The 282929-nt window shown below is 50.4% G+C and overlaps 7 protein-coding genes across 14 annotated transcripts; 5 read left to right on the top strand and 2 right to left on the bottom strand.

Annotated features, from left to right (window-relative positions):
- Window positions 1–6420: 6420 nt before the first annotated feature.
- Window positions 6421–13696, top strand: SRSF3 (serine and arginine rich splicing factor 3). Its single transcript, XM_046639974.1, has 6 exons — window positions 6421–6541; window positions 8403–8610; window positions 9906–10040; window positions 12203–12241; window positions 12439–12525; window positions 12700–13696. The coding sequence occupies exons 2-6, from the start codon at window positions 8405–8407 to the stop codon at window positions 12725–12727; spliced, it is 495 nt and encodes a 164-aa protein (XP_046495930.1). The 5' UTR covers window positions 6421–6541; window positions 8403–8404; the 3' UTR covers window positions 12728–13696.
- A 55911-nt stretch (window positions 13697–69607) lies between these two features.
- CDKN1A (cyclin dependent kinase inhibitor 1A) lies at window positions 69608–77430 on the top strand. Of its 2 annotated transcripts, none has more exons than XM_046640607.1 (3): window positions 69608–69696; window positions 73914–74366; window positions 75712–77430. In XM_046640607.1, the coding sequence occupies exons 2-3, from the start codon at window positions 73922–73924 to the stop codon at window positions 75759–75761; spliced, it is 495 nt and encodes a 164-aa protein (XP_046496563.1). In that variant the 5' UTR covers window positions 69608–69696; window positions 73914–73921; the 3' UTR covers window positions 75762–77430. The 2 variants fall into 2 exon arrangements, with proteins under 2 accessions (XP_046496563.1, XP_046496564.1); XM_046640608.1 differs by having other exon boundaries at window positions 73911–74366.
- A 3439-nt stretch (window positions 77431–80869) lies between these two features.
- On the top strand, window positions 80870–114721 carry RAB44 (RAB44, member RAS oncogene family). Of its 3 annotated transcripts, none has more exons than XM_046638807.1 (14): window positions 80870–80928; window positions 88936–89150; window positions 96490–96601; window positions 97993–98167; window positions 99192–99338; window positions 99985–100075; window positions 100455–100550; window positions 102563–102750; window positions 103312–104756; window positions 108500–108581; window positions 109661–109775; window positions 110843–110944; window positions 112703–112779; window positions 114236–114721. In XM_046638807.1, the coding sequence occupies exons 2-14, from the start codon at window positions 88947–88949 to the stop codon at window positions 114324–114326; spliced, it is 2925 nt and encodes a 974-aa protein (XP_046494763.1). In that variant the 5' UTR covers window positions 80870–80928; window positions 88936–88946; the 3' UTR covers window positions 114327–114721. The 3 variants fall into 3 exon arrangements, with proteins under 3 accessions (XP_046494763.1, XP_046494762.1, XP_046494764.1); XM_046638806.1 differs by lacking the exon at window positions 80870–80928 and adding an exon at window positions 84908–84985; XM_046638808.1 differs by lacking the exons at window positions 80870–80928; window positions 88936–89150 and adding an exon at window positions 95649–95750.
- Window positions 114722–118867: 4146 nt separating this feature from the next.
- LOC124226504 (galanin receptor type 3-like) lies at window positions 118868–119902 on the top strand. Its single transcript, XM_046639846.1, has one exon. It carries the CDS (start codon window positions 118868–118870, stop codon window positions 119900–119902), a length of 1035 nt encoding a protein of 344 aa, XP_046495802.1.
- A 2671-nt stretch (window positions 119903–122573) lies between these two features.
- Window positions 122574–208492, bottom strand: CPNE5 (copine 5). 3 transcript variants are annotated; one of them, XM_046638752.1, is made up of 22 exons: window positions 207811–208492; window positions 193696–193736; window positions 192845–192891; window positions 172123–172226; window positions 170628–170667; window positions 170355–170431; window positions 168502–168561; window positions 166416–166466; window positions 166057–166120; window positions 156113–156216; window positions 152348–152452; window positions 144344–144385; window positions 142232–142307; window positions 136590–136643; window positions 133318–133379; window positions 129293–129339; window positions 128058–128239; window positions 127092–127219; window positions 126748–126850; window positions 125910–125967; window positions 125380–125453; window positions 122574–124181 (listed from the first exon to the last, which is right to left on the bottom strand). In XM_046638752.1, the coding sequence occupies exons 1-22, from the start codon at window positions 207903–207905 to the stop codon at window positions 123963–123965; spliced, it is 1833 nt and encodes a 610-aa protein (XP_046494708.1). In that variant the 5' UTR covers window positions 207906–208492; the 3' UTR covers window positions 122574–123962. The 3 variants fall into 3 exon arrangements, with proteins under 3 accessions (XP_046494708.1, XP_046494709.1, XP_046494707.1); XM_046638751.1 differs by lacking the exon at window positions 122574–124181 and adding an exon at window positions 124855–125138; XM_046638753.1 differs by lacking the exon at window positions 166416–166466.
- Window positions 208493–223165: 14673 nt separating this feature from the next.
- Window positions 223166–240351, bottom strand: PPIL1 (peptidylprolyl isomerase like 1). Its single transcript, XM_046641333.1, has 4 exons — window positions 240150–240351; window positions 236987–237141; window positions 224904–224972; window positions 223166–224345 (listed from the first exon to the last, which is right to left on the bottom strand). The coding sequence occupies exons 1-4, from the start codon at window positions 240203–240205 to the stop codon at window positions 224125–224127; spliced, it is 501 nt and encodes a 166-aa protein (XP_046497289.1). The 5' UTR covers window positions 240206–240351; the 3' UTR covers window positions 223166–224124.
- Window positions 240352–247024: 6673 nt separating this feature from the next.
- On the top strand, window positions 247025–282728 carry C15H6orf89 (chromosome 15 C6orf89 homolog). 3 transcript variants are annotated; one of them, XM_046638928.1, is made up of 9 exons: window positions 247035–247115; window positions 253275–253384; window positions 256592–256799; window positions 257242–257455; window positions 270054–270208; window positions 270331–270470; window positions 271607–271736; window positions 274575–274698; window positions 277426–282728. In XM_046638928.1, the coding sequence occupies exons 3-9, from the start codon at window positions 256611–256613 to the stop codon at window positions 277518–277520; spliced, it is 1047 nt and encodes a 348-aa protein (XP_046494884.1). In that variant the 5' UTR covers window positions 247035–247115; window positions 253275–253384; window positions 256592–256610; the 3' UTR covers window positions 277521–282728. The 3 variants fall into 3 exon arrangements, with proteins under 3 accessions (XP_046494881.1, XP_046494884.1, XP_046494885.1); XM_046638925.1 differs by lacking the exon at window positions 253275–253384 and having other exon boundaries at window positions 247025–247115; XM_046638929.1 differs by lacking the exons at window positions 247035–247115; window positions 253275–253384 and having other exon boundaries at window positions 256666–256799; window positions 257301–257455.
- Window positions 282729–282929: the final 201 nt, after the last annotated feature.

The raw sequence follows: 282929 nt of genomic DNA, 5'->3' as shown, positions 1-282929 counted from the left end.
GTCTATCCCGATGCTAGTACTACAATGTATTGGTTACCATAGCTTTGTAGTAAGTTTTGAAACTGGGAAGTGTGAATCTTCCAGCTTTGTTCTTATTTTTCAGTATTTTTTTGGCTGCTTGGGGCCCCTTGCAATTCCATATGAATTTGAGGATTGGCTTTTCTATTTCCTCAAAATAAGTCTTTAGAATTTTGATAGAGACTGCATCGAATATGTAGATTGCTTTGGGTAGTATTGACTTCTTAACTATATTTAGTCTTCCAACCCATGAATGTGGATATCTTCCCTGTTAGAATTTTAAGTTAGACCTTTGAAATGTTTCAGAAAATTAAATGTATTAAGTGGACAAATTTTGCTTGATATATTTAAAAGAATTCAATCAGTCAAGTGTGTAAATAAGGTTAATTTTTTGGGAAAATTCTGCTTAACTTCTGATCCAACTAAAGATTTATCTAAAGATAGTGGGAATTATTGATCTTATTAAAAATATTAGATTTTTAGAAAATAAAATAACAGCTGGGAGTTTTGCTTAACCATACAAAAAGAACTGGATTTGGGAATTGGAAATGTGGATGAATTTAATATTAAGCAAAACACCAGAATCAATCATTATTCCTTTCCAGGCACAAGAGTCCCCCTCGGACAATAAAAAGTCTAGTTGTCACCTGGAATCTTCTAAGTGGGGGTAGGGGGACGTCTTCTGGGTGCACATACATCTAATATACATTATAGCAGCTCTCTCAGCCTTCCAGAGAGAAACATAATAAGTGTTCAATGAATGTTTATTGACTGACTGAATGGATGGATTCATCTTTGGTTCTTTTTATTTATTTTTTTGAGGAAGATTAGTCCTGAGCTAACATCTGCCGCCAACCCTCCTCTTTTTGCTGAGGAAGACTGGCCCTGAGCTCACATCCATGCCCATCTTCCTCTAGTTTATATGTGGGATGCCTACCACAGCATGGCGTGCCAAGCGGTGCCGTGTCCACACCCGGGATCCGAACCGGTAAAACCCCAGGCCGTTCAAGTGGAAGGTGCACACTTAACTGCTGTGCCATCGGGCCGGCCCCCATCTTTGCTTCTTGAAAGCACTTAGGCAGTTGGTAAGTACTTGTTGATGTATGAATAAACACATGTATAAAATGAGTATTTTACATATTAATAAAATTTCAAATCTATCCTTCACTCTGTACTTCAGCCACACTGGCTTTTTTTTTTTTTTTTTTTAAATTCCTCTACTTCCTACAGGAACTTTACACATTCTGTACCCTCTTCCAGGAACATTTTCTCACTTCTCCCACAAACCTTGCCTGGTGCCACCTGCTTTTGCTCAATCATCACTTCCTCGGGAAGCCTTCCTTGGTCTACCTAATCAGGCCAATCTCTTCTATGACATGTTTTTAAGACACCACTTCCCTCTCCAGACCATTTTCCACACAAATAATTTCACGACTACTTGTGTGATTTTTCTCTAATCCTCCTCTATATTGGAACACATCCCCATGATGGCAGCTGGAGGCTCTGTTTTAGCTTACTACTTTTTCCTCCAAATCCATCTCAGTGTTTGGAAAAGAGAAGGTGCCTAATAAGTACTTCTTGAATGAATGAATGATGGTTAAATTTGTAATATGATCCAAAAAACATTTCAGGGAATCATATAAAAACAGAGAAGGCTGACAGTCTCAAAGTATCAAAGTACTTTTTTAAAAGCTTAAAACTATGTAATTTGCAGAAACACTAATTTCACATAATTGTCCAGGATATTGAACTAAAAGGAATTTTTAAATGATTATTTGCTGCAATTGTGTGTAGTTATTTTCCATTTGTCCCTGTAGATTGACAAACAATTTTTACGTATTGAGGTATATGGGGTAACTATTCAGGTTCAAAACTGATTCAGCTTGAACTAAAAAGCCTGGTTTAGGGCCTCTCAAACAGACACTGCATATCTGCATAACCATTAAAGAATGCACTCTCGGGGGCCAGCCTGGTGGTGCAGTGGTTAAGTGCGCACGTTCTGCTCTAGTGGTCCGGGTTTTGCCGGTTTGTTCTTTTTTTTTTTTTGAGGAAGATTAGCCCTGAGCTAACATCTGCCGCCAGTCCTCCTCTTTTTGCTGAGGAAGACTGGCCCTGAGCTAACATCTGTGCCCATCTTCCTCTATTTTATGTGGGACGGCTGCCACAGCGTGGTCTGACAAGCAGAGCGTAGGTCCATACCCGGCATCAGAACTAGCGAACCCTGGGCCACTAAAGCGGAACATGCAAACTTAACCACTGCCCCACCGGTCTGGCCCCCAAAATAGTATCATTTCAAGATGTCATAAATATAAAAAATTAATGAGATATTTTATTTTTTTCCATACTGTTTGAAATCTAGCATATATTTTATGCTTACAGTACATCTCAGTTCAGACTCAAATAACCACATGTGGCTGACATATTGGACAGCACAACCCTTCATCAGTTTTCCGGTCTTCACTGCCCTCCCTGCTCTGTGCCCTGGGAGGCCTACTTCCAGGCTTGTATCACTCAGCTCTCTTGCCCTCAGGTTTCCAGATGGCTTTGGGCAATAAAAGCCATCATTAAAAGATGGGACTACGGGAATAGAGAGTGGTCCAGCTACTCTAATACCGAACTTCTTAATCTCAAATTTGTGTGCCTGATGTACAGAAAGCCAAACACTGAGACATCAGTGCTTGGAGACAGAGAAAGACCCCATTGGAGCTGGCCAAGAGGAGAAGGCGGGAGCATGGGTTTGCTCAAATCCACCTCATCTAAGAAGAGAAAGCAGGGGGGTTTTATAGAGCTAAGGGGCGTGGCAGGAGGAGCTTCAGGGAAACAAAGGGTCCCTCCCAATAGGCCCCTGGGCAACCTGACTTCTGGGCTGCCACGGCTGCTGGGGGCCAGCCATCTGGTGACTGCAACCTCCCCAAAGGCATTCTCTGTCTTCTGCAAAACAAGCTTACAAATCTTCAAGACCCCTGAGACACCCCTCAGCTTAAACAGGAAAATAGCAGATTGGTTTAACATCCACAGTAACCCTCAGGTACCCGGCTTCCATTCCACCTCCGATCCCCCCAAAACTGGGCTGCTGCAGCTCTACCTAAGGCCATAGTGACCTCTCTTCCCCAGGGAACTTGGCTGGTTCTGGTAACCCTGTTCCTTTCCTTGCCCCGTTGGGCCTAAGAGCTGCCTCTGGGAGTCCCACTTCCCCTGTGGGTTTCCTTAACGCTGCCCACAACTCCGTAAATAATTAACTCTTCAGTTAACTCTTTGTTCATCAGGCCATCTGTCTCCTGCCAAGACCTTGACTGAACCAAGTAGTTAATGAATTACTTAATGAACTCACAATATTCAAAGCTTTAATTCTTATACATGGGTATTAATGGTGGGCCATCAATACTTTCTTAATTTAACTTAAAAAAAAGTACTTAGTGAATTGGTAATGGGTGAATCTTAGAATTGGAAGATAACTTTAGTGCCATGGTTTTCAACTTGAGGTAGTGAGAAGCCTGTCAGAGTAATTTCCGTATTTCGAATCTTTCTGCTTGTAAGTGACAGCAAAAAAACCAAGTCAAAGTGGCTTAACAGAATTCTAAAAGTGGAACTGGGTTTAGAGCTTCTTAACCAAGAGTTCCAGGGCTCCTTATTTCCCACCTCTCAGCTCTCCCTCCCTCTCCCCTTGGGTCCACTGAGACCAGCTGCTTCCCTCCTGGAAACAGGGTGGCTGCCCTGGCTCAGGACCCCACTAGTCAGAGGAAATGAGCACCTCTCTGGTTGCCCTAGCAGTTGCGCTGGAATTAACAGTTGACTAGTCTGAATGATTACTCATTCATTCCTGAAGTAATGGGGTGGGGAGGGGCTAAGAAATGGAATGATTTCATTAACCAGGGGTGGTCATGTCCCTAACCCTGAAAAAGTGGGGTATAGGGCCCAACCACACCTGAGTCAATAACATAGTCTACTGTGAGAAAGTTCCCCGAAGAAAATCAAGAGATGTTCACTACAACATATGATCCCCATTCTGTCCCTCCCAAGACCTTCTTATATGTCCTCTTGAAGCTTCATGTGGTTCTGGGGTCTAGACAAGAGTGGTTGGTGGTCGAATAAATTTAAAGGAACATTAAACTATTCCATAATTTATGGATAATCCACTTGGCTGTAGTTACCAGAAGATGGAAAGTGTGTGTGGATGGCCAGAGGAGGTTCAAAGTGTATTCGAGAATACAGTTGGAGGGAGGAAGAGAGCTCCATTGAAAGATGGTTGTGGGGCCGGCCCTGTGGCCGAGTGGTTAAGTTCGCGCGTCCCGCTGCGGCGGCCCAGGGTTTCGCTGGTTCGGATCCTGGGGGCAGACATGGCACCACTCGTCAGGCCATGTCGAGGCGGCATCCCATATGTCACAACTAGAAGGACCTGCAACTAAGATATACAACTATGTACCAGGGGGGATTTGGGGAGATAAAGCGAAAAAAAAAAAAAAAAGATTGGCCACAGTTGTTAGCTCAGGTGCCAATCTTAAAAAAAAAAAAGATGGTTGCTAGACTAGCATTACACACACAAACAAAAAAACAGGAAAATGGTGGGAAAGAACTGGATACTGAGATGTAAAAACAACATTTAAAAAGAGTATTTTTTGAGCAGAGATTGTGCCACATAATTTACATACTCATTTAATTAATTAAATAATCAAACACGTATTGATTGCCTGCTGTGTACTAGGCTTGTCCCCAGGCCCTGGGGATGCAAGTGACCCCAACTGACAAAAGCTGAAGTTCCTGTGGGAGGAGACAGCAGTAACAATCCTGCAGGGCTGGTCTTATTATCCCATTTTACAGAGAGGAAGGTAATCCTGAGAGAGGTGAAGGGATTCTTCCCAAGACACTTTAGCAGTCAGGAGCAGCAGTACTGAGGACTGGTTTGACTTCAAAGCCTTTGCTTTGATAGAAGGAAACAAAATTAAAAAAGGGAGAAAAGCTTACACAGAGGAAGGGAGCAAAGCAAGGTAAATATAAGTGAGCCAGAGGAGAAAAACATGTAGTGAAGGGAAGAAAAGTCAGAAGAGAAAGAGAAAGGATTTGCTAGAATCCTCCCTCCCCTGGGAAACGCCCCAGGAAGGCGAGCTCAGGATCCTGCTGAACAACAGTAGTTCTCAGAGCCTGTCTTCCCTTGCGGTATGAAATCCCCATTTTACAGGTGAGAAAACTAAGGCTCAGAGCACGATTAAATCTTTGCATTTCTTTCCCACTATAAACATTTTAGAGCCACAATAAGAGATAAGGCTTCCAAACAAAGTTATCTGGGAGAGAGAAAACATAAGTAAATAACTGGCATCTTTCAGCCAATGACTGAAAATACAGGTGATTATTGTTTTTCTTTTTCTGGAGAGATTTCAATAAATTTTAGCGGTAAGTCAGACTCCATTGAAAGAGGCTGGGGGAGTAAGTTTGAGGACATCAGACAAACTTTCCAGCTGAACTCACTGTTCCAGAGAGGGAGAGTTTGCTGATTTTTCTGACACAACCGCGGTATTTCTCTCCCAACAGTGAGTTATTCCCGCAGCTCTGTCTTCCTAGGGGAAGAGAACAGAGGAAGGTGTGCGTGGCCCACGGACTCCACCCCACCCCAGGTCAATAATACAGCAGCCTTTTAGGAGAAAGGCCAGAGGTGCCCTGCCTGACATTTGTTTGGGGGCCCAGAATTTAAATTCGATCTTTTTCAGGAGCTTCCTTTTACTGTTATTTACTAAAGGTGATAATTTCCAGATGGCCTGACCGGTCTCACTTGCTTTTGATTTTCTATCACACATTTTAAGAGTCCAGGATGATGACGCCACCGTCTCTGCCTAATCCCGCCGTTTGGGTGAGAGGCGGGAAAGCAGCCAGATGCGGACACTTCCCAGGATCGGGCTATTCCCTAAGTGTGGGACCTGGGCGGGAATAGTGTGATAGTAGCTCGGTCACAAACAGCTCAGTGACCTTGGGAGCTACAGTGAAGCATATTTGCAAACGCGATGGTCTGATTTCCAGCCTAACCGCTCACGAGGATGAAGTAATTGACGAATTCATCCACCACCTGAATCTTACTAGGAGCCATGGCTGTATCAGGGTTTGGGAGTGACGGTGGAGGTGTTATTAAACCCCAGCCTATTCGGAGATGAGGGAGAGGGGACTGAGAGTAACTTGGAGGTCGGCAAGGCGGGAACGACACCCGAGGGAGCGCCAGGCCCGAGGCCACCGGAGCGCGGAAGCGCACCTCTCCAAGGACCAAGAGGCACAGCCAGGGCGCGCTCTCGGCAACCGCGGTTCTCGTTGCGTTTGTAGCCGCTACGTCACGGCCTCTTCCGCCTCTCATTGGGCGAACTCGTCCAATCATGTGACCCCAGGGCGGCGTATAAATAGGGGCGAGGAGAAGGCGGTGGTCCGCCATTTCGTGGACGCCGGGGTAGCGTGAGCATCTGCGGGGTCCGGGCGGGAGGGGAGCGGGAAGAGCCGTCCGAGGGTGTGTGGATTTGAGCCTCCGCATTTCTATCCCAAGATCTCGGTAAGAGACCAGCGACTGAAGGAGTGAAGTGGGAAATGGAACGTGACCGTGCCGAGGTGGAGCCAGGCCCAATGGCGGCTCTGGATTGAGACAAAGAGACGCCGCCGCCATTTTGTGACGTTCAGCACGGGGCGGTGGCGGTGGCGGGGGCTCCCGGCCCCTCAGAGGATGTCCCCCGGTCTTGAAGCGGAGGTGTTTGGAATCCTTGGCTGGGGTGAAGCGGGCTGTGGGATTACTCGAGGGTTGAGCGGCGGCGGTGGGGGGAGCCGGCAGCCGAGTTGTACTCCGGGCTGCGGCCTTCCGATTTATGGCGCCTTTTTTTCCCCCCCCCTCGATCTTTGGGCCCCACGTTTTCATAGAAAGCTTCACGGGATTTTTTTTCTCAAGTCACTCATCCACACTGGTCCTTTCCGTCCATGTGAAGTGATTTCTGTATTCAGTCTTTATTTTCATGCTGTTCTAATTGGACTCCGTTTTTTGCAGCCTGAACCCACGTTTTTTTTTTTTTTTAAACCGGTCTTCCTTGAGCTGCGTTGTTCTTGCAGCCATTTCCCGCGTAGTTAGGCTTGAGACGGGTCCACGGCAAAGTTTTTGGGGAAGCAATTTCCATCCGTGGCTGGGGCTCAGAACTCGTGGGCACAGGGTGGGGCCGCGCGGATAGGATGTGTCTGGGCTGGTTTTTTTTAATAGGATAAGATCAGAGTGAGAAGTGCGTGGCGTTTGGAAAAGCCCTTGAGCTGAATTTTGGGGTAGGCTGCTCTGTCGGGCAGGTGAAGCTGGCCGGCAAGTTGACTAGATTGTATTGCCCAGGCGACCTTCACTATTGAAGGTTTATCAAACAGACGCCCCCGAGGTGCAGTGAATTCTTGGCATAACACACACCTAACCCCCCCCCCCCCCCCCCCCCCCCCCCCGGCCCCAGGTGAAATTAACGGAAGATCCTTTTAAAGTGTACACTTCAGTGGTATTTAGTACATTCACGATGTTGTGCAACCATCACATATCTCTAGTTCCGAAGCATTTCTATTCCCCCCTGAGGAGATCTGTACCTGTGAAGCACCCGCTCCCCGTTTCCCCTGACCCCTCCGCCCCAACCCCTGGTAACCCCTAATCTGTGCCTGGATTTACCTATTTTGAGTATTGTTCATGCACATGGAATCGTAATAGGTGCACTTTTGTGTCTGGCTTGTGTGACTTAGCATGTTTTTGCAATTCACCCACGGTTGTCAGTACCTTTGCGTTTATCAGTTGCATTTATCAGCACTTTTTTCCGGAATGATCCATCGTATGGATAATGTAGTGCTTAATTATCCACTGACGGCCTTTTGGGTCAACACCTCTTGGCTGTCGAGAGTAGTGCTGCTATGAGGTATATATTTTAAAATGAACAGCTTGTCTTGCTGCATGACGAATGAAGCTGGTTATGCTTTGCTTATGAAGGTGCATTAGCGTCACTTTCCTAGCGATTTAGCCTTAACTCCTGTTTTATTTTCAGCATTGTTTTCATTTCGTTTTTGAGTCTCCACGATTTGCTTCTCAGTAGGTTATCCTACTTTTCTAAGTGCTTTCTTTTTGAGATAATTGAGAGGACTGGTTAAGTCTCTAAATGCAGTGCCCAGATTGTAGTAAATGTTCCTCCAGTGTTTTTCCCCCCCTCGCTTCTCAAGGAGGCATTTTTTAGCAGTTTGTGCTGGCTTCCTGGTAGTTATCAGAAATGATTAGGAAGAAATGAGTGTTTCACGGCTAGTACTTTTACTTGATTAGTTTTTAGTATTTTGGAATTCCTTCCTGAGGATCTGATTTTTCATTGTGTATATTATTTGGGTAAATGATTAACATTTTGGGTATTTTTTTATTACAGAAATGCATCGTGATTCCTGTCCATTGGACTGTAAGGTTTATGTAGGTAATCTTGGAAACAATGGTAACAAGACTGAATTGGAACGAGCTTTTGGTTATTATGGACCACTCCGAAGCGTGTGGGTTGCTAGAAACCCTCCCGGCTTTGCTTTTGTTGAATTTGAAGATCCCCGAGATGCAGCTGATGCTGTCCGAGAGCTAGATGGGAGGTAATTTAATGATTAATTTATGCTAATGGTAAATATGTTGTTAGTGTTTTTAGTATTTAAACTCTCTAAGATACATCACTTTGAGATGGCTTCTTGGTGATCTGCAGCTGATGCTACTGGAGATTTACATAAACCTTTTCTGCAATCAAAAAAAGGACAACAGTTTTAGTGAAGATACGCAGGAAGTTTCTTTTTATTCAGTTGACTGTTCAAGAAAATAGTTAAGTTTAATAGTCAATTCTTGGTGGATGGATAGCTGCATCCAAAATATGGTTGAAACATTTTAATCTAAATCCCCCACAAAGCGTTCAGCTTTGGAATTGTTTCTAAAACAGTTGCGTAATAAAATAGTCTCTTTAAGTAAGAATGCCCATGAACTGATAATTGTAGCTGGGTGATGGTTACATGGGGTTTATTGTACCGTCATCTTTCTCTTACATGTTGTGAAATATTTCATCTGGGAAGTGTGGATCATACGGTTATTTCCCTTTGTGTTTACAGTGTCCTCTTAGCTAGCTGGTTAGTAACACCTGAGTCTTACAGTGAACATGTGTTGCCCGTCTCCCCCTCCTTGGCATTTGAAAACCGTTGGATTTCATGAAACCAAAAACTTAAAGGGTCTGAAGCTTGGCTGTAAAGCTGTATAAAAGGTCGTTTATCCAGGCAGATTGCAGAAACAAAGTTTTCCGGGGCCCTACCTTTTCCCGATCACTGTCCGAATATAGTGGCTTATCTAAACTTAATGGTTGTGGACTAGTGAAGAGGTGGGGGATAAATAACTGTCTTTTTCTACTGCCCTTTAGCTGCAATTTCTTGTGTGTCACCTCTTGTTGATTGAGGGGAGAGGGTGATGTCCAATGCCGGAATACTGCTTCCCTGTTGGCTGCTCTGTGTACTTGGAGAGGGATGGGGGGAGGAGGGAGACCAATGTAGTAACAGCAGTTAACAGGTGCTGGGACCTCTAATGAAGTCCCAACAGGATGTACAGATGAGCTAGAGCTACTACTTTGAGGATGAATGCTGGGGTTTTCACACTTAAATTGCAACTCTTAACATTGAGCCCAATGATCAGACTGACTCGAACAGAGCAGTAAAATGTAAGGAAGTTGGTTTTCTTTACTGGAAAAAATAAGGGAACTAAAACTTGGTTTGGTATTAAGGATTCTACAGACATTCAGATGTGTGCTTTGCGAAGAAGCTAACTAGGAATGGCTTTGTTTTTTTTGCTTTAATGCATGTCTCTTAGAAAGTCAGTTGGGCTGCTTTAAATTTAATAATGTTTTTTTCCCTCTTAGAACATTATGTGGCTGCCGAGTAAGAGTGGAACTGTCTAATGGTGAAAAGAGAAGTCGAAATCGTGGCCCACCTCCCTCTTGGGGTCGCCGCCCTCGAGATGATTATCGGAGAAGGAGTCCTCCACCTCGACGCAGGTACTTGAGAGATAGCGTGTTGAGAGGTATTGGTGTAATGGAGTAGCTAATAGGAGCAGGTATTTCTCTTAAAGTCTGTTGGTGGGTTTTAAAGTTAATTGTGAAGAATCGGAGGTTTTTATGAAACATTTGCTGGGTGTAGTTTGGGGTATGTGCGTTGTGCTGAGTGTTGGCTTTTGTCTTTAGGTCATTGTTCATGTTGGTAGTCAGTAACTTCTGTCTTGGATCTATCTTCTAGTTCATCTTCTAGTTGCATCTTTCCAAGTCTTCCCTTATACTTCAGTTTAGGCCTTTTTCCATTTCTTGACTCCATAATGACAAACATTACATTCAACTCTAGCTCTTCACAAAAATGTGTTTTTTTACTGTTAGCACGATTGTAATATTTATCAAACAGGCAGCTGTTTTAATGTTACTGCTGGTAAAGTAGAAATCATTCTGAAACTAACTTAAGTCACTGACCAATAAAGGGGGCTAAAAAAGTAATCCCAGTCATCTGTTCTTCAGACCCAAATAGGAGAGAATTCAGTTTTTTTATAATTGAAAATGGCATCGTTCTTGGACCAGGCAGTATTGTCTGGATGCTAACTCCACATCTCCTCAAACCTCCAAAATAGTTTCTATAGGACTGAATTTACCTCTTACAGGTGAGTGAAGTCCTTCTAGGAGATAAGAGTTCAAAATCTTGCCCCTTTTGCTATTTTGAAAAACAAAACACACTGTTGCCCATCATAATAAAGAGTATTTGTTAGCTAATAGATGGTTGTACTGATGGCTTGTTTTTCATTTTTTTTTTTGTGCTTTTTGGTCCATCTATTAATAAAAATGAACCCCGTTACAGAGTCACCATCATGTCTCTTCTCACCACCCTCTGAGTCTGCATTAGCCAGTCAACTAGCCCTTTCAGCGTCATGTGACCAGCGCGCCCCATTCAGCTTGGCTGGTGTCGTTTCACATGACCCAGGCATGGCCAGTCGTCAGGTTGCACCGCCCTTTGGTTCCCGAGCATGCTGTTTTCTCTCAGCCTTCTCTCCAACCTTAACCAAATCGGCAGCAGCCACCTCGACCGCCCACACATTCCTGGCCAATCAGCTCAGCTGTTTATTTACCAAATGTCTTCACAACAACTACAGCAGCAGCCTTCGGCTAACAAAAAAGCAGGAAAAATCCACAACACCCCCTTCGCCAACCAACTAAATCCAACGCAACATCTGGCAAAACCTTTTCAGCAAATTCTTCCTGGCCGTCAGTCCGGCAGCCTCACCTCACCATTTCTAGCTTGTTGAAACCCAAAACTAGTAAGTTTTTCCTGCTTATACAGTTTACTGCTGGTTAAAATAAGGAGTAAGCGGCTTAAAGTAATTCTTTTTTCTGGATCAAAGGCTGGCTGTGCATAATTGAATGGTAACGTACATAGATATTGCTTGAATAAAACTTTTAAGGGTGATAGGGAACTCATAATGTAACTAGACCTTCAAGTGAAACTTATTTGCATGTGTGAGATGCCAAACTAAAAATTTTAATAACTCTAACAGATTTAGCTTTCCTTTCTAGCAAAAATTTGTTGAATCCTATCACCTTTAAATGGTTTTACTAACAGTTTTCAAAAATTTAAAATTTTGGGGGTGAAGTGGGCCAAGCTAAGGTAATTTTGATAAGCCTAAACACACTCTTAAATGTGACGATCACAAATGCAGTTCTAATGTAGCACTTAATGGCATCAATATTTACACCTAGCGCGTTTTCACAAAATTACACTATCCACCTGGTACCTAAGTCTTGTCATGGACTTAATAGGTTTGCATGGGTTCCAAATACTGGTTTACGGTACTGTTTTTGGAACTACTTGTGGGACTACATTTTGGTGTGGTGTTTGGGTAGTGAAGTTAGTTTGACATGGAGTTTTGCATTGGACAGATCTGCTGTGAAGCATTCTTTGTTAAAGTGAATCCATGGTTGGAATACCTGCTTTTCACTTGAGCTTTTGGTTCCTTAATCCTTCTGTGCCTTTTTTTTTTCTTTTCTTTTTTTTTTTTTGGACGATGGGTGCCAGTTCTTCGGCACATTCACTGGGCCCAACAGTGAGATTGAAAAGTTGGGAAATGCCTCACGCCATAAATACTAATTGACAATTAGACTAATTTTCCTGTTTCTGCTTTTAGATCTCCAAGACGGAGAAGCTTCTCCCGCAGCCGGAGCAGGTAAATAACTACATTTTTGGTCCACGTTCTCAGAAATGGCAGTGTTTCTCCTATTCCTATTTTCCAAATGACTTGGTTAATGGTAATAGCCTGTGACTTTAGGAATGAATCAGCTTTTAGTTTTCAAAGACTTCTTAGAGATAATTTGTTTTGTATAATCCTGGTTTGCCCTATTTTTCTTTCCCTTCTGATTTTAGGTCCCTTTCGAGAGATAGGAGAAGAGAGAGATCACTGTCCCGGGAGAGAAATCATAAGCCGTCTCGATCCTTCTCTAGGTCTCGTAGGTAAGATCTTTAATGACTTGAGCCATTTAAGACCTTGCATACATAATATACGAAAAATATACATAGGTCTTCTTCTAAGCCATTTTGATGTAATTTTTATTACCATAAAAATCTTTGGATGTTTTGTCACTGAGTGTCACCAAGTTACATAACTTCTGTTTTTCTGTTTTTTAGCCGATCTAGGTCAAATGAAAGGAAATAGAAGACCAGTTTGCAAGAGGAGGGGTGTACAGGAAATAACTTCATTTGACAGGAGTATGTACAGAAAATTCAAGTTTTGTTTGAGACTTCATAAGCTTGGTGCATTTTTAAGATGTTTTAGCTGTTCACATTTTTTGTCTCTTGGAACAGTGACACATAAAGTTGTAATTCTCTATGGTTTGAAATGGATCGTATGAGGCATGTAATACCAGTTGTTACTTTACAATGTTCCCTTAAGCAAAATTGAATTTGCTTTGAACTTTATTTAGTCTTGCCTAGACTGATAATAAACCTCTAACTCCTGCCCAGCTAAAGTGTGATGTTTAATATGAGGGAGACAAAACTGGCAGAAATTGAACTAAGACTGACTTTTTCCATAGCTGGGATATGGTGTACAGCTGTAGTTGAAAAATCAGTCTTTAGAAGTTGCTGCGAACACAAGGCAGCAGGTAAAAATTAAAGCTGCACCATTAAACTAAATTGGAGGGGGTTTGGTATTGTTTTAATCCAACTAGTCTTCGCACTGGGCAGAGGTTGTCTAGTTGGTGTAGAATCTAAGGAGTTTCAAGAAAGTTAGTTTACCTTTGCTTTAGGTCATAAGGTCCTTACGTGATTGCTGTATATGAATATATAACTCTTTGTAACATTCTTTATTTGGAAATTTGAGACTATTCAAGATACCAGTGTCCTGCCAGTTTAAGGGTACATTGTAGAGCTGAACTTTTGAGTTAACTGTGCGAGATTTTTTTTCATGCTGTCATTTGTAATATGTTTTGTGAGAATCCTTGGGATTAAAGTTTTGGTTACAAATTGTTGTTTAACCTGAAAGCCTGTTTTTCCTTGCAAAACTAAAATCTATGAGCTTGGTACCAAGTCCAGGTATAACATTCCTATTGGAAGCCATACTTATATTTTCTTGTAAAGTGCTTTTGAATTAATAAAATATTAGTATAATTGTGTAATAGTCAAACCCACTACCATAGTTCTTGTCCCGTGGAAAGCAGTTGGTTACACAAATCTTACTTTATAGGAAACACAAGTGAGGCTTTTTAAGTGAAAGGAGTTTTTGGTTGTCACCTTAAGTGTTTGTTAGTAATTACCGTTTTTTAGGAGTAGAACCCAGTTCAAAGTCCATGGTAGTCAGTGACCAACATTTTAAAGTATAGCAGCCTGGCACATTATAACCCAAAGTTGCCCATAAAAAGGGGCTTTTAAATCATCAGCATGAGAACTTTCCACAAAGCTTTAAAAATTGCTTCCATTTTATATAATTTGAGGTGTTGCATGGGAATTCTAAATTGATCCATCATGATGTAAAATTCACTATATGGTTCAAATGTAACAGTGCAGAATTGAATATGGAGGCATGCATAACATTCCTCATAGAAATCCAGAGGAGTTGTAATTTCAAATTTCTGTGCAATTAGATTAAATCATAATGCAACAGTCTTGTGGCTTAGTTTCCTTAAATGTGCTATTTAAAGATAGTTTTGGATTATGCTTTACTGACTTTCTTTAATACTAAAGATAAGTCATTGCATTGAGAATTCAACCTGTAAGGATATTTTATAAGATGTAGGCCCTAAGAATATTTCCAGTGGTCCTTCTTAACCTTTCATGCGAATATCAATGAGGGAAGAGAGTCCTTGGTGTCACAAGGGAGAATTGGTGTCAGTTGAGGTTGAGTATGAGCCTTACTACGGAAGACACTTAAGACTGCCTGTTGGTGTACTGGGAGCTCTGTCTTGGGCCTTTTGTCTTGGCATTTCCCCATGGCCTAAAAGCAAGGCAAAATAACTTGAGTCATGAAAGTAATACAGCACATCAGTAGTTAAAACACTTTTCTTATAGCTGGACATTTATATGGGCATTTTTGACAGTATGCAACTTGCAGAATCTTAAATTGGAAGGATGTCTGTAAAAAGGATAATAGATAATGGGTATAGTGTGGTTAATACAGAACCTGAGAGAGAAAGTTGACCTTCGGGAGTTAGCCTGACTTAGGGTCCGAGTTTACCATCAGTTTTACCAGAGGCCCTATCGCAATTTTATGGCTTGTAAAAAATATGGAAGATAGGAATTATTAAAACCTTAGATTGCACATTTGGATTGTGGCTATTGAAAGTTCTAAAGTTACTGTAATTTCTAAAATTACAAGTCCCATTAGGCAGTTTTGTCATAACATACACTGAGTTGAATATGATACTGAAAGTCACAAAAATTTTTGACTTGCAGTGTAATGAGTACAGGTGCTCACTAGAGGTCACTGTTATTAATATTTGGTGATAATTTAAGGAAACGTATCTAAGGATTATAATTGGTTTTTATGCTTTCAAGAATATTTAATGATCTGTGGTTTTCAGTTCACAGTGGGTTACTTTTGACCTCCATGTCTTACTTAAGCAGAAAGGTGAAGACAAAGATAAATTAACTAGAGAAATTTTAATTTCATGAGGTGCAGATACCTTTTATCTACTGTTTATATCCTTTTTACAGTCCTTTGAGAGAGAATTTTATTAGAGATGGCGCCTCTACCCTTTTAATTGGATTCACCCAGGGACGGGAAGTTCTGCTTGCTTTTTATCGTAGAGTCATGGTTCATACTAGTACAGTGCTGCTTTATCAGGAAGGGTGTTGATCATAGAAATTTTTCAAAATATACACAACCTAATTCCAGGCCCATTGACTCAGTTTTCCAGGGTGATCTAGCCCTGTGTTAATTGGAAAAATTCTCCCAGGTGATAAACTTCCTTGGTTATACAAGAGCCACTGGTTTAGCCACTTTGTCTTAATATGCTTTTATTTTCAGAATCCTGAACGTGATTCAGTTGTCAGATCTAGTTGGTGATGATGTCTTCCAGTTGTATATTTTTGTACTAGACTGTTGCCTTCTGGTTTTACATTTTTTTGAGAACTTGAAAGATTTTTATAATTAAAGTAGATGAAGAAAAACTGGGTTGGAGTATATTTTTATCAAAATAGTCCGATAGTGTTGAATTTGATTTTTGTATGTCCACGCAAATTATCTTCATCCTATTTTATTGAAGATTCATTGGGTGCTTCAGAAGAATTCAGCTGTAGCACACTTGTGAGGTTCTGAGAAGAGAGCGTTGAAAATTGGTCTTTTGATAAACTTGGTATAACTGCTTAGTTTTATTCATGCAACTTTTCCCTTATTGGGATTGTAGAAATTCATATGGTATTTAGATTTATCATGTAGTATCCTAGTTCTTTTTAAATATCTGGAACATGTGACAACAGCCAAAATGTTTCCCAGATTAATACATGAAATACGTGTGTGGAACATTGTACTCTTCTCATCTTTAGTTTTCCTCAGTTCCTTCTGACCTACATAAAACATTGTATTATATGATTGTTCCCTAAAGTCTTAGAATCTGATCATATAAGTATCTTTACTGTAAGTTAGTACGTGTATGTACTTAGTCTTGAGGAAGTGAAGATCTCTGGGAACATTGATACTTCACTTCCTTGCTAGTCATCATTTGGAGAGGTCCTGAGATGGGAAAATATTTTGCTTTATTTCCAGAGCAAAATTAAGCCTTCTAGAAAAGTAGTCTATGGGTGATGTTCCCTCTCTTTAAAGTCCTGTTCACTTGTGAATGTGCACCTTTGTTTCAGTACAGACCTCAGATGTCATTTGGGGCAAGTTAGCATGCTTTAGTGGTTGGTTTTTACTTGCTGACAAGCCCCAAAACTTTATTTTTTAAGAGATTTTTTATTTTTCCTTTTTCTCCCCAAAGCCTCTCAGTACATAGTTGTGTATTTTTAGTTGTGGGTCCTTCTAGTTGTGGCATGTGGGACGCCGCCTCAGCATGGCCTGATGAGTGGTGCCATGTCTGCGCCCAGGATCCGAACCAGCGAAGCCCTGGGCCACCGAAGTGGAACGTGCAAACTTGACCACGTGGCCACAGGGCTGGCCCCACCCCAAAACTTTAAATCAGAGCCAAGGGGGCAGTCGCTGAATGCTTCTATAATGCTGCCCTTCTGAGGAGGAGGGGTTGCTGTTCGTATTGATCATTTGGAAAAGGAAATGATCATTGTAAAAAACACGTGTAAGTTTTGAGAGCTAGAAGTTGTTTGAAAGAACAACCCTCAGGAAACAATTTCTAAATCTTTTTAAGCTTAGATGGCTGGCTTAAATCTTTGACTTAACACATTCCAGCTGGCTTTCTGTCATCAGAATTTGTTTATAATAAGGAAATTTAGATGAAACCATTTTAAGTTTCAAGAAGTGCTTTGCAAACAAATACAAATTAGAGTGATTTATCCTCTAATTTTATTGTGTAACACCTTCCCCACGTGGCAGTCCATGACACAGCTGCTTAGTGGGGAATAGGGTACAGCAATAAGGCACAACACTAATTCAGTATCTAGAAAGAATATATAATACTTGTGTTTGGCATGAGTTCAAGTTGAGGATGTTGAGACCTTGGACCAAACAGTGTTCACCCCTCTTAGATTAGGATAATTTAAGAGGTTCATTTTAGGGCTTTGGATGCCTAAGAAAAAGGCTCTTGGACCTGCAGTGAGGTGGCAAGTAATCTTTAGTTGAGGGCGCTTTGGAAAGCCCCTTAGCAGCGGAGGAAAGCTGGTGGATTGAGTCAGATGGCAGGGTGCTGGGGGACTAAAGGCAGAGCTCACGGATAAGGAAAGGCTGTGTAAACCAGCTGGTGAAGGAATGGGTGAGTACCTAGTCGCAAAGTACAAGTTTAGAGGACAGGAGCAGTTTAGTGTGCAAGTCTACAAGGGTTTGGAACAATTGAAAGCATGAATTGGCCCCAGTCTAATTTTTAGTGTATTAGAGCCATAGTGCCAGATGAGCGGGTGTGGATGGCTTGTCCAGCTTTAGACTGGCAGGAAGGCCAAGAAACTGGGAGCGTTGGACTGCCCTAATGAGATGGTTGGCTCGTGTATCCCGGCTGCCTGGGGTTAAATGGGGACAAGAAGTTGACTGAACTGGTCGTCCTGGGTGGACTTCAGTTCGCAGTGTATAGCAGTCCATTTAACGTGAAATTGGCTTCCAGGAGTGAGATTGGGAGTAGAAATTGCCCACCTTTAAGTAGCAAGGAGTAGATGAACACTGATAATTTGGAGAGGGCTAAGAACTGAATTTTTGAAAGTAGCTGCTTTTTGGGGTACTGGAAGCTGCAGTGAAGACAGCTGGAGCGGTCAGGATAGGAAGGGTTTTTTTTTTTTTTTTTAAAGATTTTATTTTTTCCTTTTTCTCCCCAAAGCCCCCCTGGTACATAGTTGTATATTCTTCGTTGTGGGTCCTTCTAGTTGTGGTATGTGGGACGCTGCCTCAGCGTGGTTTGATGAGCAGTGTCATGTCCGCGCCCAGGATTCGAACCAACGAAACACTGGGCCGCCTGCAGCAGAGCGCGCGAACTTAACCACTCGGCCACCGGGCCAGCCCCGGAAGGGTTTTTATTATTATTTTCCGTTTCTTTTTCTGGCCCGTCCCCTGCCCCCTCAAGTCCTTTCTTGGGCCAGAGGCCAGCTGTGGCCTCCAGGAAAGGAAGTTTTGTCTTTGAGTACCACTCTGCCAAACATCTTGCAGGACTTGTGTGTGACGTGAAGCACTCGAGAGGTGAGTATCACTGGTAAAAGAGAGCCAAGTTCCTTGCACTTGCGTGACTCGTCCTACTAAGCAAGTGGTGTCTTCAGAACCCAGGCTAGCGTTGCCACCAAAGCCCTTGTTTTATGTTCTGTGACATTTTTGCTTTCTCAGCCCAGCGCTAACATGCCATTTTATTGCATTCACTGATTGTCAGGAGTTAAGGGCATGCCTTTTTAATTGTAAAACGTGCTCCTGGTAAAAAATGTAAGTTGTATGTACACTGGAAAATAATTAATGTCCCCTAGTCTTTCTAGAGGTAACTTGTTAAAATATTGTCTTCTAGGAAGTTAGGCATATGTGGTGAGTATTTATACAGCTAGAAATGCTAATCGTGTCTTGTCAGCTTTTTCCTTTTTACACATCCAGAGCATGCACATCTGAGGTGTATATACTATATAAATCTACAAAATGTGCCATCTGGGCAGGTACCACAATTGTTAAACAGTTAAGACGTTACTTGGCAAAGGCCTTTCTAACTTTGTCCTCATGCTTAGTGATGTTCAATGTGACTAAAATGTCACTGTCAAGGAGGACAGAGCTGTGCCAATGTGGATGGGATGGATTGACATTGATTCCATCTGTCCATGTTCACTTTTCACCTCGTCGTTCACATGCTTCAAAGCTATAACTTAGTTGCTTCAGCTCCTCCGGTCTCCTGGTCTTGACACCACCCCAGTGGTGTTAACCCATTTAGGAATGTGAGAATGACGTTGGTGAGTATTTTAGACAAGGACTGATAAATACTAAACTTTGGGGGCTTTTTAATTAACTTTTTCAACTTCATAGAGGAAAGTGCACACTTATTTTTTCTTTTTGTTTTTTTAAATGGAATCTTGTGGGGAGCACCCCGGAAGAATTCCATGGCCAGACAACACTGTTGCAGAGATTCATGAGAGCACCTTCTCTGGTTTGAAAACCAGGTGGCCCAAGTTAGGAGTCTGTTGTGCGGCATTTCTTAGTTGCTGGGGAAGAATCTACTGATACAAGTTAAGCAGGCATATGTGAGTGATCACTCAGATATTGACAGTGGACTTGGTGATTAAAGTTTAATTGTCCACCAGCAGCTGCACTCTGACCTGGAAGAACACAATTCCTTTCCTCAGATGATTTTGACTTATTCTCAGTAGAGGTGGATTGAAGGAAGGGTGTTTAAGTACTTAACTGTGTGCATCATCCAAGACTGGTTCCTGAATCAAGGCCAACTTTTTGGACCTGACAGCAGTTGACATGAAGAAACTAATCCAAAAAGGTATTAGTAATAGGGTGATGTGATCATCCTACTTTATTGAGGAAGAGATTGCAGTACAGAGGAAGCTGGACATTATTTGTCCAAGGTCACAGCCCAGGAATGACGGGGCTGGAATGGTGTAACCCAGGTTGCAGGACCAGGTGTAGAGTAACTGGAAGGAGCCGTAGAGTCCATAATCCCAGTCCTGTGTTTAGCGATGAGAAGGTGGGTTTGCCCAGCGTCACGCGGGGACACGGCAGAGCTGGGACCAGGACTGCCCAATCCAGTGCTAGTTCCAGGGAGCAGTATGTTAAGCCCCTCAGGCTTTGAAGCCAGTAGGCAGAGTTTGAATCCTGACTTCCTCGCTTATAGCTGAATGACTGGACCAGCTACATGATCTCTGGAGGTTCATTTTTCTCATTTGTAAAATGGGGATAATAGAAACAGCTACCTCGTACTGTTTGTATCTTGAGAATGTAGTGATGTGAGGCAGACAGAGCATGCCACTGCTCAGTAAACTCACTATGGCAGGCTCACTGGTGTGCAGTCAGCACTCAAGGAATGGCTTTTAAGCAGAATGGACTCATTTTGGTGCTGGGCAGGCAAGAGTACCCCAGTGCGTTTTTGCATTCCCCGGTGCGTGCTGGGAGTGTTTCTCCACTGACCCTGGGCCTTACCCACTTTTGAGTCTATTTTCCAATTTGAGGGCACATTGGTTTGAGGGGTTTGAGAGACGTGTGTGACTGAAGGGGTTCAAGAAAGGGCTCGAAAGTCACAAGGATAGGCAGGTGGGAAAGATAGGATAAAGGATTAAAACTGTTAGATAGCTTTCTAAAGATGAGGGGTCCTCCCCGCCCCCAGGAAGATTATCCCTGAGCTAACATCTGCCAATCCTCTTTTTGCTGAGGAAGACTGGCCCTGAGCTAACATCCATGCCCATCTTCCTCTACTTTCTATGTGGGACACCTACCACAGCATGGCTTGCCACGCGGTGCCGTGTCCACACCCAGGATCTGAACCGGCGAACCCCCGGGGCTGCCAAAGCCCCACGTGCACACTTAACCGCTGCGCCACCGGACCAGCCACAAAGGTGAATTTTCAAATTAGGCCAGCCTGGGCTCAAATTTCCATCTTTTGGCCACGTGCCTGGGACAAGTCACTTATCTTCCTTTATTTCTTATTTGTGAACTTGGGGATAACAAAAACATACTTCACAGAGTATCTGCTCATCTCTGCCTTTTAACCTCGCGGGGAGAGGCAGCCCTGGTTCTGTTTCTGTAGAGGCTGTGGAGCTGGATTGAAAACTCCCAGCATTCCTTGGGCGCCTCCCTCGGTGTCGCCTAGCAGCTGGATGAGATTGTTGTCATCAGAAAATGCTTTTCTGGGCTGACCCAATGGCCTAGTGGTTAAGTTCCCGTGCTCCGCTTCGGTGGCCCAGGGTTTCGCCAGTTTGGATCCTGGGTGCGGACATGGCACTGCTCGTCAGGCCACATTGAGGCAGCATCCCACATGCCACAACTAGAAGGACCCACAACTACAACATAGAACTATGTACTGGGGGGATTTGGAGAGAAAAAGCAGAAAAAAATTTAAAAAAAAGAAGAAAATGCTTCCCTTTGCTCCTTCGTGGAGCACATTCACAGTGCTGGTGTTGGGGATACCTACCCCTTGAGCAAGGTGTGGGAGAGAAAAGGTAGACAAGCAGATGGGAAGGGAACTAAAATGGAATTACCACATGCTGAGCACGTGGATGGTGCTTTTTCTCATTAACTCTGATGTTGGGTTGTGTCCCATTTACTCAAGAAGCTCAGACAGGGAGAGTGGTCTCAGCCCTAATCAGACTCGGCCCCCCTTTTTGTAAAAAAATGCTTTGTAATGACTCGAGTATTCTGAAGTGAAATCCATTTTCTACATTATTTTTTTAAAAATCAAGATGAAGCCTCAACTGTAATATAAAAAGTAAAGGGGAAGCAGATTATAAAATAGTCTATATTTTTCTGTGCGAAAGTGTTAGATATGACTGCCTGAAGACGTAATGATAAGAGAGAGGGGGAAATAAGCTTCATCGAAGAAGGAATAGCACGGCCGGACAAACAGACTGCTGAATTGGAGAAATGAGGAAGTGCAGTATTCCCACAAATGAGCTGGGCCTTAAAACTGATGTCAAAAATAACTCGTCAGTGTGGGGCAGAGGGAAGTATGGTGAGGTAGCTGTCCCGTGGAGCTGTGATGGGGGTTTAAGTGAATTAATACAGGAAATGTGCTCAAAACAGTTCCGGGAACTTAAATACTGTCTAGGTATTAAGTAGTATATAGCCTTTGTTAGAAGCGGCATAAGTGGATTAGGAAAAATCGCGTAGTCTGAATGCACGGGGTAATTATTCAGTTATTTGTAGACAGTGTCTTTTTTCCATTCATTTGTTCTCTCTTTCCATTTATTCATTCAATGGGCTTATGGAAGCACTTTAAATGGTTTATACCTCTAGTTGGTTCAGTCCTGTGGGCACGGGCAATTCTTTGTGTGCCAGACGTTTAATCTCTCAAACTCCTTCCCCTAAAGCCAGTTATGCTCCCTGGACAGTGTGACAGCCATCAAAAAAAAAAACAAAACCAATTTCCCAACCAACCACTGGGAGGCAGTACTGCCTCATTGAGAATACTGGACCAGATTCTTTGCCCGAGGTCACACACCTGTCTCAGTAGAATTGAGTCTCCATGGACTCCAAAGTCTTTTCCTCTAAGACAATAACAAAGACGATACTAAAGACAGCAGTGATGATATTTAGCATTTCTTAAACTGTGCCAGCACTTTGCGGAGTGTTTAGTGCTTATGCATACCACCAGCTCACTTAAGTCTCACCGCTTGAGGGAGGTTCTGGTACCTCATTTTGCAGGTGAAGAAACTGAGGCTTAAGTCCAAGACTCACGACAAGGGTTCCGTGTAGAAGAGGGAGGTTGTGAGCTAAGTGTCGTAGGAGGGGACTGGGATAGAAAGCTGGCTACAGAAGGCAAGCTGTGTGCGTAAAAGTGAAGGCAGGAGACTTCAAGGTTTTATGTGGACAAGTTTAAGACCCTCTGAATTTGTTCAGGCTTTAGAATTGAAGATTAGTAGAAAGTCAGAGCTGGAGGAAAACTTAGAGGTCATTGGAGATGGTGGTTTTCAAACTTGAAAATGAGCCAAACCTTTTTTGGGAATGAAATCTTATAAAATGTGTAAAATTTAAATGATATTACTATAAAAAGTAAATCCTAGTAGATAATATTGGCTTATAAAGACAGGAAAAATAATGTTGTTTTGATGAATGCAGTCTTAGATTGACCTCAGAAACCAATTTTTTTCCTGTATTTTGGTTGTGGAGAGAAGTAAATGCAAGTGGTAATATTTGTCAACACCTCATTTTGCAATCCCGCAAGTGACATGATAGGAAAGTCTAGCCCAAAACAACCTAGAAGCATAGCTTCACTTCAGCATGTTAGTGTGCATACGGTTGAATAGATTTTATGGTAAAAAAATACTTTAAAAAAATCGTGAGACGTACGTGTATATGTTTTAAACCGACTCAGATGTCTGAGCCGCCTGCGCCTGCAGCGTGGGGTGAGACTTCCTCGAGCCGCCCACATATGAGCAGCCTGAGGTGAAGGGACGGGGAGTGAGTCGCTCACACTCGGGGAGCCCAGCCGGGGCCATCTCCCGGCACTCGGCCTCCTGACGCCCAGCCCCGTGCGCTGAGAGGCCAGCCATGACATCTGGTGTGGCAGCGTGCCGCAGCCTGGCTGTTCAACCCCTCACCTGAGAGGGCCTGGCCGCCCGCCCATCTCCCTGGCAGATAAAGCGCAGACAGAGGGCAAACAGAATGTGGCTCCAGGAGTCAGGGCAGGTCTGACTCACCCGGGGGTTTGTGCCCGTGCCAGCCCCCAAGCTGTCCCCTGATCCACTGCTCTTTGTTGTCGCTTCCCTCGCTGTGGCCAGATTGGGACTCTTGAGCAACAGGCAGACACCTGTGAGCATGAGACTGGGGCTGGCGCTTTTCAGGAGGGTTTTCCAGGCTGCTCGGGGCTTGTTGGCCCCATTTCTCTGGGCGCCTCAGGGCCTTGCCCCATCAGCCTCGGTTTCGGATCAGGGTGGGGCAGTGTCGCGGGGTGGAGCTCTGTGTTACCAGGGCGCAGACATGTTGGCGACAGGTGGTGGCTCGGGAGCAAGGGAGAACAGGTGGGCTACCTCCCCCAGGAGTTCAAAAATACCATTTATCAGCCTTTGCCTTTCGAAAGAAGCAGTCTGCTTACAAATGTCAGAATGTTTAGAAATTTAACTTGCTCTTTTGTTTTTCTGTTTTCAGAAAGCATTCATATTAAATTATTCTTAGGAGATGTCTCTTATCACGGTATAATTAGCATTTTTGTTTAGAGAATGGCTTGTGTTGCTACTGAAGAGAAGGAGAATGCCACATGCAAGCCATGTTTTCATACAGAAACAAATGTTTTAAAAGTAAGTTCATACACTGAAACCTGTGGCTGGCCGCGAGGCTGTTATTTAACCGTAAATTAACCTGCCCTTGACCTGGAGCGGGTCTTCCAGAGCAGGTTCTGGGGTAGCACTCTGCTGGGGAGGGCTTGGCTCAGGCCCTGCAGTCACGGTCATGGTCCGGCGCGGGAGCAGGTTCTGCTTTCCCCATGCTGACCTTGATAATCCTGCTGCGCGTTTGTGTGCTCCCTTCTGGCATGGCACTGTGGCCTCGTAATAGTGAAGCCTCGGACTTTCTGCAAACTCGGTCTGTGCGGCAGCCCAGAAGTGGGAGCCACCCTGCTTCCCTTTCCAGGCTTGTTGGGACAAAAACCTGAGGGAACGCATGTAAAGCGTCAACAGCTGTGCCCGGCACAGGGGAGGCCCCAGAAGCTGCTGAGCTCAGCATTTTCCTTCACATCAGCTCTGCTCCATCCTCTGTAATTACCCAATTTTAATTCGAAGGTAATCCATGACCATGGTCGAAAAATTGGAGAACACGTATCAACAAAAGAGGAGAAAAGTGACCCAGTAGCTGCTGGGTTTCATAAGGAGTTTTTCCCATCCTGTTCTCTTTAGTCTGTTTGCTTGGAGTAGGTTTCTTCATTGTGTTTAGAGGGTGTTAGAGAGGTGATATCATGGCTCTGCTTTGCGAATGAGGAAACTGAATTCCAGAAAGAGGAAGTGCTTTCCCCAAGGTCACGCAGATAGTAGGGAGGTTAAGCTGGGTTTGAGACCCACAGCTGCTGAGTCCAAGCCCAGCAGCCATGTCAGGACGGGGAGCGGCCTCAGAGGTGGGTCCCAGACACCGGTCCCTGAACTCCCACGTGTGCTGGGAGCCTGTGCCCACACCGTATTTCCCTCATGACCACTTCAGGTCCTTACCATTCCCCACTGAAGACAAACTGCTGTTTTGTGGCCACGCCAGTCCTGGAGTCCTGGGAGGGGGCAGGTGGCCAATAAACAACCTGCTTAGGTGGGGTTTTTCAGCCCGTCAGTTTTGCTTTCCCAAGGATAGTGGGTTTGCATGGAAGTGCTGTTCTGGGTGTTTCCCTCATTTTAAAGGGTGCTCTTTACTTTGTGTTTGCTTTCTTCTGACCTGTCCTGTTTTCTAGCTGGCTGTCTTGGGGTTCCCAGCAGGTATTTCCATTGTTTTCTAGAAGAAACAAACATGCACTCTTTTAATGGCTAAAGTAACAAATATACACTGTTTCAGTGGTTAAAATTATGCCTTGAGGTGAAGGCCAAGTGGATTGTGGGCAAATTGTTTCCTGAAATCTACTCTTAGTATAATTCTAAAGAATACCAAAAGATAAAGACATCAGCTATGAACCCTAATTGCGTGATGATTGTAAGTAAGCATGGGTGACGTAGGCTCTGCCGTATGCTGGTCCAGGTGGCCCACAAACCTGTCTCCTGTGACAACACAGCAGTCAGATCTGGTAGTCCTGAGGGTCAGGTGAAGGAAGAGAAAGGATCTTCACTTGCATGGTTTGCCCATCTGTAGGAGGGGCAGTTGGGCCAGATGCGGCGCGTGCCCACGCCCTCTCCACACTGCACCCTGGAGCACATGGACCACAGTGTCCTCACAGCCAGCCTCTGACCCGGCCACATCCACTGCTTCAGGCAGAGGCGGACCCTGACAGGAGACGAGGCTGCCACGCTGGGACCAGATGGCTCAAGCTCCTTTCCAGCACTGACATTCTAGGGTTTGGCAACTCCAGAGAAAGAACAAAGTTGTTTCTTTGTAGGGATGGCAGGTCCAGATGGTCATCTTCCTGGAGGGGAAAGGAAGAATGTTACATGCATACAGTGGGTAACTGTCCAGCCAAGGCAGGCTATATAACAGGCTTTTTGTTCTGCAGGACTCAGGCAAGTGTTAGTATTTGATCAAGATTGGAGTAGTCTCTTAAACCTTAGTCCTCGTGCCACTCTGTTAGGAGTTACTGTCCCCACTGTACAGATGTGGAAACTGAAGCTTAGAGAAGGAAGATAACTTACCCTCGAGGGAGGAAATGCCACAGCCAGGACTACAACCCGAGGCCTGCCTTCTCAGCACGTCTCAGCTGTGTGTGTGCTAACAGGCCTCGCATTGGGATTCACGTTGGTTCAGAGGCTGCCTGGTGAACATGGATACCCAGGAAACCCCTGAAGGAAGCAGCAGCTTTCTCAGAAAGGGCCAGTGGGTGAAGGATGCTCCTGAGAAGTGAAGACCGCTGGGGCTAGGAGTTGTCTCTACAGTGGCCCCTAGGTTACCTCCTGTCGCTCAGATCAGCAACAGCAGAGTTTTCTGCCTGCACTTTTCCAGGTTGCACATTGGGATCGAGGTCCTATGGCCATCTCTGTGGGAAGAGCACCGCATTCAGAGTCCAGAGGCCTGGCTTGGCTCCTGGCAATACTATTATGCAAGCCTGGGCAAGTCACTTTGCTCCTTCAGCCTTTGTCTTGTCATCTGTAGAATGGAACTAATTATGCTACTTCATAGGGCTATTATAAGGTTTGAATGGAAAAAGCAAGCACCTTTACTGAATGCTTGGTAGGTGCCAGGCGCTGTTCGCCTGTATTAACTCATTTAATCTTCAGAGCAACCCTCAGAGAGTTGGTGTTCCTACTGTCTCCATTTTAGGAAACGGGCATGGAAATGTTCAATAAGTTGGCCATTGTCACAGAGTAGCAAGTGGGGAAGCTGGGATTGGAGCTTAGATAGTTTGGCTTTGGAGCAGGTGTTCAGTAAGAATCCATAGGATGAATAGATGAATTCTGTGGCTGGTGAATCCTAGCCAGCAGCTTTCTGGGTGTCAAAGACTATTCAAGGTAAACCTTAGAGGGGCCTTAGTTTAACCTGCTGTTTAATGGATGAGGACCCCGGGGGTCAGAGGGTGAAAGACCTGCTGGAGATCTTGGTAAGTCTGTGGGAGAGCGGAGGTGAGGACCAGGCCTCTGGACAGCCATGCCCATGTCGGGGCACCCATGGTCCCAATCCTGAGGTTATGGTCTAGGAAACAACTCAGTGAAAAAGTGTAGTCAGTCACTACCATAATCATTAATGCAGAGTCTCAGTGAACTCTTAAGGCGCTACCTCTCTCCGACATGTATAAATTAACCCTGTCCCCAAACACGTGAAAACCCTGTTACTAAAATGGTAATGAAGGAGTAAGGCACAGTGCAATGCTGTGTGGCGATATGTGCCTATAAAACCCTGCACTTTAGAACACATGCAAATAAAAGGATGTACTGGAACAGCTGCCCAGGGGGCAGCGGAACGGGAGTGACCCACAGGTTGAAGAATACGTAAAGCAAGAGGGGACTAGCCAGGACAGTGATGACCGTCAGCTGTCACCCGGAGAGTAGGATTAACTCATCCCACTGCACTGGAGGGCCGAAAATAAAAGCGAGTAGAAACAAGAGATGGGATGAAATCCTCTGCCTGAAGCATGTTGGCTCTGGGCTCGAGGAGCAAGGGTGGGGACACCTCTTGGGCAGCCTCACCAAAGGCAGAGGCCTGGAGGAGTGACCCTGGGTCAGGCAAGTGAGGTCAAGGGGAGAGTCAGTCACATCTATCTCTGTGAGCTCAAGCTCCAGACCGGACACCGTGGACAGACCCTCCAAGGCCCTAGAGGAGGGTGAAGAGCAGCTCCTGGGTCAGTGTTGGAGGTCACACAGTCACCTGCTGCCACAGCTTCCTCACCACGGCTTAGCCAAATCCACTATTTGGATGATTCTAAGGATGTTAAGACGACACAGATATAGGCTAATAATCTTGTGATTGTATGATGATTGTAGGCTAGGTCACTGTAAGGGTCCTGTCACGTGCTGGTCCAAGTGGCACACCCACTCGTCTGCCATACAGAGAGCATGCCTGTGAGGGTCAGATGGAGGAAGAGGGCATCTTCACTTACTCGGCTTGCCCATGTGTAGGTGGGGCCCGGTTGCGTGTAGACCTCCCCTGACAGCCCACTTGGCTACTGAAACCTCCCTGGGAAGTGGTTATCCCCTGGGCACAGAACCTGCAGTTTTGGGCTCACGTCACAAGGTGGCAGCATGGGGAAGTAAGCTGGTTCGCGACTCCATGCAAAGGACATCCAGGTTTGTCTGCGGATATGGGAAGGGGGCACCACGGGCCTTCAAAAGCAGCTCATTTGTTCAACATGCACTGAGGCAGAAGCATGTAACCTCAATGGCTGGGAAAGAGTGGTAAGGAGAGGCAGGCATGATTTTCTGGAAAGTAAATCTCCAAGCCTGTCAGTCTTCAGCCATTGATCTCCACAGGGGTGAGTGACACTGTGTGTGACTGCATGGGTGTTTATGTGTGTCTATATGTGAACATATGATTGTGTATGTGCGTTACTGTGTGTGTGAGGGTGACGGTGTACGTGAGCCTAAGAGTGTGACTGTAAGTTGGGGGTTGGGGGAAGGGGGAAGCAGCAGGTTTAGGTGTCGCCAGAGAGGCTGGGAGGAAACTATAAACCTGGGCGATGTCCTCTTTATCAGCCAGCCCTTCTCCTGGGTCAACAGGGCAGAGCGCAAAGTTCACGCAGATAGTAGCCTGAGAGGCAGGAAGCATGGCGGTGGTATGGGAGAGGAGGAAGTGGCGCTCTGATGGCAAAAGAAGGGCCCCCACTCAAGGCCACTTAGCCCCAGACTCAGAGAGTGGACTCGGGGCCCAGCAGAGCCAGCTCCCCACCAGCCCGGCCATTTTCAGGTGGTGCAGCGGGGACAGTCAGCCTCCCTGGGCTTCGGTTTCTCCACCTGTAAAATGGCAGAAATAATCGGGCCTGCAGTCCTCGCCCTGTGTGAGGTGAAGAGAGCTGTGTATATAACGTACTTAGAAGGCCTAGTATGGATCAGAGCGCATCTGTTGGTTGTGAGAAAACATGAAATCATGCTATTCGAGGGGGCCCGTGTCCGGCCTGGTCCATACCTGGCACTGGTGAGCTCAGTCTCCTGTCCACCAGCCCCCAGCCTGGCAGAGAAGACCTTCCTGATGGCAGAACGGGCCCTCTCTGGAAGTGGTGAGTGCCCCGTCTCTGGGGAGCGGGGTTTGCAGGGGACAAGCCTGCCTGGAGGGGGCTGTTAGGCTGAGACCTTCTAGATCCAGCTCCAGCCGTGAGACTGCACCCTGCAGGCGGTTCGGACGACTGACTCACGCGTGCTCCTGCTCAAGCTCGGCTCCTGTTTTCCCTCTTTTTTATTAAGGACTGGGTGGAGAGCCTTTGGTGTCATCAGGGATTTCTTTGAAACTACCGCCTCACAACGGGAGCTGGCTTGAGTCAACTGGTCACCATGGAATTTCTTTTTTTAGTGCGTAAACAGCCAAGTTACAGGCAGCTGTCGCCCCGTCCGGGTGGAAGGCAGCCTGTTGATGTGGAGCCGCCTGGCTCGTCTTTCTCGGACACACAGATGCCATGTCTCTCAGCTCACCAATGAGGAAGCCCAGAAACTGTGGTTTGGAGCCCACATGTCTAGTTGTGTCTAGTTATTCAGGTGGCTTCACCTGGGAAGCCCTGTCTGAATGTCAAAGTCACAAGATAAAGGACACATATAGTAGCTGGGGTGCTCCAGTTCTTAGGGGCCACCCCAGGAGGCAGGGAGCGCTAAGCGCCAAGTCGGTGCGGAAACTGTGCTTTGGAGCCAAAGCATAAAAGCCCAGCCACAAACCACCAAGCCTATACTGGGCGGTGGTTTTGTGCAGGTTCTGAGCCAGCGAGGTCCTCTGAGGGGAGGGGAGGCTGGGGCTGGAAATTCCAAGTAGTAGGAGAAATTAGGCTGGACCGGGTACAGCCCTTCCAGAGGCAGGAATGGCATGAGCAAGGGCGTGGAGGTAGGAGTATATAAAGTATGTTACAGGGAAGAATTTGGTCGGAACGGAGTTTACAACAATAAATTCACACACATTCCTTAAGCATCTACTATGCGCTAGACACTGTTCGAGTCACCAGGATGAAGTTGGTGAATAAAACAAAAATCTCTCTTCAGTGAACATTCCAGTGAATAACAATAGAAATTATAAGAGCTCACATTTATTGAGAGCTCACTACATACCTGGCACTGTTTTAAGTACTTTATATTTATTTACTCATTAATCCTCAAAACACTCACATAAAGCGGCTGGCCCCATGGCGTAGTGGTTAAGTTCAGCCCACTCTGCTTTGGTGGCCCAGCTCATGGGTTTGGATCCTGGGCACAGACTTACACCACTGGGCAGCCATGCTGTGGTGGTGACCCACATACAAAGTAGAGGAAGATTGGCACAGATGTTAGCTCAGGGCAACTCTTCCTCAGCAAAAAAAGAAAAGAAAAAAACCCCACACCCATATAAAGTAGATATGGTTATCACCTCTACTTCCTGGATGAGGAAGCAGAAGGGTAGGCACTGAGTGGTAGAGGCAGACTTTAAACCCAGTGCCTGTGCCCTAACCTGACTGTGACACCCATTCCTCCACTACCCTCAGTAAGAGGGGGAGAGGTCAGGTCAACAGGTGACGTGGACTGGTCTGGAGGGTGGTGAATGCCGGGCACGGGGAGGGAGGAGCCAGTGTTTTGGGAGATTAATCTGGGGTGTGTGTGGAGTCAACTGAGGGGCAGGTGCATGGAGGGACTTGGGAGTTCGGGGGGCGCTACGGCCCCCTGGCCTCACTGAGGAGGGGGAGAGGAGTGAAAACAGAGAAGAATCAGTAGATAGGGCTTGGAACATTCCTCAGGCCGTACCTTGCCTGGAATTAATGAACTTGGCAGAAATTGTTCCCTCCCTGTCAGAGGACTGGCTCCCAGTTTATTGTGGACTATTCTTTTTATCATCATAAATTGCAATTCATGAGGGGTGAGGGGGCTTTTCTGGTGGGTCAAGCCATCAGCCCACGGCAAGGGGCCAGGAGGGCCTGCCAGGCTTGGCCAGAAGCCTGATGATTTGCACAATGTCCAGCCTCTGTCCTCCTCTCCAAATTCCATCAGCCAAACCCCAAACTGGGTGTTCAGGTGAGTTGCAGACCCACTTCCATTCTCCTCCATCCCCTGTCCCCTCCTCCCAGCCCTGGCTGCAGGACCCTTCACATTTCTCCATCAGGAATCCTGGCACCAGCCCCTATTGGTGGCCAGCCTGCAGGTCCCTGTGCATGGCTGGAGCCACGCTCCTGTGCGGGGTGGTACCACCGCCTCCGTCTCCCTGCCTGCCATCCACTGCTGCGCCTGCTCCACACTCCCAGAAGAACAAGCCAGATCCCTGTTTCAACCTCTTTCAGTTTTCATCCACATTTCCCGAACGGATGTAGGATCTCACTCTGGCTTAGGTAAGAGCAGCCAAGTTTATTTTTTGGCTGCTGCCACCTGGCTGCTGCTAGTGCAGCCTCTGAGAGCGCCCCTCCCTGCACCTGCACGCCCTCTTGGCCACACAGCTCTGCCAAGCTTTCTCCTCTCCATGTGCTGCCTCAGGGAAAGACCCTGCCCTTGAATTCCAGAAGGGCCTGGACCCTCAGCCAGTTAGGCCCACCCACCAGGGTCCATGCCCACCCCAACCCCCTACCTAGCCCTACCCTCTCCCACCCACCCTAGCTCTGCTCTGACCCTCAAAACACAACCCCAACATCATGCATATACCCCTCTGGGGCCTGGCGGGGGCCAGGGGTCAGGTACTCCCATGAGCCAGCAACAGTGTTAAGAACGAATTTCAAGATTGTCCTTTAAGAACATCCTCAGCCTGGCACAGCCCTTGAGGGCTGGGGATTCCTGCCCGGGAATTTTTCCAATATTCTGCCAGCTGTTTCTTCTCTTTCAGTGGTTTTATTATTTTTCTTTCTGTTCCAACTCCTCCTTTCGCTTTCAGTATAGAAGCTCTGGCCAAATGGCGGTGGAGGGTGGGGACCTGGCATTTGCTGAGGTAGGAGCTGTGGCCATGGCCAGCTGTGCCAGGGGAGGGGATAGGATGGAGGAGGAACCGGGAGTGGAACAGAGGAAGTGAGGCCAGCAGCAGGCGGCCTCTTGTTTTTCTGGTGATCTTCACGTCATTCGGCTCTGGGCATACGGCCGTGTCTCCTGGCCCCCGTCAAAAATGCACATCTGCTACTTGGGAGGGTGACACATTAACCCAGTAACACCAATCCACTTGTCAGATGTGCCAGCTGTTGCCTAACAGAGCAGAGCCAAGGAGAAGGGCACATGGAGCAGATAAGTTGTGAAGAAGAGCATAGGAAGGGGGTTGGGGGCATGGAGCCGAGGCTCGGGGAGGTGCCAGACACCCGGGGTTTGGGGCAGAAGGGACGAACCCCTACCTAGGACTTTTTTCATTACACACTTAGGCTCCCAGAGGGTGGGTAGGGCAAGTGGTTGAGATCATTTGGTGAGATCATTTCGCAGGTGTGATGTTGACACCACAGCACCTGCCTGTGCCATTGGGTCTCCACGGTGGGTCCCTTGAACAACTTCCTGATGGGCTGGCCACTGGCCTTCAGCTTCAGATAAGCATTAAACTCAGCTGCATGTAACAGAAAAGCAAAATAAATGGCTTAAACTGGAGAAAGCTTTATTTTTCTCTCATGTAAAAGAATTGTGGAGGCAGACAGTCCTGAGGATTTTAGAAGCAAGACCTAAAGGAATAGAGACAGCTGCGTACCCATGCCTTCCCGACTCCACTTCCAGGCATTTTCCCACGCAGGCAGCGCATTCCACATGGAGCTGGATAAACTCAGCCTGCGTGGGCTTCCTCCCTTCCCTGTCTCACGGCCCCACGCCCCCACCTCCAGAATCCTTGTCTTGGAGTCTGCATCTGCGGGAACCCCAACCAAGACGGCAGTGTCAGTGAGCGCTTACTGCATGCAAGGCATTGTCTCATTTCCTCCTCAACCCTGTGAGGGGATGTGATCATGAAGCCCCATTTTAGGGACCAGACCATAACTTGTCCAAGGTCACCCAGCCCTGGAGCCAAGACTCAAATCAGGCTGATCATTTAGTGATATTTCCTCAGGATGGATTCCAGGCCTGAACCCCCAGGTCAGCATATGCCCGTTTTCAGGCTTTTGACCTGTTCTGCCAAATCGCCCCTGAGTAAAGTCAAGCCCGATTGCCCCTCCCCACCAGCAGTGTGGGGGCCGACTCACTTTTCATGTTCTCACTGCCAAGGACTCCAGCTCTTTCCAACTCAGCTCCTCTGAGGCTGTTCCTCCCAAATAGGTCTTTTTTCTCCCCCCCCCCCCCCCAATGCAGAAAGCAGTAATATTAACTTGCCCGTTAGCCTTACACCAGCAGACATGCACTAAGTGTCTGCGAGTTGAACTGAAAAGGGATGGGACCAGGTGGACCAGTAAGTTCCTAGTCTGAGCAGAACAGTCATTTCCTCCCTGCCCTCTGGGCTTCCCCGGGGTGTAGCTTATGCCCAGCTCCCCTCCCTGGAGCCAGGCGGGCGGAGGTGCGTGTGGGTGAGCGGATGACAAAAGGAGAGGGGGGATCAAGGAGGGACGGCACCAAGATGGGAAGTGTGCGGCGAGGGCTGGAGAGGGAAACCTTTGATTGCACACCTTTGGTCTCTTCCACCACATTCCTTTTCTTAGCAGAAAGACGGGTGGGGTGGGGGCGGCTGAGTCCTCCAGCCCCTATCTCTTCCTCTTACACGGTTGAAGAGCCAACTAGCCACTGCCCCACCCAGGCATGCCCGATGCCTGAGGGGGTCAGGGAGCCATGCAGGCAGCTGGAGGGAGACATGGGGATTCCTCTCTCATCAGCACGTAAAGCTGCTGTTTCAGACGTCCACGTGAGCAAGCAGCCCTACGCCATGGCCCCGGGATGGGGCTGTGCCTGCTTGACCCCTTCCTATATAGCTCCCCTATTGGGCTTCACAGCATCCACCACATTTCACATCAGGGAACTCCTTTGATCCTTCCACAAGCCGTAGAGTGGGTTGGGCCAGGGTATCATCCCCATTTTACAGATGGGGAAACTGAGGCTCTGATGGAAACGATGGTTCAAAGTCGCATGCTATAACTCCAGATTTCTGTAGCCTTGCCTGCTAGTCATCATAATCACAGCAACAACAGTGTTCACTGGACGTGATTACGTGCAGGGACTGTGTGAAGCTCTTTGTCTGAGTTGTGTCTTTCGGTCCCCGCAAAACCCTTTCAGGTGGACAGTCAACTGGGTCTGGCAGAGCTGGCATTTGAACCTGGGCTGTTCGACTCCATGGCCAGAGGTTCTCAAAGTGTGGTCCCCAGCGGGAGCATCAGCTGGGAACTTGTAAGAAATGCACAGTCCCGGGCCCTGTCCCAGAACGACTGAGTAGGAACCTGGGGTGAGGCTTGGCGGTCTGTGGTTTCACGTGCCCTCCAGGTGACGCTGATGGGCTCGAAAATTTGGGAAGCGCAGTCCTAATACGGTCTTTGAACTCGGTGGGTTTCACTCCTGATGGCTCGGTGGGTTTCACTCCTGATCGCACAGTGGAATCACTTGGGAGTTTTAATAAATACCAGTGCTGGGCCAGACCAAAATCTCTGGGGTGGGGCCAAGACATCAGCAATTTTAGAAGCTCTCCACAAGAACCTAACGTGCACCCCACTGCCTTTGACATTCACTGGGGGAGGTAAGCCCTGGAAAGCTCCACAATTTACCAGAAGGTTCTAGAGTAGAAGAAGAGCACAGCCTGTTCCAGACACTCCTGGAGGGAATGAAGGAAGACTTGGAGTCCAGGAAGGAGAGATTCTGGGGCTCAGGCCCTCCTTCCTGAGATGCCCCCAGGAGGCCCAGGAAGCCTGCAGCCCCACAGGCCCCGGGCACCGAGCTGTTTGTCTTGGCATCTGACCAGCGGGAGGCTCTGTGTGGAGCTGCAGCTCTTTTGTTTGTGTGGTTTAACTGTTGGCCCAGTTTTCCAGGGCTGATGAGTTATCCCTGCGAGCAGCACATCCCTCTCTAGTCACAGGATTCCCGAAAGGGGGCCGAAGCAGCTGTTTCTCCTTAGAGCTGAGGCAGGGCAGCCGTGTGGGGGTCTGGCGGCTGCTTCTGGCTGGGTCACCGTGAACCTGGGGGCGGAGGACCCGCGAGTGTGTCAGTCAGGGTCCAGACAGACCCAGAAACCACTGCGGTCACTTTAACAGAGAGACTGTAGTACCAAGAAGTGTTAATTAGGTTCTGAAGCACTGAGAAGGCAGAGAGAAGGCTGAGGTGTCACAGCTTCACTCAGTCACAACCAGGAAGCAGTGGGGCTTCCCTGGGGCTGGAGGCACACAGGGAAAAGGTTGCAGTTGTCAGAACAAGAAGCTTGGAGGACAGCCGCAGAGGTGAAACCAGACCTTTGGGGAAGGGGTGCCAGCTGGTGGTGCTGGTGTCCCTGAGGGGAAACCATGAGGCTGGTTCTGCGAGTCCTGGAAAAACATGCAAATGGGACTCAACCGCTCCTCCTGGAGTGAACTGCTGCTGTCAGTCAGGCGGAAAAGCCTGGCTAGGGGACGGGATGTTGGGCAGCTGGGTTTCGGTTCCGTCTCTCAGTTTTCTTCCTTCCAGGACCAATCCTGAACATTGCCGTTTCAATCAATGAGACTTTCATGGAAAACGCCTAGTATGCCCCCGGCCCTGGCGGCTGGGTGCCAGAGACACACATACAGTAAGAGCACCCCCGTTCACTGGCACACTTACCTGCCCAACCCTGCTCTCAGCATCTCACATGCATTAACCCATTTACTATTACTCTCATTTTACAGATGGGGAAACTGAGGTGCAGAGACCTTTGGGAACTTGCCTAAGATTATTATTTGGCCAGTAAGCAGCAGAGCCTGAATACGAACCGACTCAGTGTGGCTCCACTACCCAGATTCTTCACGATGTCACCTCATTGCCCCAAGTCCTAAAAAGATGGACATGGAAACAGATCATTTCAGCACAAGGTGGAGAATGCCATGTGGGGAGGGCCTCACAGAGGTGGTAACTCATTTCACGCGTACATTCAATAAATCTTTAGACTGGGGTGTAATGAAGAGCAAAAATAGACATCCTACCTGTTTTGGGAAACTTCTATTGGAGACACAGACATTACTTAAATGTTCACCCCCACCCCCACCCCCCCAAAATGTTAGCTCCAATCAACAGGTGCCTTTTGCTATGAAAACTATAAACACAGAGGTTTGTCATAAGCATGGAAATGAGAGAAGGCTGCTTCCTGGAGGAAATGATGGTTGGGCTGAGGCAGAAAAGATGAGTGAGAGTTAATCAAATCAAGAAAAGAAAGAAGAGCATTCCAGGCAGAGGGAACAGCATGTGCAAAGGCTCTGAGGCAGGGGGGCATGGTGAGTATGAGGGCTGCAAGTCCTGTCCCTGAACTCTGGCCAGCTGACCTTGGCTAGCCCTCCCAGGCATGTAGCCCACCTGTCAGGACCCCACCACTCCAGTTTGGAGCCCTCCAGCCCACCCTTCCTGGATCATGCTGGAGGCTGGTATCACCGGCTAGTATGGGTGCCAGCCTCCCTCAGCTCCAGGTAACAGGCTGGCCTCGGGGTCTTCTAAAAAAGCCCCCAAACTGGAAGCTGGTCTAGGGACCCACAGGGACAGTCCTGTGGGATGGGGAGTGGGACAAGTCCCCAGTGAGTCTTGGGAGAGTGAGCGAATGAGCGCACCATATAAATGACCTTTGTAAAAAGAAGCCTCAGGGCAGCTGGGGACACAAATGGGCAATGACCGCTCCTCCCCCAACCACGAGAACCTCCACTGGAGTCTTGGAGCACCCAACACACACCAATTAACTCCCACTCCTTGACCGGGTGGGAAGGCCGTGAGTAAGCCCATTTTACAGGGCAGGGAAAGGGAAAGGCAAGGCTGGAGAGGAACGCTGCTGTTTGGGGCGGCTTCTCAGCCGACCCTTTTGAGGATGAGACTCTGAGGAGCCATGTGGAGGTTTTCGCAGGATCCACAGAGCCTCTGGGATGAGCCAGCAAGACCCTAGCCTCCCAATGGGTCTGGAGAGGGGGACAGGCAGACTTGAGGAAAGAGAGGAACCGCCTCTTCCCAGGTTCCCGTGCCTCTCTCTGCCCTATTTACAGAAAACAAAGTGCCTTTGGCTGACTCTGGACCGGTTCCTCCAAAGCAATTAGAGCAACACTGTCAATGCTCCCGGGAGGGCACCCTCCTCCCTCATCCTGCCACCCTCCCGGAGGCTGAAGGCCCAACTAGGGGCCCATGCTGGCATCTGCTGGGATCGGCATGCCTGGGGGCCCCCACCCCCACCCTGGGCAGCACTGAAAGGTGCCCCAGGCGTCCAAGTTTCCATGGGCCCAACCTAATAGAGCAGCGAGGGCTGTGTCATCCTGATGGCTGGCAACATCTGATGAGGAGGAACAGCAATAAATGGGCCCCTTGGATTCCCAAGGGGAAAACAAGCCCCTCCCTTCCTGACCCCCCAGGCCTGTCGGAGGTCGGCCTTCCAGCAGAACCACCAGACCAGAGGCACTGGAGGAAGGTGACTTGAATTCTGGAGCCTCCCTTCCAGGGCGGGGGTGAGGGTATGTGCACAAACCTCTGTTGCGCCCTGTGGGGCTGGGGCGCCCTGCAGGATGCCACCACCCATCTGCCGTGCTGACTGGGCCCGGGGGCCATTGGAGGACAGGGAATCACCTGAGAGGATGACATGGCCAGGACCCAGTGTCTTGGGCAGGGACTCAGTGGCTGACAGAGGGGCAGCTCCCACTGATTTGTGGGGCCCCAGAGACCCTCTTTGCCCCCAACACCTCTCGCACGACATCTTTCTTACTAGCCTGGTGTACTGCTTGGGTGGCAGAGGGGGTTGCTCCCTCCCCCCTCCACCTCGTTCCCTCCACCTCACCCCAGGTGGGCAGGTCTGGGGGTGTGCGGGGCCAGCTCACACAGGCTCGCAAGAGCCCACTGTTAAATATTCAGGTATTTTGTGAGCTGGTTGTTCAACATAGCCATCATTAGAAATTAAATTATATGCGCCAATATTTCTCAATCTTTGTTCATTATTCCCCCCTAAGGAGCCCTTTCAGACATTTTCCCCCTAATCTCCTACCATTCTGCCCATGAAATTTTAATATCACAGACATAGTGTATGTCCGTTTATGTACTGGATGTAAATTGTGCTTTATACATACAGAGAGTAAGATTGGTTTGTCCCCCACCAAGAACCAATTTCGCCCCCGCTGAGAATGCATGACACAAACTCACAAATTATATTAAAAACAAAAGTAGTATATACTCAAAACTCATCAGTTCCTAGTTACTTTACTACAATTTTATTATTATTGGTTCTTTAGAAGTTATTGATCTCTCTAATCTTTTTTTCCCCTGGAGAGCTGGTTGTCCAGCACTTGCCAGCACACCACTGGGCAAGTCTTTTAGCAAAATAACACTTGGAGAGGTGATCGATTTCAGTCAAAGAGAGATCGGTTTGTCCAGCAAAAACCTCACTTGAAGAAACATGGGAGGATCTGGGGAATTCCAGGGCATGCCGGGAGAACAGGGAAGAGGGGCCCAGAGGGAGAAAGACCCTCTGATGCTGACTCCATGCTGGCCGAAGGGTGTCTCTCTCTGTGAAAAACTTAAAAAGGAGGGAAAAAGTGTGTGTGTGTCTATATAATCCACATCCTCATGCTCTAGGAGTGTCTGTGATTAGCAATTGCTTGCTTTTCCTCAGGTGTGATACACACTTACACACTGTTCGGTGTCGGGGCGTCAAGTTGAGAACCCCCACTGTCCCATTTCCTCCCGCTGTCTCCTGTCCACACCTGAGTCTCCTCTCTGAAGGGCCTGCTGGGCCCTATGGGGAGCAGAGAGAAACCCACGCCACCGCCTGGCCTTGAAGAGAGAAGACAAGACTCACAGGCAGATACACCAAGTGGAGCGTTGCATCGCTTCCTCCTCTCCGAGCCTCAGTTTCCTCACCGGTGAAGTGGGCGGGCTGGACTGAGTCCTCAGGAGGGCCCTGCAGCTCTCCCGCCCTTGCCTGGAAGGCTGTCTCCTCTTCTTCCATCTCTCCTGCCCTGGCACCGCCTCCCCGGCTCCTCCGGCCCCACTCACCCCCGACTCATCCGAAGGACGGCTTTTTAAGACTCAGCCCGGCTCCACCTGCTTCTCCCACGAAAGGCGACATGCCAGAGGGCAGAGCATGGCCTCGAATGCTGCGCCATTACTGTCAGCCGCGGACCGAGAGCCACTGCAGCCTGGTCCAACACCACTCCACCGTCTTTCAAACAGGAGTAAGGCCCACAGTGCCCGGGGGGGTGGGGGGGGTGTGAAGACGAGCTAATGTGCTGCACACACAGTAGGTCCTTGTTATGGACTGAATTGTGTCCCCTCAGATTCCTATGTTGAAGCCCTAACCCCCAGTGCCAGAATGTGACTGTATCTGGAGAGAGGGCCTTTAAAGAGGGAAGTAAGTTAAAATGAGGCCGTTAGGGTGGGCCCTGACACAGTGAAAATGGTGTCCTGGGAAGAGGAGGCTATCAGAACACAGAGAGAGCCACCAGGGCGCGTGCACAGAGGGACGGCCATGTGAAGAGGCAGCAAGGGCACGGCTGTCTGCACTCCAAGGAGAGGGGCCCAGGAGAAATCAGGCCTTCTGGCACCTCCATTTTGGACCTCCAGCCTCCAGAGCTGTGAGAAGGTCAACTTGTTTGAACCACCCAGTCTGTGGTACTTTGTCATGGCAGCCGGGGCAGACAAATACAGTCCTTAAGAGGCGCCAATCCTTTCGGCCTTGACTTTGTGTCAGCCTTGTTTGGTGTGTGAGAAGGCTTGTTCCTCGGCTTATAAATGACTGGAGGGCAAGTTCCAGGCAGCTGTGTCTTTCCCTGTGGGCCCGGAGGGCGAAGTTCGATGCCAGGCACAGGGGGCACACACGCGGAGCCCTGTGCTCACTGCCGGCTCCGCCCACCTGCCGACAAGGGTGGGGACCCCGCTGCCATCCACCGAGGTGCCTCTCAAACTTCAGTCATGGAGTCAATTTAAGGAGTCACACGAGCACCTTTCAAGAATAACAACACAGAGCGGAAGAGAAAAGATGCCCGGGTGCGTCTCAGGGAGTGAGGGGACCCATTATTCCATGAGACTTGCGTTTGGCTTTACATATTTGTAAGCAGACAAATAAAATAATGACAAATTATTCTAAGTGCTATGAGTTATGTTTGTGAGTCTGGGTACTGCACTGTGGTGGTAGATGCATTTCTTACTGAGAGGTGCGATCCCCAAAGCCTGAAGAAATACTGACTTACCAGTGGTTTTCAATTTCTCTTCGAATGGGTTTGTGATTGAAAAGCCAGTCAGCTGTCCAGAGGAGGCCTGGGGAGGGGGGCCTAGGGCAGGGTGGGGGTGGCAGCTGGGCCCTCAGGGTGATGCCTGAAACGGGTGGCGTCGCTTTGTCCAGACCAATAGCCATGGATCCCTGGCCTTGGGTTCTTTCCTATGTCCTGGAAAAAGTGACACCACTTCCCGGGGCCTCAGTTTCCCTATCTGTAAAAGGAGACTTATAAAACCTACTCACAGGGGTGCTGCGAGGATTACCAGGAGCCAAGGAACCTGAAGGCACCCACTCATTGATGTAAGAGGCGGGTTTGTTATTTCATCATTTTGTTATTTCATCATTTAATTCAGGTTTGTCTGCTCTAGTACGTGAACTATTTTTGTCTTCTTCCGCCTCAGGAGAAAGGAATGTGTGTGCCCCTCACCCCTCAGAGATCCCTGGCTGGGGGTGGGCCAGGGTCTCAGGGGTATCTAGAAAGGAATTTTAGAGGCTAAATCCCATGGTGGGACTCTCCTAAGGATTTTATGCAGATAAAATCAAGTTCTGGTAAACTCTCAAAGCAGCTTCCAAAGGTGAGTCAGTGTCCCAGGAGGCCAGAGGAGCACCTCCCACCCTTTGTCCAGGAAACGGCGGGGTCTGGGCCTGCTGCCCCCCCCTCCGCACTCTGGCTGGGTTCCCAGGAACATTGCCCGCTGAACATTGCTTAGCTGAGTCACTGCTAGAAGTCACCCTGGGCCCCTGGGATGACAGGGCTGGGACAGCTCTCTCCATGGAGGTCCCCTGAACCTGGTGGCCTGGCAACCCCTCCCTTAGTCAGGCCGTTTCTCTCCACGACATGCGTCTCTTCTCTGGGCCGAGGCCTCCCTGAAACCCACGCTGGCCAGTTTGCTTCCAAGCAGGGAATTTAGACGTGAGTGGAATATCTGGAATTCCTGGAGGATTTATGACCCAGCAGCTGGGACAGGTGTAGGTAGCTGCCCCCACCCTGCCCTGGCTCTGACCCTGCCTCCAGCTCCTGCCCTGCTGTCCCCTCTCTGGCCCCAGAGCCACATCTAGGTCACCATTATGACCTCCACGCCCTGCTTCAGAGCAGAGAGCACTGGATGCAGAGTCGGGCCCTCTGTTCCCAAACCTCGCAGTGCCTCTAATTGTCTGTGTGACCGCAGGCAGTCCCTTTCCCCTCTCTAGGCCTCAGTTTCCTCATCTGTAAAACCGGTGGGCTGGTGGGCGACGGGCTGGTACTTGATTTTCTGTAAGAGTCAGATCTTTAACTGTTCTGTCTTTCTAAAATTCTAGGAAATGAACTAGAGGATCTGAAACTGTGCTGGTTTCCTCCCCAAAGAGAGAAATGGGCACCTGCCTTCCTGGAGATGCAGCCGCTACTTCTGAGCCGTCGGAACAGCTTTTGGAGTTCGGCATCTGGTTGATGAGGCCGGGGTGGGCATCCCTTCTGCAGCCTGCACAGCAGGCCGTGGCCTCTGGACCGCACAGGGCGCCCCCGGGCTGGGCGGGGCAGGAGAGCTGTCCTCTGCACAGCAGCTGCACTCTGCGCCTGGAGGGGTGGTGGGGGAGGGGCGGACGGACACCAGTACGACAGCACGACACGGGATGTTCTCTTTGGTGGTCCTCACTACCACCTCCCTTTTCCTCCTTTGTCTCAACTCAGAGAACTTCCGCCTTATTTTGGAGATGCCCATTGTCCAGGGCTCCTCAGAGGGACCCCTAACCCCACCCACAGATTTACCCCCAAATCATTCCTAACTGTCACCCCCCTCACACAACTGTCCTTTGCGAGTCAGGAGGCCAACAAACATTCAGCCCCTCAGGCCCAGAATTTCACTGGGTGAAACCAATCCTCCAAAAAGAGGCCCTCAAACGCTCTGCTCTGTGAAACCTGCTCCAACCGATGCCCGCTCCGCACCTCCCCCCACCCCCACCGTCCCCCCCTCCACACCGGACATCCGATATTCTATCATTTACCTGCATAATGCATACTGAGCGCTGCCGCCTACCTACCCTGCACTCTGCGGGATGCTGGGGAAAGGAGAACCAAAACAGACCCGGCTGCTCCCCTGTGGAGCTTAGGGCCTAGGGGCAGGGCGGGGGCTCTTCTTACATATCCCTTCCTCCTCAGCCCCTACTAGCTCCCAGGCCAGCCCCCAAGGACAGCACCTGGTCTCTGGCATCTTTGCTTCTCAGCACCCAGCAAGTGCCTGTCACCTCACAGGCCTTCAGTATCCTGCACAGTACATTTGAGTGGCTAGGAAGGGAAACTGGGTTTGGCCTGAAGCTGGTCCTAACCCTGTTATGTAGGCATAACAAAAGATGGGGAAAGTAATGAAGGCTAGACACCGGGTTCAATCGTCTGCTGCTGCTGCTAGCCTACAGAGAGCAGTTCGGCCATATCAAGCAAAATGATAAATGCATGCACTTGTTGACCCAGCAATTCCACTCCCAGTTCATTCATTCAACAGCTGGATGCTTGCAATGGTATATGTGCAACGTTAGTCACTAGCATTGTTTGCAACAGACTGGAAACAACTTAAATGTTCATCTATAGAGCCTAGTCTAATACTCGTTATGCTACACCCATATAGAGCAGAAGCCTATGCGGTATAGAAAGAAAGACTGAGGAAGCTCTCTTTGAATAGGAATAGGAAGACCTCTAAGATACATGTGGAGTCAAAAAGGAAGGTGAGGCAATGACTGGATAAAGAAGATGTGGTGTATATACAAATGGAATACTACTCAGCCATGAAAGAAGACAGAATCATCCCATTTGCAATAACATGGAAGGACCTGGAGGGAATTATGCTAAGTGAAATAAGCCAGGCTGAGAAAGATAAACACCAGATGATTTCACTCATATGTGGAATATAAACAAATACATGGACAAAGAAAACAGTTCAGTGGTTACCAGGGGAAGGAGGATGGGGGGTGGGCACAGGGCATGAAGGGGAGCACTTATGTGGTGACAGACAAGAAATAATGTACAACTGAAATTTCACAATGACATAAACTATTATGAACTCAATTTAAAAAAAAAAGGAAAGTGAGGAAGAGTGTGGCATTTCATTATTCTTTGTGTAAAAACAGGGTGATGGGTAGCCTGCCTGGTGGTGCAGCAGTTAAGTTTGCATGCTCCGATTGGGCAACTTAGGGTTTGCTGGTTCAGATCCTGGGCACGGACCTATGCACCGCTTAGCAAGCCATCCTGTGGCGGTGTCCCATATACAAAATGTAGGAAGACTGGCATGGATGTTAGCTCAGGGCCAATCTTCCTCAGCAAAAAAAGAGGAGGATCAGTGGTGGATGTTAGTTCAGGGCTAATTTTCCTCAAAACCAAAAAATAGGGTGATTGGGAAGGAATACAATTAAATATACACATATGTGTTTAGATATGCGTAGAAAGGTCCTTCAGGAAGGAAGTCACAAGAAACAGGTAACAGTGGGTCCTGTAGGAGGAAAAATGGGCAAATGGAGAACAAGGTGGGCAGAAATCTTTCCACTGAATATCCTTCGAATCGTTTAAATACTGTACCATGTAAATGTGTTATCTATTAAAGGTTAAAAACTAAAATTAATTATAAAGACTATGAGGCAACATGGGAAAATGCTTATATGTGGAAAAAAAGATTAAAAACTATTCAGTAGGATTATAACTATGTAAAATAAATGCATGTTAAAATTTCTAACTGTGGAAGGAATATTCTAGATAACTTTTACTCCTTTTTTGTAATTTTTTCCAGAAATTTCTATAATAGACATATATTGCTTTTATTACTAGAAAAAAATCAGTGACATATAAAAATACTAGGGGAATTGTATACTCTGTTAAATCTCAATTATGTGGGCTGGCCCTGTGGCCGAGTGGTTAAGTTCTCGTGCTCCACTGTGGCGCCCGGGGTGTTGCTGGTTCAGATCCTGGGTGCGGACATGGTACCACTCATCAGGCCACGCTGAGGCGGCGTCCCACATGCCACAACTAGAAGGACCCACAACTGAAATATACAACTTTGTACTGGGGGGATCTGGGGAGAAAATGCAGAAAAAAATGATTGGCAACTGTTGTTAGCTCAGGTGCCAATCTTTAAAAAAAAAAAATCTCAATTATAAAAACAAGGTAATGAAAAAGATTGGAAGGAAATACACAAAATGTTCGCAATAGTTGTCTCTGGGTATAAGATATTAGGTAACTTTTATTTTATTTAAAAACATTTTTATTATTATTTTTTGGCAAGGAAGATTGTCCCTGAGCTAACATCTGTTGCCAATCTTCCTCCTTTTTTTGCTCCCCAGAGCACCATGCATGGTTGTAAGTCATTCTAGTTCTTCTATGTGGGACGCCACCACAGCATGGCTTGACGAGCAGTGTGTACGTCCACATCCAGGATCTGAACCGGCGAACCCTGGGCTGCTGAAGCCAAGCGTGCGAACTTAACCACTCAGCCATGGGGCCAGCCACAGGTAATTTTAAAACTATTACAATATTCTGTATTACTTTCATGACAGAGGAAGGAAGGAAGGAAAGCAGGAAGAAAGATGAAAGGTAGGGAGGGAATCTAGTGGAAGGGAGTTCTTCAAAATAACAGTTGTGTTAGGGTAGTAAGATTATGGGTCATTTTTGTTGCTTTGTTGAGCTTTGCAAACTTTTCATTATGTGGTTTCGTTGTTATTTTAGCAGGAATGAAGGCCTCACTGCTGCAGCATGGGACTCCACTCCCCAAAGTCCTGCCGCTTGGTGCCAGAGAGCTGGAGCTGCCTCACTGCTTGTTATGCATTCCCAGTAAAAAGGCCCAAGGGGTGGCTCTGGATGGTGGGAGACTGCTGCTGGGGACATGTTGCTGGGGAGAGCGAGCACAACATCAGAGCACCCTTGGGCCCTTACCATGTCTTGGTCGGCAAACATTTACGGAGCCGGACTGCTGGGTTTGGCGCTGGGAGAATGTAGGGTAACCAGCCCTCCCTGGGCTCCAGCCTCCTGCGGCATTCTAAGGTGAGGGTGCTTCAAGCAGAGACGGAAGGGGAGTCCTCAAGGAGGTCTGAGCAGAGGCCTGGCAAGACCAGGCCTGTAGGCAGTGACCGACCTCACCAATGGACAAAATTAGGCCTGTCTAGAATCTGGCCTGCCCAAGGGTTGAACCCTCGCTGGTCCTCACCTGCCTTGCCAAGGTGAGCACAGGTCTTCAGTGGAAGAACACAGCCAGGGATGACAAAGCAAACTCCCAACAAAGGTTTTGGTCATCAAACTCAAGACACCTGGGTTCTGATTCTGGGTCTGCCATTAACCAGCTTTGGGACCTTGAACAAGTGAGTGCACCTTTATGAGCCTCAGTCTCATCTATAAAATGGGGAGAATCATCATAATAATGAATAGTGCCTGCCCTGACTACCTCCAAGAATTTTTGTGAGGATCAAGTGACATAACGTACATGAAAGCACTTTAAAAATATAAAGGATGTCAGCTGATGAATAGATAAACAAAATGTGGCACATCAATATGATGGAATATTATTCAGTCTTAAAAAGGAATGAAGTACTGACACATGACAACATGGCTGAATCTTGAAAACATTATGCTAAATGCAAGAAGCCAGACACAGAAGGCCACATAGTGTATGATTCCATTTATATGAAATATCCAGAATAGGCAAATCTACAGAGATAAAAAGCAGATTGATGGTTGCCAGTCGCTGGGGGGAGGGAGAAATGGGGAGTGAGCACTTAGTGGGCACAGGGTTTCCTTTTGAGGTGATGGAAACATTCAGGAACTCAACAACGGTGATGGTTGCCCAACACTGGGAATGCACTAAATGCCACTGCAGTGTCTACCCTAAAATGGTAAATTTTCTGTTGTATGTATTTCACCTCAACTTTTTAAAATTTAAATATAAATGATGATTCAAATCTGAGTTTATTATTATTATTTCCACAATAATCAAAGGATTAGACGTCCAGGACTTTAGAGCTCTTCATCTGCCCCAGGGCAGAATGAGAAGTGACTAGGAAAAGAAAAAAGAAAAAAAGGACATCCCACTCAGAAAGGGTGCAGAGCCGAAGGAACACGAACCGTTCAGCCCAGGAGCAGTGTGACAAGAGGGGCAGCTCCGAAGGCCAAGGCCAGGGAAGCACAGGGATCTGGGATTTCCGAATGCATCTACGGGGGCTCCCCCTCTAATTTGGTGGCTGTGTGACCCCTTGGGGAAGATGTAATCGCCAGCCTCCTGCCCCCAAACCATTTCCCAGCCAGACTGGAAGAGCGCTTTCTGGTTCCTTCCTGGGGGGGCGGGGGCAGCTTCCTGGACGTAAAGGGGCCCAAACCTGGCTTAGCTCCGGAGTGACCCAGACCCAGACCCTAAGGCTTCAGAGCTGGACACCTTCGGCTGAAGACTTCTTGATGACAATGAGGTGACATTTTGATGACAATGATGATGATGTGACATAATGAGAGAAATAATTCCCTCCCAGAACACTCAGATGCACAAAGATAGTGTTTCTTTTTAAGTTTTTCCTGTTTCTGCTTTAACCTGTCTCACGAGCCCCACTTCAGGGAGTGGGAGCTGGGAAGGGAGGGGACAACTTGCCAATTAGGCATCTTGGTCTGTTCCCCCTCAAACGCAGCTAACAGATATTCAGTCACCTCATTAACAGGGCCGCCTCTCCCGGCCCTTCCCCACTCCCCCTATGCCACCTTGGGGAAGGGTCAGTTCTCACACACACAACCTACTGCTTCTCCTGGCCCCCTTTCTCTTCCCCACAATGGCCTGTGGGGTGGCCACACCTTCTCTGCCAGGGTTTCCCAAACTTCCCTGACAAGAAGCAATAACTGGGGCAGTGGTTAAACGGCTGGTTCCACACTCCTGCCTTGGAGAGTCACATCAAGTAGATGTGGGGCGGGACCCGGGAACCCGTGTTTAGTTCCCTCCCAGGGAAGCTAGAGAAATACTGCTCTGCACCATGTACTGAGTTCTCGCCGCCTGACTTACAGAAACCGTAATGGTCATGTCCTCTAGGCTGAAACAGTTATAAAATCATCTCCTTCTCCCCAAAGTTTCATCAAAAATGGGGAAACGTGTCAGTTGAAGGAGAGCAATGACTGTGTTGTACAAACTGGCATCTGCTCCTCTTTTGACGCTCCAGAAACCCGCTGACTCCGGCCTGGGGAGCCCCAGAGGTCGACATGATTATTGGAGCTGAGCTTTCAAAAATACTTTTTTACATCCCTGTTCACTAACAATAATGCCTAACATTCACTGAGAACTTACTATAGGCAAGGCATTGTGTTACATGCACTGACGGATTTATCTTTTTTAATCTTTACAACGCCCTTACACTATAACTATCCCCAGTTTACAGATAAGGAAACCGAGGTGTATAGAGGTTAAACAACTTGCCCGGGGTCACACCACCAACAGTGGAAGAGACAGGATTTGAACTGATGTCTGGGTAACTCTAAGGTTTGTCTTAATCACTAAGATGCCCCTGCCCTACTTGAGTTTGAGGCCTCTTGGAAATCATCTGGTCCAACCTTCCTATTTTATAGGCGTGGAGACCCAGGCTTGGAGAGGGAAAAAGACTCGTCCAAGGACGCAGAGATAGTCAGCAGCAAGGCTGGGATGGACCCCAGGCCTGGGACTCCTGATCCAGTGCTCCTGCCCTCAGCCTCAGGGCTTCAATGGGGGGCATTTGACATGCAATGCTCGACATTCAGTAACTGCCACCGTACAGAGCTGCAGAACTGCCTGAGCTAGAGTTGCCAGGGGACTGAGATCTGCCCGCTCGTTTAATAATTTCTCTGAGTTCTTAAAGCCAGCGGGCGCATGCAGGAGCACTGGTTCAATGTTGCTGCAATGTACATTTCTATTCATTGATTTCTAATGTGTACGTTTCTTGGTTATGACTCCAAACCATCTGCAGTCTAATTCTTGTTTTCCAGATTTTTAGGAATCGAAACAAGGTGAGGCTGGTAGCCCCATTAGGGCGTCTCTGGACCCACCCAGGCTTGTCTCACCCTTGCAAAGCCCTGAGGCAGGGAACTCATTTGAGGGTGTGAGTCATTGGGTGAGAAACCTTTCGACCTTCAGTCACAGGATCGTTTTTTTTTTTCTCCCCAAAGCCCCAGTGCATAGTTGTACATCCTAGTTGTAGGTCATTCCAGTTCTTCTATGTGGGACGCCGCCTCAGCATGGCATGATGATCTGAACTGGCAAAACCTGGGCCTCCAAAGCGGAGCACAAGAACTTAACGACTCTGCCATGGGGCAGCCCCAGTCACAGGATCTTTGACCCAGCACATTTCACAACCTGTAAGGGGGAACTCCGACTCCCAAGTCAGAGAAGAAAGGGAGTTCACGTTTAGTGAACGACCACAGTGAGCCAGACCCTGTGATAAATACTTAACAGAGTCATTTCATTTAATTCTCACCCTTGCCCTGCAAGGCTGGTACTATTATCCCCATTTTACAGATGAAGAAATCAAGGCTCAGAGAGGGAATTTACCTGAGGTCTCATAGCTTTTAAATGAGCTGACCTGGAATTTGAACTCAGAGTCTGTTGGACTCCAGAGACTCTGTATGTAGGACACCATGGAGCCTTCAAGGGTGAAATGCTACCTGCAAGCTTGACCAAGGCTGGCAGGTCCCACCATCTGCTGCCAGACACGGTTCCTCTTCCTCTTCCGCATTTCTGATCCTCCCCTGGGATGGCAGTGCCTGATTCTGTGCTGCCCACATCCGGGGGTTACACTTGTGCCCATGTCAGCTTTCATTTGCCGGCCAGGAGGAGTTAGCAGCCTTGATGAGGAGGTGTTCTGGAGATGTCAATCACTGCATGCCCCACCCACACCCCTTCGAGGAGACTCCTTACCTCAAAACCTGCCCTCCTGGGGACCAGATGATTACTCGAAGATGGACACCTGACCAAGGTCAGCTCAGATGTAACGAGCCCAGCTACTTGTGCTTCCTGGGACCTTGCTTAGCAAAGAGGAGCTGTTTCAATCAGATGGGCGCTGAATCAGTAGTGGCACTTGAATCATAAAGGCTGTGGTATGGCAGCGGTAGGAAGTAGGGAAAAGTGTGTGGATCCCTTTCTGAACTGGCGAGCAAGCCTATGCAATGAGAAAAGAGTAGAGGGTATGTCCAGAGAGTGGCAAAAAGCTACAAATATACATACAAAACAGTTGCAGTTCCCACAAGGCCACACTGTGCAGCCGTTGCTGTTCTTGGAGTCCCAGGAGCCCTCTGTATCCTTTCATTAAACCCCCTTTTCCTGGGGTAATTTGAATGAGTTTCTTCTCTCTTTTGAAACCAAAGCAGCTTTGTCTAGAGCAGGAGGAAACTTGAAATAATTTATAAGGTTGGAACTTCCTTACAGTTGGCAAAGGACACCTTTGGGTTAAGAGCTCCCAGAGGGCTCCAACCACGTCACACGGAGCAGCTGTTAAGCGGTGAGGAAGAAGTGACTGCAGTTTTCCAGGTGCCTATAGCTGTGAATGATACCACCCCAAACTTAGAGGCGGCTTAAAACCACCATCATTTCTTTTGCTCATAAATCCATAATCTGGGCAGGGACAGCTCGTTTCTGCTCCACTTGGCATCAGCTGGGGCGGCTCGAAGGCCGGGGCTGGGATCAGCTGATGGCTCACTCACTCACTCATGCACTCACTCATTCACCTGGTGGGAGACTGGTGCTGGCTGCTGAGAGGGGCCTCAGCTGGGGCTGTCTGCCAGACACCTACCTGTGGCCTCTCCCTGTGGTGTTGCCCCTTCCTCATGGCATGGTGATTAGGTTCCAAGAACAAGCATTCCTACAGGACTGGTGGAAGCTGTATAGCCTTTTATGACCCTAGAAGTCACACAGCATCAGGCACCCACTCAGATTCAAGGGGAGAAAGCACACACGATGGGTGGAGTGTCAACATTACATCGTAAGGAGAGCATGTTGGATGGGATATATTGTGGTGCCCTTTTTGGAAAATACAATCTGCCATATATAACTAGTGAGCTACAGACGTCAGGAAGCTGGAGAAAGGCGCTGACCCATATTTAGACAAACGCATATTAAATGCAGCAACAGATTAAAAGGCTCAACAAAACTGCTGCTGCAGTGAGGCAGAATTACAGAGCAAAGAGAAGCACAAAGCACAGCAGCGTGGGCCATTTAATGCAGGGACACACAGCCCGGCAGGCCTCAGGAACCCCTGGGAGTCTCGCGCTGTAAGAGCACGCTAACGTTGAACCTGAACCCTCGGTTGAGACGGAAGGATGGGTGATATATTTTCCAATGATACACATCAGAAAACATTAAAAATAATGTTTTGGCTTTTAAATGATGACGTCAATAACAGATTAACATTTCCTCACGATGACAGGTAAATATTACTACAGTATCCTATAAGTATTTTATGTTTTACCTTTCAGTAAGAGCAACCTACCTTAGAATTCTCTTGGAGATACCATTCCTTTATCTTTTAGTCTCTAGTGCAGTTGAAGATAAGTCTGTTGTTACTCTATTTTTGTCTTTGTAGGTTATCTGTCTTATCGCCCAGGTTGCATTTAAGATTTTTTTTTTGCCTTTGGTGTACTGTATTTGCTCTTACATATATGTCTACTCAGGGAATTAAAAAAAAATTCTGCTCAGGGTTCAATACGATTCTTCAATCCAATGATACACGTATAATAAAGAATTTGTCAGGACTTTGTGCTGGGTTCCTGGAAAGGAACTTCTAAACCCTTCCTGATTGTCCCCAGTGATAGGAGTGTCTTGTTAATCACGGTGGGGCCCTCAGACCCCAGCTGAGTTTACATTAATGAGGGACTCAGGATGGGGCTGGTCGCAGCAGAGAGACCAGTCACGTGATTAGAGGGCTGGGGATCTGAGCCACATTATTCAACCCAACTTCCTCTGGGGAGGGGAGGGGCCTGGAGATTGAGTTCAATCAATCATGTGTGTATAACAAAGCCCCAGTGAAAACTCTGACACTGGAAGCTCAGGTGAGCCTCCTGCTTGGTGAATGCATGGACGTGCTGGGAAGGTGATGTGTCCTGATTTCACAGGGAGGGGGCATGGAGAGTCCCTGTTTGGGATCCTCCCAACCCTCACCCTACGTGTCTCTTCCTTTGGCTGGTTCTGAATTGTATCTTTTATAGCAAAACTGTAATCACTAGGTATAGCACTTTCCTGAGTTCTGTAATTCATCCCAGCAAACTATGGAACCTGAGGGGGTCATGGGAATCCCTGAATTTATAGCCATTGGTTATAAGTGAGGATGGCCCAGGGACCCTTGAACCTGCAGCTGGTGTCTGAACAGGGCAGTCTCGTTGGGGGCTGTGCCCTTCTCCTGCGGAGGCTGTGCTAACTCTGGGTGATTCATGTCAGAAGTGCACTGCAGTACTGTGCACGTCCTTCTTCACCCTGGAAAGATTTCAGTGGTAGACACATGCGCTCATCCCACGGGGTTCCTGAAAAACTTGTAATGACTCCCCATTGCCTGTTGTTCCAATAGGAGCAAACTCTGGCCCCTCTGCCTGGCATCAAAGATACGCCACTAACTATAGGAGAAATAATGTCATACTTTGATATTGAAATAAGACAGCATAACATAAAGGCAGCATGGTAGACAGCATTAATGCTCCTTTAGGGGACATTATTGGTGCTCTGCCCACATCTTCTCAGATCTCTTTTCAGCTTCTGCTCCTTCTCCCGACTTCAGCATGATTTTGTTTCTAAGAGCCATGCACCTGTGACTTCTCCTGAAGGACTGCTCAGGGCTCCCGGAGCTGCTTCGCCCAGGTTCAGAAAGCCAAAAGTGCTCCGTTGCTTATGTCTGCTGGGAGCTTAACCAATGATTGACAGCTGTGGAAATATGAAAGCCTAGCTCCCCTGCCTGGAGTTGGGATAGACTCTGAGATATAATTTACACTCCAGAACCCCCTGCAGGACGAGGCTCAGCCCAGGACTTTGCCTGAAACTACACCCCCACTTAGCTTTGTCTTCTTCCCTGTTTTTCCCCTCCCTCTCTTTTTCCAAATTCTCCCAGGAACACTTCCTTAACACTTCCTTCCTTAATCACTTACCCACAAATCCTTGACTCAGGGTCTACTTCTGGGGAACCTAACCTAAAATAGCTCCCAATTATTCACTACTGAGCAGGTTGCCATGTGACTTACAATGCTTGGGGGGAGGGGAAACTTTTCCCCATTGAGTCAAGGCTTGGCCATATGATGTGCTCTGACCAAATGAGTGTGACAAAAAGTAATGTATGCTACACATTGCGTGAATCTTAAGAATCATCACATGTTATTAGAATTGCTCTTTTCACCAGGGAAAAGGCAAGATAGGGGCTGCTCCTTCAATCTGAGTCCCAGGACAAGACATACAAAGCAGAACCACAGCTGACACACAGCAAACATGTAATGTGAGCCAGAATAAACCTTTATTATTGTCAGATACTGAGATCTGGGGGTTGTTACTGCAGCATAACCTAACAGATATAAGATAGGCAGTGTAGCATAGTAGTTAAGAGCATGTGTCCTGGCATCAAAGCCAAGTTCTATCACCTACTATCTGTCTAACATTGGCTAAGTTACTTAGCCTCTTGGAGCCTCAGCTTCTCTCTTTGTAAAATGGGGATATTAATGTCCACCTCATAAGATCATTTTGGGGATCAAATGAGTTAACACATATAAAGTGCTTCAAACAGTGCTTGGCACGTGGTAAATATTTGATAACTGTTAACTAAAATGAACCATAATTATGAACTGCAATAGCTCATCCTCAAGTTTTCAACGTATTCTCCCCAAACCGCTGAGCCTGTTGGTTGCCTCCTCAGCATCCATTCCACTCTTCCCACCGTCTCGGTTTCTATTTGGGGATCTATGTGGTTCTGGGGGAACTGATTTCACTGTGACTTCCCTTGGCCTAAGATGAGCCAAACAACCAGTAGTGTGCTGCTTCATTGGATCCCAGGAGGGCAAGGAGGGAAGCCAGTTTCCATGGTGTGAATGCTCCCTCCATGACCAATTTCAAACTACCAATGGTTTAACAACTGGCTGGCAAAATTCTTGAATATTTCACAATCAGCTGGTGAGCCAGTACTAGCTGGCTCCAGCACACCATATGCCACCTCTTCAGCCATGATACATAAGAGCAAGCTGCTCCAATCAGCGAGAATTCTCAGGACTTCTGTAACTCTAATCAAACATAAGCAATTCCCCTGCACTTTCTAAAATATAAAAGAGCTTTCCAAAATGTGTTAGGTTGAACATACGAAACTGCCTAGTTTTGATCTATATAAAGGGCAATTACATATGATTCAACGTAATGGATCAAAAACACAAGAAAATATGGTAGAAGAAAGAAAGAGGAAGGAATGAAGGAAGGAAGATCGAAGGAAGGAGGAGGAGAAGAAGGCAGAGGAGGAGGGAGACCCCACCAGAAGCAAATCTGAAATACCACTACGCGAAGTTTAAAGAGATCTTAATCCTTCACCCCACAGTGGGTATTAAATATAATTTTGGACAATTAGCTTTTTCTTTTTAGACTGGCACCTGAGCTAACAACTTGCCAATCTTTTTTTTTTTTCTTTTTCTCCCCAAATCCCCCCAGTAGATACTTGTATATTTTTAGTTATGGGTCTTTCTAGTTGTGGCATGTGGGACGCCGCCTCAACATGGCCACGGGAATCCAACCACTGGGCCAGGGACCCGCCTCACAATTAGCTTCTTTACTATTCAACTACATACCCTCTGGGAAGCATCACGTCATACCGTACAAGCTTATGTGACATCTTCATTCTTCCAACCTTGTTTTCCTGGAACTAAACCTAAACTCCCTTTCCATCACTGGCGAGAAATTCAGAGGGGTTTTAGGAGAGACTTTGGCAAACACCTTTCCACAGGTTTTGGAAGAAACTCGGGGTCACGCTATCCAGGGACTTCCATTTTCTGTGGCGTTTTTCTCGCCCGAAATTCACCTGCAGCAAGTTGGGGCGTTAGGGTCCCAGGTGGGCGGGCTCCTTCACCTCTGGGAGCCTCAGGTAACTCACCTGTGCGGTGGGGAGAGGAACTCCCCTCAGAGGCCGGCCCTGAGGATCAGACGGGGAAATACACGTGGAGGGCACCGCGCTCGATCAATAAGAGCCGTTAAACAGGACAATTTAGCCACCGAGGGGCTCTTACAGCCCCAGCCCAGCAGGCGAGCAGAGATGAGCCACGCCGCCCGGGGCACCCCTCCACTTCCAGTGCCGCCTCCTCCGCTCCTGTCAGCCCCCGCGGTGGGCGTGGCCCGCTTCCCAGAATGCCCCGCAGGTCGGTCCGGGGCAGGTGGTGACAACCCGAGGTTCTGCCCCGGCTTGTCTTGGTGGCAGGACCCCGACCCATGCCCACCGCGGAGAACCCTCACCGTGTCACTAACCTCCTGCCACCTCCCACCGTGCATCCCACGCGAGCAGCACGCACACCTGGACACCACACACAACAACACACTTCGCTCTTAGCCCGCACCTGACGCACGTCTCCCTCGCTACGAACAAAGCCCACGCACCACAGAACGGAGCGTGCTCCGAGCATGCGCAAAGCGCAACACATGCTGCTGCGCACAAAAGGCACGTTTCAGCCCACACCTAACGCATATATGAACTCAGAGCATATGTGTGGCATTCACTCTGCCCGTCAAAGACAGGGGTGCATCCCACAACACACCAAACACATTAGTGCACCACTTACACATGCACACGCTAGAAACACTGAATTTTGCCAAGAGGCTACACCAGTTGCCCACACCTGGAATAAGACTTCACACACACAAACACCACAATGCACTGTTTCCTCCTTGCCGAAGTGGCATGCACACATTCCACACTGCACCAAACACAAAATACACACCTAAACCTCCAATGGAAAAACACACATTCATCACACATAAACGGCATGTGTGCATTACCCCTACCATACTAAATCCAACACATTATCCAGGCCCTACACACATACGTGCATCTTACAAATCCGTGTGCACATCACATCTTCACACACTCAGCAACATACACCCAATGCACAAAACCCAAATGTACCAACAGATCCACACCACTCCCACTGTGCACAAACGTGAATAATCAGACACCTACCCACACCTCAGCACACTGGACATGTATACACCACATCAGACAAAACACACCCACACCTGAACCACACAACCCCTAGGTACACCTGTAGCGACCAGCTACCCTGGTGCACCCAGAACTGACCTAGTTTTAGCTCTGAAATTCCTTTGTCCGGGGAAGCCCCACAGTCCCGGACAATCCAGGACAGTGGTCACCCCCACACATTGTGCAAATGGATCAGTCTGGGACCCCTAATAGATACCACTGATAAAATCTGAGCTGCTCTCGGACAGAGAGATAAGGGGTGGAAGTGGCCCAGACCTAAGGGGATCCAGGCGTGACCGTCTGAGCACCAAGTCCCATACCTGGCTTTGTCTGTATTGGGAAAGTGCCTTTAAAACGAAGTTGCTGTCAGCACCTTCCAAAAAAACGGACGAGGCAGAGAGGCTCACCCCTGACTTTGGGGTTTACCCTTGCCAAAGCACTTTTACTGAACTTATCTCGTCTGATGCTTACACAAACCTGTGAGGTAGGTAGCGTAGGTGCTATTATGACAATGATGCCAGAGAAACCCAGGCACCTGCTTGAGGCCACACAGCACAGTCAGCCAGAGCAAGTCTGGAAGAAGTCCCATCTCCCTGTTCACCCCACCCAGGCTTCCCCCGTCCTGCCGGCTGTCTGCACAGCCTCCCTCCTTCCCCCATCCTGGCTGAGACACCATGGCTAGAATCAAGAAGCCACCTGTCTTGAGCCACCACCTTCAAAAGCCTTTCATTCCCTCCTAATGGGGCAAGGCGCCCAGGCCGCCCCACCCTCGGGGCGGATTAGGCCTCCGCCTCCCTGTTGGGGTTTCAGGTACATCAAAAGAGCTCCCTGCACCAAAATGTCTCTCGCAGACCCTGTCTGGCAGCCTCAAATCACACCAGGAGAGACTCATTTCAGGTAAAGGCATTGTGCTTCCAAGGCCCCTGCTCAAAATGCACCTACATCCCTGGGAGGGACTCCCACGCTGCAGCCTCCAGCACCTTAGCTGGCGTCGTCTCCCCATCACTCTGTGCATTGCAACAGACATTGCCTAATGCCAGCTCACTGATGAAATTGGATTGTCTCTAGCAAGTCCTGTGGGAATGGGCACAGAATGGGGAAGTTTGATCGTGGCTGAGGGAGGGTGTGAGAAGAGCGCGGCGTGACTGGGAGAGGGGAAAACAGGATAGCTGATGTATGGGGTGTTGAGAAGGATGGAGCCACATCCTTGGCAGGAGTGGAGGAGACCCTGAGTCTAAGAAGGAAGGCAGAGGAAATTGCATGAACTTTCCAGAGATGCGAGGAGGTAGAAGAGGATCAGGTGGATAGGGTGGGCGTGTCGGGGATGGAGAGGCTGGTGGGAGGCGGCTGTTTGTGGGGAGCTTCTGGGGAAGGGACTGTTTGTGGGGGACACTCTAGTTCATCGCTGGCAGCACTCTGAGCAGGACACTTGAGCAATCACAGATTATTCCTCTGTGGAAGTTGCAGAAGAAAGTATCAGGACATGGGAAAATGTTTGTGATGTATTGATAAGTGAGAAAAAAGGAGATTACAAAACAGGCCATGGAGTGGGCTCCCTATTTTGTAACACTGGCTGGAAAGACACCAAGACGTCAGCCGTGGTTATCCCTGCTAGAGCAAGGATGACTTGCATTTCTTCTTGGAGCCTTGCTGTATTTTCCAGATTTTCTACAATAAACTTGGAATGTGATTTTTGTACCTACCAGGAAGGGTTATTTTAGAAGAAGATTCGTTGACTATTTATTGAGCGCTTGTTAAATTCTGCGGTGTTGGAACCACACATGATGCAGAGAAATGTCAGCCATGGCCACTGCTCTCAGATGACCCTTAAATCCAGCCATGGCACAGGGGTAGAGATCAGTGCACAAGAATGTGGCCTCTGGAATCAGACTGCCTGGGTTCAAGTCCCTCTTCTGCAGCTTCGTAGCTGTGTGATCTGGGCAAATGCCTTGACCTCTCAGTGTTTTGGTTGCCTCATCTGTAAAGTGGGGATAATAATAGTACCTGTAGGGTTAGTTGAGCTGATACATGTGAACACTTAGAAGAGCAGCTGGCACAGGGTGATCGCGACCTCAATGTTAGCTGCGACTATTATTAGTGGTTAAGATCTTTGCCTTTGGAGCCACCCTGTCTGGGTTCAAATCCTTCTTTGGTCTCTGTCTGGCTCGGTTTTCTAATCTTTAAAATAGGGGTGAACGTCACGATGCTTTATTCATAGAGTTGTTATAAAAATGAACCGAGTAACTACGGATAAAGTACTTGGAACAGTGCCTGGCACGTAGAAAGTGCTCAATAAGTGTGAGCTGCTGTAATACTAATTATGACTGTTACTATTATTATTATTGTATTAGGGGAGGCAGGGAATGGGGTGAGGAACCACTGGAACACCCTGTGTAGAGCCAGCACAGGGTCCGGGATGCATGAGCTGGGCTGAGCTGGGCTCTGCGGGATGGCCCCAGCCTCTCTCTTGCCTCTCCTGTGTCTTCCTCCAGCCCGGGGAATTCTGGTCCCTTTAAGTTTGGGCCCAGATGCCACTCCTCGCACATACACCACTACCTCCCTAATCCCTTTTTGGCCGCACACACTGGTGGATATCTGCTGAAGCTAATGAACGAAGGGGGCTTCCAGGACTCTCATCTGTGTGGGGTGCCCTTACAGTACGTTTATAATTGTGTCTTCTCTTTCTTGTGGAAGACTTCTGTCATTGCATAAATTTCAGCCCCACCTGGGTCCTCCCGGTTTTAGGAGAGGGACTCCTCATTCAGACTTGCAAGGCCCATCTGCTGAAAGCCAGCCCCTTTCTTTAACTGGGCCTGGTCTCCAGACACCTATCTGGGTTGTATCTTTGCCCAGGTGAGCATGTTTTCCTTTGTTCCTGATGCACAGTATTTCACATCTCCTCCTGCAGCCATAGCCTCTACCTGTCACCACTTGGGCTGGTAATATCATGAATGAATGGTTGGATGGATGGATGGATGGATGAATATACTCTGCGTCTGTTTTCTTCTCAAGGAAAACCAGCAGGGAAATGACTGCATCCTGGGGTGGAGCAAAGCCCTTGGCAGACAGAAGATGGAAGGCCTTTTGAACCTGTGTGGGACAAGAAGCCTCTAAAATCACACAGTGGTTGGCACTTAGACACATGACTGCAAGTCTAGCTGGGAAAATGTGTTAAGTGTGGAGTGTTCGCCAGAAGCTGAGACAGAGGAACAGTCACAGGTCAGGGAGAAAGGAGCCCTGTCCTACTGTGTTCTTGATTGAGAACTTGTGTTCTCCTTACCATTAGGTTTTATTGATCCTTGTCCACTTTATTGAAGATTTATGTTTTTATTTAAAAATGAGTGGGGGGCTGACCCCGTGGCCGAGTGGTTAAGTCTGTGCGCTCCGCTGCAGGCGGCCCAGTGTTTCATTGGTTCGAATTCTGGGCACGGACATGGCACTGCTCATCAAACCACGCTGAGGCAGCGTCCCACATGCTACAACTAGAAGGACCCACAACGAAGAATATACAACTATGTACTGGGGGGCTTTGGGGAGAAAAAGGAAAAAAAATAAAAATCTTTAAAAATCTTTAAAAATGAGTGAAATCCATAGAAGAGGGGCCTGCTTGTCCCAATTTTAGGCATGAACTCCCAGCATCTCTCTGGACTTCATTTGAGGGGACTTTTCTAGGCTGTGTTCAGAACCTCACACTTTATCTCACACTATACTTCTTCATACTCTGGGATTGTTTCATGTGCCCCAGCTTTATCTGCTCTGCAACTCACTCACTCTCACATCCCGTCCCTGACAAATGCTCAAAGTGGAAGAGTTGGGTGTTAAACAGGAGTCATGGTTAATTTGTGTCAACTTGGTACTCAGTTGTTTGGTCAAACGCCAGTCAAGATGTTGCTGTGACGGTATTTATTAGATGTGATTAACATTTAAATTAGTAGACTCAGAGTAAAACTGATTACTCTCCATAATGTGGGTGGGCGTCGTCCAATCTGTTGAAGGCCTAAGAGAAAAGACTGAGGTCCCCACCACAAGAAAGAATTCTGCCTCCAGACTAACTTCAGACTCAAGTCACGACATCAACTGAAATTGACAGCCGCTTGGCCTGCCCCACGGGTTATGAATTTGCTAGTCCTGGTAATTGCATGAGCCAATTCCTTACAGTAAACCCATCTCTCTGTCTCTCTTTCTCTCCCCTATCCTATCAGTTCTGTTTTTCTGGAGAACCCTAATACAGTGGGTCTGAATGTAAGCCGTTCTCTTGCTTGGAAAAATCATTCTTAACGTGAACGACTTTTCACGGTGTAAGTGGATGGACAGGTGCAGATAGCCCAGGGGCCCTCAGCAGGTCTACCTTTCTCTCCCCTCGCTTCTGAGCAGGCTTGGACTGTCACTTTCAGTCACAAATAAGCATCAGGAATGAAGATCCAACTCCTCCTCTGCTACCCCCTGTGCAGTTAGCTACATCTAAAACTGTGTGTGTTAGTAAGAGCAGAAGACTGGGGACAGCCTGAACATTCACCCACACCAGCAAGAAGGAACTGAGGGCTTTCTCTGGACCGATGTGGAACAGCTCTAAGATAAATTTAGTGAATAAAGCGAGGTGCCCAACACTGCATTTCCCTCCGGGCTGGTGAAAAGAAAACGTGCATATTTGCTTACAGGTCCACCGTCCCTCCTCCACAATTCCCAAATCCAGAAAACTCGGAAAAGAAAAAGGTTTTTCTTTGGTTTGTGGCAAATGTATTTGGTAGCGAAACCAAAGCCGAAAGGGTGTGAAGCTGTTTGCAGTTGCTCTCCCTGTTGGTGTGAAAAACCCACACTGCAGACCTGGGTGATGATCGTCCTCTTTCCCTGGGACTGAGGGGTTCCCCAGGCATGGAACTTTCGGTGCTAACACTGGGGTAATGGGTCATCCTATACAGAGCCTATGGGAGGTGGGGGTTGTTACAGAATATATGTTATACAGCCCAGTTACCTATCTAAAATCTGGAAAGTTCTGGATCCTGACACTCATCTGTCCCAAGGGTTTTGGATGAAGGGCTGTGGACCTGGATGTTCATAGACCATCTCTGGAAGGAGACACAGCAGCAGCCACGGCGTCAGGGGAGGAAACGGATGGCTGGAGGGAGCGTTTCCACCTCACATCACTGTGCCTCTTTTGACTGTGAACCATGTGAATGTATTATCTCTGCAAAAAATAAATACAGGAAATTATGGAAAAACACAACTCTGCCCTTTTGACTAAACTACAAATAGAATTTTAAAGATTTTTGAAAAAATAAGTTACTGTGCTGCTGTTACTGATGCTGTCAAAGCAATTATTTGTCTTTCTGAGTCTGCTGATTTCAGCGTATCCTGTCCTCAGAGCCGCTTCATTTATTGAGCCCTGATTTGGGGGGTCAAGAGATTTGTTTGAGTTTCCTAGACCGAGTGCCGGGTAGGTCTCTCCGGGAGCGGCAGGTGGACCCCTGGCTTCAGCAGCGTGCTCCCCAGCTCCAGGCGATTTTTTTCCTGGTTGGTAATTGTTATTATTATTTTGAAAAATCAAGAACAATCATGCATAGCGAGTAGAAACAGGCTGGGTCAGCTGAAAAATGCCCACATGCTCCCACCCTGGGTCTCCGGGTGATATAATTAGCTGGTTTTATCCAGCGGTGAGTGGGCGGCTTGCTCCCCGGGCACCCAGCAAGGCCAGAGGATGATGCAATGAAAGGCAAGCCCGGGCAAGGCCAGGCCTGAACGGTGCTGGCCAGAGATGCTGAGGCGACGCACTGGGGCGGGGAGAGGGCGGGATGGAAGCGGGGTGTTTCAGGGCTGAGGGGTGTGGGGGACCCAACTGCCCACCAGGCACAGCTGGGCTTCTGCTGCCTCAGCCTTGAGCTCCCAACCCCCCTTCCCCAAATCCTGGCTCCCTCCTCCCTTTCCCCATCCCCACTTGGTGACAGAATCTATTCTTAGTTCTCTCATTCTCCTGAGATGGAAGGGTCTGCTGGGAGCTTCTAGAGGTGAGAACGGGGCCCTGGGGATGGACAGAGCCTGAGGCTGGCGGCCGGGGAGGTTTCCATTACCTGGGGAGGTTTTTCAAAAGACCCGTACACTTGCATAGCTGTCTGACCCTCACTCAATTTTAATTCAGTAGGGTCAGATAGGGTCAGAAATTAGAATGTGTTTTTAAATTGTGTTAATTATTATCTGAGATAGTATTAACTATTTAAAAAAATATATGATGAGGCCTTGCACCCTGAGAGGCGGACTGTGCACAGCACAACTCCAGGGGGCGCTGTTCCCCCAGACTCGGATGCTGCTAATGGTGCCCTTGGAGGTGGGCAAGACGGTGGACCTGCTTCTCTCCCCAGAGACCACCACTGTCATTGATTCTTGTGTCTTCTTCCAGAGAGAGCCCACATGCATGTTGGACCTGAGCAGTTTTTCAAAAGGGTTTTCCTCTCCTTCCCCTCCCTGTGTTGAGAATCACTGAGCTGGAGGGAGGAAGCTCTAGCAGGGAGTTCAGGCAGCTGCCAGGAGACAAAGGAGGACGACGCCCTCCCCGCAGTCTCACCAGAGCCAGCCCCCTCCCTCCACCCAGTCAGGGATGGGTCCCATGCACCCTGTCCAGACCCTGTCAGTCTCTGTATCTGCATTTTGGTCAACAAAAAGAGGCCGCCTTTTCTTAGTCATCCTCCTGGGCCCCCAGGCCGTTTTCAGACGGATTTGCTGAGTAAGGGATTTTCCTGCATTTCAGCCCCAAGACTTCCAGGCAGACTTTGATGTTGGCTAGTAAAAACAAAACAAAACAAAACAAGCTTGTGTATCAGAAAGGGGAAATTGGGTCCTGCTGTGTGACTTTAGGAAAGTCACACTGTCTCTTTGTGTCCTCGTTTCCTTCTTTGGGAACTGGGGACATCACATCTCCCTCATTTTTTTTTAACCTCTCAGGAAGGTTGTAAGATCCTAGGCCTGAGAGCACCCATTTTATAGACGAAGATGTTGAGGCCCAAGCTCATGCAGCTCAGGGGTGGCACTGTTCTTGTGGCCAGGTCCAGAGACTGGGCGGGAAGAGCCCTTGTAGGGAGAGTAGGGAGGTGAACGGGGTCTCATCTCCCTCCCTCCCCTGCTGGGACAGACAGCCAGTAGGTCACCACAAATCTGTGCCTGGACTCTCGCATCCAGGTGGGGACACATGACAAGTTCTCACTAACGGAATGTGGATAGGCAATGATGCGGGTCACCTCTGAGCCGGGTGTGAAGAAATTCATGTGCCTTCTTTATGCTCTTCCTTCTCTTTCCTCCAGCTGGAAGCAGAGCTCCTAGGGCCCTAGGATCTGGTGCAGCCTCAGGACGGAAGGCGCCTGAGTCCCTGAGTCAGAGCATGGAGGTCTGCCCCTCACCAACCAGAACACCTCAACTGTACTCACATGTGAGTGAGAAATAAACTTCTGTTGGGTTGTCACTGAAATTTGAGAGTTTGTCTGTTACAATGGCTAGTGTCATCCTAACACATACCCCACTTTTCTCCCTAAGTCCCTCTCTGAGCTGTTTGCATGTACCCGAGAGGAGACACCAGCAAGTACCCCTCCCAGCAGGTGCAGGGCTGTCAGAAGCCACCGAGGGTGGGGAGGCAGAGGCATCCTCTCCACCTGGCCTCTGATTTTGGCTCCAGTGAGGCCACCAGCATTTGGGGCTTAGGGGTTGCAGCTGTTGCATTCCACAGCGTCTCTGGTGGCGTTATGCCTATGTGTGACGCTCAGAGCCATCCTAGGGAAGCAGAAACAAGGACAAGCAGCTGACGGGGGTGGGGAGCAGAGGGGCCACAGCTAGAACCTTGAGTCTGCCCTGAGTCCCTGCCTGTGCCACCTCGGCCAAGGCCCACACCTTCTGGAGCCCCCACTTGCTCGTCTGTAATATGAGTCCAAACCACCTGTCCGGGATAGAGGAGGGCGGGGTGGGGAGGCTGAGGAGGCGGATAATGCCTCTGAAATCAGAGGATCCAAACCCAAGACCCTCAGAACGTTCACGTATGCTGGGGGTTTTTCTTGAGAGGCGCTTAAAGACAGTTTGTGAGGGAAGAAAAAAGTGAAGGAATGCATAATTCCTACTCTTTTGGAATCATCCAGAAGGCTGTTCCCAGCTAAAGGGCCTGGGATGAGGGGCGTCTTGGGGGCTTTGAAGGCCAGCTCAGGGCACTAACTCTGTGTCTGTGGGCAGTTCCTTTTGCCACCACATGTCTACTCTCAGGTGTCACAGTCTCTGAAATTCCACCATTAATGCTTCATTCCTTTGGATTCCTTTTTGGTCCTCTACAAAAATGCAAGCAATGATAATCCCCAACACGTGTTCCGGGCTTTATACTTGTTCCAATAACCCTGAAAAAGACCGACGGCGAGGCCCAAACACCTGGTGCGGGCGCTTCTCCATGCACTTTCCTTGAGGCGGGAAGGCGGTGAGCGGTTCTCCCCCTGGGCGGACATTCAGAGAAACTCCCGCACAGGTGCCCCAGAGACCCGGGAAGGAATCGTCACAGCAGCCCTGTGCATAGTAACACAGAACAGGAAATAACCAAGTGCCCTTGACAGGAGAAGGGGTTACTGGATGTTAAATAACAGTAAAGAGGATGGAGCCCTGTTTTAGTTATGCCTTGCTGCGTAACAAACCGTGTTCAAACAGAGGGGCAACCCCAGTCATTTGTGTGCTCACAATTCTGCCATTTGAGCGGGGCTCAGGAGGGGCTCGTCTCTACTCCACGTGGCTTCATCTGGGGACCCTCAACTGGGGCTGAAAGATCAGCTTTCACAATGGTCCGGCTCACACGCCGGCACGTTGATGCTGGCTGTCGGCCAGGGGATCAGCCGGGGCTATTGGGAGTGGGGGGCTGGGTTATCTCGGATGGCCTCTTCCCACGACTGCTCGCAGCACAGTGGTCTCACAGTAATCCAGCTCCTCAGAGCAGGGCTCAAGGCCCCCAGGAGTGGAAAAGCAGAAGTTGCTAGACCTTCTCAAGGCTTAGGCCTGGAATGGGCACAGGGTTACTTCTGTCCCATTCTATTGGCTAAAAGTGTCACAAGCCGGATGTATTTCAGGGGAGATGACTACGAAAGCGTGTGAATACCCAGAGGTGTACTTTCCTGGGTGTCACAGGCTTCCTCAACCTCCCTCCCAGCCATGCGGATCAACCTTGGGTAGGTCATACTGCAGAACAAATATCCTCCACGTTTCAGTGACGTCACACAAGGGTTCCTTCTTTCTCACACACAGATCCCACACGCTCTGCTCCACACAGACATTCAGGAACCCGGGCTGACGCAGGGCCACTGGGTGGAGGTGGGACCGTCTGGGACATGAGACTTCCCTTTTGCCACAGCTGCAGGGGACGACAATGCTGGAGAGTTTCACTCAGCCTCAGCCTGAAAGAGACAAATGTCACTTGTGCTCATATTTCATGAGCTAGAACTAGTCACATGACCCTATCTAGACTGCAAGGCTGGGAAATGTGGGAGAGCACGTGGGAAAACGGGTGAGCAATCCTGTCTTTGCCACAGGGGATAAAATTATTGAAAACAAGGGAAAGTTCAACGTAAAATTCGAGATGGTGTTTACTTCGGGGTGGGGGAGGAAGGGCCAGGATAGTAGGGGACCTCACAGGGAGGTGTCAGTGATCTGTAACGTTCTAGTTCTTGGGTTGAGGAGTGAGTGTTAATTATATTATTATATTTTTAAAGAATGAATGAGTGAATAGATGAGTGAATAAATAAAAGAGAGGGCCCAGAAGCAGTGGCACTAACGCCTCAGCTTGTGAACCAAAGAGAGCCCTTCCATAACCGAGCTCTAGCTGAGGCTGCCGGGCCTCAAAGGTACAAATAAATAAGTGAATAAAATATGGGCTCATCCCCTCAGGTCCCAGCTCAGACGATGTAGTGGGCATGTAAACCCAGCAGGCCAGCAAAGCACAGTGGCGTGGATCCCTCAGCAGGCGCTCTGGGAACCAGAGGGGCTCCCGAGAAGGCCTTCCCCCAAGGGGTCAGGTAGGTTGGGTCACAAAGGATCAATAGGCGTTCAGCAGGTGGAGAAAGGAGTAGAGGTGGGGTAGGATGGTCAGGAACACTCATTCCAAGAAGGGGGAACAGTACGTGCACAGGCACAGAGAGCCCTTCACTCCTCAGGTGGCCTGTGTTCACGGCATTTCCTCACCACATTCTAGGCTCTAAACGATCTGATCGACTCATTCGCACCGTGCTGTGCCGCCCAGGAGTTCCTGCAGGAGCTGGGCACTCCTTCTCCGCACTGGCTGTTGGGAACGTTGGCTGCTGATGCTCCAGCTGAGTCCTCCTTCAGGACTCATCTTCAGATAAGGGAGCTCTTTTGGGCAAGGTCACTCCCCCCTCTACCCCAGGGGCAGCCACATCCAAAAGACTGGTGGAAGCAGGAGTATAAAGGCCCAGCCCTCTCGCTTAAATCCAGGGAACTCTGGAGGACCAGTGCAGCTCCAGAGCTCCCTGTGGGGTCAGCTGAGGCCTCTCTAGGGCCTCCAGCGTCCATCACAGCCCGACTCCTCTCTCTGCCCAATCCAGTTTCCTTTATATGCCCACGGGGGTTGATTGCAAAGGGCCTCCCCAAGAAGCCTCCTTCAAGCAAGTCTGTACTTTAGAGTGTGTTTTCTGGGAAACCTACCTAAGATACCCACTAAAGTATATATGATTACTCAGTTCCAAGGGATGTCTTCCCTGGGGGTGTTTGCATAGCAAGAATAATAGCTAACATTCATGGAGCAATTTCTATGTGCCAGGCACTGTGCTAAGCACTTTGCCTGTATCACCTTATTTAATGAGGAATAGAATTTACGCCAAAGGAATGAATTTCTAATGGTGAAATTTCAAGCTTAAGGAGGCTGGAAATGTTTATGTGGCACAAATTCTGTTACAAATTTCTCTGCCTCACGGTATTCTCAGTCCTGATCTTTGTACTGGCTGAGTAAAGCCCCCAGAAGTTCAGGATGCGGGCTCCCAATCTCATTCTTCCTCAAAAAAAAGCTTTTTTTGTTCTGCTGAGGAAGATTCTCCCTGAGTTAACATCCATTGCCAATCCTCTTTTTTTTGCTTGAGGAAGATTAGCCCTGAGCTAACATCTGTACCAATCTTCCTCTATTTTTTTCATTTTGGGGGATACCTCCATAGCGTGGCTGGTGAGTGGAGTAGGTCTGCACCAGGGATCCGAACCCACAAATCTGGGCTGCCGAAGCGGGGTGTGCATAACCTTAACCACTCAGTCACAGGGCCGGGCCCAAGAAAGGCTTCTTCTGCTTAGTCACAAAATAATATTTCTGTTCTGCCTCTTTTCTGGGGTCTCAATTCTTGGAAGCCTGTGTGAAGGCTAATTCCTCTTAAAGCTGACTGCCACTGTTTGGGACTCCCCAGGGACTTTTCTGAGAAATGGTGACATTGTTCCCAGCACTTCCTCTCCCTTCCTAGGCACTCCTGCACCCACCGCTGAGCCCTCCTCACATCCTCTGTCTTCAGGCTCAAACTTTCCCTCTTTCCTTTCCATCATCAGCTCCCTCCTGGGTGGGGCTGACCTGGCCCCTCTGGTCCCCCAGGCTGAGCCTCGATCCATCCCTAAGCCGCCTGCTTCCTGGGGAGCATGCCCGGGCAGCAGGCTGGGGCCCTGACTGGCTCTCCGGCCCTCGGGGACATGTCCCAGCATGCTGAGCCCTGAGACTTAGAAGAGGCTGGGCTTGTCCTCGGGGCAGCCTGCTTTGGGGGAAGAGGAGGGTGGTAGGAGACAGAAGACCCCCCCCCCCAGAGACCCCAGGGAGACCCCAGGGAGAGCTTGGTCTGAGTTTCTCTGAAAGGCTCTGTTCCGTGCACACGTGTGTGTGTGTGTGTGTGTGTGTGTGTGTGTGTCTTGTGTGTGACTTTAAAGAACCTGCTCCTTCCTTCCTTCAGGAGGACCTCCTCCTGAGGCAGGAGCCCTCCTTAAGGGCATGCCTAACTACACATTCAAGTGTATGTATGGTTGGAAAGTGTTTTTGTTTTTGTCTTTTTTTGAGGAAGATTAGCCCTGAACTAACTGCTGCCAATCCTCCTCTTTTTGCTGAGGAAGACTGGCCCTGAGCTCACATCTTTGCCCATCTTCCTCTACTTTATATGTGGGACACCTACCACAGCATGGTGTGCCAAGCGGTACCATGTCCGAACCCAGGATTCAAACCGGCGAACCCCGGGCCACCGAAACAGAACGTGTGCACTTAACTGCTGTGCCACCTGGCCGGCCCCAGAAAGTTGTTTCTTAAAGTACTGAAGTACTAGGCACTTAGTAGGTGCATAATAAATATTTGTTGAATTCTGTTGTGGTGGTGGCATTTAGCTAGAAGTTATATAAAAAAAAAACCCTCTCACTTCCCAACAACAACAACAAAAAGAATTATTTCATTGTGAAGCTCAGTACCACAAAACTTTAAGTAATTCAATACAAGCTTTCATTAAAAATTTTTTTTTCCCAAAATAAACAGACAGACAATGTCAAGTCTATTTGAAACGCCTGAAAGCCAAGGGGATTCAAGGCAGGAGGAGGAGATGCCTGTGCTGCTGGACATTTGACAACCCAGCCTTTGGGTGGTGTGGGTATGTGTGTGTTGGGGTGGAGAAAGGAGCTGGGGAGGAGGGGCTGCTCCGGGGGTCCTGGCCTTTTTGAGGCCCTCCTGAGGTCGGGCTGCAATCCCAGCAGACTCCAACATGAGGCATGCTGGGGTCAGGTGCTGTGCCCTCCTGCCCTCCCCCGGCTGCATCCCCGCAGTAACGGAGGAGTCTGTGCTCGAGGTCAGCTGCGTTAGTGGAAGGAGACCGGGCATGTCTGGGCAGAGGTTTCAGACATCCCACGGCCCTCGATGTCAGCAATTGCAGCCGCTCCAAGCCTCAAGTCTGTTTTCTAGTGGGAATTCTGTTCAGATTAACGCTCTGCTCTCTGCAATTTTTTAAGAGCAGAAACTGCAAATGTTTTGGGTAAAGGAAGGAGGCAAAGGTGGGGGGCACTGGGGGCAGGGGGTGTGGAGGTAGGCAGGAGCTGATGGGCGCTTCACTGGCCTCTGTGTCTGTCAAGAGCACCAGTGGGCATTTCCAGAATTGTCCTTCGTCAATGTCACCTCAGCAAGCTGCCTGGAAATGAGGGGTGCTGGCTGTGTCCCCCGTTCTCGTGTTTCTAGAGCCACTGAAATAGAAAAGGCAAGAAGCAGAGGGCTCTGGGTGAGAGGCAAAAGCCCTCTGTGCCAACCATAGCCATTTATTTGCTGTGTGACCTGAGTCAGGTCAATAAACTTCTCTGAGCCTCAGTTTCCCCAGCAGTGTATGTGGGCTGTGTGGGGAATATTCAGGAGCTAGCTCATCAGATCCTTCTCTCCTTCCCAGCTATCAAATCAAATCACAGTCACATCAAATGCAGTCACAGAGGTTTCATCTGTCGAGGTGAGACAGAGCTGGGTGTGGGCAGGAGGAGGCAGCAAGAGCTTGGTTCAATGTCCCATTTCCCCTGGAGACCACATTGGCCCTTTCTGGGAACTGTCCCCAATTCCCTCTTTTTGTGAGGCATTTGACAAGCAATAACCTTGCATCCCTTTAGTTCTGAGGGCCTCAGTTTCCCCGTCGGTGAAATAAAGCGGATTGAATCCGGTTCAGGCCTCCACGATGCTTTGCGCGGCTGTCTGCGCGCCCCAGCTGCTTGGGGGGAGAGCTTGTCTGGGGACGGATCCGTGGGAACAGCGCTGGTCTAGTGGGGCTTTTCTGGGAAAGGCAAAGTGAGACGCATCATTTTTATTATTTAAGGATTTTCATTTATGAAGGTCACCCCTGGTCTTTTCAGCTGCTTTGGGTAAATCCTTGCTCACAGTCGGTCCGCAGCGGTCCAGAGAAGGGCACATCCTAGCAAGGACATCCCTTCCTGGGGAGCGCCAACTCACTCCCCAACTGAAAAAACCCCAGATTTGTGGCTTGGTCCGTGGGGAAGTGTGTCAAGCGCACACCCAGGCGCGGTGGGGGGGCGGCAGCACGCGCCGGTGGCACCCGCGCGCCGAGCCGGTGGAGCGCGGCCAGGGGGAGCGGCCGCCGGCCGGGGCGGGCCGGGCGCGGGGGGCGGAGCCAGGCCTTTTTATTGGGGCTGCGCCGGCGGCGCCAGCGGAGGTGTGAGCGGCGGCCGCGGTCGGTGGCTCGGAGGACCCAGCCGGGCGCGGATTCACGGAGACCCCGAGACCCTGAGAGGAGGTGAGGGAGCCGTGGGGGCTGGAGCGGACCCCAGGGGGGCGGCTGGGAGCCCAGCGGAGCGTGGCGGCGTGTCCGTGTGTGTGCGTCCGCGGGGACGCGTGTGTCCGGGGGTGTGTGCCAGGTTCGCAGGTGAATGACGCGCGTGGGTCTGCGCGTGGGTCTCGGTTTTGCGCACACGGGTGTCTGTAAGCGCGCGTGTGATGGCATCGGGATGTGTCGGGCGGGGAGCACAGAACGAGGGACCCCTGCCACGCTCGCGTCCCCTTGAAACCCAGCCGGGCCGAGGGAAGGCGTGGGCCCTCCGCCCCCGGAGCTCTCCGCCCGCGCCGTTGCGCCCAGGTCCCCCTCGCGCCCGCCCGCGGCGCGGGCAGGACACCCCGGTCCGCCGAGGGTCCGGGAGGGGCGGGGAGCGCCGGGCCGAGCAGGTTCATCCGGGAGCCGCTCCCGGGCGGCTCTCGGACCCGATCGGTGCCGCCCCGGCCCGGCCCCCTGAGGTCTGGGTCCTCGACGCCGCCGTGTCCGCCACCCGCCTGGGTGCTGAGGTCAGCGCGGGCTGTGTCCCCGGCCCTTGGGAACGTGTCGAGACACGTCCCTTAAGGGCAAGCGAGGAGGTGACTCACGGTGACAAGGGGACCCCAGGGAACGGGCCGAGTGAGGTCAGAACCCCGCCCGGGCTCGGGGACAGTGGCGACCCAGAAGTCGCCTTCCCTGCCCCTCCGCGCCTTGTTCCCCCATAGACACAGTGACCTATCTGGCTGGCACAGAGTGTTCCCAGGGAAGCCCGGACACCGGGAGGTCCAGGACCGGGTGTCCGGTCCCCGCCCCGCGGCGCGCCCTCGGGCACCCGGAGCCGCGGCCCCGCGCTGAGTGGGCTCGCGCCCGCCGGTCAGCGCAGTAGTCCGCCTACCTCTCTCCCGCCCCCGGGAGCCCCGGGCCGGGCCTGCGCTGGGGTCGCCGATGGACTCCGGGGCGCGCAGCCCCCGCCGGGCCGGGAGGGGGGAGGGGTCGTATCTTTGAGGGGTGGGGCTTCAGGGGGCGCGACGCTGCTCGGGGCCTCTGTGGGCTGCGTACCCGGCCCGGGCGCCCCCACCCTGGTGGAGATTCCCCCTCCGAGGGCGGCTGGACTGGGCGGAGCAGGAGGGGGAGTCGCCCTTCGGGCGCGGCTGCCCCGCGCGGACCACAGCGCGTCCGCCCGGCCACGGGCCTCGGGGGACCCCGGCGCCCTGCTCGCGGGGGAGAAAATCTTGGAACTGGTTTGGCACTTCAGGGCGCCCGGGCAGCTCCCCTGATCCTCCCCTCCCTCCACGTCGCGTTTCGGGGAGGACTTTCGAGCGGTTTTGTTTTCCTTGCTCCCGTCTATTTTTATTTTCCAGGGGTCTGACTCATCCCGTGCTTTGGGCGTGGAGATAAGGTGGAGGGACCAGATCCCTGCGCGCCTGTGCGTGCGGGGGGTGTGTGTGCGCGCGCGCGTGTGTGCGTGTCACGGAGACGGCGCGAGAGCGCGCGGTTACCCAACCGTGGCGGGGGTTTCGGGAGCCGGGCTGGCTCAGCGTGACGTGTTCGCGGCCCCCAGGCCCCCTCCCGCTCTCCCCCTCCCCACCCGGGGTGACGCGCAGCCGGAGTGGAAGCGAAGTTTTGGCGGGCGGGCGCTTTACAGGAAACTGACTCATCGCGACTCCCTGCCCCTGTCCCCGGCCCGGCCCGCGCGCCTCCGCCCTGCGCGCGATTTCCTGGAGACCGGCGCCCCCTGGCGGCCGGCGCGAGCGCCCACACGCCGCCCCGCGCCCCGCCGAGAGGACCCCACTGGCTCCACGGTGTCCGCCGAGGGCTCGCTGCTTCCTTGGGGGTTAAAATATGCTTGGCGTCTGAGGCACAGAGGCCTACAAAGGAAGCCACTCTCAGTGACTTGTTTGTGAAACATCTTTGTGTTTCTGAGTTTGCTCTGAGCTGGCAGTTCTGGCAGTGGGCGCGAGAGCAGATTTTGATGGGGGGCCTATGAGAGCCGCAAGAGAGGAGGTCGTGCAAGGAGAGAGGGCCCCTGCCTGGAGGCCGGTCCCCTGGAATAGCCAGCTCCCGGAGAATGTCCCAGACACATGAGGCACTGAGACCCACAGTGTCCATGTCACCCACCCTGTGTGTCCTCTCTTGGCGGGCACCCCGAGAGCGCCCATCTGGGGAGCTGCCGAAGGCTTATTTAAATCCTCTTGAATTTGAATTAAGTTGGTCTGGGGACGGAGGGGCCTATCAATCTATATTTTGAAAAAGCTTCCCAAGTGATTCTGCTGGGCCTCTCTGGTTAAGAAACCACGAAGTTAGAGAGTGTGTCGGGCTCAACACCAGAGCACAGAACCCAGGGCAAATAGGCCTGGCTTCAAATCCTGGCTGTGCCACTTGCGAGCTGTGTGACCTTGGGCAAATTACGTAACTTCTCTGAGCCTTGGTTACCTCTTCTGTAAAAAAGAACGAGTATACCCACTTTTTAGGAAAATTCATATTTGTAAACTTCTTAGAACAGCCCTTGGCACATAAAAATACATAAGTAAATATCAACCCTCGCCCTGAAGAGAGTGGACAAAGGTTATTTTAGGGCTCTGCCCACTGTACTGGGTGACCCCTCCATGAAGCAGTGGCCTTTGGCCTTTTGAGCTGTGTGGCTTGGGGACAAGTCTCATATCTGTTTGAACTCCTGGCCCTTAAACTTGGTGTAAGGTCACCTGGTGCCTGTGCTCCCTGTCAGCTGAGACCATGGGCTCCACTCAGTGTGCGAGGTGGAGTGGGGAGGGTAGGTGTGGCTCGGGGCCAGGGCTTCCTGCCCCAGGAGGCCACTCAGCACAGCTTTCCCCGTCAGAGCCTGCAAATCCGGACTTGTCCCCAGGAAAACCCAGTCCTTGCTAAGGGGGAGCCAGGCCAGAGCAGGGCAGGTGGGTGCCAGCCTCGCTCGTGGGCACGCTCCCCTCCCTCTCCTGAGGTGGGAGGGGAGGAACCGGGCAAACCGGATGCCTTTCATTTTCTTCCCCTGCAAAACTTGGATGCAGGCACACGGGCAGGGGCTTTGAGGTTGTCTAGACGTCTGTCACCTGATGTGCCTGGCAGGATGTGGCCCAGCCTGGGAGAAATCGTGGCCCTGCCCTGCCCCACCCAGCTCCTCCTCACCCCCAGGCCGCTGCCTGATGACATCCTTGGGAAAGGCCTTCGGCCCCCAGCACCTGTCAGCTGCTTTCTGAGGAGGGTGGTGGCCCCGGGAGTGCTGGGGAGGAGGCCCAGCCGGAACTGAAGGCGGAGTTCTGCCGCCTGTGTTTTCCCAGGACTTCTGTAAACCAGGGGCCCCTCCAGGCACGTTAACGCCATTAGCTCAGTCGGTGCTCACATCTGTCCTCTGAGACATTCGCTCTTCCTGTCTCCATTTTACGGTTATGGAAAATAGAGCCCAGAGAAGTTAAGCCCTTTCTCCAGGGTCACCCAGCAGAGCCTGGGTTCCAATCCAGGCAGAGCTCACAAGACACAGCCTCTCAACTCTTCCATCCACCTTGCTTGGAGGGACGCCCCAACGATGGCTTGAGCTTGCTTCCTCACCCACGCTCTTTAAACCTTCACACAACCCTGCTTTACAGATGAGGAAACTGAGGCCCAGAGACATTAAGTGGCTTTTTAAGTGGCAGAACTAGGAATAGAACCCAGGTGTTTTTTGCCCCAAAGTCTGGGTACTTTTGAGATGCAGAGCAGGGTCACCCCACATGGGCATCAGGTGGCTGGAGGACCTGTCAGCCTGTCCGTTCATTTGGGAACTGACCTGCTGGCCAGGGCTGGGGCTGGGGAACTGCTGGACCCTGGCAATTCACACCTACGAGCTTGGGGCATTCACACCCAGGAGGGACACCTCTGTCGCAAACAAATTGATTTTAGCTGATAAGACCGGCAAACAAACAGGCCTCTGATCCTGCTGTCGCAGTAGCCTTGCCTTTGTTGACACAGCTTGCCCTTCAGCTTCCTCAGTGACCTTGGGGTGCCAGGCTGGCTGAACTCTGCCCCTGCCCAGTGTCTCTGGGGAGGGGGGAGCCTGTGGGGAGGAGATGATGGGAAATCAGCTGGAAAGAGCCGGAGAGACCCTGTGATCATGCTCTCCTGGGAGGACCTCACCTGAGGTCGCACAGAAAAGCCCGGCCTGGGGAGGGAGGGTCCAGTTTCCCGAGTGATCTGGGTCCCCTGTGTCTCAGCAGCAGGCGCCATGTCGGAGCCGGCCAGGGATGCTCGTCCGATCCCGCGTGGCAGCAAGGCCTGCCGCCGCCTCTTCGGCCCGGTGGACGGCGAGCAGCTGCGCCGAGACTGTGACGCGCTGATGGCCAGCTGCGCACAGGAGGCCCGGGAGAGATGGAACTTCGATTTTGTCACCGAGACACCGCTGGAGGGCGACTTCGCCTGGGAGCGCGTGCGGGGCCTCGGCCTGCCCAAGCTCTACCTGTCCCCGGGGCCCCGGGGGAGCCGGGACGACCTGAGAGGGGGCAAGCGGCCCAGCACGTCACCTGCCCTGCTGCAGGGGACAGCCGAGGAGGACCACGTGGACCTGTCGCTGTCCTGTACCCTCCTGCCTCACCCCCCTGAGCGGCCTGAGGGGTCCCCGGGGGAGCCTGGCACCTCTCAGGGCCGAAAACGGCGGCAGACCATCATGACAGGTGAGGACAGGTGCAGGGAAGGACACTGCAAGGGACCAAGGCTCTCAGAATTCATGGTGCAGGGGCTAACCTCTCTGGTCCAGCTTGCTCATCAGGCAGAGGGGGAAACAGGCCCAGAGAGGGGAAGCGATTTGCCTGGGGTCACACAGCAAGCCTGCAGTCAAGACCAACTAGCAAGCATTTATTGGGAACATTCATTATATGCCAGGCCCTTTGCTAAGTTTCTAAGTGGATTTTGTTTAGTCCTCATAGCAATCCTGTACCAAAGGACATTCCTGCCCCCCTTTTATAGGCAAGGAAACAAGGCTCAGAGAGCTGGAGTGATTTGCCTAAGGTCCCACAGTGAATTTGCAGTGGAGAGAAAACGAATAACAGTAATTTCCTGACTGTCCTGTCCCGTCTTAACTCCCCTTCCCATCACACACACACACAGACACACACACACACACACACACACACACACACACGCACACACGCCCCGCCCCCCTTCCCTGCCGATTTTGTTCTCTCTGGCACTTTTTTACTATGAACAGCTCCCTCCTTATCTTGATATTGTCCATGTCCCCAGTAGGGTCTTATCTCCATCAGAAAGGGGTGTGTATCTCTCTTGTTCGTTGCTGAATCCCTGGCACCTAGGATGGCGTCTGGCACATAGCAGGTGCTTGACCAATGGCGAATGAGTGATGCTGACGTTCAAGCGTTGCTTTGCCGGGCCCTGGGCCAAAGTCTTCACAGAGAGCATTTTATGAATCCTTAGAGCATCACCCTGGCGTTGTCCCCGTTGTTTGGGTGAGGAAACCGAGGCTCAGAGATGCAGCCAGGACCCCACTGCAAATCTGCAGCTGAGTGAGAGCGAACAGTAGTGATGATGATAATAATAACTAACGTTTCCACGGCCCAGGCACTGAGCAGAACACTTTCACGGAGTATCTAAGGGAACTCCTAGAACAGCGTGGTCCAGTCGAGCTCGGCAATAATGCACGTCCGGGGCCACGACCCCGTCAGCCGTTGAGCGCCTGACGTGTGGCAAGTGCAACTGAGGAACTGAATTTTCCCTTTTATTTGGTTTCTGTAAAGTTAAATAAGCTCGCAGGGCTAGTGGCTCCTGTCCTGGGGAGTGTGGCTTGGAGCCAGCCTGGGATGGAGGTCCCATCATCAGTCACATCTGTGAAGCTGGCAGGAGGCTCCGTAAACGCCCCCTGGGAGACAGGGTGGAAGTGGCCAGAGCTGTCCCTGTGCTTGGCGACATGTCCCTTTGGCCTTAGGGTGGGGTCCCTGGCTGGCTGAGTGGCTCTCTTGTACCTTTCTCCCCCCGGCCTGGCTGACTTCTGTTCTCTCTCCCCAGATTTCTACCACTCCAAACGCCGCCGGATCTTCTCCAAGAGGAAGCCCTAACCTTGCGCTCCTGGAAGCATGGGGCTCCCGTGGGCCCCTGCCCCATCTTTGGCCTTGGTCCTTCAGTTTGTGTGTCTTAATTATTATTTGTGTTTTAACTTAAATTCCCCCCCATGTACATACTCTGCTTGCCACCCCCGACCCCAGCCTCTGGCATTCTAATTATTTAAAAAAACATTAGACAGCAGAATGATAGGCTGATTAGAGGGCTAGGTATTTTTATTATGCAATTATTTAAAACCCCCTCATCCTCTGCTCTCCGTTTCCTCTCTCCCCAAGTCAGGCGGGGCTGGCATGACCCTCAGCCGCTGGGGGCTGCTCTCCAGAGGGGCCTGGCTCCCTCGGCTCACTATCTCCTGGGCTTTATAAGGTTCTGCCCCTTTCCTGCATCCTCAGATCTGAATTCCTTACAATTTGAGAAGTAGACAGATAGCACTTTGAAGGGGGCCCAGCAGAGTGGGGGAGTCATCAAGACTTTGGAGCGCCCTCGCCTCCTCTAAGGTGGGCAGGGTGACCTTGAAGTGGGCACAGCCTAGGACATGGCTGGGGACTTGGCACCCTCCTGGCCCCTGACCCCCCACTCTGTCCTGTGAAGCCTGGGGTAGGTAGGGTCCCGTAGCAAGCCACCCCGCCTCCCCGCCCACCCCTCTGCCGCCCACAGGGTAGCCAGCCTCAGTGTTGGGCCTCTACCCTGTTGGCTTCCTCTGCACTTTTCGAGGAGCCCAGGTGCCCCTCTTTTTTTTTTTCTGTTTGAGGAAGATTCGCCCTGAGCTAACATCTGTGCTAATCTTCCTCCACTTTGTATGTGGGTCACCGCAACAGCATGGCTGAAAGGTAGTGTAGGTCCACAGTTGGGATCCAAACCTGTGAACCCAGGCTGCTGAAGTGGCGTGTGCCAGACTCGACCACTGCACTACAGGGCTGGCCCCCCAGATGCCTCTTTTCAAGCTGGGCTCTCCCCTCCCCCTCTGCTCCTCCCCTCTCCCCCCGTCCTTTCCCTCCAGTACCCTCTCAGCCCTGGATGGCAGCTCTGGGGTGCCTGTCCCCCCAGCTCGGTGGACTGGAAGGGAGGGCCGTGCTCAAAGCAGGGCTCTCCAGTTCTCCCTCAGGCAGCTCGAGCAGCGACCGCCTGCTCCTCCTGGCTCACAGGGTAGGGGTCCTGGGTGGTCGGACAGGCCTCCTTGAGAGGGGAGCTCTCTGTGTTAGGGGTTTGTGTGGGGGCAAGCAGATTTTTCTAGGAGGGAGAGGGTGCCCTCAGCCCCTGGACCTCATCCAAGGCCCTTCCCATCTGCCCCACCCTCCCCCGTGTTGTTGCACTTTGAAAAGCAGCTGAACAAGGAGTCAGATGTTTGAAGATGGCGGGAGGAGAGGCTGTGGCTGGGGCACACCAGTGGGCCACTCTGGGCCCGGGAGTTGGGCGCTATTGTCTTTCCTGGCCCTGAACATGGAGCCCCTGACTCAAGACAGCTTCCAGCTCCCGTCACATCCTGGCCTGGGCTGTTTTCTCCTGGCTCCTCGTGTGTCCTGGTTCTCCCGTCTCCACCTAGACTGTAAGCCTCTCAAGGGCAGGGACCACGTCTTGTACTGCTCTGTCTCCTTTACAGCCTCTCCCCCAGTGCTGGTATACAGCAGGTGCTCAATAAATATTTTGTGATAACTTTCCTTGTAATAGTATTGTTGTGGTCAATATATTTCGTCATTCATAAGAACAAGTAGGTGGAGGGTTTTTTTTATTGTTTTTATAATTTTAAAAGTTAAGCATCTAAATTTAAACACAGAAAGCAAACAGAAAGACCATGAGGCAAAAAAGACGAACAAGGAGGGGCTGGCCCCGTGGCCGAGTGGTTGGGTTCGCACGCTCCGCTGCAGGCGGCCCAGTGTTTCGTTGGTTCGAATCCAGGGCGCGGACATGGCACTGGTCATCGGACCATGCTGAGGCGGCGTCCCACATGCCACAGCTAGAGGAACCCACAACGAAGGATACACAACTATGTGCCGGGGGGTGTTGGGGAGAAAAAGGAAAAAATAAAATCTTTAAAAAAAAAAAAAAAAACACGAACAAGGAAACAAAAACAAGAAATCATCACAGCTTTGCAAAGATCGCCAACTGTCAATATTTTGGTTTGTTGCGTTCTTTTTTAATAAAGAATATATCATAGCTTGACATCATTAGTCATCAAGTAAATGCAAATTAAAACCACAATAAGATACCACCGAGTACCTACCAGAACCACTAAGATGAAAAAAAACTGACGATGCCATGTGTGGGCGAGGGTATGGAGCAGCTGCAATTTTTAGACCTTGTTGGTGGAAGTATAAAATATTTCAACGACTTTGCAAAAACTGTTTAGCAATAGCTTCTAAAGATGCCTCCCCTCGTGCCCACTGCATGACCCAGGGATGCCATACCTAGGTTTGTTCTCAAGAGAAATGAGTACATATTTCCAGCAAAAGACATGTTTATAGCAGCATTATTCTTACCAGACCCAAACCGGAAACAACCCAACTGTCCATAACAGAAGAATAGATACGCAAATGGTGATATATGTATGTAGTGGAATACCGTACAGCCTGAAAAAGAACAAAGTACTGTTACATGCATGTTCTGATGATCTATTTATAGTTAATCACCTCAAGACTTAGTGGCTGAAAACAATAATCATTTATTTGCTCTCAATTCTGCCATTTGGGTGAGAACTACTTTTGAAATGCTGAATAATTCCCTGCTGTACAGGGCTTGGCTTCGCTCCAGCGCCCTAGTGGTCTGAGATAAGACTCTCCCATCGGGGCTTTTCAGAGACCCCCCCACACTGTCTGCTCATCTCCCGTGGATGTTCCTAGTACGTGGGATATGCTGGGTCATAAGTCCCAAGCGCTGTGCCCTAGCCTGGACCTGTTGCAGAGCTTTTCTCTGGACTCTGCTCAAACATGGCAGCTTCCCGAGTCACCCAATAAACGGGCTGGAGAAGTGTTTAGTAAACGGCCTCCAGAGTCCAAATTGGCCTGCCAGTGCTCTGCCTCTTTTTGGTGGTAGGATGTCCACGGTATGTCCTTCCCCACAGAGGGAATATCCCATCATGCCCCAGTTCATTTGACTGCTGAAAACTTAACTAACGTGATGGGTTTCAGAATTTTTGTAGGGAATGTCAACATGACCCACTTTTTTTTTTTTTTTTTAAGATTGGCACCTGAGCTAACATCTGCTGCCAATCTGTTTTTGTTCTTCTTCCTTCTCCCCAAAGCCCCCCAGTACATAGTTGTATATCCTAGTTGTGAGTGCCTCTGGTTGTGCTGTGTGGGCTGCTGCCTCAGCATAGCTTGCTAGATGGTGGCATGTGCTCGCCTGGGATCTGAACCAGCGAAAACCCGGGCCGCTGAAGCGGAGCATGAGAACTTAGCCGCTCCGCCACGGGGTCGGCCTCCGAACATGACCCTTTCTTGATATGGGTTGGAAAGAAAGTATTGGCTATATTATTAGCTTCTTACAGTCAGAGGCGTGTAGACTATTCTAGTAACAATACCATATCTGATATAAGGGCTGCAATTAGGGCCACCACGTGAATAACCATCGATCACCACGCTTCGTTTCACCTTCACAGGAGTAGTCTGGGGTGGATGGCATGGGGACATGATGAGGACCATCTTGCATCCTTTACATCTTTGCAGGTGGTTCTGGTCTCTGCAGTTCCACCTGGGATGCAGTATTGCTTCTGACCTACTATCTTGGCTAGTGGAGTAATTTTAAAAGCTTCTGCTTGGTCCTCTTTCCCATAGATTAGGGAACCAATGTGAGAGTTCTGTCAACTGCTGAGTAAATCCATCCCAATTTGCACTCAGGGATGAGGAAATAGCCACAGACCCATTGGACCCATTCATCACCTGGCCTCGTGTGTCCCCTACTCTAAGAGGGGGTTATAATGGTATTTGGGGTCATCTGGTACCAGTGTAAACTCAGACTCTGTATCCAACCGACCTCAAAAGATCTGGTTGTTCCCTTTTCCCCAGGTGGTTTACTTGGGAGGTGGTTCCTGGAAGCCCAAGGAGAGTGGCAAGTGGGAGAAAGGAAAGGAAAAAGCCAATAAAGGTGTTGGTGAGCAGTTCTTCTGTTGCAGCTGGGACCTAAATCCACTAGAGGTCTGAGGAGAGCATGTGGAACGTGCCCCAGAATTGTCCCTCTGGGGCACTTGCCTAGCTACCTCTGGGGTACTTAACTCCCACCGCCATCCATTGCAAGCCCAGGCTGCTCCTCACGGGCGGAGCAAGTTCCCGTGAGCTGGAGAAAACCAGGACTCTCTCATTTGAGGTGAGAAGCTGCATCCCTGCCAGGAACTAATTACCAAATCTTCGGGTGAACACAGAGGCTGTCGGGAACGTGGCTGGGGCATCAGCAGGGCTGCTGTAACCACCCTTCAGCCAGCCTACTGCCCAGGTGAGTATGTTGGCAGAAATCACTGTAGCTTCCACCTGGTGCACAGGAATGTGAGTTCCATGGCGGGGGGTGGTGGGGAAGGGGAGGTGGAGGAGTGGAGCGGGGGCTGGGGTGGTCTTTGCCTATTTTGTTGCTGCTGTATCCCAGCACATAGTAGGTGTTCAATAAATGTTTGTTGAATGAATGAATGATTCACCATGGCTTGAATCTCCTTCCTGATCCGAGCGCTTATCTCCCAAGCCCCACCCTAGGCCCCAGCCTGGACCCTATCCCATACTATCCCAGCTCCCAGGTCACTTGACATCGCTTGACAGTCAGTCTGGCACATGAACCAGGCCATCTGCCCATCGGTAGGATGGAGAAGTTGGAGATTCTCTAACTCAGTTTCCTTTCTTTTAACAACCACAAAAATAACAACGGCTCACGTTGATTATCACCTGCCTAACGTCGTTCCAAATGCTCCCTATGGTTTATAGCATTTCATCCTTATAACAAACCTATGAGGTGGGCCCTTGTATGGCCTCTATTTACAGATGAGAAGCTGAGGCAGCAAGCCCTTCAGCCCCGTGCCTGAAGTCACGCCCCTAGGAAGTGGTGGGGAGCAGGATATCCACGCTGCCCTGCTCGTGACCCAGGTCACACCGCCTCTTCGATCAGCCAGAAAGGGGAAGTGCCTCGCCCAGCCTCTACAAGGGGGCGCGAAGAAGAGGCTGCCGGACCATCTCCTGCGTCTTTAAGGTAACCTAGGTTTTCTCAATCTTACGTAAAGTGTGCTGTACAAATGCAACTTCAGAGCAAGCTCCCTGCCTGGTTCCCCGCACGACTGCCAGCCTCCTAAGCTCCATCTAGAGGTGGTTTGGAGCTGGCAGCTGGAGGCAGGGGACCCAGGCCTCCTGGTTTGAGCCCCCCCGCTCCCACCACTGCACCCCAGCACAGCGCATCTTGCCTCAGGGGCACTGAACCATGAAGTGAAGTCAAGCATCTTTAGGGAATTGAAAATTCGTGAGTGTGAAAACTTTCCCATTCATAAACCGTCTGGCTGTCTTTGATCCTTGTTCATTAACTCAGTGCTTGTAAAATTTAGTTTCTGAGCTCAGTGTTTTTAAATCTGGCGAGACGAGATTTTAAAACTAGCTCCACTGTTTCCAAAAAGGAAACTTTCTGGATCTGACTTTTCCTAGCACTTGCTGCTGACCTTGTGCCAGTTGGCTCTGGGGCGGGTTTCTCCCCCGGGGCTGGTGCAGAGGGCAGGCCGGCCGGGCTCTCACCGCCCCCAGACTCCACTCCGGGCACTCTGAGGGCTGTGCACCCTCTCCCAGGCTCTCCCGGCCTCTCTTATTTCTGTGGTTAGGAGGATAAGGGGCACATGACCGGGGAGTGCCTTGAGATCCTTGGGCTGGGTCTGGAAATCCAACCTCGCTGTGTTCCCAGAGAAGTGGAGAGAGTCCCGAGCTGGAGAGACAAAGTTCTGGATTTGCTGTATTTGCCCAAACCCAGCAGCAAACGCTGCTGGCCCTACTCTCAGAATTTATCCAGGGTCCAGGCACCTCTGGTCACCACCTCCAGTGCTGCCTCCTGTCTGAGCCATCGCTTCTCGTCTGGATTATTCTGACAGCCCCCTCACGGTCTCCCTGCTCCTGCCTTTACCTCGTACAGTCTATTCTCCACAAGGAAAGCAGCCAGGGGATCCTTTTAAAACCTACGCTGGATTGTGTCACCCTCCAGTGGCTTCCATCTCACAGTAGAAACCCAGGTCCTTACACGGCCAACAGGTCGTACTCTTACCTCTGACTTCATCTCCACCTGCCCTCCATTCCCTGCTCCAGCCACACTGGTCTCCTCACTGTTCCTCACAGACACAAAGCCTGCTCCTGCCTCAGGGCCTTTGCACTCACTGTGCCTTCTCCCTGAACACTCTTCTTTCAGGTCTTCTTCCTTGTATACTCTATTCCACTATCACCTCCTCAGACAGGCTTCTCCCAGACTACCCATCTAAATACACCTCCCACCATTCTATCCCTTCACCCTGCTTTACACCTCTTCATAGCACTACGTTACATATGGATTTTTTATGTCTTTTCCCCCCCATTTTTGTATTCTCAGTGCCTAGCACAGTGTCCGGCACATATTAGGTGCTCAATAAATAATTGGTGACTGAAACAATGAATGCCTTATTTGGTTTAATAAAGTCACAGAAACTCTCTGAGTATCAATTTTCCGGTGGTAAAAAAAAAAGGGGTGAAAGGATGGTTGGTTGTGAGAATGTGTGTTTATTTAGAAATTAAATTTATTACTTTTGAAAACTTTGTTTTGAAATAATTTCAGACATACAGAAAAGTTGCAAAAATAGTAAAATAATTCCCATATACCCTTCCCCAACAGTCCTTGAATGTCACCATAATTTTACCATGTTTCCTTCATTATTCTCTCTCTGAATACGTACAAATTATTCTCAGATTTAATTTTGAATGGGTAATGTATAAAGATGGCACATCTTCTCCATCCTTCTCCGTTCCAACACTTTTTCTCCTCAGCCCAACTGCTACCAGCTTCTTGGCTCTTCCATCAGAAATATTCTATGCATTTACAAACAGATATGAATACCCATGCATTTATATAGCATAAATTTCATCCACACACATACAATTTTTTCTTCACGCAAAGCATACTACGTTCACTGTTTCCCACCTTATTTTTTTCATTCAACAACATATTTAGAAAGCCATTCCATATCGATCCACCTGGATCTTTCTCATTTTTCTTCACAATTGCATAGTAGGTCGATATGTGGACGGATCAGAGCTCATTCAACCAGCTCCCTGTTGATGGAAACTTAGGTGGTTTCCAGTCCTTTGCCACCACAGACAATGCTGTGATGAATGTCCTTTCATATCATCATTTTTTACATCACCTGTGGGACGAATGACTGGAAGTGAAATTGTTGAGTGAAAAGCTTTTAGCCTTCTAAATGCTGATAGACATCACCGCATTGCTTTTCATGAACGGTTTACCAGTTTATGTTCTAACCAACAATGTGTGCAAGTGTTTTCCTACATCCTTTATAACATAGGCTGTTATTTTTTTTTAAATCGTGTCAGTTGGATAACTTAAAATGATATCTCATTGTAGTTACAATTTTTATTTCTTTTATTATGAGTGAAGATTAACCTTTTTTTCACGTGTTGAAGAGCAATTGATGTTTTCCCCCATGCATTGTCTATTCACACATGGTGCCAATTTCTCTAATGCATTATTGATTTTTCAATGATCTGTAGGAACTCATGATATAAGGAGGAAATTAGCTTATTTTCTGTGATATGGGAATATTTTTTCACAATTCGTTTGCCCTTTGATTTGTCAATGGTGACTTTATTTTTGCTACTCAGTCTTTTTTTTTTTAATTTTAAAATTTCTGTATAGCAGAATATCTCAATTTTTTATGGCTTCTAATGCTTTGTGATACACCTGGAAAGGCCTTGCCTGCTCCAAGATTATTTTAAAATTATCCCATGACCCCTTATGGCATTTGTTCAAACATACACAAAAGTAGAGCGAGGGATGGAATGAGCCAGTGGTTCCCCCACCAGCTTCACCAGGAACCAGAACCAGGCCAGGGCCTGTGTATTATTTGGTCTGTGTCCGGCTCCTTCCCCTCATCCCTTGATTATTTTGAAGCAAATTCCAAACGGTATATAATTGTATGATTTTTATTATTATTATTTTTTTTGGTGAGGAAGATCGGCCCTGAGCTCGCATCTGTTGCTAATCTTCCTCTTTTTGCTTGAGGAAGATTGTCACTGAGCTAACATCTGTGCCGGTCTTCTACTTTATGTGGGAGGGTGCCACAGCGTGGCTCCATGAGCGGTGCTAGGTCCGTGCCTGGGATCCGAACCTTCAAACTCTGGGCCACCAAAGTGGAACCTGTGAACTTAACCACTATGCCATCCAGCTGACCTCCAACTGTAAGATGTTTTCAATACTTAAACTTTTGATCCACCCGTAATTATTTTAGAGTTAGACCTCCACCTTGGTTTTTGCAGATACCTAGCCCATTCTCCCGGTTGTTCAATGAAGAAACCATCTTTTCTCACTGATTTGAAGTGTCACCTTTATCAAATGCTAAATTCCCACGCATGTTTGAGTCTATTTCTTTATTGTGTACCATTGCTTTGTCCACTTAGCTTCACGCTCCAGTACCACACAGTTCTGATAGTCGCAGCTCTACGAGACGCTTTGGTATTAGGTTTGACTATTCTGTAGAAGACGACTTGGGTGTCAGCCTCCCCTGGTCTTCCAAGCCGCTGTCAGAGAGTGAGGACCTGAGGTCAGACCTGGGGTGCGGTTCCCTCAGCTCGTTCTGTCCCCGGCTTTAGCCATAACTGTGCCCATCAACGCTCCAGCTGGGATGAGGCGTGGCATCACCCTGGCAACCAGAGAGTGGGATCTGAGTCCTAGCTTTGCCGCTGAGGGCTGGGTGACCTTGAGAGTTCTACCTCACCCTTTGGAGTCTCTGCTCAGAAGGGCCTCCCTCCCGGCTCCAGCAGCTCCAAGATTCTAGGGCGAGGGGGCCTCGGGAGTACCAGGCAGCGTTGTGAAAGGATAAACAGTGGTCACTTCTACAGGAAGTCCCATAGATTAACACAGGAGATCAGCTCTCTGGGGAACGGAAAGAGTGGTTGGGCAAGAGACAAGACAGTTAACAGCTCCACAGCTCGTGGGCACCTCGGGGCAGTGGCTGCCTCATCACGGGGCCAGGAGGCACGGGTCTGCAGGCACAGCTGGGAGCCTTCAAGAGGTGGGAGCCACCCGGGGTTGCAATGCTTCTTTTCTGTGGAGGGGTGAGGCTTGGGGAGGGAGCAGCGGTCCCTGTCCAGCTCCTGTGACAAGGCTGTGGGTTTGGTCTAGTGCATGGTCTGCGTGGTCCAGTGGAGGGCACCGGGGCATGAGGCTGGGGTCGATTACCGACCCTTCAGTGGTTGTGTGACCTTGGGCAAGTCTCCTGGCATCTCAGAGCCTCAGTTTCTCTGTCACGTTAGTGAGGGGAAGAGAGAGGGGAAGCAGACCAGAACAAGGCAGTAGTTGGTCTCTCAGACCCGCCAACTGGACAGCTGGGTTCTGTAACCGTTGCCATTACGTGTAGTTGCTGGAGTAAGTGGGATGGAGAACAGACCCAAGTCCTCGCCCATTCGTGAGAGAATGACGGCCCTGGGGAAGCCAGAGGTGCCTGTGCAGTGTATTGCACTCCTGCCACTGACGCCCACCCCCCTCTTGTGTGCTCTCCACTTCCTGACCTGCGGTGCCCACTCTCCCACCCAGATCCCACGAGCCCCCGGCAGGGAGCCGGGCCTGCAGACGCCCGGGAGGGGGATCCGTTTGCTCTATTGTTTGGCTTCAAGCTTCATATGATTTCTGGGGAACATGGGGAGATGTGGCAGTGCTGAGGGGTGTGCGTGTGTGTGTCCCTGGTCACAAGGGGGCTTCTGGCTGTTAAGGGGGTGAGATAGCGATGATCCAGTCAGGGGAGCATGGCAGAGGAGGGGCGTGATGGGGTGCCCCCGCTGGCTCACTCAGAGGGCTGCTGTTCTGAGTGACTCTGAGGGGGCAGGGACCTTTGGGCATGCCGTGAGAGGTGTCACATCCGACTGTGAGAGAGCTGACCGTGAGGGAGTGCTGGGCGACGGCTGACTGACTGGGAGCCGGCTGAGGAGGGAGGGCGTGTGTGTGCGTGTGGGTGGGTGGGTGTGGTGCATGTACAGGCGTGTGAGGATTGACTGAAGGATGTCTCCACTCTCTCTGCATGGCCATGCCTGGCCTCGAAGGGGGCACAGACTGTGTTTAAGATGTTCTGTGAGGCCGTGAGGGGGAGCACACCACACCCGGCTGACGGTGACAGGATCTTCAAGGCAGTGCTGGTGGTGGGACACCCGCCTTCCTGCCCCAGGCCTCCTGACAGGCAAGGAGGGGCCACCGAGTGACCCTCCAGGGAAAGAAGGACAGGCTGGCTCACGGGGCAGATGCTGAGGCCCGTGACAGCATGGGGGCTGGCCAAGGTGTCCAGAAGGTGCCGCTTTCTTACAAAGTGCCAGGGGACTGCTGGAAATGGGCAAGGAGGCACAGCTCAGCCAGGAACTCCTCGAAAGGGATGTCGAGAGTGTCCCATGTCCTGGGATACAGCCACACGGGATTTATTTCAGGATTCTAGTTTCCTTTACTTGTGGGAGCCTGACAGACTCAGCGACGTGGCACCCATGTCACAGGAGACTCTTCCCCTAGTGCTTTGGTTCTAGAAACTTTCGCACTGGGGATCTTATCTCGCTGCCTCGCGTGTGTTATCTCCATCAGCAAAAGTACAGGGGAAACTTCTTCTAAGTCTCACAACCCCGAGCAGAGCCTGCTCTGCCCTGCTCCAGCGAGGCCTTTTGTGCTCCCACAGAGGAGCCCCTGTTCAGGAAGTGGTCTTGGGGGAAGTCCCTCCCATGACAAACCGGGAGAGTGGATCTGGTGCCACCACCGCTGCTGATGTCGTGGCTTGGGCCTCCCTCCCTCAGTTTCCTCATCTGTCAAGTGGGGATAAATCATATCTGTACAGAACCTAGCTTTTATGACGCTCAAATGGAATTTCACCCTCATCCGTGCTGTCACCACCATTGTCGGGGCACCTTTGCCCAGCGGTCACTCTGTGCATGGCAGAGCCAGGAGTAGTGTACATGGATCATGAGTTAACAGACCACGTGTGCCGAGCGCCACCCGTGTGCGAGGCACCGGTCTCAGCACGTGGGATGGAGCAGCGATCGGAAGAAGAAACTCCCTACTCACAGGAGAATTGCGTTTCAGTAAGAGGAGATGGAAATTTACAAAATAAACGAATAAAGTGACAAGTGCTAAGAGATGTAAAGCCAGAAAGGGAGGTGGACCGTGCTGGGGAATGGGAGGTGGCGTTTCAACAGCAATTATCTCGTTTAATCCTCATGGCAACCGTGTGGTCAGTATGCGCCTCATGTTCCAGTGAGGAAACTGAGGCACAGGGACATTGAGCGACTTGCCCAAGGTTGCACAGCTAGCGAGCGGCAGGGCTGGGAGACGCAGAGGTCTGTCTGACCCCAGAGCACCGACTGGAAGTCCTGGGCCTCCTTTTCCACATCTGGGTGTCGGGAGGGTGGGATGGACTGCCAGGAGAAAGGGGCACCTTGTCCTAATTCACACTGAGGGGACCCCATGTATCGTGGCAGGCCCGCTTACCACTTCACCGGCATTCAGCTGGTGCTCGCTAACTGCTTGACACTTAAGTGAGTGCTAGATCTCGGGAAGGGTTTGGGCAGAAGGAAGGCTTCTCAGAAGAGGTGTGTTGGTAACGGCTCTTTGCGGGGAAGAGGTCCTGGTTTGCAGCATCAGCCGGTTCTCGTGGTGTGAGTGCTCCCCGGTGCTGATTCCAGCCACTCGGGGAGGAGGGAGGAGCACAGGTGGCTTCGAGAGCACCTAGGCTCTGGCTCCAGGACACACTGCAGTTTTACATCTGTGATCTCAGAGACGGAGAGAAGGAGAGAAACAGAGAGACAGAACAGACAGGAAGAAAGAGAGACACAAAGACTGGTGGAGAGAGATTCTACTTCACTTTAAAGTTTAGGGGCCTCCCCAGGGTGAGGGGTTTCTTCATTCAAGTCCTAGGCAACCTCTGGGAGGGAACTTGCCCGAGGTGAGGCGACCTACGGGCTCTAGTCCCCTGCAATGAGCCCATCATCCCTGAAGCAGAGCTCCCAGACTCCTCTACTCAGCCTGTCTGTGATCTTTGGCTCCAATGGGGGCCTTGTTCCCGTTGCCTCAGTTCCTTTGCACCTGCTGTTCACTGCTTTTAAATCCTGCCTGCCTCCTTTAGAGCTTGGCTCAAGTCCTCTCACCTGCAGGAAGCTGCCTGACTGTGTGCACATTAAGCCCCTTCCACTCCGTACAGTTTTCTGTACCCCAGACTTAGTCCCCCAAGGGCAGGCCCAGACTCTACCCCTTCCAGGCTCCACCTCCCTTTTTCCTGGCCTGGGGACTCACCTGGACAAATCCTTATCCATCAAAATCCTTATCAATTGACTGACCTAAGACCTTCAGTGACAAATGAAAGAACCTCAATTAATGAATTGGACAACCCTTGCTTGAGCACCTACTGTGTGCTAAGGAGCTGGGAGCAATTTGGACCAAGGCATACGGTGACATCCATAGGGGGAGCCCAGAACATCATGAGGCCACAGACAAGGGGGCACTGAACCCTGCTTGAAGTGTGGGGGTGGCTGCAAGGAAGGCTTCTTGGAGGAGGAGGCCTCTAAGGTGAGGGAGGAAAAGGTATCAGCTAGACAAGGGGGTGAGAGAATTGGGGTGGTTTGGGGCAACACAAGCAAGGGTGGGAGGGAATCTGAGATTCCAGGAACAGTGTGTGGTTCAGAAGGGTTGACGTGGACCGTGAGGATGTGGGGGTAGACCCCGGCCGGCACAGGGTTCTCTCATATGACGGCTGGAGAAGACTTGTGACAGTTGAGGATTCCAGGCAGAGGGAATAGAGGGCGAAGGCCCTGAGCAGGATGTGCTGGAGGCCATGGTGGTGGTGGGGAGGGGGCAGGGGGGCGTCAAGTCAGAGAGTCCAGCACGGTCTGATCAGGCAGGGCTGCGTCTGCCGTGGTGACGGGGCGCTGGGGGAGGCTGGCAGCAGGGAGTGGCTCTGCTCAGCAGCCCAGTGCCCCCTCACGTCTCCTCTGTCCCCAGGCCAAAGCAGCATGGAGAGTGAGAGAGTGCCCCGAAAAGGCCGGAAGCTGGGCTCCAGCCGCCGGCGCCAGATTCGAGAGCTGGCTGATGGCCAGGATGCCCCCGTGGCCCCAGAGACAGAGTCCTGGTCCTCCCAGGCAGCTGCAGAACTGCAGGGCTTTTTCAAGGACTGTGGTGCCAAGGAAAGGGGCTTTGTCACCCGAGAGGACCTGGCGGTGAGTCTAAGACCCCCTCCCACCCCTGAATCCCTTTTCTACAGCCTTCTGAGAACTCCTATCCCAGGAAGGCAGGGCTTGCCTGCTCCTTCCCCTTCTCTCTTCTAAAATTTGCTGTCAGAAAAGACCAGGAATTTGTTTATACTAACGTGTAAATGACTGATAAGGCTTTATGTGTCACTCTCTTCCGGAAACACTAGCATTTTAACAAAGGAAAGGACTTTAAGCCAAAGAGGTAACTTGCAAATGCTATAATTCTAGGTCCATTGAGTAGGAAAGTTTATCTTGGAGAGCAGTTAGAGCCCTGGAAATCAAACCATGTTGACGACTGATGATTCTTTAGTTTTTCCTCATTCCCTGCAAAGGGGCCTCCGTGGGTTGCTGGTCTCCCTGGGCCTGCCGTCTCCACGCTCCAGACTTTGTCCTTCCCCCATCAAAACTGACTCTCCTTACATTCCACCCTCAGGGACACAACAAAGTACAAAGAGCTGATGTTAAAATATAATTTTCAAAAGGGTTAAAAAAAAAAAAAAGGACTGTTGAGTACACTTATCCAAGGTCTTATCTAATTAGTTATTGTTATTAATTAATGAGAGAACCAGTAACATGTTGTGACAGGTTCAAGAGCATTTGAGAAGCAGGATTTTTATGGGCCACTTGAGACAAGAGCGTTAGGATAAGATCACTGAGTTCAACTTTAAAAATGGCTAATGTCCAACTGGCCATAAATCTTTGGGGTTATCTGTTCTACTAGACGAAAATTCTTCTCATGTCTTCTGGACAAAAATCTACAAGTTAACAAGTAACTTCAGTTAAGTCTGGGACTTTTAATTAAAGGTAAACAATGAAATGAACTGAGTGAATTCCTCTGGTCTAGACAAAGCCTGGGTAGTCTTTACCCCCATATATTATTGAAAAGATGTGCTGCCTTATTTCCAAGTTTCAGATAATTTTTCTTTGATCATAAATAACCTCCAGAGTTTCTTCTTGCTATAAAAAAGGCTGGTCTCGTTGGGTTTGGCTTGAGCATTTCCATAGGGGCAGGGAGGGTGTAAATGAAACAGCGGGGCCTCCTTGAGCTTGCTCTGCAAACCTGGGCTTTCGAAGTGTTGAGCCATTTTAGCTTCTGTTCAGAAGGTTTCTTAGGGAATCTCAGGTTGGACTTTTAAAACCTCTATTTGCTCTTTTATCTAGAGTGACCACCTCTCCCAGTTTGCCTGGAGGGCACCTGGGATGTGGCACTTTCACTGCTAAAACTGGGAAGGTCTTGGGCAAACTGGGGTGGGTTGGCCACCCTACTTCTCTCCTAAGGTGAGGAAACCACGCCCAGGACTCTCTCTCCGCCAGCTTTCACCCATAGCACCTGTAAATGTGAGTGACTGCCTCTCTTCTTGAGGTTCTCACTTTTTCTAAGGTCCCTCTCCTGCCCAGAAGTGGCCTTCCTTATCTCCTGGTCCAGCCACCCTGCTGGGAGGGCTTCGCAGGCATCGGCTCCATGGGTGTTCCTTACAGTGGACATGTCCCACCTGATTAAACGAGAATTATTCCCCAGTATGACACTCCAGTTACACAATTGATTTATCCAACTATAGCCCAGCTAGAGGGAGGGCAGATTCTTACTGAGCTTGTGTAAAGAACTATATTGCCACGGACCCTGTGTAAATAACTATATTGCCATGAAATTATATTGCCAGTAAAAGTATTGGTTTCTAAAGCAGGAGAGGGTCAGTAAGATTCAGATACCATTTAAAATGTTTAATTTCAGTTTACAAAAGCATAATCTACTAAACCAAAGGTTAGAGACAGCTCAAGAAGACAAAGAACTTCCTTATAGATCCATAAAAATAGAACAATAAAAAATAATGCCAACTATATTCCCAACAAATAACCTCAACTAGATTTCCTCGAATCATTCTTTCAGTTCCATGTAATTAATTCCTGTTCCGCCGGATCTTGGGTGAGCTGGCTGTTTCTGGACTCAAAGAGACCCAGAAACTGTCAGTCGGCTAGCTCAATCTGAAAGTCAGCTAGTGTCAACTCAGAATTGTGTATCTGAGGGAAGCATCAGTAGTTCGTAGAACCTGGTACCGGCCTTTCCCACAAAGTTTTGAGTCTGTCCTTTGTGGAAGACACAAACTGTGGCCTGCAGCTTTTAGCTGAGCCCTCAGGCAAGTGTAGGAAACATAAACTTATTTAGTAACGAGACTGAAAGGCTGTGGTTATTTATGACAGTAACCAATAATATCAGAGTGGAAGAGAGTAAAGTTCCCCATTGGGATACAGTACATCCCTAGTTCATAAGGGTTTGATCAGTGTTTCCCCTGAAGACAAGAACAAATTAGGAATGGCAGAGGTGTTGAAAGATCTCTAGGGCCTTTCCATAAAGCATGTAATTTCTGAAATATTTATATTAATAGCATTTACCTGTGTAAGCTTACCCTAGGAAAGGCTGAAAATCTCTTCTGATTTGACGGTTCTTCCTATAATGCTCTTTTGTTTTTTGAACTCAAGTCATGTTTAATACCAGATTTCGTTACAGGTTAAAAGTCTGAGTTTTTGTTTTCTTCCCCATGCAACAAATATCACAAGATTTTTCTTTATTGAGAATGATCAGTTTCTCATCTTTTAGGAGCAGGTGTTAAACACAACTGTCTTAATTAATCTTAATGAACTTTTAAAATACATTATAAGTTATCTATATTGTCCAAAAGAACTTTAGAAATATTTTAGCTTCAAGGGTTTGAAGTAAGAATTTCCCTATAATTTTTGAAAATCATTTTTTTCATATGTTTTTAAATTGAGGTATAATATTGACATAAGCTTATATTAGTTTCAGGTGTACAATGTAATGATTTCATATTTGTATGTTGCAAAATGATCACCCCAGTAAGTCCAGTTAACATCTGTTACCATACATAGTTACAAATTTTTTTTCCTCGTGACTAGAACTTTCAAGAGCCACTCTCCTGGCTACTTTCAAATATGCCATAAAACATTGTGGGCTGTAGTCACCATGCTGTCCACTACGTCCCCACGACTTATTCATTTTATAACTGGAAACTTGTTCCTTTTGATCCCCTGCACCCATTTTTGCCCATTGCCACCCTCCACCTCAGCCAGCCACCAGTCTGTTCTTTATATCCATGAGCTCGATTTTTTTTGTTAGATTCTACATGTAAGTGAGATCATATGGTATTTCTGTCTTTTTCTGTCTGACTTATTTTGCATAGCATAATGCCCTCAAGGGCCATCATGTTGTCGCAAATTGCAAGACTTCATTCTTTTTTTATGGCTGAATAATATTTCATGGTATATATATATATATATATATACACTACATTTTCTTTATCCATTCATCCTTCGATGGACATTTGTTTCCAAATCTTGGCTGCTGTAAATAATGCTGCAATGAACATGGGGGTGTATATATCTTTTTGAATTAGTGTTTTTGTTTTCTCCAAGAAAATACCCAGAAGTGGGATTGCTGGATTATATGGTAGTTCTATTTTTAATTTTTTGAGGAGTCTCCATAATGTCTGATATTGGGCAGGCAAAATCAAAAGAGCTACCAGAGAAGATCTGGGCACTAGATTAAGATAAGATCATGAGGGGCCGGCCCAGTGGTGCAGCGGTTAAGTGCGCATGTTCCGCTTCGGCGGCCTGGGGTTCGCCACTTCAGATCTGGGGTGCAGACATGGCACCGCTTGACAACCCATGCTGTGGTTGGCATCCCACATATAAAGTAGAGGAAGATGGGCACAGATGTTAGCTCACAGCCAGTCTTCCTCAGCAAAAAGAGGAGGATTGGCAGCAGATGTTAGCTCAGGGCTAATCTTCCTCAAAAAAAAGAAAAAAAAGATAGGATCATGGGAGTTTCAGAAATATTACTTGATTACCTATTTAATCAAAGTGACAATCAAATAAAATATTTTGAAATAAACATAGAAGAAGTTAACAGGATTGCAAGGATATTTAGCTCTTTCATAAGAGAGATGCCTTAGCTTTTTATTTTTTAAAAAATTAGAACATGATAAAGCCAAACAAAGCAGAGAAAATTGTTCTGTTGACATATGAAATCAGTTATCTGGGCAACTTACACAGAAGATAAATAGTAACCTCTTTTGAACGCTTGCTAAGAGTGGTAAGATCAATTTATCATTTTAATAGAGATGGAGCCAAATTCTAGCTTTGCATTAACATAACATATGGCAGTAAAAGTTCCACAGGCTTTTTTTTTTAATTCATTTTTAAACTCATCAAGACTGAGCCAAATTTGGCAAAATGTTAACCTATTTCAGAGCTTATTTTCAGATTAGGTGTAATAAAACAAGGTGAATAACGTGCCCTCTCAGCAAAGCCTCCACAACTCTACGTCCATTCTGCTTTTGCCTTTTTATCCTTTTTCATGTTCAGAAACAACCAGACACTTAAGACAAAACCACTCCCCTTGTCCCTGGGAAGGCAGAACCGTGTCCCATTTCGCCTGCAGACACAGCTGCGTTTGTCCGCCGCTGCTGTTCCCAGGATAGGCTCCAGCATCCGTAGTGATTACAACTTTTACAAAGCAATTAACTTCTATTTCACAGAAAGAACGGGGGGGTAAGTAGCTGAGAACTGTCTGTCTTGCACAAGCATTTCTGCAGACCAGCAGAGCTCACAAACACACAGAACACAGCTTTCCACAGTCACACATGTACCGTGCACAACTTTTAAAAAAAATTGTGATAAAATACACACAACGTAAAATTTGCTATTTTAACCATTTTTATGTGTAGAGTTCAGTGGCATTAAATAGATTCACGTTGTCGTACAGTCATCACTGCCATCCATCTCCGGAAGTTTTCGTCTTCCCCCGCTGCAGCTCTGTCTCCACGAAAGCTAACTCTCCTTCTCCCGTGTCCTCGTCCCCTGGTAGCTTCCGTTCTACTTTCTGTCTCTATGCATCTGACCCCTCTAGGGACCTCATGTAAGTGGATTCATCCAGTGTTTGTCTTTTTGTGACCGGCTTATTTCATTTAGCATCATGTCCTTAAAGTTCATCCACATCGTAGCAAACATCGGAATTCCCTTCCTTGTTAAGACTGAATAATATTCCATTATATGTATGTAACACATTTTGCGTATCCTTTCATCTGTTGACGGACACTTGGGTTGCTTCCGTGTTTTTGTTGTTGTGAATATTGCTGCTGCGAACATGGGTGTGCAAATAGCTACTCGAGTCCCTGCTTTCCTTTGCACAACTATTTAAAGTGGCAAAAATGAATTCACTCGTTAACATGACCAAAAGATATAACTGCTCTCTAGTGTGTAAAAATAAGAAGTAAAAGGATATAAACTTAAAATTATGCTTAGCAATCAATGTTTCAGTATTAAACTTTTCCTAGAAATTATCCAGGTAGCCAAAAATAATTTATTAATTAACTTAACATTCAGTTTTTTCAAGTTACCTAAGGACCCTGGAAACTGTGTTTAAGGTGACACACTACAAAATTTAAGTACTGTTGATGTAAAATTTGTTAGAATAATGAATCAATTTAGTTGAACACAAATTTACATCTTTATAACCTTAAACATTATGTAAGGATAATGTTGACTTATTTGATCAGTAAGACAAAATGAGGAGAATAGGAATTCTGATTAACTAGCTCCTTTACAAAAAACAAATTGATATTTTATTAAAAAAAAAGAAGGTATAATTGTGTTATACTTAAGGCAGAGAAAGCACAAATGGCTATTATTTGTGTTTTATCAACTAGAACTATTAAGCCACTCTAATTTGTCTAAAAATTCACTTTAATTACGTGAACATAGCTCCTTAAAGGCTTTTCGAGCTAACACTTTCTTGTGAGAGGGATTAAAAACAAACGTCTAGCACATTTAAGGCATTAGAAGTTGGGTTTCTGTATTTTCAGTGATTTGGGGGGCTATTAGTTTCTATAAGCACTTATTTGTCTCAACAAACCAATCGGCACAGCACCCCTTTAAGAGACGGAGTCCGCCGTTATTAATGCCCTCCACATAATATTTCACACTCCCAGTGAGAGTTAAAGGTCTCTCTGAATCACAGACGTGTAGACACACACAGATGTAGAGAGTCTGGCTTCATTGCTGTGACTCCAAGCCGCAGGTCAAAAGCGAACCCGGAAACACAGGAACTCGCCAATCCAGATCTCAGAGAACTGTTCTTCCCGGAAGGACAGAATTCTTAACTGATCTGAGGTCACACCTAGAAAAACAAACACCACCAGCCGCCAACAAAAAATTCCAAACCAGACTTTCTGTTGTCTCTCAACCAACAGACCTCGGTCTGCATCATTCAGCCAAAGGTGAGACCATAAAAATCAAATTCCGCATCATTGCTGCCACCAAAAACAAAAACACAAAATCAGCAAAAACAAAACAAAAAATGAGAGAAACAGAGAGCGCACAGACTTAAAGTCCTACTGCTTGGAATTCTTTCTAAGTGCCACGCAGCGCTGGGGCTCGCAGAGCCCGTGGAGGGCACTTCTCCAGCAGTGCCGTTGACTTGTTCTGACAGCAGAGTCCCCTGGGGCGTCTTCACGGGACCTCCAAAACTGATGAAGCATCATCTCCACAAAGGTCAGATCACGACCTGGGACAAACGTAAAATGGATCCATACCGAAGATTTTATTTAACTCATTAATTAATGAGAGATGTTATGAATGGTTGGAAGAGCATTTAAAAACCCGGGTAATTCAACAAAGACATGTTAGAATCAGGTTGCTGGGTTAGAGTTCCCCAAGCTGGTTAATGTCCAACAGGCCATAAATCTTTGGGGTTATCTGTGCCATCGGACAAACATTATTTACATCTCTCCTGGACGAAATCTACAAGCTGACATGTGACTTTATTTAGTCTGGGACCTTTAATCAGTCCTGTCAGATGAAGCAGGACACAGCTATAGTCTAGAAAATGCTTGGGTGGCCTTTGCCCCAGGAGGGTACTGCAACGACATGCTGTCCACCTTTTGGACTTATTTTCGAGTTCCAGATGACTTTTGCACACCGATAAACACATTCTGGGGAGGATCAGCTGCTGTCCTTTATTAGGGTCCTAAAGGGATGAGACCCAGGAGAGAGTTTTGATGCTGGATGGAGGAAGGGGAAAGATTGGAGGAAGTTCGAGGCTCTGCTGAGAGGGCTGTCTTGCATGGGGTCCGGGAGCCTCAGGGGGAGGCCCTGAGTCAGGGTCTGGGTGGGATTCCAAAACTGGGGAGAAGGGAAGTGGGGATGGCTGAAGACAAACCCCTCTTTTTTTGAGGGTGGCCCAGAGCTTTCCCCGGTGGGAACAGCCACTCAGCTCCCCCCTTCCTTCCAGGTGGCCAAGTTCAGCTTCCTGGGCAGCGAGGAGGAGCCTGGGATGATCTTCGACTGGGTGGACGTGGAGCGGAAGGGACGCCTCTCCCTCGAAGAATTCAGCTCTGGGCTCCGTATGTCTGTCCCGGGAGGGTGTCTGGGGACGTGCCGCACTGCCAGGCGTCCCCTGCACTGTGCCCAGCACAGGGCGAGGCTGGGCTGACAGGAAAGTCAAGAGTGACACCTTACTAGCTAGAGGACCTTCAAACACCCCCTGGAGCAGATGCTAATTCAGATTACTGTGGAGATAAGGATGCTAAACCTGGGTGGGGACGTCAGTTGGTTCGAGACCCACTGGGCAGGGCCACTCCAAAACCTGCTTCTCAAGACAGACCCGAAGGGACCCAGAGAGACCAAGGCCAGCAGTGCACAAAGCTCCCACTGGTCTCCATGGGGAGATCTTCCGGCCCAGGGAGGGGAAGGTGTGGTGGCCTTGCAGAGACCCTGCAAAGCACAGTTCAGCCTAAACGTCTGCAAAGCCATCCAGAGTTCTCAGGTCTGCTGAGCCTCCAGAATCTGAGGGACAACAGAGGGGGAGGCCAGGAATCAGCATTCATAGGTCGGGGCAACCCCAGGAGCCAGTTGCTCCAGTTCTGGTGATTGAGAAGCTGGGAGTAGGGAGGGAGACTTGGGGCCTGGAACCAGGGGGTCAGGGCCAGGCAGGGAAGGGCAGAGGGAACAGTGTTGTCCATGTAGCCCTAAGGGGCCGTCTTCACATCTGTAGCCAGTCATGCCCACCACACCAGGGCCTTTCCGATGCCTGTGGAACAAAGTCCAAATCCTTGCCCCAGGCCCACAGGCAACACTATCCAGACTCGCCACCCTCTGCAGCTCCCTCGGGGCTGTTCACCCCTTCCTGTGTGCCAGTCTGGCTCCTACCACAGGGCCTTTGCATGTGTTGCCCTCTCTGCCTGCAATGCACTTCCCTAGAAATCCACATGGCTTGCTCCTTCTTGTTATTCACATCTCAATTTCATGTCACCTCCTTGGGACACTCCTGACCGCCTCACCTGAAGTAGACCCTGTCCAATCCCACAATGGAAATTACCCTGTTTATTTCTTTAGCTCACTTAACAAATTTATTTTTTAAATATGCCCTTTCTCAGCCCTCACTAGAATGTCAGCTCCACCAGGGCAGGGATTTTGGCCACTTTTGTCCCCAGCACATAGTAGATGCTCAATAAATATCCCTTGACTGAGGGAATGAAAAATCTGTTGGCTACCATGGAGCTGCTGTGTGACATCCAGCAAGTCTCTTGGCCTCTCTGGGCTTGAGGTGTTCAGCTGTAAAATGGGTACCTTGTCTACCTTGAGTCGACTCCCAAGGTTGATGTGAGGAACCTATGAACACGGCCCTGTGTAAATGTGATTGACACAGATAGAAGTACTCCCTCAAGGGCTGGAGCAGGGGTGGGACCTGGGCTTAACCCTACTCTGCTCCCTTCTCTCTCCCTCTGTCTCACAGAGAACATCTTTGGCTCCAGCCCGAGAACCCACAGGCTCCGCAGAAGGAGGCCACTGACGTCCCAGCAAAGATCCCTGGCCAGCAGCCTCCCAGCGCTGGAAGAGGCTGACCCAGAGGAGAAGGCAGCCTTCTTTGCCTTCATGCAGCAGCTGGAGGCCGGCCACTTACTTCCTGAGTAAGGCCAGCTCCGTGTATGGTGGGGGGCAAGCGCTCACCTGGACACAGAGCCCAGGTGGGAGCTGCCAGGCCGAGCTGGGTGCACATCCTGATTCAGCCCCTTGTTAGCTGTGTGACCTTGGGCAAGCTGCTGAACCTCTGATTCTGTTTCCCCTGCAGAAGGAGTGTAAGAGCTGTGGGATTAAACGCAGCCGTGTGTGTGGGATGCCCGACTGGCCCCAAGCAGCCCTTCCCACCCCGCTGCCCCCTCCCTGTCCTGTCCTGTGGGATCACACCCCAGAACACCCCCTAATAATCCGGGGGTGGGCAGGTCTGGAGACAGGAGAGCATTCTTCAGACTGTCGCAGTCTCTGGGCTCATGGACTTCACTCCTGCTCAGAAAAGAGGGGCCCCGCTGTGTCTGATAGAGCCAGCGAGGGAAGCACCCTCACCGCTTCTGGGGGAGGCAGGGCTCCTGGGGCAAGCAGGGCAGGACTTGGGGTGTAGGCTAGCAGGGCGTGCGGTGGGGCGCCACTGACTCGCTTGGCAGCTCGGCCTGGCTCCACCCTCTGGCGTCTGTCTTCATGACTTAATTAAATCTGCATGAAAGTTGCGTTTATTGAGCACCAACCTTGTGCCAGGCCCCGTGCTGGGGCTTTCACTGGGCGTGTCTCTCATTCTCCAGCCACCTCGCTGGGCAGGTGTCAGCCCCCCATTTTACAAGTAAGCCCAGAGAGGGCATGCAACTTGCGAAGGTCACATTGCTACAGAGTGGGAGAAGAGAGAAGGCAGGTGGAAACCCCGGGCCATCAAGTCCCCCCACCCCACAATTAATCACCAAACAATGGAGACAAAGTGTTGTGGGGATTCAAGAAGGGAGAGGGCGCATCTGGGAAAGGATCCTGGAGGAGGCGGCCTTTGAATTGCGCCTTGAAGGGTGTCAATAAATCTTTGTGGCCCAGGTGCCCAAGTTTCTTGGAGTGGGGTCCCTCTGCTTCTCCGTCCCGCCTTATATCTCAACTCTGGCCATCTTCCCTCCCCAGGCAGGCGGAGATCTGGCAGCTGTGGGGGAAGCTGCGGCAGGAGGAGCCCCAGCTGGCAGGCAACCTGGAGGGCTTTCTGGCCAAGATGAGCAGCCGCCTGCAGGAGGCTCGGGCCGACAAGGAGGCTCTGGAGCTGAGCCTGAGGAAGTGAGTGGGGCGCCCCGCCGGTGTCTGGCGCACAGTGGGTGCTCTTCACGTCTTCGTTGAATCTTAATTGAATTCCTTCAGCTTCAGAAGAGTGGAGGCCAGGGGCCCACAGCAGGGCCTGGGAGCGGGGTGGGGCAGAGCTGAGCTGGAAGAAGGGGTTTCTTAGGGGACCTGCTGGGGAGAACTGCGTTGGGCCTTTCGCAGAAAGGGAATGGAAAGTGTGCCTTGGGGCAGGGACACTGTGGCACCACATGCTGGGGGCCCTGCTCACAAAGGTTATAATGCATGTGGTGACCCTGGGGTTGGCATGGGTGCAGCCCTGCCAGGAGGTCTGAGTTATGGGGCTAGGGGAATGGTGACAGCAGTAAGTGGGGACAGAGTGAAGGGACGACGGAGACCATGTGACAGGGCCAGGGGAGCCACTATCCTGGTGATGGTTACAGGAGCCGGTGTGACTAATGTCAAAGCCGTGTGAGTCAGGGCGCTATTACTGGGATGACTGTTCTCAGGGCGACAGGGTTCAGTGACGGCTGGCAGAGTGAGGTGGGCAGTAGGGTGGACTCCAAACCCAGGCCCAGGCCACCCCTGCCGGCAGCAGAGTCCCAGGGTGCTGATGCGCTGGCCGGCCCCCCTCCACCCCTTGCAGGCGGGACTCTGACCACCACCGCGAGGTCCAGCAGCTCTACGAGGAGATGGAGCAGCAGATCCGGCGGGAGAAGCAGCAGCTGCAGGCGGAGGTGGGCTCCCCCCAGCTCTCCCCTCCACTCCCTGACCCCTCTGCTGGCAGAGCTGCGCGCTGGGCGCACGTCCTCTCACTCCCTGACCAGCTCGCTCCTCTGAGAGGTGGGGTGGGGTGCTGAGCCTTGGCCCCCTGCCCATCTCAGCCAGGTCTCGCTGTGTCCCCTGGAGCCAGTCCTTCTGATCTCTGGGCCTCAGTCTCCTTGTTGCCACAATCCAGGCCTGAGCCAGGGAAGTTGTCCCAAGACCCCTCCTTGCTGGGGCATCCTGGACCCTGCACCCCGGGCCCGGGTGGAGGCAAAGTGTGGGGAGGGCCGGCCGCGCCCAGCTGGGTCTTGTAGTCTGTGGGGCAGGGGCTGAGCCCTCTCTGCTCCCCAGAGCGACTCCCGGGACCTGGCCCTCAGCTCCCAGATGCAGGAGGCCCTGGAGGCTAAGGAGCGCGAGGTGCAGCGGCTGACTGAGGACCAGAGGGAGGTGAGTGACAGGCTGAGGACCAGAGGGAGGTGAGTGACAGGCTTCCCCAGGGGCCCAACCTCTGAGGATTCGCAGACCCTGACACCATCTCCTGGGACCTGCCGTGAACGCTCGCTGATTCCGACTGGATAAGTCAGCCTGAAGCCACCAGTCCCGCCCTGAGGGTCCACTGGGCTGGTTGGGCACCCGTATGAGAATAGCCCCTGGGAAAGAGGTGTCCTGGGCCCTTTTCTGCCATGAGGCCAGGTAGCACAGCGGGAGCCCTGGGACTTGAGTCAGCAGGTCCCTGCTGTTCCTTAGGAGCCAGGCAGATCTGAGGAAATAACTTGGCTTGTCTTGGCCTTAGTTTCTCCACCTGTAAAATGGGAACAGCCACGTCTGCTGTGCCTTCCCGGCTAGCTGTGTCAGACGAGGCAATAAACGGGAAAACACTTTGGAACAGGAAAGCACAGCAAGCGCGAGGTCTCAGCGTTGGCAAGGCTGGGCAATAGGGTGGTTCCACTCTCGTCTCTTCTGTCAGCTGAGTGAACTTGGGCAGGTTTTTAAGCTCTCCGAGCCTTGGTTTCCTCATCAGAGAAGTGGAAATCAGAACTCCTGCCTTGGAAGGCTGTTGTGAGGACTAGAGATACTATATTTGGGGACCTAGGATGGTGCCTGGCGCATAGTAGTTTCTTTATACATCACAGTCATTACTGTCTCTGAAGCTGACCTAGCTTCCCGGTCAGAAGAGCTGCTGCCCCGACACCCCAGGTGTCGTCGCCTGCGGTCACTTCCAGTTGGCCCTGTGGTCACTTCCAGTTGGTCCTGTGGCTGAGTCTTTGGGTCTGAGGCCCCTCCCTGCTGTCCTTCCTTCCTCAACTTCCAGACCACTGACCGTGGTAAAACCCCCATCTGTTGTGACCAGGAGAGCCAGCATCCCCTGAGCCCTGGACAAGGTGTCCAGAGCCTTCCCCACCACGGCTGTGGCTGGCCCTGCCACCTGGTCTCGCCCTCCCGACACGGGCTGACTTCCCAGGTGCCTCTGCTGCAGCTGCCCCTTGGAAATGGGGGCGGGCCCCCTCTGCCCAGGGAGGAGGGCTGGGCCTTCCTCACGGGGCCATTTCATCCTATACCCTGGGGATGTGAAGCCTCTCCCCCCAGGTCATTCATTCCTTTACCCAACAACTATTTATGATGCTCCTACTGTGTGCCAGGCACTGTCCTAGGTTCTGAGGAACCTGATAGACACAAACCTCTGCCCATGGAGTGATTGTCTAGTCACAGAAATGGATGATAAAATAAGCAAATAAAATCTAGAACCGATTAGCTAGTGGAAGTGCTAAGGAGAATAAAGTAGAGCAGGGCAGGGGGATCGAAGGACTTTGATAGGAGAGTCACGAAGACTCACTGACACGATGACCTGGAGTAAAGACCAGAAGGAGGTGATTGGCAGGCCATGTGACATCTGGGGGAAGGGTAGTCCAGGCAGAGAGGACAGTGGGTGCAAAGGCCCTGAGGTGGGCATGTGATATGAATGTTCAAGGAACAGCAGGGGGACCTGGGGGCTTGAGCCGACTGAGGGAGAGGAGCTCGGGGACGTCACAGGGGTCAGGTGGGGGAGGCTGCAAGGCCCTGGAGGCCATTGGGAGGGCTTTGCCGGTCACTCCACCGAGTCAGGCAGCTCTCTGTCTCCGAGTCCTGTGACTTGCTGTTGGATCAGGAGCTCCCTGCAGACCACTTGGTGCTTGGAGATGAGCGGCCATAACAGCTCTGAGCAGAGGGTGGCGTGCTCCCGTTTACGTTCGGGCCTGGTGGTACTGGCAGTTTTATCCTTACACAGGCCCCTCTCTCCTCCCCACCCTGACAATTCCAATGTCGCTCCCGGGGGGAGGTAATGGGGCTAACTAGGCCAATGAGGGGTGACCCCTCTCCCAATCCTATGCTTTAAACTGGGTGTCCGGGAGCCTGGAGTCTCTGCCCACAATGGCCCGGAGGGCATGGGGCCTCTCTCTCCCCACCCTGCACCCCCGCAGCTGGAGGCCCAGCTCCGCCACCTCAGCAGCTCTCACCAGGCGGCCAGCTCCGAGAACCAGCAGCTTCGGGAGGCCGAGCGCGACCTGGCTGGGCAGCTGGAGGAGGTGCGGGGGCAGCTGCAGGTGACCCAAGGGCGCCTGAACACCGCCAGGAGCCGCGTGTCCTGGCAGATGGAGGAGGACCCGAGGCAAGTGGCTGCCGTGCCTGGGCGGAGGCCGAGGCCCGGGGCTTCCTGGAAGAAGAAGGAAGCTCTGAGTTCTTTGAGGCTCTGGTCAGCCCCAGGACACAATCTCCCTCCTTAAACCTCACAACCCTGCCAGGCTGGGATTATCATGCTCATTTCTCAGACAAAGAATTTTGAGGCATGGAGAGGGGAAAGTTGTGTGCCCAAGATCACACAGATGGGATTCAGATACACACACACACCCCCCCACACGGGTCTAGCGCAGTGCTAGATCCCCGGCAGGCACTCACTCTACTTGTTAAACTCAGAGGAGTGGGATGGGCCAGAACGGTCAGGGAAGGCTTCCTGGAGGAGGTGAGGCTTCATATAAGCCTTGAAGATGGAGCAGGATTGGATGAGGGAGAGGCGTGGGGAGCACGGGTCTGGTGAGAAGGATGGTCTGCCCAAAGCCTGGGAGGGAGGGCCAACCTGCAGGTGTGCAAAGGACGGCGAGGGATGAAGATGGGATTGGTGTGACCTCTACCCACCCCTCCCCTGATCCTCACTTCCCTGTTCCCTTTCCAGTGGCCCCAAAGCAGGTGAAGAGAAGCCTCCAGACCCTCAGGCAGTGTCCTCTGAGGGGTCTCCCCTGCCTGGACTGTTTGGGGACAATGATGACTGGGACCAGCTCCTGGGGAGCTTCAGCAGCCCCCCGCAGAAATATTTGCAGCTCTCCTGGAGCCCACCCCCGACCCCGAGATCCCCCGCAGGCCCCCAGACACCCCGAGGGGTCAGGCAGATCTCCATCTCCGAGCCACAGGCTTTGCTGTTTGGTCAAGAGCCATCTTCAGATCCGGATGGAGCTCCCAGGAGCCCCCCGGGGGTGCCTTCCAGGGCCAAGGAAGGGGAAGGAGGGGACCCGGATGGACAGGACATCAGTCCAGAGCAGCCAGTGCAGCCTCACAGCCTGGATCCTAAGGAGGAGTCAGGGCCTGGCCCCGAGGACCACTTCCTCTGGGGTCTCCCGGGGACCCCCACTGGGGAGTCTGGGGCCGTGGTGGCGGCTGCACTCAAAGTGCTCATTCCCTTGGAGGATGGACCCCCTCCTCGTGTGAACTCTCCCCCTCCCTCGGCTCCAGCTGGGCCCAGCGAGCAGTTCCATGCCTCATTCCTGGACGACAGGGGTCCCGGGCCTGGGCCTGTCCCAGCCACGCCACCCAGGCAGAGAGAGGCCCTCTGTCAGGACCCATACACCACTGGCTCTGGGCCAGAGCTGGGGTCCCCAGGAGCTGGAGCCCTCACCCCAGGGCTACCTGAGCCCTCCCAGGGTCTGGAGCCTGCGGGTGAGGCTCCCGCAGAGGAACTGGAGCAGGGCGAGCCGCGCCCAGATGCGCAGGAGGGCTGTCCCAGGGGGCTCAGAGAAGCTCATGGCCAGGTCCTCGCAGCAGATGGGCTGCCTGCCTTCCATCACCAGAGTCTGGAAGAGGGGCCCAGGGCGGAGGAAAGGAAAGAAGCGGATGGAGGAGGGCAGGCTGGCAGTTCAGAGCAGCCAGCTGAGGCTCATGGCCTGAAACCTGGGCGTTCAGAACTGCCCCAGCAGGATCCTCCACCTGCCCCTCTCCCGTATGCCACACCGCAGGCTCAGGCTCCCGGAAGACCGTCACCCCCAAGGGGCTCTCCCCCCAGGGGGTCTCAGCCTGGGGATGCAGCAGGGCCCCAGGAGCCCACGAAAACCCTCCCCACCGTGGAGGAGCTGGAAGTCCCACCCACAACTGTGCACGCAGAAGGAGAGCAAGGCCCCTCTCAACGTAGAGAGCCAAGGGCGCAGAGCAGGCTTGAAGACCCAGGAATGGACTCCAGGGAGGCTGGGCTGACCCCATCCCCAGGGGACCCCGTGGCCAGTGAGCCTCTAGCCAACCCTGATTACATCTTCCATGTCGTCTTCCTGGGAGACTCGAACGTGGGCAAAACATCCTTCCTGTACCTCCTTCACCATAACTCCTTCGCCACCGGGCTGACAGCTACAGTGGGTAAGGCCCGCCTGGGAGGGCGTGGGGGTGGGAGGGGGCCCAGGGGCACAGACCAACGAGCCGGAACAGGCCCAGAGGGAGCCATCCCTGGGGAAGCTGCAGGCTCTGTCCTGGCCACAGGCCCCGCGTTAGACATGATTTTATATGGGCATAATCGTGCTATTTTACTAATCCTCTCTAATTACAGGTAATTTGCTTTTTCTGCATTGATCTGATTAGCTTATAATGTGCCCCATCAACAAAGCACCCTGCAATTTAGGTGCCAGTGCTGGCTGAGGGTGAAAACAAGCAAGTCCCCACCACGTGGCCCATGGGCAGGCCGCCGCAGGGGCCGTGCTGGGCGGATCTGTCACGACCAGCTCTAGGCCCGTCCGCCACGCTCCAGCAGGAAGCCACCTTGGGCAAGTGGAATATTTCACACAGACTGTATTTCTAGAGTGCAAATCCCAGCTCTGCCACTTAGAACAGTATGAACTCGGGCAAATTATTTAACCCCTCTGAGCTGCCAAATCCTAATCTGCATAATGGGGACAATAGTCGTGCTGATTTCCTAGAGGGGTACAAGGATAGGTCAGTTAATACGCGCCAAGCTCTTAGGATAATATCTGGATGTAATATGGATAAATATTTATTTATTTATTTTTTTAAGATTTTATTTTTTCCTTTTTCTCCCCAAAGCCCCCTGGTACATAGTTGTGTATTCTTCGTTGTGGGTTCTTCTAGTTGTGGCATGTGGGATGCTGCCTCAGCGTGGTCTGATGAGCAGTGCCATGTCCGCGCCCAGGATTCGAACTAACGAAACACTGGGCTGCCTGCAGCAGAGCGCGCGAACTTAACCACTCAGCCACGGGGCCAGCCCCTGGATAAATATTTTTATTGTTATTATTATAACAAGTAAATATTTGATAACGTCTAATTCAACGGCTCCTACAAATGACATACCCCAAAGCACGAAGGCTCCTCTCCCTAAAAGTATTGGGATATTTGCCCACTTGATAGACCCACCGTGTAGACCACAGGAGAGCGAGCTTGTGGGAGTGAAAGGGACATCCACTTAGGGACAGAGATGGGGTGATCCACGTCTTTGTGTCACCCGGGGTGCATGCTGACCGGGGACCAGGGCCAGGCTGGGAGATAAATGACAGCCCTCATGCCAGAGAGACCCCAGGACAAGTTCTCAAACTTTTTTCTGCCTAAGAATCCTCAACTGGGGAGCCAGTGAAAAATGCAGGGTCCTTGGGAAGGGGGAAGCCGCAGCTGGCCTGGCCTGACATGGAGCAGGGTCTCCAAGGCCACCCTTATGAATCCCCTGAGATCCTGGTCACCAACCACCTGCAGTGCACCAGGCATCATCCATACAAGTCTTACTGCTTACAGCGACCCTCCTATAAATGAAACTCCGTCATTACTGTGTGGTCAGAAAGTTCCACAAAATTCAGTCAAGAGAAACACAGGTGCATAACTATGAAAAGACAGGGCAAGGCTGCATGCGCTGCTAGCCTGCGGTGGGTACCTGAGGGCCAGGTGCGGATCCAAGGCTGTCTGTGCCCCAGCTGCAGTTTGGTGCCCCCTGGTGGCTGCTACCCATCTGGTCTGATCTTCCCTGGGGACCATTCTGGCTTCCTCAGTTGGGGACACGCCCCCCTCAGCATCAGGCTCCTCCATTCCCGCCGCCATCTCTCAGAAGATGGGAACTACGGCCTGCCCGCGTTTAAGAACAGGGACAGGTGGAAGCCCGAGCCAACCGAGTTAGATCTGAATGTGCATTTTTGCCACGCTTTTCCACATCTTTCCCCATTTTACAGATGAGGAAAACAGAGACTGGAAGGCCTGATGAAGTCTCTTGCCCTAGCTGGGCCCCAAAGTGGATGCCCAGGGCCACCCGCCCTCATAGCGCGTGCCCCACTCCAGAAGTTCCGCCCCCTTTTGGTTCAGCCTTGCCCTCTCCCTGCGGCTGCTCGTCTGAAATCGCAGATTCCTGGGGAAGGAGAAAACATGATATTCCTAACAGTTTATGTGGTTAAGTTGTAACACGTTTTGGGGAGAAGGTGGGGACACGTGGGTGAATTGCGGAGGCGCTGGGCAGGGAGGTGGAGAAGTGGGAGTATTGGGGAGCTATTGCATGCAGAGAATAATCCTTCTAGTTGCTCAATAGGTTACACGGCGGCTGGTATTTAAACAGAGGCTGGATTTTGTCGCTGGTGGCTCAGATTAGGCACCTGGGGGGTTCCTGAGACCCTGGGCTTCCTAAGACCTTCAGGAAGGAGGGCAGTAAAGAGCGGTGGATGCTACAGACTTCTGCTTCAGCACTGTGCTGTGCTCAGGCCTGGGGGCGGCCACTTCTCCCGGCTTCTTATGGAGAACATGGGGGGTGGGGAGGGTCTGTGGTTCCAGTCCCCGGCAGGGGCAGCAGCCGGTGCCTATGAGGGTCATCGTGAGCGACCTTGAGAAAGGTGTCCGCCAGCCCCGGGCTGATATGAGGAGATGCCCTTTTCCTGAGTTGGCCTGGGGCCTGCAGTGGGATCTGCAGCCTCGGGGCTCGGCTAGGAGAGGGGGTGGGGATGGAGACAATGAGGCCCCTCTCACACCCCCCACCCCACCTGGTTTCCTCGGAAACAGGGATTGGCAGAGGGTACACCCCAAAGATTCCAAACCTCCCTGGGATTTCACTCTTGCCTCCATATTTCCAGGGACAGAAAGAATTTCCTGGGCCATGTGGAATCATGGCCACAGGGAGGGGTGGAGCTGTGAAATTTGAGGGGCCGGGGTTCAGCGAGATGAGAATTAAGAATGATAATAAAAATCACCACCTCTCAGGCACCCCGCCCCCCAAAACTGGGCTGGACCTCTGACACGAGTCATTTAACCCTCTCACCCACCCTGCACTGTGGTTCGTTGTACATCGCCACCTTGCAGACGAGGAAGGCAGGCTCAGAAAGGCCAAGTGACTTGCCTGAGGTCCCTCAGCCGGTTCAGCAGTACAGGGTGGACACCTCACAGCCCAGTCAGTCACCCCTGAAGTCAGTGCTCCTTCCGCCTTCCTAGGCTGCCTATGTACCCCACCGTCCGGTTGAAGGGGGAAGATGTGTGCAATAATTAGGGGATGAAACAGGGAGTATTATAAAAATAAAATAATGAAGCCAACTTTCCCGAGCGGCCTGAGGAATAAATGTTGCTGTGCAGGTGGGAAGACAGATAAGTTCATAGAGGTCAGAACGATGCAAGGTGCCTTGTATTGGCACGGACTGTCAGGGTGCGGAAGTGAACCCCATGCGCTGGGTGGCAAGGAAGCCCTCTTGGAGGATGTGGGCCCTTGAGGGTGAATAAGATTTGGAGAGGGGTCGGCCCAGTGGCGCAGAAGTTAAGTTCGCACGTTCCGCTTCGGCAGCCCCAGGTCTGCTGGTTTGGATCCCGGGTGTGGCCCAATGTACCACTTAGCAAGCCGTGCTATGATGGGTGTCCCACACATAAAGTAGAGGAAGATGGGCATGGACGTTAGCTCAGGGCCAGTCTTCCTCAACAAAAAGAGGAGGGATTGGCAGCAGATGTTAGCTCAGGGCTAATCTTTCTCAAAAAAAAAAAAGAAAAGAAAAAAGATTTGGAGAGTGGACGGAAGCCCAGCAGCTGGAGGTTCCCACCCCCTGGGGCTGGTGTTGGGGACAGGTATATATTCGGGCAGGCCTTGGCTTGAAGTGCTGGACGGTAACTTGGAAGCAGGCCTAACCCCCTTCTGTGTGTCCTAGGAGTGGATTTTCGGGTCAAAAACCTGCTGGTGGACGGCAAGTGCTTTGCCCTGCAGTTCTGGGACACGGCTGGCCAGGAGAGGTGACAGGCACTGTCTATACTAGAAATATTGGGACCTGGGCTGAGCCCGGGGTGTGGAGGGGTGGAGGGCAGCCCAACATGAGCAAGAGGAAACCGAGTGCAAAAGCAGCATCCGCCCTTAAGGATCCAGGGGGTCGGGAAGGAGAGATGGGTCCAGCTCCAGTGGGGGACACAGGGCAGCAGACCCAGAGGCCCCCTCGGCCTGGCAGGGCATCTGTGAGAGCCATCCCAACGTGGCCCACGGGGACAGCTGCCCAATCGCTTGTCCTTCTGAAGACACTGGCCTTCCGCTTTCCAGCTGGGCAGTAGTGAGCAAAACACAGAAGGCACATCTTTGACCCAGCGGTTCCACTTCCAGAAATTCATTCTACTGATAAACTCACACATGACTACAGTGTCAGAGGGACAAGATCGTCCACAGCAACATCGGCTAAATTGTGAAAGATGGGAAACAACCTAAATGGCATCAGTAGCAGACCGGTTAAGTCAGTCAGGCTCTATCCACACAGTGGAATATTACGAAGCCACAAAAAAGACGGAGGACCCTTTTTATGGACAAATAGGGAAACACCTCCCAGCCATTTTATTAACAGGAAAAAGCTAACTATAGACTACTGAATATTAATGAGTATAGTGAGCGTTTTACACCATATTTATGTTAAACAGGGGAAAAAGGGTATGTGTATGTATGTGTATATTATATATGTATGTCTGTGTATGCTTATATACATTTATGTATATTCATAAAATACTTCTGGAAAGATATTTAAGAAACTGGAACCCCTGGTCAATTCTGGGGAAGGGGATTGGGTGGCTGCAGGTTGGGGGTGTCCTCGAGGGGACAGACTTTTCGCTGGGTGCCCTTTGGTACCTTTTGAAATCTGAGCCCTGAGCACTATCACCTGTTCAACACTAGCTAGGCTGTAGGAAGGAAAGCACACGCACGCTCTTCGGGAAGCAGTTAGAAGCAGGAGAGGTTAATTCTCCCGCTTTGCGGATGGAGGGGCTGACCCCCAGAGAGGCCAGGGCCTGGGGTCAGCCCACCAGGCCTGGCCTCACGCAGACTCTCTGGGCCACAGGTACCACAGCGTGACGCGGCAGCTGCTCCGCAAGGCTGACGGAGTGGTGCTCATGTACGATGTCACCTCCCAGGAGAGCTTTGACCACATACGCTACTGGCTGGACTGTCTCCAGGTGAGCAGATGGCTGATGGAATTGGCCCCAGTTTTTGGAGTCAAGAAGGAACTTGTATCCTGACTATTCCCCCCTTTTCTCCCAGGATTACAAATGACATGACAGATATGTGGGTGACATGACCCACTAAGGGCATGTGGCTGGATGGGCTAGGAGAATAGTAGTATAAAGAAACCACAACCACATAGTATAGCCTCCAAAACAAACTACCTCCTTTGTGCTATGAACATTTCTTTCCTGCATACAGCTCTGTGACATCTTCTTAACACCTGGGAATAATGAATTCTAGTACCACTCTAGGTGATGATTCCTCTATCCACACATCTCTAGTTCTTTCCCCTATGTAGTTAATTGATAGACATCTATCAAAATTCTGCACTAGGTACCAGCACAGCAGAGAGGTATGCAGTAAGACATGCTGTCTTCTCTCTAGAAGTTTCCAGTCTAGTTGAAGAGATGCAGAACGAGTAGGATAAGATAATGATGAGGGGAGCTGGGCTCTGGGGTCTGACAGGACCTAGGGTTGAATCCCAACTACCCACCCCCCCAACTCTGTGACCGTGGGCCAATGACTGAACCTCTCTGAACTTCATTTCCTGACTTCTCTCATAGAGGAATTTTGCGGATTAACTGATATAATTGCCTTCAGCAGTCCCTGGTATATAGTAAGCTCTCAGTAAACAGAAGCTGTTATTATTATTATTATTGTCCATGCAACAATTAGGAAATGATCCACGCAGCCCAAGTGCTGGGCTGTTCAGCACAGGCAGGAAGGGAGGGACCTGGGCAGGAGCAAACCAGGAAGGCTTCCTGGGGGAGGAAACTTTGAGGTGGGCCTTGGAAAGTGGGTGACATGTTTTCAGGCAGAGGGAGGGACAGACCCCCTGCAGATGGAGGGGGAGGCGTCAAGGCGGAAGGGTGTGGAGGGAGTGTGACGTGGAAGGTGGGTGTGTGTGTGGGGAGGAGGCGCATGCCCAGCTTCCTGGAGGGCAGGTCCAAATCCCCCAGGGCCTGGCACACAGCAGGCGCTCAGCGTGTGTGGCTGAGGGCGTGTGTTCTGTGTGCAGGATGTAGGGTCCGGCGGGGTGGTCATCCTTCTCCTGGGAAACAAGATGGACTGTGAGGAGGAGCGGCAGGTGCCCACCGAGGCTGGGCAGCAACTGGCCCAGGTGAGCACCCGGGCGTCGGACCCTCCCCCAGCCTGCACTGGGCAGACCCCTCCCCAGAGGGTGGTGCATATGTCACCCTGGCCTGGGCACCCGAGAAGGACCCGTTGCTCATTCCTGCCCCTGCCCCACCAAGGGCCAGGTCAGCATGGACAGCAGCCTGGCCACCTCTGCCCCCCACCCACCCCTGACTTAGACCCACATGTGAGGCTGTAATGGTGGGCACAACATTGAACCTCACTGTTGAATTAGCAGATGCCCACACAAAGTCCTAACAACAAAAAACATCCTTAGAGTATAAAGGTTTCAAAAGCGTCACTTAAAATTCCCAATCAAATCTTAACTTTACCTCTGGTCTCTAATCAACATAACATTCCTTCTAATTTATTCTATCTTAAGACCCAAATTCTTGCCTGGGAAGATGGCATCAAAGGCCCCACCACCAGACAGTGGCTACTACTTATTTATGAATAGACTTTGACCACATCCCGGAAAATCTAAAGAATAATAAAGAAGGGAAAAAGAGTCATGCCCCGGCCCGCCTCGGACACCAACCCTTGTGGCATTTCCGTGTTTATTTCCTTCCTGTTTCTCCTCTCATTTCTCATAACCCTGAGGTCATCACTGCGGCTCCTGGTCGGCGGGAGTTTTTTCCTCCTGAAAGTAGTGGCTCCTCTCTTTGACATAGTTCTTCCTTTTCTAGCAACTTATCCTGAGGAGAGAATCAGAAATAAGGATCCCTGAGAGAATAGCGTCACGGATCCCCGTACATAATGTATAATCACACTTGTTTATATGAGGATGTTCCTGACAGTCTGATTTATAAGAACAAACATTTGGCAGCAGTTGGTGGTTAAATTGTGGAGGTTCCTGGGAGAGGCTAGCATTTGCCATAAGAATCCCGTCTTGGAAGAATGTTTAAGGGTGTGGAAGAAATACTCATAAATAATGTGAAGTCAGAAAGGCAGCTGCAAGTCCTGGTATAGGTTAGGTTGAACCCTATGAGATGACTGATATTTGACTGTTTGGGGCCCACCAAAACGGCAGTTTCATAGGGTCTAACCTAACAGTATGATGACATTTAGTGTCCCACCCTCCAATAAAAGGTTATGTAAAATGGAATGGAAATATATACTCAAATACTAACAAGAGTGGTTTGCATTTCGTACTTATACTTTTTATGCTGTATTTTCCAATATGTCCTCCAATTATTTTTAAGATTAAAAAAACATAGCTAATGGTTTACAAATGTCCCCAAGGGGGCCAGCCCTGTGGCCTAGTAGTTAAGTTCAGTGTGCTCCGCTTTAGCAGTCCAAGTTTGGTTCCTGGGCGCAGACCTACACCACTCCTCAGTGGCCATATTGTGGTGGCAACCCACCTACAAAATAGAGGAAGATTGGCATAGATGTTAGCTCAGGGAGAATCTTCTTCAGCAAAAAAAAAAAAAAAAAAAAAGGGACCCAAGGACATTTCTCCAAGTGGGGCCACAGGCTTCCCACTGACACTCTGAAGGCTGTGAAGTGTTTCCGAGGTGGCATTTTTGACACCTTGGCCAGCCAGGGTGGAGGGGCAGTGGGCAGAGGAGTGAGGATGGGGACCTGGGCCACATGGACACAGGGCTGCCTCGCCTGCTGGAGTTGGGCAGGGGACGTACCAGGTGTGATGCTGTCTGATGGCCAGGCCTTTGGTGGGGAAGGCTGCCGCCTGGACTCTGGGTAGTCTCCCCCAAGGCACCCACACCCCTGTCTGTCTGGCCTGCAGGAGCTGGGGGTCTCCTTTGGAGAGTGTAGTGCTGCCCTGGGCCACAACATCCTGGAGCCCATGGTGAACCTGGCCCGGTAAGTGCCACCTGCTGCACCCCACCCAGCATCCTCTTGTGTGAGATGGGACACCTGTGACATCACAGAGCTCCCCAGTCTGGGGAAGGAGAGAGAGCACTGTGTGGGGAGTCTTCTCACTCCAGTTCTACCAGTCCCATTAGCTCCATCCCCTCCCCAAAGTCTCACGTCCCCTCTCTGAGCCCCAGTGTTCTCATCTAAGTGCGGCAGGAGAGTCACTCCCCTACCTCCAACCTTCTAGTGACTTCCACTGGATTTGGAATAAAATCCGAATGCCTCACAGTGGGCTGCATCGTCTCCAGAGCCATCTCCCCTGTCCCCCTGTGCCGTGTGTGCACTCGATCTCTCTCTCTCTCTCTCTCTCTCTCTAAGCTTTAGCTGCTCAGGGCCCTTCCCCAACTGCGCCCCCTCCCACCACTGTTCTGGATCACCGTCCTCTGTCGTGTCCTTCACAGCCCTTCTTGATGAGTCGTAATTGCACAGGTTTTTGTTTCCTTGTTGCCTCTGCCTCCCACATGAGGCCGCCCGCAGCTCCGGGAGGGCAGGCCTGGGTCTGCGGGGCTCTCCCCTCCCTGCTCCCGGGGCTGTGGGGCTGGCGCAGACCAGGTGCTCCATACGTGGATGAAGTGAGTCGGGGGAGGGTATTGGACCGGAGGATCTCTAAGCCCCTGCTTTGACAAAGCCGCGAGGGTCACCTTGTTCCACTGCACCCCGATCCCGCCGTGACGGCCTTCAGAAGACAGCTGCTCGGGGCTTCCCTTTGCTTTAGGATAAAAGGCCGAGTTCCTGAATGTGGCTTCCAGGCCCACAGAGCCCTGAGCCCCTGCTGCCTCCAAGGCTTCTTTCTGGCCACTCAGTCCTGAGGCTCTGGGATTTAGCGCAGTGCCCGGCGCACAGCAAGTACATTGTGAGCGAATGCACGCATGCATGAATGAATGAACGAACGAATGAAGGAGCTTCCCTCGCTTCCCCCACCCTCAAGGTCTCTTGATCCTGTGCCTTTGCCCTCTGCCTGGAGTACACCCCTCTTTTCTGCTAGTGAACGCTTGTCCACTGCTGGGTCTCAGCACCGACTGCCGCCTTCGTCCCTAGATCTCTCCAGGACCTGCTGTGAAGTCCCCCTCTGTGCCTCCCCACTCCTGGGTCCTGACCACCCCTTCTCCTCTCTGCCTCCCTCACCACTCAAGGCAAGGACATGTGACTTCATGGTCATAATCAGAGTCCCTTTCGTGGTACCTGGTGCACTGTAGTCTGGAAAGAATGCCAGGAAAGAGACAGAAGGCCGAGTCCCTGTGGCCCGGTTTTCCTGGTGCCGCATGGAATGCCGGGCAGGGGCAGAGCAGGTGGGAGGGGAAGCTCAGGAGTCCAGCCCCCCAGCCTCCCAGCTGCACTCCAGGGCCCCTCCCTGCTGCCCCTGGCAGGTGAGAGAGAGGACTGATGCCTGGGTGTCACGCAGGTCACTCAAGATGCAAGAAGACCGCCTGATGGGCTCCCTGGTGAAGGTGGCCCCAGAGAGGCCGCCGAAGAGAGCTTTCTGCTGCTTCTGACCACCTGGCCTGACCAGGGTAGGACAGCCACCCCTCAGGGGCCTCCTGTTCCTCAGCTCCTGTCCCACCTGCCCGGACAACGACAGAGAGGGCCAGTCCAGGAAAACCATCCTCAGATCAGGACTCGGATTCCAGGGGCGACACTTAAGCTGCCCTTTGTGCTCCAGAGAAGGACTTTGCTGAGTAAATAAGGCTTGGGGGGTGTTGGGGAGGGGGGGAGTTTAAAACTTTTAAAGAATGGGAAAGTCTAGAAAAACAACTTAAGGAAAATACGCCACACATCTCTGAGTAGTAAAATTATGGGGTGAATTCCTGGGGGTGTTATTTTCCTTTTTATATGTATTTGTATTTTCAGGTCTTCTACAGTGACTGGGTATTCCTTATATAATCAGAAATAAAAATAAATGCTGAGAGGAGGGAAAGAGACTTCTCAAGGAGCTTGCTTTGGTGCTGATTATGAATTGCTCTAGCCTGTTTATTACAAAGCACGCTGTTTACGAAAGCAGCGCCACTGTCCGTGCCTGGCACAGCTGGTGGCCCCTGCCTCACTCATCATCTGTCTGCAAGCATGAGGTGTCTTCTGCGCAGAATCCCATTCCTGGGGAGCAACAATGTTCTGATGGCCCCTGATATGCCCCCTCCCCAACCCCCAGCTCCCTGAGCCCCAGCCCCACTCCCTTTCCCCAAGATCTGCCTCTAAGGGGTCACATTCGGGGATCCCACCCCCACCCCAATGCCGTGGTGTCCCCTGGTGCAGCCCCCAGCCCTGAGGTGCAGCTGGGTGCCCTTGGGGTGCAGCTGGGGTGTGGCTGGTGGGGCCTGGGGAGCCAGGGGAATGGGATTCAGCTCACTCATGGGCTTCTCTTTGGGACTTTTGAGGGAATTCCCAGAATTGCACAACATTTGCCTCCCGAAAGGTGTGCGTGACAACCCGGGGCTGCGGTTGTCAGCGCCCTGGGGGAGCTTGCTTTGAGGGGCATAGGGAGATGGCCTCTTGGTGCTGGACCATCTCCTGTCACCTGTGTTTGCAAAAGTGTAGTCTGCCTCCTCTCACCGTAACCCCAATGAGGCTCACCATGTCAGAGTCCAGTGTGTGCAGGGCGCTGAGCTGGGAACCTTGTGGTCATTCGGGTGCTGGTGAATTCCTCAGCTGAATCAGAGGAAACCCCAGTGTCATAGAGAGACAAGCCGAGACAGCTCAGGAGACAGACGGGCAGAGAGAGAACGGAGGGGAAAGAGGGCAGGCAGGTGATAGAGGACAGGGCCTCCAACTTGTTTAATCAAGGTCTCTGCCCTTGGCCCCTGTCCCTCTGCTCAATTCCAAAAAGGAAGGCCTCAGCAGCAGGGAGCTCTCTGTCACTAGAGGCATACAAGCAGAAGCCAGGTGACACTTGGTAACAGGTGAGGTGGAGAAGATTCAGGCATCAGAAGCTACCAAAGGTTGGATCAGATGTCCTCAGTGGACCCCATTCAACCTCTAGACCATCCACAGGGTGATTCCGTGACCTGCCAGTTCTCTTACCAGCCACCCTTGCTGATTCTTTCTTACCCCCACTGTCTTCTCTGTTCCTGGATCCTCTCCGTCAGCACACAACCGCCTCCTGCTCTGAGTAATTTCTAGGCCTGTGGTATGCTCAGAGAAGACAGAGACAGAGACTGAGAGACAGAGAGACATGGAGAAGCAGACTGGAGTGAGTGATGCCTGGCCCTGGGCGGGGATGGGGGGGTGGGGGACAGGTCCTGCTGTTGCTAATGGCCCTCTCTCTGGCATCTGGGGACCTGGCAGGCACCGACATCTCTGTCCTGTGGGCCCTCGAGTTAATGAGGCAGGTAGGCAGGGTGTGATTCCTGGGGGAGCCAGCAGAGCGGATAGAGCCCCTGTCCCTTGGGGGACCTGGTACAGAAGTGGCCCCCGGACCTGTCCCCGCATCTCAGCTCTGCCCCGGCCTCAGGCAGCTAGCTCAGGTTCCCTAGAGGTGGGGCGCAGGAAGCGACGCACACCTGCCCAGAGCCCTCTCTCGGCTTTCCCTGGCTCGATCCAGCTTCTGTGCAGAGAACAGTGGTGGAGGGGAGGCCAGCCTCTCCCGGTGTCAGAGGGCTCCAAGTCAGCAAGCAGGGCTCAGGAACCACAGAGCAGCACAAGGCAGGCGAGGAGAGCCCCCGGAGGGACTCAAGCTGGACTTCAGAGCGAACTTCCAGGCAAGCGGTGAGTCCTCGGGGCATGTCAGCCAAGGGGCCTCTGGTCACAACTGAGCTTGAGGCTGATTAAGAAAAGGAGGGTGGGACTGGGCTGATGGGGCTCAGGATGTGGAGTGAGGGGGGAGGGCAGGGATGTTAGGGCAGAGAGCTTTGGGAACTAAGGGTGCGCAGGAGCAGAGCAACGGCCTTCATTTACCAAGCGCCTACTCTGTGCCAGGCGCTGTTCTGAGCACTTAACTTGTGTTACTTCATTTAATCCTCACATCAACCCTATGAGATTGGGCCTATTATTATCCCATTTTACAGACGAGGAAAGTGAGGCACAGAGGACTGAGTAACTTGTCCACAGTCACACAGCCAGCAGGTGGTGGAGCGGGGTTTTGAACCCAGGCTGCAGTGCCCACAAGCTTGACCACGTAGTCATGGAGCTTCTTAGAGGCAGGAAAGGAAGCTTGGGTGGAGCAGGGGCCCGGTCCCTCGAGCCTTTCTTTCCCTCTCCCCATCCCTTCTTTTTCCTCTGCCTTTCCCGCCCCTCCCCTTCCTTCCAGGCATGTCATTGGCAGGCAGGCCTGGGCCAGGTGGAAAAAATATACAGTAACAAATGCAGAGAGAGTGGCTTCATTACAGCGTCCCTCCAGGGCAGTTAGGGTGTTGGCCTGTCCCTCATTCCTCCCTCTCCTGCAGGCCCTGGGGCAGTCTGAGACCCCACAGAGAGTCCGCAGTCTCCGGTCTCTTCTGAGCTGCCCTCAGGCAGGTTGATGCTACAGGGTCCCCGAGACCAAGCAAGTCCCCCAGACAGGGCTCTGCAGGAGGGGCTCGGGGGACCCCCAGTCCTTGCTCCGAGCCAGCTAGAGAGGGGTCTCTCCAGCCCCACCCCCAGTGCAGGAGGAAAGGGAATGCGGACTAGAATTAGGACCCCACTGTCTTGTTTGCTGCCGGATTCCCAGAACCTGGCTCAGGGTAAACACTCAGGAACTATTTATTCATTGAGTTAATGGGCAAGTCTCTCCCCACTAAAGCTGGGGGTCCTGGCCCCCAGGCGCAGGTTGGGATGTCTAGACCCCACCTCCCAGCTTGAGTCCTCTCAGTTGGGGGTTCCCCATGTCTTCAGCCTGTGGGAAGGAGCCAGGGTGAGGAGGAAGATCCGACAGCTGGGGTGCAGTGCTTGCCCCTACCCTGTTAGGTACCAGCACAGCACTACCATAGAGGGTGTGGTTCCCAAGGTGGTCTGCCCCTTACAGTCATCGGGGATCTTTCAAAAATGTCAAAGCCCAGACCAATTAAATCACGTCTTCGGGGGTGGGACTCAGGCATTTGTTTGTTTGTTTTGTTGTTGTTGTTGTTTTTGGTGAAGAAGATTGGCCCTGAACCAACATCTGTGCCAATCTTCCTCTATTCTGTATGCGGGATGCCACCACAGCCTGGCTTGATGAGTGGTGTGTAGGTCCGTACCCGGGATCTGAATCCATGAACCCTGGGCCCCCGAATTGGAGCGTGTGAACTTAACCACTATGCCACCAGGCCAGCCCTAGTATTTTTGAAACTCCTCAGATGATCCCAATGTGCAGAGAACCACTGCCTGGGGCTTTACACCTTCTGGAAACCCTTGCGTATCCACTTTCTTACTTGAACCTCAGATAAAAATCTGCCTGTTTCACAGGTAGGGCAAGGTTTTGCTCAAAAAAAAAAAAAAAATATATATATATAATATTTATTTATCAGATTCAATTCTTACTCCCTGCAGAAGTTTTAGAAATAAATTAAAAAGAAGAAAATGAAAATTACCTGAATCTCACCTTTTAGTGGCAGACCCTGTTGATGTGTTTTTTTTAAAGATTTTATTTCTTTTCCTTTTTCTCCCTAAAGCCACCCAATACACAGTTGTATATTCTAGTTGTGAGTGCCTCTGGTTGTGCTATGTGGGACGCCACCTCAGCATGGCCTGATGAGTGGTGCCATGTCCGCGCCCAGGATATGAACCGGCGAAACCCTGGACCGCCGAAGCAGAGTGTGCGAATTTAACCACTTGGCCACGAGACTGGCCCCTGACATGTGTTTTATTTTCTTTATTTCCTCACTTTTTGAGAGTTGAGGAAACTGAGGTAGAGAAACATTAGGTAACATTCCCAGGGTCATGGAGCTACCCAGGAGCAGAGGTGGGATTGGAACCCAGACTGTCGAGGAGCCTGTCCCATCAGGTTGTTGTGAGGTCTACAGGGGCTAATGTCCGCCAAGGGCACCTGCTGTGTGCAGGTGTCTGGGAGAGGAGGGGGCTCCGCAGGGAAGGAGGGGCGGCCCTCGGGTTGGTCTCTACGCTGTCCTTGTGTGTTTGGAGCAGGAGGATGGAACCCAATGTCACGTTCACCGCGAGGCTCACAGCTACACCCGAGCAACGGCTCCGACTCATCTTTGCTGGGGCCTGCGGCCTCATCCTGCTGGTGGGGCTGCTGGCCAATGGGCTCATGCTGCTGGTGGTGGGCCAGGGCCCCAGCACCCCTCGCCCGCTCCTCGCCCTGACCACCAGCCTCATGGTGAACATCACGCTGTCTGACCTGCTCTTCCTGTCCTGTGTGGTGCCTGTGCTGCTGCTGAGCTTCCTGAGGCATGACTGGTGGCTGGGCCAGGCCGTCTGCACCACCAGCCAGGCCACCAACAACGCCACCATGTTCTGTACCTTCTACAGCATGGTGGCCACGGCCCTTCTGCGCCACGTGGCAGTGGCCCGGCCTGACGTGGCCCTCCCATGCAGCCAGGGTGCCCGCCTGCTGCTCTGTGGGGCCATGTGGATCCTGGGCCTCACTGCTTCGTTGCCCAACTGGCTGTTCCAGAGAGTGGTGGTGGAGGAGGCAGTGCGGGCCCGGGCCTGCCTCTTGCTTCTGAGCCCTGCTTGGACCTCCTGCTACTTCACGCTGCTGGGGGCTCTGGCCTTCCTGCCTTGCGTGCTGGGCCTGGGCTGCTCTTTCAGCCACGTGGGCTGGCTCCTGTGGACACGGTCACGGGGCCCCATCGGGGAGAGCATCCAGGAGCACCGGGAGAACACGGGGCTCATCCTTATAGTGCTGCTGGTCTTCGTGCTGATGTGGGGGCCCTGCTCCGTGCTCGGCTATGTAGCGGCCATGGGTGGCCTGCCCGCCACGCCGACGGCTTTCGTGACATCCGGCCTCTGCACCATCCTGGCCTACTCCAATTGTGCCGTCAGCCCCATCCTGTGCTTCTGTCTCTCCCGTGCCTTCCGGGCAGGGCTCAGGAAACTCTTCTGCAGGCCGATGGCAGCCAGGCACCCCAGGGGTGTGGGAGGGGCTGGTATGGTGATGGAGCCCATCCAGCCGGGCCATGACAGGGCCCCAGGAGGCCTATGGGGTCTGGCTGGGGTCTGAGAGGATAGGCTGAGGGGAAGGCTGAGAATCAAGAGAGACGGGAAAACCCTTTAGCGATATTAGAGCCCGTCCATTCCGTTTTACTGGTGAGGAGACTGAGATCCAGAGAGGGCAGGTGGCCCAGCAAAGGTGACACAGCAACTAAGTGGCAACCAGGTCAATGTTTCCATTCTACCTTGGGGCTCACAGACCCACAGACTCTACTACTTTCCAGTTGTATGACCTTGCACAAATCCCTTAACATCTCTGTGCCTCAGTTTTCTCATCTGGAAGATGCGATAATGACCGTCCCTTCTTCACAGGGCTGTTATGAAGATAAACTTACTTAACACACGTAAAGTGCTTAGAAGAAGGCTGGTGCTTGGTAAATGCATGTGAGTGTTGGTCATTACTACTATTACCATCATTTATTTTTATTAATTCAGGGGCATCTGAATGAGTAGACAAGAGGGTGGTAACGGGACTTCAAAGGGTAGAGAAGCAGGTGGAGGAATGATCTGGGGGCTGACAGCCTGGGGTCCTGATTCCTAAAGGCCTGGGGATTGAGTGGGGCGAGGGGAGAGGCCAGCCACAGCCTGGGTGGGGCTCACAGCCTAGGAGAGCCTTTCAGCCACCTCTCCCTTCCCTGCCTGCACCGCCCCCCCCCCCAGCTCTGTCACACCCACCTCTCAGCCCAGTAAGGGACACGAAGGCAACACAGAGCGAGAGTCCGGGCCTGCGAATTTCTGAACGCCTTCCTTTCTTCCCTGTAGTTTCTCTTCCCAGCGTGGCTGGGGCAGGGACCCTTTTGGGGCCCCTTTCTTCTCTCCAGAGCCGACTGGAGGTCCCCACCCCCCTACCCCTATCTTCTCTGAGAAATTCCCAAACTCCACGCCCTCCCTCTGGCCCCCTGTGGGCAGGCCTCAGGCTTCTCTGCTGGCCTGGGGACTGGGGAGATTGTCTATACTGAAATTCCCAAGACGACATACTCTGCTTGGTAATAGGGTTACAGCTAAACACACACGCACGGGCTCTGTCGTCGAAAAGTTTGAGAAATGGTTGAACCAATTCAAACTGATCTCATTGCTGCAGGACTTCTCAGAGCCTTGAATACCCCAAGGGCCACTGGGACCCTCTGAGAGGGGCTCCAAGCAGGCAGCTTCCCCAAATCCATGCCAGGGACCAGTGTTCCGGGGAACACACTTTGGGAAAGAACCCAGGGGAGAAGCTACAGTGTTGAGCAGGAAACATGCTCTCGGCACCCTGGGGCAGTGGTCTGAGCCTCATTCTCCTGCCGGGCGGGCATCTCCTCCGGACACTTTCCCACGGTGACCAAGGTGAGGTGAAACAGGCTGCTGGTTCTGGGAACTTCCCCCTTCCTGAGCTGTGACCCCACCCGGTTCCCACTCAAAGCCTGTTGGAATGCAAGTCAGAGGGGCATCTAATCACAGGGGCAGCATGAGTCAGCTCTCATTTCCCATCACATTTGTAAGCAGTAAACAAGTCCTGCCCTCTGGTGTAATTAGTACCAAATTTCTTGTGATGTGCAGATTGGGAACGGCTGCCTGGAAGGCTGAGCCGAGGGCAAGCCTGCCAGAGAAGAGAGCAGTCCCCTTGCCCTGTGATCCTGGTCCCCAGTGGCCACAGGGATTTATATGTGAAGAGGGACAAGGAGGAAAATGGTGTTTGTCGTGTACCTAAGCTTCTGTGGGTCCCGTGCACGTGTGCATATCTGCATGCCACTCTAATGGCTGTACAACGATCATGGAGGAAGGAGTGACGGTCCCCTCGCACAGAGGAGCAGTAACTCATCCTGGGCACTGGCCCGAGTATGGTCCAGCGGCGCCAAGAACCCCCCTTTGTTGCTCACAGACCCCAGCCCCTCCTGCTGGCTTGGCATCGCTACCCAGGGTTGTGGGATTTCCTTGCTCATTGTTCCAGAGCAGAGGGTGGCCCCCTGTGGGTGCAAGTGGTGAGTCAGCGTCTCCAGACCTGAGCAGGGCCTGGCACTGACACTCAGTGAGGACTGTGGAGATGAGCAAATGAGTGATCCAGTGCAGTAAGGTGACCTGCTTGCTTTAGAGAATCATCCGACTCATCTCTCTCACCTCCTCACAGTGGCCTACAGGCCGTATGCATTCTGGATTCTTCACCTCCCTGACCCCATCTCCTGCACTCTCCCCTCCTTAACGCAACTCCAACCACACCAGTCTCCTTGCTGTCCTTCAAACACACGCTGCCACCTCAGGGCCTTTGCACTTGCATTTCCTCTATGTGGAGCTCTCTTGCCTCAGCTATCAGCCTGCCTCCCTCTCTCACTGAGGGCTCATCTCAAACATCACGTCCTCAGAGAGGCCCTCCCTGACCACGTCATCTAAAATATCACCACGTCACTCTCTACCTTCTTATTCTTCTTTGTAACTCTTATCGCCAAATAATTACATTATTTACCTATTTATGTGCTTGCTGTGTGTTCCCTGTCTTATGCGTGTGTTTGCCGTGAGCTCTATGTGGAGACAGGCCTGTGTTTGTTCTCTGTGTCCCCAGTGTGTAGCACAGACCTGGGCACATCATAGCTGCTCAGTAAACCCTGTTGAAAGGAATGGGAGAGAGGGAGAGGAGAACGTGGACTCTGTCACACAGCAGCATCGGTGCTACTTTTCACAGGAGGAAAGAAAACAAGGAACCTTAGTAAAAGAACCAAATTTACTTCAGTTTAAGGCAAGTTCCACACAGAGACTGTCTCAGAGACGGGCGGGCACAGGAGCAGACAGCGTGGAAACACCACCATCATGCACGACTGGGAGGGAAGCGGTGTCGGGCAGCAGATGGGGATCGGGGCTGCTCTCTTCCCAGGCTCGGGGGCCTGAGGGGGCTGAGGCACCCCGGGGGAGGGAGGGACTGGCATGCATGACCTGCTCCCCACGTGGCCACAGGCTGGGCGCTGGGGGACCCGGGGTGAGAATGCCTGTCTCACCTTTCCCACAGCAGGGGCAGGGGCTCTGGCTCAGACACCAGAGCCCAGGCTGAAAGATGAGGGTGGATTTGGGGGGACAGCTTGGAACAGGGTGACACTAGAGCCAAGACGGCCTGGGGGAGGGGCTGTGCTGGTGAGGAGTGGGGTGGGAAAGCCGGCACGGGATGAATGGACTCTCAGCACACCAGATTCGAAGGTAAACCCGGGACCACTGGCCAGCCCTCTTGCCTCACAGATGTGGGAATGGACCCAGAAGGCAGAGGGGCCTGGCTTGGGTTCCCCCCGCAGGCAGGGCTTGAACCCAGGACTCCCGTCTCCTGTCCATGGACAGGGGGGCAGTGTGGGAGTGCCGGGGCCAGGCTGCTCCCCGCCCAGGCCTCCAGTGGACAGCAGGGAGTGGGCACCAAGGACCCTGAGCAGCCCCTGGGGGCAGGAGGGGAGCCAACCGTGGAGGTGTCCGGGGGCCCCCTGTGGATGCGTGTGTCTAGAACCAGCGTCACATGGGGCCTGAGAGGCACCAGAAAGGACCTGTGCCCGAAAAGCCTCCCTTCCTGGCCCACCCAGCCTCTCCTCCTGGGTCTGCAAAGCTCCCACGGCATGCAGTGTCCGCGTTCAGACATCCCGGCACCCTGGCAGCCCCCGGGCTTCCCCAGAACTAGGGACAAGGTAGATACTGGGGTGGCGGTTAGGGGTGGGCGACAGGAGTAGACACCACAGGAGTGGGGAGGGACAACAGGGCCTGGAGGAGGGAGGCCCAGACCAGGCTTCTTACAGGAGCACACGGGATCGCTCAGGTGGGCTGAGGGAGACCCCAAATATCCTGATTGTTAACACCTTCCTGGCTGGGTTAGAACCAGGTGTCAGGGAAAGAAGAGAAGAGCAGGGGCTCAGAAGCCACCTCCACCACCTGTGGCCCCCAGCTCCCTGGATTGGGGCTGTGCGGTCAGGAAAGTGGGAGGAGTCTCCAGAGACCCCGCCCCCTGCCGCAGCCCAGGCACACAGGCGCCAAAGGCCGGGCGGGCTGGGTGGACAGTAGCTGGGTCTGGGGCCCCTGCCTGTCCTCCTCTTGGCTTCCCCAGGCCCCAACCCTGCCGCAGGCCGGGCTCAGATGTGCGTGTGCAGGGGGGAGGCAGGGGGCGTGCGGCCCGGGGACTGCGGGGGCGACTGCGCCGGGGCGGCGGGCGGGGGGCGCGGGCGGATGCCCTGCGCCTTCATGTACGACACCAGCTGGTCCGGGATCTCGGCCAGCACGTCGCGGGCCAGGCGCGCCATGCTCAGCACGTGGTTGCCGGTGCGGTCCACGTAGTCCCTGAAGGGTACGAACTGGCCAGCAGGGAAGGCAGGGTCAGGCGAGGGCTCCTGCCGGACCCAGCCCCCCAAATCTCCAAGCCTGGGATCCTGTCCCCCTCCTCCCCAGCCTCCGCCCACTTCCCTCGACCCCTCCCCCTGAGGGTGAATTGTCGGAGTCACTGCTCTTCCATTCACTCAACACGTAAGTAATGAGCCCCTATTCGGTGCCAGGAGACACCACCCAACAAGAGTCCTTAACCTCTCAGGTCTTGGCACTGAGCACAGGCGCTCAGCAGGCGCCCAGGAAAGGCTGAAGGAGTCCCCTGGCTTCTGGAAACGGGCTCTCCTGTCTCCTCATACCTCTCAGGCAGAGCCCTCTTGGTCTCTTTGGCCCTGCTTCTCTTTCTCTCTGGCGGACACCTACAGTCAGGCCCCTTTGGCTTCCTCCCCGGGTGTCCCCAACCCTGGAGAGCCTCGGGCTCACTCCCGCCTCTAGGCCTTTGCATACCGCATCCTGCCTCCCAGATTGCCCTGGCTCTGGGTGTTTCCATCCCCCTATCTTTGGTCTCCATGTCTGGAATGACTGCCCCCCCTCTGATTTTTTTCAATCCAGGGGTTATGGAGAAAGTCAGTTTTTTATTACGAATCTCCTAAGCACTAGGGACTCAGTCTCAGATTCAGGGAGGGCCGGGCTTACTGGGGTGCGTTCTGAGGCTGGACTGGACAGGGATCCCCTGAGGACAAAGGCCCGTCTGCTCATTGCATTTGCCGGCCTACGTGGAGATGTTGAGACACGGACTCAACAAGGCAAGCAGTGCCTGTTCTCGGGGAGGGCTGCAGCGACACTAAAGACACCGGCTCCCCCTCGAGGGGTTTGCCATCGCCCGGGGAAGGCAGCCCAGCAGAGAACGACAGCAGCTGCAAGCAGTCAGATGGATGTCCTCTGCAGGAGGCCATGGGGCCGGGGCTCAGAGGGCTGGGCAGAGCATCCTGGTCGGGGCAACAACAATGTTGGGGGTGAGTCTCAGACATGGCAGAGCTGGGACAGCCCACAGAGAAGTGGGACCCAAGCCTGACTTCTGTTCCCTTCTGTGGTGGCCAGGCCACTCTGGGGCTCCCAGTGCCCCCTCCAAGGCCCTTTTCCACAGAAGGCTTCAGAAGTGGGTGTGAGGTCAACCTGGCTAGAGGGGCTCTCAAATTTTCCACGGGGCAGGCAGGGTCTGGGCTTCACCTGGACGATGTCCCGCTCGGCCAGCTTCCCCCGGGAGGAGATCCGCACGTCGTCACCATCCAGCTCCACCATGGCTGTGCAGGGAGGAGGGGCATGGGGGTGGGGGAATTAATGGTGGGTACCTGGGCCTGGCAAGACAGTGGACTTATCCTCCAATCCCGGCCAATTCAGGGCAGAGACCGTCAGACCAGACCCCCAGGTTAGAGAAGAGGAAACTGAGGCCACGAGACAGGAGGAGCCCAGCCGGGTGAGTCTCTGACTTGTAGCCCAGGGCTCCAGCTCCCCCACCCTCCCCAGGCTCCCAGGGTTGGAGGAGGGAGGAGTGACGTGGGGCCTCCCCACAGCCTTGGGATGTGGGTGTAGGGTACACACCCTGACACTCCCCTCCCTGCGCAAACAAACGCACCTCACACCCTGCCTGCTCACCCAGAGAGTCACCCACGCCCAGGCGTGAGCTCTCACTCTTTTGGGACGGGTCATTCCCAAGGGCCTGAGCCTCTGGGGAAACATCTAGGGGTCTGGGGACTCACCGTCGAACTCCGCCTGGCCCACGCCGATGATGATGATGGACATGGGGAGTTTGGCAGCCTGGGAGACAGCATGGAGAGGGGGTGGACCCAGGCGAGGGGCCAGTTAAAAGAAAGGGTAAATCATGGGTAGGGACAGAAGGAGGTGGATCAAAAGAAAGGCAGACAGAGAAGAAATGGAAGAGAGGTGGATGGAGACACACAGAGAAACAGAGAAAGAGGAGTTGGGGCGGGGGAGAAGGCAGCCAGGAATACAGACCAAAGGAAACAGAGGTGGGGCATCAGCGAGGAGGAGAAGGTTGAGGGGGAAGGGGGCAGAGGGGAAATGGGTCACAGGTCTGCTTCTGTGAGACACCTCCATCCCCTCTCCTGCCGCTGGGCCTCCATCATGTGGGACATCTTTTACAGGGGCCTGAAAGGAGGGCCAGCTGTGGCTGGGGCCCCTTATACAGGCAGACCAGCTGGGAGCGGGAGCCATGTTCCTGTGCCTCTCACCTCCTCTACCTGGCCAGGCCGGCTGGGGTCCAGGGTAGCAAACCCAAAGTTGGGTTAATGGGAGAGCCACGGGCATCTGGAAGTAGTGGGCCACCCAGTGTGATGAAGTGGTGGGTACAAAGCTTAGGAGCAGGAGCCCTCATCAGCCGGTGTGCCCCACCCCCCAAAGCCCACTGCCCAGCCCTCCAGGCTCTGCAGCAAGAAGCCAGGAGTGGTCCCAAGGAGGGTGGGGAGAGGAGAAGCCACGCCCCAAGCATGTCCCTAAAGGAGCAGGAGAGCATGCCCCTGGGTCCCCTAAGAGGCAGACAGAGACCCCTCCCCTCCCCCGTCCCCAGACCCTGCTTACATTGACGATAGCCTCCTTGGTCTGCGCCATGTCCGAGATGACCCCGTCGGTGATGATGAGCAGCACGGAGTACTGGGAGCCATCCTGCACTGCGGCCGCATTCCTGGGGGGCACAGGGGCTGAAGGTCCGTCTGGCCGGGCTCTGGCCATGTTTTCCCCCCACAAGGACCCTTAACACTTTAGCGAGACAGCTCTTTGAAGGGGGGCGGTCTCTTTAGGATCAGAGTTCCCTGAAAGGTGAGTCAATGGGAAGAGACACTCCCTCCGCCTTCCTGAGAGGACAGATGTGGAAACAAACGCCTTGTGAGCCGTTGGGACGGGGGTCTACTGACCCGAGCACTTACCTGGCCACGTGGGTGACCACGGGGGCGAAGTTGGTGGGGCCATAGAGCTGCACCGTGCGCAGGCTGTGGTGGTAGGCTTCCAGGATGCCATCGATGCCGCAGCACGAGGGGTTCTCCTGGTTGCCGTTCTGGGGGCACAGTGGATGGGGAGGCTGAGCCCAGGAAGGAGGGTTGGGAAAGAGGGCAGCCTGGGGGTCTCTGGGGGCAGAGCTGGGGTGGGGAGGCCAGAGGTCTGGGCTCCCCTAACTCTTCTCTGGTGGGGGGGGGGCGGGGGAGGGAGCCCCCAGGGCCCATCCTGAAGGGCAACATCTAAACCTGCTCCTTGACCCCCTCCATGTACCTGCTCAGCTAGGCCCCCAAGAGCTCCGGCTGCTCCCCTCAGGAAAGCTCGGGCCAGCCCACCACACCCTAAAATGACTGCCAGCGGCTGATCCATCCTCTTGTGCCCTGTGCCCAGCACAGTGCTTGGCACTCCACAGGCACGTGAGGGATATTTGCTGTTAGTGATCCAGTGACTGACTGTCCCCAACTCGTGGGAGGGAGGGAGAGGAGGTGGCCTGAGGAGTCACCTCCACAGGGCCCCCATCTCAGGGGGTTCCTGGAATTAGCTGCAGTTGCCCATACCCAGTCCACACCCCTTTATCCTCATTTCGGGGCCCTTGGTGGACAGTGCAGCCACGTCTCCACTGCACTTCCACCCAGGTCTTCTCAGGAAAAGGAGACCAGAGCCCACTGTGGTGGCTTCAGACGTGGAGGGGAGTGTTTGTGAGCAGGTTGGGGAGTGGGTTTCTGGAGGCCCTGATACAAGACCCCTCCACAGAGCGGGCAGCTTCCCCCCCCCCCCCCCCCCAACAAAGGCTGTGCCTTAAGTCCCTAGGCGGGGAGGATGGGAAATGCCCCTCCCCAGGCTCGGCACCACACCCCATGCCTGCTCGGCCCGCAGCCCTTCCTCCCGGGATATCCTACCAGTGGGAACTCGTGGGACACCCTGCCGTCTGGGGGCAGCTTGGCCCCGAAGCCGAGGGCGGGGAACATCTTGTCGCTGTCGTAGTGCTGGATGATCTCGCCGACGGCGGTCAGGGCCAGTGCGTAGGCGTTCAGCTGGTAGGGGCTCATGTAGTGCAGGGACGTGGACTGCGAGGGGTTCCCTGTGGCACAGGACGTGGGACATTTGCCAGCCTGAACGCTCTGAGCCCCCCGGGTTCAGAATGCAGAAGGGGGTGTCCAAGGGCACCCCTAACTTGTATTTTGTTACTCTTGACTCCCTTCTTTCTCTTTCACCACACATTCAATCCTTTAGCAAATCCTGGTTCAAAACCTCCAAAATATATCCGGAAACCCACCAGCTTCTCCCCTCCTCCACGACACCACCTTCCTCTGGTGTGTAGCGTCGCAGCAGCCTCCTAACTGATGGCCCTCTCCCTGCCCTTATGTTCACAGTGAGCCTGTCAAACCTCAGGCAGCTAGATCACCCCTCTGCTCTGCCCAGAATGTTCCAGTGCTCCCATCTCACCTGGAATTAAACCCAAAGTCCTAACACGGGCCCAGAAGACCCCACGTGATCTGGCCTCCAGTTACCTCTCTCCTCATCTCCTACCATCCTCCCTGTCACTCAGTCCCAGCCTCTCGCCATTCCCACCTCAGAGCCTTAGCAATGGCTGTTCCCTCTGCTCTGGGACACTTTTCTGCAGAGGTACGTACACATGACTTGCTCCCTCGCCTCTTTGAGTCTCTACTCAAGTGTCACCTCCTCAGCGTGGTCTTCCCTGAACAGCCTATTAAAATTTATAGCCTCCCCCACAAACTCCCTATCCCTCTTCCTGGCTTAATTTTTCTCCATGACCCTTGTCACCACTAATATTGTCCATATTTTACTAATTTGTTTATTAACGAGAGGCAGTGCAGCATGTCCTGTTCCCCCAGGGAGACTAGGTATCTCAAGGGTAAGACTGGGGCTCAAGGTATGTAGGCCCAGAGCCCAGATTTGTTAGTGACCACAGTCCAACCTGGGGATACCTTCGCCATCTTGGTTGTATCTTTGGTTCTTCAGGACTAAGAACCCCTTCTTCAGTGAGGATGAGGCCAGAGGGTATGGGAGACCTGCCTCCCAGCCAGGACCAACTAGCACAGCCCTGAAAAGCCCTCCCCTTTCCAGTCCCCTCACTCCCCCTTCCCGCCCCTCTGCCCATCCCCCTACTCACCATTGGAGGCAGTGAAGTCGATGGCCACTGTGAAGTTGATCTGGGTCCTGGAAGAGGGAAAACAGCAGGGGAGTTACCTGGACAGAGGCAGTGCTGTGGGCAGGGTGAACAGTGCTGGACAGGGAGTGAGAGACCTGGCTTCCACGCCAGCCCCACGGCTCACCAGGTATGTGGCCTTGGTGAAGTCAGTCATCTCCCTCCAGTCCTGGAAAACTGGGATAGTAATGTCAGCCATGCCCTCCCTCAACGGGTGGTTGTGAGCCTCAGAAGAGTTGGGTAGGGTGAAAGCTCTTTGAGGATGATCATGCTCTGTGTGAGCACGGGGTTATGGTTACTTAATTCCTCCCCAAACCCTGTCCCTGGGCCCACCTGAGGCCCGCGAAGGAGGGTCTCACTGTATTTCTGGCTCAAATTTGGAGTTCGATTCAGGGTTAAAACTTATTTGACAAAAAAGAGAGACAGGTAGTCATTGTGCATCTCCTGAGGGAGGAACAAAACACCACCCATGAGATTGTCTTGCCAAAAAATTGAACCTGAATCCAGGTGAGCTTCCAGAGCTATCTACTGGTTGTTTACAGGAAATGCAGGGGACAGAGGAGCATGTTAAATGACACCACAGGGGATGCAGCCAGTAAAAGCCAGTCTGTGGGAAATTCTGTCGGAGCACTTCTGGAAGAGTGGTCCATGGCCCAGCAGCGTTGAGGTCCCCTGGGAACCTGTGAGGAGTCTCCAGCCCCGTGGACCTACTGAATCGGAATCCCATGGTGGGGTGCAGGAATCTGTTTTAGCAAATCCTTCAGGTGTTTGGGGCAACCAATAGATGAAAGAGAATTAAGGGACAAATCAACCAATTGCAATATATGGATCTTGTCTGGATTTCTGATTCAAATAAGCCAATTAACAAACTTTATAAGACAATTGGGTAAATTTGAACACTGACTAGATATTGGTATTAAGGAACTGGTTGATTTTTAGGTGTGATTACGGTACTGTGGTTTTATTTTACAAAGAGATAGTCCTTATAGTTTAGAGACACATCCCGAAGTATTTGGGGGGATGTCTGGGATTTGCTTCACCATAACTGGATAAAAGGGAGAGTCCATGGAACAAGACTGGCCATGGTTGGTAACTGTTGAATCTGGGTGAAGGGTACTTAGGGGTTCATTCTATCTTCTCTCCACTTTTGCATGTGTTTGGAATTTTTCCATAATAAAAAGTTAGGTCTTGAGGATTCAGATTCAGGGTTGAAACTTTCTGAGGGTTTGGCTGTTCTGGGTTCTGTGCTAGATGCTGACAGAACAAAGCTGACAAGGCCTGAGCCCCTGACATAATCTAGTCTTGTGGTTCTCACACTGCAGTGAGCGTAGAGTCACCTGGGGAACTGATTTAAAAAGGAGGCCCCAGCACCCCACCACCAGGGATGCCAATCCAGTTGGTCTGAGATGGGGCCCAAGAATCTGCTTCTTCAACAAACATCACCTGCCCTCATCCAGGGATTCCAAGGAGGGGTTCTGGGATCACACTCGGGGAAACTTTTTTTTTTTTTGGTTTTGGTGGTTCCAAGGTAGGGGTAGGAATGATGTAAGATGAGGCCAGTCTCACCTCACCTGCCTTTAGCAGATGGTCCCTATTGGAAACCACAGTCCTCTCTCCATCTGATCACAGCCGAGCTGCTACTCATGGAACCTTTGTCCCCGAGGGAGGGTGAAGGACATGGTTAGCAGGAGACCCAAGCCAGGGTCTGCAGGCTGGAAAGAGTCCTCCCCACACTCTTTCCCCGTCGTCTGCTGCCTGGGGGCAGAGCATCCAGTGGACTCCAAGCTCTGAGGGAGAAGGAGCCACAAGATGGCAAGAGCCTGGGTCCCTGAATGACTGTGTGGAGCAGCTCCCTACCCATCCCTGCCACCCCATGAATGAAAAATCAGCTTTCATTTGGAGCAAGCCTTGAGGTTGGAGGATTATTTGTCATAGCAGTTGACCTACCCTGTTCATCTGCTGTCTGTTGTCATCTCTCAGTGTCTTTGTTAGAGAAAAGGAGACATTTGGAGGGTAAGAGCCCTGCCCCACGGGCTACTCTTGGGAGGGTGGTTGTAGCCCACAGGACTACAGCTGAGGGACACCATCAGCCTGACTCTTCCAAATAAAGGGTGAGGGCAGAGGTAAGCTTTACTCCTTAAATAACTAACTTCACTAGTCTTCCCCTGCTCTGAGTTCTGAAACAACTCAGGGAAGGGCGGGCCTGGAAAGCAGGTACTTTTGTGGGAAAGTTACTTCTGCAGGCCCGCCTCTCCTGCCCAAGGGCAGAACAGGGCAGGATGCGAGCTGCTGAGCAACCAGCTCCCTCTCTGACACGAGGGCAGAGGTGCCCCTACCCTTCCTCCAGGCCCATGTGGAGGAGGTGGGAGGCTAGGAGGAGAGGATACCCAGACAAATGCCGCCATTGGCCACCTGCCCGGACACGCAGCACGTTGGGCTCTGGCTCCTGGGAGCCCACTCTCTTACTCGGGTTCCCCAGAGAGGGTGAAGAGAGGGATGGTGGTGGGCTGGGCAGGCTCCAGCGTTCTGACTTGTCCATTCCTTGGCACTCGTGGCGCCAGCTTTGCGCAGCAGCCCGGCCTCTGAGGGCTCTTTCTCGATGAGACGATGAGACGTCACAGCACCCAGCCCTTTAACTCATCAGTCTCCGTCTGCATCACACCCCACCTGGCAGCTGTCAGGCAGGCAGGGGCAGGATTATTCATGACCATGCACGAAATGTAGCACGGTGACAGAAGGAACCCAGCCACTGGCTAGGCGTGTGGCCTCAGGCAAGTTATATAAAATGGAGATACTCATCCTCACCCTGCTCCCTGTGTTCTGTAAATTGGGGGCACTATGCAAATGAGAAGGATAAAAGGATAAATAGGATGAAGATGGTTTGAAAATTACCAGGTGCTACGAAACGAAATATGAGGGGTGGTTGCTCCGTGAGATAGAGGACAGAGCAGTTCTGGGGGGGAAGGGAGCAACGGCAGGGTCTGGAGTAGGCTCAGAGGAGGTGCGGGGAGGGCGCGGGCTCAGCTGGTAGAAGCAGAGCCCGCAACCTTGAGAGTGTGGGTTCAAGGCAGCAGGGCGTGGTGTCATGGGAGAGGGAGTGTGGCTTCCCAGGGCCAGGCTCTTCCCTCGGACCTGGAGAACCGGGCATCCCAGCTTGGCTGGGATGAGTCTTTGGCAGCTGTCCTGCCTGCCTCCTCTTCAGACAGGTGTAGTCACTCACCTGCCTGCACCTGTGGGCTCTCGGCACCCACACCCTGAGCTGGCAGGGAGCGTGCTGGGCAGGACCTCAGCTCGGAGTCAGGCTCCCTTTCCACGGGCTGCTGGCTGGAGCCTCCAGGCTTCCCTGCCTGCCTTGGCCTGGACACCGACCCCTTGGGTTCTTTCTGCTCCTTAAACTTGTGTTTGACCACAAGCTGGCCCTAGGACCATCCCCTGGCTCATCCCCCAATCCCTCCTGCCCCTTTGGGTCCCTGATGACCCTGGGAAGGTTAATTACTGTCCCTCAGACAGAAAAGAGGTATCAAAAGCTCAGAGCAGGAAGGAAGCTTAGAATTTGCCTGACTCCAACCTCTTTATGTACAGAGGAGGAAGCTGATGCCCAGGGAGGGAAAGGGACATGCTCAAAGTAACCCAGCAAATTTACAGCAAAGAGGGGTCCAGAGACTGGGTTTTTTGGCTCCCTAGTCCAGGGCTCTTTCCACTCCCCTAAGCCCTTGATTCTCTTTGTGATGAAGTCCCTACCACCTCCAGGTCCCTTCTCTGCACGGGGCCCTGATATGACCCAGGCTGGCCTCTGTGGCTCAGGAGCGCCCTCTGCAGCCACTCAGGATCCAGGGCCACGCAGGGCTCTGGGCATCTGCTCAGAGTCCAGGGTCACAGGCTCCCGCCAGGGCTTCAGAGAGGCCAGGGTGGGGCCAGAGCTGCTGACGTCGACGTGTGGGACTCCTTCCCCCTCCCTGAGAAACCAGGCTGGCTGCGTCTCTTCTTACCCTCCTTTGATGTAGTCGAGAAAGGTGCACTCCGACTCCACCGCAAAGGAGAGCAGCGTGACCTTGAAAACAAGAGGGAGCTCTGTCAGTGGGGAACACAGGGTGGGGGAGAGGGTTCCTGACAGTTACACTCAGTGGGTGCCCGTTTTGCATACAGTGCCCACAACGACCCTATGAAGTACTGTTATTATCCCCATTTTATAGCCAAGGACACTGAGGCTCCAAGAGGTGCCCAAGGACCCTGCAACAACATGGCTGAGCGAGATGGGAGTCGGGTCCGTTTTACTCCGGAGCCTGCACTCTTGGCCTGATGCCAACTGCATCCCAGAAGGGCCCTGTCTCTGTCACTGGGGTTCACGGACTCAAGCCAAGGCACGAATTTCCCCTAAGTGGACACCGGCGTGGAGTGTGGAGGGCAAGGGGGTCTTCCTGACACAGGCCTAACAACCCACCGGTGCTGACAAGCTCCATGCTTCCATGTCCCGCTAACGATCCTGAAACGTGCCTCTCTGGTCTGCGCTTCTCGTCAGCCTTACTTATCCCACCTCATCCCTCTGGCGTCTCTGGATCTCTACCCTCTCAGACCCAAGACCCTCATGAGCAGCCTTTCCTTTCCCTGGAGGTAACTGACCAACTGGGACCCCCTCTCTCAAGCAGAGGCCTCTTGACCTGTGCCTCCTGGCGCTTCGGCATCAGCTTTGCCAAGATGGGCAGCTACCTGGCAGCTCGTTACAACAATGATTTAGAATCGTGGAGACGAGTGAAAGCCTGGTAGCCAAAATCAATAAAACGAGGCAAGATTGGGGCTGAAGACCCTTTACCTGTGTCAGAGAACTCCACTGTAGGATTTGGGGAGCCCCCCACGGGGGCAGATTCAGCCAGCTTCATTGACTCACCGGTAGGCTTGGTGAGGGCCTCTGCTTGACAAAGCTGATGAGCCATTAACCCGAATAATGGGAGGGTCTCTGAGTGCTGACTGGGCCTCAGAGACCCCCACCCACTGTGGACAAAGCCTCCTTCCTTTCGGAGCGGACTATGGCAGTGACCTCTGCCCTAATGGACCTTAGAATCCCTGGGGAGCTTTTAAAACATCTTACAGCCCAGGTAAGGACCCCAAACAATTCCATCAGAGTTTCTGGGGTAGGGCTCTGGCCCTGGGTCTTTTTTTAGCTCCTCACATGAGCCTAACCCACAGTCAGGGTTGAACCCCGCTCCAGGCCCTGGAATGAAGCCATTCCCTAACTTGCCTGACCATATGTATTCACTGAAGGACTTGCTACTCAAAGTATGGTCCCTGGACCAGCAGTATTGGCATCACCTCGATACTGGTTAGAGAGGCAGAAATGCAGATTCTTGGCATTTTAAGATGATCCCCAGCAGACTCTGCATAGAGTGAGTAAGGTATGAGAAGCACTCAACACAGATTCCTGGGCCCCAGCCTGGGCCTCCTAAAATGGACCCCCAGGGAACTGGCCTGGGCATCTGTATTTTAACAAGCATCCTGGACCCTGAGAGATTTTTTATGGTGAAGACTGGAAAGGAAAGTCAGGAGACCTGGGCCCAGTCCTGCTCTGTCCCTAACTCACTGTGACACCTGGGACAAATCACATCCCCTCTCTGGGCCTCTGCTTCTTTATCTCTAAAGTAAGAAAGCTGGATGAGATCAGTGATTTTCAAAACTTTTTTTTTTTTTTAGCTATACATCCAAGATTCCTCAGCTGGGAAAGGTGCTGCCTGCCCTGGGGCAGGAATGTGTGGGAGAGTTTCAGGGGTCTCGCAATGACTGGGGCTCTACTGGTAGCCATGGCTGAGGCCAGGGGGCTAAGCTCCCACGTTGTATGGGGAGGTCTTGCGAGACGAAGTTATCCTGCCCAAAACACCGACAGCTCGTCCGCTGAGAAACATTGCAGCTGTAGACAAAGGAAATACTACCCCAAGCCTCTCTGTGAAACAGTTACAGTCAGAGAAGTGGTGGTCAGCCGGCTCCGAATGAGCAGAGTCCTCCGCAGTTTACAGGCCTGCATCTTCCTGCACCTCCCATGTGTCCCTCACAGCCAGCCTGTGCAGTAAGCGGGGTAGGGATGACTTATCCACCCCATTTTACAGGTGGAGAAAATAACGTTCCTCAGAGGAACCCCAGAACTCCCTGACTACGACCTCTTCTGCGTCCAGAGTTGCCATCTGCCTGACTCAAATGACTAAGTTTGGCTGCGATAGCTGATGGGGCCATGGACTTGAAGGGACATGAAGGGTACAAACTTGGGTGTGTTTGCACTGCAAAGACATTAGCTTTTAGATTGTTCTATAAATGCACTGTGGGCTCCACCTCAGGGCCTTTGCACATGCTGATCCCTACAGCTAGAATTCTCTTTCCCCAGTATCCTCAGTACTTGCTCCCTCCCCTTCTTTCAATCTCTACTCAAATGTCACCTTCTCAGAGCAGCTTTCTTTGAACACTTTACATAAAATAGTAGTTTTGTCCCTGGCATTCCCTATCCCTTTATCTTGTTATACTTTTTCCCACAGCACTAATCACTGACACACACACGGGGATATGTGTGTATATGTATTTGTTCTCAGTCTCCCCTCACTAGAATATAAGCACTAGGAGGGCAGGGATTGGAGTCTGTCTTGTTCCCAGCTGTACCCCCTTGTGCCCAGAACAATGCCTGGCACATGGTAGTCCTCAGTAAATATTTATTAAATAAATGCATGAATGTCCTGAAGATCAGCCCCCAGAAGCCAGTGGGCCAGTGTGACCCCAGGATGGCCAAGGTTAAGTGGGGCAGTGCCTGCAGCCGCTGCCAGCTCTGAATCCAACTGCGGGGCTGACGGCCACCTCTCCTACCTTCTCCCTCTGTGACCCTGGGTGAGTCACTTCCCTACCTGCAGCCGTGGCTTCCTCTTTCACGACAAGGGTCTATCAGTTATCATCAATGTCCGCCTCTCAAGAGAACAACCTGTGAAAAGCACCTAATGGGAATTTCCCAGAGTAAGGGCCCCATAAATGCTACTCCTCTTCCTCTTCTTCCTGCAGGCAGTCCCCGTGGGAGCCTCTCTCGGGATTTCTCATTCTGTATCACAGTCTGCTGCACCGCCTCCACCATCTCCCCTCTGGGCTATTGCTCCATCGGCCCCACCCCTCCCCACCCCCAACCCGCTAGGTCTGGTTCCCATACTCTGCACACACAGATACCATGACTCCTGACACCAGACCTAGCTCGGGGCTCAGAACGTCTACACCAGGCGGCTGAGAGCGGGCGGCTACTCACTGTGCCAGAATTCACGTATTTCTTTTTCTTCATTTTCTTCTTCGGGTTTACCACCTGCAGGAAAAAAACAAGTAAGAAGGAGCCTTTCCAGGCAGGCAGGGCTGGGCCCCAGGGCTTCCATGGACCCCGGGCTGCGGCCTCAGCCCCTCCAAGCAGAGTGTGGGAGTGAAAACCGGGGGTCCAGGGGAGGAGGGTCCAGGGAGTGTTGTGAGAGACCGACACTTAGATTTATGCAACTGGGCTCCCCAGGTAGACCCAGTGTCCCACAACCAAACACACCTGGAATAATATTTATTTACCCTTCTTTCCCACTGCTCCTCCACGCACGCCCTCCACCCCATGCAACCAAAGGAGGCCCCGTCCATGCCTGCCCCTGTGGTTGGCTCAGGCTGCTTCCCTCACCCCAAATGCCCTCCCCTTCTCCCTCCACCAACTTCAACCCTCCCTGCTCTTCCTTTGAGACCCAGCCCTGGGGTTGCCCTGGGCCTTCGAGGTTCCCCTAAAACCACCACCACCGCTGCCCTTGCCCTGCAGTCAGAGCCTCCTTAACTGCCCTCCGCGTGCAAGCTTGCATTCCAAACCAGACCTGTCATCAGAGACTATCACAGGCCGAGGGATACAGTAGGTGTTGGCGGGCTGACACAGTGGGTTCAACTGGGGGCGATTTGTGCCTCCCCCCAAGAGACATTTGGTGATATCTGGAGACATTTTTGGTTGTCACAACTGGAGTGTAGGTAGAGGCAAGGGATGCGTGCACACAACACACAGGACAAGCCCCCACAACAGAGAATCAGCACATCCATGACGTCCCCAGTGCCGAGGCTGAGAAGCCTGGGCTGGCTGAGGGGCCCACCTCGCCCTGTGCTCCTCCGTGGTCTTTCCCAAGCACTGTATTTGTACTCTCATGGGAGCCTCACCAGCTCTTTTGTTTTTCACTTGGGAAGTCTAGGCCCAGCCTTTCCCTAATCTCCCATCAAACAAAGCAAGGCGGTTTTCACACCGGCTCTGCTGGCTGGCTGTAGGTTTCTGGTGAACTCATTTCCCCTCTCCCCTATCTCCTGTTCTTCCAGCAGGGGCAGCCAGCTGCATCTTTAGCAGAGTCTCTTCTGTCTGGATGAGTACTGATAGCCACTTCTGGAGATAAGGAAGGAAGGCACAGAAACACCAAGGGATTTGCCGAAGGTCACATAGCTGGTCTGGGTAGTGACAGAATTAGAAACCAAGTTCCTGCCTGCAGGCCAATGTTGCATACATGACAGCCACCTTGATGACAAACACAAACACATTCCTTCACAAATATTCAGAGGGTGGGGATGGAGGTACCAGTTCCTTTCCTCTAGATTCTTCACTCCAGGTGGAGAAAGAAGATATGTCCTCAGGTGATAGGTGACAAGAGCTACCGAAAAAGGGGAGTCAGAAACCTGAAGGGAGTTGGAGGAATAAGGACCCTTCCTGGGGGAGCATCAGTAAAGGGTCCCTGAAGCAGGCAGTATGGAAGGCGGCCACCAAGGGACAGGGAGGATTTGGGCACAGAGAGATGGAGAGAGGGCGTGGGGGTCAGGAGGAGCACAGGGTTGGGGTCTAGTCTGACCGCAGGACACAGGGTGGAGGAGTAAATTGGGCTGGATGGGAGAGAGCTAAGGATGCTAAGTTAAATGTCTGAACAGCAGCCAGCAGAGAACTCTGATGCCCTCTAGGCCAGTAGGAGACAAGATCACAGCAGGCTCTGAGATGCTGGGACCTGGTGTAGGGGAGTCCAAGGGGAGAAGGAGGGACATCTAGGGAGATGTTTGCCTGGTTCTGCCACCTAATAGCTGTGTGACCTTACGCAAGTTTCTTAACCTCCCTGTGCCTCAGTTTCCTTATCAGTAAAATGGGACTAAAAAGTACCTACGTCATAGAAAGATATGGGGATTAAATGGGTCAATACAAGTAAGTGTTTAGGACAGGGTCTGCAATGTAGTAAGTACTATGTAAGCATTAGCTGCTACTATTTTTTATTACTACTACCACCACCACCACTCCAGGTGAGAGGTGATGAGGGCCTTGGGGGTGTTGGAACAGGTACCGAGCTATGGCAAAACAGCACTGTCAAGAAGTGACCACAGATCTTGGGCCCGGGTTTAGCTGTGGGGCCAGGGGCGAGCAGGGAGACAGAGAAGGAAGGAAGAGCTGGATATGGGGCATGGGTGGGAAGTTCAGGTAGGAGAGCTGGCAAGCTGTGCAGGTGGAAATTGAGAGGCTGGGGAGAGAAGCCCAGAACAGCCTCGCAGCCTCCACAGGTACGAAGGCCACCCAGACGATGTGGTGCTCACAGACACGTTCCTGGGCAAACGGCTTACTAGGCATTTCAGTATCCTGTTGACATGGGGGCACGGTTGCAGCTCCAATGCTGCACTGTGCCTCAGTTTCCCAATCTGTCCCATGAGGGCATGGAACTTTTAGAACTGAGTGCATCTCAAACTTTTATTCCAGAGTCGCCCTCCCAGCTGAGGAGAACAAACACAGACTCCCAGGAGGCTGGGCGTCACCCGAAGACGGGGCCACAAGCACATTTCTTTGAAGTCTTCTGTATTATCTTTAAATTAGTCCGTATTCCACATTTTCACTCTCTAATTATAACTGTTTTAATATTAAAGCAATGTTTTGTTCTCAGATCTTCATGTGAAGTGGGCACTGAAGAAGCACCCTGTTTATTCTGAGGTTTCCTGCGCTCCCCAGCACACCCGCCCACCCCTGGCCCAGCCTCTCCAGCCCTAAGGGGCAGCACCCGAAATTCCATGCAGGGGACCATCGCCCCCTAGGGGCCAGGCCAGGACTCTCCCAACTCCCGGGCTGGAGTTGTCTCTCCTAAGCCTTCTCCTCTCCCTCTCCTCACATCCCCAGGGTCCCTAAGGCCCCCAGGGCAGGTCTGGGGTCTGCCCTCCTACGCAAGGGGGCACTGAGTGGCTCCCAGGGGCCAGGAGCTGTGTGGCTCTGGTGATACATCAGCAAGTGAGACAACGTCCCTACCCTTGAGGACCTCATGGTCTTTGAGAGGGTAGGAAGTATGATAAACAGGTAATAACCGCAGGAGTGGGGAGGCAGGAGCACTAAGGAGAGGCATCTACTTCTACCTTTGGGGTGGAGTGGGTGAGCAGGCAGAGAAGGCTTCCTGGAGGAGGCACATCCAAAGGGAGCCTCCAAGGATCAACAGGCCCAATCAGGTGAAGAAGAGCGAAGGGAGCCCCAGGGGAGGCACTGGCGTGAAGGAAGGCACAGAAGCTGAGCCAGCGTGGAGCTTCAGAGAGCTTCAGATGGCGTGATGGGGCTGAAAGCTGGGTGGGCAGAGGGAAGGGGCCGGGACCAGACCCTAAGGGCCTCCTAGGGGTGGATGTGTGCATCCGCCTCTATACACCCACCAAGTGCACACAGATAGCAGGTCGCTGGGCATGGTACCCATGTGAAGAGTAAAGAGTACCTGGTAAAGGGCCCTCTAGGATCTAAGCCGGGTGGGGGCTCTTTCTGAATCTCGTACTCCCTCCCCTGTGTGAACCAGGCGGAGGCCAGGGGTGGGATGCACAGCTGGGTTTTAAGCAGGGCAGCGATGTGGTCGGATTACCATTTTGGAGGAGCTCTCGGGTTACTGAGTGGAGGACCGAAGGAGGCGGGAAGGTCATTAGGGGGCTGTTGCAAAGCCCCACACTGGAGATGATGTCGTGGGGGTGGACGGGAGTGAAGGGAACAGAGGTCAGAATATTTAGCTTGTAGAAGGAGTGGGGTGCAGTTGTGGCCTGGAGGTGGGGCGAGGGGCAGGAGGTGTCAAGGATGACTCCCTAGGTGCTGTGGCCCCTGATGACAGCACAGGGATGAAGCCAGCTGGCCAGGGGGAGGGGAGGGCTGGGGGAGACTTCAGCCAATGCATTCAGCTGGGAAGGCTGAGTCTGAGGAGGAGCCAACACACGCTGGACATTGAGTTGGACACCTAGGGGATGCCAGACCCGAGATGAGGGTCTTCCGTGGCAGAAGCCTGTTCTCTCTTCAGGCAGTTCAGACTCTAGAAAGGGCTTCCCCAGCCAAAACCCACCTCCCAGTGACAACTCCCAAGGTGCAAGGCCTGCCCCCTGGGCTGCCAGCGTTTAATTCCTTTTCCACCTGATGGCATTTCCATCAGAGTGCTTCTGCTTCCCAGCACTGCGGTTTCTCTGAGCGATTGCAAGGGAGCAGGGATGGAGGACCAGAAAACAAGTCAGCCAACCTTTCCTGCTTTTAGCCTGAGAGATCGTGGCCTCTTCTGAGCCTGTCAAGCACCCTTAGAAGCCAGACTCCAGGAGATTCATTTCCCTACAAATCTCCTTAAAGGAGGCCAGAAAAAGATGGAAGCTGTTTCTCTCTGCCTGTGGCAGGGGACAAAGACAGCCCTTCCTTTGTTGATGCAGAAAACGAAGCAGTTAACTCTGAGGATAACAGCCCTTTCAAAGAAATTCGCCCACGCTCCATCCTCACGACAGCCTCGTTCAACTGAATTCCGTGTGTGGATGTATCATAAACACCCACTGTGTGCCCAGCGGTGCCCAGGCCAACGTGAAGGGGGGCAACAGAAGGGGTGTCCCCTTGCCTGCCCTTGGGGAGCTTCAGTCTAGCTGGGACACGAGACCTGCCCACAGGGAACAGAGATGCAGGGGGAGGGAGTGGAAGTATGGACGGATTCCGATTCAGTGATGGGAGTCAAAGCCAGCTCTTCAACTTCACTAGCTGCGTGGCTGCTCACATGAGCATAGAGCCAGTTTTAGGATGGTTGTGAAATGTAAATCTTCTAGCACACAGGCGCTCAACAGATGATACTAGAAGACAGCACTGACATAATGCTTGCTAGGGCCCGGGCATTGTTCTAGTAACTGGTTTAATTTTCAGCGTGCATGGCACAGAGTGGTTCAGAAACTTAGCCGAGGCCACATGGCTAGGAGGTGGGAGAGTCAGGATATGAAACAAGCAGTTATTAGGGTTGTGAGAATCTGCACTTAAGTGAGTCTGGCACGAACTGTGCTGCCCATGAGGTTTAGAAGAGGGAGATAGTGCAGGTGGCCAGCGTGGCTGGGAGGGCGCCCAGAGGAGAAGGACCTGAGCGAGGTCTGGAAGGTAGGAGGGCCTCCCAGGAGGGAGAGCACATGCAGGTTCAGCGGCAGAAACTGTCCTTTGAGGGCAAACTTTATCTCCAGAGAGATTGGGTGCCTTGTCCAAGGCTCCCCAGGTCTAGATCGGGGTATCCCCACTCCTGTTCCTCTCTTTCCTTCCGGAAAAGACAAGGTATGCAGCAGGCCCTGAAACTGTTCTGATTGGAGGCAGAGGGTCACCCTGAACTCAGGACCTCCCGATGCTGTCGCCCGCCTTCTGCTCCACCCCAGCTTCCATCCCCCACCCTGTTGGAGGAGCTCTTTCGGGGGGCACTGTAACTCAGTGATTCAGAGTCGGGTGAGCCCAGGTTTTGTCTTCGGCAAGTCCCCTAACTTCTCTGAGACTCAGTCTCCCTAACTGTGGAATGGGACAGTAACGCCCACCTCACAGGAGAGCACGCAAAAACTCCAGCCTGTGGCTCACTGTAGTCCTCAGTGACTGGAGGTCTGTATCATCAGAGCAAACCCGACTTCTGGCGTCTGCCTCACCTCGTAGATGTTGAATTGGCTCTGCCCGCGGGCCAGCTCCCGGTAGCTGGTGGTAAACTCCCCGATGAAGTCATGGCTGCAAGAGAAGGCTGCTGCTGAGACCACGAGGCCCAGGCCCTGCGCCACCTCTGCCCATCCCCCCACCTGTCACATCCCTTCCTCTGGTTCCCAATTCTGCCCGGGCCACTGCTCCAGCGGCACAGGCCAACAGAGAGGCTGGGTCCCTCGGAAGAGTCCAGTGTCACCCATGGAGCACGAAACCCAGTAGTCACCTAGCAAAGAGCTGGGCCCTGGTGAATGGGACCCACTTCCACTTAGATTCTTGTTTGAACAAACCAGCAATAAAAGGTATTTTGGGGACAACTGGGGAAATCTGAATATGAAACGAATATTAGATGGTATTCAAGAATTGTTGTTCAGTGTGTCAGGTGTGATGATGGCATTCATAGTTATGTAGGAAAATGCCCTTATTTTTCAGACATTCTCAATGATATTTAGAGGTAAAAGTGCCATGATGTCTGTAATTTAAATTACATCAGTGAAACATAGATAAAGCAAATATGGCAACGTGTAACACTTGTGAAATTCAGGTGCTAGGCTTAAAAGCGTTCATTAAACTCTTCTCTCTACTTTTCTGTGTATTTGACATTTTTCCAATAACATTTTGGAAAAAACAATTAGCACTATGTCCGTCCAGGTAGGTGGAGGTGTCCACACCTTCTGGGGCTCTGCCCCTACAAGTGCGTGTTTAAGTGCAGCAAAACCTTGTATGAAGCAGAACTCCCGTCTCCCCTGTGGGTCGGGGAGGCCCCACCCACTGTCACTGTCCCTGGTGGAGGACCATGGGCAATGTGCTAGTCTGGGGTGCCTGCTGGAGAGTGATGCTCAGGAGGTGTCCCCGGGGCCTTGGCCCTCCTTGAGCCCACATGGTATGTGGACTACATATTTACAGCTCTCAGCATTCAGATGATGAGCTCCTTGATGGTGGGACCCAATGGCGTCTGGTGGCTGTCCCCAGTTTTCCCTGGTAAAGAAGTATAGGGAACTCCAGGGTAAGATGAGGCAAATCATGGGAGGAAACAGGAAGCTGATGTGCCTCTAATGTGGTTAAAGAGGAGCAGAGAGAGGGACAGAGTGAGTTAAGAGAGGTAGTGCTGGCACTGGGGTGTCTGTATAGGAAGGTCTCAGCATGGAAGGGGCTCGGGCTAACTTACAGTGGTGTTTGCACAGCCCTTTACACTATCCCCTGTCCGCTCACAGACTTGAGAGGTACCAATGGGGATTGTGGGACTTAAAGCCCCTCTATGACACCCACTGTGGTGCCGCAGGATGGAGGGTCACAGAAGTCAGGATGACATATTTGCATTTGGTTCAACAGACAAGTAGGAGCTAGTGAGGGTTCTGCACTAAAGCTGTGAGAGGCCTGTTCTTGTCCTGGTCTCTGAACTCCCAGCTACACAGGCTCCTGGGGGCACTTTGATCTGCAGAAGGGGAAGGCACTGGCCTCTCAAAGACCCCGAACGGGATCTGCCGTCCCACCGGCCAGGCTGGCCCTGCCTCATGGCTTCTGAGTACGTTTGTGCGCATCAAAGCTGACCATTCCCATAGCCCACCCCCTCAGGCCCTGCTCCCTGCAAACAGCTCCTCTCATGAGCTGAGGCCCTCCCCGCGAGATTGTGGGGAGTCTCTGAGCGCTGAGCTCACCTTCTGCACCTCGGTCACCCCACGATGCTTAGCCTCACACAGAGAACGTGTCCAGGAATGCTCAGGGGGTCACTAGGGTCTGTACCTTAGAACATGCACATTTCAGAAAATCCTAAATTCTCCAAGATGTGGGGAGATTTGGGGCCCTGGCTGGCTGCTAGGCAGCTATTTGAGGAAAAGAGGCCTCTTGGGCCCCTCGCATCTCATCCTGCAGGATAGAGGTCCTCTGGTGTCTCAGTGGAGTTGGGCAGGGACGAGCCACTGGGGCAGTGGACCTCCCACAGGAAACCCAGGCCCCATCACCCCCGGAGCTGCCATGGGTGGAGGCCTGGGCACAGCTCTCCCCAGGTGGCTCCCCACAGTGGCTGCCCCCATCCCTGCTCACCTTCTGCCCTTCTGCCGGCTTACCTGCCATCTCGATCCCAGTCATACACCTCCACCTTGATAGTCCTGTAAAGCAAAGGGCCCATGGTGGGACAGGCTTGACCCAGCACCCACGTGGCCTGAGGACGGGGGTCCTTCTCATGCTCCTGGGCCAGAAGGGGATGCAGGGACACCCACTAGGCTCCAGGGCCCTCGGTGGAGAGGAAGCAGCCCAAGAGACAAAGGAACTATCTTGAGGCCTTTTAGCAAAGGTCTTAGGGACAGAGGCACCCCCAGAGATGTGAAGGGGCTTCCCCAGATTTCAGGGAGGATGTGGAAAAACAGCCTCAGACTTCAGTTCACCCCACCTTCTCCTTGGCCACCCCAGATGGGGCACTGGTCCCAGCCAGAGTGAGAATTTATCAGGGATGGGGCCATCGCAGTGGGGGTGGCACCCCCGGATCTCAGGCCTAAGCAGGGTGGGCTCTCCTGGGGAGGGGTAACAAGACTGTGTGGTGGGAGGCTGGGTTCTGAGGAGTCTGAGTGGTGGGGAGCCAGCCCTCCCCATCAGGGATGGGCCCAGGGGCCCTGGCTCGGGGATGGCCTGCTGAGCTTTTCCATGCCATGACTGGCTCCTGAGTGAGGGTGTAATTATCTTCACATCTTAGCCTGGCTGCTTTAATTAGTTTGTTTTGACTCCTGTGCATGGGGCTGGGCTTTGGGAGCCCGTTTTATTTTTAGCCCGTTTCCATGGCAACGGGCTAGCGGACCAGAGGCGGAGAGGAGGGAGGTGGAGGGTTGCGGGTTAACCCTTGGTGCCAGTGGTCCTCCAGGGATGCCCAGGGACGGGGCAGCTGCCAGGGTCCCACTGCAGGGTCAGGGTCTGGGGAGGCGGGAGAGGCATGGGGAGTGGGGGTCTCCGGCCTTCAGTTCTAAATGGGGCACACAGAGCCGGCTGCATGGGCCTGTCTGCTAGTAACATCTCTTCATCTCGCCCATGGCCAGCCAAGGCCTATCTCCTCGGGTCTGCGAGGAGTCAGCCTTCAGGTTCCAGAGCCCCAGAAGGAGGCGCTGTCTCCCTTCAGCTGAGCCTCCGCGGGGCTTGGGGGCAGGGTGCAGAAACTGCTCTTGAACGAAGGAATGCCTGGTAGGCTGTGCGCTGACTGGATTTTTGTTACCAAAATGTAAAATGGGGTGGGCATAGAAGCGCACCATTTAAAGGAGTCCTTTAAATTCTTGTTAAAAAAACCCAAAACACGATGTCTCTCTGTGGTGAATTATTGTGGAAAGAAAAAAATATCTAGGCCCCCGACGGTGGGCTGGTGAGCTGGAAAGAGGCTGGAGTGTGGACTTGGACGCTGGGCCCCTAGCTGTGGGACTTGGAGATGTCATTTAACCTCCCCGAGCCACAAACCATCATTTTAAAGTAGGGATAATGAGAGTCTTGCAGAATAGCTGCAAAGACCAGTTGCTAAACCCCCCTGGCATGCGGGTGGGTCTCTATAAAAATGCCTCTTTCTCTCCACTTTAGCATTTGGCCACACTGGATAGTTTTTTATGAAATTTACTTAAATCAGGGACAGTGTGCCCAGGTTGCAACCGCAACTTTCGATTCCTAGAATGACAAGGCTGGAAGTGACCCGAATGGCATCTGAGCCTGGCCGCCTGGCAGATCATCAGGGAGCTTTTTGGACACAGAGGCGCCCATGCCCGGTTCTTGGCAGCTCCGGCAGGGCCCAGATCTTAGTTTAAAGGCTTCCCCAGTGGTTCTGCTGTGCATGCTCTGGAGTGTGACCTCCAGCCCCTTCATTTTCAGATGGGGAAACTGAGCCCTAAGGGCACCCAGTGACTTGCCCAGGACCACATAGCTGGTGAGGGTCTGAGCCAGGACTCTGCCCCACAGTGCTGACGTCTCCCAGTCCTTCCCCTAGAGCCCTCCAGCTCTGCGGGGGACCTTCAAAGACCCAGCAAGGAGTGCTTCTCCTTGGACCACCAACACCAGCCTCAGGCGACTAGAACAGCGACAGCCACATGCCCAGAGGCTGCAGGAGGACCCCAGTCAGAGTCACAAGCCTTGGACACCCAAAAAACTCACTGGGGAGATTTTTTAAAAATCCCACTGCCAGAGGGCCTGATTTAATGGGTCTGGATAGGACTCGGGCACGTTTGTTTCGAAAAGTCCCCTGGCTGATTCCCATGTGCAGCCAGAGCCAATGATCTCTCTCGACGAGAGCACTGGTTTTCAAACTTGGTTGCACACTGGATCCCCTGGGAGCTTTAGCAATCCTGATGCCTATGCCTCACCCCCAAATTCAGAATCAGTTGATCTGGGGTGCAGCCTGGGCAGGGGAATTGTCAAAAGTTCCTCAGGGGATTGGAACTTGCAGCTGAGGTTGAGACACAGAGTATGAGATTCCTATGCAAATGCAGCCCAGCAATCAAGGCTCCAGGATGGCTGTAGCCTGGGGGTTCGATTAGCTCGGAGGCTGCAACCTCCAGCCTGGGGGAGAAGGAGGTGAGAGAAACAGTGTCCAGAGACAAGAGAAGTCAGTGGCAGAAGCCAGACACAACTCTGACTACTCTGTTGACGGTCTGTCGCTGTCCAGCCCTCGCTGGGCTGCCCCAGGCCACCTTGCGGCGACTTGTGGGCTTCAGGCCTGCTCCCAACCCCTTAGCACAGGCACAACAAAGGCTCGTGTCAGACCGACTGTGACTTCTGGGGACAGCACCCAAGAGAAGGGGCTCCTGGGGGTGGGACAGTAATGGGGCCTCTGTTGCCCACAAAATGAGCATCTTATTTGTCATAAAAAGGCTCAGAACATGGAGCCCCTAATCTGGGAGGCAGTGAGCTGGACAGGGACGACCGCAGGCTCCGGGGCAGGCACCCTGGGTGGCAATCCCAGCTCTTCCTGGTTCTGGTCATGTGGGCCTGTGCAACTGGCTTGACCTTCAGAGACTCTGTTTACGCCTCTGTGAAATGGGACAATCATACCCACATTGGGGTGGCTGTGAGGAGTCCACTACATCATTCACACCGTTAGCGTTGGACACGTGTTGTTCTGTTCCATCTAAAATACTCAAGCCTTTTTTCCGAGCTCCTGTCCCCCAGACAATTCCCATTCACCATGAAAATGTCAGCTCCACGAGGCCAGGGATTTTTGTTTTGTTCACTGCTGTATCTTCAGCCTCCAGAACAGTCCCTAGCATATATTCGGTACCATAAATATTATTATTAAATATCTGTGGCTGACTAAGATCTCCTGACAGCTTTGCAAAGTGGGCCACACAGTAACAACGCCCTCCTCCTTCCATGAAATCACAAAGGGAGGCCCAGAGTGTGTGGCTTTCCCCAAATCACATATGTGGTTGCTAACCACAGGAGGCCTCGGGGCCGGGAGCATGTCCTGTGGGTCTCTGGACACCTGGGGCCAGAGTGACAGAGCCGGGTGTGTGTGAGCCTCCGCAGGCCAGCAGTATGAGGGGTGGGGGCAGAGACGCCGGGCTTCCCTCCCAGCACACCAAGCCGCTCTATCTATAGTCCACTCCGAGCCAAACTGCAGGTCAGCCTCCTAACGGGCCTCTCCAGGGTGGGAGAAGGCACATTTCCCTGCTGCTTACAAGTCCCTGGGGCTCACAGGCCCTGAGGGATTCACCCTAAACTGACTGAGTCAGTCCAACACTCCAAGAGCTTCAGGAGGAAGAAGAGAGCCAGGCCTCTGTGGGGCAGGCAGTGAGCCTGGAGGGCATGAGCACCATGCAACCCTGTGCAGTGACTTTGCCTCCTGTCTGAGGACAGCATCTGCATGTGTGAGCTGAGTGTGATAAGAAACTCCTAAACTGGCCTGGCCCCTCCCATGTGGGGGCGTTCAAAGGAGAAGCACCTGGTTCATCCAGGGGGCCAGAAGTGTGAGGTTTCCGTGATATGAGAGTCCCCAGCTCCGGGAATCCGCTCCCCTCTGCAGGGGAGGACCCAGTACCCTGACCGCCCTCTTCAAATCCACTCAGTCAACACAAGGGGTGAGTGACAGCAGCCCAACCCAGGCGCATCTGGCTTAACAGGGACAAATCCTCAAGTCACAGAATGTTCAAGGAGAGAGCAGGGGGACTTTGGTGGGGAACTGCTTCCTGTCATCACCCCACTTCACCCCATGGGAGGCCTGGACTGGCTCTGACCCTGATGCCATTTCCTCTGACTCCAGCTCTGCTCAGCTGGGTTGCTTGGGTTTGGTCTCGTGTGGACTGGAGACACACCAAAGGCCAGGGCACCTCAAAGTAGAGGGTCAGCCCAGAGGCGAATTCTGGACAAGGGAAATGTACCCTCTCCTTGCCCTGGCAAGTCACATAGTCTCCAGTCCTCTATTCCCCGATCTGTGAAATGGGCATGTCACTTGCACCCACCTTCTAGGGTTATTGCGACATTTAAATTCACAAAATAAGATAATGTATTTAAACCAATTAGGACACAATTTGGCCCATGTCCTAAAGACTCGGTAATCTTTAACCGGTTTCCACTCATCATTCCAGGAAAACTGCCCTTTCTCAGCAGATCCCTGGTTCTCACCCTCCGGCCCTCTTTTTCACAACACTAGTTGATACTTGTTTGAATTCTCCTCTCTCAGCTCCCTGACCACGCCCCCTCCTCTTTCTCTCAGCTCTCTCTCTCACCATCTCCTCTTCTTTCTCCTGCTCCTGACCTGTGGCATCTCCCACAAGGCCCCGGGCACCTGACCTCTGCTGACCCCCCCACCACCATCCTGGGGACTCCCGGACCTCCGTTCTCCTCTCCCCTTAGCAGAGCACTGCTGTGCCTGTCCCACGGCCACCTACTCTGGCTCCCTGTCACATTTCCCGTTTCTGTTGGTGGGACCATCTTCTCTTGCCCCCCAGGCTCCAAACCCTAATGCTCTGTCTCTTTCACTCCCATATCCAGCTGTTAAGACCTTTTGAGTTTTCCTTCCACCTCCAATCCCAAAGCAGACCTGGCCGGCCCCTGAGCAAGGCTCTCAGAGTCTTCCTCCAAATGCACCCCACTCACACCACGTCTTGGCCAGCTGGCAGCAGAGCGGTGGGTTAAAAACACAGATTCTAGAGCCAGCCTGCCTGGGTCCAATCCCGGTTCTGCCACTGACTGGCAGTCAGACCCTGGGTGTGTCACTTAACCTCTCTGGGTCTCAGCTTCCTGCCTTGTAAAACGTGGATGGTATTAGTGCCTTTTTCAGAGGAGGTACTAATTGTTGTGAGGATTAATTAGTTCGCATGCATAATACCACGGAAGTGCTACTGGACCTTTGCCATTATTATAATTACCTGTCTGTCCCCTGCCCTGGCCTAGAAGAAACCTAAGAGGGAGGCTTGCCGTGATAGTTCAGTACCGCCACAGCACCCAACACGGTGCTCGGTGCCTGGCTGGCTTGGAAGACACGGCTGCTGGATTCAACCGAATAATTTCTGTGAGGCTTCAAGAGGTGCCTCGGAAGAGAGGAAACGTGGCCTCGTTTTCCTGCACAAGGCCCTCCCTCTCCTGCCCGAGAGGCCTCCCAGACAGTGGCCCCTCTGAGTGGCTGCTGGGTATGTGGGTTACCCTAGGGCTCGGCGGTGGGGAGGCCGCTCGCTTCACAGGCCCTTTGCGTGACATGCCTCGCCCCCTCCATTAATTCTGCTGTCAGTCAGTCACGGGCAATCTGTTCCTGGCTGTGGAGAAGAGCCTGAGCTGCCCAGCCATCCTGGAGGGCGACCGGGCTGGGGCTCAGTCTGGGAGGGGGAGATGCGAGCCTCCTGGGCCCTCCCCACGACCTGCACCCTTCCATCACACCCTCACCTCCTCCAATGGCTGAACAGTGAGCCCAGACCACAGGGCCTGGCTGCCTTCCTTGCCATCCCTGAAAAGGCTGGGTTCTGAGGTGCTGGGATCCTAGGGTTGAGGGTTGTGGGGGGTCAGCTGCACCCCCAACAACCTCTGGGCAGTGGGGCTAGAGATTCCAATTCCTTCCACCCTGTGAGACTTGAATTGCCATGCTCTCACATCCCCAACCTTGAATTTTCCCTCCCTTTTTCTCCATATCTCTCCATTCCAATCATTATTACCATGCCCCTGTCTCCAGCAACTGCCCCCCACCCCGACCTTCCAGCCTTCCCTGAGCCCCCTTTAGACTGTACTGCTCCCCACAGACAGTCCTCGCATTCCCCACCACTCTAGGAGCCCCAGGACCCAGCCAGATATGTAACAGGTTCGTTTGGCTGGAATGCCTATTTTGCCTCCAGTCTCATTTTGCACAATTATTTATCTATCTAAAATAATGTGTGCACATCTGTGTTCCCCATGATCAGACTATAAGCTCCCCTGAAGATGGAAATGCATATGGGGCCGGCTCAGTGGCACGGCGGTTAAGTTCGCACATTCCACTTTGGCAGCCAGGGGTTCGACTGTTTGGATCCCGGCTGTGAACCTATGCACTGCTTATCAAGCCATGCTGTGGTAGGCGTCCCACATATAAAGTAGAGGAAGATGGGCACGGATGAGAGCTCAGGGCCAGTCTTCCTCAGCAAAAAGAGGAGGATTGGCAGTAACTAGTTAGCTCAGGGCTAATCTTCCTCAAAAAAAAAAAAAAAAGATGGACACGTGCAACCTTCCCTTGAAGGCTGCACAGCTGGAGGTGTGGGGTCAATCACAGAGAAGGTGTTTGGTACCACCTGTGGAATCATCTCTGGAACAGACTATGGCTTCTCTCTCCCCGCCAAGAGGCAGGAAAAGGAGCCACCTCATCTCCTGGATTAGCAGCCTAATAGGGAGGGAGCCAGGGGTGCCTGGAGGCCACTCCTCTGCTCATCCTGCCCTGTTCCCCACCTCACACACCCTGTCAGCAGCCACTGTGAGCAGGGTCCCAGGGAGCCCATGCCAATGCCACCAGGCCTGAGGTGTCTGTTCTGACGTCCCAGTGTTCCCGTCAGAGTGGCCAGCAGAGGCCCAGCTTCCTCAAGGCTGCAGGTGAGCCCCCAGCCAGCGTGCCCACCAGCCACAGCAGTCACCAGGAAGTCAGGCTGGGTTCTCGTGACTTAAAGCAGACCAATCCCATCCTACGTGCCCCCCCTCCCCCGGCACCTACCACAATCTGTAATTATGTGTTTCTCTGTGTCATTATTGGATTAGTGTCTGCCTCCCGCCCTAGCACATAAACTGCACGAGGTTGGGTGAAGGGTGACGACTTTGTTTTGTTCCCTGCTGACTTCCCAGCATCCAGTGCAGTGCCTGGCACACGGTAGGGAGTCAATTACCATTTGGGGACGAAATGCTGAATTTGGTATTATACACACCAGAGCATTCCTGTGTAGGTTGTTTCACGTGAGCTTCAAAGCAGCCCTATAGGGGTAGGTAGACACTTAAATGCCCCTTTTACAGAGAAGGAAACTGAGGTTCAGACAGGTCAAAGTTTGCCCAGGTTTGACAGAGCTTTCTAGTCACAGAGCCAAGATTAGAAACCAGGTATCTGGTATCTACGCTCAACAATCTACGCTCAAAGATGATGACGACAGCTGATGAGCACTAAGAGTAGGCTTTGTCGCATCATAAAACTCCACGAGTTCTTTGCGCTCAACCCCTCACCCCCATTTATGGCAACTTGGCTGGCAGAGAGTATCCTGGGATCCTGACTCCCAGAGTCCCTTAACCAGGAGTTGGGGTTGGGGGGACGAGGCCACTTCTGCCTGTACCTAGAGCCACTGTCTCACCCTCTCCTGCCTCTCCACTGGGAACAATGAAAAAGACAGGCTGCTGAGCTCCAGGCCAGGGCACTCCGACACCCACTGGGTAGAATCCCAGCCGCCTCCCACCACTCCCATCCTGGGGAGGTTCCCACCCACGGCAATGCCAGAGTGGGAGGAAAGAGGCGGGACGGGGAGGGGAGGGCTGTGAGCAGATGAAGGGCAGACCCCGCCCACGGAGGTGGAGGGAGTCCCGAGTCCACCCTGAGCAGGACCACTGTGTGCAGCTCCAGGAGGACTGCTCACACCAAGGTGACCTGTGCCTCCTGCACCTGTGCTGTCTCATCTCACCGGTCATAGTCCCCATTGCAGAGGGCTCGCACAGGAATGGAGAAAGTTTGCCAGACTGGGTTTAGGGTGTTCTTCATGACCTCGGTCTTGTGGCAGATGGTGAACCTGGCGAAGAAGAGAGGGAGGCTGTCAGTCAATCCTGAACCCAAAGGAGGCAGAATCCAGGTCCACAGAGGGGCCGCTGGTTAATCTCTTCAGTTGCCAGACATGGAAACTATGGCTTCAGGAGGTGATGAGCTGCCTGTCACTAGCAGCATCCTTGCCATATGGAGCTCACATTTTAGTGACAGACCATAAAATAAATGAGGAGAAAAATAGACTATCAGATGTCCCAGAAGCCTGTCCTGCCACATGGAGGGGCAGCCAGGAGCCAGAGTGAGCTGGGGGCAGGGCTGTCCCCCAAGATTTCCCAGTATCTACCCAGCTACCTCCTGGCTTGGAAAGGTCACCCAGGAAAGAGCCTGGGCTCTGCCCGTGCCCACACAGCCTGTGCCATTTCTTCTCTGGCAATTTTCAAGTCAAAATGTCATTCCTGTCACCGCGGCTCAGCGTCTCTCTCCTCTGCTCCTTCTCGCCCACCCACTGGAGTGTGGAGATACGTGTGGGAGACCTCCCCACACACCCAGAGCTGGTGACGAGGGCAGGAACGGGGACGGGGAAGGAGGGCCACAGCTGCCCCTGGCTGGGGCAGGCAGGCAGGGCAGGAAGAGGAGGCTGGGGGGCCAGCAGGAGGGAGACTCAGGAGCAGCAAGGGGGCAGTGAAGGGAGGGAGGTCTGCCCTGTGCAGAAGCCCTCACAAGGCTCCAGAGACCTCCCGCCTGGAACAACCACGGGGACCTGCTGTGGACGCTCCCAGCTTCCCATCTCTCTGGAACCACTGACTCCTGTCTGCCTCCCTTGCCAGCCAAACTTCACCACCAGGTCTTCTAAGCTATTAGCCTGATTTACTCCCTCCTTGTTTCTTCCTGAACCCTGCGTAGTCTGGTTTCTGCTTCACTCTTGCCTGAAACCTTTCTCTTTGAGCTCCCCAAGCTCCCCCCGCCCCTCACCAAATCCACAAGCCCCTTGACTGCTGCACTTGCCATGGGGGACCAGGCACCATTGGTCCCTGTGGTCATCTTACCACTCAGCTCAATTCATTCTGACACACACACACACACACACACACACACTCGGGGCATGGTGTGGGAGAATGTTTACCAGCGGGGTCAGACTGATGTGGGCTTCAGCCCCAGGGCCACCACTCACCAACTGTGCAGCCCTGGGCAAGTGACTTGCTCTCTCTGAGCTTCCCTCTCATTGTAAAATGGTGGTAAGAACAGTAACGCTGCCAGGCCCTGTTCTAATGACACGTATTAACTCATTAATCCTCCCAGCACCCCTGTGAGGGCTGTGATGATATCTCCATCGTACACACAAGAAATTGAGCTGCGGGGGTCAGGGCTGCGCTGTCCAGAATGGGAGGCACTAACCACATGTGGCTATTTACATTTAAATTAACTGAAATAAAATGAAATTTAAAATTCAGTTCCTCAGTCGCACTAGCCCTCTTTCAAGTGCTCAACAGCGACGTGTGGCTAATGGTGAGATACAGAACATTTCCATCCTTCCAGAAAGCTCCACTGGGTTAGAGACTTGCCTAAAGTTACACAGCTAATAATTGGCAGGCAGCCCTGCTCTCCATCGTCACATCCTTACCCACAGATGAGTGATTAGGATTGAAGAAGACAAGGTCGGGGCAGTGCCAGGAGCCCTGTGGATGCTTCCTTCCCTTTCCCTCCTGGCGTGGCAGACGTGACATCTCACTCTCCCGGGCCCCTCACTGACCATCCTCCAGTCTTCCTCCTAAGTAGGGGTGTCTCCCAAACCTTCTACTCTCCTCCCCTCAAACCCTGGGTGACCAACCTGCTCTCAACAGTTCAGCCTCTGACCCGCCACCTGCCCATTCTCAGGTGCCCATATACTGGCCACCTCTTGGGTGGGGGCCTCTGGCTTGGTTTCTCCAGCTGCCTTTGGTGTCCCTGCTGGAGAGATCCAGCCCCAGATATACTCCCATCGCCTCCTCCATCTGACCAGCTCCTTTGCCATTTTCAACCCTCCAGGTTCCCAGCCTCTCCACCACCAGGGAGCGGCTGTGACTTCGGTCCCCTGCTGAGTGGGGTCTCCGCACTGCCCTTTTGCCCCCGTCCCCCTCCCCTCCTCCTCCCCTGCATTTCCACAGCACAGCTTGCGCTCAGCACCTCCCACCTGTTCAACGTGTCAGTCACGAGCCTCTCCCTCTTCCCCGCCCCCTCCCCATCCATCCTACACATGCTCTGCTAGAACAATCACTGCAAACACTTTGCGACACGCCCCTCTCCCTCTCCAAAACCAAAATCCCTCCCTCCCCATGGCCAGCTGGCCCTGGCCACCCGGAGCGACCCCGCATGGCCTCGCTAGAGGGGACCCGTGTGGACGTATCCATGGGCACTCAGAACATTGCTCAGGCCTTTTCCTCCCTCCCTCAAGTCAAGTCAAAGTCAACAAGAATTATTTTAAGAAATCCTGCTGGGAGTCCTTTGCAGAGACAAAGGATCCTTTTGTTATGCAGATGATCACACCTAATTTCCCTTGTTTTGTACCTTCAGGTTTAAAAATCAGTTTTCCCTAGAACTGAAACACACCTCCTCTCCGCCGCTCCCCTGTCCCCCCAACACACACACACACACACACACACACACACACACACACACACACGCTCACACACACACTCACTCACGCATACATGCTGCCCTCTGCCCAGGGCCCACTGGCTGGGCACACGCCTCCTCTCCAGCCCCTGACGCTTCCCTGCCCCTCCCCCGTGGACCCATTTCCTTTCTCTCCTTCAAAACCTGCTTCCAAGTCTCCTTCTCCAGCAGCGTTTCTCTAATTAACCTCCCTGGCCCCACCGCTTCTTCCCTCGTTCTGCAGAATCCTGATTCTGGCCATAAGTGGCCGCTGCCTCCCAGAGCTGTAGTGCTTAAAGAGACCGAGGAGACCATCTAATGCAACTCGTTCATTTTACTGATGAGAAAACAGGTCCAGAGAGGGAGCATAACTTGCCCGGGGTCATACAGCAGGTTAGTGGGGAGGATTAGGTCCCCAGACCCTCAACCTAGAATCTGTCCCTCTGTGTACACTGCTGACCTACACTTGCTAACATGTTGTGTGTTTCTGTCATGTCACGTTGTAGGGGTGGGCTTCTAGATCAGGGAGAGGAGAGGAGGAAATGGGGGCTTCAAAGACGTGCGGAGTTTGGAAGGAAGCCTGTGGCAGAGTGTGGGGCCGGGTGGGAAAGAGGGTGCAGATTGCCTCGCCGAGTGTGCAGTGGGGGGACAGGTAGCTGGGGGTGTTGGAGGGCCATGGTGGGGGAGGGCTGGGCTTGGAGATATGGAGTGATTTGTGTGGAAGAAGGAAGGGGCTCTCAGAGGGGCCTCTCACTCCTGCCCTCGCCCTGGTTTTGTGCACTCCCCTACCTCCAGCATACCTAGCACCCACCATTGCCGAGACCCTCAGAATGGCACCACTGGCTCGCAGGCTGCTCCCACGCCCACCACCCCATCCCTGGGCCAGGGCACCACCCTGGAGCCTCTGACTTCCACCCGAGCCCCCTGCCCTCTCTAGAGCAGGAGCCCCAGGGTGGTACCCGGAAGAGGTGGCCCAGGCCACCCCACCTGGCAAGTCACCACAACCCCGTCCAGCCCCAACCCCAAAAGGGGAGTGAAGTGTTGCCAGAGAACTCACGTTCCATCTTCGTTGCTTCTGTAGAACACCAAGAAGGGGTCAGACTTCCCAAAGAAATCTTTCTTGTCCAGCTTGTTGGCACAGAACTGCATTGTGGCGACATCCTGGTGGGTGGGAGGGAGAACAGGGGTGTGAGGCAGGAGGAGGCTGGAGGGCGCCCCAGTCCCTGTGGAAACACAGCCTCAGGGCCCTGGAAAACCTGAGGCTTCAGAGCACCAGGCTGGTTAGAGAGGATAGCAGCTTATGTGTGCTCCACACCGACTTGGGGACAGGCCCTGGGCTGACACTTTGGGAGGTGGGACGTTCAAGGTTAGGCATCACCAGTAACTCTCGAGAGGCCCACCCAACTCTCTAAGGCAGATGTAGCTGGACCATGACCCGTCTCACAGCTGAGGAGCCCAAGGCTCTGAGCAGGACTAAGTCCCCCAAGTTCGCCAGGCAGAGCGCTGGGCTTCTGACTCCCCTGATGGCCAGTTCAGGGCTGCGCTCACCCAACACAGCCCTAGAGCACAAAGAAGTTACCCAGGCCTTGGTGAGGATGGCTGGACCCCTCCCCTCCCACGGTCCCAGCTCCTTAGCTCTGTGGCCGGCAGGGCTTTGGGCAGAGATGCCCCCACATCCTCCCCTCCACCCTGCCCCGTGCGGCCTCTTCAACCTGAAAGCTCTGAATCCTGACAAAGCAGCTGCCAACTGGCCAGAGCTCAGCACTCTGTCCTCCGGTCCCTGGGGCCTGGCCTGCCCTCGAGGGCCAGAGCCTGTCGGGAAGTCACCTAGCTCCCTCACGCTGCCCCCTTCCTCTCAGTGGGGAAGAGAGTCTATAGAAATCAGTGTCCTACAGCCCAGTGAGGACCAAAATGGCAGCAGAGATGAAGATGCAACCTCCCACAAGCTTGAAGGACATGGTCAAAGCTTGGGGAGTGGGTACGGTATAATAGTTAGGAATATGGTCACTGGAGCCAGGCTGCCTGCTTCAGTTCCATCCCTCACTAGCTGTGTGACCCAGGGCAAGTTACTCACCCTCCCTGTGCTCAGTTTCTTCACTATAAAATGGGGGTACTGGCAGTGCCTACCTCATAGACTTGTTGTGAGGATGAAAGGAGTTAATATGAGTACAGTGCTGAGAACAGTGTCTGGCACATACTAAGGCTGTGTGTGCAAGCTATTATGATTATCTGGCCTCTTCCCCCCCCCCCCCCCCCACATACAGTAGGGGCCTCTGTCCCTGCCCCACCCCCACCCCCCCACCTCACACCCCTCCCCTCAAGGAATCTGACAACAGCAAGCAGAACATCCCTCCATTCGCTCATTCATTCATTCATTCAACAAACACTTATTAGATACCATCTGCGCTGGCTGGTCACTGAGCTCATGGTTTTATGTCCTTCTCACATCTAACCCTCAAGAGAATCCTTTGTCGCTTTTTACAAATGAGGAAGCTGGGGGTCAGAGAAGCTGGGTAACCTGCCCAAGATCCCCAACTGGTCACTGGCAGAGCGAAAATCTGACACGTGTGAACTGATTTCGAAGTCACGCCTCCTCTAGCACACGGCTCCGCCTCCCGGAGAGAGCACATCGCAGTTCCCGAGGCCGGTTCCCCATTTCCTGGGACTCCGGCTCTGGGAGAGAATGGGCAGGGGCGCTGGGCCGTGGCTGCCCTGGGTCGGAAGTGCCTCCTGCAGGAAGGGTCGGAGGAGGCAGTGCGGAGGGACGGTGGCCACACACGAGGTGCCCGGATGATGACGGCTTTCGTGACGTCCCTCATCATCGCCCACCTGAGAGGGAGAAGGAGGCTCCCCTGGGGGCTTCCAGGAACCTCCTGAGAAATCTAGGGCTTCAGACCCAGCCTAAGAGAACGGCTGACGTTCTGAGCACTTACTAGACGCGGGCTCTGTGTTAAGCCTTCTCGCTACAGACATCGTTTCATTGACTCCTCATAACAGCCGTAGGAAGTAACTCCTCTACTCTCCCCATTTATCAGATGAGGAAACTGAGGCTTTTAGAGGTTGCCACACACCCAAGGCCCCGCGGTGGGTAACCAGGCAGTTAGACTTCAGGTCTTTCTGTCTCACCCTCCCAGAAAGATCTCAAGTCACTGTCTCCCCAGGAGAAAGTTCCAATCCATCCCACCCTGGAGGGAGGGAGCACTTTAAACGCCTCCCTGGGGAGCCCCATCCCACCACCTAGAAAAAGGAGGAGGCCGAAGAGCTGCTGGGCTCCTCCCAGAACTAGCTATTTAATTTGTGGGGCCCAGAGGAAAGGGAAAATGTGGGATCCTTTGTTAAAAAGTAATAAGAGGGGCTGGCCCTGTGGCTGAGTGGTTAAGTTCTCGCGCTCTGCTGCAGGCGGCCCAGTGTTTCGTTGGTTCGAATCCTGGGCGTGGACATGGCACTGCTCATCAAACCACGCTGAGGCAGGGTCCCACATGCCACAACTAGAAGGACCCACAACGAAGAATATACAACTACGTACCGGGGGGCTTTGGGGAGAAAAGGGAAAAAAATAAAATCTTTAAAAAAAAAAGGTAATAAGAAATTTCAAGACAGTGACAGCAGAGCATTAAACCAAGCAAAGGCCCTTGTGATTGCCCAGGTCCCATACCCATTGGGCGGGGCCTGGCTCCTCCCTACAGAGGCAGCCGGCAGTGGCATCAGAAAACACTGAGGGGACCGGACTCTGCTGAGGAGAGCAATGGGGACAGCCTGAGCAAGGAACCCAAAGCTCTGAGATCTAGTTAGTCCCAGCCGTCCCTCAAGCTCTCTGAGCCTCAGTTTCCTCATCTGTAAAGTGACGTGCTGGGCAGGATGACCACCGCTGTTCTTTTAAAGCTGGGCAGTTTAGGCTTCAGTGCCGAGGCCACAGGGAGCATAGTGGGACGGGGCGGCAGCTGCGGAAGGCTGGCACTCAGGGGACAGTGGGGAACCCAGGGCCCCTCCAGCCTCCCAAGGACATGAGCTTGGTTGTGTTTCCAGATGTGGCCCCACATATCTGGAGGTCACCTGTGTGACACCTGCACCTGAATGAACACAGGTGAGTCGCATGCGACAACCTGTACCGGTTAACCATACACACATACATTTGCAACAACCAAGACAGAGGCCACAAAATCCAGGGGCGGAAGCTCTTCGTTTCCCTTCCTAGGAGAACCCCTCGAGGCCCTGCAATCAGGAAGGGGAGTAGGAACGTTAGAAAAAAATTAATGCAGAACTTAATGGACCACAACTGCCAGGTCCCTTCAGTGCTCCAGTGGGAGGGCCAACGTCCCACAGAGCACCTGACTGGGAGAGAAGTACCACAGAGCCAAGGCCACCTGGTTGGACCCCACCTCTACCACCTACCAGCTGAGCAGTCTGGGGCAAGCAACTTAACCTGAGTCTCGGTGTTCTCCTCTGGATAAATGGAGTAATAATGCACCCGTGAGCCTGCTGGGAAGACCAGAGGAGATGGCCTATGTTAAGTGCCAGTCCATGGTGCTAAGCAGAGAGCAGCTGTAAGAATGGCAGCCAACACTTGCAGAGTGCCATCTACTGCTGGGATGACCCACATTAAATTGCCAACATTCAACACTTGTTTACCTACAAAAATGGCAATGTAATAAAGTTCTACTTAATATGCGCCAGGCACTGCTTTTCCTTCTATTTATTCATTTAATCCTCTCAACAACCCCAAGAGGTAGGTGCTATTATTCTCATTTTAAAGATGAGAAAACTGAGGCACAGAGAGGTGAACACCCTTGCCCGAAGCCACAGCTGGTAAAAAGAGAAGCTGGGACTGGAACAAGACAATCTGGCTCCAAAGATTAATAACTGAGGTTCCAAATGATGACCCCCAAATCATCAAGATAAGTTTAATTATGTTCTGTAGCCTCAGTTTGAGAAGTCAGAGAAGTGTGAAATCCATTTTACAAAGGCCTCCTCCACGCAAACTAGTTAAAATAAAAAAAAAAAAAGACTGGCTCTGAAATTCAGCTAACTGGAAAAATCCGCTAGCGAGCCACCCCTTATTCCCACTGATGGCAAATACCTGAGGCTTTGTTGGGGGCTTATGGCGTTGCTCAACTTGATCTGCCCTTCCTAACACAATCTAGACCCAGGGACATTCTCCAAACCCCATTATGATAATCTGTATTGTTGTGCCATTGTGAATCCATGGGAATAAGACAGATCTTCAGAGAGATATCTAGGCTGTAACCAAGGCAAAGTGCCCCCTGATGGATGCACACCTGATGTGGAGTCCTTGAGACAAGTTGTCTGGGGACTGTGTTTTGAAGGTGGCTCTGAATTATACCAACAGTCATATGAACATGGCTCTGACTGCGCCCCTTAAATGAGGGTTAGTGAATGGATGGATTGTTGGTGTAGTGTGAGCCCAGGAAGAGGCTGGGGAAGCGGCATTATGATGGACCGGGCCAGCAGGATTCGGGAGCAGCAAATTCTGGCTGAGGGTCAGAGGTCATGCTGTTTGACAGCCTCAACCTGAGGGTGGGGCTCTCTGAGCACATGAAAAGCTGTTCCCGAACCAGAAGCGTCTCTGAAATCAACTGCGGAGAAGATAAAGCAGCTCCTGCAATATATAATTTCCTGCAATTTCTGCCTTTTCACCCTATCCTTTAAAAAAACATATTAAGTTCTTCTAAAACAGCAGGATTGCCTCAATTTGCATCTCTCCGCATGTTAATCAGGCTGCTTGGGAGACCACAGTGAACAGTCTTTCAATCCAGGGGGGCCTGGCCCACTCTAGCACATAGCTCTCCCTGACTCAGAAGAGGGCTGTGGAGGTCAGAGGTCAGGTCCGGAGGTCAGCAGGTGGGCTGAAGGCCGGGAGAGGGTGGCAAGGCCCAGGAGGGGAGAATGGAAGGCTGCTCTGGTTTGGGTCTTGCTAGCACCCCCCAGGGTTAGAACCAGAATAAGGAGAGTGAAAAATGTAAGGGGTGTCAAATATCTCAGTAATCAAAATAAAAATTTTAATGTGATATTTTGAAAAATCAAAATCAATGCAAAAATCCACGATAAATAAAATATCAAAAATTTAAATAAAGCCATTTTACAAATGAAGAAACTAAGGCGCAGAAAGGTCAAGTAACTTGTCCAGGGTCACAGAGCTGGTGAGCAATGGCACTTAGTCTGGATCCAGAGTCCAAGTTCTTAAACACTTTGCCCTGCTGCTCACAAGCCCACGTGGAGGTCAGGCTGGTTCTTCTCTGCCATCTTAATGATCGACTTCTTCAACAATCCACTCAGCTGTGCATCTGTTGATTTGGTCATTCAAGGCTGAAAACTCCAGTTGGCCATTTTCCCTCCCACTCATTAAGCCTGTGTGTCTAGGATACTAACCAAAATCCACCAACTAAAGTTCAAAAGAAAAATGGAGCCATTCGGCTACGAGGATGTTCACTGCAGTATTAATTATATTCTTTCCTCTAAGAGAATAGATTCAATAAACTATGGCCCATCCATACAACAGAGAAATAATATGCAGCTATTGGATACATGTTTTCCAAGAATATCTAATGACATGGGAAAATAAATCAGGACACCATATTCTACTAATTATAAGAAAAAACTCTATACACGTACACCCAGAAAAGAGGCTTGGAGGAAACACATTAAAACGTCAACAGTGATTGTCTCTGGGTGATTTTTCTATTTTTTGCATTTTCAACTTGTCCACAATGAACATGTCATTGTTTTAGCATGAGGAAAAACATTTTTGTTTGGTTTGGTTTGAACGAGAGAAATGATTTCTAAGACCCAAAAACTATGAACTAATTTTTAAAAGAGTGATGTTTGCATGCTGGTCACTCACATGCTGGACACACAGCCGTGTAGCCACAACATGAGTCTTCACTAAACATCAACCTGCATCCCTTTGAGTCTCAGAAAACCTTTGCCACTTTCCCCCATTTCACTTTACCTCTATTCCCTGGACACTGGGTTCTCCCTGAAGCTTGTCTTTAGAACCATGAGAGCTCTGATTTCGTCAGTATTCAAGGCTGGCAATCTCCCGTTACAAGGTTCTGCACAATCTTGCCCCCACTCCCACCTACCCCCTCGCCTCTCTGACATCACTCACCACTCTTCCCCTGCCCCAGTGCCTTTGCATGGCCTGTTCTGTCTGCCTGGCCCCATCTTCCCCCAGATAGCTGCAAGGGCTCATTCTCTCGCTTGTATGTTTTTTGGCATATTATATAGTATTATCCACAAATTTTCCTCCAGGATAGTAAAGAGTGCTATGAAATATTTGTTATAAAAAAGAGGCAATGGGTCTGACAGGCTTGAGAACCACCGCTGTACTGTGATTGCTGGTTGGCATTTCTGTCTCTCCCAGTAAATTGGAAACTCTGGGAGGGCAAGGACTGAGTCAAAGCATATTTGCTGCAATGAAATGAGTACACGAGCAGGCTGGGATATCTAAGGGGTGGGGGGCAGGTGCATCATGACGCTCAACTCCCTTGGGTTATGAGTGGTGAGGCACACTCTTGCCCGTGTGTGCGGGGACCCGACTGGGAGGCGGTGAGGATGTGCTCTCCTGAGCCAGGAAGTCCTGAATCCAGAGAGAGGCAGGTCTGGGTGCCTAGCAGGCCCAGGGGAAGCCAAGGGTTTGGGAAGAGGAGGGCAAGGAGCTCCCCTGGCCACGTTGGCAACACCCCTTGCCTCTCTCCAGAAGCCCAGCCACTTGCCATGCCTGCTAAAGGCTACTGGCCCCACAAAGACCACAAGGCCCATGGCTGCTCCACGGACAACAAGGCTCGTGGCTCCGTGGGTGCGGGAAAGACTTCCTGAGGATTAGCAGTCCAAGAACCCCAGCAATCCTGGGCCACTTCAACCTCTCTGCATCTATAAACCCAGGTCACTCACACCTCCCCAGCCCTGCAGTGAGAACCAAACAAACTGTAAACATGAGTCTCCTGAGCTATGAGGACTACGCAAATGTCAGTCAGTGTCACATGGAATAACAACAGTTTACTGCTGAGCAAAGTTAGATCTCTGGTGATTCCGAGGCCCTTCAGGAGCCTAGGCTCATCGCTGTCAACATCAAGCACCACTGAACAGTATTTTGGATCTTTCCAGTAAGCTGGAACTTTCTCGGTATTTAAAGTCTAGATGTGCGAGGCTTTTCTATACCCTCTCACAGCCTGCAGGTGACCCGCTGGAATCCACTGTCCCCCTTTGCCGCCCATGCCATCCCCGCGGACAAAAGACGAGGGAGGTTTGTCTGCCTGCAGAAAGTATTCATTCGAGCAGGAAGCCCAGCCCTGGGGAAAAACCATCTCTCGGACTCCACCCTCTTCCTTTGATCCTCCCACCGAACGCTGGGCTGCAGCGACAGAAGCTGAGCCGTTCCGAGGTAATTATTTTAATTCAGCCAGATGCTGGGATTAGTCTCTTTTCCTCACAAGTATTCTAGGGAAAGTCAGAACTCAGCCAAAGAGGCCCCAAAAGAGGAGCTGACAATCGGGAGGAAGGGAGGGAGCCGTCCTCCCCCAGCGGCTTAAAGGAAGCGCTGCCGCCCTCCCTGGGTGACAGAGTGGAGGGAGGAGGGGGAGGAAGAGGAGGACGGAGGGGCCTGATAGTATTAAACGCCGGCTGTTTGCCAATCCCAGATACCTAGACCAATCATAGTGCCCAGCACTGCCTAGAGCTTTAGGATTTCCACAGCACTTTCACTTACATTAGCTTATTTAATTATAAACTAGGGGGGAAGTCACCTGCTCAGCTGGAAGCTGGGAGGAAACCGAATTTAGGCTTCAAGGAACTCAGATTCAGCCCTCCCCCAGCACCCACGAGGAGCCACAGCACCGTCGCCTTCGTGATCTCCTTTAATCCTCACAGCAACCCTATCAGCCCCAACATACAGGTGGAGAAACTGAGGCTCAGGGAGCTTCAACAGGAGCTCTGTTCTACATGGCAGCTGCGTTCTTTCCCTTGTCTGAGTTCCAGCAGCATCCAGATCCTCAGCACACACGGGAGTTTTCATAATCATCTGCTATACGCAACATTTGGTCTGTGCTTCCGATTCCGTCAGTCCCAGATTCGTGATAGATCCTCCGAGAGCACCTACTGTGCGCCGAGCCCTCTGCTGGGTGGGGACATCAGGGAGGTCTGCTCCTACTGTCAAGTTCCTCTGACTCTCTGAGCTGAAGAGAGGAGGAGAGAAACCAGACCGAGCAGCTGCGTAGGAGTTGATTTGATCACTGCTGTGCTGCCCTGTCCTGTCAATTCTGTGTCTAATTCTCCAACTGGAAGCCCCTGAAAGCAGAGTTTGGAAGGCCACAACCTCGTGGTTAAAGACCCTAGCTCAAGAACCAGACTGCCAGGGTTCAAAATCCCTTCTACTCAGTGGCTGTGTGCCCTTGGGCAGGTCACTTAACTTCTCTGTAAAATGAGGACCATAATATATCAGATATTATAGTATACCATACTACTAATACATCAGATAAATAAATCGATACATGTAAACCACTTAGCATAGTGTGTGGCTCAGAATAATTGCTCAATTAATATTGGCTACACCATGATACTTCTAGCCCAGCAGTTCTCAAAGTATGGCCCAGGAACCCTGGGGGTTCCAGGAGACCAAAGCTATTTTCATAGTAATGCTAATAAAACGTGGAGTTTTCTAGAGGTTACCTAACAGTGATATCACAACAGATTGTTTGTGGAAGCCGATATAAGAATCCAGCTCTCTTATGTGCAGCCAACATTAAAAAGAGTTACAACAATGTAAAGTAAGGCCTTCTTCTCACTAACAGACTTTTGTTCTGGAAAATATTTTTTCAGAAAAGACGTTAGGGACCAGTCCGGTGGCACAGGAGCTAAGTTTGCGTGTTCTGCTTTGGCAGCCTGGGGTTCACCGGTTGGGATGACGGGTGTGGACCTAGGCTCCATTTGGCAAGCCATGCTGTGGCAGGCATCCCACATATAAAGTAGAGGAAGATGGGCACAGACATTAGCTCAGGGCCAGTCTTCCTCAGCAAAAAAAGAGGAGGATTGGCGGTAGATGTTAGCTCAGGGCTAATCGTCCTCAAAAATTTAAAAATTTAAAAAAAAGATGTTATTTCTGTTAACATGTAATGGGTTAAACTATTGCTATTTTTAAATATAATACATAATTTGAATTTTTTTCTCAGTTTTAATTTCTAATATAGCAAATACTGATAGCTAATGGCTGCAATAGTTGTACTGACTTCCCAGGAAGGTCAGAAAATCTTGTTTCTCCTCATCCCTCCCTCCACCTGAGCTGGACTCAGCCCCACGGGAAGCTGGGTTCCCAGGTTACCCCAGGCTTCGTCTCGTGCTCACACTCTGTCACTGCCTCCTCCTCTTCTCCCCAGGACCCACCATGTCCCACCCATGGCTCCTAATTAACCTAAGAGGCATGCAAACCTGGGTGGTTTGGGGGAATGAGCCCACGGTTTTAGAATCAGGCTGACCTGATCGCAGACTCCAGCTCCCCACACACACACATACCCCCAACCACACTCTCTCAGCCCCATGCAGGGTGTCACCTTACTCCAGAGCTAAAAGTGAAAAATGACAACTAAATGCCAAGCGCCCAGGCTCCAAGACTGAAAAGGCCCTGCTGCTGCCAGTGTTGGTGCCAAGTCTCGGCTCAAGGACACGTGAGCGGTGGCCGTGATGCGAGTAGAAGGAGCCCTGGCATGGGAGCCAGGGGACCAGGGCTCCCGGCCTAGCTCTGCTGACTGTGGGTGAGTTCATTCCCCTCTCTGGGCCTCAGTCTGCTCAGCTGTACAAAGGGAAGGCGCCGTCTAGCTCTGATGTTATAGAATTCTATGACAGCCATGTCAGACTGAGGAGCCCTTCTTCCCCCACCTCCCTCCAAGGGCAACACATGGTCCTGGGGTCACAGGGAGGCCAGCCTGCCCACATCACTGCTCATCCCCCCCACCCCACCAAGTCCTGTCCTAGAGTCCCTCTGCCACTCACCCTACAGTTGCTGAGCTCCTCAGCGGACAGGATGATGGTGCCACATTTCTTCCCTGGGACACCACTGGGAGAGGAGAAGATGGAAGAGTGGAGAGTCAGACAAAGACAGAGACAAGAGCCTGCACACTCCCGGGCTCAGGCCCTCCTCATCCTCCCCTCACCCCACCATCCTGCAGATCTGCCCAAAGCCCCTGAGAAGACAGAGTCTCCTGAAATACTCGTGGCAGTGTGGCCTAATGCACCGCTTCCTGGGTCAGGCCCCAGGCCTGCAGCCGCCCCGCCCCCTGCTCCCGAGAGCCCGCCAGGAGGGGCAGTGTCTCCAGGGAAAGTCCTCGAATCGGAAAAGCGTCCAGACTCACCCGGAGGCTTCTGCACCAGTGGTTCTCAAACTTTCCATCCAAAGACCACTTCTGTGGGCAAAAGACCTCATGGGCTAGCCACCCCACCCTGCTCCCAGCTGACCCCCAGAGTCCCAGAACATTCCAGCTCTGAGCTGCTCTGATTCATTGTGGGAGGGAGAGCAGCAAGAGGGAGCAAGGCAGGAGGGCTGGTGTCCTCTTGGTGGCAGCCCACCTAGGCTCTCTCCATGGCCACCTCCCCTTGAACTCCTTGGCTGGGGTCTCTCCGGGGAAGAGAGAGCCCGGCCAACCAGGGGGCTCTTCAATGATGTGGGCAACCAGGACATGAGGTCGGCCCACCCAGAGAATCCCCTCTGGGGCTCCACCCAGGGGATCTACACCTCTTCCCTTGGTCAGGAGGGACTCCTCCCCAGACACCAGCCCATCCCACTCTGATGTTTTGGACTAACCCGGGGGGGTCCCAGTGCAGCCAGGGGCCACTGGGAGGGAGAAGAAAATGTCAGGTTGTCCAGCAGCTGCGTGACTTTGGGATCATTACTGCACCTCTCTGAGCCTCAGTTTCCTCACCCATAAAATGGGTGTGATTGCAGTACCCATTTTACTAACTAATATGCACACACAGTGCCTGGCACAGAGAAGGCTCTCAAGGAGCATCGTTTCCCTCCCTGCCCCTTTTGCTTCACAATTGTGCAAAGCTGATGAAATCTGGCCCCACCTCAAGCCAGCCTTGGGGCCACCAGCATACTGTCTGTGGAACACACTTTGAGAACCACTGATGGAGCTCTCCCCAGTGCCAGCTCTTGGAGGGAGAGGCTCCCAAACAGAGGAGGCAGGGGAGCCGGCCCCCGGGGCTGATGAGACAGCCCAGATCTCTCCAAATCAGGTGAGCAGAGCAGGGGCTACATCTGGAGGGTCCCCTGCCAGCTTGTCCCCCTAGAGTTGGGCTGCTGAGCTGAGTACCCCAAAGGCCCTCCCACCCAGGTCTGGCCCTCCCTGGTAGTAAAGACACGAGATGTTGACCGGGGAGATAGAATTCTCACTCCAGCCTCCTCCGCCCAATGTTTCTCCATCTGTTCCTCTCTTTGCCTCGGAGCCCCTCTTCTATTTCTGATCTTTCCTTCCCTCCTCTCCAGCCCCAACCTGCTCGGTCTTCTTTTCTCCCTCCCTCCCTCCCTCTGATCTTTCTCGCCCTCCCTCACGCTTCTCTCCCTGACTTCTGCTCCCTCTCCCACTGCTGCTTATCTACTCCCCTTGTAAATTAGCATCCACACCCTTCCTGGGCTGTGAGCATCCCTGGGTCCCCTGGGGGCCCCATCCCACATCTAGCTTGTCTGGTGGCCAGTCCAGCTACTGGGACCCTGACTCCTGGGAGCCCTCAGCAAAGGCCAGTGGAGCTCCACTTACCCAGCCAAAATGCTCCTCTGTGGGGGGCGCCTCCAGACTGGTCCCCCAAGCAGATGCTCTCTCCCCTGTCCCCACCAGGGTGAGTCCAACCAGGAGAGAAGGAGAGGGAAAGAGTGGGGAGGGTCTAGGTTGCCCATGTTTGCATGAGGCCAGCCAAAAGCAGGTGACCAGGGTGGGGTCTGGGGGAGTGAGGCTGGCCCACTGCAGCTGGTGAGCAAATGCAAAAAGTGAGGCTTTAGCTGAATTTACTCTGTGAGGAGGAGGCCAACATCCAGCAGTGGAAGCAGCTGGGGGATGGGGGATGAGGGTGGAAAGAGGGAGAGAGAGAAGGGTGGGAAATGGAAGAAAACAGGCCAGGGAGAGAGGAAGGGGATGGGGAGAGCTCAGCCCCTGCTGATTCCTGGAAAGGACCCCTACCTCGAAGTCCCACTTTGCTCCCCAAAGTCCCATGAGCCACTGGGGCTGGGGATGCTCAAGCTCTAGCCTGGATGGGGGAGGGGCCCGCTACAGAGTGGCCCAAAGTGTCTGGGTCCTTGAGGAGGGACCCAGGACCCTCTAGCTCCCCCTGACCAGGGCTGAATGCAGTGGCGGGAGCAGGGACTGGCCCCAGACTCTGAGGATCCCTCTGCACAGCTGGCTGGATGTCTGACGGCTCCAGGGCCAGAGATGTCTGCTGACCTACCCGTTGGAGACAGCTGGCATGGGTTTGCCTGTCCTGGAATTCAGGCTGAATGCTCCTATCCTGTGGAGGGAGAGGGAGAGAGAGAGCATGCCATGAGCGGAGTACCTCTGTCCTGAGGGACCAGAGCACTTGGCATTCAGATTCTGAGAGATAGGTTTCTATTCTGGATCAAGTATCCACATAGGACTGGAAGCCACAGGCCAGGGGAGGGCGGGGTCTCCCTCCCAAACCTTTTTATGAAGCCCTGAGCAAGGTATGCTACCTCAGTGGGTCTCAAAATGTGGTCCCTGGACCAGTAGTGTCAGCATCCCCTAGGAATGTGTTAGAAATGTAAATTCACAGGCCCCAGCCTGGACCTAGTGGATCAGAAACTGGGGGTGGAGCCCAGCAGTTCTCCGCTTTACCATCAGCCTCCAGGTGATGCCGATGCCTGCTCTACTTTGAGAACCGCTGCTCTACTGGGAGCCTCAGTGTGGGCTGCGAAATGGGGGGACTGCTGAGAGAATCACATGAGATCACAGAAGCAAAACAGTGTCCGGCCCAGAACAGATGTCCAGGCAAAGGGAGCTCTTCGTAGGTCCAGCCAGGGACACAACTAGACTTAGACACAGGAAACCTTCGGTGGGGGAAAGAGGTCCCCCTCCTTCACCAACACCCAAACTCTCCAAGATCCTCCTTGCCCTTTAAGCTCAGCTCACTAGCCACCTCCTACCTGACGTCTTCCTCAGTCCCCCCAGAAGGTGTGCCCCTCCACCAAAGGTGGGCCAGGCAACAGCAGGCAGAAGGCAGACCCAAGGATGCATGGGCTTTTGACCAGGCAGCTGGGAGCTGAGAGGGGCAGACACACACTCCCTCCAGAACCCCAAATTCTATAAGCCTCAGAGGCCCCCTCTAACCTGGGTTTGCTCCCCATTCTCGATAAATGATAGGAATTATTATATTCTGTGGACCCAGAGGAGGAGGTCTTTTTGGGGGCAGAGAGGCCTTTCTGGGGGCCCTGAAGTTACTGTACAGTTACTGGGGGTCAGACACAAAAGCCTGGGAGAGATCCCCCGCCCAACAATAACACATTCTGCAGCTACTGATCCTGGGGAGGGGACAGCATCCAGTGTGGACTTGGCGGAAACAAGCAGGGGGTTGGTGCCCCTTTTCTGCCCACCCTGCCCTGAACGCTTCTCCCAATCTGGGGGCCTCTCGTGCCCGGGCCCTGCCCCTGGGGCTTCCTGAGACACAGGGATGAGAGGGTCCCCTCCACCACCTGGCCAGCCCTGGCTGGTCCCTGAAGCCACCCTCAGGCTCCACTGCGAGAAGCCTTGGGATTCCTCATCCCAGAGTCTGCTCAGAGTAACAGCTTTCCTCTAAGAGCACTTGCGGCCCTACAATGCAGACTGTCAGGGGCAGGGTGAGATGGGGAGGGCCTCACCATGCCCAGTTCTGGCCTACAACAGGGTGTAGGTAAGTCGGGGAATGTGCTATGTGAGCAGAACCCTGGGTTCAAATCCCAGTTCTCCCACTTCCTAGCTGTGTGGCCTTGGGCAACCCACCTCCCCTCTCTGGGCTTCTGTTTCTTCCCCTATACAATGGTAGGAGTGGGAGATGGGAGTGGACTAGACGGTATCTCAGGCCATCCTAGGAATATGGGGCTCTAAGGACCGAGCCTGGCTCCCTCCAGGTTAACTGGGTTGAAAGCCCTGCAAGGGCAGGGCCCATGGGGTCTCCTTATCCCTCATCATCTGTCATGACTGGCCAACTGCTCTGCCCCTACCCTGGGCCAGCCCACAGCAGGTGTGGGTGAGAAGTTGGCCTATCACTGGGGAAGCAACCCAGACAGCCCCACTCCCCTCTACACTTACACGAGGGGCTTCTCCAGGCGGCTCCCGGGGGACCCCACGATCTCTCCAAGGGTGCAGAAGGCCTGGCCCAGGAAATCCTGCATCAGGGTACAGAAAAGAGCAGTGTCACCCACTCTGCTCACAGCTACCCACCTCCCCTATCCCCCGACCCCTGGACATGTGAGGGCTCTGAAATGACAGCATGCAGCCTCAGACACATGCTGTGTCACAGAGACTCAGAGTTTGGCATGTAAGAGACCTTCAGAACCCCTGGGTGGTCATGGGCAGACTCACGTGTTTGGATAAATCAGGACTCTTGGAGTCAACGTCGTATCTGCGGGGAACACAGAGAGATGGGGAAGGCAGCCGGGGCAGCCCGCCCAACCCTGCCTGGGCCCTGGAGCTGAGTCAGGAGTCAGGACGCCTCTCCCCCAAAAGCAGGCTCCAACACAGTGGATATTTCTGGAGTAACGACTGGGAGGCACAAATGGGAGCCTTCTGGGTGCTGGACGTGTTCTGTCTCCTGATCTAGGTGATGGTTACATGAGTGTAAACAGATGTAAAAATGCATCATGGGGTCTGTGTACTTCACTATATATATGTTATACCTCATTAAAAATTGAAAAAATAAAATAAACTTGCTCTGACCCCCGGCTGGTTCACAGGTGGCTGAGCCACCTTGCCCTTCGCTCCTGTTCTGCCATCTTCCCAGCTAAGGCTCAGCTGCCCGTGGAGTTCAGCACCTTGCCTTTGACCTTCCCTGATTGTTTCCCCTTGCCCAGGCCTGCCCTACCTGCCCTCAGGCCCGGTCACTCGAGAAGGAGGGAGGTGTTAACACCTCCACCTCAGCCAGGCCAGCTGCAGGCAGGCTGACCCACAGCTGGGCACCTCCCTTCACCTGGAGCCTGCTCACCTGGAGCACTTCCTCCAGCATCCCCCCACTCACCAGCTAGGCCGGGATGCCTCCTGCTGAGGGGCAGTTATCCTCATACCAGCCCCGTGCCCTGAGAACTTCTCTCTCCAAAATGTCACCAGGTGCCTTCTCTGCACTGGGCTGTTCTGAGTGCCCTCGGCCTCAAGCCCCCATCATTCCCTCCAAGGTCACTTCCTTCCACTGCATTTTTCCCTTTGCTCCCCTAGACCCCAAACTCTCTTTTTTTCCTATTCTGTCCACAATTCTCTGGGACATAGACCCTTCTAACCAGCCCACATCCCATAAAAACAAAAAATAACCCTCCCCGACCTGTTCAGCACACTAAAATGCCACCATCACCTTCACCGGCAACAGAGGGGCCCTCTGCATCTCTGCGATGAACATGCAGATGCCTGGAGCCCAACAAGCCTGGGTACCTCTGTGGGAGGGGGACACTGGAGGGGACCCTCTCCCGAACAAGCTTGGACAGAGGATGAGGTCAATGGGGACCTCCCGGTCACCTGCAGAGAAAAGGGCTCCCCAGAGGTAGAGCTAGAGTTGCCCCCAAGATCGTTCCTCAACCAGCCCCCAGGGCCAGGGAGCTTGCTCATTGCTGCCCACACTTAACTGAGACAAATGGAGGGCGGCAGCTTCGTTCCCTCTCCTTACCTCCTTCCCATCTCCTGCTGAGGGCAGGGCTGGACTTCAGCTAATTGTCACTTGCATCCAAGCCCAGCCCTGGGCTTCCTCTAATATCACACCTCCCCCACCCACCCTGGTAAGGAGAACTCCTGCCCTAACCACAGGTCCTGTAGCCCCATCTCCCACCAGTGGGTTCCTCCCCCAGCTCCAACCTCAGCATCATTTTCCACTTACAGGTCAAAACGGAGGTTCTGCTTCTCCTCGAAGAAGTAATCCACAATGAATTTGCGTACAAAGTCAGGATTGAGCGTATTGTCGATGACTTCAGTGCGTCCGAACTGCAAGAGGAGATGGGTGTGGACCTTGGGGCCAGGCTGGTGGGGCAGCGGTGCACTGGGCTCGGAGCCTCTCAGTCCTGGCTGCAGTAATAATAGAAGCCATGCCTCTCCTGGCCCCCATCCCCATCCCCACCCCCAGTTGAGGTGAGAGCTGCTCCAACAGTGGAGACCTTCCAGGTTGTGGCTCCAATCGCCATCATCAGCTTTATTCTCCCTCTCTATCTAGGCTCCACCCAAGTTGGATGGTTGTGATACTTGAGCTGGCCCTTCACTTTCCCACCTCACTCCCTTTGCCTATGCCATGTCCTCTACTTGGCCTCCCCTTCTTGGCCCTTGGCGTGTCATCCATTCCTTCAAGAGCCATTGTTAATGCTGCCTCCTCCAGGAAGCCTTCCCAGTTCCTCCAACCGGAGAGTTTTACTTCCCTCTGAACGGCCATTGAACTTGCGCCTGCCCCTGTGACCACCGTATGCTGACTGATTCCACAGTTAGGTGTGTACTTATTTGATGCCCTAATTATAAATGCAAGGGCAGAGACAGGGGCTGTGGGATCTTTAAAGATCCCCACCTCTTGGTATGCACGCCCTTGCATAATCCCTCCCCTTGAATGTGGGCTGGACCTAGTGACTCACTTCTAAGGAACAGCACAGAGCACAAGTCACTTCCAAGGTTGAAATGAATGACTATGACTTTTGCCTCGGGTACCCTCTCTCACTCTGTCTCGCTTGATCACTTTGATGAAGCCAGCTGCCATGTTGTGAGCCGCCCCAGTGAGAAGCTCCTGTGGCAAGGAACTGAGGGCAGCCTTGGGTCAACAGCCAGCAAGGAACCACGGCTGTCAGCCAACCCATCCCTAAGAATCTGAATCCTACCAACAACCACTGAGTGAACTTAGAGTTGGATCCTGCCCCAGCTGAACCTTGAGATGACTGAGCCCTGGCCAACGCTGTGACCACCGCCTTACGAGGGACCCTGAGATGGAGGACCCCTCAAAGGTGCAGCCAGATTCATGACCCTGTTGTTTCAGTGGCTAAACTCTGGGCTAATCTGTTACTCAGCAACAGACAACAACACAGAGACTTAACTTTCATGGTACACCTGCAGCACATACTCTAGAATTTCGTACACATTACACACTCAATAATTGAATCCCATCAGAGTTCCCAAATGGTTTAAGGCAAGTCATTGCCCATTTCCGGGCATCAGAATCGCTTGGAGGGCTTGTTAAAACACAGATAGTAGGCCTCACTCCCAGAGGTTCTGATTCAGTAGGTTTAGGGTGAGGCCTGAGAACCTGCATTTCAAAAAGTGCAGGTGATGCTGACGATGCTGCCCTTTGAGAACCGAACCACTGGGCTAGATTGTGGTACCAGGGCTCTGGGTTCCCAGAGGCCTTCCCGCACCATGCAGGAGGGCAGCATGGGCATGGTTCCAGGCCATCGGTTCCATCAAAGCAGCCTCTTTTACATCTGTTCAACACACTGAACATTTCCAGTGAGATTCTGTTTCAAAAAAGGGTCATGAGGCTAAAAGATAAACTGTAAAAGCACCGTCCTATGCTCCTGGAAGGTAGGGAGCGAGGTTCCCTGAAGTCAACAAGACAGGCAGATGCATGATAAATATTTTAAATAGGTGGTTAATCTTTCTTAATATATAAACATGTTTTTTTGGCTTGGGCAGTAATTGCCAAAATAAAAAATTAATCCTGAGTACTAGTCCTCTTTGATGGGGCTCTGCAGTGCAGGAAAATGCCAGCACATGGGCCCCTCTCAGGTGTGAAGGTTATCTGGGGCTTATCCTAGCGTCCTGTTCCACCCGAATTAAGTTAGAAACCTGCAAAGAGAACCTCCCACCCAAGACAGCGTGGGGTCATCTGAGGAGCTCGACATTTGGCACCTTCTTGCCTCACCCCCTCATCTGGTCAATCTCTCCTTCCTGTCAGTTCCATCGGCTAACTCTCCCTCCCATCCCCGCCTCCTCTACTGTGGCCTTGGTTGAGCCTCATCATCTTCTCACCTCAACCACTCAACCAATGGCAGCCTCCTAGTGGGCCCCCCATGTGGGCCAGTTGCTAATGCGTGAAGACTCAGCTCCCCAGAAGTCCTGCTCTCTGACTTCCAGCCCTGCCTGTGCTCCCATGATCCTCCTCACATCTCTATCGTGGCCGTTACCACATCCCCTGATGATGACCGACTGAGGCTCTTTCCACCCCACTAGACTGAGCTTCACAAGCAACCAAGTTTTCCTCATCTTTGCAGCCCAGGACTTGACACAGTGTTTAACAGTCACAGGCCCACAGTCGCAGACGATTATAGGACCAGGAACTGTGCTAAACATCTTGCATCATATTACCTTATTTAATCCGTTTATGGTAGGCTTCCCCATTTTATAGACGAGACTACAAAAGCACGGAAAAGTAAAGTAATTTGTCAGGATCACACAGCTAATAATTGCTGACTTCAAGGCAGAACCCAGGCCTCTTGGCCCTGCTCTTGAAGCCGTGTTGTGCTACATGTAAAGTCCTGAGGGCAAGGATGGCAGAAGCTCGCTGCTCATAGCGCCTGGTACACAGCAGGTCCTCGGGAATTATGGAATGAAGTAAGCTTGGATGAGTGGGTTTGAGTCCTGACCTCATCACAGCTAATTGTGTGACTTGATCAGAGCCTTTCCACACCTCAGTTTCCTTATCAGAAGATGGAGAATAATACCACTTGTCCTGCATACTTCTAGAGTTATCATCCAACTCAATCCCATTATTCATTCAACAGTTTTCAAGCACACACTATAGGCCAGGCAGTGTGCTGGGTGCTGAGTTACCAACATAACTAGAACATGAATCCTGTACTTAAGGAGGTCACTATCACAGGAGGGACAACTCATAAATAGCCACAATACAGTACGATAACAGTGCTAAGAGAGCTACATAGAGGGTCTATGGCAGGCTCCTCCCCCTGGCTGCACATTACAATCACTGGGGAAGTGTGAAGAGATTGAAATGTAGAAAAAGGCAGATTACTGGGTGTCCTGTTTCATATACTAGTCCCGGGATCTGACTTCACAGAGGTCTGCACCTTCCGTTGTCTTTCACTTACTTTACAGCTCTGTAAATTGTAGGAAGCATAGAGTAATGCAAAGGATTCTTATCCACAGAAACGCAAATGGATTTTGTTCAGTGGAATGCAATTGATGATTTGATTACTAGCCTGTAGCTACTGACTGATTTTGCATCCATTTGTAAATTCATTTCAGCATTCCTGACTGCCTGTATGTGTGTGTTGTTTGAATTACTTGAACCAGTTGTGACATCTTACTGGTTCCCTCACTAATTAATTAATGAATTAAATAAATCTTTGCCACGTGTTCATTTTATATTTCTATGGGAGTCATGATCTTATGTTTTTAAAAAATGTTTCCTTTAAAAGGAGTTTTTTAAAAATACCCATGCTCAAGCCCCACCTTGCCAATTAAATCCAAATCTCGACGGGTGGGGCCTGAACCACTGTTTTTAAAAAGTTCCCTAGTTGATTCTAATGTTCAGATAGAGTTGAGAACCACTGATGAATAAGAATACAGCAGGAGGAAGGAAGAAAACTAATATTTACTGAGCACTTACTGAATACTCAATAGATCAATTGGATCATTAAGTTATTTCATTCGATGCTCACAAAAACCCTTTGAGTTATTACCCATTTTACAAGTGAGGAAACTGAGAATCAGAGAGGTTAAGTAACTTGCCCAAGGTGACATAGCTAGGCAGAGCTGGGATCAAAAACCAGGTACGTCTAACTCCAAAACCCATTATATTTTTACTTCATCTAACTGCCAGGAGTCCTCCAGCACAATGAAAATCAAATAAAGAGGAGGTTTACTTCCCAAGCATTTATGGAAGCCCCACTGTGTGCAAGGCAATGGGGAGGCCATCCAGTTGACTAAGACTGGGTTCCTGCCCCACCCCCTAAATTCCATAACAATCTTATAATGTATAAACGTATAACCCTTGTTTCAAAAGAATTCCTGCATCGTCCTCTCCTGCTCTTTCTAATTCTCAATACCTCCCATCTTCAGACAAAAGGGATATTTCTCCTAATGGCTTTCTTGAGGAATATTCCAAGTAAACACCCAGGTTCCAGAGAGTCCTACCTCCCCCTCAACACGCCGCCCTCCTCCCCCAAACACCTTAAAAAATCCCTGCGCAGAATGTCATCTAGACCCCAGCCCGGAGGGAGCATGCATTCCTTGTGCAGACGGTCTCTCTCCTCACCCCGCTCAGGCAGAGACTCCAAGGAAAACACCCGCTAGGGAAGATGACAGCGCTGCTTTTAAAATGGCATTGAAGCTTCAACGGAGGGGATTCCCTAGAGATTGAGCTCTGCCGGAGAAGAAAATGGAGTTCCCCTGGAAACAGGACAGGGAGGGGGACTCCAAGGGCCCCCCAGAATCTCCTAGAGCAGGAAAGGGGCAAGCGAGGGGGCTGGGCAGTGATGAAGGACCAGGACTAGGGGGTCATTAACATAAGCACGGCACAAACAAGTATGAAATCTACAACCCGGACACTCACTAAAGATGTTATAGAGCCTTCATTACTCTGGCTAATAACAAAGAAAAACAATGCAAAAACTTGGATTTAAAAAAATCCAAGAAGCCACCAGGTCCCTGTCAGGCCTGATTTACACCCCTATTAATGATAATAGGAACACAACGGAACTGATGTTTTTCAAAAAAATCAACTTGGTGTATTTAGTTCTACATAGAAGTATAGGGTTTTTAAGCCAGAGGGACTTGGAGAGAAGAGGTATTAGGCAAGCAGTGGGAAGAACAGGGAGGCATGGATCCGACTGCTGTGCGCCCGCCCGCCCAGGGAAGGAGGGGAGGGTGGGTTAACCCCTCGCCACCCGCCCCCCGTAACCTGGAGCCAGACCAGCCCTGGAAGTGCCTGTCCCTCCTTCCAGTCCATTTATCCACACTCCAGGCTATGGGGGGATGGGGGGGTTGTCTCACACTGCTCACAGTAGGGGGCACAGACCACCAAACACTGGTGGGCACAGGAATTCTATCATTAACAAAGCCGAAGAGAAGCCCCGAAATCTTTGTTTTACCCAGTGATTCTAACACAGAGAACCCTAGAGAATTGTTGGGAAGGTGGACAAGTGTGGACTGGGTAGGCTGTGGTGTGAAATTGGGGAAGGGGCCAAGCCATCAGGGAGGTGAGGGGGGACCTGCCTGACCCCAGGGGGCTGGGACGGCCTCCCAGTGGGAAGAAAGAGTAAGTATAAATGAGAAAGAAGCCTGGAAATTAGGGTATTCACCCTCTGAAAAGCTCACTTCTTGTTCCTGGCAACAAAACCCAGTGGGAAAGGCTCCTGACATGCCACAAAAGATTCTCCCAAGGGCTCCTACAACCTCTATGACTAAGCCCCAAGAATATCAATTAAGCAGCATTAATTACATATCATCAGCTCCAGTGAGACCCTCAAAAGGGAGGCAGACTTGAAACTTCTTTGAGGACTAAATTAAGTGGTTCCCAGGGGCTCTGCTACACACAGAAGTTGGGATTTATGGGGGCGGGTGGGCAGCTGTCCCACCACTGCCCTGGGACAAAGGCCAGTGCAGGGCTGGGATTGAGAATCCGGGTCAGGCAAGCAAAGGCACAGGGAGAAGGGAGATGGGAGGAGACAGAGGAGGGGGTATTTCTTCCTGCTCTGGCCCAGCCTTGGCACCATGGTTCTGGGAGAGGTTGTGTGTCGTTCCCCCCACCCCCACCCCGTCCCACCCTCTGCCTCTCACTCACAGACACAGCACTGTCTCCTGCCACTGCCCCTTCAAGCCTGGGGTGGGAACAGCTCCCTGCTGGTGCTAGGCCCTGGGTGCTGCACTGTCCCCTGTGGGTTTCCACAACCTCACCCACACCTTTGAAAGAAATCCATTAAATCTCTTCACTTAAACCAACTGAGTAGAATTCTCTTTTCTGCTGGGACCCTGACATATATTTTCTCTCTCACATTCACACACACAATTTCCAACTCAGTTGAACACAAACCAAGAAGGGTCCTCCCCACCGCGAACCCCCTCTTCTCAGACTGTGTAACATTCATGTGTCAACCTGCAAAAGCAGAAACCAGTTTAACCGGCAAAGTGTTTATTTGGGACCAAAGAATTGCAATTTGGGGAGCACAGAGTCAGGTAGAAACCCGAATAGTGTCCCACTAGGGAGTAAAATCAGGGATTTTTAAAGGCAAAGAGAGGAGGTTGTATTACAAAGAGTTTTAATTGGAGTAGGAGGCAGAGAGCTAGCCCTGGCTAAACATTGACTATTCACTCCATCTTCAGAAAGTCCACAACCCTCTGTCTTTGTGATCGGGATGTCCCTTCTCCTGCTGACGTCTCAAACAATTGCTTGTAAAGCAACTGCTGTTTTGGGTCAGTTCAAAGGTTTGGCCCAGGCCAAGGTTCAAGCCAGCAGTTGAGTCCGTGACTCCTGCCCATGCAGCAGAGAAACCCAAGGTCCCAAGCCCTTGGGGATGCAGGGGCTCAGTACTGCTGTCCCACCAAAGGGCCTCAGCGGGGATTCTCAGGGACCAGGGCTCCCACCCCAACCTCCACCCATCCCAGCCACACAGGTGCCACAGTGAGGGCCAGGTAGGGAATGACACTACGTGATTAGAGTCAGGGTTTGAGGCTCTTAACCTGGGCTCGAAGTGGGTTTGTGACACCCCGAAATTGAATGCAAATATCTGTAAATGTCTACATTTTCTGGGGAGAGATGCATGGTTTTCATCAATTTCTCAAAGGGAAGCATGTCTTCAGAAAGCTTTATGGGGACCAGCTCCGTGGCCGAGTGGTTAAGTTCGCACACTCTGCTGCGGCGGCCCAGGGTTCAGATCCTGGGCATGCACATGGCACCGCTTGTCAGGCCATGTTGAGGCGGCGTCCCACATCCCACAACTAGAAGGACCTGCAACTAAGATATACAACTGTGTACAGGCAGGGTTTGGGGAGATAAAGCAGAAAAAAAAAAAAAGATTGGCAACAGATGTTAGCCCAGGTGCCAATCTTTAAAAAAAAAAAAAAAGAAAGCTTTATGAGTCACTGATTCTAGCTTTGAAGGCCGATCTTAGGGTTTCCCACATAGAGCAGTAAAGTGAATAGTTAACAGAGCAGTCTGGGGCCAGGCTTCCTGGGTTGAAACCTGGCTCTGCTATTCACTGGCTGTGTGACCTCGGGCAAATCCCTTCACCTCTCTGTGCCTCAGTTTCCTCTTCTGTAAAATGGGAATAACCATCTATCTACACGTTGTAAGGCTGTCAGAGGCTTAAATGATCTGATTTATTTAACATACTTAGTCTCTAAGATGCTCCTGGCTCTCACCACTAACATTTTCTGCTTACCTTCCATGCCTGAGAAGGTTTCTGTCCTCTGTCTAAAGGGGTCCTCCGTGCCTGAGTCCCCTGGAGGCCCCAGCTCTGAGTGGTTTCTCTCCACATATCTTCCACACACAGGGTAAGGCTGAGGGGAAACGCAGGGCCAGCCCCTTGCTCTTACAAACCAGCTACTCCACTAAGATCCAAGCTCTGCCCTCCCCGCGGGCTCCCCACAATGCCAAGGTCCAGCAATGCCCCAGGCCTCCGTTAGAAAAAAGGCAGTGGAATGTGAACGTTCTGCTTAGAGACCCAGGCCTGGAGAAGAAAATGCACTCTGGCCTCTGGGAGGGGAGGGAGGCAGGCAGAGCCCTTGGGCAAGGAGGCCGCTGAGCGAGAGTGGGGCTGGAGGGTGTGTGTGTGTGGGGGGGGGGGGGGTGGAGGGCCCGCTCAGACACACTGACTGGCAAGGAGGTGCAGAGCAAGGCAGCCTGGGAAGAGGCTCTCTCTGTTGCTTCCAGATTTCTAAAATCTGGGCCCCTCCTCCTTGCTGGGGGCAGCGACAGCAAGCAGCTCAGGGACGTCTCCCAACATCTGGGTCAACTCCCCGCAAATGCCTGCGGCTGGGGGCACTGGGGCCTGGGGCCAGGGTGGGGTAGAGGGGTAACCAGGCCATGGGCCCAGGACCCCCACTGGCCAGGGTTCTGTTGCTTATTATCACAACCCTGACATAGCCCTACTGCATGCCAGGCACTAAGTCTTTCCCATATATTAGCTCATTTAATCTTCATAACACCCTTATAAGGCAGTACTATTATTGTCCTCATTTTACAGATAAGTAAACTGAGATCAGACTCAGAGAGACTGAGTGACTCACGCGAGGTCACACAGCTAATGGGTGGCAGGAACAGGATTTAAACCCAGGCAGTCTGGCTCCAAATCAATAAGGAGTTGATCTCGTCACTAACCAATAAGAGGTTAATACCATGAGTGAGGCTGGGACTATGTCCTATCCAGTCTGTCCTCCTGTAGCTCTCCCACCCCCGGCCCAACCGCTGAATGTCTGCAGTGCTTACGGTCCCTTCCACCTTGTTAACTCTTCCTGCGGGGCTGGGTGGTTCTACAGGTCAGGTGGTACAGGTGAGTGCCCTGACCTATACCTCTGCTCAACCCCCACTTCCAAGCCCTATACACACACACACACACACACACACACACACCCAGTCCTGGTCCCTCCTGTGATTTCCATAAACATTTGTTGATTAATTAACGAGTTGACCTAGAACCTAAACATTTTAGAGCCGGAAGGAACCAAATCCTCTCAAGCAATGAGAAAAGAGAGTCAGAGAAGGGGTTGGGGAGTTCACACAGCTGACGAGGAAAAGGGCCATGACAAGAGCCCAGGGCAGGTGGGCTCCGGCCCTGGCCGTGCCCTGTTCTCCCAGCAGCCTGTCAACGCCCCCTCTCTCATCTTTCTTCCTTCCATCAAAGCCTCCTCCTCCTTCCATGTTGTATCGTGACTTCTCATCTTCAAAACACTTCCGCACATCCATGGTCTCATTTAACCCAGCACTGACCTCATGGAGAAGATATTCTTATCATCCCAGTCTTACAGACGAAGGAATGGAGCTCCAGGAGCCAGAGGGTCCCCCCCAGAGGCACCGGGCGGTGGGGAGGGGGAACCAGGGCTCCCAAGAGTGACGAGGCACCACGTGCGCCCTGTGGTGTTCCTCGCGGTCCCCTGCCTCAGTAACGAGTGGGTGGCTCTGTGAGCCTGGACAATCTTACTGGCCCCTGATGTAAGCAGCTCTCGCCTTTTTACAAATTACAGCTGGAAGAAGCTCTGGAGACCTCCCCCAGCTGCAAAGCCCCCTGGCTGTGCCGGCCAGACCAAAAGAGGCCGGAGCTGACAGACTGCTCTCTACCTCGAAGCTGCCCCCCTTCCCCAGCTGGAGCTCCCCTATAATTTTCATATATTATTGATGGCTCCTTAACTGGGGATTCTAGAAGCCTTGCTGCAGAGCCCAGCCCTGGCCCCTCATGAATCATGTTCACCGGGATTAAAATTAGAGGCCAGAAAGCTATCTGACTCAAATAGAAATAGGAAACGAGAATGTGCTTTCCAAGGTTGGCTCCGGGAATGGAGTCCAGGTGGGCGCCCACGGCTGGAGAGGAGAAGGACCTGAGGTCAGGGCAAAAGAAAGGGGGGCCTGGGTTGTGGGGAGGGGCACAGAAGACCTGGTTCCATGCCAAGCCCGCCACCATCTTGGGTCTGGAAAGTTCTCTTGCTGGAGGGGGCCAGGATTCTGTGGCCACCCCCTCCTTGTAGAGTGAGGAAAACCAGGCCCAGAGAGCGGAAGGGGCTTATCTAAAGTCACACAGAGCGAACCACAACTTCTGTGGCCTAGTGGCCTCCCAGACCACTTCCTGTTTTCTTAAGGCCTCCAGGTGAGGAAGGGCTGAGGTGGAGAAGGGGGACCTGAGGGAGGGGACCCAAGGCCCCAGAGGCCTTCCCGGTGCTCAGGCCTGGACAGAGAAGGTTTCCTCTCTGGCCCCAGACACCAGCAGCAGCCTGTGAAATTTTACCAAGCTCATAATGAAAGACTTCCTGCCAAAAAGATTAGTTCCTAATTAGCCATTGTTCCAGATAATCTGTGAAATCATCCCAGCTTCTGGGGGAATGGCCCTTTCACCAAGAAGCCTGGCTGCCAAGCTGCTGGCACGACACTCCCCCAGTCTGTTCCTCTGGTCCCGCCTGGGTGGCTGGGCCGGGGTCTGGCTGCAGCGCGTTGGGGGAGGGGCCTCCACAAGCCTCGCCCTAAAGGCACGTGTCCCCGTGCGCACCCCAAAATGTCTGTAGTTCCTACCGAAAGGCATCAGGATGTCTGAATGATGCCAGTGGTTTCTTCCTCTGGGTAAAGCAGTATTTTCCTAAGTAAAGTACTTAGGGTTTCTTATGAGAGCCATTACTGAGCATTTTCTCCATGCGTCCCAGGCACTTGACATGAATTAGCTCGGCTAATCCTCACAGCAGGCTTGGGAGCCCGAGCTCTTGCCCAAGAGCCCAGCTGGGCAGGCGGCGGCCCGAGTCTGGACCCAGTGACCTTGACTTCAGAGCCCACACTCTCAACAGCTCAGCCACCAGGTCCTAGACTGGTCATCAGGGATCCCAAATTGGGCTCACAGCCTGGTGGGCAGAGGGTCATTTCATTTTACATTTAAACTCTTGGCCATTGGACAAGCTGGATCTCCACTGCCCCTGCCCACCATCGTCTCATCTCGGGAGCTCCACAAGGCTACAAACCGTCTTCCTCCTTCTGCCCTTTCCCCTGCAGTCTGCTCTGCACACAGTGGCCAGAGCTATCTTTTTGAAACATAAACTGGCTGCATCACTCCCCTGCTCGAAACCCTCAAATAGCTTCCCATCACACTTAGAGCAGTACCTGAACTCCTACATGGCCTATGAAGCCCTACAGGACCAGCCCCTGACAACCTCTGTGACCATATCGCCCACTGTCTTCATTGTTCACACCTGTCAAACTACACCGGCCTTCTTTTTGTCCTCCGAGTACAATGAGCTTGTTCCCACCTCAGGGCCTTTGCACTTGCTGTTCCCTCTGCCTGGAACACCCTCCTCCCAGACTTATGCATGTACCACGCAGGACTCAACTCCAGGGTCACCAGCCCCTCAGCAGGACCTTCCTTGAACCCCTCTAACTAAAGCAGCTCCCTCTGGCCACTATCTCATTATGCTGTTTTATCCTTTCACAGCACTTAGCAATCAGTACCTGAAACTACCCAATTTCAAGCCGCTCCAGAGCAGGGACTCTGCCTGTCTTGTTCTCCACTCTGTGCCTGGATCAGGGTCTGGCATATAGTAGGTGCTCAGTAAATGCTTACTCACTGACTGCTGCCTCTTTGGGAACCCTGATTAAATCTAAGACCTTGTACTCCCAACAGGGCCCTACGGGGTGCTACCCGCCCTTCCTGAGCTGAGCTCTCGTGTCTCTCCAACACACCCCGGGGCCACAGTCAGATCCAGTCACTGACGTCTCATGGACAGGCGGGGCAGTCCCACCTCCAGACTTTGCTCACGTCAGGCCCCATTCCTGTAACGCCCTTTCTTCCTCTCACCATCCTTCAAGTCCCAGGCCTGGTGCCACCTCCCCTTGGAAGCCCCCCCAGCCCTCTGGATCTTTCCTTGCTCTGAAGTGCTGAGAATTCATGTCTAAACCACTTGGGTGGCTCTTGGCCTAGTCGTGGTCTGGAACTTGAGGGCTCCAAGAAAATCTGTTCCAATACCCTCATCACAATGAAGAAAACGAGGCTTTTAAATCCTTCTATATCTTTGTCTGGTGTCCCCAGCTCCCCGTAAGTTCTCTGAGGGCAGAGACCTCCCTGCTACAGCTTTGCACCCTGGAGGATACCAGAGTGTCTTATTCAACTTATTTTCTCCTCTTGGCCTCCACTCTCTTATCTACAGAATGGGTTACCTGAGATAAAGCGCGTACATCGCCTGGTACGTTGCCCGGCACCCAGACCCCATCAATGATATTATTTTTACCAAGTGCCCACCTGGCTCCTCCAACTTATCCTATGTTATCTCTAATCCTTAGACAGTCCAGCACGTAAGTATTGTTAGTTGCCCATTTTACGTGTGAGGAAACTGAGGCTCAGAGAGGGTAAGTGTCTAATACAAGGTCACACAGGTCTAAGTACCAGGGTCTTGAGACAAACCCAGGTCTGTCTGACTCCCAAGAACTGCCCATGACACCACCACCCCTCTGTGGTTCAACAGGGAGAGAACTCTGGTCTCCTTGCCCTGTCCCCTGGGGTAAGTTTCACCATCTCTCTGAGATCTGGGGATAATCTCTCCCTGCCTGCAAAGTTGTTATAAGGATTAGGGACGATGAGTTTGAGATGCTGGGCAGACGGCAGACACTCAGTAAAGGCTGCCTACTGTTACACAGCAGATTTTCTGTACATCTTGGTTGATTCTCTGAGTAGCTTGAACAATCAGAGTTATCAGGAAACAATCTCAGCTGCCGGATCGGAGTGTCTGGGGAGCTCAGAGAGAGCTAAAGGGGGAATCAGAGTCAGATAAAGGCATGGGCGTGGCTGGAGGGCTTCCTTTGGAGGAACGCTATGAGGGTGGGAAGTACACCAGTCCAGGGGCGCAGAATGTTTGGAAGCTGGAGGGAGGACACAGCTAGGGAAGGAGCAGGGAGCAGGCCACGAGGTAGGCTGAGAAAAGCTTGGAGTCAAACAGCTTGCGTTTTGTTCTATTGTTTATAATATATGACTTGAAATTATCTTTTTAAATGAGTTTCCTCCATCCTAGGAGTGGGAGTTACATCTGAAAGACCCTAACGAGGAGGCCTCACCTCAAATATGTTACCTCCTGGGCACTGGAGAAGCTATGAACAGAGGGGTGTTAGCAATGATTTTTCATGGCCAACAGGAAGGTGTGGAGAGACACATGGGTGGTTAGAAGTGTCATACAAGCAAGTAAGCACCTGCACTAGCAGCGTGTGAGCATCTGTGGAGACCAGCGACCTCACGCCTTGGGAACGGGCCTGGGCTTCTGACACCCCTGGGCTCTCCCACACATGGTGCCACTGCAGCCTGATCCTCACCAGCGCAGGAACACAGTCTCTTGTCCTGCCTCCGGCTAGCCTTTCAGGCAAGAGGTAAGTCCTGGGACCTCACTGAACATATAGGACAGGTGTGTGACTGGGGGCCACTTGCTAATATTAGGCAGAGTCTAAGCTTGAATGTTAGACCATATGAAACTGCCAACATTTTCAAGGCGCAAATCCACGCAGTTCAACTCAAGACACCGGTGCACGGGGCAGAAGTCAGCCCGAGTCGTGTTTTCACGGCTGTGTAGGCTCCAGAGTGGAGGCTGAGCGGATGCAGAGATGTGCCTGCACCCACCCCTGCCTGTGGGAGGCTGCTGGTATCTGCCCCAAAGGCCCGACAGCTGCAGAGAGCCCACTGTGGTTAGGTGGTTTCGTAACAGATTTGAATCCCGACCCTGCGCCCATTAACCACATGGCCTTGAACAGCTGCTTCAACTTTCCCTGCCTCGCAGGCCAGTACCACCTCCCCAGTGGTCGCTGCAGCACTGGGAGGCACCAGCAGAGCACACAGCAGGGGGCACCAGTGGTAGTCCCTTTCTTGCGGCCATTTTTAGGGTAGTCCGCGTGGAGAGGCTCTAACGCCAGGCTAAGAAGTTGATGTTTTGTCTCAGAGGCTTAGGGAACAGGTGAATTCCTGAGCTGTGATTTTGAGAGCCATTGGAACCAGCGAAAAGCCCTTTTTAGCTCAGGAGGAGCTAAAGGGGAGAGAAGGGATGCTGGCTGCTGAGGGCAGAGCCAGAGAGGAAGATGGAGGTCTGGAAGGGAGCAGGAGCCAGACAGGCCGCCACTCACAGAGGCAGGGTTTGGTGGGCAGACTGAGAGGCAGGTAAACATCACAGGCAGATAAAGACCGGGAGAGGACAAAGGCACCAGAGAGACAGGGAGCTGGGGTCCTGCACTGTCAGCGGCCACCATCCTGGCGGCCAGTGAGCCAAACTGCAATGCTCTGTTTGGGCACGACACAGCAATAACGGCATCCCTGCCTCTGGCCCATCCTGGAAGAGCCCCTCCTGATGAGGAACTCTTCCCACAAGGAGCTGGGATGCTTCCCTTCAAGCCCTTCTCCTCCTGGAAGCCCTCACTCCTGGAGCCAATCAGGTCCTGGCGTCCCAGGCTGAGAAGGGGACTCAGGTTTCACAGGAAGCCTGAATATTCTAGAATGTTGGCTGTCTCCTGGTGCGGGCAGGTTGGTTTAGTTCGCTGGGTCTCCAAGTGCAGCCGTTCCCACTGTGATGGAGCGCCCAGGTGCCCAAGCTGGGCAAGGGCACCTTACAGCGGATATTTCCAGGCATTTTCGCAAGTGTTATCTTAATTAGTCCTCCCAAGAAGATGTCCCAACCCCATTTCCCAGTTGAGTAAGCTGAGACTTGGAGAAGATAAACACCTCACCAGTCACATAGTCAATAAATATGAGCTGGGATGGGAACCCAGGGTTTTGGATGTTAAGTTCACAGCCTCATCTGACAAGGCATTTGACTGTTACTCATACTTAAGGACCGGATTGAGAAATATGGGAAGGGTTATAACAAAGTTATGTAGAACTACATAGGTGGCTGAACAGCATATCCCAAAGGTCAACTAAAGAACTGAGGTCAATCTGGGAAAAGGTGTCTAGTAGAGGACCACAGACCTCCATCCCATTCACCCCCTGTCACTCATGTGGATGACAACTGCCGCCGCCAGCACCAGAAAGCAGAACCAAGAGGATGGACAACCGTAATTCAACATGATCATCAGACCGTAACTACAGACTGAATCTACCAAATGACACATCACAGAGGGAAACGTAATATGTCACATTTAGGTTCAAAAACTCAATTGCCAAATCTACACTGGAGGAATTCTGTTTGGACGGCACCTCATGTGAGAAAAACACAGGAGCCTCCAAACTCAACGTGAAGTAAGTCGAAGACAGCTGCCAAAAAGGCTAGTGGACGCCTAGACAGTGCCGATAGATGTCTAACCCTCAGAAACAGACACACTCTGCAGAGACCGGAGGGAGGAGCGTGATTGTGCAGGTCAAGCCCTGGTGAGGAGGGAGCCAGTCCGTGACCCTCTGGGCTGGAGAAGTGGACGGTGCGGGACACACCCTCTGGGAAGAACACTGACAAACGGACATGTGTTCCAGGGCTGTGCCTGGATTGGTAAAGGGACAAGAGACAGTGATGCAAAGAGGAACCACTGACAGAAATGGTCACATTCTAAGTCTGCCCGAAAGCAGACTAACAGGGTCTGAGCGCCGTCCTCCAATATTGAGGGAAAGAGCACGTGGAAGAAGAAACCAACTTACTTTGTCCATCTAAGGAGGGCAGAATTAGGAAGAAGTGGAATTTTGCCTTTTATAGATAACTCTATTATGGGTCTTACAATTTCGTGTTCTAGAAACCACTTTCACCTTGATCTCTCTGTGCTTCAGTTTCCTCCTCTGCGAATAATGATGATGATGATGATGATGACGATAATGATATCTTCTTCACAGGGCTGTTGTGAGGATTAAATGAGTTACTACATGTAAATGCTTACAACAGTGCCTGGCACACTACTGTTACGTAAGTGTTTGCTATTAGCATTATTATTGCTGTTATTGTTACCTCCCTGAATTGAAAGTGAGCTGCTCTGGCCTCAGACACTGTCTGGTACCCCTCTGTGTCCCAGCATTCTCCCCTGGCACACAGTAGGTGCTCAACACATGCTCACTGAGTCAGAGTTACGTGGAGGCACATATCAAGGTGCTCCGAGGAAGATCATTCTGAATATTTAGAGATGAACTGTCATTCCCAGCTGGTATTAAAATGTTCAGGGGGCTGAGGTTACTCAAAAATAGACTGAGCATTCTAGCAGGGAGGTATGGGTGTGGTGGCTGGGGCCACACGCCCTGCAGGTGGTATGGGTCATCCTAAGGTTCTGTGATACCCATCTCCTCCTTTGCAAGGGGCCCTTGGCCAGGACAGTTACGTGGCAAGGGAGGGGCAGGGATCACCCTCCCCACCTTTTCAAATGGGAAACCACGAGATTCGCCCTATCATGCCCCTCTTCCCAGCGAGAGCGTTTCTGGGACTCTTTCTGCCCGGCCAGCCTGCGTTTCCCAGGACATGCAGAAGTCCCTGGCAAACCTTGATGCAAATAGTGCTCCATTTCCTGGGTGAAAATTACATCTTGAGTCAATTTTCATAAAATGCAGTGACAGATTTAGGTGCTAGGAAGATGGAGCTTTCTCAGAAGGCATTAAAATGACCCGAATGGTTAAAATCAGCCAAAACCCAGCCGCCAGGGGCCACGAGAACAGCTTTCATCCCTCTGCTGCCTTGTGCAACTCTGGAGTCTAGGCCCTGCCTGGAGAAACTGCTGTGCCTGCACTTGACTCCCTCCGGTCATAGGATGATTAGCTCTCAGCCAAGATGCTGCTAACAGACGTTTGCAATGAACTAGCAGGTGGAGTGGTAAGAATTGGTTCCTGCTTGGTTGCGAAGGCGGTCTTCCATCCCAGGGGCAGTTCCATAGAGAGAGATCTGGATTTTTCTTTAAATTCTCCATCGCTGATGCTTTTCTCTGTGGGTCACACAGAGAATCAGGCAAAGAAGTAGGGTCTCGATACGCTTGAGTGCATCTTCCCTTCTCCAGAAACAGCTTGAAGCCTGTGTCCTAGGGGTACCCATGTGGCTGAGCTCTGCCAGTCACCCCTGAAGGCTGCGCATGGTGCTGACTGCCTCTCGTAAATGGAGTCAGTCTCCTTGACTCTAGGGACCCTCCTGCTCTGACATTCTAACCCCATGACCTCAGCTGTCCTCAGCCTGACAGCCATGAGCTCCCTTTAGGTGCCTCTTCCTGTATTTTGCCAGCGCCTCACCCTGAACGCCGCCAGCCTCGCTCATCTGCTCACTGTCTGCTCTGGATGGTCTCCGTTTGCCCCTCCGAATCCACTCCCGGCCCTTCTCCACCCTGCTCTGTGCCTGGGAGGCTGGCTCATGTGGACTGCATCAACAGCTCCCTGCCCTAGGTCTTTCCAGTGGGGTTCCACAAGTGGGAGGTGCTGGCAGGGGAACAGAGGGTGGCAAGAGGGTGAGGTTGGCTGGGCTGACCGTGTCCTCCACTGAGGGCCTCTGCTCCTGTCAGGAAGCCTCCTTGCAGTTCCAGGAACCACCCCCTCCCCCTCCCCCCTCAGGCCTGGAGTAGCAATGGCTTCCCACTATTGCCAGCCCCATGATTCATCACCTCTCATTGGTTTCCCTAAACCTCGCCCACTGCTTTATAAATAGCCTTTTATTACATCCCCCAACTACTCAGGACCCAGACTGACCTCATCCAGGCAGCCCTCTGTGCCTTTGTTTACACCACCATCTTTGCTGCTGGACCCTTGTGCCATGTCCCCCGGCTTCACTGAAACCCAGCTCAATCAGCTCCTCCAAGTGGATGCTCCCACTGCTCTGGGGTCTAGCACCCTGATTCCGCCACCTGAGACCAATCCTGCCCCTCTCAAAAGAATGTGGAAGTTGAACCAGATGATCCTGGAAGTTCCTTCTGACCCAGATTCACCTCTGCTCCACATCATGCACCCCTTAGCCAGATGGCTTGTGTTTAGGTTAAAATTCCATTTAAAAAAATTTAATGAGCTATCAAAGTGCTTTAGCCAAACATGGCACTCTGGCTATAACTTCTCTCATTTTATTCTCATCGATACTTCTCACCATTTCTTCTGTTAAAATTATTCACGCACGTGACTCTCCCCCTCCAGGCTGCAAACTCCCTAGTTCCAGCTCATGCTGCTAGTGAAGCTCTATTCTTTTGACCATCTTCCTCTTTCCCCAGGCGCCTCATAAATGCTTACTGTTGCAAATAGTGGCTGAAATGGGGGGAGTGACCGGCAAGGCCCCCAACACTCTGGATGATGCTATACAATGATATTTACTGAGCAATGACTATGCACCATGCATGTTATGTCCATCATGTTGTTTCTCCTCCACCACAGGCCTACAAGGTAGGTGTTACCCCATATTATACAAATGGAAACTGAGGCACAGAGAGGTTAAGCAACTGCTCCAGGTCCTCCACAGATGTATTTGACACCCAGGCCTCACACCTTTCCTCTGCTCCACCCTGCGGGTGCATGTGGTAAGATGCAACGTGGACAAATGGGGACCCTGACCCAAAGGGAGACAAGTCTCAATTACAGAATGCAATTAATGACTAGTGGAGCAGTGCCCTTCTGAAGAGGCCCTTCCAGACTTTTCTGAATGAATCACTAAGACATTAGCACATTCCTGCTTTCTATGAAGCTCAGCCAAAAGGCCTTAAAAGTAATTAGTTCACTTAAGTAGGCCAAACATTTCCCCAGCAATCTGGTTTACACTTTAATTGACTTAGAGTCTTGGAGAGGGCAAAAAAGTCAACTTTAGCCCAGCCCCTGTGGAAATATTTCCCATACATTTTATGGATAAAATTCACCCCCTTCAGCCTCTTGCCTCTGCCGAGCCTGGGAGGGGGAAGGGAGAAGGGGGAGCAGGGAGCATGGCAGGCGATGCTCCAGGCAGTCCGCTAACAAGGCAGGGGAGGTTCCTTACTAAAGTCAGAGGAACAGAAGCTTTCCTGGCCACTCTCATTCTCGTCATGTCCTCTGGGAAGCCCCTCTACCCCACCATGGGCTCTTGGCTTTGGTCATCTCGGGCACCATTCTTCTCCCTTCCCCTTTCTGCAGGCCCTGGGAACTGGCCCCTGTCCCTCTGCTCTCGGAGCTGCCTTGGCCCCATTAGGCTTTGGAGCGTCCCTCTCTCAGTGGAGACCCCATCCACAGCCCACAGGCTGACTTCGCAGGTACAGGTGGAGAAGGGCATGGGGTGGGGCTGCCAAGGTCAAATCCCCTCTTGTCTCAGCCTTGTGCCACTTCTGATCACCAGAAGGCGTGAGCTCAATTCCTACAGCTCCGAAGGCCACAGGAAACCAGTTTTGGCTCTGAGACCCAGTAAATCCGCCCCTACCTCCTCGACTACGGAAGAGAACATTCTTCACCCCCAGACTTCAACCTCATCCTTGCTTGGCCAGACCTGCTTCTCCAACAGTAAGGAGTTCTGCTACTTCTGTTGTTCAAACAGGAGCCAGGGGCATCAAGACCCTCACCTTTGATTGGGTTCCCCCTTTTCCTCTCTGCACCTGAAAACCAGCTGACACAGAAGGCCTGAGGGAGGAAGGAAGCAGAGATGGGAACGAGACTATGGCTGCCACATCCTTGCCTGGCTCCTTTTCCTACTCCTTGCATTCCTTCAACAGCCATTTATTAAGCACCTACTGTGTGCTGGGCACCATTCCAGGGGCTTAAAATATAACAGTGAACAAAGCAGATGAAAATCCCTGCCCTCATGGAGCTGACACATGACAAACAAGATAAGTAAGCAAACCAGAGTGCCATTTATGGTTTGTGGCACAAAATGATAAGGAGGAAAAATTAAGCAGGAACGGGCACGTGTGTTGGAGAGATTGAAATGTCAGATTAGGTAGCCAGGGAAGGCCTTGATAGGATGACATCTGAGTTAAGATCTGAGGGAGGTGTGAGGGGGCCACAGGGACATCTAGGAAAAGAGCATTCCAGGAAGAAGGAACAGCAAGTGCAAAGGCCCTGAAGCGGGAGGAGGCAGATGTGGCTTGAGTAGAGTGATGGAGGGGATGAGCAGTAGGAGACAAGGTCAGCCAGGTGAAAGAAGTTAATCGTGGAGGGCCAGGTGGACCATCATGGAGACTATGGGTTTGCAAGATGGGAGCCACTGGAGGGCTCTGAGCAGAGGGACAGAATTTGACTTGGGTATTAACAGGATCCCTCTGGGTGCTGGGAGGGGAACAGAATGAAGGTCTAGGAGGCTCACAGCCACCCATGAACAGTTTGTGATTCTTGAGAGTGAGCCCTTCCAGTCCGCCCTCTCCTCATACACACCACCACAGGGGCAAAAGACACACGGAGCGCCGTGAGGACAACGGAACTGAGACAAGGCTGGCAAGGCGGGTGGTCCTGGCTTGTGGCAGGGCTTGGAAGCCAGGCTACCGAGCTGGGACTTGATTCAAAGCAAAGGGGAGTCACTGACGGTTTCTGATCAGGGAATCACTAGACAGAAGCCATGCTCACCTTAGTCAGAAACCAAGGGAAGGCTACTGTGGACAAGGCATATCCTAGATGCTGTACCAGGTCTCAGGCCACCAGACAAAGAGATCTTGGTGGGCTTGGACTCCCTCTGTCCCCCCTCAGACCGGGGCTCCCCGAGGGCGGGGCCGCGTCCCCCCTCAGACCGGGGCTCCCTGAGGACAAGTTGTGTCCCCCCTCAGACCAGGGCTCCCCGAGGGCGGGGCCGCGTCCCCCCTCAGACCGGGGCTCCCCGAGGGCGGGGCCGCGTCTCCCCTCAGACCGCGTCCCCCCTCAGACCGGGGCTCCCCGACGGCAGGTACTTTCCCTCCACCTTCAGTCTCTTCCTGAACCAGCAGGGACAACACTCCACCTCTGCACACTTTACTGTCCTTCCTGGGGAGCTTAGATGCCGCAGTTAGAAATATCAGGTGGGATAACTCCAGAGTTTGACAAACACACAGACAGACAATCAGGGACAGGCCCATGTTACCAGAGTGGGAAAGCGGCTTTACCTACCTCCCGCCACTGCTTGTTCTCCATCCCTTGAGTATACATGACACACACTGTGGGGAGAGGAGAAAAAAAGGGTTAGCACCTCAGGCCAGGAGGAAGGTGGGGCCCCAGATGGGGAGGGCCCCGGAGGGAGGGCACCTCAGGAGACTCTGGCCTGGGTAGGGGTGGGGAGGAGGGTGGGCGTGGGGTGGGGTTGAAGAAGCAGACCTAGAGCATAGGCGTGTCTGGGAGGGGCACCCTTTAGGAGAGGGGGCAGGGACCATTCACATCCAGGCCAGAGCAAGTGTGAAGTGTGAGGCAGGTAGACAGGTGGGCATGACAGAGGACTGGGTGGCAGAGGTGTGGCCGGAGAGAGCCTCTGAAACATGCATTGTCCCTTTAGAGCCCAAGCAGCTTCGTGAGACCTACTATTAACATCAGCCCCACTCTACTGATGGGGAAAACTGAGGCTCAGAGGAGGCCAACGACCTGTCTGAGGTCATACACTTGAGTGGCATTGCTCAGGACTAGAACCCTAGGCTCCAAAATCAGTGCCCATCCCCTCGGACCACAGCCAGTTGGGGCTCTCAAATGCACTGGTTTCCCTGGGACTAGACCTTCCGGCCCCAGACACCCTGACCCCCCCCAACCCACTCGGCTGTGTCGAGGCTTCACTAGCACAGGGGCTGGGAAGGGTCAGACCCCCCCAGCTGTCTTTCTCTGGACAGTATCGGGGGAACATTCAACCGCCTGATGCACCTGGGACGGTGCCTGGCGCATAGTTAGTGCTCAGTAAGGGCTCCAGTGTTGGCTGCTGCGATCAGTCCTAACGTTGCTGCTGTTGTCACTGTTATTATTGTCAGAGCAGGACTTACGTGGGTCAGACTTGGAAAACATGTCTTTGTCCAAAAGGTTCCTGAAAGAGGGGGAGAGAGCAGGAGTTAGCACAGCCCAGAAGAGGAGGCGATCTCGGGGGATTCAGGCCTTTATTGAGACCCCGAGGCTGCCGCGGGCCTGGCCTCCGGCAAAACAGGGAGAGCTGCGGCTCCTTCTGCACATGTTTATTAGGCGCTCATTAAAGTCTGCGGGCCCTGGAGTTTCCTCAGCTCCGCCTCCCTGGGGTGTGTGGTGCTCCCTACCCCCACCCACACCAGTGACATACACACACACATGCACGCACGTGCACACACACCTGCACACACATCCCCCCACACACTCTGTGTACCCTGGTGCCCCGCGTCCCACAGCCCCTCGCTCTCGGCCCAAATCCCAGTCTGCCCAATGTCTTAGCCTGTTCTAGAAATTCTCTTCTTACCACTTCTCTGTCTCTCAAAAAAATAAAATAAAATCAAGCAATCAAAATGTCTCCATCCAGTGTCCCATTCTCTCTGGGCTCTGCTTACAGACAGTTTATTCCATCGTCTCATCTGTGCTGATGGATTAATGAATTACACCTCCCAGGGGACGCAGACTTATTTGAACAGGGTCCTTCTGTGGTCAAGGCCAGAGCTATCACATGGCCCTAATAATCTCACTTGAAGGCACTACAGCAAGATGATGGGCACAACATTTGGGGACTGAGCAGTCTTTGAGCAGGCAGGTGCTGAGCCCCTCCTGCCCCGCCTCTGTGCAATCCCCCATCTCCCACGCCTCGAAAACCACCCCCCCCCCCCCACCAGGCGCTGCCCTAAGTGTTATGCAAATCTTCCTACCCTGCCCTGCAAGATCAGCATTGGTAGGCATCATCCCATCTTCCAGATGAGAAAGTGGAGGCAGAGGGACATCAGGGAGGGGGATGTCCTGCACATCTGGTGTCCCTCATTCTACAGCGACCTGCTGCTGTCAGGAAGCAACACAGCCCCTGGAAACTTGGTTTCTGGCCGGGAAGTGACTCAACCTCTCTGAGCCTCCGTTTCCTCATCTGTACAAGGGAGACCATCGTGACAGCCTTGAAGGTTGTTGATGCCCTCCCCTACCTCCCAGCCCTCCTCATCCTGTACACGCCCACCCACCGTTTCCTCCTGCGCCTGCTTCTTTCCTGAGGGCTTCCTCTGGCAGGCCAGGCTGCAATTACCAGGAAGGTGACGCTCCCCAGGGCAGCCCTCAAGCAAGATGGGCAGGAGCTGGGGGAGAAATGCACTGCTTCCTCACTGCCGCCCCCTCAACCCTGGGGACAGCTCTGAGGTGTGTCCCACAGTCTCCCAGAGGGCCCAATGGGACGAGCCCCAGGGGCCCACCAGGAGACCTGCCCATTGAAGGCCCTGTCGACTCGGGTAGCCCGCTCATGCCCCCGCTCATGCCCCGTCCCTGTAGGAGCTTCCTGGGAGCTTCCCCTGTGCGAGCTACTGACTGCTTCCCACACGCCCTAAAGCTAAGCTCTGCCCTTGCCAGCCAACTCAGCCTTGTCCCATCTCCCTCAAAGATGTCCCCAGGGGTCTTCTCACCTCCCCTCATGCCCTCCCACACCCCCCACAGGCCCCTGTGCCCTTTGAACCCCTTTCCCAGAGAGGAGAAACAATCGACACTGGTCTGTGTAGCTTCCTGACAGCCGACCCCAAACATCAGAGCTGGATGGGACCCTCAGGATCATCTCTTCCACCTTCTCCTTGAAGAAGGAGAGACTGAGGCCCAGAGAGAGGCAGGAGTGGCCACACCCCACAGCAAGCAGTGGTAGAGCCAGAAAGGTCTAGAAGGAGGTTTTACCCTGGGTCACCATCACCAAAGCCATCAAGTGTGACAACCTGACTGGGCAACTTGACCCCACAGTCAACCCCACTGCCCATGCCCCCAATCCTGAGGTGGGAGACAAAGACCGACTGACAGACAGACAGATAGATGCAGTAGCAACCTGGTGCCAGCACATGGTGTCTCCTGCTGCCGGGGGAGGCCCCAGATGGTGAATCACCCCAGCTCTGATCCCTGAGCAGAATCCCGGAGATGTCCCCAAGAGAGGGGTCCCCGGATCCCCATCCTCCATTCCAGTCTCTTCATTCAGGGGCCTCTCCCCAAAAGCAGCCGCCCTGGCTAGCTCTCCATGACCCCACAGGCACACAGCCCCTCGCTGGCTCCCACCCTCCTCCACCAGACCTGCTCCCAGCCAGTGAAAACCATCAGATAAACCATCGGATAAACCTCCCAGCCCACTGCAGGGAGCGTGGGATGAACCGATGCCCAAGGCAGCTCTGGAAAGCAGGCAGCAGGGGAGGGGAGACAGGTAAGATCCCACTTTCACACATGCTCATCCGCACCCAGGTGGGCAGACCTCCTCCTGCAGTGCGCTAGCTTTAGGGGCGGGAGCGTCTGTCTTGACTTAAACAAAGGACAAAAGCCTTAACACCAAAGATGACTCTACAGTGGTGGAACCTGAGGCACGGTGAGGAGCTGGAAAGCAATAAAGAGGGCTGGGGGGCGGGACTTCTCTATGAAAGCAAGTGCTGGGGTTTGTCTTTGAATTCTATAATGAAATTCTATCACTACATAAAATCCTAGAATGTTCAAGGTGGAAGGGACCCCAGAGGTCACCTTCTCCAATCCCTTTATAAATCAGGAATGTGAGCCTCAGAGAGAGGTCAATTGACTTCTCAAAGGTCTGGGTGTCCAAGTTTGGGTCTGGAACGCAGGTTTAGTCATGTCTAGGCTAGTGAGAAAGAGAGTGAGACCCTGGATTTTAGCCTAAATGTGAGTGTGTGTGTGTGTGTGTGTGAGAGAGAGAGAGAGAGAAAGAGAGAGAAGGAGTCTTATCTTCAAAGAGAAGTGGGCTTTTCTTGGCCCTGCTCACCCTTCCAGCTGGGCAAGAGGCACACAGCTTGACTAAGAAATAGAATCCAGCCACCTAGATTTGGTGGCTCCCCATCCAGTGACCTCAGGACTCTCAGTGAGCCCTGGGGCATGGGCCATCCTGGCCGTGGCATCTGAGGGTAATGCAAACCCTCTTCCCTCCAGTCTGCTGAGATTATCCTCGGCATCTGTGCAGACCCATTCCTGTCCTTCCTCTTCCATTTTGCCCTCCCTGGACAGACACTGACCAACAACCATTTCCTCGCCCCTTTCCCGAGCTCTCTCTGGCCTGCAGTGTGCAGCCATACTCAGTACACCCTGGGCTGCAAAATCAGGGGTGCATCTCTCTTTCACACAGGCTGTGCGCTCCTCCAGGGCAGGGACCCCGCTTCTACTGCAGGCCAGCCCAGCACTGACTCAGTAGGTGCCTTGCGAATTGGATGGATGAAGGAAGACCAAAAGGAATGGCCAGAAGTGTGAGCGAGGCACTTGTCTCCCCTCCTGCATGGTGCCTGGTCATGCTCGGGGCCCGCCACTCTACTTCCTGTTAGCTGTAGAGCTTAATGCTTAAGTGCATGGGCTGGGTTCACATCCCAGGCTTGGACAAGTTACTTGCCTTCCTTGTGCCTCAGTTTCCCCATCTGTAAAGTGGGACTGAAAACACTTGCTCCCTCAGGACTGCTGTGAGGCACTTGGACATAGTGAGGCTCATCGCATGGGTCAGTCATCATTGGCCTAGTGCTGAGCAGGGCAGTCACTCTCCTGGTGGGTGCTCAGGCTCACTTGGTGATGAAGGAGAGACGGGATGGGTGACACAAGCCATCTCTACCCTCACCGGTCCGAGGAAGCCCAGACCCAACACATACACTGCCAGCGCCCCAGTGTGAAGTGCGTGTGGATCCCCCCACTGGCGGAGAGCAGACCTGCCTCTCCCCGAACTCAGGCTCCTCCTTGACCTCCCTCCCTCTCTCCTCTCCCCCTTGAGGACCCTCTGCCCCTTTGCCTGGGTCCCTGCACCCTATACCCCTCTCTGATCTCTACCTCATCCACACTTGCCCCCTACCATGCCTCACCCCACCCGCCTACCCTGATAGAAGCCTCACGGCCGCCGAGCCTGCCCTCTTGGCCTTGAGATGGCTTCACCCCATGAGCAATGGGCCTCTCGCTTCCTCAGACTCGCCCCTGCCCTCACTTGTAAAAAGGCAGACTCTTGGGCCCCATTCCTAGAGTCTGGTTTTGTAGGTCTGGACAGGGCCCCAGAAGCCATGTTTAAACAAACTACACACACAGACACACACACACACACATTGTGTTCCTGACGGCACTTGTCCAAATACCATATGTCAGGACAGCAGGTGTCAGGGCCTCAGCTTCCCCCACCGCAACAACATACGCACACACAGCACTTGAAGGCTCTTACATGATCCTTACCCTGATCCACTGAGCACTCCAGGCTCAGAGATGGTGAGTGACTCACCCACAGACATACAGCCAGGAAGAAGCCTGGGGGAGGAAACCAGGTCTTCCACCCCGAAGCAGGGCCGGAACCACAAAGGCACAGAAAGACTGGACCATAAGTGCTTTTTCTCCACTTTCCATCTTTGGAGAGCTCAAAGAGAAGTCTTTTCCAACAAGCAAAAAATGTATTTTTTCTCCAAAAGAGCATAAAACCCTTCAGCTGTCCACACAGCAGCCTGGAGTTTGGATTCTTTTGTTCCTTAAATCAAGGCTGGGGAAGCAGAGCCGGGGCCCCTGCCCTCCCCGCTCTTCCCGGAGGAATCATTTCCAATTCAGCCGCAGCGGGAGAACGACCACGCACTGGGCGTGAGCTCAGGTCCCCAAGGCCCCAGCAAAGGGAGAAAGTGCTAGAAGGCCAAAATGAGAGCTCCTGGCTGGTGCTAAAGGAGGGGACCTGAGGCTGACAGTCTCCCATCGGCGAGGCTTAAGAGAGTCAGTAGTAGAAGCTGGGGCTCTTCAGTCAGAGAAAGGAGGAGACACCCAGGGAGCCCCGGTCTGAGGGGGACGCGGCCCCACCCTCGGGGAGCCCTGGTCTGAGGGGGACGCGGCCCCGCCCTCGGGGAGCCCCATCTGAGGGGAGACTCACTTGCCCCTGGGGTGAGTTGCTGGTGAACTGACCATCACACCTCCCTGGCTGTCTCTAAACAAAGCCCACGACTGCTGCCCGGATGCACCAAGCAATGACTCTGCCTACAGCACAGAAGGAAACATTAAGAGCACTCTCCCTCAGCTTTTTCTGCACCTGGGGTCCTTAACAGGGGTCCATGGACCCCCCCCCCAAAACTTTAAGCAAATTGAGGCATATTGGTACAGATGGATGTATTCTTTCTGGGGAGCTTTCATCAGATTCCCAAAGAAGCTCACGAGGCTAAAAAGGTTAAGAAAAGATGGTTTATCTTCTTCCCCACAACCCTCCCTGAGCATCCCTTCTACCTCTAGGAAAAGCTGAGGGGTGTTGAGAGCATAGACTTGGAGCTTCCTCACTGGGTCCAAAACCCAGCTCCACCCCTTCTAGCTGTATGACCTCACTCAGCCTCTCTACACCTCAGTATCCCCATCTGTAAAGTGGGGGTAATAACTGTCCCTCTCTCCTAGGGGTTTTCAGAGAATTAGTAGAGTTCATATACGCAAAACAGTGAGAACAGTGTCCAGCACAGAGTGAGTTGCAATTCAGTGCCTGGCGTACATTCAGTGCTCACTAAAGGTATGTGGAGAGTGAATGGCTCCTAGGGATGCCCCATGTTCTCCCCTCCCTGCCCCTAATGCTGGGCTGGAGTAGAAACTTGAGTGCCCACATGCCCTCGTCCGCCACTGCCCATCTGGCTCAATGGCCTTCCTTGAGGGGAGCAGACTGGGCACAGGGGAGCCACCATCAGGGAGGAACAGGAATCCTGAGGAGGCCCACAGAGCCCCCTGGGCCTGAGGGACCCGCCAGCAACACCCCGTTTCTCTGTGGAGCAATTCAACACTAATCATCTGGCCAACCCCCCAGGCAGGCAAAGATGGGGCGGTGGGCAGGGGGGGGATGACATTCATCCAGGGTAGAATCTGCACCCAGTCCTTGGTTGGGTGCTTAACCTGGACACCCTGTTCACCCTGCATATCAATGTCAGGAGGCAGATATTATCCCCACGCTACAGGCCAGGCAGCCCGGGCTGAGCTGGGCGCCCCGTGTCACCCAGCTTGCCAGGGGCGCACCGAGCCTGCACGCTGAAGCCCAGGCCATCTGGAGGGGCCACAGGGAGCGCCTCCATTACCCAAACCCAGGGGCTCCCCAGGCCCATGCCGGCCAGCAGCGCCCCCTGGCACTCACACCCTCCGCTCCCTGCCCCCAGCCTCATGGGCTGCTCCCGAAGAACAGCTGAGGAGAAGACCTGGAGGGCTTTCCATGCCCTCCTGTCCCACTCCCCGCCCTAACGGGCAGAAGGAATCCCAGGCCAGGCGAGGAGGGAGCCGCAGAGGACAGGAACGCTGGCACCCAGCCCCTGGCACTCGCCCATCTCCCTTCAGATCCCGTTCCTCGCCCGCGGGCACTGTCTCCCTGCCAAGCCACCTCGCCAAGGTCGGAAAAGTAACTGCACAGGGCTTAGAGAGCTCTCCTTCCTGGGGCTATTTGCATTTTTATTATCATTAATTATTGTAATAATCGTCCATCCCACACTGGGGCATGAGCTCTGGCCTCAGAGGCATCCAAGCTGGAATCTCCACGCAGCCATATGGCGATTCTGTGACCCTGGACGAGCTAGTGAACCCCAGTTTCCTCGTCTGGGCGTGGGGTCATACCCGCCTCGTGCAGTGGTGAAGCCAATAGCCTAAAATAGAAGTGTAGGAAGCATGCTCAACTGCTCTCTCCCTTGTGCCCCTCCTGTCCCATTCATCAAGTCTCAAAGGTTTCAACTCCAAAAACACAGCCCAAATCTGTCTACTCTTCGCCACGCCACCATCACCATGGTGTCTCCCGTGGACGCTGCAGTGGCCTCCTCCCTAGTCATGTGCTTCAATTCCTGGTGCTCCCCACCCCCAACCTGTCTACTCTCTTCACAGCAACTAGAGAAATTTTTTTAGAAGGCCAATCAGATCACTCCTGTTTAACACCCCCACCCCCCCAACCCCCACTAATGTGAGTTCTATAGGAGGAGAGAATTTCTCTATGTTGTTCACCACCATATTCTCAGCACTTCAAACTGTGCTTGGCACAGAGAAGACTCTCAATAGCAAATGAGGATCAACATCAATTACTGGATGAATGAATGCATCAGTAGTGTTCAGTTACTGGTGCCTATTATCATTATTTCGTTTATTTAGCACATCCTGGTTTATATAGAACTTCACAAACATAATCTCTTCTTCTTCATAACAATCCTATAGGAGGTGGACAGGACCAGTACTTCCCCCCAGTTTACAGATGGAGAGACTGAGGTTGGAGAACTTAAGTGACCCAGCCAAGGTTTCAGAGACGGTAAGCCAGGAAGTGCACTGACTTTTAGTGTCCTGCCCAGGATTCTTCAAGACCCAAAGGCATGCAGCTCTCCTCCTGGGCCCTTCGGGCACCATACTAGGACGGCAGAGGCACGTGATATGAGGGAACAGGGGCACCTCGCAATGTTTGAAATCACAGGAAGTCTTTTTTCTTGCCCAGGAAACTGACAGGAAGAGAGGTAGGCAGGGGTCCAGCCAAGCTGTGCTGGGAAAATCAGTCCGCAGTCACCTAACACTGGCTGTCCACCGACAGCAGGAAAATCCAAGGAGCCAAGCCTCAGAGACACGAAACACTAGGCCCCTTGTAGCCCCAGGGAGCTCAGGCAGCCATGGGTCACTTGGAAAGGCTCCTTGTGGCAGAGGCCATGGCTGTCCATCCAGCAAGCATTCCTCACTCTCCCCCTGCTAACAGAATCCACATTGGTCCAGGTATCTGATGGAGACGCCCTGAAGTCAGAGCAGGCAGGCTCCTGTCTCTTGTTGCTATGGACTGAATTGTGCAGTCCCCAGGTTTATACATAGAAACACTAACCCCCACCGTGATGGGATCTGGAGATGAGGCCTTTGGGAGGTAATCAGGGTTATTTGAGGTCATGAGGGTGGGGCCCTCGTGATGAGATTAGTGCCCTTCTAAGAAGAGACACGAGAGAGCTTGCTCTCTCTCTTTTTCTCTGCCATGTGAGAACACAGCAAGAATGTGGCCATCTGAAGCCAGGAAGAGAGTTCTCACCAGAACTCAACCATGATGGCACCGTGATCTCAGATTTCATCCTTGAGAACTGTGAGAAATAAATTTCTGTTGTTTCAGCCACCCAGTGTATGGTATTTTGTTTTGGCAGCCCAAGCTGACTCATATACTAACCTAGAGGCAGGCATGGGTCCTGGCTTTGGCTATTGAAAATAGAAGGGAAAGCCCGCTGAGAGATTTTGGAAGGGATTATGCTTTCCAGATAAAAAGAACTTTTCAGAGAAAGGCCTTTGGCCCTATGGCCTGCTTCTCATCTTTGGATGTGTTGTAATAGCTGGAATAGAGGCAGCCATTTTGTAACAATGAAACCCACCACTTGGATGACAGCAGAGTAGAAAGATAGCTGGGTCCTTGATGGAAAGTGAACTGACAAACCAGCACTGAGATAATTTACCTCCAGACTCATTGTGATTTGTGAAAAATAAATGTATTTTGAGTTTGAGTTACTATCAAATTTTCTGTTACCTACAGCCGAAGCATTCCTAACTGAACCTGGTTCCTCTGCGCCCCAAGGCCTTCCAGCTTTATTCTCTTCACCTCTTCCTCACCCTTTCTTCCCAATGAGAGCTCATCTCCAGCGATGGCCTTGGGTCTGAGCAGGGGGAACTGTGGGTTGGGAGAGAAGGGATGGTAAGCTACCACCATGTGGTCTGGATGCCATGGAAGGTTGGCTGCCAGCCCATGATGACTCTCTCTGGTCTCTGCTCCCCAGAGTTCCTCTGGGTTTGTCTCCCAGAACCAGAGGCACCCCTGAGCAAGGAAGGCCTCTCCCATCCCTGGAGAGAGAGCACTACTTCTTGGCCACATTTATCATGGTTGGTAGTCAGGCTCCTCCCGTGATCCTCATGCAGACCCCAATCCTCAAGCTCAAGAAGCCCTTAGGAAGTCTGAGGAAACTGAATTTGGATTCCCTTAACCTCTCTGAGCCCTGATTTCCTAATCAGCAAAAAGGGAAAATCTGTTATCTACCTCATAGGATTGTTGTAAGGTGAAAAAGATACAGTAATTATGGTAGGCAGAAATCTAAGATGGTCCCCAACATTCCCGGCCCCTAGTGTCCAGGCCTGCACAATCCCCGCCTCTGAGTGTGGGTGGGACCTGGGAATATCATTGCCTCCTCGCTCCTGGCATCACTGTCACTTTATATAAGACTCCGCAGTAGCCGACTGGGGAGAGAATCTCCTGCCGGCTTTGAAGAAGTGGGCTGCCGCGCTTGCCGTGAGAGGCCCAGGTGGCTAGGACCTGAGGGCGGCCCCCAGGAGCTCAGGGCCACCCCAATCCAACAGCCAACAAGAAAACAGGACTTGGATCTTACAGCTGCAAGGAACTGAATTCTGCCAACAACCTAAACAAGCTTGGCTTGGACCCCAAGCCTAGGACGAGGTCAGAGGCCCTGCAGATACCTCGATTCCAGCCTGGAGAAACCCCGAGCAGAGAAGCCAGTCATGCTGTGTCTGGGCTTCTGGCCTCCGGAAACTGTGAGATAACGAGTGGTTGTTGTTTTAAGCCGCTAGGTTTGTGGTAATTTGTTATGCAGCAATTGAAAACTAATATAATAATCTTAGTTGGAACCAAATTGTTATTTGAGTAGGTCAAAATCAGTTGAGCAGAGGCAATGGCATATGGTTCAGCCTAACACAGATGTAAAGTGCCTAGCGTGTAGTAAGCACTCAATAAATCCCACTGTGATTATCCCCCTGGCTCCACTAAAGAGTGCCTTGGCGAACTCAATGGCTGAATGGAGTTGTTCCTAGCACTGGCTCTGACAGCTGCCACGCTGCCCTCAGGCCCCCTTCCCCAGGGCCGCCCTCCCCCTGCCTGTCAGAAGAAAGCTTTCAGAGCCCAGTCGCACCCCTTCCGAGGGCCCAGGGCACAGCTCCTGAGCTAGGCTGCCCCTTGGGCCCCAGGGCAGCGAAACGCCAACCTGAACAGACAGCAGAAATCAACGTCTCCGGGGCGGAGGCAACAGCTGCCCACCAGCCCCCCCACCAGCTGGCGGGAGAGGGCAGCTGCTTGAGAGATTCCAACAGGGCTAAGCAACCGACCGCCCCTGGCCTGTCCCTCCTTGCCCTCCCTACGGGTCTCCAGAGCCCCACCATGTGCGATCTGCATGCTTCTTCCAGCAGGACCCTGCGGGGGTGCAAAGGTTTCCTGTTACATAAAAAATGCAAATCGCTCTTTCTAACCAACATAACTGGTCCAGATTCCCACATCAGACGACACACAGAGACCTGGAAGAGAGTGGGGCCCTTGGGGAATGGGACACTGGACAGATGAGTCTTTTGGGGTCTGTGGGAGGCTAATAGAGTCAGGAAAGTTCTGGAACAGACCATCAGAGGAAGGAGAAGCTTGTGGCTCACACTTTCTACAATGTCTGCTGGTTTCTGGTTCCACAAATCATCTACCCGACTCACTCCCAAAACAACCCCTCAGAATCTCTAAATGTACACAATATGTCAAATATATCTCAACAAAGCTGGGGGGAAAATAAGAATCTCTAGATGGATCAGATCTCCAGGACCCATGCAAACCCTGAACCCAGCTACAGAGACAAATTTTCCATTACTTTCAGGTGTTAAATAATAAGCACCATAAATAACTACTTATGGATTAACTCACTTAATCCTCCTAACTGTGAAAAGGATTATTATGCTTCTTTTAAGGATGAAGAAACTGAGATAGAGGTGAAGTAGTCCACCAAGGTCACAGGAGCAGGGCTGGGATTTGAACCCAGGTAGACAGAGCCCATAGCTCACGTTCTTAACCACTGAGCCAAACAGCCAGGGGCTCTATAACCTTTAGCCCTGAGTTTCCCAAAGTTGGTAGAAACAATTGTCTGAGAGTAGACCATAGATTAGCCCAAGAGATACCCTATCCAAAGCAGGAGCCCGAATGGTCCATGCCACAGCATCATCTGCCTTCAGCGGAGGCTTGGCTGGCCTCTGCTATGCTTCTGTGCTGGCGCTCAGCCGAGCCCCTGTACCAGGCAGCCTTGCTCAGCTGGGAGTGCTGTAGGATAGACATGGTGGAGGGTCAGGTCCTCCCCTAGGCCAGAGAAGAGAGCTCCTAGGGCTGCAGGGAGTGGTGGGGACCTTCTTAAGGAGCAGAGAGGAAAGGGAACTGGCCCCAGGAATGCTAGTTTCCAGTTCCCTCAAACATTGGCCCTCTCAACCCCAGCTGCCCATCCTGAAGTCCCCTGGAGTTCTCACCCCATCAACCCCCTCTACCTGCCCTACTGTTCCCTGCCTAACAGCAGGTGTCAACTAGATGCTCAGGGCAGGAGCACCCTTAGCCTCCTCTCCTGGGGCCCAGTCGGTGCTGACCACGAGATGGGGAGCGGGACTTGACTCTCATTAACTGCTGACCATTGAGTGTAGAATATGCTGGAGAAAGCCTTTCCGTGCAGCTCTCCCTCCTCCCCATCTTCCTCTCTCCTTCTTCCCTTTCTCTCTCTCTCTGTTCTAGAACCTGGATAGTTGGACCTGGTTGAGGCAAAGAGATGGATTTATAATTTTAAGCCCCTTCAGATTGTTTTCTCACCTCCTCTCTGTTCCAGGTGACTCTTTCCCTTTCTCCCCTTCTGACCCACCTCCTCACCCTCTGGCTTTGTCAGAAGAGCAGGGACAAAGCCTGGGACAGGCCCTCCTCAGGCTGATGGATCATATCGCCCGAAAGGGAACGGACACCAGGGTTGATCCCAGAACAACATCCCACAAGAATTCAGATGCATCCCTAGGTCCCTCTTAGGAGTCCTTTGGACACCTTCACTTCCAGAGAGCAAACAGGAGGGGCCAAGCACTACTGCCTTACAGTAATTATCGTAGCTACCTGTTGAGCACCTACTGTGTGCCAAGCAAGTGCAAAGTATTATGCTGGATGCTTCACAATCCTCTGCTCTCTAAGTTAATTCCTCCTACAGTATTTGTCAAGCACCTGCTAGGAGCCAGTCACCCTTCCACGCATGTGAGCTGCCATGTGAGCTGCCTCCGAGAATAAGGTTTCTCAATGAATATGGGTTCATTGTTTGCACTTGACAAATGGGGGAAACTAAGGCTCAAGGTTTGCCCCAAGCAGTGGAGCAGATTCCATTTCAAGGCATCTGACTCCAAAGCCACAAGGCCATGTGTCCCCTGCCTCCTCTCCTTGCCACTGGTGTAGAGGGTTCACGGTCTAAGTCAGGTGGGGATCCCCGCCCTCAGATGCTTACGGAGTTGCTTTGGAGGAAGAGGGATGAAGTCTACACATGTGAGCTGTCTTCAGGGTTGAGTGCTCAGTGTGTGAGTGATCCAGTGGCCCAGGCTGAGTACTCAGGGCCCAAGGGACACAGAAGACAGTGATTCAGGCTGGGTGTCTCATGGGCGAGAAGGATGGCTGGAAGTGGGGAGCATGAGGCCATACTTTTCAGGATGGAGAGACATGAACTGGCAGAGATGAAGGAGGGGGGAAATCTGGATGGGGAATGGGCTATTCAGAGGCCTAGAGGTGGGAAGGATTCCCAGACAGCTCTGACACAGGCGTGATTGAAGGCTAGGAGGGAGCGGCAGGCAGGCAGGCGCGGGGATGTGCGCCCCATAGGAGAAGGGAGGGCAGGCGGTGGCAGCTGTTGATGGCTGAGGAGGTGAGACTGGAGCTAATGGGCCATCAGAAATCTCCCAGCAGAATAACAGCAGGATGCAAATAGCGCTGGAAGATAACTCTGACAGCACAGTGTGTGGGACCACCGGGGAGACATGTGGGAGTCATCACAGGAGCCCCGGAAGGGCCTGGAGCACCGGGACAGCTGAGTTCCACCTCATCAGCCCTCCCTCCCAATCCCCGTCAAATCTCCACCAAATTCCTCCCTCTCTCCTGGCCCAGCCCAGCTCCTCTGGCTCTGTCTACACCTCCCCAATGCCACAACTTTGGAATACCGGGGTGGGGGGCGGGGGAGTCTGACCAAAGAGGGGCCTGGAAAAGGATGGGTGGGAAGTAGGAACAAGGGCACGGCCAGGACTCTGGAAATGCTCTTGGTCATTTGGGGCAGAGGGAATGTCATCTAGGAGGAGCCTCGAGGTGGGCCCTGCCTCGGCCACAGTGCCCTCACTGTCCCAGCAAGGCAGTGACCCTGGGCCAGGCACAGGGTGACCGCACTAGGGAAAAATCCCCCTTTCTCCACCTGGACCTCCTTACGGCCTGGGGCAGCCTTCCCCTCAGACAGCAGAACCTGGGGGAGACCCAGCTCTTAGATGAAGTTACCACCAAAGCCTGTGTGACCAGAGGATTTAGGGGTGCTAGTGCGCAAAAACGCTCCTCCCTCTCCCCCGCTGGACTCTCAAATCCTACACTCGGTGTTCTAGTCCTTTGGCTTAAGATTTTGTACCCAAGTTGTTGTTTTTTCAATGGTGCCACTTTAAGTTGTTATCAGTATGAATGAGTCAATCTGATCCTTTTTCAAGACTCACTTTTGTTGTTGGAGGTAAAGAAAGGCTTTAGAATCTTGGGGTCGAGGACGCTGGGTGGGTGGGGGAAGAGAGGATGAGAGTGTCGGGGCAAAGGAGGGGAAGAAGAGAGAAAAGGAGGGCACAGAAGGCAGAGGCTGGGCACGCCTGGGAGGGATGGGGCAAATCACTGCTTTCTCGATCTGGGGAGGGGTTGACCAGAAATAGCCTGTGCGAAGACCCTGGTACAGCCTTTCACTACCCCGTTCTCCCGACTCGGGCGCCTGGACCCCTATTCCTGTGTCTTCACATCTCCTCACAGCAACAGCCCGGAGTACAAACTTTCCGGGATACGACCCCAAGCCTGGCTTCCCATTCAGCCGTCGCCAATGGCCGCTAGGCAGGGGCTTTTGCTGGACAGGCCGGGGGGCGTCCTGGCGGCGAGGACACTCTGGAAGGGGGCACGAGAACGTGGAGGGTCTGAGCGGCAGGGACCGCGGTGCTCCAGGTCCAGGGGCGGGGCAGGGGGACCCGGCCAGCGGGCGGCTCACCTGCAGGACACGGTGATCTCCACCTTGGTGGCGGGGATGCTGCCCGCCAAGGAGTCGAACTCGCTCAGCGACGCCATGTCCTCGGGCTGCTCCATCGCCCAGCGCGCCCCCCACCCCAAATTAGTCACTCCCTGCGCGATTCACGCCTCCTCCGGAGCAACTGAAACCCTGGGCTCTCCCCCAACTCCGGAGCCGGGGCTGGGCGGCAAAGGGCGGAGAGACGAGCGCGAAGAGGGGGCGTGGGAAGTGAGAGAGGGAAGGCGGGGCGGAGGGTGCGGGGGCCGCGGATAGAGGAGGGGGGTGCAAGTGACGCGACCAGGAGGCTGGGGGCCCAGCGGAGACGGGCAAGGCGCCCAGGGAGCTGGGGCGCAGCGGGGAGACGCGGGGGGCGCGGGGAGAGGGCACCGGGAGGGACGCACGGAGTCGTGGCGAGGGACAACGGGAGAGGGGCTTGCCGCTGCGGGCGGGGGCAGAAGGGGTGCAGGAGAGGGAGAGGGGCGTGGGGGGCCGGAGGGCGCGGGCGGTGGGGGTGGCCGGAGCGCCGGGGCTGCGCTGCCTCTCGCTGGGTCTCGGCGCGGGCGGCGGCGGGGCTGGGGACGCGGCTGCGAGCGCCACCTCCTCGGCTTGGGCTCGGGCTCCGGGGCGCCCGGGCTGCGGGAAAATCAAATCTGCCCGAAGCGGCCGCCTGCCGCCGCCCGGGGCGGACTGCGTGCCGGGGCCGCGAGCACAGGAGGGGGCGCCCGCAGGGGCCGGGGCGGGGCCGCGGGCGGGGTCTGCGCACGGGTGTGAGTGTGTCTGTGTGAGCGTGTGAGTCTGTGTGTGTGCGCGCGCGTGGCGGGCGTGGGGACGCGGCTCCAGATGCTGGGAACCTGGGGAGCGATAGCCAGTGATGGTCCCGGCCGTGCGTCTCCATCTGCGCCTGTCCCCCACTCCCCACCCTCCTCAGGGGTCTCCATACTGGGGGAGGGAGAGGGTTCCGGAAGCCAAGGGGCATCCGTTTGAGAAGGGTCTATGCGAGGCGGAGGTGGGGAGGGACGTGTGCAAAAATGACACCACCACCACCACCCCAGAGGCTTGGAGGTTGTCTCTACTGAAGGTGCATCCTTCCAGGGGGCGGGTCTCAGTCCAGAAACATACTCCACGTCTCCTGGGGAGGCGTGTGGGGGCGACCCCAGTGCCCGGAGGGGTCGCCTCGGTTTTCCAGTGAGGGCCGTTAGGCCTTGGCTGGTTCGGTGCATGGGCGCTCCCCTATCCGCCCCTGGCTCCCGCCGGGCCTGGCACGCCGAGTCAGCCACCTAAGGCACGCGCCAGCGCCAGTGCCCTCCCCATCCCCGGCCCGTCGTGACCACACGGCTGAGCCAGCCCCAGGTCTAGAAGCTTCCTCCACCAGACTGAGGGCGGCCAGAGCTCCCCAGGCTTCTATGCCACCAGCACTGAGTAGGCGCCTGCAGCGTGAGGGGCTCTGATCCCTGCCCTGGGGGAGAGGGGAGAGTTGAGGCACCTCCCTGGCGGCCCCCCTCCCAGCCTGGCCCTTCCGGGCCTGGGTCGCAGCGCTGTGGCATCTCCCAGGGCTGCGCGCGCGTAGACGCATCTCCAGAAAATCCCCCGCAGCCCCTCCTCAGCCCCAGTCTAAGCTTTGCTGAGATGGGGCCCCCTCTTCCGCGCCCACCGCCCACGCTTCGCCCCGACGCGCCTCGGTGCCCGGGGAGGGGCGGCGGGGCCCGGAGCCTGAGGCTGGGCCCGGAAAAGCCACGCCCTCTGGGCCTGGGCTCCGGCGGCCCGGCCTTGACCGGCGCGTGGAGATTCTGTCTGAGGTCAGTTCCCAGAACGTCAGATACAGCTAGAGTCAGAGATAAACATAGGAACATGTTCCTCCGCCTGGGTTAAGTGTTTTCCGTTTACACATGGCTCAGGATCGGCCGGTCTCCGTTCTGCCACCTGGGACCGACAGGCAGCGGCAGAGGCGCTGGGGTTCCCAGAGCTGTGGGCGCGGCTGGGTCCAAAGACCCCACTCGCTTGGGCTTGAGGCCGTCTCTCCACGGAGAATATATTTCAGGCCTCCTTTCCAGAGGGATGCAAAACGGGACTAGGAATCTCTGTGCCCACCACTGCCCACCCCTCACATACCTGTCCTAGACAATGACATTCGTTCCATCAGTATCTACTGCGTCCCTGCCGTGTGCCTGGCCTGGTGTGCTAGGGCCATTTGGGAAGCGTCCCTGATAACAATGAAAACACCATTCTATTTTTCAAAGACACTATGCTTAATTTTTTTTTTTGAGATATTATTCACATACGATAAAATTCACCATTTTAAAGTGTACGGTTCATTGGGATTTAGTACATTCACAAGGACCATGCATGATTTTAAATTCTCAAAATAATTATAGATGTGAGGTATTATTATGCACATGTAATAAATGAGGAAGCTAGTGCCAGAGAGACTACGTAACTTGCGCCTGTCATCACCCAGGTGGGAACTGGCAGAGTGAGAATTTGAACCCAGGCCCTTGAGACCAAAGCTGACTCTGAACAAGAGGCTTGACTGCCTCTGGGGATGGAGCCAGATGACAGGGGGTCTTAAAAGCCATCTATGTAATTAGGCCCTGTTGGGGAGGACAACAGTAGGGAGCCATTGCAGGCTGTTGAGCAGATGAGTGGTGAGACCGATGTTCTACCATGTAAACCTGTCATGTGACAGCATCTGGAGTAGCAGCCCCAGGTCTCTTTCTAGAAAGATTGGAATATGTCCGTTTCTTTCTATTCCCTCTTAGTCACTGCATTTCCACTGCTGGCTCTTTGGCAAAAAATTGTATTGGGCACCTACTCTGCACTGTGCTAGGCTCAGAGAATAAAGAGATGAAAAGGACATAGTGTCTGTGCCCAGAGTTCCCAGGCTAGTGGGGGCCCCAGGACATGCAGACGGATGAGCCACAGTGCAGCAGGAGCAGTGCTGTTGAGGTAGGTGTGAAGGCCCTCGGAATACAGAATAGTGACCAACAGTTCTGCCCCCCGAGTGGGAACAAGGGAGGGTCCAGGAAACCGCAAAAATGAGGCGCTATGGAGACGGACAGTGAAGATGAGGTTTGTTTGGTTCCCCCAGAAGCAGCCCCTGCCAGGAAGATCTGAATGTGAGTGGTAGTTTATTCGGGAGATTAAGGAAACGCTATATGTGGGGAGTGTGGGGGTGAGACAGGGAAGGCAGCCAATAAGGGCGGTTTATCAAGCCAGTCGTCACCGTGGGCAACTAGGGCTCCTTCCCACCGAGGAGCTCTGGGCAATGGTGTAGAACCCGCCTCAAACTTAGCCTGCGGGAGGGGTGAGGGAGCAGGGGTGTGTATATACCAGCTTTCGGCAGTCAGCGCCCAGTGGCTGAGCGCTGCTTCTGAGGGTGTTAATTCCCCGGCCCTCTGGGCTGACCAGCACAGAATGGCAACGCAGGTTCCAGAAGCCAAGAAAGCTTCAGGCAAAGAAACGCAGGTGTTGGCAGTTGGATGGGGGGCAGGAGCGCACTGAAGTGGCTGAAGGTGAGGGCATTGACAGGACGGTGCTGCTGCAGACGATCAACTTCTGCCTGGAGGACAAGGTTGGGCAGGCACTGCTGGCAGGGAACCAGCATGATTAAGGGCCAGAGAGCCATGTTGGGGGCCCCTGGTGTGGCTGGAGCACAGGGTGAGGTGGTGGAGGTAGAATAGGAGGCCAGGAGGCGAGGGGCCATGATGCGAGGCCACAGGCCTTGGCTTCCTTGGCTGCAGAGGTTCGCAGGAGACACTGAAGAAGGGGTGGTCTGAAAGATGCCCCTTGGCCACATGGCCCACCCCTGAGCCCCAGAACACAAAACTTGCTGATCAGCCCAGGGCAAAACGCTCAAGTCCTTGCTCAAATGAATTGCTGATGGTTTAAAGGCAGCCCGAGGGCACTGCCATGGGATGGGTCATTTCTCCTTTGAGGGATATGACAGTGCCGAGCAACTGAGGTCACCTGTGATGTCCAGGCAATCCAGCGGGCAGGCCAGCAGGTGCTACAGACGTGCTGCAGACACGCTGCTGACGTGCTGTCTGGGCCTGGCAGCCTGGCCCACCCTGCCACGTAACCAACGCTCATCCCTCTGATTAAGAACTGTGAGCACGGAATGGGCCATGCCCAGAAGATCTGGAATAATCAGCATCAGCGTTTTGCCTTTGCCATCCAAGACTGCAAACACGCTCTCATCTGACCTAATCCGCAGTGTTAATGACGGCAGAGCAATTTCAAGAGGCAACTCGCAGCATTGATAAGGAGAGGAAAAGCACCAGGGGGCGGAGGAGGCAGAGCTCCTCACAGAGCAGGCAGCTGCTGCCCCCGACACCCCCCAAGATCTGCCCTCAGATCTGCCCTGTTTGAGGTTGGGGATGGTAAGAGAAGAGGGACACAGAAGGGCAGAAGAAGGAGTGTGCACGGGACAGGGAAGCGGGGGCTGCCCACATCGTACCTTAGAACAAACTAGAAAAAGGTGTTCTTTACTTTGGGTAAACACATCCCTGAGCCAGCCAGAGCACATGGCTTGAGGAGCAGAGTGTGGACTGGATTTGAGCCTCCACTTACTCCCTTGGCTGGGTGCCCTTGTGCAGTGAACACCAAGCACTACTGTACAGGGCCGCCCTGGGGAGGGAAGGAAAGAAGAAGGGCACGACGGGAACCTGAAACCACCATGGCAGTAAGGAGGTGGGAGAGATGCAGTGTCTGATTCCATCCATTAATAGAAATGCTAGAAGGAGCTTGGTTGGAGACCATCTAGATTAAACCCATTCTTTCACTCAAAAGCTTAGAGAAGAGTAGTAATGCACTGAAGGTCACCTGACTCTTCCCTTGCTAAGAAACTCCACTAATAACAGCAAGGTCAGGTACCCAAGAGCAGTGAGGTCGTGCCTGAGAAGGTGTGAGGAGAAGCCATGTTCTGTTGGGGTAGAGGCAGAGGCAAAAGCTGGCCACGGGGCTCTCCACACCTCCAGCCCTCATTCCTCCTGGAGGGTGGCAATTTCCCTGCCAATTGCCCCACCATCCCAACCAGAACCCCACGCTGCCCCTCCCTTCCGCCCCTCCCCAGATCACAGCGCCAGCTGGCTGGGTCCATGCTTCACCTGGGCAAAGGGAAGCCCCAGGGCCCTCCCGCACCTGGCCCAGCAGATTTCCTGCACCGAGGACCTGACCCTCCCACCTGCCCTGCCCTGACATCTGTCTGCAGCCCCCTAGTCCTGGCTTCCTCCCTCACTTCTCTTCTCTCTTCTTCCTTCCAGCCACTCATGCTTTTCCAAGTGAGGGAGGCTCCCTGACCCTTCCAGTCTAGCTACTGGAATCTTCACACCAGCTGGGGGAGCCACTTAAAGCCAGTAGGGTTGTTGCAGTCCTCTGCTTGAGGCCCTCCCCTGGCTCCCATCCCACTCTGTGGTAAAAAGACTTGCCAGGCTACAGGCTCACTCCTCCCAGGGACCTCTCTGGCTTCATCTCATCTTTCTCTCCCCATCAGCGACCCCACTCCAGCCACACAGACCTCCTTATTGGCCCTGCAGGCTCCTGTCTCAGGACCTCTGTACCTGCTGTTCCTTAGCCTGGAACACTTGCCCCCGGGGCCCTCAGGTCCCTCAGGGTTCTGGCCACATGCCCCGTCTGCATGGAAGCTTTCCTGGCCATACTACCCAACACAGCGCCTTGCTACTCTCATCCCCCTGGCCCTGCTTTATTTTTCCTCATGGCATTATCCTTGTCTGTTTCCCCCAACAGAAGAGAAGTTTCATGCAGGCAAGGACTTGGTCTCCTTCATGGTTGCACTCCAGCCCCTAAGACAGTGCCTGGCTCATAGAAGGTGCTCGATTTGTCAAACGACTACGTGAAAAGTCCACCCCTCCCCTCTGACACATCGACTCCTTTGTGAGAACCCTTTCTTCCACCCACCAGTCCCCAACAGGGCCTGACTCTCCCCCACCCCACACACAGCTCCTCTGGCCTTCGGTCCAGCAAACATTTATTGAGCATCTACTATGAATTCAGCTGTTGAACTGCTGTTTGACAACTGTCAGACTGAGAATCTCGGGTCCGTGGGCCAGTGCCACAGAGAAGGGAAGGAGTCTTAGACGTTCATTTTGTTGGCTGAGGACCTCCTGTGCAGGGAGCACAGCACTGAGAATTTAACATGTCACACAGTTAATCCTCACAGTAACTGCAGGATGCTGTTGTCCTATGGGACAAACCTTTACTCCTCTGGGCCGTGAGCTGTGCTAGTCCATCACCAGGGGCACAGAGATGAGGGAGACCCAGACTCCTCAGAAGCTCCGTCCAGTGCAGCTGGAGCATTCATTTTGACTTCATGTTATAGGAATCTGTAGAACGATGGGCATTATCTACTCCATTTTACAGATATGGAAACTAAAGTCTGAAGTAGTTCAGTACCTGAACTTGCCCAAACTTACACAGGAAAGTTGCAGAGACAGGATGCAAACCCAGGAGTGCATGGGTCCAAAGCCCCTGTCTAGGCCCGATGCCATGCTGCCTCCTTCCAGTCTTCACTCAGAGCCTGTCTGGGAGCCTCAGTGTCTGCCAACACGATCCAGTCCCTGGGCCCTCACAGGTCCACAGGGCCTGGTCCAGCACCATGTGACCTGTGCTCAGGGCCTCGACCCTTCCACTACTCCCCATGTCCGGCATGGACGCCATAGCCTGTCACTAAGCTCTCCCTCCCCTCTCCGCCCCCACATTTTTTTTTTTTTTTTAAAGATTGGCACCTGGGCTAACAACTGTTGCCAATCTTTTTTGTTTTTTTCCTGCTTTATCTCCCCCAAACCACCCCCATACACAGTTGTATATCTTACTTGCACGTCCTTCTAGTTGTGGGATGTGGGACACCGCCTCAACGTGGCCTGACGAGCAGTGCCATGTCCGCGCCCAGGATCCGAACCCTGGGCCGCTGCAGCGGAGCGCTCGAACTTAACTACTTGGCCACGGAGCCAGCCCATCTACCTCGACATTTAACCCAATATTTGGCTCGGCATTGTTAGTTGTGGTATTAGAAACCTCAGTGCTGCAAACGACTTTAAAGATATTGCAACTCACCTATGTTTTACAGATCTGGAAACTGAGCCCTAGGAAGGGAAAGAAACTGGCCCAAGGTGGTTTTGCCAATAAGCAGCTACTAGGGAGAAAAACTCACAGGAGCTCTGATCAGAATCAGTCTCCTGGATCCTTTCTTCTCTCACCTCAGCTCCTTCAAGAAGGGATGGGTCCCCTTGACATTCTATTGATTGATAAACGCAAATGTGCCATCTCTGGGCCTTCCACAATAAGGGCCAAGGTGACCGTCCATCTCCCCACACCAACCATTGGGCTTTTACACCCAACCAGAGCCAGTCACGCTTGGCTGCCCCTGGCCTTTCCTCCTGCCATTTCCTCTCTGCCAAACTTTACCCATCTTTCAAGTGCCATCTCTTAGTAGATTTTTTCCTCCTTTCCCCGCTAGCAGGGGGTGTGCCCTGAAGGCCCCGGTCCTTGGACTTTGGTCCTCCACAGCCAGGCCTTTCCCTGGCTTCAGCCTCCCTCTTTCTTTTCACTGGATGTAATTACGTTTGAATACATTACTGCCCAGTCAGCCAGTCTGCTCTTGGGCCTCCTGCACTCTCTCTCCACTTGATATAAGCCCATTTCTTCTTGTTTGAGCATCTTGGGAAATGGAGAGTGAGTCCTCACATTTCTTCATAAGCTTAAAAGCAAACTATGTCCCTCCCTGAAGTCCCAGCCTCCCACCAACACACGTGACACTTTCCTGATTGGCACACTCAGGCCTGGTGAGGGATGAGCAGCTGGATTTTCAGCTGGGAGGCCTCGATCGATTCTCGTCCCAGAAACCCCTCTCATTTCCCCCGCCGCAGTTGCTGAGGGTCGGCCTAGGCCTCAGGATTCTCTGCCCCTCCCCACCTTAGGCTGATGGGTGGGGTTGGGGCTCTCATTTCACTCTAGCCTTCAGATTCTCTGTCACCGTCACCGTCTTCCCTGGCTGCACCTGCAATGAGGTGGCCTGAAAAGCCACCAAGGGTGAAATGCTCTTTTTTTTTAAGCTCTAAATTCATTTTCATGCCAAGCTGCCTGTATTTGCTTGCCTGGCTGCCAAAGAAAACGGAAACATTCACAAAATGCCACGCGTTTGGCTTCATGCAGAAGCTGTAGTCCCAGTGGCCCTGCCCCTGGAGGTCGCCTGCCTGCATCTCCAGCTGCCTGCTGCGATCTCCCTGAGTCTCATTAACTCTGGGCCCTGCGCTGGGAGAGGAGCTCATGAGACACACTTCACATCTTGCCTCCTCCACCCCCGACTAAGAAAAGTTGCCCTGATTACAGGAAGTGCGTGTTCCCCAGTTCTCTGATAATTCCATCAGGAGCCAGGGTGAGGCTCAGGTGTCAGGCTGCGGGAGCTGCTGCCAACAGCCTCTTACAGGCCGCCTGCCGCCTGCCCGGGGGCGAAGCAGAGCGCCGCTTTCTCTCCAGTCAGGTTGTGACCTTGAACCCCTAGTGGATCTCTGCTTCTCAGGTTCCCCCAGCTTAAAAAATGGGGATAATAAAACTATTAGAAATAAACAACAACTACAGCAAAGTTGCAGGAGACAAAGTCAACTTACAAAAATCAGTGGCATTTCTATACTCTAATAACGAACAGAACAAGAACTTAAGAATACAATCCCATTTACAATTGCAACAAAAAGAATAAAATATCTAGGAATAAATTTAACCAAGGAGGTGAAAGACCTAAACAAAGAAAACTATAAGACATGACTGAAAGAAATCAGTAATGACATAAAGAAATGGAAAGATATTCCACATACATGGATTGGAAGAATAAACATAGTTAAAATGTCCATACTACCTAAAGCACTGATTCAATGCAATCCCAATCAGAATCCCAATGACATTCTTCACAGAAATAGAACAAAGAATCTTAAAATTCATATGGGGCAACAAAAGACCTCGAACAGCCAAAGCAATCCTGAGAAAAAAGAACAAAGCAATCCCTGACTTCAAAACATATTACAAAGCCATAGTAATCAAAACAGCATGGTACTGGTACAAAAACAGGGACACAGATCAATGGAATAGAATTGAAAGCCCAGAAATAAAACTGCACATCTCCGGACAGCTAATCTTCAACGAAGGAGCTGAGAATATACAACGGAGAAAGGAAAGTCTCTTCAACAAATGGTGTTGGGAAAACTGGACAGCCATATGCAAAAGAATAAAAGTAGACCATTATCTTTCTCCATACAGAAAAACAGACTCAAAATGGATCGAAGACTTGAAGGTAAGACTTGAAACCATAAAACTCCTGGAAGAAAACATAGGCAGTACACTCTTTGACATCAGCCTTAAAAGGATTTTTACAAATATCATGTCCACTCAGACAAGGGAAACAAGAAAAAATAAACAAGTGGGACTTCATCAGACTAAAGAGCTTCTGGAAGGCAAAGGAAACCAAGATCAAAATGAAAAAAACAACCCACAAACTGGGAGAAAATATTTGCAAATCATATATCCGAAAAGGGGTTAACCTCCATAATATATAAAGAACTCACACAACTGAACTACAAAAAAATAAACAACCCAATCAAAAAGTGGGCCAAGGATATGAACGGACACTTTCCCAAAGAAGATATACAGATGGCCAATAGGCACATGAAAAGATGCTCAGCATCACTAATCATCGGGGAGATGCAAATCAAAACTACACTTGGATATCATCTTATGCCCATTAGAGTGGCTATAATCACCAAGACAAAAAGTAATAAATGTTAGAGAGGTTGTGGAGAAAAGGGAACCCTCATCCACTGCTGGTGGGAATGCAAACTGGTGCAGCCACTATGGGAAACAGTATGGAGATTTCTCAAAAAATTAAAAATAGAACTACCATATGACCAAGCTATCCCACTACTGGGTATTTATCCAAAGAACATGAAATCAACAATTCAGTGAGACTTACACACCCCTATGTTCACTGCAGCATTATTCACAATAGCCAAAACGTGGAAGCAACCCAAGTGCCTATCGACTGATGATTGGATAAAGAAGATGTGGTGTATATATACAATGGAATACTACTCAGCCATAAAAAAAGACAAATTCATCCCATTTGCAACCACATGGATGGACCTTGAGGGCATCATATTAAACAAAATAAGCCAGACAGAGAGAGACAAATACTGTATGATTTCACTCATATGTGGAATATAAACAAACTTATGGACAAAGAACAATTTAGTGGTTACCAGGGAGAAGGGGGGGAGGGTGGGCACAAGGGGTGCAGAGGCACATTTATATGGTGTTTGACAAATATTAACGTACAACTGAAATTTCACAATGTTATAAACTATTTAGACCACAATAAAAATTTTTTTAAAAAACAGGGATAATACCCATAATACCATCCCCCTCCAAGTTGGTATGAGATTCCAATTAGATGAGGATGTGCTAGAAGCTACCTAGAAGAAAAATACCATCATAAAATTGTCGAAGTCTAGACCAGAGTGGGGTTAGGAACCAAGTTTGGGCCCCTCATTCTACAGACTGAAAAGCTAAGGCTGGGGGAAGGAAGTTGTCATGGTCACACAGGGACCTGGCTTGAAAACCAGTTTCCACAGTCTTTGAGCTGGAGGAAGGAGGGAGCAAAGAATGGTAAGGAAAGCTCCCCTGTGGGGGTTTAGGGCATGAAGGAGGGAGAGAACAGACCCCAGGCTTGAAGCTCAGGCCCGTCAAGGCCCAGCCAACTGATGTGGCGCCTCCATTCATGAAATGGACTCATCTCTGAAGCGGACATGACAACGCCTTGTTCACAGGCCTTCGGAAGGCAGTAAATGGAATAATGTGTTAGGCACCTGGTACCTGGTAAGTTCCCCCAACACAAGTTCCCTCTCTTCTCTTGTTTCATCTTAAACAGCAAGACAAATACTTTCAAAAATGGAGGCATGAAGGGAACACTTTCTCTTAAAGCTGAAGGTTGCCTAAAAGCCAGTTGTGAACCTTGATTTGCCTTCCTTTGGGGGCTTTTCTTATCCAGTGAATGTGAAATGGCCCTTTTTCCCGCCAGCATGAGGAAGTAGGAATACCGCTGCTCCCTCCTCCCCCGCTGCTTCTGCTGTACAGGATCTTCCTCTGGGTACGTGTGGCAGCAGCTTTTTTAATGGAGCTGTAGCCAGATCCTCACGGAGAGGAAAGTGATTTCTAGATTAGCTGAGTGGTGAGGCTAATGCAGTTATGATCCAATAAACACACCGATTAGCGTCATTTGTGCCCCTTCCTTCCCTCCCTCCCTTCCTCCTGCTGTGCACCGGCAGGCCAGGTGTGCGCTCTGCTTGGAGGGAGCTTGGAGACAGCTAAGGCTGGGGCCTCCCAGCCCGCTTGGCCTGTGCTGCTCTAGGATGGCGCAGTCGAATTGGACAGCCCAGCCTAGAAGGCGGGAGGTTCAGGTTCTAATCCCTGCCCCTTCACCAGATCATTCTTTTTCTGCACCTCATGTTTCTCTTCTGTATATCAAAGGTGGAGCTAACAAGGCTGAACGTGGGATCTGGAGTTCCCAAGTTCAAATCCTAGCCCTGCCTTTTACTAGCCATGCAATTCTGGGCCCATCAGTGCATCCATGCACTCACTCTGTACAAGGCTTTGTGCCACTTCCCTTGGGAAGTGAAACTTCCTTGGGAAGTTTCCTCAGTTTGCTCATCTGTGAATGGGCATAACAATGCCAACCTCAGAGACTGGTTTGGGGGATTAAGAGAAAAATATATATAAGAAGCTTCCACAGACCATGCGACAGAGAAAGGAAAGTAACTTTTTGCTTTAAGGATCCTGGTTGACTTTCTCTGATTCTATGAAAATATTTGCTATTGTTGGGTGTAAAAGAGGGGCTCGAAAATTACTTGTTGAATGAATGACTTCAACTGTGAAGTGGAACGTTAAGCATCTAGGAGGGAACTGGCTCTTTATGATCAGGCCTGCTGCAGAACCAGGCCCCAGACACAAGGGCTCATCCAACCTTACCTGACACACAGGGCTTCTCCGCTATCTAGTCCAGTAGACAGGAAAGAGGGCTGGTTGGCATGTGCTGACAGAGCCTTCCTAGGCCTGTTCAGTGCCACGCTGACATCTGAATTCTGGCCCCTCGCAGTCTGAGCAGGTGCTGGCTTTCCCCATCCAAGGGGTAGCAGGCCTGGCTTAGAATCATGAGTGGCATCGGTAGGCGCCTGCCTTCTGAAGCAGCTGGAAGGCTAAACTGTATTCACAGTGGCCTCTAGTGGCAAATTTCTAAAATAGCATGCTAAGTGGAAACGGCAGCTGAAGGAATCTTCTCAGAATGACCTAGATTCAGAAATTTAGGGCTAAAAGGGGCATAGTTCTGATCTTCACTTGATGAATGAAGAAACTGAGTTCCAGAGTAAAGTGATTCACCCAAGGTCACACAAAAGGCTCACATCTCTCTGTCCACAAACCTTACCCCAAATTGGCCATCTGTGGTTTCAGATGCAGTTAGGGATCATGAATTACCCACTTGGAAGACCAAAGGCGGACTCAGTGTCTAAATCAGATCAAGCCGACCTCAGAGCAAGATTTGAGCATGATTCCTTTCCCTGCGCTTTGCTTCTCTTATCTGTAAAAGGCGGCTGCAAGGCCCCCTGTCCAGGTACGCACCTGAAGAGAAGTAACCTGCTCTACAGGCAACAGAGCTCTGAGACCACCAGGGCTTTGCAGGCAGCACATTCTACCCTTAGACAAACGTGCTTTTCAATGTTGCCTCCTCCACACGTTGCAAGAACGTAGTGCCAGAAGGGGCCACGGTGACGGCTCAGATTGGCTTGAGGATTTGGGGGTAGGAATCATTTCCCTTGTGCAGAGAAACCTATTTTGACATATTCTGGAGAAACAATCCAAAAATAAATCAAGTCGAAGACTTCCAGAGGGCTTAGGGGAAAGGCTTTGCTGCCAATACCAGCCGAAGCCTGGGTTTGGAGACTTGGGATAAAGCTATTTCTACAAACGGATCTCAATCTTTTTCTGACAGGGAACAAATTTTTGTTTATTCATGTAGCAATAACCTCAAAGAATTGCATAAGATGCTGAGGGACTCTCAGAGGGGAATACGCCCTGGTCTTTGCTCTCAGAGGTTAGCCCAGGGGGAGGGAGAGGGGTGCAGACAGGCTGCTGGTACACTGGGATGAAGAGGCCAGAGGGGTATGTGGTGGCTTCAAGGTCCCTGGTAATGACAGCTGTTTTCTAAATGCTGGTCCCTGTTTTAAATACCTCTTCTAGCTCATTTAATCTTCACAATAGCCTTATGAGGTTAGGACCATTATCCCCATTTTATAGTTGAGAAAACTGACAGAGAAATAAGAAACTTAACTCATCGCACTGCTGGTAAGTGGTGAAGCTGGGATCTGAACTCCGGCCATCTGGTTCCAGAGCCCTTTTCCTTCAACGTCATATTGCTGATGACATCTCCCCTGCACTTTCTGTGACGTCTACTAACTGTACCATCTTATGCACCCTGGTGCCCACACAGGATCTCAGTGCCACACTCCCTGGTCAGATGTCCGCGGTGTACTAACGTGGGAATAGAAGACGGAAGGGCACTATTTCTTAAAGCTCAATCTTAGCAGTCAAAGCCAGTTGTTAAAGCTCATCCTGTGCTTTGAATCTCTTCACTTTTCCAAGACCACCAATGGTCCAGGAGGCAGATCAGCTTATGGTGCTGACTGCCCCATGCTCTGAGGAACCCCCGCCCCAATTCCATGTTGGATAAAAGCGACCTCTAGGATCTCACCACTCAAGGTGTGGTGTCTGGACCAGCAGTCACCATCTCCTGGGAGATGGTGAGAAATGCAGAATCTCTGGCTGGATGCTGACGCCAGATTTGCTTTCTAATAGGCTTCTGCAGTGATTCTTGTGTGTGGCAAAGTGTGAGAAGCCCTGGGCTAGGGCCCTTGGGGGCCATACACTTTATAGGCTGGGTGCCAAACTTCTTACTCATCCCAGGGGAACTGGTGTGCAGGTTTCTTTCATTGGCTTGTCTATTCCCAACTTCAAGCCTTCTCCAAAAAGTCTAGAATCTCCTATCCTTCCCACCAAAGCTGTATCTCTCCTGCCCCTTGGTTATCTCCAGCAGTCCCACAACCTATCTTCATTCATCTCCCTCTAAGTGATAAACTCATCCTTGCCTCTCTCATAAGCTACGCTCACCTCCATCTACTGAGATGTGACTAAAATGAGCTTTTTCGGCCCTAGCACACCCCACACTTTTATAAGACTTGTCCTAACTGTACTTATCCTGAGAGGGTGTAGATACACATCACAAAAGGATTAACCAGGATTCCTTTTAAACAAACTTCCTTGACACGGAAACAGGAATTTCTACAACTCTGGCTAACTGGTAGAATCACTAGAAATCGTGAAACGGTTCAAGTTTCACTCTGTGAAGTCACACCTTCATGGAAACTGGCACATGCCTGCCTGTGTGATCACCTCGGCATATGTTTGGCGAGCTCTTCCAGAAACAAGGAACTGCCTGTGCTGCTCTCTTCCCAAGTGTACTCACAACCTTCTCAACTTCTCAAAGGAGCGATAACACATTTCCCCTACTCCCATGACCTGGGAGAAAGCGGGTATTTTCAGGGTTATAATTCTGGGAGGTAAGTGGATGGTGTCTTATTGCTTGCTCCCAGAGGTGGATCCAATTATGTCCACCCAGTCCAGGCTGAAAGAAATGTATTCCTACTTTCCCAAAACAGTACCTCGAACCTCAAAAGCACCTCTGGGAAGTTACAAAGTCATTTACACAGTTTGGTGTTGCGTTTGCTTTTTTGTTGTTGAGACGGAAGGCAGAGAAAGAGGTTGAACGTGGGGAAGGCTCAGGGAATACAACCTTATTTAGTAGTCCACAAAATAAATTACCAATTCCGAAATTTATAGAGTGATAAGGAGGAACATTTAAGCTACAATCCCCTCTTCAACCAAGGAGCAACCAGTTTAAGCAAGCGAACACAATACACGTTGCCTCCGGGCCCACAGCGACATGCAGGTGCATCTCTTGCAAGTTCAAGGGATGGTTCAGTCTTGCAACACTTCCCCCTGGTTAATGTACAGGTGAGTCCCCCTCACTCAGAAATGCTAATCAGTAGCACTTAACTTCTCCTTTGGTACCGCTTTTTTAAAGTCACACCTGCTCCTGAACGGGAGCAGTCCACTGGAGATCCACAAACCTAAAATGATGTAAAATCTCGAATATGAGCCCTGCAATACTGCTTGAGAGGTTAAAATGGCTGCTAGAACCTCATACAATACTTAAAATCAGACCACAGCAGCAGTTTTAACCATCAATGGCATTTTATTTTTGGAAGTTTCTATGTATTACATAGGTATTAACTTCCTTTCTCTCGCCCACCCTCTAGCCCCAAATCAGAAAGATTTAAAAAAAATAACGTATAAAATCTCTTTTCTAGTTTCTCTAAAGTCTTAGGTTAAAAAAACTTAAGTGATGGCTATCCTTTGTGAGAATACTGCTTTTTAAGGAGAATTCAGTCTGTTCTTATGCTCACTATAGATTTCTACTCCTTCCTGGGGAAAAAATGGTCAATGTTTCTGCTTCCTTTTAATAAATTCATTTCTCTATTATTACACATTATCATTCCCCACTTGACACCTTCTTAGAAACTTGATTATTGGATGCATTTTTCATTTGGCAAAAATTCAATGTGGTTTTGTGTGGGATGTCTAAGTGTCAGAAACAGCAGTGTTGATGTTCTTGTTTTTGAGAGGGAAAATATATAGCGAGATGCATACATTCCCTGGAAGAACAAATGCAGGAGACTGAAATAAGGTATGCAGAGTTAAGAAGGCTGATAGACACTACTTGATTCTGAATTCTGTGGCTGTCAGCCACCAGACTGCAGCATAGCCCAGAATGTAAATCCCTGCAGGAAGAAGTTTGGAAACGCATTGCAAAATGACGGCATTGACTTCATTTTGTTCCAAGTGTGTCGGAGCAGTATGGGTCATTTGCAGGGAGCAGTAACCTGCGAACGATCATGTATGGACATTTCTGCAAATGCTCTGTCAATCTAGGCACCGGAGGAAGAGACCAGCAGCATCTTATTAAAATACACTTCCACCTCTAACTCACCCAAGACCCCAGGCCTCCTTAGCGCCGCAGTTTACAAGGCCAAAATAAAGTTTAGAGTCCTGTGTCATTCTGGGTCATCTGGAAGCTGGTTCGCTGGGGCCATCTCAGAAGACCTGTGTGTGCCCAAGGGAACAGCAAGTCTACCCAGAAGGGTATGCCTTAATGATCTTCACATCATCCACGGGGCGGTCCTGGGAGTTTGTTTCCACCATTCCTACTCGATTCACCATTCCTATACCCTGGCACACACGGCCAAAAATGGTGTGTTTGCCGTCAAGCCACTGGGTGGGAGCTAGGGTCACAAAGAACTGGCTGCCATTGGTGTCTGGCCCTGCATTGGCCATTGCGAGAATTCCAGCCCCTGGTGGGAAAAAGGAAAAGAGGAAAGAGTATGAATAACCCATACAGCTCCAGCTTTCATTCCCAGGATGGTGTAGTGATGAAAAGAAGCAAGACTTTGTTCTGGCCTCTATCATCAACCACTGACATGGATAACCTTTCCCCCAGGGCAGGCTCTGCCCTTGCACAAACCCCATTACCGCACCCTGATGACCTCATCTTCCTTGCAGTCTCTATCCCTACGATCCCTGCTAACTGCTGGACCATGTTCCCAGTTGCCCCTAAAATCCAACAAGGTCTCCTGCTGCCTTGAGGAAGTTTTTGCTTTCCTATAGTTTATAATGGCGACATTCAATGAGGAGTTTGCGTCTAGGTCACTCAGACCAGCTCTCTGAATTGCCCAGGACTCTGAAGGAGGTGCCGCTTTCCCCAATCCGCCAGGGCTCTTTGTGGCGCCGCAGCTGGGAAGCTACATGGCACCATGCCAGCGTCAAGCATTCACCCTGAATCACAGCCAAAATAGTGAGCTTTTAAAACCCACTCCCCCTTCCCACCCCATCCAGCCAGATTACATACTTACCCGTGAATTTCAAGTCTGGATGAAGTTCATCTTCAAACTGCTTGCCATAGATAGATGCACCACCTCGACCTGCCAGATTAGAAGACGAGCAACCAATCAGCCAGTCCCAGATTCTACCTCTTAGCAAGAAATATGGCCCAGGGTAAAGGACTTCTTGGAGTACAGGAAAGGAAAAGGCAGTGAGCACGCCTAGCCCCCTGCGAGGTATACTGCAACCACACAGCCCAGCAGCAGCATCAAGCACTGACACAGCTCATTCAAATCACTGGTTTCATTCAAGTAAGACGTCTCTTTTCAAAATAACACCAAGTGCTTTTTCCTGCTTATTAAAGTAATATATGGTCACTGTCAAAAATGTAGAAAACACAGAACATTTTATCAAGAGAACATTAAAGTCCCCTGTAATCTAACCATTTAGAGATAACCACCATTCATGGTTTGATGTGTTAAGAAGTTTCTTTATTTATAACTTTTTTCTTTTTTGCTGAGGAAAATTCACCCTGAGCTAACATCTGTGCCAGTCTTCCTCTATTTTATATGTGGGTCACTGCCACAGCATGGCTTGATGAGCGGTGTAGGTCCATGCCCAGACTGAACCTGGGCCGCCCAAGCAGAGCCCACTGAACTTAACCACTAGGCTACACGGCCGGCCCCAATTTTTAACATTTTTATGAGTATTTTAGACAAGAGTGCCCCAAGCCCTAATTCTGTGCCTATCACAGACACTGGTAATCAGTCAGCATTCTTCTCTGCTGAGCTTAGATTTGCCTCTGAATCCTTACCAACCTAGAACTCCAGGCAGCCATTTTTAATGGATCAAAGATGGCATAAGAATTGAAACCTATTTGCTGTCCTTAACCTAGATGAAGGAAAATAAAATTCATTTAAGTCAAAGATACTCAGCTTAAGGAGAAACAGGGACAGTGCTAAGTGGCAATGTGACAGAGAGAAATAATATTATAGCAGGCAGAGTCCATAGAGAGGAAAGGTAGTATAGCGTAAGGAGAATGGGAAGAAATACACAATCAGGAATGATTTGCTAGCATCATCGCCACCACACGTTATTTATATTATGTCCAGAAGAGTGTGGTGCTGTGCTGGGCACTCAGGTTTTGTTCTTAGAGCAAAATGATACATTAAATATGGATTTTCCCCTAGGAAAAAATGTCCTAATAGGAGGTAACTCTCTTGGCTAAATAAGCAATTAGTTAGTCAACCATATGTCTTGCTGAACTACTTTGGTTTCTCCAAGTTGACCAGCCAAGACAAAACAGCCCGGAACACAGTGAACATTGGATTTACCAGCTTGCCCTGCTTGCCTGGCAGCCAGGAAACAGCCCAGACGCAAGGAGCTCCCCTCCTAAGCCTGCTGTGAAAGTACCAAGTTAAAAGCACCATGTCCACTCTGAGGCCCCTGGCCCCGCTAAGGTGTTCCCATGGTAAAAATCCTTTGCTTTACCCTTTAGGATGCTCCAACACAGGGAGCCTGTCACAACCCTGGGGTCCAGGAGAAAATACTGTTCTCATGCAAAGAGGAATGGGGGTGAATCCTAAAAGACTTGGGGAAACCTCTACCTGGCCCAGGCTACCTATGCTTCTGGAAAATTACTGAACTACCAAATTATGTAAAAATTCATTCCAAAAATTCCAATCTGCCAGTATACTTCCAAACAGCAATTATATAACCAATATGTTCCCTCTGACTACACAGTCAAGCTTCCTGGCCTGAGCTTGTGGGGAAGGGGTGGTTAGTGCAAGTGCTAGGGTTCAAGACCAGAGAGGAGAAAGAGCTGCGCGGGCAAACTGAGGTCAAGCCCTCCTTCTAGGGCCTGCGTGAGCAAGCTGAGGATGAAGTTCAGTAGTGCGCTGTCCATCCTTGGGCTGAGCCTTGGAAGTATGAGCCTGCAAGCTGAGGGCTGCCAGAACGAAACCTCAAGGCCCCTGCCCTCCACGAACTGAAACCCATTACACAAATGGCACAAGAAACAAGAAGAGGGTTACAGAATAGGCCAGGCAAGGGACACAGAAGAAGCCTGGGGTCTTAAACAATCAGAAGGAGACATGACGAAAGAGCACGGAGGCCCCTTTTTACTCACTAGGCATAGTGTGACCAACGGCAACTAATTTGGGCCTCTACAGCACCATTTCCTCATAAAATGTCATCTTTTCATAACCTAATTCAGCTCAGTAGGGTTTGCAGCAAAATGTCAGAAAGACAAATAATTCTAATGAAAACATTCCTTTGGGCATGTGGGACAGGGGAGAGATGGCAGGGGGACGGCAGCTGATGAAAGACTTCTCCAGTGCAGAGCAGGCTACACAGATGTCAATGACCACTGACAAAGTTGACAATTTGGAAGCTCTGCAGTCTAAGACTTGCTGTGTGTCCGACAGGCACAGACCTGTTTTCTAAACTCTCTACTCTCAAAGTTCTTTTACTCTTCTGTCCTCTCTTTTAAACATATATTCAATGTATTTAATATTTCAGACACACAAAAGGTACAAAGATAATATGACAAACAACTGTGCACCCTCCCCTTAAGAAGTAAAGGGTAATGGGGCCAGTCGGGTGGCACAGCGGTTCAGTTCACACGTTCTGCTTCGGCGGCCCAGGGTTCGCAGGTTCAGATCCCAGGTGCGGACATGGCACTGCTTGGCAAGCCACGCTGTGCTAGGTGTCCCACATATAAAGTAGAGGAAGATGGGCACAGATGTTAGCTCAGGGCCAGTCTTCCTCAGCAAAAAAGAGGAGGACCGGTGGCAGATGTTAGCTCAGGGCTAATCTTCTTCAAACAAAAAAAAGAAGTAAAGGGCGACAAATCCAGTCGAAGATGCCATGCACCCATCTGCATCCCTCTCCTCCCCCACACTTTCCCACGCGCTAAAAACTGCTACCAAGAATCACATTTTCCTCTCAGGTAATCACTATTTTGACCAGAAGTTTGTCATTTCTATGCATTTTCTTTTTTACTACATACGTATGCATGCCTAAAAAAAGCATTGTTGTTTTGCATGTTTTTAGGTTTATATAAATGGTATTACACTGTACGGATTCTTCTGCAATGAGCTTTCTTGGCTTACCACTGCAAATGAACTCATCTGTCTCGTTCCACGCAGCCCTCTGCAGGATTCACCCCACTGTGTGATCACACACCAATCTTATCTTTTCTCTCGTCGATGAGTATTTAAGATCTTTCCAGTGTTTCTGCTATGATAAACCATGCTGCCATAACCACTCTTATACTGTCTCCCAAACACAGTGCAGCAGCTCTCAGGGGCTACGCCTCATGGGGGACACGCACGATCAGTTTATGAACATTTCACTATCACTAGATTTTTCCGAGTATCTTGCCCAAAGTGGCCCCGACGTGCATCTACCCATGGTGCTCTCTCTCACTTTTACTGCTCTAGGTCCTTTTGCCACACTTTCTAACGTTTGTCAGTCTGAGAGGTGTCCGATCTCTTGTGGTGTTTTCGCCTGCTTTCCCTGAACTGCTACTTGTCCCCACTGCTCCCATGCCACAGCTGATGGGACCATGGATTAACATCCAGCCCCAAATCAGTGACAGGTGGGCCAGTGACCCATAAGGAGGCCCACATGAAAGTTCTGCCTGGGGCGCCTGACACCAGAAGGCGACAGACCACACCAATGAAAGCCTGCCTTCCGGCCAGAGAGCCTCCAACAGACACTGCAGGTGAGCTACCCTCTGCGCACTTCCAAACCCCTCCACAGCCTGCCCCAACCTCAGAGGCAGGAAGGCAGGTACTGATCAGTCCCTTCTGCAGCCAGGGGTGGCCAGACGACCCAGTTCTGACTAACTGACATAAACAGAAGACTGCTGATTAGAGCTTCTGGGAAAGCTATCACTTTCTGATAAAAAGGGACAAACATACTCCTTTGTCTTTCACACACAGCTCTTTCCCTATCTTCCTTCTTTGAAGGTAGAGGTGATGTCATGAGCAGCAGCAGCCATCTTGCAACCATAAGACAAGTTTGAGATCAAAGGCCAACACGCTAAGGATGGGAATCAAAAGGCAGCAAGCATCCCAAATTGATACAATCACTTTGCTAGTAATAGAGTAGGAAGGGGAAACTGGCTAGTGGAGCTGCTGTTGGATTACCAGGGCACACGCCAGATACTAGATCTAACAGGAAACAAAGCTACAGTTCTCTAAGAAGGCCTGCAGTTTTTAAAATGGAGTCCTCTCTTCCTCACTTGCTTGTGGGGTCAAAGAGGATCTGGATTTCAGTTCCGACTCCACCACTCACTAGCTGAGTAACCTTAAGTAAGATACTTACCCTCTCTCTAAGCCTCAGTTTCCTTGTCTATAAAATAGGAATAGCAGTAGTACTTACATCTCACAGGACTGTTATGAGAATTAAATGAGATACTGCATGGAAACCATGTAGTACGTAACAGGAAGCAACAACGAAAGCTTCCAACCGGTCTCCTTGCTTCCAGCCTTGCCTCCCCCTTTCCACACCAGTCTATTCTCCACCTGGAAGCCAGAGGGATCCTTTTGAAACAAATCTCCCCACGGCAGTCCTCTGCTCAAAATCCTCCAGTGACACTTCATCACACTAGGGACAAAATCCAAAGTCTTTGCCACAGCTTCCAAGACTCTCCATGGTGTGGTGCTCTGCTCCCCTCTAAGTGCTCTCCTCCCCCTCACTCACCTGCTTCAGCCACACTGGCCGCTATGCTGTTTCTTGCCGAGCACACTGGTCTAAAGCTGCCAAGGGCTGTTGCCTCTGGAGTGTCCTCGCCCTGACAGTCTCACGGCTCACTACTTCACAGAAGCCTGTTCAAATGCCACCATATCAAAGTCTTCCCTGGTCGTCCTATCCAAAACAGCACCTCCCTCACTCTCTATTCTGTGGTCTCAACCAGGGGTGACTGTGCCTGCTGGGGACATTGGGGACAATGTGTGGAGACAGTTTTGATTGTCACACTTAGAGGTTCTACTGGCATCTAGCGGGTAGAGGTCAGGGATATAGCTAAACATCTTACACTGCACAGGATAGCCCCCACCACAAGGAACTATGCAGCCCAAATGGCCATAGTGCCAAGGCTGGGGATGTGCGCTCCATGCCCTCATACCACCTTATTTCCTCTTGGTCATTTGTCACAGCCTGCAGGCCACTGCATACTTGTTTGTCCATTGTCTCTCCCATCAGAAAGAGAGCTCCACGAGGGCTTTCCTAATGACTATTGTATCCCCAGCTCTTAGAACAACGCCTGGACTGTGGTAGGAGTCCAACAGACAGTCGTTAAATGAATTAACAACCAAAATAAATAAGAAATAACCACACTTTTTTGAGCTATTGTGTGCCAAGCCCACGCTAACCATTTTACAAACATGAGCTCATTTACTACCCACAACAAAGCCAGGAGGTGCACATAACCACACTCCCCACTTATAAATAAGAAGGCTCAGCAAGGTTACATAACTTGTCTACCTTTAGTAAGTGTTACTGTGAAGTCAAGATTCAACCACAAGGCCACCAGGCTCCACAAACCCTGCTGTTCACCCCCACAGTTCACTGCCTTGCAATATACCACAGCTGGATTAAATTTCCTCACATATTTTTCTTATCCCAGTCCCAAATGGTCCCTGAATGATGCCAGATCAGACCTGCACTCCTGTCCGGGAGTCTCTGTGAACGGGCCCGCTCTTACCCCCGTGCTATCTCCCACTACCCTGTGCACTCTGCCCCAAACTGCTCCTTTACTGTTCCCCACATAGGCAGTTCGGGGGCCCCAGAAGTCCCATCTTGTGCATTTGTCCTGGGCAGGGAGAGGTGGCTGGGTTATCACAGAGCCAGTCCAGTGTGTGAGACATGATGCCTAGGGTGGTGGGCTCTCCTTCACACCCTGTCACTCACGCCTCCACTCTGCACTTCTTCCTAAATTGAAAATGCCCTTCTCTGTACCTCCCAAGAGTTAAAATTCTACATTCCTTTCAAGGCCCACCTCAAAATACACCTTCATCCCATTCTAAACCCGCTCCACTGTACTTTTTCTCTTATTATGAATTATTCCAACCCATCTTATATACATAATCCATAGCATACCACATACATTTGCATATTTATTATATTATTACTTTCTAGATATTTCTTCTAATGAATATCTTGTTTTCCCGGCAGTGCAGAGAGCTCTGCAAGGAAAAGAAAACTGCCTTGGCTTCTAATACTTCTAGTACTTGGCTTAAGTACTCCTCACAGGCCTTAGAATAGCAAAAGATGCCCAGCAGACTCTTAGCAAATATTCATCAAATGAACAAAATTAACAATGAGCTTGCTGTTCAATACGTTAAATTTCAGGTGTTCCTGGGGCTACCAAGAGGAGAGGAGAAATCAGAGTGAGGGTGATGCACAGCGTGATCAGCACATAATCACTCACCGCCACCACGGCAGCGGCTGAGCACTGTGAGGCTAAGTGCGGAGCACGAGAGGTGAGAGGAAGAGCCTTACAGGATGCCAGGTCTTCCAAGGAGAGGACGAGAAGGAGCTCGCAGGGACAGATAACAGAGACTCAGAGGGCTAAGGCCAGCACAGTGCTAGGACAATAGGGAAATTTAAAAGAAGAAAAATGGTTTAAAATGAAGCAGGAAGTCAAAAACCAAGCAGGTTTTTGAGTTGAGAAAACATCTGGCAAAGACATCAGAAAGACTATGGAAAGAATAGCTCCAGAGTGGTCAGACTGAGGGACAGCCAGGGATGGAAATGGGACACTGACTTGCTGAAGAGCCCAGGATGTCAAATGCTGCTCATCTGAGGTGTTTAGCAAAAAAGTGTTACCTAGTCAGCTGGCAGTTCATACCAGTGACCCAGGAGGGCCTAACACCTTTGTGCTTTCCACCACAGACCTGCCAGCCGGCTTAGCTCAGTCATTAATTATACTCAATGCTGGATGCAATTATTTGGAAATCTTTTGAGTGATTCAATTTCATTAAAATTACATCATGGAAATGTGACATTATGAAGGATTGTGAACCAATTACAGAAATATAGGGAAGCTCTGACATGAGCAACTCACATTTGAGCCACTTCCAATTCTTGTCCACTAATCATGGATTCTCTCAGTTCACTGGTGTTATGAATGAAAATTTTATCACATAACAATGACAGAAAGGAAGAAAACAGGAAGGAAGTATATCCAAGCACCGACAGGACACTTTCAGATAAAGAAAGTGGAGTGAAGCAGGGTAAGACTCTGCCTGCAATACCTGATGACGCAAACACAAAAAATTCCAATTTTTTCTAAGGCAAAAACTCAGGGGCCAGCCCGGGGGCATAGTGGTTGAGTTTGTACACTCCATGTCAGCAGCCCAGAGTTTGTGGGTTTGGATCCTGGGCGTGGACCTACACACTGGTCATCAAGCCATGCTGTGGCAGCATCCCACATAGAAGGAAAGAGGAAGATTGGCACAGATGTTAGCTCAAGGACAATCTTCTTCACACACACAAAAAAGTCAGCAGCATCAACCAAGTAAGAAAAAGGAGACAAACTTACTCCCAAAATTCTGAAAAGAGATAGCCAAGGAAATAAATAGGAGATTCTTCTGCCTGTCCTCCTTAAAAGTAGTGACTGGGAACGGGGAGTGTCACCCAGATAATTCTCTCAAACACCCTCCAATTTTGAGAAGCCAACAGAGGGAGTGGGTGAGTAGCCCTGAGAAAGTTCAGGAGAAGCCCTTGGGGGCAGAAACCCGCAGCCACCAGGAGCACTCGGGGGTGGTAGGGCAGGCTGCCAGCACTGGGCATCTTAGGGGAGCAGGGCAGCACTGGGCCATGATGGGGTTCAGGACATGCAACCTTGGCACATCAGCTATTGCAAGCTAAAGAAATCTGAGAAATGGCAGGTGCAGGAAGGACTTTCTGACCTTCCCCTGAAGCAGGTCCTAAGAGCCTCATGTGAGAGGTGCCCTCCCCAGACCTGGAGGAAAAAGAACATCCTTACCACCAAGACAGAGGGACATCAGGAGGAACTGGAATGAACAGGCCTTGCTAAGTTTCCCCCACTTCACTACACTTAACTAACGTCCCTTTTGTCCTATCACATTTTCCCACAACCATCCACTCTTCAGCAAACCTAGCATAAAGACGCTCAGATGTACGTGCTTCTTCAGGAGTTCATTTCCATATAAAGGCTCCAGTGTCATGTAAAACTTGTATTAAATACATTTTTCTTTTTTTAAAGATTTCATTTTTCCTTTTTCTCCCCAAAGCCCCCCGGTATATAGTTGTATATTTTTAGTTGTGGGTCCTTCTAGTTGTGGCATGTGGGATGCCACCTCAGCACGGCTTGATGAGCGGTGCCATGTCTGTGCCCAGGATTCGAACCAGCGAAACCGTGGGCCGCCAAAGCAGAGCACGTGAACTTAAACATTCGGCCACGGGGCCAGCCCCCTGTATTAAATACACTTACATGATTTTTCTCTCATTCATCTGTCTTTACAAGAGACCCAGCTGAGAAAGAAAAGGGTAGGAGGATCTTTTTCCTCTGCCACAGCTACACTCAGGGGACTACCCAGAGCTGAGGGTGGTGGCAGAGGAACACCACCAGCTGGTGGAGGGGGCTCTGGGACAGAGCTCTGATGGAGCCTGCGAAAACAGAACAGAGGCTAGCCCTTCCACAAGGGGCTCACTCAGCATGAGCTGAACTTGTGTTCTCTCCCACACCCTCTTCAGGCTAGAGTAAAATGGAGAGAAAAAACCTCAGCATTTGGAGTAGGAAAGACAACTGGTCCCACATGGGGGGGAAGAAACAAAGAGAATCCACTCACACTGTACCTGAGCAAATAAAAGGGAAGGACTTCATAGATGCTGACATTAAGCCTGAACGAGATGAAAAGAAATGGCACAGAAACTATGCAAACATAACACAACGAATGGAAGGAGAGAAGGAAAGGAGGAATGGAAAAAAACACCCCTCAGGAACTCAGTCTGGGAGAAAACACAAGACAAAAACATAAATCAACAGAGTAAGGTGAAAAGATTCCAGAGCTAACGAAACAAATTGAGAGCCAAATGACACCAATACAGCACTAATGAATTACAGCAGTAAAGAATAGGACAGACAGGACTAAACACTGTATACGGCAAGGAAAACTCTGAGATCACTTCAGTAGACGCAGGAAAAAATGGAAAAACATCATCTCACACACTCAAAAGAAATGTGATGGATACGAAGGCAAAGGTGATGAAACAAACCATAACTAGCTTCCCAAAACAGAAAGTCCAATAAGTCTAACAGAGAAAACAGTCAGAAATACGAATCAAAAAATTTTCCCTGAATTGAAGGAGGGAGTAAATCTGGCCTCAGTACTCTCCAAAGCCATGTTAAAACCATAAGGTGATGGAACAAAAAAGATCCGAGGGAATGAGTGTGGACTAAGAATAGCAAACCCAGTCACGGTATTTTTCAAGTATAAAGGCAACAGGCAGACATTCTCCAACATGAATGAGTTCAAAAATATAACACCCTCCAGCCCTTCCAATAAAAACCACTCAACAAGAAATCCTGCCCTCTAGCATGGGAAGAGAGAAGCCCAGCGGTGAGCACTGAACCCTCTGACATGTAGAACCCATGCCGTAGCTGAGGGCCTGAAGCAGGTAGAGTGGAAAGTGTTATAATCTCTGACAAGGGAAAAACAGAACAACAAACACTGGGAGTGAGGGAAGGGAAGACAGGAAGTACTAATTGCCTCATCTTTCATAGCAGGAAGTCAACTTTTCTGTTAAATATATACATAATTAAATATAATACTTTTTTAAAATAATAGTATGCATGACATAGCCTATTCTTCTGAAATTATTTCCACTTAGCTAGTTATCCATCCATCCATCCACCCTTTTAACTAGATATCAGAGAAGAAAGACGTTTAGAATAATGGCCACCAAAAGTTAATAGTAATCATTTCTGAGAGATGGGATATTGGGGGAATATAATTAATGGTGGTCATGAATCTTTATAAGGTATGCTCATGGGTGATTTTTTGTTCTTTTTTCTACTTTCCTATATAGTGTGTATTGTGAAAGGTGCACATATACATTGAAAAAATGGAATCTCTCTGGTCATAAAGGAAAAAGGACAATTGAGAATGACAAAAAAGGGACCAGCCCCGTGGCTGAGTGATTAAGTTCACGCACTCTGCTTTGGCAGCCCAGGGTTTTGGGGCTGGAAGGGTTTTGGTTTTGGTTTGGAGCCTGGGCGCAGACCTAGCACCACTCATCAGACCATGCTGAGGCAGCATCCCACATAGCACAATCAGAAGGACCTACAACTAAAATATACAATTATGTACTGGGGGAGTTTGGGGAGAAGAAGAGGAGAAAAAAAAAAGATTGGCAACAGATGTTAGCTCAGGTGCCACTCTTTAAGGAAAAAGAAATAAAAACAGAGAATGACAAAAAAGAACAAGATGAGAAAAGACTGCCACAGAGAGAACCAAGCTTATTTAAAGGCAAAAGAGCAGAAGGAGGAATGAACAGAGAGAAAAAGCAAACTGAGAAGCAAGGGCCCTTGTAACTAATAAGTGTTAGCATCCATCAATTTCACTAATAAATCCTAGCTAAATAATGACAACTCCCACATTCACACCTCCACCTCAGACCTTTCCTTGAACTGCATACTCACGTCCAACTACTTATTCAATGTCTCTATTTGAAGGTCCGACAAGTATTTCAAACATAATGTGTCCAAAACCAAAACCAAATTCTTGATCTTTCCCATTTCCCTAAATTCAAGTCAAAAACCTTGAAGTCATCCTTGACCATCTCTCTCTCTCACACACCTGCCCATCCCCCCAAGTCAAGCTCAGCAAATCTCAATGGCTCTATTTCTATCAAAACATAACCTGAATTCAGTCACTTCTCACCACCTTCTCTACTATCAGCCTAGTCCGACCACGTATTTCTAGACTGGGTGACTCCAGCAGCCTTCTAACTAGTTCCCGGTTCCCACTCTTGCCCCCACATCTCTCCAAACAGCAGCCAGAGCGATCTTTTCAGAGTACAGGTCAGATCACGTTACTCCTTTGCTCAAAAATCTGTAATGGCTCCCATCTTATTCAGAATAAAACCCAAGGTCTCTACCGTGTCCCATAAGGTCCTAGATGATCTGCTACACAGGCTCCCATCTCAGGGCCCCTGGGCCTGCTCTTCCCCCAGTCACCCAGTCACAGGGTTCACCGCCTTATTCCGTTCAGACCTCTGCTCCAATAACATCTTCTCAGAGAGGACTTCCCTGATCGTTCTACTAAACTCACATTCCCACACCTGTTTCCTGTCTTAATGAGAGCAGACGTTTTTCCCTTTGTTCACAGCTATAGTCCGAGTTTAGAAGAGTATCTGACACAAAGCAGGTGCTCTATATTTGTTAAATGAATGGATCAGTGAAAGAATCCAACATTTTTTCTCAAAACATTGCATTAGAAACCAATATTGTCTCAATAAAAAAAAATAGAGAGACAAAAAAAAAAGCGCAAGTGGTTGTGCCCAGACAACTTGGCAGGGTCAGGAGTAACCTGGTCCTCTAGTTCCTCTGCCTCAGAAGGAGGCCGAAGGCAATGCCTCTCTCCTGGCCTGGAGCCTCAGGACATTCCCACACCTGCATCCCTATCTGCCGGTAGAGGCCTCAGCTGTATAGGGCTGCAGCCCCCCTCAGGGGAAGTGCTATGGTGGTGCCCGCATAAGACATTACGCAACTTATACACAGTAAAACACTCATTTATTTTGCATCTTCATTCTTAAAAAAAAAATTGCAAATGTCGTCTTTCTGATAGTCTGATTATCAGACTACTCTATGGATTAATATAATTCAGGCAAATATTATTTGCTCTTAATAAACAACACATGGAAGTTATGAGAAACTTATAGAGCCCAGGAATCAAGGTCGGTTTCTGGTCCATTCCATTTCTGGTCAATTCCCACGTGTGTATTAGGGTGAGGGTATGTGGTAGGAAGGGCAGAAATCAACCAAGCCAGTCCCTGGTATGTGGACGAGAGCTCTGGCTGCTTTATAGTTAGTTAGGACAGAATGAGACTTCAGAAATTAATGTTGGCTTAACTGTACCTGTCCCTGTTGGGTCACCTCCCTGGATCATGAAGTCTTTGATGATTCTGTGGAATTTGGTGCCATTGTAGTAACCTCGACGAGCCAACTCAGCAAAGTTCTTACAGGTCTTTGGCGCATGCTTCCAGTACAGCTCCAGTACAATGATCCCCATGCTGCAGCGGGAGAAGACAGCAGAGCTCCAGTCAAGAACAAGGTCACAGAGGGCAGGAACATTATGGGACTGCTCCACAACTCTTCATTTTCAAGCTTATAAGTCATGAAATTGTGATCATGCTCAGCTAAGGAAAACTACACAATGCAAATAACATAGCCACAGATATCCTGTTTGAGTAAAACATGCAGGGGCTGCCAGGACTTCTTTCAAGCAAAATAACAACCGTGGACAACTCAAAATGCTAATACCTTACATATAAAAAAATCACCAATCATCTGAAATTCTAATACCTTATATATAAAAATCATCAATCATCTGAAACCCAACCAAATTAGGGAAAAAAATTTACACTTAATTTGTAAATTTGAAAAAAAGGAGGACATTAAAATATCGAGGTGCATATTTATTTACACATGGCTAAGTTTCTGGGTGAGGGTGGAAACCGGGTAAATGGGTGACAGAAAGATTTTCAATAAATATCTTTTTTAAATATTTGTATTTTTGAACCATGTAAATGCAGTACTTATTCGTAAAATTTGGTTTTTTTTAAAGATTGGCACCTGAGCTAACAACTGTTGCCAATCCTTTTTATTTTTTCTGCTTTTTCTCCCCAAACCCACCCAGTACATAGCTGTATATCTTTTTTGCTGTGGGTCCTTCTAGTTGTGGCATGTGGGATGCCACCTCAACGTGGCCTGACAAGCAGTGCCATGTCTGCGCCCAGGATCCGAACCAGCAAAACCCTGGGCCTCCGAAGAGGAGAGTGCGAACTTAACCACTCAGCCACGGGGCCAGCCCCACGTAAAAATTTTTAATGAAAATAAAAGTTTGCATGTTTAGGAGGGGTGCAACAAAGGCAAACCTGATTATCTCAAACTCACTCAATGTGATGGGCAACCCCCCGAACTCAACTACTGCTAAGGAAAAGAAAGAAGTAAAAGACCAAGACACGTACCTTCCTCTCCGCTCCACCCTCACCTAGATTTTAAGCTCCAAGAATGTGAGAAGTGAATCAACTCTGTATAGCCCAAATACCCAGCATTCTATAAATACATGTGGTATGTGCTAGAACACTGCTTTCTAAAAGCCTTTCTACCAGCAATTTATCCCTCACGCTACTAACACTCAACACAGATTAACAATTACTCTGCAAGGCACCGCTCTCACTGCTCTTCCCCTCACTGAGGTTACATTCTGGTGGATATTTGTAAAATACAGGGAGTAACTTTTTGGACTGACAATCAGGAAGTATCTATATGAGTCTGAAATGTGCATACCTTTCAATTCAGCAATTTCAACTCCTATCTATTCTACAGAAAACTAACCAAAGCACTTAAGGATACAATATGTACAAGGATGTTCATTCCAGTATTTGTCATACAAAAAACAAGAAGCAATTTAAATGTCCTTCAAAGAGGGAATGACTAAAATATGAAATGTCCATACTACAGGGGGCTGCACGTGTTAGTGAACGAAAGAAGAGCAAATTACAGGAAAAACATATATACAGTATGATCATATGATCCTATTTGTTAAAAAATAGAACACAAAAGAGAGAGATGTTTCTATGTACATAGAAAAAGATCTGGAAGGTCATCCAACAAACTATTAACAGTGTTTTTACGTGGAGCAGTGGCTTTCACTTCTCATTCTATACTCTTCTACACTGCTTGGATTTAAATTTCAACTTATTTTGTAATTTAGAAAAAAAGGGTAACAGCTGAGTTCAGGAATTACGTTCAAGTTGGGGCCCGAAGAAAGAGAATTTTGCCATATAAGAAGCTGGGGAATGGGGCCAGCCGGTGGCTGAGTGGTTAAGTTCACGTGCTCTGCTTTGGTGATCCAGGTTTTCACTGGTTCGAAACCTGGGCACAGACATGGCACCGTTCATCAAACCATGCTGAGGCGGCGTCCCACATGCCACAACCAGAAGGACCCACAACTAAAAATACACAACTATGTACCGGGGGGCTTTGGGGAGAAAATGGAAAAATAAAATCTTAAAAAAAAAAAAAAAAAAGAAGCTGGGGAAGATGGCCAGGAAGCAAAAGCAGCATGTGAGAGAACGCTGTGCTCTGGTGGAAGGCAGCACAGAGAAGAACAGAAGGACACAGACAGCGGCTGGACCCTAGCTACCGCTGTGGGAATGGCAGATGCAGCCAGAGAGGTAGATAAAGGCGAGATTAAAAAAAAAAGCACCTTGAATGTCAGCTTACGAAGTTTTATACTGTCGTAGCGGTAAGAAGTTCCTCAAGGTGACTTGTCCTTCCTTGGAAAGACCACTTTGAACTTTTTCCAAAGAGGCAATGGAACGAACGGGGCGAAAGGACCTAGCATGTGAGGTGCAAAGATCCGGCTCCCATTGAGGTTCCCCTACTTACTAGCTGTGTGGCCTTGGTCAAACCACTTAATCTGTAAATTCTGGCATTTTCCTTGCTAAAATTGGAGAGAAAGTAGGATAATACCTACATGATCTGAGTTGCTACGAGGATTAACTAAACGTGATGCTATACATCAGGGGCACGGCACTAGCTGTCTGGTGCTCAATCACATCGTTCTCCTATCACTCTGACAGCGGGGGACACGTGCCTCTTCCTGGGTTCTAACCATTTCTTTAGACGACTGTACTACTCATCACGTTAAAGCGTCCATGTCTGCCTCCCTCGCGTACTGTAAGCTCCCAGCGGCCAGGCCGTGTGTATCTTAGCCACCTGCGCATCCTCAGATTCCAGACCCTAAGTCCCCGGCCTGTGGACTCCACACACGCCGGCTGGATGAATGAATGAGGCGGGAGGAGGATACACAGGCAGCTGTCGCTCACGTCTCAGCGCGAGTCTGCGCGGAGCTCGGGCGCGGGCGGCGGCCCCCGCTCAGCCCTCGGGCTGCCCCTCCGCCGCCGCTCCACGCCGCTCCAGGGAGGCCGGCCGACCGGGGGACCGAGCCCCACGGCCAAGCCCGGGCTCCGCGTCGCCTCCCAGCCCAGCCCTAGAGGCCGACCCCCTTCACCTGGTCTCCAAGTATACGTTGGGCGGCTGCCAGGAGTCTGGCGGGATGGCCGCCATAGCGAAGCCAGCGGAATCCTTCTCTAGCAGTCGCTACTTCCGGCGTCGATGCTCTGGGGACCCGCCGCCGAAGCGCACACTTCCGGCCCCCGGCGCTCTACCGTTTGGATGCCGGGATTTGGGTGATTGGGTCAAGGAAGAGGAAGGACAGTTCCTCCAAAAAAAAAAAAAGGCGAAAAAAGGGCCAGCTGCAGGAACGGAGAAAAGTGCAAGCTCTGTTAGAGGCGGTCTCCAAGTGGGGAAACCTCGCCACGCTCCGGATGATCTAATTGGTTCATATGGGCGTGGAAGGCGGGAACAACCAACAGATCTGCACTCCGGTTGGAGTTATGTCCTAACTTTAAATCCGAAGAATTTCCTAGTCCCACAATAGGACAGGCACCGAAAGCGGGAGGCGGAGAATGAAAGAAAATAGAGATGAGGGATGCCAGTAACTAGCTTTTGTAAGGTTCTCTACACCTTACATGGCGCTTACACCTTATTTTATCTACTTGACAAAGCAATTTTGTAGAGTAGATATCATTATTCCCATTTTTCAGATGTGAAAACTGAGACTCAGTAGTTAAATGACTTATAGCCATACCGCAAATCTGAGCCTCCAGACTCCAAAGGCAAGAAGTTTAGGGAGAGAGGAGAGGAAAAGACAAGGAAGAAAATGAAAGAGAAGAAAAGGGAGAGACAGGAGAATGAAGATCAAAGGGATCAGGGCTAGAGCGAGGCTTAGAGTGACTGGTTGGGATAGATGGTGCCCCAGGGTTGTTAGGACGGTTTGCTCAGGGTCAAGGGAGGAGGTTTGGAGGGAGGACAGGAAAGAAAGAAACATACTGTAAATGCTTTGCACACCACTTAATAAGGATGGCTAAATGAATGCTTACTTTGTGCCAGGCATCGAGCTGAGCACTATTGTGTACTTTCACACTGAAATCAAACACAAATAGAGACCAGACTTGAAAATTCCCTTAGCAGACAAACCAGTTCAGTCACACAAGCAAAATTAATTAGCTTATTCTGTAAAACAAGCAAAACTTAATTTGAGCCACTTCTTGTTAATGCCTCTGAAAGTCATAAACAAAACAAATTGTTCCCCAAAACTGATATAATGTAAGCACTTTTAACCCATTTTCCTGTCACTGGAAAAACTCTAACGTTATAACCAATCACTGTGAAGACAAACAGCCACTGCCTCCTCACTACATAAGGTGATTTGTAACAATATACCTCTGAGCCTCATTCCATGTTGGGTTTGAGTGCTCCCAGTTCGCAAACTGTTTTTTTGTGCACAGCAAACTTTTGCTAATGACTGTTTCAGTGATCTAGTGGTTTTACTTTCACTGTTTCAGACCTTTGATAACACTTAATCTTCAAAACCCCACGAGGTAGATATTACTATTCCCTCTTTATTTTGAGGAAACTCAGCCTTACAGAGATTAAATAACTTGCTCAAAGTCCCACAGCTGTGAGCCTGTGCTGTTAACCACAGTTCAATCCTACTTTCCTTAATTGTCAGGTGGGAATAAAGGTATCCAAGGCTGTAAAGATCAAACCAGCAGTGAGCTCCTTGAGGAACTGGGCCTCCTTCATCTCTATGCCCTCCTCTCAGAGTACTGAGCATAGGGTGCTCAGGTTTCATTGAATGAATAATGGACAGAAAACGATGAGTGCTGTGGTAATGTAAGGTATAATTAATTTTATACCTTCTGCAGTCTCGTGTTCATGCCCTCTTTGTGAACCTTAAGCAGAATGGAAACGTTTTCATCATCGGTCCATTCTGTCTGTTACTATTTGAATTGACTTTCTCTGGACCTTACATATATAAGTAAGTTCCTTACTATATATATCTTGGTAGGCTTAGGGCACGGTGAGAATGCCTTGGGGTTTTACACAAGAATAAGAGAGTGTCTTGCTGTCCCATTCCAAAATCCTTCCTCAAGAGGCTCAGTATTTCTTGGCCTTTTTGTCCCCAAGAGAACATTAGGTGTTAGTGACTTGAGGAAGGAGTTGACAAAGAGACATGGATTCCTTTTCTGAGTTATAACTGATAGTTCACATTAAATTAGAGCAACTTGTTATTTATTTATTCTATATCTAAGCATGTGTCTTCCGAATAAATGTCCTTTATTAAAAACAAAATTATGAACTTTTACTGAAACATCTTCTTTTAGGCTGGAAACCTGAAGATCATCCTCTTTCTCTCTGCTCCCTGTAAGAGATACATCATCAAGATCTGTCAATTCTTTTTCCAAAGATCCTCAAATTGTATCCCTTCTTTCCCATTGCCACTGCTGTTACAGACCCTTGACACCAGGATCATTTCAGGAGCCCCCTAGCTGGGTTCCCTGCCTTCTGGCTTTCCTCCACCAATACATCCTACACATACACAGCAACCAAAGCTTTCTTCCCAAAATTTCTTGTAGTATGTTTCTTCTTTGCCCACATGTGTTAAATGATTCCCTTTGCCTATTAAAGTCCTGAACCACTTGGGTGGGCTTGAAGGCCCTTCTCCATTGGCTCCTGACTGATTTTTCCAGCTTGATTTCCTATATTTTATCCACACCTTAAATGTGCCACCAACATTCCCACTCTCAGGCCTTTGCCCAGGCTGTCCTCTTCCCTTCCAATGCTTCCCAGACCTCACCCAAGCCTTTGTCCCAGCTCCTTCAGAAGACCTCTCTACTCTTCCTGTCTGCAGTAGACTCTCTCCCCTTCCCTCTGCTTGGTCTTTAATTCTGTGCCGCCTTCTATTGTTGTCTAACTGCTTGTGTTAGATTCTCTCCTCTCCAAGTAGATTGTTAAGAGCCCATGTTAGGGATCACGTCCTGGCTCAGTTTGGTTCAACATTCACATAAGGCCTGTTCCAGACCAGAAGCTGAACAGAGGGGGCCTCCAATGACTGAGCAGAGCTAACACACCAACCCACAAACCAGCAATTCTGTTACACAGGGTGCTATTACCTGGGAACCTTGTCAAGGGTTTTTCTAAATCTCAACAGAGAGAAGCCAACAGTAAAGAAATGAGTAGATTTACCCATCATTTCCCGCTGTATCCTCTCCCCCAAACCAATTGCTCCTCCTGTGCCCCGAATCACTATCTCCCTAGTCACCAGACATAATTTTGACTTCTCACACTTCCTTAGCTACATCCCCACACACATTACAGGTTACCATGAACTTCCACACTCATGATTTTTTCTCAGTCTCCCATTGGCCAGATTTTAGAATGAAGGGCTCTGAGTGACTGACAGGAGGAAGCAACTGGCTCCAAGGCCTACAAGGATTTAATGTGGGCTGGAACTCAAGCCTTTCCCCTGCACCTTTCTACTACCTGGCAGGCTTTCTGATCTGCTATAACTGGGAAATGTTTCTTGAGTGGATTCTCGTTCTTCCATTCCTTTTACCTAGACCTTCAAAGTTGCTTTTCCTTTGAACTTTCCAAAGTTAATTTTTCCTCTTCCACTCTAACCTTCATCCTCCCACTGAATGTATATGCCCATAGCAGAGCTCTGATCATGTCACACCCCTGCTCAAAAACTTTCAGTGGCTCCCCACTGCCCACAGATTAAATTCCTAGCATTGAAGACCTTCCTGGCTATGCCAAACTGATCTTTAAAGATTGTTTTTCCTTCTGTAAGTAGCCTTGGCCTCAGCCAGATCAACATTTCAGGCTCCCAGAATGTACTCATATCTTCCCTCCTTCTGAATCTTCTCACTCTTATGCCCTGTGCTTGAAATGTCTATTCTCAGGCTCCAATGTCTGAATCCTTACAGGCCACCTCCAAAGTCACTTCCTCCCTAAATCTTTACCTGGAGCACCTACGAACCACTAGACACTGAGGAAGACAGAGATGGGTTACATACACTGTGCTCAGCCCCAAAGGACCTCCCATTCTAGGGGAGAGAGAGAATTAAACACACAGCTAGAGGAGAGTGGGATGAAGGCTGTAATCAGGAAGCACGCCACGCTTCCTGAGCGCTGTTGTTCCAGAGCTGGCCTTGGGTAGTCAGAGGTTTCCAGGGAAGTGATAACCTGAGCTGAGATCTGGAAAATGTGGGAGTTAGCCAGAAGCCAGGAAAGGTGTCTTCTCTTTGCAGATCTGCAGCAGTGTGAAGAGCTTGGCAGTCAGAGTGTTTCTTGGGCTGTCCTGGAGCTGAGTGTAAGGGGATTGTGAAGGATCTTGGGATGTGATTGTGAGGGCAAAAGGGACCTATGAAGTGGCAGAGTCAGATTTTGTACACTGGAAGTGTCTCTCGGGCTGTGGTATGGAGACTGGCGGGAGGGCAGGAAGACATGGACTGTCTAGGACCTCTGGACCCCCCAGAGCACTTTTTTTTTTTAAAGTATAAGTTTAAATTGAAGTATAATATACATCCAGAAAAGTGGACAGATCCTCAGTGCAATAATTAAATTAGTTATAACCCAGAACTCCATCTGTGTAACCACCATCAAATCAAGAAAAAATATGTTTCCAACCCCACAGACGCACCCACTACCAATCATTACCCCTTCCCCCTCCCCAAAGCTAACCACTTTCTCACTTCTAAATTCACAGATTGGCTTTTCTCTGTTTTTGAAATTTATGTAAATGCGGTCATAAAGTATTTCTTTGTGTCTGGCTTCTTTTGCTTAACATTATGTTTGTGAGATATACCATGTTGCTGTAAGTAGTGGCAATTATTTTATTTCTCAGTGCTGTATAGTATTCTGTTACATGACTATACTATGAAGTATTTATATGTTTTCTATTGTTAATGGGCATTTGGGATGTTTCCAGATTAGAGCTCTTACAAATAATGATGCTAGGAATATTCTTGTATGTATCTTGGTGCACTTGTGCATGAATTTTGGGGGGGATGTACATAGAAGTAGAATTGCTGGGTCATAGGTTATGTGTAAATTATAATAGTTAATACCAGGCTGTTTTCCAAAGTGGCTTTAGGAATTTACATTCCTACCAAATGCTTTTTTATATGTGTATTTGCCATTTAGATATCCTCTTATGTGATAACATCTTTTTGTGTTCAAATCTTCTGCCCATTTCTCTACTTGGCCGTTTGTCTCTTTTTTTGTAAGATTGGCACCTGAGCTAACATCTGTCGCCAATCTTTTCTTTTTCTTCTTCTTCTTCTCCCCAAAGCCTCCCAGTACACAGTTGTATATTTTAGTCGTAGGTCCTTCTGGCTCTACTACGTGGGACGCTGCCTCAGCATGGCGTGATTAGCAGAGCCATGTCCGCGCCCAGGATCTGAACTGGCAAACCCTGGGCCACCGCAGCAGAGTGCACGAATTTAACCACTCGACCACGGGGCCGGCCTGTCTTTTCCTTATTTGTGGAGTTCTTTATATATGCTGGACACAAGCTCTTTGTCAGTTTCTCTCACTCTACAGCTTGTCTTTTTGGTCTCTTAACCGTGTCTTTTGATGATCAGAGTTTAATTTTAATGTAGTCCAATGTATCAATTTGATTCTTACAGAACATCTCCTTTCTGACCAGCCACATGTCCAGTACTCAACAGTCACTTGCATGGCAACAGCATTGGACGGAGTGGCTCTAAAGTTTTGTTTTGTTTTGTTTTACTGGGAAAGATTCACCCTGAGCTAACATCTGTTGCCAATCTTCCTCTCTCTCTTTTTCTTTTCCCTCCCCAAAGCCCCAGTACATAGTTGTATATTCCAGTGTATATTCTATTTGTAAGACCTTCTAATTATTCTATGAGCCCTCACCGCAGCATGGCTACTGACAGAGGAATGGTGTGGTTCCCCCGCCCAGAAGCAAACTGAGCTGCAGAAGAAGAGCACACAGAATGTTAAACCCCTAGGCCGTCAGGGCTGGCCCAGCTCTAAAGTTTTACTGTTTTGTTTTTCTCATATAGATCTGCAGTGCACATAGAATTTTAGTGTACGGTGGGTGTGAGGTAGGAGTCGTTTCATTTTTTTCTATATGGATATACAACCGACCCAGCACCATTTATTGAAAGCATCATCCTTTGCTCGCTCTTCTGTTGTACCCCTTTGTCATAAAGCAAGTGTTTATACACTGTGGTTCTATCTTTGGTCTCTATTCTGTTTTATTGGTTTGCCTATCTCTGTATCAATATCACACCACCTTTGTGGCTGTAATAAAAGTCTGAACCCAGTGGCATTTTGTTTGTAGATCGCTTGTAGAAGGCAGTTACGATCTTTGGCACTAAAGACAAGGAAAGATAAGGAGCCTGGGTTCAAAATCGTGACTCTATCAGTCTATCCATGTAATCTCGAGCAAGTTCACCTTTCCACAAACCTCAGCTTGGTCAGTATGAGGATAAATGTTGTGGGACTGTTTGTATCATAGGGTTGTTGAAGTGTTTCACGAATACAAAGTGCTTAGTAATGTCTGGCATAGAGTAAGCTCTCCATAAATATTAAAGAATGGGCCGTGTATAAATTGGAGCGACTTGTTTGTCTTTCTCTTTCAGACTAGGAACTCCCAAAGGTAAGGGCCTGCCCTCCACATACGTATCCCTCCCACACCCACCCCTCAATGCCTAACACGCTGCCTGGCTCGTGGTAGGGGGCTCAGTAAGTGCTTGTTGAATGAATCAGCTCAGCTACGCAGTCTGTTTGCGCAAAAACCGGACAGCCCCTGACCATCACTGAAAAGGACTGAGGACTAAGAACCCGACGCCGGGGGAACGAAAAGCCGCGCGCTCCATATCGCGCGAGACTTCCCCCACGCGCCGCGTCGCCGCGCGGTCTGTTTTTGGCGGAAGTGCGGGGCCGGCAAGAAGGAGCTGCCCTACGGCGCGCTGCGTCGCCTGGGGGCGGGAGTTGCTTCCGGGTTACACCCCCGGAAGCAGGAAGTTGTCGGCTCATCCTCCTCACTCGGCGGCTGCTGTCCCCGAGGCGGGAGGAGCCCGAGGGTGCGCGGGCCCCGCATGTGAGTGATTGGGGCCCGAGGCCGGGAGGGGGGAGGCCGGTCTGTGACAGCCTCGCCGCCGCGCCCGTCTATGACATCCTCGCGCAGCCCCTCCCTCGCCACTGCTGCCATCTCTTGCCCCTGCGCTGACCGCTTTTCTGAGCCTCTGGCGTTTTGCAGACTGACAGCATCCTCTGGCAACTCCCCCGGGGTCGACTCCTTGAGACACCTCCATTTCTTTCCTCGGCTCTGCCTGGGAGAGCAAAGCGAGGCCGACCCTGCTTGGAGTTGTTTTGCAGGCGTCACAGCAGTGTCCGAAACAGGAGCGATGCTAGCCAAGTCCAGATTCACTGCCCTCTTGACAGATTAGAAATTTTTTTTGTATATTGAGAGTAGATTTCCCTCCCCGCTCCGAAACATCTTTTTCTAATAATTGTTAAAGAGGGAAATATTTTTTTTTCTAAGTGTGTATTTGATATGTGGTAAACATGGCATCTCGGATTTCGGAAAGGAATATGACTTGGTTTATTGACCTGAGTAAATGAGTTGTTTGTAATCGCCTTTTAGTACAGGGAAATTCGCCTGCCTTGTGTTTTATGCTATTTTGAGACCATTAACCCTTCTGGCTACACTTTTTCTCCTCTCACAGGGCACATAGCCTTGATATTTGCAATATATTTCTTTTAAAGCACTTAGCATAACCTTATAATAGAAACTATTCCCAGATACTTATTATTTTGAGTTTTTCTGGTTGCTTACTTGGTTGTTCCCATGGTGCAATCTTCTCTGGGCATCTCTCCCTTAATAAGTTTGTTTGAGTTCTGTTTTCTTGTAAGGAACAACCTGCCTTAACCTAAATTCAACTTAGTTACATTGAAGTTTTGGCTGAAGTTTACATCGCCCAATTTGCATCCTAGGAGGAGGCCCTGTAGGCCCTGCCTTGGACCAAAACAATTTTCAAGACCGGGTTTGAATCCCTGTTCCTCCACAGCTACCCTACAATACCACAGAAAATGTCCATGAGTGAGGTTCCTAAGCTGCTCATCTAAATACTCATTAGGCTGATGTATTTAAAACAAAAAAAAAAAACCAGAATAAAAAGTAAAATGAATGGACCATTAATTAGATTAGTTTGGGAACAGAATGATCACTTTAGGTCCTTTCTATAAATTTGTTCAACAGACGCTGATCAGGTTCCATGTCTGTTGTTAGTTTCTTGTGTCATTTTCTGCACTTTTCTCTGCTTTCGAGAAACAATTTAGTGTGAGAGGGAGAGAAGGAAATGTAATACTAAGTGATAAAGAGTTGTGTTTAAGGTTTAGAGGACAAAAATCAAGGTTGGAATAAAGGTCACTCACTGGAGAAAGCACTGGGGGCTGGGCTTTGTAGGGAGAGGAAATTATGTGTACAAAAGCAAAAAGGTATGAAACGGTTTGGCAGTGAAGAATGTAAGGAAGGAAGAAATGAGACTGAACAGGAGGGCAATGACCAGATCATAAAGGGCCATGCTAAGTAATTTGGACTTGGTCTTCTAACAGTTATTGAGTATTTGGGTATTGAGACAAATGTTTTACATACTCATCTTATAATCCCTTAATAACAGTGTTGGAAAGACACAATTATCCCCATTTTATAAATGAAAACTGAGGCTTAGAGAGGTTAAGTAGTGTCTCATGGGCACACAGGAGATGGAGAATCTAGTATTTGCGTCCAGCTTTTTCCAGCTCTAGTGCCTGTGTTCTTAACCACCATGCTGAATTGTTCCCCAGAAGGGCATGGGAGTCAAGGAAGGCGCTTTAAATAGATGAGTAATTTGAGCCAATATGTGTTTCAGAGAAATAACTTGTGAAGAGGGTAGAGGATGGATCAGAGAGGAGAAGGAAGACTGAAAGTATAGAGATTAAATATATCTTTATGATGGTCCATGAGAAATGTGGACAGCCTTGACTGCCATTAATGTGGAGCTAAAGAGGAAGTGATGACTGTGAGAACTTTACAGGAGGAAGGAGGAAGAGAGGTTTTACATTTGGAGAGTCCATTAATTAAGAAAGGGAATGTAGTAGGAAAAATGGGTTGTAGGGGGAAATAATGTCAGGGACATTACATATAGGGGACTAGAGGAAAATTTGAGCCACGGCATCTGGTTGGTAATTGGACAGATGGGTCTTGAGTTCTGGAGAGGAGATTTGGGAATCACTAATAGCTGGTGGTTAAAGCTGTGAAGGGAATAAGAAAGTCAAGGACCACTGTGATGCATACCAACACGCAGGGACATAGACTCTGAGAAGAGAACAAGAGAATTATGCCAAGGTTTGAGAGCACTTGAGGGAGGTAATGGGTAGCAACAGCAGCTGCTGCCGAGAGGTTGGATAAGGTGATAGATAACTGAGAAAACATCCTTTGGACCTGGCATGTAGAAAGCCATTGGCGACCTTAGTGACAGCAGTATCAGTGAGTAAGGGGGACAGAAATATGATTTCAACAGGTTAATAAATGAATGGACACCTGAGAAACAAGAAGGTGAAGTGCTGGCCCATCCGTTTTTTTTTTTCTTCTAAAGAGCTTGTGTCTGAAGGGAGGGAGAGCACAAACCCTGGAAATCTAGAGGAAGAATTCTTTTTTTAATAGTAGAACCTGGAAAAGGTGAGGATAGGAGCAGGTAGAGATAAGTTTAAAAATTTGGGGACTCCTGCTTCAAATATGTCAGTGTCATAAAAGACAAAAGAAAAAAAAAAAAGCTAAGATCTGTTCTAGATTTAAGTAGACCAGAGAGACGTGACAGCTAACTGCGCTGTTTGATCATTGGTTGGATCTTGGATTTCTAAAAACCTATATGGCCTTTTTTTGGACAGTTAGAGAGATTTGACAGGGACTGGATATTAGGTACTGTTAAAGAATTATTAACTTTAGTAGGTATGATAATGATGCTTGTGGTTATATAGAATAATGTCCTTATTCTTAGGAGATAGATGCTGAAACATTTCGAAGTGATTTCGTGATGTGTAGCGACTAACTTTCAAATGGTTCTGGTAAAAACAGACAGAAAGCATTCATTTCAGTTTTTCTGAAATTTTTCAAAATAGAAAGTTGGGAAAAAAATGGAAGAGGCATATTTTCAGAGAGCAAAGAAACTACCAGACTCATGTCTCACTGGGTAGAGATGTCCAGAAAGAGGACTATTAGATTCAAGTGATGATAAAAGTGCAAAAAAGTAGCATTCTCTCAATTGTAAATTTTAAGCCCTTATAGTTTTAAACTGCTCTTTTAAATCATAGTGTTTTAATGTTTTATCAATTTTTTCCTTTAAATATGATTTGTTTTTTGTAGTGATTTTTATTACAATCCCCAAACCATATTTTTTTCCATTTACTTGAACTTATCTTCAGTTAATGGAAATCATTGGATAAAATAGAATGAATATATTCATAACACTAAAGAATGGATTATGATACTGCATAGCTAGTGTAATATTAAAAACATAGTAGGGGAATAAGAAAATTCAGTATTACTCTGGACATTGCTCCCGCTATTGAAGATTGGAACGTGTTTAGATGGACTTTAACAGCTTTCTTTCTCAACTGTAGTGTTCCTCGTTTTGTGTTTTAACTAGATGGATCAGTATTACAGCTGAGAGTTGCCAAGCGGACATAGCTATTTAGTTTGGAAAACTGAGAACCTCCAGGGTGATGTCACATCGGTGTTTAGGACATATTTATATCAATAGAGGAATCAATTCTATATTAAACAGGGCAAAGGAGAGGTTTACATTTAGTCTGACCTTTTAACCTGTTTTCTGCTTTATATAAACACTTTTATTAAATTCTGTCAGAGTCCTTCTATCAGCTATGCTGCTGTCCTGTTTTTTTCTAGGCCGAGACAGAAGGAACTGTGGAGGACACCTCCTCAGAGCTGCCTGTTGCTTCCTCCTATTCTTGAAGTGCTCCTTCAGGAGTGAACAGCCACTGGCTTACCTCCCCCAGGCCTCTCTTGAAAGCAGGAGTTCTTAATCTCTGCACTCTTAACATTTTGAGTGAGATGGTTCTTTGTTGTGCGGGGCTGTCCTGTGCATTGTAGAACCTTTAGTCTTTACCCACTAGATGCCAGTAGTACCTCTCCACTTTTGACAATCAGAAATGTCTCCAGGGGCCAGCCCTGTGGCCGAGTGGTTAAGTTTGTGCACTCTGCTTCAGTGGCCCAGGGTTTTACCGTTTCAGATCCTGGGCACCAACATGGCACCGCTCATCAAGCCATGCTGAGGTGGTGTCCCACATGCCACAACTAGAAGGACTCACAACTAAAATATACAACTATGTACTGGGGGGCTTTGGGAAGAAGAAGGAAAAACAAAAAAAAATCTTAAAAAAAGAAAAAATGTCTCCAGACATCATGAAATGTCCCCTGGGGAGCAGAGTCACCCCTAGTTGAGAACTCCTTTTCTAAAGCATTGTCTCCTAATTGGGGGTGTGCACCTACTCAGTAGGGAAGAGGTTTGAAAACTTCTGCACCTGGGGCTCACTCCCAGAGGTTCTGGCAATTCAATATGTCCAGGGTGGTGCATGATACTTTGATTTTTGTAACTCTGTTAGTGATCCTGCCTGTGCTCTTGCAGGTAAAAGCCACTGTTAAGAGTCAAGCTCACTCTTTGAAACTTTCTTCTGTGGCAAAGCTCCTTACTGCAGGAGTTGTACCTTCTTTCTGGAGGTAAAGGGGTTGTTGTCAAGCCACAGCTGATTTCACTCAGTCCCCTCATACTTAGCGCTTAGCCATGACTTGTGTTTGATTTCTTTTTTAAGGGACAAGATTTTTTTTTTTTAATACAAACCCTTGTGTTGAGGGCTGACTTTCATTAGATCACAGCGAGGGAGCTGCTTTGCTAGTTTGAAACCTCGACCTAAGGGGACAAAATTTTTTTGTTATTGTTTAATTAACGTCATATCCACTAGATACCAGTAGTACCCCTCAAGTGTGACAATCAGAAATGTCTCCAGACTTTCCGAATGTTCATGGGGGGCAGAATTGCCCCCAGTTGAGAGCCACTGATCTAACCAAAAGCAAAAGGAAGACTTATTATCAAGATTCCCATGTACTCTTAGAAACTTCACTGAATTATTAGTAACTACTCTCCTGATAACTTGAGAAATATGTCAGAATCTCAGGGAAAAAGCAGATACAGCTTGTAAAAATATATTCAATATTGTAAGATCATTGTATACTTGAATTACAAAAAAAATGTTTTGCAATACAAACTGGGAGTTTGAGTTTTTTTTTCTTTTTTCCTAAGAAAGATTCACCCTGAGCTAATATCTGTGCCAGTCTTCCTCTGTTTTGTATGTGGGTTGCCGCCACAGCATGGCTGCCAAAAGTGGTGTAAGTCCACTCCCGGGAATTGAACCTGGACCACCAAAGAGGAATGCACCAAACTTAACCACTAGGCCACCGGGCCAGCCCCTAATGAGTTGTTTTTGGTTTTTGGTTTTTTTTGGTGATGAAGATTGGCCCTGAGCTAACGTCTGTTGCCAACCTTCCTCTTTTTGCTTGAGGAAGATTGTCCCTGAGCTAACACCTTACCAGTCTTCCTCTATTTCATGTGGGATGCTGCCACAGCATGGCTTGACAGGCAGTACTAGGTCCATCCTCAGGATCCAAAACTGTGAAAGCCTGGGCCACTGAAGCGGAGCATGCAAACTCAACTACTGTGCCACCAGGCCATCCTGAGCCTAATGACATTTTTATGTGTATCAAAAGTGGGCAGAAATTACAAAGGTTACAAAGACTGTGAAACAGTCATCAAAGATGATGATAAGTGGTCCTCCTTTTGTCTTCGCCTGCACTTCTGTCCTGTTCATGGTTCTCCTAAGGGCACACTAATGGGACCTTCTCTTCTGCCTGAGGGATACCTACATGTGCCCCACCTCCCAGCACTTTAAAAGTTTTTACTGGGATTTTTTTCTAGAATTCCCACTGCTCTCCTTTCTGGTCCTCTGCTGAGTTTTAATGGATTTCAACTGGGTATTGTTGGATAATTTGTTGCAGTTTGCTTAAACGAAGATCTCTGCTTGCTTGCTTGCTTAGAATATCTTTGTTAATTTAAATAGGAAAATGCTGTCTGCGGAATCACTAGTCACAAAAACCAAGATGTAAAAAATATTGTAATAAGTTATCACTTTATTCTTTTTCCAGGAATCATTGTAGTCGATCATTTTCCAGTTCTCAGCCTCTCAGTTGTGATACTCGAGGGACACGGTGTTGTGGTTTCGGAAAACTGCCAGCTCAGAATAGAAAAATACTTGGTAAGGGAGGCAGCATGCTTAAAGTTGAAAGCACCAGCCCTAAAGTCAGGCACACTTGGGTTCACATCCTGGCAGGTTATGAAACCTTTCTGAGCCCCCGTTTCACCATCTGTGAAAGGAGATTAATTACCTGTCTTATGGGATCGCTGTGATGATGCACTGAGATAATGTTTCCAGAGTGCTTAGCACAGTGCCTGGCCTGTAGGAAGGCATAACAGGAAATGATAATATAGGAATGCAGTTGGACGGAAGTCTTTAGTTTCAAATGAATTGAATTTTTTATACTTCTTGAAGTGTTCATTCTCTTAAAATTTTAGAGCTAGAGGGGGCTTTAAAGACCTTCTGGTTCAATCCTCTTACTTTTGGATGAAGAAATAGACCAAGTGACTTAACCAAAATCATAACAGTGTAGTGTAATAAATTCCATAATAGGGGTAAGTTCAAATTTTGTAAAATACATTTTAAAAACATCTTTACTGAGATGTAGTTTATATACCATGAAATTCACCCATTTAAAATGTACAGTTCAACGGTTTTCTGTATATTCACAAAGTTGTGCAACGATCACCACAATTTAAGTTTAGAACATTCTTGTCACTCCAGAAAGAAACCCCGTATCTATTAACAGTCACTTCTCTTCCCCCCCGCCCCCTCCCTTAGATAACCACTGATTAATCTACTTTCTGTCTCTACAGATTTGCCTATTCTTGACTTTTCATATAAATAGAGTCATATAGTATGTGGTCTTTTGTGACTTTTTTCACTTAGCGTAGTGTTTTCAAGGTTCACCTGCATTGTAGCATGCATCAGTACTTCATTCCTGTTTATTGTCCAGTAATATTCCATTTTGTGGATATATCACATTTCATCCATCTATTTAGCAGTTCCTGCTCAGTTGGATTGCTTCTATTTTTTGAGCTGTTATAAATAATGCTGCGTGAACATTCGTGTCTAAGTTTTTGTATGGATACGTGTTTTAAATTCTCTTCGCTTCATACTTACAAGTGAAATTGCTGTGTCACATGGTAACTCTATGTTTAAATTTTTGAGGAACTGCCAAACTGTTTTCTAAAGCAGCTACACCATTTCACATTCCCATTGGCAGTGTACGAGGGTTCCCATTGCTTAACATCTTTGCTGATACTTGTTATTATCTGCCTTTTTGATTATAGCCATCCCAGTGGGTATGAAGTGGTATCTCATGATTTGTATTTCCCTAATGGCTAACAATATTGAACATCTTTTCATGAGTTTATTGGCCATTGGTATATCTTCTTTGGAGAAATGTCAATTGAAATCCTTTGCCCATTTTCTAATTGGGTTGTCTTTTTATTATTGAGTTGTAAGAATCCCTTATGCACTCTGAAACCAGTCCCTTATCAGATATATGATTTACAAATATTTTCCCCCATTCTGTGGGTTGTCATTTCACTTTCTTGATGGGATCATTTGCAGCACAAAAATAGCTAATTTTTAATGTCCAATTTATTTTTTATTTAGCTACTCATGCTTTTGGTGCCATATCTAAGAAACCATTGCCTAATCCAGTGTCATGGAGATTTTTCCCTTTGTATTTTGTAAGAAAAGAAGTGATTTTATAGTTTCAGCTCTTAAGTTTAGGTCTTTGATCCATTTTTAGTTGATTTTTGTAAATGATCGAAGAAAGGGTCCAACTTCATTCTTTTGCATGTGGATATCCAGTTGTACCAGCACCATTTGTTGAAAATACACATTTTTAAAGAGTTTACACCCTTCTTGCATCTGAACCTTAAAATGAAGGCCTGTATGGCCTTTAAAAAAAAAACCTTTGAGGAAGACCAGAGTTTGAGGAAAGAATGTATCCCCTTTAGCATGTGAGATTCCTCCCTCCCTTGCCCAATTCCTCAAAGTCTGGATTCCCTTTCTGGTAATCCACCATTAGAAGTCTGATTCTGGTTTAATGGGTCTGGGTTGGAGCCCTAGTATGAGCATTCTTTAAAAGCTCTCTAGGTGACTCTCATGTGTCGGCACACTTAACAACTAGTGAAATAAAAGGTTAACAGTCCTAAAGAGGACCAAACAGAAGGAGTCATTTGGAGGCGCTGCTGGAAAAGGAGATATGCTGTGGTATGTGCTGGCCTGTGGCATCTCAGGCCTCCCTTTTCTCTGTGGGAGCTCCATGACTGTTGTCCTCTGCTCTACAGGTGGCAGCATCTCCCTACTGAAATAGAGCTGTGCCGTGTCAGTGCTTTTTGAGGTTAGAAGCCTGTGGAGATGAACTATGTGAAATAAAAGGACCTTCTGCCTTAAAAACCCAATATAAGAGGAAAACATAAATCCCAAGCACTGTTGTTCCTCCTGTAAAGGAAGAAAAATATTATTGTTCCGTAACACAAGCACTTTTTAAAAAATGATAGAATTTCATTTTACAAATAATACAGAGAGAATTCTACTTTGCCACTTTAGTTTTTACCTTTTATTCTGTGGCCACTGTGAAACAATTTGGCTTTAAAATAACTATGAGAAAAAATTGAATTTTGAAATTAGTTATAGATTTTAGGTCTTTTAAGTATATAAAATACAAATAAAATGCCCTTTATTGCCTATAATTGAATTTGTGAAAAAGCATAAGGACTGCGACCCGCAAGGTCTGAAGAGCTCCCATGTCGTGGTTTTTGTGTTGCCTGAAATCCGTGCTCTGCCAGGAGCAAAGTGTGTCAGCACATTCCTCACAGCAAATCTTGCCTTCAGTGATCAGTTCCTCCTCTTGTGTTGCTAAAAGGTCTAATGTAAATGGAAAGAAAGACTTGATCGACAACACTCTCTGTGTTTCCTTTCTTTTTATTTTAGTAAATTACCAGTAAGCAGATCTCCAGTGGTTGGTTTCACACGTCATTTTGGCTGGCCACTAGTGTTTCAGAGTCCCATTAAGGATTTATTATATTCTAGACCAGTGCTTCTTAAAGTGTTTGGGAACCAGTCCTGGTCTGTAAACTGTTACTAGCCCACAATTAAGTAACGTTTAAAAAACTTGTGTAGCAACTTGACCTTGTCTAGCCGTATTCATTGTGTTTTACAAAAGTATCGGCTTGCAGTGGACTGGGAAAAACACAAAACTGGTACTTCCCCACAGATGGACAAGAAGCGCTGTTCTAAAGGAAGTAGCTTTGAGGAGGAAGTGCTTTAAAGAAACCATCATTCTTTTTACGTGTATTTTCTCTCTCTCAGGGATTTTGTGTTGGAAGACATGGATCTTGCTGCCAATGAGCTCAGCATTTATGACAAACTTTCAGAGACTGTGGATTTGGTGAGACAGACAGGCCATCAATGTGGCATGTCAGAGAAGGCAATTGAAAAATTTATCAGACAGCTGCTGGAAAAGAGTGAACCTCAGCGGGGGCCACCCCAGTATCCTCTCCTCATAGCTGCGTATAAGGTAAAAATGTGTTCTGACTTGGAAATAGCTTAGATGGAGCACAGATTCTTCAGTTTTCTCCCCAAGTACTGCTGTTGACCAAGTCTACCATTGAACCTTGGTTTTTCTATGAATAAATTGGCCTTTGCTCTTGTTACCAGGAAATTTGTCTGTTTTGTTAAATGTTCTAGATGAAAATGTGTATTTATAATTAAACTATATTTGTAATTTTTAATGGTGGACATAACCCCTGGTCACATGACAGAAGCTTGGTGAGCCTTGTAACCCTCATAGTTTTTAAAGTGTAAATGCTTTCAAAAGTGATTGTAAGTGGCTTGTTTATGAAAATGGATTAGTTCTCAAGGTACATTGGACATAGTAGAAGAGGCCTGTTTTTTTCTTGGCATTAAAGTATCTTGTTTGATGGGAAAATTATTAATTCTTTTCCTGTCTTTCCTTGTAGGTCCTCGTAACCCTGGGATTAATCTTGCTCACTGCCTACTTTGTGATTCAACCTTTCAGCCCATTACCACCTGAACCGGTACTTTCTGGAGCTCACACCTGGCGCTCACTCATCCATCACATCCGGCTGATGTCCTTGCCCATTACCAAGAAGTATATGCCAGAAAATAAGGGAGTTCCTCTGCATGGGGCTGATGAAGACAGATCCTTTCCAGGTAGAATGCTGCCTTTACTCCTTATGAGATACAGCTTTCTCAACAATGTATAATGGGAAAGGCAATAACGTTTATTGACATCTGATGAGAGACTCTTTCCCTATACTTTCTCATTGAATTCAGTCCCCACTAAAACTCTTATGGGATGGGTTTTATTATCCCCATTTTGCAGATTGAGAAACTGAGACTCAGAGAGATTAAGAAACATGCCAGAGAAACATGTAGTGGAGCCAAATTCAAACCCCTGATTCCAAAGCACAAATAGTAGGAGTGAGTGTTTTTGTTTACAGGAAGGATTGGAATGTATCCTGTTCTGCCCTCTTCTCTCCTGTGATCCCTATCCGTAAAAGATATTTTGATAAGTAGCTGTTGATTTATTAAAAGCATCTGAGTCTCGCTTACTTTTAACCAGATCCTCTAGTAGTCCTTAGCCTATTGGGCTAGGTTTTTGTCTGGGTTTATCCCACCCTTCTATTTAGTCTTTTCTCTCTGTCTCACAGTGCGTTTATTTAGTGCTCCTAAGTGTATAATTTTGCCAGTAAGTTAAATTTAAGAAACATTTAAATTTGGTAACAGTGCATCAGTGGCAGTTTAGGAATTCCTAGTCTGACAGACCATTTGAGAAGTTTCCTTTTGAGAATAGTGTAACATGTCATAAGACTTGAAATTTACTTTTTTATGAAGAAATATGTAAATTAATGTCACAAATGGATTGTAGAACGTTTTGTATAACCGTGTTCTGAAACCATTAGGATCCAGCATAATTGTCTAGGAAGTTTGTTTTCTCTTCAGTGTTGTTTTCAGAAAAAATTTACTTGTTGAAGCTAAGCTTTATAATCACAATGTCATTCTTTAAGTCAAGACCTAATCAGTTATAAAAATCACCACTTGGATTGGGTCTCCTTTGAAAACTATTTTTGTACACTTGAGGAAATCATGGAAAGGTTTCCAAAATTATATCAAAATCAAAGGAAGGGAACATTGTAAAACAAAAACTTAGCTTTGTGAGTTTTTTTTAAAATTAGTTCATACATTTGGAGTTTTTAGTTCCACATATAACTTCCTTGTATTCATTGGGAAGGTTGTTTTTGAATTGTCATCAGCAAAGCTCAAAAAAATGGTTTCCAGCTCCTATCAGGAAGGTCCAGAGCATGTGGGGGAAAGTGTCAGTCAGGCCAGCCAGTGCTGCTTCCTCAGATGCATTGGTCTCCTTTCCGGTCCTCCCCTCACTGCCTCCCTAACGGCATCTTCTGCTCTTTGGCACATGAGATGAAGTCAACAGTTTTTAGGACCAGGTTGATGGCAGTTACTTTGTTTCTCCCCATCCTATAAAGTAAATCTCCATAAACTATTGAGTTAAGAAATGATAGTCAATGGACAATGATTGCTCATTCTCTAAATCAGAGTTTAAAAATTCAAGAAATGTTAGCATCTTGTCAACAAGCCAGGCTGTTTGGTCCACTCCAAGTGAATATTTTGCCTTGCAGATGGAAATAAAATGAGTCCTTGGAGCTCAGTTGTAAAGAGAGAGCATTAGAAGGGTGTGGTTTTAACTTTTTAATGTTGTTTATTCTATTAAAGTGCTGCTCTAACTTATAAAAGTGGATATGGATGCACTATATTTTCCTACGTGTGATAATGCTGGGAAACTGTAAATGTAAAAGTAACAATGTTTTGCATAGCATTTGGAAGGAAATTTGAGAATGCATAATGATATGGGGGGTAAATAGAAACATATTGGGGGGAATAGGTACAAGAAGTAGGAACTGCTGGGCTTGCAAGAGGCCCAGAAAAGTAAAAAAAAAAAAAAATACGTTATCATTCCTAATGTCGTGGTACCAAAAATAACTGCCTTTCAGTTAGGGTTATTTAGCAATACCTTTAAAGTAAATGTAGAGGGAGAGTGGTGTGGCACATTCAGCTCCTGAAAGGAAAGCCCTGGAACCTATTGTTTCCTTAAGGGCTGGCCTGTCTAACGTTCCCTGGGCTCCTCTGACACTCCTTGTGGTGGTGCCTTGGGAGTGATGGAGGGAACAGGAGCAGTGGTGATGCACCAGAGGCACCATCGCCCTTGCTGGTAAGTTTCCTCCTGACCACTGGTAGTTTTTCCTCTTGACTCCACCCAGGGAACAGAAGGCAACAGAAGTGGGGTTCTTTTTCCAGGTTTCAGCCTTGGGTAGGAAATCCGGCCCCTAAATCCTCTTGATGAGGAGAATGAAGTGACTCTGTAGTGAGTCATGTAAACATCCCACTCTGCAACAGAAGAGAAAAAGAAGATAAAACTTAGCAGATGCCAGGCCCTGTTCAAAGGGCTTTCCATATATTGGTTCATTTAATCTTTACAATATCCCTATGAGGTAGGTTCTGGTCTCATGCCTATTTTACAGATGAAGACACTGAGGTACAGTGAGATTAGGTCATTTGCCCAAGGTCACATGGCTAGTCAGTCACGGAGCCATGATCTGACCCCAGGCAGCCCATCTTCAGAGTCTGAGCTCTTCACCTCTGCTGTGAATAGTTTGTAGGCATGCAGTATACCTGAAGAGGCCAGCTCTAAGTTTGATTTTGGAGTTCTCCATTCTCTCTCTCAGGTCACCAGGTGCTTTCTCTCTCAGCTCCCTAGACCTTCGGGAAACAAGGTTCTTTCCCCTGGTACTGCACATCCAAAGATAACGGCCCTCCAAGCTATTGGTCCTTTAGAATTTTCCTGAACTAGTCTTTTCCTAGGCATTCAGCCCAGCTCATCCTCCCACTCTGCACCCTTATAGATAATGTTTGACCTATTGTTTGACTTAATCTTTTCTCTTATTAAACCACAGTTTTCCCTTCACATTCACATTCTTAGTTCTTCCCCCTGCCCCTGCCTGGTATCTTTATATTCACTTTGACCCTGCCAATCACCCTCTTGGCTTTCATCCTTCCACGGAATCATTGAGTCTTAGAGCTAAAAGGGAACTTTAGAGTTGATCTAGTACATACGCCCGTTTTAGAAAGAGGAAATTGAGGTCAGAAGAGGTGAAGTAATTTGCTTACCCAGCTAGAAGTGGGAAACTTGCACTTGAACCTTGGTTTCTTAACTCTAGTCTGTATTCTTTCCATCACGCCACACTCACTGCCTGCTGTCTCTGCCCTCAGCCAAGCCAGGTTCCAACATGTTAGGCTCAATTACTTTGTTTGCTTTGGGCATTTATAATTTTTAATTATCACGCCCATTTACACTGAGGAGGCCTGGGTAGTTCTCACAGACTGTGAGAAGGTGCATCTCTGTATCTGTACTGCATAGCTGCGACTTCTTGTGCCCATCAACTGTCAGGGGAAGGTTGAAGTGGATCTAGCAACATCAAGGAGTTTGGGAACAGCAGATGGTTCCTTGACTTAGAACTGAGGACCTAGTCAAACCTAGAGTCTGTGCCAGTGTCCAATGATGAAAGGCTCAGATCTCAGGGAATGCCTTACTCTTTTATTTGCAAATAAAAGGTGATAATGGTAGCTCTCTCAAGCACTTACTGTATACCAGCCACTGTGCCATGTGTTTTCTCAGCCTTCACGGCAATCACATAAGGTCGGTACTGTTTTTATCTCCATTTGAAAGATGAGGAAACCGATGTGCAAGGGGATTGACTAACTTACCTAAGGTCTCACACTTAGAGACAAATTTTTATACAAGGAGAACTCAAAAATAGCTGGACTCTGTGGTTTAGAATGGTTCGAATGCGTTGCTTACTAAAGACCAGGCTATTGGTGAAATAATTTCTTGGGTTCCTTCCGTCCCTGTGGAGTATGAAAATGGCTCTGGGCATGCTGCCACCCCTGCGAGGGACCTGGCCAAGGGCGCCTTCACCATCAAGACTTCACCCCTGCCTCAGGCCCAGGATACTAGAAGAGGTGCTAAACAAAATGAGCTACTGGAGAGTGACCTGATTAAGTACTGAGCATGCCCCAATGCAAGTCACAGAGACTGTCGTGGGCTTTGCAGGCTTTTTGTGGGTGTATTTCTAATAGAAGAAATCTAATATAAGAAACTGTGAGGTTGTATTTATTTAATCTTTATTTTGAGGTTTCTCCAAATTCAGACTGCTGGTTTGATTTTTCTCCCCATGGACTTAATCCTGTTGTTAAAGTTTCTGAAACGTCAAAGTTTCATTCATTTCATTCAGTGAATGTGTGCTGAGACCCTACTGTATGCCAGGCACTGTCCTCAACAGAACAGTGAACAAAACAGTCCCCTGGTCTTGTGGAGTGATGCTTGGCTTTGTGCCTTTCTTCGGCCCTATCATTTTTACCCAGGGGAGTCTTGTCCTGGAAAGAAATTTTTTTTTTTTTTTTTTGCCTTTTGCCAGGTTAATAATCTGCATAAAAGGACTCTCTCCCCTCAGAATTCCAGGGCGTGTTACGGTTGTCCACAGGGAGCGAGCCTAAGTGCATTCTTTTGGTAGACAACTCTCAGACACAGGAAGCCTCCTGACAGGCCTTGGCCTCTGCTCTTCTGCAGAGTGCCCAACTTGCAGAGAAGGCTGGGAGGTTATAGTTTCTGCCTTTCTTAACTTCAAGGCCATGCTTTATCTGAGAGACTGTGTTTGACATCTCAAACAGCGAAATGAATCCGTATCATGGTGAGAATTTGGAATACAGGTCATGAGTTTTACTGAACTCTTATATGTGGAATTTTACTTCTGTCACACTTTTTTTGGTATATGTAAAATAGCTAGCATGAGGACGATATCTGGAGTAAAGAAGCCTTGGAAATTAAAAGAAAGTTGGGAAGTTGCTATCCAACTTCCACTGGCCTTTTCTGTCTGGTGCTGTAGAAAGAGTGGACAGAAACAGAGGAGGCCTGGAAAGAAGTGAGATGCAGCGGGTTAGGTAGCTGAAGAAAAGCTCTGGACTGGCTGGCATGGGAGGGTCTACTGTGTGCCATTGGCTATTTTCCAGAGTGGGATTTGCTCACTCTGTGCTGTGATGGCTCCAGCCAGTTGTACAGAGAACACATCAGGTAAAACCTTTTCAGATAGATGGAGGCCAGGTTGGAGTCTGGACACTTGTCCTTCTGTTGTTGGGGATTCTGTGGGAAGGAGAGGAAGAGCCCCAACTGTACACCACCCCTACACCCAGACGCTTCACTGCCTGGCTGTTCCTCGTGCCTTCCCACCAAATACAAGCACATTCTTTATCCACTGTGGTGATCTCAAGGCTGCAGGGAAATCAAAAGTCGTTCTTCCTCTTGGATGTGCGCTCGCCTAATTCAGATGGATGGCCTGAGCTACCCCATTCCAGTGATTCTCCTTCCTTGTCACGTCTCCCCTTCCTTTGCTGGCTGCCAGTCTGTCCACAGTACCTCTGCTCCTGTCAGGTCCCTCTCTAGGGACTTGCCCTCTGAGATGACTGAACTCCACATTTCAAAGTTGATATTCTCAGCTTAAGTTTTCATGTTCTCCAAAGACATTTTTATTTGGTAAATACATAAAGCACTTACATACAAAGACAATAAAGAAGTGTAAGATTTTGATTTTTAAAAATATGCTTTTATTATTTTCACTGAGGAAGACTTGCCCTGAGCTAACACTGTTGCCAGTCTTCCTCTATTTTGTATATGGGCCACAACCATAGCATGGCCACTGACAGGTGGTGTGGGTCCACGCCCAGGAACCAAACCCAGGCCACTGGTACGGATTATGCTGAACTCTGCCACTAGGCCACTGGGGCTGGCCCCCCAAAAAGTATATACTTTTAATAAAGTAAAATTTCTTACCTCTGTCTCTCTATCTCCCCCACCCAAAACAATCACTGGTAATAATTTGCTACACATCATTCTGAATTTTTCCATGACTATACAGATAGATATATACTTTTATATGTAAACATAAAATGCTTTTCAGTTCACACACAGAAGAAAGGGCTTGTGTACATATTTTTGACTAGTCATATTGTATTAGTTTCTGAGGCTGCTGTAACAAAGTACCTCAGGCTGAGTGGCTTAAAACAACAGAAATTCATTCTCTCACAGTTCTGGAGACTAGAAATCCAAAATCAAGGTGTCTGTAGGGCTGTATTCTCTCTTGAAGGCTCCAGGGAACAATCCTTCTTTGCCTCTTCCAGCTTCTGGTGGTTGCCAGCAATCCTTGGCATTCCTTAGCTGTGGTAGCATAGCTCCAATCCCTGCCTCCATCTTTACATGGCTGTCTTCCCTATGTGTGTCCTGGTGTGTCCTCTCCTCTTATAGGGACACCGTTTAGATTGGATTTAGGGCCTATTCTACTTCAGTATGACCTCATCTTAATTACCTAGTTCCTAATATGGTCACATTCTGAGGTTCCAGAAGGACTTGAATTTGGGGAGGACGCTGTTCAACCCAATATATTAGGTTGAACATATATATATATATTGAGTATGTACATATACCTGAGTTGAGTGTGTGTGTATATGTATATAACTCACTGGGTATATATAAATAACCCAGTACATTTTTCAAGATTTTATATTATCCCATAATTTGACAGTTTCTGGTTTTTTTGCTATTACAAAAAATGCACCTGGGATATTCATATATACATACATATACTATTCTTTCTGTAAGATAGATTCTCAGAAGCAGAATAGCTGGGTCAAAGGCCATAGGCATATTAAATTTTAGTAAGTACTACCAAATTGTCTTCATAAACTTAACTCCAATGTATACTTTCATTAACAGCACATATTGATCATCAAAACTGGATACTGTTGTTGTTTTGCCAGTTAAAAAACTAAAGAGTGATATCTCATTTTAAGTTGCATTTCTTTGATTATTAGCAGAGTTGGATGTCTTTTCATCTGTTTTGGAGGCCATTTATGTTTATTTTTCTGTGAATTACTTTTTCATATTCTTTGCCCATTTGAAATTTTTTATCTAAGAGGAGTTCATTATTATATATTAGATTGATTCTTTGCATCTTATAGGCAAATATTGGATTAATCTGTCCATTTTTTCTTTGTGGCGTCTTGCTTAGGAAGACTTTCTTGCTCCCACAATTATAAAAATCATCTCATATTTTCCTCTAGTTATTTTTTAAATTTTGTTTTATCCATTTATATGTTTAATTTATCTAGAATTAATTTCAGCATATAGTGAAAGGGATCAGACTTCATTTTCTTCCCAAATAGATGGCCACTTGTCTTAATATCATTTACCAAATCCGTCCTTTCTTCCCTGAGTTAACACTGACCTTTATCACAAATTAAATATTCTCATATGTATATACTGGATTTGTTGCCACATTCTTTATTCTGTTTTATTGAGCTTTCTGTCGGTTCCTTTATAAGTACATGCCGTCGAGTCTCGTTATGTGTTGTAGCTAAGTTCCACGAAGTCCCTGCAAACACTGAATTAGCGAATGCTGACCCATTGCTCCTGGGGGAATACCGAGTTAGGTTCCCAGGAGCTTCTGCCACATTTTCATCAACTGATCAATGCATGACCTTGTTTTATGTGTGTTTCTGTTTAAAGACACCTTATTTAATATATATTGTTGATTGATTAACGTTGAGCTCACAGTCAACAGCACGGTCACCCATGCCTGAACAAAGTTGATCTAACACACGTGTTTTCTCTGTAAGGCACGTCACAGCCTTCTTGCACTTAGGAACACTAGATAGGACTCTAACACTGTGCTTGGGGGCCTTTTTTTAAAGTTAATAAACTATTTTTAGCACAGTTCTAGGTTCACAGCAAAATTGAGCAGAAAGTACAAAGTTCCCATATATCCCCTGTCCCCACAAACGTACAGCCTTCCTTGGGGGCCAGTTTAAACAGCAAAATTACCAACAAAAAATGTAGCACTAATTAGACAGCAAAAAGGACACTGGTTTACAGTCTGAGAGGTGAAACAGAAAGGCAGACTTGCCTTGTTCCCCGTTAGCTGGCGTTTGCTGCTCTGCAGTCTGTGGGTGACTGCCAAAGCACCGCAAATACTGATTTGGGGGTTACAAGTAAATTTCAGGGAGTAGGCGAATTCGTAGCTAGGCATCTGTGAACAAGAGGATTGGCTGTACTGTCTTGATTATAGTGGCTTTATAAAATGCGACTATGTGTTTACACCTGGTAAGTCAGCCCCTCGTTATGTTTCTTTTTGAAGAATTTATTTTCTACAACTCATACAATTCAAGAATAGAAAGACAAATAACCCAATTAAAAATGGGCAAAAGCGGGGCTGGCCCGGTGGCGCAACGGTTAAGTGCGCACGTTCCGCTTTGGCGGCCCGGGGTTTGCCAGTTCGGATCCCTAGTGCAGACATGGCAGTGCTTGGCAAGCCATGCTGTGGTGGGCATCCCACATATAAAATACAGGAAGATGGGCACGGATGTTAGCTCAGGGCCAGTCTTCCTCAGTGAAAACAGGAGGATTGGCAGCAGTTAGCTCAGGGCTAATCTTCCTCAAAACAAAAAAAGGGCAAAAGATTTGAATAGACATTTTTCCAAAAAAAATATACAGATAACCAATATGCACATGAAAAGATGCTCAACATCATTAGCCATGAAGGAAATGCAAATCAGAAGGACAGTGAGAAGCCACTTCATATCCACGAGGATGGCTGTAATAAAAAAGATAGACAATAAGAAGCACTGGCAAGGATGTGGGGAAATTGCCACCTTCATCCATTGCTGATGGCAATGTAAAATAGTGCAGCTGCTTTGGGAAACAGTTTGGCACTTCCTGAAAAATTTTAAACAGAGTTACCAAATGACCTAGTGATTTCACTCCTAGGTATGTATACAAGAAAACTGAGAACATATGCCCACACAAAAGTTTACATGCAGATGGTTGTGGGAGCATTATTCATAATAGCCCCAAAGTGAAAACAACCCAAATGTCCAACAACTTATGAATGAGTAAACAAAATGTGGTATATCCACATAGTGGAATATTACTTGGCAAGAGAGGGGAATGAGGAACTGATAGTGGTATAATATGGATGAACCTTGAAAACTATGCTGTTAAAGAAGCCAGACACAAAAGACCATATGTTGTATGATTCCATTTATATGAAACATCAGAATAGGCAAATCCGTAGAGACTGAAAGATGAGTGATTGCATAGGGCTAGTGGGAACGGGGTTGAAATGGGAAGTGACTGCTAATGGTATGGAGTTTCTTTTTAGGGTGATGAAACGTTTTAAAATTAGATAATGGTAATGGTTACACAAGTCTGTGAATATACTAAAAAACACTGAATTGTATACTTAAATGGATGAATTTTATGGTATGTGAATTAAATAAACCTTTAAAAAAATGTATTATCTACACAGAGAAAGCAAAATAATGCCCTTTCTCTCCGGTCCTGCCCTCCTCGTGCCCAGCGTGGAGAGAGGCCCACGCCCTCCCGTGACCCATAAGCAGTCAGAGGTGAGGATCCTCAGGTCTGCCATCTGCCAAGTGTCCATCACATAAGCCTCTTAATATGTCCTCTAATTGTATCCGTGCCTGAGGGGAATGTCCTCCATAGATTTTAAGCAGTGACCGTACTTCATAATTCATTTGTATTACCCAGGATGCCTTCTGGCTCTTAAATATTTCCAGAGTTAATTTGGGCAGTGGGTGGGTTATTGCCTGTTGCTGTTCTCACACGTTTACTGTTCTAGTTGAACTTTAGTATGCAGTTGTCACAGCCCCACACCCCTCCCGCCATCATCAGTAAGCAGCTCTGATGGGATTCTATCCATGTTGTATTAAATTTATGTATGTGTTTTTGGGTAGACTTGACACCTTTATGATATTTGGTCTTCCCATCCAGGATCATGGTATGATATGTTTTATTTATTCAGGTCTTATTTTATATCCTTCAGTAAAATTTTAAAGTTTTACCTTTCTTGTTAAATTTATTGCTAGTTATGAATAAGGTCATTTTACATTTCAGTTTTTAAATGGTTATGGCTAGTAAAGTAAGAACACTATTGATGTTTATATGTCTAGATATCTTTATCTTGTATTCTGCCACTGTATTAAATTCTCTTTTTAGTACTCTATTCTTGCTTTCTTTTTCTTTCTTGATTTCCCTTCACTGGATATTTTTCCTCCACCTGTTTTTCAAGGCGTCTCTATCTGGAAATCCCAAGAATATCTAAAGTCTTTATAAAGCTCAGAATAAAACTTAAATACGTTACTGTTAAAATAATTTCTCCTTTCTCTCAGGTTCAGAACGCTTGCTGCCAGCCCATGAAGCACCTTTGTATAAATAAGGTGCCTCTTTCTCCTGACACTTTACTCTTATCTCCTGGGAAGATTGTCCTAACTAACTGGTTCAATTGGAATATGACACCTCACTGCACAGAGATATCATAATAAACTCGGGTCTCCGATGGCTCCTGTGTTGGTGCTCCCTTAGAGGAGGGGCTCTTGGGCGGTCTCAGCCTGCACCAACGTTCTGGAAGTGTTGCTGAGCTCTGTGGATTTTGTCACCACTGCCTCTGAAATCACTGCTTTCTTCCCAAGCCCACCACCTCAGTTTAGACTCTCATTATGTTTCATCTCTCATCGCAGGACACCTCCCTGCCAAAAAACAAAAACAAAGTACTCCCGGCTCTTCCTCTTCCCGGCCTCTCTCTTCTTGGACACCCTGGTCACCACCCAGAGTAACCGTCCTCAAGCACCAGGAAACCCCTGCTCAGAGGCCTTTGACCGTTCCTTGTTTAGCTCCCAGTAGAATCACAAGTGCTTCAAGCCCTCCAAGCCCTCGTCGCCGTCTTCCTCGGCAGCCACTATTCTATGCCACCCCCCCCACCACTTGTCTCTTCCCACCGCGCTCTGGTGCCCTGGTCCTTCCTGCTGCTTCTCACTCTGTTTGCTCATCTGTGAAATGAGAATAGCAGTGCCTCCTCAATAATTACCTGGTGACAAGGGAACGATACAGCTTGCAGAGATGACTAGCACACAGCCTGGCGCTGAGCACGTTAGTCTCCTTCTGCCTTCCTTCCCCCTTCCTCAAGAGTACTTTGGAAACTGAAATGCTATGTAACTGTAACGTGTTGTTATGATTCATTATGCCCCATTGTATGTCCCTCACCCAGAGTGCTTGTATTTTGGCAAGAATTCATCATATTTGACCTTTAATAAGAAACATTTGGAAATATTCCAGAAGAAGAAAAAAATGTAACTTCGCAGCCTCAGTGTGCCACTGAAACAGGTGCCCCTGGGGGGTTTTAGCTGCCCCTGGAGGCTCATGGTGAGCATTGTGGAAGGAGTGCCCCGCTCTCAGGGTAGGGGTGCAGCCGGAGTCCTCTGGGGGAAAGTCTGTCCGCGGGCCCAGACAGGTGAGAAGGGCAGGTGGCAGCTGCCTCAAGGAAACACGGGTTCTATGTGCACAAGATAGAGGGTGTTTGGAGGGTGCCCAGGAGCCGTGCTGAGAACAAACACAGCTGTCCCCTGATGAGGCTTTCTTATGCTGCACTACTGCTGCCTTAAAAAACAAGGAGAAGGTGCTTCCTGCCCACCACAGAGAGTGTGTTGTGGTTAAGAGTCAGTTTCCAAGTGTGTTTACTGGTTAAAGAATTGACTTCAGTGCAGCCACATTCGGTTGTCTGTTGTCTTTTGTTCTAGACTAACTCTCCCGATTTGGTTTCCATTGGGTTTTAATCAGAAGCCATCTGGGGAAGCATTTTGGATTCAAATTAGAGTTTATCACAAACACATAGAGAACACAGATGAACCCAGAATGGAGCAGAGAGCAAACAAGAAATAATGCAATAATGTCTTAAACAGGATAGTGTTAGAGAAACTGAGAAAGGCTGTGTAGAAACAGCTCACCCCTCAGAGAAGGACCACCCAGGGAAAGGTTGTACTAAAGGTTGATAGTATGTAAAGGTTGTACTAAAATTGGAAGGACACAGAGAGGATTAGCATCCAGCTGGGTGGGACGTTCCATTTCTGACCAACCTGCAGTCCTTGGGGGTGGAAACTGTGGTTAGTAGCCCCTGCGTCTTTGTGAGCTGGGACAGAGTGCTGTCTAATGAGCAGGTGCAATTCCCTTTATTCCAAAGATGGGCCCCTGAAAAGTCCCGTCTCTCCTCTCCAACCCTTCTCTCTGCACCCTTTCCTCACTTCCTCCCCAGAGTTAGCCTGGCCTCCTCCTGTACTTGTGAACTAGGGTGTAGGCACACACCCAGGTGTTGGAGAAGACCCACAGTGGCCCGTCACTGATGGCGAGACCTCCCTTTTTGCCTGCCCCTCCCCACTGTGCTGTAGCCATTCTGCCATTTGAGACGTGGGGTCCCAGGTTAGAAAACAGTGGAAGAACTACATCTCCACGCCCACGTCGCTGAATATCTTCTCCAATGTTCAATTTGATTTGTTGATTTGACTTAGGAGATACATGTACATGTTAAAAAATATTTTCCATAAAGTACAGAGAGAGAAAAGGACCTCTCCTCCTACCCCTGTCCCCTAGGGCCTCTGCTCCCTCCTCAGAGCTTGCTTATTTCATGTGTACCTTTTCGGAGGGCGCCAGTGCTTGTCGTTGTTTGCTTTTAAAAGGTCCTATACTGTCTTTCCTTTCCCTTTCATGCTGGGGCTCCGGGCTTTACCCGCCGTGCTCCTCCTGCACCTGTTCTCTCCGTATCCCTTCCTCTCGCAGACTTTGACCTCTGGGGAACAAACGACTGTGAGCAGAACGAGTCGGACCCCATCCCTGCCAACTGCACTGGCTGTGCCCAGAAATTACCCCTCAAGGTCATGCTCCTGGAAGATACCCCGAAGAAGTTTGAGAGACTCCATCCTCTGGTGATTAAGGTAAGCAAGGAGCCTGATTCCTCACTGAGGGATTACTTGTGTAATGGCTGGAAAACATCGAGCTCTGACGTTTCTGCTAAGTAACTGTGTTTTGCTTTGCTTTTGTTTTCTGCCTTATGAAGACGGAACAACCCCTGTTGTCTGAGGAGCTTCAGCATTTTCTGTGCCAGTATCCTGAGGCGACAGAAGGCTTCACCGAAGGCTTTTTCGCCAAGTGGTGGCGCTGCTTTCCTGAGCGATGGTTCCCATTTCCTTACCCGTGGTGAGTGTGAAAAGGGGTGTTTAGCCTGTGTGTAGAAAGTGGGCCGACCAAATGTCAAAACAGTAGGAGCACTGCTGAGACCCTACCGTGAGCCTGGCACCATGCGAGCACTTTTCGGTACACGCTTCCAGTCAGATGATTCTCAGGAGCTCACTGTTGAAAACCAGTGAGGAGAGAAAGGGGGTGAGTGGGAGAGGTGTGTCAAAAGGAACGCCACCAGGAGCGGACACCAACATTACCTAAGAAAATCATAATCTATTTCTAAGTGTGGGTTTGTATTTGTGTTTATGCAGAATGAGTCGTTAGCACTGAGGGCTAAAGAGAGCATGAAGAATAGAAAGGAAACTTCATTTCTCTTGATCCCTTGGTGCTTAGTGTCTGTTGTTCGTTGCTGATGCTTGTAATAGCTCTGGGAGGTAGGAATTATCATTGTCATTTTTCAGATCAGAAAAGTGGGAATCAGAGAGATTAAGTACCTTGCTTCAGGTCACCCAGGCAGGACTGGAACCCAGGTCTGTCTCCCTGTCCTTCCTTTATATTATAGAAGACTTGGTCCATTTCTTGAGGTGAAGGCTGCTCTCTAGAAAGAAAAGGAAAGCCAGTTTCCATCTAGAACCATTCCAAAAGAGAAAGTTGGTTTTGATGGATAATTTCTTGATGCTTCCACCTTTCTTTAAATTTGCCGTTCACTTGCATGGTTGAATACTCAGTTTAACGAGCTGGTCAGGCTTCGTACCGCATGCTGCTCCACCTCAGAGGAAAGTTCACGGTTTTTGCCCCCCCTCCTCCTCCCTTCTTCCCGTCTCCTGCCTGGCCTGCTATTATTTCAGCCTCTTTTCCAAGATAGAATGAATGGATTGTTTCTTTCCTTCTTCTGTGTTGTTTTAGCTGGATTTTATAAACATCCCACCCACGTGTACAAATCATGGCTGTAGAGTGTGTGTGTGTGCGTACATGATACAGTTAACTGATTTGTCGTGAGTGTTCTTTATGGACCGCAGACTTAAGGCATTGTCCTGATATTCTCCCTCTCCACCCCGCCCACAGTTTTCCCACCCTGCTCAGCTCTCCGGTAGTGGTGAAGGGCGGCTGGCTTGCCCAGTTTAATTACTTTTTTCTCTTTCGTATTTTTACAGGAGAAGACCTCTGAACAGATCCCACATTTTACGTGAGCTTTTTCCTGTTTTCTCCTCCCTGCCATTTCCAAAAGATGCCTCCTTGAAAAAGTGCTTTCTTCTTCAACCAGAACCTAGCATGGGGAGTAAGGTAGGGAATTTTGAGAGGACTTGGGTCTCGAATTTTGAGACCTCATTTGGGTCCTGGGCTGATGTCGTATCAAGGCCTTACCTGCATGTCAACTTAGAGGGTGAATTGGGGGAACACTCATGTAATCTAAAATCTCCCCTCCTGTAGCCAGCCGGGAGACCTGCAGTGGCCTGCCCTTCTATGAAGGCATGCTTCCAGAAAGTCTAGTTACCTGCAGATCTGTTTCCTGCTGATAACACCTGGGGGCAAGCTACTTTTCTACATTAAAGGAAGTAGAATCCTGAAATTTGAAGGGAGGTGAGCCTGCAGTTCACCTGACTTTCCTCCCTCAAAGTAGAAAGCATGCAGTTTAAATGAATAGTATGTAAAGGAGTAGTCTGGTTCACTCATTTTGTAGATAAGGAACCTGAGCCCCAGAGAGGTTAAATGATTTGCCCACAGGCACAGCAGGTTAATAGGGCTCTCTCCACACCCTCCTCCCAGATTGGCTTTCCCCAGAAATAAACAAATGAGAGACTTCAGGTAGAGAACTGGAAATGCAAAAAGCTTGGCAGCCTGGAGAGGATTTGGGACAAAAAGGTTGATATGCATGTGCCAAAGGCAGGCAGCTCAGTTTGGACGGAAACCCTTCTACCACCGACTTCTGACCTCGGTCCATAGCCACGTCCCCAGAGCCTGCGTTTACTTCTGTTTATGTCTGTTTACTTTTCTCTGAATTGCTCTTTTGTTGAGCCTCATTCCTGAGGAAGGTTTTTGAGCCTGGATTGGTTTGGAGGAATTAAAAGGATGAATTTTCCTTTGTAAAAAAATTAAATTTCCCAAACAGTGATCCCTACCAACTCTGGGCTTTGTCTTCAACCTCCTGATACTATTGTTTGGCTCCAAATTTGCTGAATTGTGTTAAAGGAATTTCAAAGCCTATAAAAACAATAATTTTGTCTAGGAGTAAGAACTTCTGTCTGCCAGCAGTAGGGTGGAGGTGCTGGGCTCTTGCCTCACATTTTAAACACGTTTATCCTGCTGTCGCTGGCTAAAACTCGGGGCCCTCATATGATTTCATCTTCATAATTGTGATATAATTCTGGGTGAAGGCCATTATCTTTATTTTGGTTTTTGCACTTGAATCTGAAGTTAATTTCACCAGCCTGTTTAGCAGCGACACCAAGGAGCACAGCCAAAGGGTAAACACAAAGTTACTCAGACACCGATCAAAGTCATCTTGTGGTTCTCGAGGATGTTTTGGAAAGGGGAGTGGTGCAAATAGGCAAAAATCCTGAGAGTCTGGTTTCTTGGAGCATCTGTTCCCCACCCTGGCCCAAGCTCTCCTTTCCTCACAGCCTTGTTACTCCACCCTGTTGTCCACATCCCTAGGCCCTAGACCCTGGTACAGTCACAAATCTCCGGGCCCAGAATCCAAGAGGCAGCCTTGGGATAGAAGATAAGAAGTGGGGATCTGATTGTTAAGAGGCCCTGGGGGAAGAGGTGAGGGGCTCCAGGCCCACTTCACCCCCTCCACAATATTGCCAGCTGTAGCTGGCCCGCTCCATCCTGTTGTCTGTTTCTTCCCATCCTGGGTGTAGAGGAACATGGTCCTGCCCCCTTTCAGACCTATATGAAAGAGAGAGACGTTGTTTTTGGTATTCTGGGTTTCTTTTCAAGACTGCAGGTGTCAGTGCCAATGTTAGTACCAGTCCATTGCATGCCAGCTTAAGACACCAGTCCTCCTCCTGTCACTACAGCAGCAGTTGAAATGGCTCTGGTGTTGCTATGGAAACAGAGTCATGGCCAAGGCCTATGGGAACAACAGAGAGACCACGGTTTGGGACAGGAGACAATGGGGCCAAAACCCAAGGCTCTGGAGGCCCTGAGTAGTGAAGAGAAAACCAGGACGTGGCCCAGGGTATCAGACTTCTGACCCCTGCTTTATATGGGCATATAAAGCATTTCTCTCAAGGGCAGGGGCTGGGAGAAGAGAGGAGGGGAGGCCCTAGGGCCTTCTCTTACCATGTAGGTGGGAAGAGAAACCTGAGCAAGACCAGCTTCTCCCTTTATCCCACCCCAACCCCAGGGTTTACAGCTCTGCCTGGCACAAAGGATGTTGCACTTAATGCCTGGTGGTGGCAGTAGTATGCCCTCTGAAGTGCATTAGTTACCCGTGCGGGTGCATATCCTGGTTGTCTCTAGTTTTCAAAATCAGAGGCCACTCTTACTGTCATTAGTTTAGTCAGTAGCATGACATATCTGCTTACCTGGGTCCTGCCATAAAGTGTAAACTTGAACTTGCTGCTGTTCAATTCTTATCAAAATCCTGATAGTAAGAAATCATATTCCATAGAACATTTCCCAAAGCATATGCAAGCCATCTATTTCTCTAAAATGTCTGGATCTAATCAGACCCTCAGAAGATTGCACACTTAGACCACCATGTGTTGGCCTCTGCTAGGCTTTTGTTAAGTTGCAGCTAGATATTTTGCCTTCGGCCTACTTTGAAGCTGTAGCTAGAAATAGTTGTGAATTATGACGCTCATGCCATATGTGTGATAGGGCTGTTGTTGAGGCTGTTGCCCACTAAATCACACAGTGTCTCTTTAGGGGGACCCATAGAAGAGATTTTACCCTGATCTCAGTACTGGGAGATGTCATGCTTGGGAGAGACTAGTTTGTTTTTTTCTTTTGGACATAATTGTGAATGGTGTTATTGGTCCCATTTTCCTCTTTGCTTAGGCTGCTGGGAAACTCAGAGCCATATGTGTATAGACTTTTGTGTACTCATCTCCCCCCTGAGTCTTACTTTGTTTTCTTTTCCTTCCTTTTCTTCTCACTTGCTTTCTCCTCCAGATGCATAGGATGCATGACCTGTTTACCATCGGCAGTGGCGAGGCCATGCTGCAGCTCATCCCTCCCTTCCAATGCCGAAGACACTGCCAGTCTGTGGCGATGCCACTAGAGCCAGGGGATATTGGTAAGTGGGGCCACTGAGGGGCAAGGTCAGCTACAGGATCTTTTTAGTTTTTAACTCAAAAAATATTCTAAGAATTAAATATTGCCTTCACAAAGTTTCAATTAAGGAGAGTCAAAAATAGCATTATTTTATTAGCAGAATCAATGTTCATGCTTAGATGGAACACTAATGAGAAAATGTGGCAGAGAGAAATGTCTTGTTGTATATACATTTAGAATACATCTGTCCATTGGTCTTAGAAATTTCAAGTTAGAAGGATTCTGGAAAATATTTAGCGCAATCCCTTATCTTCCAGATGAGGAGATTGAGACCCAGAGAGGAGAGGTGACCATCCCAAGGCCCCACCATCAGTTAGGCAGAGCATCCAGTCTTAAGCATCTCCTTTAACAGAGTCAAGTCAGGGGAGGTACAATTCTTGATTCGAGGAAACCCTTTCTGTGCCCATTTTGCCATTAAAACAGTGCAAGCAGTATGTAAGAGCACAAGCCACATAAGGAAATATAACCTTCCGTGTGGGTCCCACAGCAAAGTCACAGCCACACGGTCCTGACTCACCCTTGGCTCAGTGATTTCCCAACTGTGACTTGTTTTGTGCCTTATATTCTAAAAGTCCATTCCAGAGAAACAAGTTTGAATCAATTGCTGTCGCTAGCAATCAGTTTCATAGTAGAGTTTTCATGACAGAAGCAAATAAATCAGCAAGTGTCACCATCGTCCTCGTTTTTCCTGCCTCACGAAACGTAGGGGAGGCCTGGAGTCTCTGGCAGAGCCCAGATTGGTTTTCCAATTGATTTCTTTTAATTTTACCCATTTGGAAGACCTTAGTCCCTAGAAACCTCTCACCTCATCTGGATGTATCGTGCAGACTGTAAACTACGCCAAGCTTTAATCCAAGTTACATAACTTTTATTTCAGTTTAAAAATGGAAAAATAAAAGTCACGCTCAAAGGAAATATTAACTGATAATGGAGCACAGCTGGCCTGGCGTTTGGGGATTACTGCGAAAAAGAGGTTCTTGAGTAGATATTGTTCTGAACCTGTGTTCCTGTAGTAGCGTGAGCCTTCCATCAAGGCTGACTACTGCTCAAGTCTCTGTGGCATTTTGGGTCGGCACTGTGCAGTTGTGCTTGAAAAAGTTTCTGTTTATGTTCGACAAATGCCTGACAATTCAAACAACTGCAGAAACACCTTAGTTATCTAGATTCCAGGTTTACAGCTCCTACAAGCATCCAGAATGCCAATTAGAGAATTAGAGAAAAAGGAAAAAATGAGTGACCGTCAGTGATCAAGGAAGCTTTGAGCATCAGAAGCTGGTGGGGATAGTCCAGAATCACCTAAAATCCAGAGCGTGATACGTGCCATGCTGTGACTGTCCAGTTTGCTGACCAGAAGGAAAGGAGCCCTGTGGTTGGCAGTGTCCGTGGAAGGCCAGCCACATGACAGGAATGTGGGGAAGGGCTGGGAGAATGGATGGAAGAGGAGGAGGGCAGGTCAGGGAGAAGAACCGGGGTGGGGAGGACGGTGAGTGCCTAGAGCAGAGGCAGAAATAGGAGCAACGGCTGCAGCCACCACAGTTAAAGTGAGGACAGGAAAGCAGACCCTGACAGTGGAGGAGAATAATGCAGTGGTCGTAGGACAAACAGCAGCTCCAGCACCTCAGGGACCCTTAAGAATGGCCCTGTGACAAGTAAGTTCTATGGTTTTTGACAAAATAAGCATTGTCCTATGAAGGTTGAGGGAAAGAGGACAGGGTTACAGATCACCAGAAATCCAGTGATGGGAGGTGTTTTCAAAAATGATGTCGGGGTCAGGCATCAGAGGCTGACGCTGGTGAGCCCACACACCTGCTCACAGTGACCTTTCCTGAGTTGCCAGGTAGAGGTTAAATTGAATTCAGTGCTCTCAGTTTAAAGATGGGTAGGGTACATCATACTCTAGAACATTTTCCATCAGGAGATTATTGAAGTGTTAGAGTTTTTAAGTTTACCTTCCTGCTCACTCATATCATATAGGCCAATGTTCCCTAAACAATGCTTCATGACCCCAGGGGTGGGAACAGGAGCCCCTTGGAAAGGGCCCTTGGCAGATAGGGCTCCTTGGGTCACTTGACTTTGGGAAATGCTTGTCTTGTCGACACATAGTGCACATTCGTGTACAAAGGCTCCAAAAAGCCTTGGAGGAACCTCATGTTTCTCTAACTTACTTGACCATGGAACCCATTTTCCTTGAAATGTCTTATGGGATGATACCGTTTGCAGAATACAGTTAGGAAATGCTGGTTTCAGTTAATCTGGATGTTCTGTGATGAGACCATGTTATAGATAACCTCAGGAGAATTAGATAGGCAGTCCTGCTCCCCTCAGAACTCATTCTGTCTTCTTGCTGATAAAGATGAGATAGCTCTGAGAATTGATGCCCAACGCCAGCCTCATCCAGAACAGCCTGCCTTGGTAAACCTGCTGAATTGTGATTCACTTACCCAGATGAGGGGTGGAGATGAAGTGCCCCGGTTCAGAGTGGCTCCCGTTGGATGTCAGGTTACAGAGAGGAGTGATAATAACTGCGAGTATTTATGCCAGGAGAGCTAAAAGAGCCTCAGAGCAAGATTTGCCTCTGACTCTGTGGGTGTGCCCTGAGTACAGCTCCGCCCGACATCCCTTGCTCGTGCCCAAAAGTATGCCCAGTACCTGACATTCATGTGCTTTCCTGTTGCTGTTTCCCTTCAAGGCTATGCCGGTGCCACCCACTGGAAGGTCTACATTGTGGCCAGAGGGGCCCAGCCTTTGGTCATCTGCGATGGAACCACTCTGTCAGAACTATAGGAAACAGAACTATATAGAGGAACAGCTTTGAGAGCTGAAGACTACTTGAAAGGGGGGAAATAAAAACAAAAACGATGAAACCACTTTCCAGGGGTTGGTTACTTAGTCACCTGCCCTGTGCATGTGTGTGAGCCAGAGGCAGTGGCCAGAGCCCAGCCCTCCCGACTCTTCGAGCCCAACTGCGTGGCCAGGGCTTGGCCAATACCCATCTGTCAGACACCAAGCTCTTCCAGGCCTTTTGGCGCCTCAGCCTTGAGGCTGCCCTTCAGGCAGGGAGCAAGGTTGGTGCCTGCCCTCACTTGCATGACATGATCCCCTCTGCTGGCCCCTTTGCCACGGAGAGGGCAGTCATCAGGTCCTGACTTCAGAGCCATCCTTTACGAGGTCAGCCTGCTTGTCCTGTCTTCCTGGCCACACTATGCTATAATTTTTGGAAAGTAATGGCTGATTAAAGAAGTCTTTGCAGTTTCCCAAGCAGGACAGAATCTAGAACCCGTAAAAAGAGATCAAATAACCTCAAATTGCACTCAAGAAGTGCACTTCTTTCCCAGAGTCCAGGCTTTTGGAGTCTCAGCGATGCCAGACTGGAGTCTGATTAGAACTGAAATCGTGATTCCAGAGGTCACTCTGCTCCATTTGATCAGATTCTTATGCCTCCCTGACTCCCTTTCCCTTCTTCCTGGCCTGTCTGGATGGTTTCTCAGAAGTCGGGCTCCTGCCCGCTCCCTTGGCTGGGCCAGAGCCCTTTCCTGCTGAGGCAGCACTGCTCCTGTCAACTGTGTTGCTTTTCCCAAGTGTCCTCAGAGGGGATGAGTTAGAGTGCTGGCTGGGCAGAGGGTGCCTCCCTGGGTTTGATCTTTAGGCTCCGACTTTGTGCAGGAAAGATGTTTTACAGATGTGTCAAGCTGATGTTGTAATGTGGTTGTGGAAGGAGTTCCAGCCCTGAAGTGTTTGCCAGCTGGGTGTGCGGCTATGTGATCCTCTGTCTTAGAATGAGTTCTCTCTTTGTACCGGAAAACAAGGTGAGGTATTTTTATTGTTTGTAATAATATAAAACTATGTTGTTTTGATTGGATGATTCAGTATGTTCATTGTTTTCCCCAAGTGCTTCTAGTATGTATTAATCAAAAGGTGTAAATATGGACACTCTTTTCTTGTTCCCTTTTTTTTCTTTATTACTCTTTTATCGACATTGTTAAATATCTGGCCCCTGGTCATGCCATCGCCAAGATGAAGAAAAAACAAATGCCGCTGTGGTTCTGAACTGTGGAAATCAAATGGATACAGGAAGTGTCTGTGTCAGAGTTACGGCCCAGAGGCAGACGGTGGTGAGGGAGGGGTGCGACTCCTCGGGGGTCCTCTTCATCCCTGAGGCGCCCCTGCACCTTGTCCCAGGCCCCTTCTCTCCACATCGCGTGAGCAGCAGTGGGGTCCTCGGGCGCTTGAACTGCCTGTTTGTGGGCTCGTGAAAGCCGGGGCGGGTTCACAGAGCTCTGGGTAGAAACAGCCTCCTCCGCCAGCTCGAGTGAAGCTGAGATGAACTGTACCTGAGGGAATTTCTCCTTGAAAGAATCAGCGCCTTGTGTGGATGAATACAGAAAAAACAAAACTTTTTGTACATATAAAAGTCAGGCTTGCTAAGCAGTTAGGATTTAAGAGCTTTTAAATCAGAGGGATCATTTCAAGGCCAGCTTTGTGCAAGCTTTTAGAGCCCTTGCAGTGTCCTTATGGGCGCTGCACACATGGAAGGATTCTGTGTAAACAAGTTCTTGAGAGGCTTCTCGAAGTTTTCTCCAGTGAGGCCCTTTGGGTGAAGAAGAGAGAGAGTTCCTTAGAAGCAAAGTGACTGTTTTGCTGATTGAGATTTCTGTTTTGTTTTTGTGAATTACTTTGTGTTCTTTACCCATTTCGCTCCTGCCCTTCACACCTTAAATGTTCATAAATACCCATTTCACCTCACAGCCTTGCCGACTAAGAACCCCTTGCACGCAGTGGTGTTCTGAGGCATCCCCTAGGACGTCCTTTACGCCCCCGAGCTGTCTGCAGTTCAACAAAGAATGGTACGGCAGCAGACAAGCAGAGCCTGCTGTGCCATGCTGCTTATTTTATTTACAGTCTCTCCAGTTGACAACTGAGTGCAGATCTATGCCGAGGGGGAAATTCTCCACAGGGCTTTGTGCTCTTAGTTGTTGGTTACTTAGAAGTAATTTGCCTTCTTCTCAAGGTAATTCTGATGAGCAGAGTCTACCACTGCCCAGCCCCACAGGAATGGCTTGGGGCTGCCAGCCAGTCCCCTTCTAGGCACCCAAGGCTTTGTGTGCGGGTGCTGCTCCCTTACCTCTCGGCTCCTCCGTGGAAGCAGCAGAAGTCCCTCCGTATGACCCAGTGAGGAAAAGAGAGTCATCAAGATGAGGGAGCAGGGCTGGGGCGCATGCTGGGACCACCTAACCAACTCCCGACCTCCACCACCGCAATAAGAACAAAACCACAGGGCTCTAAGAAGGGAATTTGCTCGTAAATTTGCTAAGAGGTGACATGGCAGTGACTTCCACACGTGGGTTAGGTTCACTTTCTTGCAGGTTCCCAGAGCAGAGATGCCTTTCTCCAGAAATCGTCTCTCAGGGGAGAAAGGATGCTTTGCACCAGTTTGAAGCGTTTATGTCCAGATGTCCTGAGGTCTCCAGGAGTCAAGTGTTGAACAGACACCACCCCTGTTCTGGCTTGTAAAAAGAGGCAGAGCCTATCCTCTCCCACTCTCAATCTTTTTAGGGAGGGGAGGGAATAAAGTAACAGTGGCTTATGAAAACAAAATCTACCCATTTGATGAAATACAAAACAATTTATGAAATGGGCAGATTTGGGCTCGTTTTCTGAGAGAAAGGAAGAATGACATTTGTCCAGTCCATCCCAACTTAGAGTGCCTCAATATACATGATCTCCTTTAATCCTTCCTCAGTCCTGTAAAGGAGGTATTGGATCCTTACTTTAAAGTAAGGACACTAGGGCTCGCCACAGTTGACTGTGGCTGGGTTGCTAGTGGGTCCCACAGCGTGTGCTTTCCTGCTGCTGCACAGGCTGAGGCCTGAGAGTGAAAATGTGGAGTTAAGTGACTCGAGTCACCTCCATGGCGGAGCAGAACCGAGGGACAGAATGCTTCAGGTTTGCTTTCAAAACTGTCTTGGACAGAAGTGAAGGAGGGATCTAACCAGATGATTTTTATAAAAATCCTTTCACTTTTTCCCTCTGCATTTGAAAACTGTTTAAGAGTGAGTGTGGCTGGAATACAGCTGTGTCCAGCCATTTTCCTGTCACCACATGTTTCCAGCTGTGTGACCAAAAGAGGTACTTTGCCCAATTCCAGTTGTGGGTCCCCTTGGAGTTTACATCACTTGTTTTTCAGTTCTCAGTTTTCTGTTCCCTTCTTCCAAAATTCAGCCTAGACCTCTGAGTAGGAACAGTTATTTTAAAATAAAATCTCAAGTTTCTTAGCTGGAAGCGATGGCCTCAATCATTTTCATGTAGTCTAGAATGAGAGTTTGGTTATTAACCAGTGGCTTCCATGGTGAACATTCAGAACCTCAAAGCAGATGTTCGCTTCTTATCTTCTCCTTGCCCAGCAGGAGAAGGCCAAGTTGTAGGGAAAGACAGCGAAAGCGCATGTCTCGTTGCTTGGAGAGAGGCGATCTTGGCTACCTTTTACAGGGTTTTTTAGGCTTTTGAGCTCTCCTAGCGATGGAAGAGAAACTCTCCTGTGTTCACAAGGCCTATACTCATTGACTTTCAGTGGTGACCCAGCACCCTCAATTGAAATCGGTTGAAGGAAGGGAGTTCCAGAGATGTGCTTAAAATAGTACTTTAGGTTGATATTCTCTGTGTATTTGGACCTGCACACATTGTATACAGAGCCGATGCACGTCAGGGCCAGGAGGCTAGAAGGTGCAGGTGCTTGTAGCAAGATAAAGCTAACTTCTCACAGGGAGGTAGCCCTGTAGCCGATGAAAAGCGGGAGGCTCTGGGAATGTGCTGCATCACCATCAGCGTGCATACCCCTGGCCTCCTCACCCCCAGCCTCCCGATATCCAGCAGCTTCTTCCACAGAAGCATCTCAGAGGAGATGGACAGGTGTTCTCCCTCTCATGCGCCACATCTGAGTCCACCCCCCTGGACAAAGTATGACTTTAAGTGCTGGCCTTGGTGAGAAACTCTCCAGCCAGTTTGTCTGTTGTCCAGGTCCCTTAGTGTCTGGTTTCCCGGCCCTGCATAATTTAAGCATTAGAGCTAAATACATCAGTCATTTTTTCTCCCTAGAGACCATGACATGTCTAGAGCTTTTCAGAATAGTGGAGAGAAGAAACGTTATGTAACTCCAGGTGGAGGCCTGGAACTGTCCAGACGTGGTAGGGCTGGCCCAGAGACCATTCCTCCTGCGCTTAGTGTGTCTGTCAGTCAGCTGGCGTCCATCCAAGAGTGAGCCACAGCTGCAAACACCCGAGCAGAGGAGGGAAGCCAGTGTAGTTTTGAGCTTCAAACAGAAACTAGGGAGTCGGGACATCTGCTTTGTGCCAGGCTCAGTTTACCTCGTGACTCCTCACGACAGCTCTGTGGGGTAGGGGAAGTCATCTTGTGAAGCCACCTTCACTCACAGATCAGCAGCGTCCCAGCCTTCGGACTTCAGGCCCTCAGAGCACTTTCAGCCCTTTCAGGAACAAACTGTCACTTATCTATGAGAATTGGTGACAGGAGCAGACAGACACGTGGCATGCCCGGAGAATTTCCAGTCTCATCATGGGCAACCTGCTCTCCAAGCTCCTTTCCATAGTTTCACCCTCAGAAAAATGCCAGCTGTGGTCTCTTGCCCCTCCCTCCCTCCTGTGGAAAGGTCATTAATGCCTGGGTTGGGGGAGAAGATGGAGAGGCAGAGGTAAGCCAGGAACTCAGTGCTGGGCCTCTTCCCTGCTCCCGGGACAGCTGCAGGTCGTCTTCAGGGAACCAGGTGTGACGGGCCTGTGGCAACACCTGTCCCAACCACGCATGCTCCGAATGGGCTAAGCTGTTAAAATGTGTTCCGTGTCGAGTGTTGACGGTCACTTCATGTGCTGCAAACTTGTAAAAACTTCCACCATGTGAAGAATGTATGTAAATTAAAGTTTTATGTAATGAAAGTTTTTACTTTTTGCAATTAAAAGTGTGTATGTTGGTTGATAAGAACTTTTCTATGCTTGGTGTCATTCTTTAATTTCCAGTTTTCATACCTCAGGAGACTTCTAACCACATCCTACTCATGAGGTAGGCCTATGGGGCTCTTCTGTGTTCCTCATGGTCACCTGTCCCTGCCTGGGCTTGGTCATCTCGAACGTTCTTACCCAGCTTTGTGCTCGCTTGTGCTCAGGCTCTTTTATCTGCATTCCA

This window comes from Equus quagga, chromosome 15 (assembly GCF_021613505.1).
Source record: "Equus quagga isolate Etosha38 chromosome 15, UCLA_HA_Equagga_1.0, whole genome shotgun sequence".
NCBI lineage: Eukaryota > Metazoa > Chordata > Mammalia > Perissodactyla > Equidae > Equus > Equus quagga.
The sequence above is the reverse complement of the archived record's forward strand: the minus strand, read 5'-3'. Positions and strand labels throughout refer to the sequence as shown.

Excerpts from the sequence above, each read along its gene's own strand:
- LOC124226504 (XM_046639846.1), top strand. The coding sequence starts at position 118,868 with ATGGAACCCAATGTCACGTTCACCGCGAGGCTCACAGCTACACCCGAG.
- CPNE5 (XM_046638751.1), bottom strand. The coding sequence starts at position 207,905 with ATGGAGCAGCCCGAGGACATGGCGTCGCTGAGCGAGTTCGACTCCTTG. Across the intron at positions 166,121-166,415 it reads ACTGGTGCAGAAGCCTCCGG|TGGTGTCCCAGGGAAGAAAT; the intron begins GTGAGTCTGGAC and ends CTCCTCTCCCAG. Across the intron at positions 126,851-127,091 it reads GTGGTCACCCACGTGGCCAG|GAATGCGGCCGCAGTGCAGG; the intron begins GTAAGTGCTCGG and ends TGTGCCCCCCAG.
- CDKN1A (XM_046640607.1), top strand. The coding sequence starts at position 73,922 with ATGTCGGAGCCGGCCAGGGATGCTCGTCCGATCCCGCGTGGCAGCAAG. Across the intron at positions 74,367-75,711 it reads GCGGCAGACCATCATGACAG|ATTTCTACCACTCCAAACGC; the intron begins GTGAGGACAGGT and ends CTCTCTCCCCAG.
- SRSF3 (XM_046639974.1), top strand. The coding sequence starts at position 8,405 with ATGCATCGTGATTCCTGTCCATTGGACTGTAAGGTTTATGTAGGTAAT. Across the intron at positions 8,611-9,905 it reads GTCCGAGAGCTAGATGGGAG|AACATTATGTGGCTGCCGAG; the intron begins GTAATTTAATGA and ends TTTCCCTCTTAG. Across the intron at positions 12,242-12,438 it reads TTCTCCCGCAGCCGGAGCAG|GTCCCTTTCGAGAGATAGGA; the intron begins GTAAATAACTAC and ends TTCTGATTTTAG.
- RAB44 (XM_046638807.1), top strand. The coding sequence starts at position 88,947 with ATGGAGAGTGAGAGAGTGCCCCGAAAAGGCCGGAAGCTGGGCTCCAGC. Across the intron at positions 98,168-99,191 it reads GCCGGCCACTTACTTCCTGA|GCAGGCGGAGATCTGGCAGC; the intron begins GTAAGGCCAGCT and ends TTCCCTCCCCAG. Across the intron at positions 110,945-112,702 it reads CTGGGCAGCAACTGGCCCAG|GAGCTGGGGGTCTCCTTTGG; the intron begins GTGAGCACCCGG and ends TCTGGCCTGCAG.
- C15H6orf89 (XM_046638925.1), top strand. Across the intron at positions 257,456-270,053 it reads TGAAGACAGATCCTTTCCAG|ACTTTGACCTCTGGGGAACA; the intron begins GTAGAATGCTGC and ends TTCCTCTCGCAG. Across the intron at positions 274,699-277,425 it reads ACTAGAGCCAGGGGATATTG|GCTATGCCGGTGCCACCCAC; the intron begins GTAAGTGGGGCC and ends TTTCCCTTCAAG.
- PPIL1 (XM_046641333.1), bottom strand. The coding sequence starts at position 240,205 with ATGGCGGCCATCCCGCCAGACTCCTGGCAGCCGCCCAACGTATACTTG. Across the intron at positions 237,142-240,149 it reads AACGTATACTTGGAGACCAG|CATGGGGATCATTGTACTGG; the intron begins GTGAAGGGGGTC and ends CTCCCGCTGCAG. Across the intron at positions 224,973-236,986 it reads AGGTGACCCAACAGGGACAG|GTCGAGGTGGTGCATCTATC; the intron begins GTACAGTTAAGC and ends CTAATCTGGCAG.